The following is a 288,358-nucleotide window of genomic DNA, read 5'->3' on the forward strand; positions in this document are numbered from 1 at the left end:
GATAAAGTGGGCATGTAGATAATTCTACTGCAAGGTCCAAAGAATGTGCTGCTTTCAATGATACTCTTGTTAGCCTGGACAAGTCTCCTCCTTGCCTAGGGCTGTCCTTGCCAGGCTGGAGGGAGAATCTGCCTTAAGCTTAGGAAACAATATCCACATTTGCATTGTCAGACTTTCCTCCTATTCCAGCAGCTGGTTTGGGATGGCCCTTTCACCCTAGAACATGAGAGGCACCTGGTCCTCCAGCTCTGTTGAGAGATCTGAGTGTCAACACAGGACTGGGGGATTCACATGAAAATAATCCAGGCAAGGGTAGTGTGTAGTTCAAGTGTGTCCCCACAACCATGAGCCAGTCTTTGGCTGTCCTCGTTAGAATATTGCCATTCTAGGCGGTAACGTTTCTGCTTCTTTTCCTCTTGCTTGAAATGCACTTTGACATTTTTAAACAAATAACACAATTTTCCCTTTGTATTTCCCTTAATAAAACACAGAAATGAGAGCGAGAAAAAGAAAGTAAAAAAATGTGTTCCTGTCATCTCCACTCTATAGCAGGATGTCTGTCCTCCCTTTTTTCTTCCCTCTCACCAAGCATTGGTCTCTCCTCTACCCTCACTCCTCTCCCTAAATCTCAGCCACAAAGACTCATGTATCTGATATTTTTGCTTCTCTGTTTTCTGCCATAGAAGGGGTAGCTCCACAGCTATTTGGCATGTCCCACCCCCATCTTCTACAAATCGCTATTGGACTGAAGACAGATGACAGAATTGGAACAGGATCAGGGAAACCTCCTACTTGGAGAAGTATCCCCAAGTTACAAGGTCTCGCTACCCCTGGGACCCACAGATACACCCACTGATTGGTCCTGGCCTGTCTTCCTCCAATGATGGCACTTCCAGACCAGCTTGGCAAGGGCCACATATTTCTCTCTCAAAACAAAGCACTAGGCTTAAGACATAGTTCCTGGATCTCTTGGGATCTGCTTGAAGTTGCAAGATTTCTGATACAACAGCTACCTGTCTCTTAGCAGGGATAAATTTCACACTTGGATCCAAACATCAATTGTACAAACGCGATATGGCAGAGATGGGCCCTACCAGCAGACCATGTGGAAAAGGACTGAGGAGATTTTATTAATGACACATAGTGTGAGTCAACAGCAGCCATTGAAATGCACACAAGGCCGGGCGCGGTGGCTTACACCTGTAATCCCAGCACTTTGGGAGGCTGAGGCGGGTGGATCAAGAGGTCAGGAGATCTAGACCATCCTGGCTAACACGGTGAAAACCCATCTCTACTAAAAAGACAAAAAAATTAGCTGGGCGTGGTGGTGGATGCCTCGGGAGGCTGAGGCAGGAGAATGGCTTGAACCCGGGAGGTGGAGCTTGCAGTGAGCCGAGATCGCACCACTGCACTTCAGCCTGGGCGGCACAGAGAGACTTCATCTCAAAAAAAAAAAAAAAAAAAAAGAAAAGAAAATGCTCATATACAAAATCAGGAACATTAATGGGTGTTATATTGCTTGAGAAACACCCTGAATACACTATCACTGGAAACTCACAGCAGGCCTGGGTGCCATAATTTATAAAAGACAGGAAAACTGGATCAGATTCAAAGACTGGGCAGGAGAGTGAGGCCAGCTCTGCCTTCATCTGAAAGTTTTAGAGGCAGGATTTGACTTTCTGAATGGCTAGCCCCGAGGAATCAATGGAACAGAGGGTGGAAACTTTAGGGAAATGAATTTTGATCCATTACAAACTAAATGGTTGGACCACATGAGCTTTAAAATCATTTCCAACTCTAAACGTGTAATATTTTGAGTCCCCTCTGAAGCCTATTCACCTCATTCCCATGAATTCTCAGAGTACTTCTTTTTGATAAAAGGGAGAAGTTGGCTGATTCTTCATAAATGGCTTCTGGGCAGTGGCTCTGTGGCATCTTCTTTCATTTAAAAGGTAAAATAAAAGTGTTTGAGTTTAAACCACAAGGAAAAACACGAGGCATGGTTAGGAGGATCTTTCATAGAGGGGTCAGAATGATCCACCTGTGATCGTCTTACCCATCCATGTCACTGAGTTGGATAAGGCCAAACTGAAACAATCCTTGGGTAGGAATGGGATTCATGACTCCTACTTCATTGAAAGAGGGCAAATAAATCACAAAAGAGAAAACTCCGAATAAATAAGTTTTATCTTTATTGGTTTAGACACATCACTTAAACACATCAGCCAAGACTATACCTAGGCAACCACTGCTCAGCACCTCATATGGATCTGTTGGTTCTACTGCCTACCCCACTGGCCAAAGCTACCCCACTGCCTACCCCACTGGTCTGATTTCACAGACTTTAGACTGAGGGCCTGACCAACCACATAATGTAGACCCTTCATTCCAGAGAGGTATTGACATCTAAAGAGGTGAACTGATGGCCCAGACCAATTCAGTGGCAAAGCTGGGAATGGAACTGAGGTCCTTTGATTCCTGACCCTTCACTGCAGTGCCTTCTGACTGTAGTGAGAGTTCTACTCATTCCTCAACCAAGTAAAAGGCATTTGTTCATCAATTGTATGTGTCTAGGTCTGCACTAAAAGTGATATGACTTATGATGTGATTTTTGAGGCGCCGTCCCCATCCTGAAGTGCCCAATGGCTGGGGAGACATTCTCACCAAAAACCTGTGTGATCTACACTAATCGAGCGGCCTTGTGGGTGGATGTAAGAATTGTTTGAAAGATTTGAGTTTCAGTTCAAATGACAATCTATCTACTTTCAGGATATTCACTAAAAGGAACAGTCTTACCACTAGTTAAAATGTATTTCATATATTTCATATAAGACCTTTAGTGAAACCAAAACTCTGCTGGGTATTTACATAAAAATATTCCTTATGGTTGTATCTGCCCTATTCCATTTTTTTCTTGCTTAACTTCTATTTCACATATTATCCTAATAATACTTGTAGTTTGTATTTTTTTTTACACCCTGCTCTACCTGGGGTGACAGAAAGGACAGAGGTCAGGTGTTAGGAGACATGCCACTAGCCATCTGGGCAACATCAGGGAAATCTCCCAGCCGTGCTAAGCTCCAAAGATTCATCTGAAACAAAAGATAAAACTGTTCTGCCTACCTCACAGGTTTGCTGTAAAGATCAAGCAAAATCATGTATGTGAAAATGCCTGTAAAGCAGCATTCAAATATAATGTATTAGCCTCTTTGCCATTTCCCCTCGTTCTTCTGGAGTCGTATTCAGTGTTTGGCTTGTACCAGCTGGCAGAAAGCACTTAGAATGGCTTTCTTAGTGCTTAGTGGGGTCGCTGCTCCTAAGCACATTAGAGCAAGTTGCTGCCAGCACTTTTTCTTTAGGAATAAAGAAGTGGCTCTGTCTTTGGAGGAGGTAATAGAAAAACCCTGGCTATGTGGCCTCACCTCTGCTTGAGTTCACCATGTCAAACGGCCTGCCAATTTCATCTCAGTTCAGTTCAGTTTAGGAACTGAAGGTGCCCCAGAGAATCACACTGAATTGAACTGAACCTTCCCATGGTATTCAGAGGATGGGACTCGGATTCCATGAATTCCCTTCCATTTCCCTCAACTGTAAGATTGGGACAACAATTGTCTCCACTTCATGGGGGTTGTTGTAAAGATTAAATGAGGTGACTGTGTAACAAAGCTGGCACAAAATAAATGATAAACGCTAGCCAGCATTGTAATTTATTTATTGAGCATCCACTTGGGGTCACACAACATGCTTACCTCCTGGGCTATACAGACGGATAAGGCCTTATTCCTGCTCTGGAGGGGGCTAAAGGTCTGTTATTGTAAATTAAAGTTAGGAGGTGCAGATAATTCACATTTCTCCCCAGATACTTTGTTCCCCTAACAATGTCCCTTTACCTGACTTCCTGTTGAGTGTCATTGCAAGTTCATCATCTGGGGGGCAGATCCCACCTAGTGTCTCCCAAGAGCATGATTCTTAGGCCGTGAGTCCCATGGCCTCTGTACGCCCCATCAGTGAATATGGTTCGACCTTAAAGGAAGTTGGAAACTGGCGTGAGCCCTCGGGTGATGAGGGGTTTGAGGAGCTAGGAGCTGCTGGGCCCACATCTAATGGCGCTAAACAGCTTCTCAGCGCTTCCCGGGGCCCGGGTAAGGATTGCAGCGCTTTTATAGCAGCAGTTGGAGAGCGGCGGGGTATCCTCGTGGCGGCACCGCTGTCCAGGAGGCGCCGACATCTCCGCAAAGGCCCAGTCAGGGTGAGGGGCACTGGGGGGCGACCGGGCCAGAGCGCCCCGAGGTAACAGTTGCACGTGGAGGGGAGGAAACTTAGCGTGTCCGAGAGCTCCCAGAGGCGGAGGGGCTCAGAGGGCAGCGGCCGTGTGGTGGCCGCGCAGCCAGGCTGGGAAAGGGAGCACCACGGCCCCGCCACGGGACGCGCTGCCAGCCCCCCGCCCAGCGCACCCCACCCCCTCTCCGCCGCCGCGCACGCAGCGCCGCGGCCCCTGTCAGAAGCTGCAGGATCCGCCCCGGCGAAGCAGGGCCGACTCGCACCCAGGACCCTGGGCCTCTGCCTTCCCTCCTAGCCTTGGAGAAGCAACTGGCCCTCTCCTCCCGCTGAGGAGCGACGCGGGCTGGTAGGACGTCCCGGGAAGGCCGGCAGCTCCCGACCACGTCCCGGCCCAGCCTGGGCGCGCCGAGGAGCAGAGCCAGGGGCCGGCGTTCGCTCCGGCTCCCTCCCCGGCGCTCCGAAGCCGAGGGCGGCTCCTCCGGCTGCAGTCTCGGGGGCGACGCCTTCCCGGGCAGAAGCTTCCAGCAGCGCTCCGCAACTTCTCTCTGCTCCAGTCACTGGGAGAGAGCTCGCCTACCAGGTAAGTAAGGCTGCCCGTGCCTAGGCTGTGGCTCGGGCGGGCGTGTTTCTGAAAGTTGACTTGAAATGCATCCAAGAGTGAGCCGGGCCAGCCGGGGCTCCTCCCCGAGGCGACTCTTTTGCTTCTGCAGACATTCCCGGCTGGCCGACTGGCGGGAGGACCTCCCCGCGCGCCCCGCACACCGGCTCCTGCGCGCACCCCAGCAGAGCGCAGCGCCAGGAGTCCAGAAGCGGGCGGAACGCCCTCCGGGTCCCTTACAGTGCCCCTTCTCGACCTGGGGCAGGTGAGGGCCGCAACGGGGCGGCTGGGACGCGGGATTGCAAACCCCATCGTCCCGCGTGCCTGGACCCGGTCGCTCGAGGGAGGGTACCCACTCTTTATATACCCATCATACCCCAGTAGCTGCGTTCCTGCAGAGACGTCCCGGGGGCCCACCTTCGTATTGGTTGGGGCGGAGTCGGATTCGGGATGGAACACCTGGGGCAAGGGATGTAGGTGGGGGTGAGGGGGGCAGGAGAAGGAGAAACGCAGTTGGGGGGCGGAGGCCTAAGTACATAACGTGTTGACTTCAAGTGAAATCAGATCAGTCAGAGCAGTTCGCTGTGACTGATCTCTCCTCCCACCCTACATTCTCTTGGCTGGACTCTATCCTCCTGGCTGATTCTGGTCGCCCTGGACACTCCCTCAGTTCTTTCCCAGGAGTGCGGTGGCTGCTGGCGCCGAGTCCCAGCGGACACGGACGTCAGACGCATCGTTTCTTCTCCTCTACAGGTCCTCCCGGCCCGGCCCGAACATGCTGGACGGCCTAAAGATGGAGGAGAACTTCCAAAGCGCGATCGACACCTCGGCCTCCTTCTCCTCGCTGCTGGGTGAGTGTTCAGGCCGTGCGTCCTGGGCGCACTCTCTTTCCGCTTGGCGCTGAGCTCTGGAGCCCCCCTCTCTGGGACCTGGTCCGCGATAGGGAAGCTAGCGCCCCTCTTCACGCACTAAATTGAGCCCCATCACTATCTGTCCGTCAGTGCTTGTGGGTCGTCCCTACCCAAATAAATCCAACAAGCCGCCCCAGGCCTCACGCACTGGGCACCGAATTCCCCAAAGCCGCGAGGGGCGGGCGAGCTTGTTCGCAGGCGTCTGAGTGGCAAGTGATTAAAAATACCCAAGGCTGGATTTTTAATCTCGGAGCTGATCGACGTCTCATAAATGCCGCCCTCTTCTCGCGGCCTAGAGGCAATAGCATCCGAGACCCGAGGCCTGGAGCGCCCAAGTTCGAGGAGGCTTTTCTCCCCCACCAACTCCAGCCCCAATTTCAGCCATGGGCAAGGCCGAGAGAGACTTTTCTGGGCCAGTAGGCAACGCAGCGCGGGGATTAGACCGCGCGGCTGGGCCCTAGGCTCCGCGTTAATTAACTGGAGCTGGATGTCGGGTCCTGTGGGTCCCCCCTCACAACTCCTTTGCAGCGACAGAGGAGGAGCAGCGAGTCAAGGACCCCGGAAGAGTGTCCACTCACGGTCTTGCAGAGCTGAAGCCAGAGATTCTGGTTACGGCTCCCCCACCCACTCTGCCCTTGGAGCTTTTCAAGTTTGGGAAGTCCGTATTTTATTTTATTTTGTTTTGTTTTATTTTATTTTATTTATTTTTAGCAGGAGGGAGTTTTCCTTCTGTCCTTTAAACCTCTAGCTTCTTTCACTCGGAACCGCTAGAGCGGCATGAATGTGGAGGATGAGACAGTTCTGCTGGAGAAACCAAATCCAGTGAGGAATCTCCCCACCCCCAACACCCTAGATGAAACGAAATCACGTGCACTGAGCGCCCCTCTTTGAACCCCCCTTTCGGGAACTTTTGGACTTGCCCAGCCTCGGAAGAGAGCGGAGGCCAGAGCAGGCAGTACCCGGGCGGGCAGCGGGTGCGGATTTATGTATACAGCGGGCGTCGCTTTTTGCTCTGTGTCCTCCGCCCGGCCCACGTTCGCTCTCAACGTGGCCCAGGACGCCGAGACCCTACCGAAAGAAAATAGAATTGTAAAATTGGGATCTATGTCGCTGCTTCTCCTAACCTTCCTCGTCCGCTCCCAAAGCGACCGGCCCAGCTCCCGAGCCGGTGGCCGGGCCTCTCGGAAGGGGAGAATGAGAAGAGTGCAGCCGGGAAATGGGGAGTTCAAGAGTGTTGGTACTGGGGGGACAAGCGCAAGAGTGTTGTTGCTGGGGGACAAGGCCTTCTTTAAATAGCTGTGAAAAGTGTCAATATAGGTGGCCAAGCGCCGCCACCTGAACCACCTCTCCGCCCCCCGCAAACTAAAGGAACAAAACACAAAGTCCAAGGGGTAGCAAAGAGTGGATTTCCTGCCTCCGCTGAGTCACTTTGAGGCCCGTTTCGCCCTCAAGCACTGCTGCCGAACGCGCCTGGCATCGGGAATCCCGGCCGGGACACTCAGCGGCTTGCTTCTTCCGCTATTTTTTTCCCTCCCTCTGTTTTGACGTTTCTTAGTTATGAAAAACCCATGTGCAATATGCATGCCAGTCAAGACGCAGCAGTTTGGGGTTCATCGGTTTGAATAATATTAGGTTTGCTTCGGAGTGAGATGGTATTTTTCTGTACCCCCAGGACTTTTTAGGAAGAAAAGAGAAAATTTTGTTTCCCCTCAAAAAATAGAACAGAAACCTGCGTTTTAACAAAGAAAAATCCAAATTGTTCTTATGTATTCTCAGTTTTTAAAACAGTCAGTAGAGACAGGCATAGTGATTTAATAATTAATTACGACGTAATAAACCTGAGAGCACAAATTTGTATGTAATTTAATCTTACAGGATGTGCACACGTTTGCGAGCATACCTGGGTATGTTTGTTAATTAAAGGCCAATTATTGATTTCTGTACCCTCCCCCGCTTGGAATTAAACCTTCTCACATAGTCTCCGTTTATTAGAAACGCCACTTGGCTTGATTTTTTCCAGGTTTCAGCTTGGTTGATTAGCAGGGGTTCCCTGGGGTGGGGGGCGCTGGGGGAATCCGTGGATGTGAAGGGATCAGGAGCGGGTCCCGGCCAGGTTTGGCATGGTCTACCTGCCCGGGCTGCTCACCCACCAACGTCTGTTGTGGCTACAGGCAGAGCGGTGAGCCCCAAGTCTGTCTGCGAGGGCTGTCAGCGGGTCATCTTGGACAGGTTTCTGCTGCGGCTCAACGACAGCTTCTGGCATGAGCAGTGCGTGCAGTGCGCCTCCTGCAAAGAGCCCCTGGAGACCACCTGCTTCTACCGGGACAAGAAGCTGTACTGCAAGTATGACTACGAGAAGTAAGTGGCCGCACCCCCGCAGCGCTCCCCGCGCACTGGCATCAGTGTGCGTCTAGGACTTTGTCCTCCTTTACCCTGGTCCTTTTCTGGAAGGCCCAAGAGACACGCCCAGCGAGCAGAACTTCCCTTCAGCGCTGTCGTGTACATTTCCCCTCACGGGAAGGTGGTAGGGCAGAGATCCGCGCGGGTGCGCGCAACAGTGGCCCGAGTCCCGCAGAAGTGCGCGCAATGGCTGTCCTCCACGGTCTGCTCGCCTGCTTTCTGGTCCTCCCAGGCCCCTTTCTCTGACTCGGCCATTCCCAGAGGCCACTCTTTGTTAGCCTTGGAATCCCTCAAGCTTGTTCTCCCTCTTTTACCGGGGTGCCCTGCGGGTTGCCAGTGACCCCGTGTCTCCTTGCTGGTTCTCACCCCATGTTACCCAGGTGTCCGCTCCAGCTTCGCGCCTGTGCCGTGCAGTGAGACTGTATTGACCCCGCAGCTTCTGTCCCCTGTGCCCTGTGCGCGTTTCCCGCTCGGGTTTGTTCGCTGGAGTCCGGACAGTTTGGGCTCGGAAATGGCGCTGCTGCCATTCGGAGCTAAGCGCACAGCCCGTTCGCCCTTTCACTGTCGCCTTCCTGGTTTTCTGCAGAACCCTCGGATGCAGGGGCTTTTAGGACAGTAGTTGGGGCCTGAACTGAAGCCCTCTCCTTCAACCTGTGCCTCCACCCTAGTTCAGGTGTGGGTACTCTCTTCTGCCACGGAGCAGGTTCAGTTCCCTCCTGTCCACATGAACGTTCTGGTATGTTCAGAGGAGAACTGGGAGGCAGGAATTTAAGAAAGTGGATATTTCGAAACTGGATTTTTATAACACTAAAGCCTGGATGAAGCCAGAAAGTGGGAGGTAGAAGAACTTCCTTATTCTCTCCGGGCGTGCCGGGAGGAGCTTAGGAGGTGTAAGGAGAGGGAACGGTTTTTTCCTTGCGAAATGTTTAATTAATGAGGGTATTGGCTTTGCAGGGCTTTGGAGATGATTGAAGAAAAGTGGCTGATCCAGAGTTCTCTGTTTTTGTGCATTAGGACTGGTGTAGGTTGACTGTGTGGACGCGCGCGTGCACGCGCAGAATTCTGCATTTGTCACTGGTGAATGAAAGGGACAGCATTACATGAAGATAATCAAAGGAGGGTTAGCGTGCGTGAAAAGCAGTTCTATCATGTTATTAAAAACACAGTGAGAGGGGCTGAACGGGAGAAGTCTCTGTATAACAAAAAGCACTGAGAATAAATAGAAGTTTATTTATTATTGTTGTCTGGGGCTATGCAAGTTTAAAAACTTGACAAAGTGATTAGACCCTGTGACCACACAAAAAAATTGTTTCTGCCACTCCGCTTTTTTGCCTAAAATTCTCGAATTTTAACCCCATGTGGAGAGAGTACTAGACATTTTCTTTTGTTGTTTTGAAAAGATAATAGCTTGGCTTTTTTCAGAACTAAAAGAAACGTGTGCTGGATTTTGGATGAGCTGGACAATACAGAAATATATAAAGAAGTGAAAACTCCCTATGACAACCTATGAAGTGATCATTATGGATAACATTTTTGAAAGAAGACGTGACTGTGTATTCTTGGTTGTCTGTTTATTGACATGTGGTCTGAGTGAAAAGTGTAATTTTTAGGTAGTTAAATAGATTTAGCCCACGTAACTTCAAGTATCACCTTTGAATAAAGCTTCTGGCTGATTGCTCGCTTTTTTCTCTCTCGCTTCTCATCGAAAGGTTTTGGTTTTGTGTAGACCCAATCTTTAACTTTCTGCTTATAGATTACTGAAATGTCCACATCCTTCAGGCACAACACTAGCAAATTCACAAGTATTGGGGCTTAGGAAAGGATTTGGGTTGTGAATTTCTATTCTGTTTGTTAAAAAAAAAAAATCACGAATCAAAGAAGGCTTAAGGGTCAACACAGCTGTCTGGCCAGTCAAATCTTCTTTAAGGAAGTCAGGCTGTGTCAAGAGGAGAAGAAACAGTTGTTGTAAAGTACTTAACACAACAATGTCCCTTCCATTTCAGCCCTCCAGGTTTGGCGCGGTTTGGGCTTATTAGCCCAGGAGGGTCAGTTCTCTCCTCACAAAGCTATTTCTGCAAAGGGAAAATTGCAGGGATCAACTTGCCAGCTGTTAGCCAGAACCAAGAAGATTTTACAGAGGGATGTGAGCTAAATTGTTCAGAGAAGTGCTGACATTTCAGTGAAGGATTTTAATTTTATTTTAAAAATATTTTTAGAACCATAGATTTCCAGAATTGAGGTTTTTGTCCTCTTTAGCTCATGGCATCATAGCAGTACTGGCCTGTGCTTAGCCCATCAGTTGCTTGTTAGATTAATTTATTCCTTTTTAAAATTCCTTTTTTCGTTTCTCTATCCTCCATCCCAATTATATTCTTTTTCCAATAAAATAGGGTTTTAATATATTTGATAATCTTAATGGTTTTAGTCTGTGTGTTGGTATCTGTAGGAGAAAAAGGAGAGAGATTTTTGTTTGTTTGTTTTGTAAAAAAAAAATAGGCTCAGGACAAACTTCTTTATTCAGTAAGCTTTTATGGAGCTTCTATATGCAAGACGCTAGGCTAGATGAGGAGAGGACAATGAGAAAAAGTCTCAGAGCCTGCCTTCAGGAGGCTTATAGCTCAACACTTTTTCCATCTGTGTTGTCCTTGCCATCAAGTATTTCTCAAGGGCTTCTTCCATTTAGAGTGTAGGACTAGATATTGCACAGAAGCTATCTGGAATGGCCAGATATTTATCCTCCAGAGGGAATACAACTCAATTGTAGACAATAGTCCTGAAGCAATTACAAAGGACATTTTCCTCTTTAAAAAATACATTTGTAAAAATAGCTTTGCTTTTTTTTTTTGGTGGATCTTTGAAAAATTTGAGGCCCAAACAAAGTAAATGGGAAGAAAATGAGGTGAAAGTTAAGTGGAAGGACAATTTTGATGGTAAATTAGGGAGCACTTAATAAAAAATGAATATGCAGGCAGTGCCTTGGTTTCCAAAATTCATGAAATTCAAATGCTATTTCTACACATTTAAATGAAAGAATATATAGTGAATGCACAGTTTTCAGTGTCAATCATAGGCATAATATTAACAAAGCAAGTTTATCACATTTATCTTAGCCATCTGTATGTGCATTTCTTGCTGTTGGGCAGTTTTGCATTTGAATTATTAGCTATCTCTTTATGGTGTTAGGCAACCGGTTAAAAAGTTAAAATTTCATTCTCTCAACTAGCTATTACACCTTCACAATGTCAAACACCAAGTTTTTCTAATTAAAAAAATAGAATTGACAGTGATGTCTTGCACACACAACTGTGCATCGGAAGACTTCAGGACATTTTATTAAGTATTTTTCTCATATACTGCGATGTGGTTAGGAATAATTTATCTTCTGATTACCAAAAAAATAAGCATTTAAGGTGAGAGTGTAGAACACTGATTTACTAATGTATAGAAATTAAGAACTGAAGGCTATAATTGTTATGACATGTCAACATGGAAAAATTGCTAGCTTGGTGGGATGACAACATTTACACAATTGATGAATCTGTACCATGTCATATGAAACATGAGGATACCGTAGGTGTAGATGTTTTAAAAGTGGATTCAACTGTCTTCAACGTTCCTGAAAGTTAGCAGACAATCAAAATATTTTCCAGCCTAGGGGACTTCTATTTATATAACTGTTGTTCCCTGTTTAACTGAGTCCTCTATGATCTGGTTAGTTTGGAGTTTTCCCTGAATTTGTTCCAAACAAGTACTGCAGTTGGACTTCAGTCTGAGACAGAAGAGACTGCTGAATAACGGGAATGTGGTAATACAATAGATAATTAAGCCCTCTAGAAGGGATCCCACAGTTAAATCAAGTTTTTATTGTTTCTTTCATGTGCCTGGCTCTGTGGGTCAGGCGGAGCCCTCTGCCCTCACATATGAAGTTTATCATGATCGCTTGGATTGCTCTGGACATCCTAGGAGCAGTGTGGGATAGTATTGCTGTCATCAGGGCTGTTCTCATAACATCATAACTCCCCGCATGTCAGCAAATCACAGGCCTTGGGAAACCTTTCCTCAGAGAGCCAGTGGATGTTTTCTTCCCTTTCTTTTGGAGAAGACCAATTTTCCAAAGAAAGGGACTGAAAAAGGGGAAAGTGGCTGTCACACTTAGAGCTTTCTCTGCATCTTTCTTTGGATCCGCTGATTGGCAGCCCTGTGGTGAAAACGACTTAGGTAATGATATCCATTAGCATCAGTAATGAACTAATTCTGCATTTTATCAAGGTAGTGGAGGAAGTGTGTGCATGTGAGGAGGAGTCAGTTTGGTTTTATTACTGTGACATTACTTGGAGATCAAAATTGGGCATGCAGTTACTCATGAAAGGAGCCCACAGATGAAATGACAGAGGCAATTGTTACATTTTTGCTTTACTTTATCTTTTGTTGTCCCTACTCCTGGCACAATAAAATTTCAGGAATATAAAAATCAAACACAGCTAGGCAATAAACTGATGTCTGTGTTAAACTGCAGGGGGCTTAGCTCGGCATAAGCACCGTCCATGGGCCGTGGCTGTGTTTGTGCAGGCACTTAATCTCTCTCTCTTTTTCTCTCTTTTTAATTTTGGAGGGTGATTGGAAACATTCTTTGCTCAGAGGTGTTTTCTCTTTTTATATGTATTGGTCCCTGGGTAAGACTTTCTTGGAATCTAAGACTTAAAATTTTGAAATAAAATTAGATAGCAGGAGTAGATATTAATAGTATTCTGGGAATTAAAATACTAGATATGAACATTCCTTTTTACAGTAGGCTTATGGGATTCTTTTGATACTTACATAAATGGAACACATTTTTAAAAGTTATTTATTCAGTCTGGTTTTACATATTACACCTACCTGGCTAGGAAATAGCTTTTGATATTCAGATTTTAGTGTGAATAACTTTCCTGATCACTCATTGTTCTCTTGCTTTTTGTTTTCATTTTTCTTATTTATAACATTTGTATTAATCAAAAGACCATTACTAATTTCAGGGAAGCCTCTTGATTGTTGCGTTTTAATTCTGGGAAGGTTTTTGGAGAGAGTGAGCAGGAGCTGTTTCTCTAATGACAACAATTCCAACTATTTCATTATCAGCTAATTTTTCTTTTATGGTCAAAGAAATTATTTGGGTCATAGTGTTTAGAAGGGAGAAAGTCGACAAAGGTTTAAAATACTCATGATATGATCGGAAATTTACTAAAGCATCTTAGAATAAATGCATTTTACAAAATGTCATTGTTGAATTTTATGAAGTTCAAAATAACCAATACTGAATGTTATGATCTTGGTTATTAAGTACAGTTATACAACACTGGAAAATGAATTATGAAGAAAAAAGTGCAATCACATCCACAGAGAAAGATTTAAAAATAATTTCTGCCCTAACTCTGAAACCTTAGCTCTACTTCAGTGGTTTTCAATTTTCTTTCTTTCTTTTTTATAAAGATTTTTCTGACATGGATTTGTAAATGCTCTTTCACATCTTCAGAGAGAAGTTCCCATATAAGCCACCTGGAGGGTGAGATATAGGGATGGGGTGAGGTGTGTCTCTCCCACCCTCTGCATAGAAGCAGAAAGGCTCCTATGTGGGAGGGCTCAGCCCTATTTCCAGCATGCCTGAGGCTTCCTCTTAGGAATACTCTATATGTTTTTCTTCAGTAAGTCTCTTAGGAACATTAGGACAGTCACTGCCAGTGGCCTTTTCAGATTTGGTTTGGGGAAGTTGCTAATTTTGAGAGCAAAGTGTAGAAAAGGTTCTGGAGCAAATATCAGAGAGGACAGAGAAAAGATGCCTTTTTTCCCCTTTGTGCCCCCTTAGAAGGGCCTGTTTTCTGAAAGAGAGGGAGACTTTGTCTTCATACCCCATAGGATTAACATTTTCTCCTTAGTCTCCTTTGACTAGCATGATATGAGGTGTTTTAGTCATTTTATCACAACTAAAATTAGTTACGTTATCATTGACCAATGTCGACTGCAGCTTTGTGTCTCCTTGTCATATATTAAATAAAATCTGGCCAACCGTCTTGCTAAAATGAAGCAAACACCCCCCAAATGTCAAATTGTTATTTTAGTAAAGCACAATTATCTGTCTATATTTTTAACCAAGATGAAATTAATAAAATTGCTATGGCCCTGGTGTTAATTAACGGGAGGATTAGAGCTATATCGGCTAAAAAGGAGGTGTAAACACTGTAATCTTGCTACATGTTTGTTTTCACACTACTGAAAATAAATAAAATGAGACTTAGGATAGGGATTAAGTTTCTTTTGGCATTAGACAGCAGATGCAACTGGAATGCAGCAGAAACCCTGAAGTATTAGTGAAGACATGGTGTAAGGAAGAAAACTGCGGCCCTTCATCGGTTTCCTACCCTGTGGGTATACTTGGTCTTGTCACAAATAGCCCCATCTGGGTAGTTAAAAAAGGATTTTGAAAGCCTACCTCAGTGCTGTTCTTACAGTGGTGAACCAAGGCAACCAAATCATCTGTAGAGCTTGTCGCCTTGCTGCCATGCACAGATTAGCTAGAATTTAATGAAACGATTGCCAGATTCCCCATTATTGCACCATAATGTCATAACAACTAAAAATATAAAGTGGACTGTGCTTTTCCTAGTCCTCTAACTGAAGTCACATGAAAGAGTTTGATCTCTTCCAGCCTTTCAAGATTCCAGTTTGGGGATCCTATTTTTGGATAACAGCAAATATGTCTGGCTTTTCTGACTCTCTGGGCCTCCAACGTCTCCTTGCACCAACAGATCGATCTGTGTTTTATTACTGTTGTTGTATAATAGAGTGATAGATAGATCTGCCTATCTCTGAGAGCTGTCTGGCCACTATGGATTGGAGTGCCTTATCCTACAGGTCTGATTGAACTCCATCGTATTAAAAATATCTTAAGTGTCCAGCTTTGCTGGGAATGGACCATATGCTGTATCTGGACTTCACATCTGCCTCTGTCCCCTTCTCCCTCCCCTATACCCTGTAGAATTCTATTAACTTGACTCTTTCAACCATCCATCAGATGTTGCTTAAACTCTATTTCATCAACTGCCTCATTTTTTGCCCAGACCATTTTTGTGGACTGTTAGTGCTGTTTTGATTTTCTAATTAGCCATTTATTTATTTAGTAGAGACAGAGTCTTGCTATGTTGCTCCAGCTGGTCTCGAACTATTGGCCTCAAAGCGATCCTCCCACCTTAGCCTCCCAAAGTGCTGGGATTACAGGCATGAGCTACTGCACCTGGCCTAATTAGCCTTTAGAGGCACAAAATAACAGTCATGTGACCACTCAGTTGGGTGGGGCTCAGGCAAATAGACGGTGAGTAGCGTAACTCTCAGGTATGCATAACCTCACGTCCATTACTCTTTGGGTAACCATTTACGGGCCTCTAAAAACCTTTCTGACTGTGCCTGGCACCTTAGTAGATGCTGGATTATGTCCTGCTACTACAGGTGGGTGTGTTTTGGTGGGTGAGAGAAGTACCAAGTGCCTGAGTCTGATACTGTCACCAATAAACCAGGAGAGTCATTTGGCCAGAAGCCTGGCTAGCAATCGGTAGGATGTAAACACGTCACTCATTTTCAACTCTTGGCTGCTTCTCTGAACATCACACTTCTCCTGCCTGGAAAGAAGCATCCTTCATCTCTTAGCACCAGGTTCTACTGCTGCTATGAGAAGAGCTCTTTGGAGCAGCTTCCTCTCTAATTCCATCCCACCCCTTCAGTTGCACAGCAGCCATGCCTTGACTCACAATTCTGTTGCCTCCTCCCTATCAAGCCTCAGGAATCTTTAAAAGGACTTTTCGAAACAAAACAAAACACCCCCTCCTGAACTCCAGATTAGCCTCTTAAGCTCATTAAAGTTCCTTTAAATACCAAAATGTTGGGCTCCTGGGGACTATCCCCCCAAACCATATTTTCATTCTTAGCATTGTTGTCATTCATTGTGCAGCAGATTAAGGCCAGCTCCCCCTGGGCCCAGAAATAGGCCCCCTGTCTCTGCAGGAGGGTCCGAATATGTCTTTGTTTGAGCACCCGACAGCCTGAGCCTGAGTGGGAGCTGATGCCAGCTTGGCCTGGGGCCCCCAGCTCCAGGGTGGGGAGAGGTTGATGTCTCTCCTGAGCATGGGGCCCTGAAAAGGGAATGGGCAGTTGAGAGGAGAAGGTGTTAGTTTTTGCAGTTTTGCAGTTTCACAAGCTTGGCAGTCACTGGGTCCTATCCAGTCACTGGAGAGAATCAGGAATGGGCAAGTGCTCTGATGGCCTGGATTTAAAGAGCTGTCCTTGTCCTAGAGAATCAGGGTGGCTTCAGGAGCCTTTGAGAAACACTAGAGCCTAGTTTCTGCGCATCCCCCAGGCATTCCTGGTCCATCACAGTCCAGAGGTGGATTTTTATGGACACACCTGCCTTTTGCCTAATATTTCTTCCTTTATTTCAGCCTCCTTTCCAAAGAGCTTGCTTAATAACATCCTGCCTCCTCTCTGTCATTGCAGGCTTCCTTCTCTAAAGCTGGCTCTTGGGGAGAGCTTTCTGGTTTTGACAGTGGAACAAATCCTTTTAAACATAACCATCTAGAGTTTCCTCCCCTGCTATTGGCTACCGCCTCACTCTATCTCCTCTTGCTCCTCCTCACATTGTGGCAGGAATTCCTACTGTGCATGTGTTCTCTGGTAATGACAGCCACCGTCTTCACAGGGATGCAGGCATAGCTCTTCAGAGATGAAAACCGGTTGGCAGTACCATGAGGTAGACTCTGGAAACCCAGAAGGGAAGAACATACCAGGAGACTCCTCTCTCCTCTTTTTGGCTGGAGTTTTGATTGCACTCCTCTTTTCCCTGGAGCTCTGTGCACCTTGAATTTCTGGATTCAACCACAGCACTTGTTTTCCTAAGCCCCATTTTCAGAATCTCAGCTTGGCTGTGCCTTCTTGCTTGTCTCATGCTCCGAACCCATCTTGTGACCTTTTATGGTTCATATTACTTCGTGTGCAGGCTAGAGTTGGCTCTTAGCTAGCTGTCAAATTGGGAGAATGTTATGAAATAATTCACATTGGGATGGACAAGATAATGTTCTATTCTTCTGAAGATACTTTTTAACCGGAAGGGTGTTCAGTCAAAGGAGTGACTATCTTAGGGTAGAATTTTAGGCTCTAGACTGGAACCACTAGTGGAGGACATGATTTTGTGCAAATAACACTTTGTAGGAGGCTTCCCTGTTTATCTATATGAATGGCTGGCCAGTATTATGCACCCACTTTTTTTCTTATGGGTTTTATTTTCTTTATGCTTTGTCTTTGGTTGGGATCTTCCATTTCAAAAACCCATATTCATAGCTGGAAGGGGATAGACAGGTGGGTATGAGTGGTTTGGACACTGCATAGCTCTCTCCATTACTGAAAAAGTAATTTGAAATGCATGTCCTATTGTCAACAGGTGTCCAAGCCATGGTTTTCTCATCTATACAATAGAATGTAAGAATAATGACCTCATAAAGTTATTGAGAGAATTAAAGAAGATAATTAACCTGAAAGGCCTTTTGGTAAAGTGTAGAGTACTCTACAGGATTGGGTGTTATTATTATTATTATTATTATTTATATATGAGTAAAAGCTTATACATAGTTTTAGAAGCTGTGTATGATAAGCCAAGACAGTGTAGTTGTTAAGAGCATAGACTTAGGAACCAGAATATCTGGGATCAAATCCTTGTCCCGCTGTTCCTTAGCTGTGTTACCATGGGCAAGGGTCTTACTTGTTCTGTGCCCATTTCTTCTCTCTAAAACAGGGATAATGATAGTACCAAACTCAAAGGTTCACTTTTGTTTAATATTTGAAATGCATGCAGATCAATGCTTGGCTCATAGAAAATGCTGTAAAATGATTTGCTGAAAAAATGTATCCTTTTCAATTTTCAAAGAACCTTCACATATATTATTTCTATTGATCCTCACAACAGTTTTAAAAGTTAGGTAAGGAGAGGTTTTCAGTTTTCTCCTCTTACATTTTATAGCTGAGGAAATAAAGGCTCAGGGAAGTTAACAACTTGCCCAAGGTCACGCTGTTGGGGAAGAGGAAACTGGGATGCTGTCCCCAGCCTCTAACTCCTGGTCCAATGGCCTTTCCACTAAATCACACCATCTGCTGCTTGAATTCTGGTGTTCACACCCCAGTGAGATCACAATTCTCAGTTTGTCCTGTTGAACCAGCTCTTGGAAAACAAGTCCCCACCTGCTAGATACTTGAGCTTTCAGGCAGCCTCCCGATGGTCAGCTGTTTATAGTATTCTGTGGTTTTAAAGGAAGTTTTTAGGATTTGGGGATTGCCTCTTTGTGTGTATGAGAAATCAGCTCATATACAATCATTGCTCTTGTTTGTCAAACTCCTTCACACACACAAAGCTGTCCTAGCCCATCCTTTCCTATCCCACACCAACCCCATTGATCTCTATTGCCCCTCTAGCATATAGCATAGCTCTTCTTCCCCCCAGCCCCCAGAAGAAGGAGAAAAAGGCAAGCAGAATCCATTTTCTTTCTCTCCAGCTTCCAGGGTTTGCTATTGGTGACTTTTGTCCTGGGAGCTTGTCTGCACATTTGGCAGCAGAACTGTTGAATATCATATCCGGAGCTTCCAGCATAACTTCCATCGGGACCAGCCGGCAGCTGTCCATCCATTCCTTGCATAACCCCTTTCCAAGTTTTCTTCTGAACTGTGTTGTATTTTCAAACAAGTCTCAGCCTTAGCTAGAAAAGATCCCACTGTGCCCCCAATGGAGGCTGATTTCCAGAACTGTTGACATCCCTCTTGTTTGTTACTCGGCCTAGCTGGATCAAAAAGTGATAATGGAATCCCAGTTTTTAAGGAAACTGAGTATTCCTGTATTGTATTATTTCTCTCACCATTGCTGAAATTTTATTCTCTTAAAACTAGTTCTAGTCCATTTTGGAGAGATGAAATATGTGTCTGAATTTAATGTTTGTAAACTGGTGTTTAATGAAACTAGAGATTTCAGGTAACACATGAGCAACTGGAATGTACTTTACCTAGTTGCATGTGGAATTTTCTAATTTAGAGTTAAACAGACTCTTATAAACAGTTGGTTCATTAATTAAATCACTCATTCATTCATTTAATCATCAAACATTCGTATTAAATTCCTGTATGTGTCAGGTATATAAAAATGAATAAAACAAATCACTCATGTACTAAAGGTCTAGCAGAGACTGTTTAGACATGTAAATTAAGCAGATGCTTTGAAAAAAGAATAACATTATTTTAAGAAAGGCATGGCCACAGGGATAGAAAACCAGGTTATCTAAATTCCTTTGTTCTGTATTACTATGTGCTATTCATCATCTTCAAGGCACTTATTACAATTTGAAATATATATATATATATATATGTATATATATATATATATATTTGGTTTATTGTCTGTCTATGTCACTAGACCATAAGCTCTATGAAGGAAGACACTTCTTGTTTTGGTTTTGTTTTATAATCCCTACATCTCCATAATCTTGCATAGTATTTAGTGAATGCATGTTAGTTGAATAGATAAATTAATTACGTGACTTGCTTGGGGTTGTTTAAAAAGCTTCATGGAAAAGGTGACATGTTAACTGGCTCTTGGAGGATGAGTGGGAGTGTAGGAAAAGAGGAGATGATGGGAGAATTCCAAGTGGAAGAAGAAACATGTGCAAATGGATGGAGCCCGGAAAAGAAAGTGTGCTAGTTACTGTGGTCACTGGTCATGGACATGGTGGTGCCACAACATCAAGAGCATTTAGGGTATGGCTGGTTGTGGACTGCAAAATCATGCCAAGTCGCTATGAGTGTTGTGTAACATGCAAAGAACATTCAGTTTCATACTGTGGTTAGTAGGCAGCCAGCAGGGATTTCTAAGCATGAAATATTGTGGCCATATTTATTTTCTGGAAAGGTAATTCTGGTGGCAAACTGGGGCACTGGTAGGAATGTGGGTAGAGACTGGCAGAGACCACTTAGATAGTTGTTGCTATAGTCTAGACAAGAGATAATAAGGATATGAATTAAGGTGAGACGTTGGGAATGAAGAGGACAAACATGACCTAGAAAATATTCCTGACGTAGGATAAGTTGAACATCATGACTTTTGACTGAGGAAAGGGGTGATAAAGAGAGAAGATTTGAAGATGATCCAGAAGGGACAAGGTGGACTGTTACATCAGTACCTGATAGAGGGAATTTAAGAAGTGAGCAGGAGACAGGCAGAAGCAGATAATGAGATAACTGTGAACATGCTATGCTAAGTTACTGGTGGGACAGTCAGGTGGAGATGTCCAGGAGGCAGTTGTGAAAGAAGATCTGGAAACTAGCCAGGGCACAAAGCTTTGGGATACATTGTCATATAAATATGAGAAGAGGGGAATGCCCAAGGGTGTACTACATGAAAAGAGAGCCAAGGTTGACTCTGTGGGGGAACACCAGAATTCAAAGAGCTTTGGGAGATTCTGTAATGAGATGGCACAGAGGCAGGGGAGAACATCAGAGTGAGTGGAGTTCTGGAAGGCAGGACAGTAGTAGGGAATTTCGAGAAGTAGGGCTTCCTGTTTGCCCTTACCAAGAGTAGTTTTGGCCAGGTACAGTGGCTCATGCCTGTAATCCCAGCACTTTGGGAGGCTGAGGTGGGTGGATCATTTGAGTCCAGGAGTTTGAGGCCAGCAGTGAGACCCCATCTCTAAAAAAATAAAAACAAAAACATTAGCCAAGTGTAGTGGCACATGTCTGTTTTCCCACGTACTCGGGAGGCTGAGGCGGAAGGATGGCTTTTGCTCAGGAGTTTGAGGCTGCAATGAACCATCACCATTGCACTCCAACCTGGGCAACAGAGCAAGACCCTGTCTCAAAAAACCAAACAAACTAGGTTTGCTAGAGGCATAGAGGGTACAGGACAGCATTTTATACCATATAAAGGCTATATAGTAAAAAGAAGTTGAAGAAATAGGGGGAGTGATGTGGCCACTCTTTCAAGAAGATGGGTAGTGAGAAAAAGATGGGGGGCAAAGATACCACGTGGGGTAGAGATAGAATGAAGGGAAGATGCTTTGGGATGAGGTAGTTTTGAGCCTGCTTGATGCCTAAGGTGAGTTTAGCCAGGGAAGGAAGGAAGTTGAAGATCCAGGAGGGACAGTGGGGCATCCATGTGATAGAGGAGAAGCCTAGGGAAGGGTAAGGGGCACATCTGGGGCACAGGTTCTGCCCCTGCTTTGCTCCTTCCCAAACACTCCTTCCCTTTGTTCTTTTGTACATTTCCCTGTGGGTTTGTTGGAACTGATCACTGCAGTACAGGGGCTGGCAGAGGTGGGTCTGCTTTCCATCACTCCTCAAGGCCTCTCAGTAGGTGAGAGCTTCTCACAGAGCTGCTTTGCCAATGCGTTCCTGGGTCATGGGCCTGGGAATGGCAGTAGAGCGAGGCTCCCACCTATTTCCTTCTTCTTCAGATACCAGTCATCTCAGTGCGAAGCTCACCGGCCTGACCTCTTTTTGTTTTTGCTCCTGATCCATGCAGAACTCTATTGCATGTTGTCAGAAGTATACCACCACATGGCCAATTCCCCAAGACAGGTCTATAAGCCTCCTCAGGCCAGGAACCAGTCAGCTGTGCCTATGTGCCGGCCTGTCAGTTGAAGAGCTTTTGCTTTCTGTGATGCTTGGGAGGACTGTCAAAGCAAGGGAGTTCAGGGTGTGGGTACCATCTTCCTTTTTAACCAGACTGCAGTGACACAGTCTGTACCCAGCTACTGCTGTTTTGTAGCATTGTCCACTTGGTTGGTTAATATGTTTACTTCCCCAGACTGGAGAGTAGGGTGACTAGTGGATAACAGTGGGTTTTCAGAATCTTTGAGCTTTAATTCTGTCTTTGCCTCTGCTTTGGCTGGCTGGGCCTGGGCAAATCATTTAACCTCTTTGAGATGATCCCATTTATTGCAGTGCCTTTACCTGGAGCTCTCGGAGGTGTGGAACATGCTCACAAACTGCCTGATGTGTGCAATGGTGGAGAATTAATTGTTTTGACAGGGAGAGGGAGAACAGTGTATGGTCAGGTGGGAATACTTCCCTAGGTCTAGGGCTGTCGTATCCATATAACCATAGAAAAGAAACAGTGACAAGGTCATAAGGGGCCAGACCTCTGAGCTTAGAAGGGAATTAAACTGAACTTGGTACTACCAAGGAAGCCAAGTATTTTCCAATGGCTCTGCTTCTGTGGCCAGTAAATTCAGTGGAAAATATATTAGTGACGGGTTATTCGATATCATAGACATCCAACTAATTCATGGAATGGATTTTTCTACTTGTCAACTGGTTGTTAGACCTTAGTTTGGACTGCACTCAATAGAGCTAGAAGGGAGACTTGGGTAGAGAACTGTAATACAAATTGCAGTACTTAATGATGTATTATTTTTCAATTTCCCTGTTGACAGTTAAGAGCAAGGGCCAAATGAAATGCACTCTTTTAAATGGCAACATGGACACAGTGGGATTGTTGGAAAGCCATTAGTAGCCAAACCTAGTTAATATCAGCTCAGGTAAATGCTCTCCATCACTGGCCCCTTTCCCTCAACTCAATTATTAAAGGATTAAAGGACTTTCCCAATGAACTCCCTTAAAAATTTAATGGTGTGCAGTATTGCAGAGGTCAAACTGTTACGATGAAGTGATTTCAGCTTTGCCCTGACATTGTTGGCTATTCAGAGAGAAAGAAGGTTCTGAAGCTCACATTACCTGTAATGTGGTAAGGCCCATCATCAATAAAGTCACATGCTGTGGAATCCAGGGAGCTCATATTCCTGACTTTTACCAGATTGTGCTAATTTCTGGGGACAAAATGGAGGGAGAATATGTCCTTCTGGTAGCCTTCCAATTAGTGTGGCATCTGTCCAGATAGTACTTATTCGTTCTTAGGATTGAATAGTATTTTTAAGAGATGCTAATGGAAAAAGATGTGTCCCAGACCTTGGTTTGATGTTAAATTGTGCATAAGGGATGAATCAATCCTCAACAGCTGCTGGCAACCTTCTTAAACATGGAACATGTACTTTGAGTTGCCGTTTCTGGGGGTAGTAACACACACACACACACAGAAACACGCACACACAGATGCACAGACTCACTCTGTCCACTAGCATAATTGAGGATATGCCTATGTCGGGTCAGTGGGCAAGGTCAAAGCTGTAGCTTCTGGCCAACTAAAACTGAGTCAACTCCTCTTGGTGTCTTTGAGAACCCAACCCATATCCTTAGACTCAGGGGCACCAAGAGGTAAATAACGGAGATAACCAGCCACAAGCAAGCTATTTTAAAATCCAAGGACATCAGTACACAGTCAGTGCTCTGGAAATGCAGCTCTGCAACAGGGAATGCAGTAGGGGTGAAGATGGTATTTCTGGATTAGTGGCATCTGTCTTACCAAGTCTCCATGGCAAGAGACAATGCACCTCATGACGGCCTTATTAGTGAGTCACTTAGCATGGAGAGGCCCCAGATTTCAAGAATCCTTTCTAATTTTAAAGCTCATTTTGGTATAGGATCTACTATTTGTTTCTTTGTTTTGTAAAACCCATTCCTATTTGGTTGTTTTAGAGTTGGAGTGCAGATTATTATCATTTTTCATGCATAGTTGCTTTTCAATCTTCCCTTCAAAAGGTGAATCCATTGTGACTGAGTTTCTTTTCTCTATGCTCTAAAATTATCATTTAATTAAAGATATTGTTATGTTTAGAGTAAGATTTAGAATTGTGGCCTTAACTCTCAGTTTTAGCTTGAAAGATAAATTTTAATTCATTCATTTATTTTGTCTACTAATACTTATTGAGCAACTACTATGTATGAGGCATTGTTACAGTTACTTGGGATACAGCAGTGATTATATTCAAGATGGAAAGAAAGAAAATAAACAAAATATCTTTCTCCAGATATCCACAAGTTTGACTCCTCCCTCATGTGTGTACTAAATGCCCATATTCTCCCACTCTGACCACCTATTTAATATTGCAACCCACTTCTACTCTCCCCATCTTCCCATAACTTCTGCATAGTTTCTCTTTTCCCAGACCACTAATTATCTTCCAGAATATGCTGTAGTTTATTTCTTTAGTATTTAAATATATTGTTTGTTCTCCCCATCAGATTTTAATCTCCATGAATGCAAGGATTATTGTTTCGCTCACAAGTCTGATGCCTGGAATAGGATAGGCATTAGGTCGTTGAGGAAGGGCTGGAGTAATTGAATGTGAGAGTGAATGAAAGTGAAGACAGAATGATGATTCCAAGATATTCCCCCTGAGCTGGGTGTGCGGTGATGCCCTGTACTGAGATGGCAACGGTGTAGGTGGAGGGGTTGGAGTAGGGGTAAATAATTAGCAAATTTGTTAAAGAGGCTTACGGAGTAGGGGTAGAGCAAGGCTTTTCTTGGATATGGACAAGATAATATTCTACTTCTTAGCACCATTACTTTATTCTTTAAAAACTTCTTCAGAGGCCAAAAAGGAAGGGGAAGTGTAAAAGAGGCAAGCAAGTGAAAAATCCAGTGATGCTGATATTTGCGGGCTCTCTTTGTGTCTGTTTGTATCTGTTTCTGGGGAAGAGGGTCCCTAGATTTGAGTAGATCTTCAAAGTGTCCTGTGATCCCGAAATGATTAAAGGTTAGTCATCTAGAAGAAAGGAAAAGTATTAAGTACTTTTAATTAGGCACACTCTAACAAGGAAATAACACTGTGAGAAGGAAGGACAGGAAGATACATAGAGAACCCTTAACCCCAAACCCCACCGCACCCCTGACAACAGGGATATGGGTTCAAATCCCAGCTCCATTAACATCTGGGGAATCTCTTTCCTTATTTCTAAAAGGCAGGCACTATCTCTTTACATATGTTTTAGGGATTAAACATATGTATGTTATAAAGCATTTAGTAAAGATCCTCGATAAATGGATGCTAATTATACTACTAATTTACTTGGTAATGTTTAGCAATACCAACCAATTGCAGAGTAGGCTCACGTGGGCAATTTTATTCTCATACCAGTGGTTTGTTTCTTTCATTACCTTTAAACCTCAGCATTACTTTTTCTAAGAATTCTCAGTGGATATACCTAATATTTTAAAAGGATGTAAAAGCTGACAGATTGCCTCATAAAGTAAAAACATACATCAGATTCAAGAAAAAAAATCAAGAAGAAATACTTGGTTTGGAGCTTCAAATAGAAGATAAAATATACTTGCCCTTGTTGATTTATACAAACTGACTGATGAACTTAAACTATGATCATCCAGTATTTATTTGGTACATTAATCCCAAACTGAAAAATAATTAGCAAATTTGTTAAGGAGGCTTATGTTTACCTTTCTTTGCTAATTGTGATCATTTGTTGGTAACTGAATGTTGAACTGTATTCCACTGACTTGATTATAGCTGTCAGGAAGGAAATAATGCAAAGGAAGTGGGCCTCTTAAATCATACTGTATTTAAGAGGCCCACTTTCTCTCAGAAGGTATGCATAATAACAAGACTTACTGAGTTATTGATTATCTTTATGAACAAGACCACGAAATGCTCCCTAATTAATCCATTTGTTATTATTAATTTAGTGAATGGACATACACTCAAATTTTCAAATGTATCTATAACAATTATTAATTTATGCATACATTATGTATTTTTGCTTTTATAAAAGTTCAAAGTCTTCAAATTTTTATTTTTTAAGGAAATCATATACAGTTTCTCTCAACCCTTTTAAGATTCATTTTGAAGGTACCATGCAAAACTGTGGGCAGTGAATATTGAAAGCTTAAAAGAGAGGAAGGTCATATTTTAAGTAAATAATATAAATTATTCCTAATTTGTAATCCTATATTCTGTCTTTCCATTTCAGAACCCAAACTAATTTACATAGAAATATTTTCTTTCAAATTTGAACACACAGTAAACCTCTTAACAAAGGGGTGGTATTTCAGAAATACAATTCAAGGTAAAAAACATTCAGGACTTGCGGGAAGAATTACTGCATCAGGGAATACTCTAGGACAGAGTTTCCTCGCTGGCCACCCTTGAAGGGTGACTCTAGACCTCCTGAGACTGACTGAGTTGGGCTATAGCTCCCAGGCATGGTGGCCAGAGACTGGGCATTCCTGGAGGGCTTCTGCCCTTCTCTCAGGAGATCAAGAGACTGGTCTTGGGCCCCTGAAAGAGACCTCTTCCCTTAGCCTGTTGCACTAATGCCTCCTCAGTTATAGACTTGCTGGGTGTAAAGAGGAGTGAAGTTCTTCTCAATTCCTTTCATGGTCAGGACAACATCAGCATAAAAAGAATTTAATTTCAGCAAAACAGCACAGTATTTAGCTTCCTCATAATTAGTCATGTGATTATGTATGTTTAGTTTTGAAATAGTGGCAGGGTATGTGAGAGTCAGACCTGGTTTGAAACTTGTCATTTATTAGTTGTGTGACCTTGGATGGGTATTTGATATCTCTGTGCCTCAGTTCCTTCACATTTAAAGTTAGGATGATATATTACCAACCTCAAAGGAATGTTTTGAGTTTTAAATGAGATGATCAATGTAAATAATTTAAAACTTACTGTTATTAAGCTGATGATGAGTTAAAACTTAACTCATCATTATCATCAACATCATTATGGAATTGGAGACAGCAGTGATTGTATTGCTAGAATATTCTGTGTCTATTCATTTTTGCTTGTGCCTTTTCAACTGAATTGCAGGCTGGTTAGTTGATCTATCCCGCAATCTATTCATTGCTTTGTTCATATTATTTGTGGGTCAGTCGGCAGTCTCAAGTAAATGACTCATACTAACTCAATCTTGGGTTTAGTGGTGCAACTGTTTTGTGTGTCTTGACCCAGCTCTGTCTATGTGAGTCCATTTATCAATCATTAGGCTACCCTTCACCTATGTCTTTGCCAGTTACTGTGTTTAAGTTTCCTTAGCTTGAATTTATTCACTTCTGTAAGGGAGATACTAATCAATTTATGTCACAGGTGGTTGTCAAATGAGACATTCTGCAAAGGTGCTTCAAATCTGTAGAAAGCCATACAGCTGTGAGTTCTTATTAATATTTAAGATTCATAGGCAATCCCTACAAGGGATATTAGAAAACACCTAATGTAACTGCTTCTTTTTAGAATGAGGAACCCAAGATCCAGGATGGTCATCATTATTATTGAGCCTGGTGTTTTCATTGTGTGTGTGTGTGCGTGTTTGTGTGTATGCATGTGTGTGTGTATAAACAATGTCCTTGGGCTTCAAGAACTATAAAGTATTTTGGAGGGTGAAGATGTATAAAAATAAAACATGTAGAGAACAAATGATTTTTATCATTTAGAGAAAAACTGTGTAGAAGAGACAGTGAATGCAATGGGAAATTTTTAAAAATTTTAAATTCAAATTTAAAAGTGGGAGATTGATGCTGTTCAAAACTTGGAGTATCACCATGAGAAAAGTGGCCTTGAGTGAATCCTTGAAAGATAAAAAGCAAATGTTGAGAAGAAAAGGGGGCCTGGCACGGTGGCTCATGCCTGTAATCTCAGCACTTTGGGAGGCAGAGGTGGGCAGATCACCTGAGGTCGGGAGATGGAGACCATCCTGGCTAACCCGGTGAAACCCTGTCTCTACTAAAAGTATAAAAAATTAGCCGGGCGTGGTGGCACATGCCTGTAATCCCAGCTACTCGGGAGGCCGAGGCAGGAGAATCTCTTGAACCCAGGAGGCAGAGGTTGCGGTGAGCCGAGATCGCGCCATTGCTGGGCAACAAGAGTGAAACTCTGTCTCAAAGCTAATCAAAACAAAACAAAAAGAAGGAAGGCAGTCCAGGCAAAGAGGTAAGAATAAAGGCCTAGTGAATCTAGGAAAACAGACTCTGTATCATGTAATTATCACCACAATCTTATAGGAGATAAGGAAATCGAGGCTCCAAGAGGCTAAGTGATGGTCCCAATGCCACATGGTTTCTAAAAGAGGCATAGATGGGAGTGAGGCTCAGGTTTTCTAGTGGCAAGTCCGGTGCTCTTTGCACTGTGTCACAGCTGCTTTGTGTGTAAGACAAAGCCCTGGAGATGCTGTCTGCTTCAGTCACCAAGCTATGTGGAAAGGTTATGCCAACCCTTTCCATGAAAATTTAAATGCAAATAGCTCTGAGACGGTTCTGTTGCTGAGAAGATAGGTTTAAGTCACTGTCTAAGAATAAGTGAAGTGATTTTTCTAGATACAATTACCCACAAACTCCATCTTATTACTTGTTAGAATGAATGTTGTTGAGAAACAAAATAAGCAACGGTGGATGTGTTTGCTTGATAAATTTTCTTTTCCACAATTTCTTCTGGGTTTGGGCACACATTAACTTGACAATTAATTATTGTAATTGTATCCTGAACATAAAAATATTTACATTATATACTTATGTGTGTATATATATGCGTATATGCATATACTCATATACATGTGGAATCATTGGACTTTAGAAATGGAAAGTACTTCATATATTATATATAGTGTAATAGTTAAAAATAGGAAAGATTGCCTTATTCCTAATCTTTGTTTTTTTAAAGTTTATCTTCTGTAGACAGGAGATAGCTGAGTCTTGTTTTTTTTTATCCATTCTGACATTTTATCTCTTTCTTTTAATTCAAGTGTCTAGTTCATTCATTAACATTTAATTTAATTATTGATACAGTCAGAGCCAGGTCTACCATTTTGCTATTTACTTTTTATTTATGCACTCTGTTGTTTGTTCTCTGTTCCTCTTTTAATGCCTTCTTTTGGTTTATGGAATTTTTAAAGAATTTTATTTTAATTTACTTATTGTTTTTAACCTATACCTCTTCACATTATTGTTAATTTTTTAGTGGTTGTTCTCAGGATTACAATATACCTCCTTAAAAATTCACAGTATACTTAGAGTTAATATTGCACATAACATGTAAGAGCCTTGGAACTATATACATCTGTTTACTCTCTTCCTTTATTCCTTTTACTATAGTTGTCAGTCTTTTCCCCTCTGTGTTCTTTATTTACTTTTTAATTTTTATTTTATTTTTTCGAGACCGTGTCTCACTTTGTTGCCCAGGCTGGAGTGCAGTGGCACAATTTTGTCTCACTGCAACTTCCACCTCCTGGGTTCAAGCTATTCTTGTGCCTCAGCCTCCTGTGTATCTGGGATTACAGGCACCTGCCACCATGCCTGGCTAATTTTTGTATTTTTAGTAGACACGGGGTTTCGCCATGTTGCCCAGGGTGGTCTCGAACTCCTGGGCTCAAGGGATTCACCCACCTTGGCCTCCCAAAATGCTGGGATTACAGGTGTGAGCCACCGTGCCCGGCCCCACCTTGTGTTCTTTAGATTTGAAAACTTCTATTTATCTATCTTTAAGTTCATAAACTTTTTTGTCATTTCCAATCTGCTGTTAAGCTATTCTGGTGAAATTTTTACTTCAGATATTGTTCTTTTTAGTTCTAGAATTCTACAGCCTAGTAGCCACTAGCAACATTTGCTCATTTAAATTTAAATGAATTAAAAAGATTTCTTTAGTTACATGCCACATTGCCAGTGTTCAATAACTACATGTGACTAATGACACTGATTGAACAGCAAAGATACAGATCTTTTCCATCATTGCAGAAAGTGGTATTGGACAGTATTGCTATTGAATTTTCATTTGATTTTTTATAGTTTGTATTTCTCTGGTATTTCCTATCATTTCCTTTTTTGAACATATTTTTCTTTATATCCTTGAGCATAGTTATAATAGATGCTTTAAAATCCTTGTCAGCTAATTCCAGCATCTGGGTCACATGAGGGTTGGCCTCTGTTGATCATCCTTCCTCTTGAGTATGGGTCATGTTAATAATTTTAAATTGTGTCCTGGACATGACACATTATCAATAACCTGAATTGTTATGTTCATTCAAAGAATATTTATATCTTATTTTTTAAAATTGCCAGTAGGCAGTTAACTTGGCTGAACTCAAACTGCAAACTCTTTCTTCCCTGTGGTGAGCTATAGGGAAAGAATCTACAGGGAATCTCAGTTCAGTTCTTTGATCCTGAATTGGGCTACTTGGAGTATGTGTGTAGGTCAGGGCTCAGCTGGACATTTGGATAAAGCTTATATATAGAATTTGGAGCTCCTCTTCTCTGTGTCTTTCCAGGTTTATTCCCTCACTTTCTAGCTGCTGTGTTTGCCCCAGGTTCGGTGCCCTGGTTGTTCTAGTCAGTAAGACTATGGGTTTTCCATCTGAGTTTCTTAGTTACCCTGTATGACTAAAGCCTGTAAGAACAGGAAAATCAAGTTCCAGTTCCTTCTTCCATGTGGTGACTCCCTTTCAATATCTGCCTACTTTTGGTCCGTTGTCTGCTATCTTCACATAGTTGTTTTCTATATTTTGTCTACGGTTTGTAATTATCTGGGGGAGGTTGGTCTCATAGGAGCTACTCAGCCATTACTGGAAGAGGAAACTTGTTTCAGATTTTTATTTGTTTATTTTTGAGACAAGGTCTTTCTGTTCTGCCTAGGCTGGAGTGCAGTGGCATGATCTTGGCTCACTGCAACCTCAACCTCCTGGGTTCAACCAATCCTGCCACAGCCTCCCAAATAGTTGGGACTACAGGCATGTGCCATCATGCCCAGCTAACTTTGAAATTTTTTGTAGGGACAGGATCTCTCTATGTTGCCCAGGCTGGTGTTGAACTCCTGGGATCAAGTGAACCTCCAACCTTTGCCTTCCAAAGTGCTGGGATTACAGGCATGAGCCACCGTGCCTGACTTCACATCTTGGCTCAGCCACTTTTGTGACCTTGTTATTAACCTCTTATGCCTTAGTTTCTTTATCTGTAAAAAGAGAATAATAATACCTGCCTTACAATATTGCTGGGAAGATGAAATAAGTGCAATTATATAAAACACTTAGAGTTATTTCTGGTACAGACTAATTGCCCCATGTCAGTTGTTGTTAACAGTAGGATAAATTCAGTCTTCTCATTTTGCATATAAGGAAGTCACATTGCTAATGAGTGGCAGAGCCAGCACTGGAACCCTGATTCCCAGCTGGGCCACACAGATAGTCCATAGACATACTCAAACAATGTGTCAGTCTTGGAGATAGTTATTTGCCTAATAATAACATTTTTGATTGTTTGATGTGCTATAACTCTATAAATTATTTTATACTTCCACAGTTTTTGATTTTTTGAGAGTTGAGTGAGTGGACAGTCTGATAGGTTTTACTAATAACAGCCTCTTCTGTCAGAGTCCACCAAAATTTTCTGTATCCTCTGATTTTTTTAACCTCTTATTCACCCATATCACTGTAAGGTTTTTGTTTTGCAGTGGCGGGGGTGGGGGGGTTGCATGTGGGCACTTACTGCCTCTGCCTTCAACTACATTGTTCTGTTCTCTTTTCCCATTTAGTGGGGATGTTCAATTTTACTCCCTTTACTCCATGCATGAATTAGCCTTCTCAGACCGTGTCATGCTGGTTGCCCTTCACTGAATGGCCTTTGGTTTGCTGACATGTTTTGGGAACAGAGAGGCCCTGTCTTGCTTGGAGATCAAGCAGTGTATTTGCACATCTCCTCTGTGTGGGAGACTGATATGGTTTGGCTCCCTGTCCCCACCCAAGTCTCATCTTGAATTGTAATCCCCATAATCCCCACATGTCGAGGGCGAGACCTGGTGGGAGGTGACCGGATCATGGGAGTGGTTTCCCCATGCTGTTCTCATGATAGTGAGTGAGTTCTCCCAAGAGCTGATGATTTTATAAGTGTTTGACAGTTCCTGTTACATACGCTCTCTTTCTCTCGCCTGCCACCATGTAAGACATACCTGTTTCCCTTTCTGCCATGGTTGTAATTTTTCTGAGGCCTCCCCAGCCATGCAGAACTGTGAGTCAATTAAACCTCTTTTTTTAAATAAATTTCCCAGTCTTGGGGAAGTTCTTTATAGCAGTGTGAAAATGAACGAATACAAAGACCTCTCCAATTCTCAGCTCAGGGCTCTCTTTTGCCATGGGGGAGGTATGCCCTGATGCACATTGATACCACAATAAGCATCATTTTGTATTTTGAGATTTCTGCTCCAGAGAGATAAATTGCTTCATTTTTCCTGACAATTGCACTGTGAGCTGAGATTATTTCTGGAAGCCATGTTCTTTCCACGTGGGATAAGATCTTGAGATAAGACAAGAAACACAAAGGAGTAAGACATGAATGGGACATGCCTTTGCCTTTGCTATGCAGGAGGAAACCTAGGACTCACTGGAAAATTAAGGTCTGCTTCATGTTTTATTCTAGTTGTGCCTCTGTGAATATGACTGAGTTGGATGGGGCTGAATCTCTCTGTTGGTCCACCTCCCTGAGTCTCACTCATGCTGCTGTGCCTCCAGCAGGATGCCAGCCATCAAGGGCACAGGTGCATTGTAAATATGGCCCTGTTGGGTGGACCACATAGTTCAGTCTTTGTTGGGTTTCTGGCCAGATACTGGGACAGAGTTGCAGGTAGGTGGGAGTGCTGCAGAGGTAAAACAGAAAGCCTGCTTCCAGACTGCAGGGCTTGTATCAGGCTCACTTGTATCCTCTTGTGGACTTTCCGCACTGTGGACATAGCACTATGGGACAGCCTCCTGCCCAGCGACAGATGTACATCTTTATGTGATCTGTTTATGTCACATGCTAACAGGTTGTTACTGGAGCTAAAATCTAGATGAGTGAACACTGTGACCTCAACACAGGTCACAGAACGGATACTTTGCCTGTGGGCAACTGACCAGAATCCACAGGTTTCTGTTTGAAACAGTGAGAAAGAACTAAACAAGGGTGCAGGATGGTGTTTTTGTTAATGCAATTTTCTTTCTCCCGGCTTGTGCCATATGCTCTCCTCCTTATCTCTCCTTCCACTGACATTGTTCTTTCTTTCCCCACTAGTCTCAACCCTAGAGACAGAGTGAATTCATGCAACTTCCTTGTTTCCATATTAGATAGAAATATTTTTCCATTAAAGTTCCTTCCTGGACTCTCTAAGTCGAGGTGGTGGCTGTCACAGCTTTGCCCTCTCCCCATCTTTGAGAATTCCCTGGTAAAGGCCTCTTAGTGAGAAGGATTTACAATGGAGACAATGCTGCTTTCACAGCTTTTAATTACACTTGACTCCTTCTGAAGCTTCCTGCTGGCAGCAGCTACCTTGTTGAAGAGGGACTGGATTTGGGCTGTGAGCAGTGTGGGAGTCCCTCCCTTCATGCCTGGGTGGTGTGTCCAGACCCAAGTGGCTCCTACAGTCCAGCTTCAGCTTCATTCCCTGGTGGTGGAGTGCTGTGGGGCGAGAAACCTGAGGCTGTCAGTTGGGAGGGGATTCCTAAGCGCTGGTTGTTCAGAGCAGTGGAGGAATCGCTGCCTTTGTGTCTGTGTCCTTTCTGGATGGGTTCTGGGATAGGACCTGGAGTTCAAGACTCAGCTCCAGGATTTGGCAGCAGTCCTGCCCTTGCCTTCTGGTGGTTCTGCACGCTCAGAGGGCCATCTTCAGTAGCTCTTTCTCTAAGTCAGGCTTGGCTTTGTTGGGATCAGGGTGACCTGGGGCTTTTTCTGGGTGTCCATGTCTACTGCAGTAGTCCTTTGAAACATGACTTGAGCCTCTGCTTGGTTGTATTGCAAAGGTAGAGTTAGCCCATTGTTTGGGTTGCACTTGGATTTCTTCTCTCCTTGGAGTACTGCTGCTTCCTCCTTTCGGTCCCTCTGTTGTCCTTTCCCACAGTCCTCTCCTTATATCTCTTTTGCCTACCTTCTTCCAGCCAATGAACTTGTCCACTCTCCCAGTTTCAGCTGGCATCTCCAGAGGGTGACTTCTGGATCTCAAACCTACCAAATCCATCTCTACCCCAGTCTCTAGATGCATGTTTTCAGCTGCCCATCAAGGAAATTTCAAGGTAATTGAGTTGTTGAGCCATGGTGGGTGTAGTAGGGTTTCTCTGTCTCAGCACTATTGCCATTTTAAGCCATATGATTCTTTGTTCTGTGTGTGTATCTGGGGGTGAGGGGGCTGCCCTGCACATTGTAGGGTGTTTAGCAGCATCCCTGGCTCTACCCACTTGATGCCAATTGTGATTGCACTTGTAACAATCAAGTATATCTCTAGACATCTAGAATCTCTCCTAGTTGGGTATCACAGGGGCATAGTGATACAAATCACTGAAATAGCAACTACGTGGAACTGAGCAAGTTTGGGGGAAATGGTTGAGTTTGACAGGAAACAGGATGAAGAGGGCCTAGGAAGAGCTGGGGAAGAAAAGGATGCAGCCAGTTGCAAAAGGAAGGTGTGCTGGAGATCAACAGGCCAGGCGGCCAGTCTAGAATCTTCTCTTAACCAGCTGGCCCAGGCACACTTGACTTTGTTGGGCTTCAGTTTCTTCATGAATAAAATGAGAAGTTGGCCTAGATGAATTGTAAGGCCCTGCTGCCCTGTGATCCTTTCCCCACTTGTTTAATACCATTGACCAGTTCTAAAAGAATTCCGTCTCCATTGATTCCTCCAAAGGGAAAGAAAGCAGGAGAGAGAGGAACACATTTGTGGGGAGTTTGCAAAGCAGTTACGGTTAATATTACCCTGATTTGAGACATTCCTAGTGGATCCTGGGAGAATCATGCCTTGCCTAGAGGGTGCAGGGAAGTACTGATCCTCAGAAGCCATCATATGGAAATCGGACTCAGTGACAGCTCAAGCATGTCCAAAACCCAAATATCTTCTCTCCTATCTCATCTACCCCCTTCCCCTCCTCCCCGTCTCTAGCTCCTTTAATCATCATTTCCACCCAGCCTTCTCATGCCTATTGGAAAGATCTGGGAGGCCAGTGATGGATTTGACTGAACAGTGTGTAATATAAAAGGGCAGAGCTGGGCCTGAAGGGACCAGGGGCTGCACGAGCTCCAATATTGCTTCCTCCAACAGGGCAGTGCCGGGGAGCCCCCCTGGGATTACTCACACAATATTACTGCCACTGGTGAGGATGGGGGAAGGAAGAGGAGGCAGGCAGGCACGGGGGAGGGTCTTAGGGTAGCTGCAGATAAAGCTGAGAATAACAACAACAATCATAATGGCAATATTTTAATAATAGTAAAAGTAGTGATAATTGTGTTTTCCAGGTTTATTAACTTTGGGAAGTCTGGTTTATTAACTCTCCTGGCTTATTAACTTTGAGAAGTCTTTGCTCGTTGCAGCATATGCCTGAGGCTTGCTGGTGTTTGAGTTCATCAGTCTCACGCTCTCAAAGAGAAAGAGGGGCACAGGAGAGAGGGGAGGGGGGAGGCATGGTGATATTTGAAGTAATTAGAGAGACTTTATTGAAATCAAATGCACAGGCAAGAAATGGTAATTAACTGAGAAGAGGATGCTCTGTTCTCTCTCATCCAAGGACTGTGGGGCTGTCATAGATAATCCTCATCTTGGGGGCACTGGATAGCTTGTGAAAAGGCAGTGTTGGAAAGAATGTATACACACACACACACACATATGTATATACATATACATACACATATACATATACATATATATTTTTAAATAGTGATCTAAATTGAACAATGAAGGAAAGGAATTATACTATCCTCATCTAGTTATCATTGGTACAAAATACACAAAAGGAAAAAAATAAAAACAATAGAATGGTTTAATTAGAATTTATAGTTCTGTTTCTCCAGTTATTCACTAGTACAGATAATCCAAGAGTAAGTAAGGGGAACAAACTGATTATACAAGTCTGGGGAGGCCAGATAGAGATCTTCTAACGAGAATTATGGTGAGGAGCAGGGTCTTGTTTTGAGACCGACATGATGATGTTGTGATTAAGAATCTAGTAGGTAGAGTTTGCTTGAGTTTCTTTTAGGGTCTGTGCAGTAGCCTTTGGAGGGTTTTAGAGATGATGATGTGGTGGTCATCTGGGGGCTAAGGAGTGGCAGGGGCTCCCTGAAGAGACATTTAGCTCACATAAGGAAGACTTTGTAGCAGTGCTTTAAACTTGGAGTGAATCTTTGTTATAACATTGGTATAGAAGGCATTCTAGAATCTTCTTATATTAAACATTTACTTACTATGTTTCAGCACAAAGAAGAAAGCTGGCTTAATTAAATGATGCTGAGATCAAAAGAGCACTGTATTTGGAGTCAGAAAACCTGGGCTTAAGATGCCCTTTGAACCTCAGTTTCTTCATTTGTAAAAATGGGCAAATTATTTCTCTGATAAGGCTGGTATAAAGATCATATGGGATAATGAAATTTGAGTAACACTTTGTAGACTGTAAAGAGCTATGCTCCTTTAGGATTAAAAACAATTCATGTTGTTATTAATATTTATTATTTTATTAATCCAAAACTCCATGGTCCTGTAGTTGCAAACATTCCTTTTCTCCCTATATCTCTGGTGGTTTTGCTTTACGTTTGTCCTCCTGGAGCTGGATGATAAAGAGCTGGTCTGTCAACATTGACACAAGGATTGCTCTGGGTCTCGATGTATTCAATCAGCAATTTCACTCACAGCTTCTTTTGTCACTGCTTTGAGACTCATGGCCAAAATGCACTGTGGACACTCAAAGGCTCTCCTGTATTATAGAGATTTACTTCTAATTAGTAGAGTAGCAAGCTGAGGACTGAGCCCCTCATCAGGGTAGAGCTGCACTTGGGCTGGTGGAAGGTGGTTTTGACCAGAGCCCTGAGTTCAGCTGCTCACAGCTCAGATGTTCAGCCCTAGGTGGGCGTTAGTTTTCACACGCTGACTAGTCTGTGCCCCTCACCTTCTGCAGGTGGTGTGTCTGAGAAAGCAGGCATTGCTAAGTAATCATCTCACTTATTCAACATCCATTCCACAGAATCGACTGAATGCCTGCAATGTGCCAGGCATGAGTCTTATTTTCACCTTTCTCATGGATTGGTATCTGTATTAGGCTATTAGTGTAGCTACATATAGAGTAGGAAGTGATGTGGGTTAATTTTGCTCTATCTTTAGAAATGAGATGATAGGTTAACTACAAGCATTTAGTAGACAATTAACATCCAGTCAAACTTTTATCCGTTCAGTAAATGTTTTTGTGCTGTAGTTGGGCCTATGGGAGGAACTAAAAGAAACAAGTCAAAGTCTTTGCCTTTGGTAGTTTACAATCTAGTACAGAAGAAAAAGCACAGATGTGGAAGTATTGAGAACAGTGACGTTAAAACACACAAAAGTGATGGGGTATAAATTAAACACGCAAGGACTTATCATGAAGGAGAAAAGAAGTCCTAAAATGGGATGAAAAGTAGATCAAGGGAGGGGGAGGTTTTCTAGAGTAGGTAAATTTGGATTCAGATCTTTAAAAAGGCAGTTTGCAGAGATCAGTGTTTACCATGTGTGCTGCTAGAGATGGTACAGAAGGTGACTTTACGTGGGATCTGGGTATGCATTTTATATTGTTATGGTAGTGTCTTTATTTTTAACATGTATAGAAACATTATAACATGAAACCAATGATGTCATGGCAGTGATATAAGCTTTCTATTTTAAAATGAATCTGTTTAAGTAAAATGAGCGAGTTGATTACAAATGTTAAGTTATAATTTTATGGTGGTGAGATTTGGCATACACCACTTTTGTGATATGAAAATTCCTGAAGCTTGGGAAACAGTGGCATAGATTATATTATGACCTTACATAGATTTGGTGCTTTATAATTCATGAAGCATTTCCGTATATTTTGTATGGTTAACTGACCTTTATAGTGGGCTGGGCAGGTAATATTACTCCAGAGCAAAGCAGAATTTTGATACATATATTTATTAATTGAAATTTGACTACTCATTTTACACGTAAAGAAACGAGGCTTGGAAAAGTTGACTTGCTCAAGGTGAGACAGTAAGTAGTGATCTGTAATTACATTCTGGCCCTTTTGATTCTGAGATTTTTTACATGGTAGGGGAGTAGGGGAGGTATTCCAGGTGAAGAAAATAGCATTTGAGGAAATAGAGTTTGGAATCAGCAAATTGTGTTCTGATCTAAGGGGCACAGCACTGGTGTACTGAATTAGGACATGAATAAAAAGGAATGGAAAAGTCAGAAAAGAAAGGGATAGGAATAATTGAAGAAGTGCTTTCAAAGTCTAGGTGTTAAGGAACCATGGTGGGTAATTTTTTTTCTGTTTATTGAGATAAAAGTCATATAACATAAAATTGTAAAGTGTATAATTCAGTGGCTTTTAGTAAATTCACAATTTTGTGCAACCATTATCTAATTCCAGAATATTTCCATCATCCCTGAAAGAAACTCTGTGCCCATTAAGCAGACAGCCCCCTTTCTTCCTTTACCAGAGCCCCTACTTGGTTTTCTATCTTTATAAATTTGCCTATTCTGGATATTTCATATAAAATAAATCATACAGTATGTGGCCTTTTATGTCTGGCTTCTCTCACTTAGCATAAGCTTTTTGAGGTTCATCCATGCTGGAGCATGTATCAGTATTACGTTCCTTTTTATGGGTAAGTAATATTCCACTGTATATATACACACCACATTTGGCGTATCATTCAGCATTTGGTAGACATTTGGGTTGTTTCTACCTTTTGACTGTTGTGAATCAATGCTGCTATGAACATTTTGTACAAGCTTTGTTTGAACACCTATTTTCAGTTCGCTTGGGCCTGTGCCTAGGTGTGGAATTGCTTGGTCACATGACAATTCTATGTTTAACTTTTTGAGGAACTGTCAAACTGTTTTTCACAGCAGATGTACCATTTTTCTTCCCACCAGCAATATATGAGGGTTCCAATTTCTCCATATCCTCACCAACACTCATTATTTTTCATTTTTATATTATGGCCATCCTAGTAGGTATAAAGTGGTATCTCATTCTGGTTTTGATTTGCATTTCCCTAAAGACTAATGATGTTGAGCATATTTTCATATGTTTATTGGCCATTTGTTTGCTATTTCTGGAACAATGTCTATTTAAGTCCTTTGCCCATTTTAAAGTTGTGTTTGTCTTTTTGTTGTTGAATTGTTTAGCATTCTATATATTCTGGATATTAAGACTCTTATATATGATTTGCAAATATTTTCTCCCATTCTGCAGGTTGCACTCTTTATATATCCTAGATACTAGACCCGTATATGTTATATGATTTGCAAATATTTTCTCCTATTCTGTGGGTTGTCTTTTCATTTTCTTGATTGTGTCTTTCGATGCAGAAAAGTTTTCAATTTTGGTAAAGTCAAATGATTTATTTTTTCTTTTGTTGATTGTGCTTTTGTTGTTATATCCAAGAAGCCATTGCCAAGTTATAAAAATTTATCCCTATATTTTCTAGTAAGAGTTTTATAGTTTTTGCCCTTGCAATTAGGTCTTTGGTCCATTTTGTGTTGATGTTTTATATGGTGTGAGGTAAGGCATGGTGGGTTCTTGACCGTAGAAATTATTTGATGGCAGTATTAGGAAGATTATTCTGGCGCTATCTTTAGAGTGAAACAAAAACTGAGAGAAAAACAAGGAAGCTATTGCAGAGGAGAGAGGAATCAAAACATGTTTTTTTTTTTAGTAGTAGTTTTATTGAGATATAATTGACATACCATAAAATTCACTCTTTTGAAGTGAATTGTACAACTCAGTGGTTTTTTAATATGTTCACAGAGTTGTGCAACTGTCACCCCTATTTTCACTATCATTTTAGAATGCTGTCATCACCCTCCAAAGAAACTCTGTATCCATTAGCAGTAACTACCTATCCATAACTCCCCAGCCCTTGGCAACCATTAGTCTACTTTCTGTTTCTATGGATTTGCCTATTGTGGAAATTTCACATAAATGAAATCATACAGCGTGAGGTCTTTTGTATTTGACTTCTTTTACTCAGCATAATGTTTTTAGGGTTCGTCCATGTGTAGCACGTATCAGTACTGCATTCTTTTTTATGGATGAGTAGTATTTGATTGTATGGATGTACCACATTTTGTTTATCATTCAGCTGTTGGTAGATATTTGGGTTGTTTTAACTTTTTTTGGCTACTATGAGTAATGCTACTATAAACATTTATGTAGAAGTTTTAGTATGGACATAATGTTTAGCTTTTGTGTAATACTACATGGCATTTTGTCATTGTTTTCTACCTTTATCTTTTCTTACAATGTATCTGACTTATCACATGGAATTACTATTCAGGCAGCTAAAATTACCGGCTTCCCTCTTAGGTGGATGGCCTTATCTCTAGGCAATACTCCTAGCATCCCAGAAAAGCTGGGTTACTTGTGATGACAATCCTATTTAGAAAGATATGCAATGAGCAAGACCAGGCAAATATTAATATTTCACAGGGTACACATTTGATCTTAGGGATTCCTCTGAAGTTTCTGCTGAATGTATGAACGTCTCTTTTAGGTTTGAGATGACTCTGTGGAGCCCCCTACTAGAGTACTGGTGCTCTGCCCTTGAGAAGACCCATATGGCCAGTGACCAAAGCTTAATGCACACACAGTCTCTTCTTTTCTCTCATTCTTCCTTCTGCCTTGCAGAATATCCTTCAAGACTCGCATCCTGACTCTTAATTTTTAGGGGAAAAACACATTTCAGTCTCTACATTTAATTTGTGCTTAGTGTCTTAGCTAACAATCACATTGGGGTGGGCTCGAGACCTCAGTAAACCAAAGACGTTGACTTCTTTGTGGCACGCTCTCTATGGTGTGGGTGTTAGCCATCCTCACCGTATTCAGCACTTCTTGGGTTGAGTAGTCCAGGTTATGAGATATTTATCAGTAGTACTGCCTGTTAACTTAATGTTAGCCCCTAGAAAACCAAAGAACAAAGGACATGAACAGACACTTATCAAAAGATCCCAATTTTCTATTCCAATTTTCTTAAGTGTTTGTAAAAGGAGTTTCTAGTGTTTATAAAAGAAGCATTTTTACTTCTTCACTAGGGAGAAAACAAATGTTCCTTACTACCCTATAAAGAAAAAAACATCTAGGTGGAGGTAGAGGTCGTGCTATCTTAGTGGTTGTTATGCAGAACTATAACCCTGACAAAGCTGGTGGCCCATGTGATTGAGAGTTACCATGTTGTAATGGTCAGAGACACTGAATTACAAGCTAAGTAAATGCTTAGTAGAGAATATTTGGAAAATATTAAAAATATAAAGAAATGAAAATAATCTATGATCCCACTATTTACAGATTACCTTCTTAGTATTTTGGTGTATTTCTTTCTAGTATTTTCCCCTCCCCCATTATTCATGTGTGTGTTTGTGTGTCTGCCGGTCTGTCTGCCTTTTGCCTATTCATATGATGCGTACAGTCTTATAACCATCTATTTTCATTTAACATTATATTGTTAATGTTTTCCCATGTCATTAGTCTTTGAGAGTATGGTTTTAATATTATGGAACTTAAGTCATAGAATAATTTGTTTACCTGCTTATGATGTTGCTAACACTTAGGTGGCCTTCCTGATAATACGCATTTATTATATATTTATTTGTTATATCTTGGATTTTTCCTTAGATTACTGGAGGGAGGATTATAGCATAAAGCATATTAACATTTTTAAAGGTTTGATTTCTCTGCTTTAAATTTTGCTTGTTACTAGCAACATAGAAGTGTTTTTAGTTTTTATATATTGTCTTGTGTCTCTTATACTTTAATAAATCTATACTTGTAAGCCTTTCCTTTATTCTCTTGGGTTTATTCATTTGCAAATCATAACTATTTTATCTTATTCTTTCCAGCAGTTGTATCTCTATGTATTTATCTATTTTTTAAGACAGAACTTCTTAAGTATTTAAATAGTAGAGGTAATATGGAGCATTCTTGTCTTTCTCCTGGATTTTAAGGGAAAATGAATGTCTTTCAACTGATTAAAGTATAATGTTGGCTGTAGGTTTAAGATTGCCATTCTTTATCATGTTAAGGAATGTCTAGTTCCTACTAAGAAGTTGGTGTGTGTGTGTGTGTGTGTGTGTGTATGTGTGTGTGTGTGTATGTGTGTGTGTGTGTGTGTGTGTGTGTGTGTGTGAGAGAGAGAGAGAGAGGAGATCTCAGCTGCAATACTTTCAGCTTCAGATGACAGAAAACCTAATTAACCCGGGCTTAACCAGGAGGTAAGTTTGTTTCTTCCACGTTACAAGATTCTGAGGATAGGCAGTACAGAGATGGTATGGTGGCTCATCGATGCCATCAGCAATCCAGGCCCTTTCTATATTTTTCCTTTCCATCTCTTTAGCATATAGGTCTTTATTCTCAGGGCCACAGGAAGACTGCAGCTGCAGCTTTGTAATCACATTCCAGGCAAGAAGAGTGTAGGGCCAAAAGGTGAAGGGTAAAAGGCCAAAGAATCACACTAGCTGGGTCTTTTCTCCTTTAAAAAGCAGTCTTGGAAGCCACCCAGGGGCTTCCACTTACATCTCATTGAGTCAAATAGGCAGCTCTTAACAGTAAAATTGTCTGGGAGAAGGGGCCTGAGGATGTGAGCTGGGCTAACCAATCCACAGCATCTACCACAGCTTACGAGCAAATGGCTTGGAGTCCTCAGAGAAAAAAAATATATATATATAATGCCTTAACAAATGCTCTGAACCTGAAGCCAGCAGATTTTGTTTGAATTCTGACTTCTCTTTTGACCCTCTGCCAACATGAACAAGTCACCTCTCCGTTCTTTGGCTGATATCTGTCTCAGCTACCTGGGAGGATGCTTGTGGAGTGCAGATAAAGTCAAATCCTGGAAGGACTCCGATTTTCATTTCTTTTCTGCATTGGGATAATTTGTTTTTGGTTAATTAGTAAACTGCTCTTTCCTCATGATTTTTATGGTGTTATTATTAAATTACTTTTGCCTGAACAGAACCATAAGGTAAACAGGATACCAAAAAAGGTAGCATGGACAGCTGTCAGCAACAGGAATGATTTCTTTTTAAAAGGGGAAAAGAAAGTGCTAAGAGAAAAAGCCAGAATGTTACCTCAGCCTCTCTCCAACCAGGGGCAGAAGAAGGATAGAACATGAAGCAAAATGATTTAGTGCTTTTCCTCAGTCAGCTTTGCTTCCCTTCCCTGCCTTGGGGCATGAAAAGTGCCGTGCTCTGAAGTTTTGTTGAGAAAAGCACCCTGAATCATGTTGCTTTTGTGGCAACTATTAATTGCTTCCTGAATTTATACAGCATAAATAAAATAAGTTGCCAGGGAATGAATTACGCAGAGGATAAATGGTGGGTCATTAATGTAGCGTTGACCCTGAACCCAGAGGATGACGTGAGATCGGCGAGAGCTCTCAAGAAATTTACCAGAACCCATTTCAGCTGGAGGTGATGTGTTTTAAATCCTCCTGTAATGCAATGAGGGGAATCAAATTAGATAATAGTTTGCAGAAATCTTCTGGGCCTGGAGCCCCACTCAAAAGGATTTTGTCCTCTTCTATTATCAGGCTTCACATTTGGGGGCTGGACCTGTGTCCCAGTGGTTCCCAGAATGGCTTTATTTTTTCCCCATGTGGTAAGAGCCCTGGCTGACACATCTGAAATGCCTTGGTGTGCATGCATGCTCTGCCTCTACTTTTTAATACTGTAGTTATTTTGTATTAATATGTACATTTCAATTTCACCTTATTCTGAAGTCCAAAATCCTAACTAATACAAAGAGAAGGGTAAATCTAGAATGCAATTTATTCATCCTGCTGCCTCCTTTATAATTTTCCCTGTAAAAATATTCAGGTATTTCCCATGTATCCTGTAGTAGGAATCGTTGGAGCATATGTATTAATTCTATCTATGGATAGTTGCATTTCTATGGGCTTAAAAATAAACTAGACTTGGAACTATTGGGGTTTCACCTCTCTACTCTCCTTGTTCTGAGTGGGTTCCACAAATTCAGAGCACCCCTCAGATAAGCAGAGTAATGAACATGGGCTGAGGGCTCACTGTATATGATGGACATGCTGGGTATTGTGGTGATGATGGAGGGGGTTCAGAAATGTATGAAGGAGAGTTCACTTTCTTCTCAAGCCATTTACAAGTATCAATTCCGTAAATAATCCTATCTTTTGGATTTTTTTCTTTTTCCTTCTAGGTTTTCTAAACTCATTCTCACTGAACCGGATCCTGATCAGAAAATGTACATGTCTCAAAAGGAAGGGAAGCCTCAATCCTGTTTAGGGAGGCAGCTTTGCCCGGGCCCGAGTGCCCCGTGGGATCCGGGTGGGGAGGTGTTGCTGCAACAGGGCTGCTGGGCTTCTCTCCAACTCCTCCTCATCTGCCATTTTTGTCTTGTGCTCTAAAAGTACAAGTACATCTGCCTCCATGGCCAGCCTCCTGTGTGTAACTCGGATGCCCCTGGGAAACCGCCTGGATGTGGATGAAAATGAGGGCATGTTAACTTTAAAGATTTCTCCTGTGGCTCCAGCCACCTCCCCGACAAAGCACTTGTGCGTATGTCTCAGTACCAGCCTGGAAGCCCCAGCTTTTCCTGCCCAGCGCCTCCCTGCAGTATTCTCTGCTTGTGAAGCAGCTTAAGGGAGTCATAAGTCTTACTGCCAAGGGTGCCCATCATGAGGTTGCTAGTGTAGGGACCAAGGAGCAGGTGGTATCAGTGCTCCCAGGACCTCCAGTCCTCAAAGTGACCGTGGTGCTGGTTCCATAGGCAGCTGGGCGTTTTGCTCTGTCCCTGGGCCCTGAAGCAGCAACGCTGTGCTCCCAGGCCTCTCCGCTCTGCCCTCCCCATCTCCCCATGGTAAGCTCTCAGCATGTGTTCATGGGGCTGGGAAGGGGACAGATGCTGCCCAGTGTCCACCTGTCTGTCCTTCATGCCTGTGTGCACTGTGTCTCACACAACATACACATGCACATACATAAAGACAGAATGTCACCAAGGCAGCTACCCAACCAAGAAAGAAAAACCTTCCTCCTGTCAAAAAATAAAATGTCCCCTGCATACCATGTCCCATGGACAGACTGTGGGTGAGGGGGTGTCTATGCGCCCATCACCTGACCTTGACTTTGGCACTCTATTATAAGAGACGTCCAGTAGGTCCTTACTTGACCAGTGCACATCTGCCTCCCATGACAGGATCTGAAATACTACCAGAAAGAAGAAGTCCTTTGCGTCTTTAAGATTTCCAATTTTCAGAACCCCTGATTTAAAATCAGTACTGCTGAGAGAGGTGTTCCTTGAATGTTTTTGTAGGCAGAACCCTGGTGAGGATCAACTCTCAGCTGCTGAAGTCAAGGTTCTAGGAGAGAGGCAGAGGTATTTGATGCGTCACATGTGTCAGGAGTGGATGGGACTCTCTGAAACCGCATGGTGCCTCCTTGATGGTTTTGAGGTTTTTCCTGGGGGTAGAGGGGGCCAGATCTCAAGGCTGTCAGACACTGTGGGATTGTGAAACGCTGTGTTGTACTTCAGCCTAACAAGGAGTCAGGGTGACAAGGATTTAGTTTTACAGTGTTGGATTACGGACCAAATACAAGATGACTTGGATAATTTCCACTTTGCTGGCTCCTTAGCTACAAGTAATTTATTCTAACCTTCTTCCATAATGCCAATTACAGCTGTTAGCACATACTTCAAAGCCAGTATTCAAAGTACAAAGCTATAGTTAAGATTTCCGAAGTTCCTGTGCTGATGTGCTGGGCCTGGGGGGCTTTAAACCAAGGTTGGAATGGGTAGAGATGAAAGGAAGTAGGACTTTTCCTGAATATTCTTTGGTTAGTGTGGATGTTGGGAGAGGGGAGTTTAGGAAGGTGGCTGGAATCAGCCCAAAGGAGGGAGTGGCCAGAGGGGAGTTGTAGATGTGGTTCTTGGGGACATCCCCTTCATAAACATAAAAGTTGTGACTTACTAGAAAGACTTTCACTAAACAGGGAGGGGTAGAGAACAGAATGAAAGGGAAAGATGAAGATAGAGAACAGCCCTAATGAGAGAATTAATTGATAAGACGTGCCTTGCTGAACATGTCAAGAGAGACAAACAGTGCAACTCCAGACTGTCCTGTCTTGTATAGGTATCTGATCAGTCACCTAACCTAGGGTCTGGGAAGCAAGAGAAGGAACTAGGTCACCAGTCTAGTAGGAGCCTCTGGGGTGTTGGTGTTCAGGGCTTCTGCCTGGGATGAAGTGGGGCTGCCTGTGATTGCTGTGCTCCATCTGATGCCAAGTGGAAGCCATCCGCCACTATCTGCTAGTTATGCCCTCATTACTCAGATAATTCTAATAATTATTGGGTGCTTAGTATGAGTAAAGACAACATGCTGGCTACTGTAGAAAACAGAAACTGCCAGTTTTGCTTAAAGAGAGATGCTGGACCCTAGAAATCTTGTGGATGTGGAGACCATGAACATCTGTGTTCTCTCTTCGTTCAAGCCCTGAGAGACTAAAAAAAGAGAAAAGGGATGGGATCTACAGAATGAGAGGTAATAAAAAAAAAAGATATTGGAAGAAATTGCAGTTTTGAAAGGGTAGAGAAAAAACTAGAAGAAACAAAATGAAGAAAGAAAAAGCTAAGACCTGAAGAAGGAAAAAGGTCAATAAGATGGGGGACCAGCTAGAAAGGGGACTGATCTAACATTAGAGCTACTGCACCCTGTCTCCTGTCAGATCTTAAAGGCAGAAAAGGGTGACTTGTGAAAATGCTACCACTGACCTGGGAGCACCCTGCACTTAAGATGCAAGCGTAAAAGTGAAGTTGCTTTAGCCCTTTTTGAAGCATCTGGGATGCTGCATTCATAGAGGCTGGTTCCAGGAGGGTAGGGGGATGTTCTTAGGCCCCCTTTGCCATGCTCTCTGCTTTGTTCTGGAGCTCAGATATTGCACATGTGGCGACTGTCCTCAGACTGTCACTCCCCCAACCGCTGCCACCCTTAGGCATGTTCCATACAAATGGCTGAGACAGCAGTTATTTCTCAAGGAGGTGTGAGCTTGTGGAGTTATTTGCTGCCTGGCTTAGGGAGCTGGCTTGGTTGCCTCTCTCTGTTTGTTGTTAACACTCCTTCCCATAGCTGTGGGGTGAGGGCTGGCCCCTGCCATCTCTAGCATAACCACTTACTGCCTTCATTACCTCAGCTACCCAGCTCAGCCCTGATTTCTGAAAGCAGTTTGGGAAATGTCAGCCAAGGGGTTCCTCCTGCGATGCTGTTTTTGTTGTTGTTGTTACCTGCAGGGATAAGTGAGAAAATGTTGAGTTTTTCTGAAGAGGGCTTTTCTAGCTTTCTTAAAAATACCTTAGCTTTCATGTATGCTCCTATGAGACTGGCTTGTATGCCATGCCTCAGTGAACTCATCTGTCCTCTGGCCTCTCTTGGTTTGACCAGCAAGAGGCACTGGCAGAAGAGCTGAAGGCAGAAGGGAAATGAGCTGGGAATTTATTCCCCCAGCTCCTTCGTGGGCTCTGGTAACTGCTCCCTTCAGGCCTAGGGCTGGCAATAGCTCCCTGAAATTTCCAGCCTGGGATTCCATACCATTTTTTGTTGCTTTCCTTAAGCCCTGCCCACACCTTTAAAAAACTCTTCTCTATTATCCAACCCTGACCCCAATAACAACAACAACAACAAAAAAAAAAAAAAAAAAAAGGAAGAAGGTGTGTGTGACTAAGTATGAAGAAGTTGGTTGATCATTTTAAAGAGTGGTTCATGACACCAGGCAGATTTTGGCTTTTTCTAAATGAAATATCAGGTAAGGAGTGGAGGAGATGGGCGTCTAGGGTTTAGGATATGTGTTTCTATGATATGGATCAGATCAGCTAGGCCATTAAGCTGGGATGCAGGGCAGCTTCTTGGTTTAATCATCTGCTGCTCCCTCTTGACATTATTTATACTTTTATATATAATTATTAATTTTTCAACATGGAACTCTGCATTTTCACTTCACCACTGGTTCCCATAAATTATGCTGATCCTGCTGGGATGAACTTACCTGTAGACTCTATATTGTTTCCAATTGGCATAAGTTGAGCATGACTAACCCTCTGTCAATGATGAGGATATAAGGCCATTAGACAAGAATGCCACTTCTTCAGGGGACTTTTTTTCCCTCTGATATTCAGTCTCTTTGTGTGAGCTAGAGAGGTATAATTGAAAAAGATAATTCCTTCATATTTGGTTCTGTTCCATTTTCTTCCACTGAAGTCTAAATATAAATTCCTATCATTCACTGGCACATAACAAACCAAGCCAAAATTTAGCAACTGGAAACAACAACCACCATTTATTTTGCTAATGAATCTGCAGTAGGGTAGGGCTCAGCAAGGATGGTTTGTTGTTGTTTGGTACAGTGTCTGCTGCAGGCGGACCAGCTGGGGATGGAGGATCTGTTTCCAGGATGGCTCACACATGGGGCCGTTAAGTTGGTCCTGGCTCTTGCCTGGGGGGGATGTTGGCTAGGGGATCTTATTTCCTCTCCATCTGAGCCTCTACATAGAGTTGCTTGGGCTTCCTTACAGCATAGTGGCTGTATTCCAAGCATGAATGATCCAAGAGACAGGAAGTGGAACCTACCAATCTCTTAAAACCTGGGCTGGGAAACTGGCACAGTGTGACTTCCCCTGTCATAGAGCCCATCTAGACTCATGGAGGGGGAAATTGTCCCAGTTCTTGGTGGGAAGACAGTCAAATAATTTATAACCAGATGTCTTTAATCTGGATAAGCATACCTGTTTTACGTATGAAAAAAACTAAAAGTAACAGCACAATGAAATTTTCTCAGAGCAACAGCAAATAGGGGCAGAGCTGGACTTAGAGCTCATAAGCTCCTGATTTCCCAGACTGTACTGTGCCTATCATACCATACTGCTCTTTTGCTAATCTAATACACAGCAATAACTCTTCCTTGTTCTCATGGCCCTGGTTTTCAACCTCAAAGCCCATTAGAATAATAATAAGGGAGAAATTCCAGTACTTTTTTAGAACTGCTAAAATAGAGTCCAGGCATTTGAAAACAAAGGAAAACATCCAAACCATTAAAAGCAGAAGCAATTATCATTTGTCAGAGTTGAATAAAGAATATGAGGATATAACAGTACGTGGTTGCCTCTTGCTCCTCTAGAGGCAGAGTGGGTAGCTCAGGACCATCTGCTAGAATGGCCATGGTGGCACTAGGAGTTCTGTTTTGGGTCACTGCAAAGCTGCAAGTTAAGACTGATGGCTTTTGAGGAGCTCTCAGCCATCGTGAATGGCACATCACACATCAGTGCCATCTGAGATACTCTGAGGGAACTGGGCCTTATAGCAAAAATTTGCCCCATCATCCTTCAAAGATCTTGAATGCCTTTGTGCAGGAGAAGCCTGAAGAGCTTGCTTTTCCAGGAGCCTCTGGGGCAAACAAACCCTTCTCTTTCTCTTTCAAAGCTGGGGCTACAGTTTAGAGGTTGCCCAACTCAGGGTGACATCCCTTAACCTTTGATGACAATTCTGGGAAGGAGGCTGTTGGTCTTCAAAGTTTGGAGTGTGTGGCCCTTGGTGTGGTATGCCTATCTTCAGGCATGTCCATGCAGTAGCTTCAGGGGCATGAGGGTGTTAAGAGCCAACCAGTGAGCTGGGCCTCCACAGCCTACAGCTGCAGTACCTGGGGTTCTGAGGGGCAGGCCACTCCTGTCGTGTCATCCCTTCAGTGGAAGTAGAATGGGCTTGGGAACTTCTGATGATTTCACTATCCAGTTGAGAGGAGGCTTCTTGTCACACAAACCCACATAAAGCTGGGAATGTGGTCCAAGGATGACTGGGCCTGAGATTCTTTTTACAGATGGGAGATCATTTTTCATATAATTAGGAACCTCCAATGAAGTATTTATCACTTCAGCCCTTTGGGCCCATTATTTTGAAAATCTCTGATGAATAATGCAGTTTATTCTGATCACTCCAATTCCAGTCAGGCATTTCTAGGGAAGAGCAAGGGGCCCTGGCAGAAGAAAAAATGTAAATCCTGTTGATTGAAATACTTAGTTCTTGGAATTCCATTACATCTGTGGATGAGATTGCAGATAAGCCTTAAACTTCTTGAACATTAGAACTTAAAGAAGTGGGAAAGTCAAAATAGAAATAGACTCCCAGATCTGGGGGACATCATGGCGAATATTGTCATAATGGTAACTTTTGCATATAAAGTTCTTTCATTGTCCTGTGGATGATCACATTTATCCAAGATTATTCCGGGAATCATAATCAAATACAACATACTTTCTCAAGTCCCTGTCCGCATCGCATTCCCTCTGTATTGCAAATGCCTGAGCAATGCAGATGAAAGCAGAGTTGAGCTCTCCTCACTTGTGGTTCGACTTTCAGTGGTAATTACTTTCCAGCAGCCCTTAGTACCCACACCTCAAATAAACCAGGATCATTCACTAACATGAAGCGATGCCCAAAATAAAGGAGTGTGGAGAAGGAAACGGGGAGAATAACAGTGCCTAGGCAACATCTGCATCTCCACCCCATTGGATGCATGAGCCTTCTGTTGGTTGCTCATACTGCACAGAGAGCCAGATTGGCTTGGCTTCCAGTTTTGTCAGGGGGTATAATGATGGCTAGCTATGCATGATAACTCACTTTTACTTACTGTTCTATCTTCAGTGCCCTGTGGCTTTTGAGAGAGGCAACTTTGACTTTGTAATACTATACCTGATAAGTTTCTATTAAGAACACAAAGAAAACAGACAAAGAAGGTGCTTTTTATCACCTTACCCTGCTCATTTATTTCATCACTAGAAGCCTGTCAAATCTTCCTGCCTGGTAAGAGCTTGGAGGGAAGGTACAGAAAGTTAGGAGGGTGGAAAGAGACCAAATCTGGGTTAGAGAGGAAGTATCATTTTGTCACCCATCAGTAATGAAGAATTCAAATTCATACTGCATAGAGCTGGGAAGAATTTTGTTGGGGTGTCAAATGTCCCTGCCTTTACAAAACTATCAAGCCACTGTGGTGGACAAGAATTCAGAGAGACTGAAACTCTGTGAAATGAAGCAGAGAGCTATGCCCTTTAGTTATAATACTGGGATTCAAATTGTGACTGCCACTTATTGGCAGTAGGGCATCGGATAACAAAGCTGAGGCTTTTGTTCATCTGTAAAATGAGGAGAATATTTGTGCTATAAGATTGTTGGGAATATCTAATAAGACAGCTTTGAGGAAATGACTGTTCAGGACAAGTGGATGAGCATTTTTCTCATTTTTTTTTCTCATGAAGGCAGTGGGATGGAATACATCCTCTCTCTGGCACCTTACAATGTGGTGACTGTTGTAGAGGTTGCGATGCTATGATTTGGCTTGTCAAGACCAGCTTACCAACAAGCCTTCAGTTCCAGACACAAAGTTCATGGGGAAGGTGGGTGGTTCACTGGTCTTGAGCATCCAGCAATGTCTGGTCCCAGTGGTTTTTGCATTGCTTTTTGGAGAGGCTGCCGAAAGCCATGTGGGGAGTACAAATTACCCCAATAACCTACAGCACAAGCTGAACCTACAGGAAGGATTGGGCGGATCTTGGCTGGAGATGGTGGGAGGGACTTCCTCAAGGAAAAGAAGAAGCCACTATATAGACAGTTGCTGCTGTTGTTGGCTTTGAGGCAGAAGGCCTGGGGGAAGGTCACAGGGTGCCCTTGCATCTCTGGTGGAGGGTAACAAATGAGCTGACAGTCTGCCCTCCAGCCCCCCACCAGGACTTCCTCAGTTTTGCCACTGGGGGCTCTTGCTAGGCAGAGGTGCCTTCCCTGCCAGGTTTTTGTTATTAAAGTTGATCCCATGTATCAGAAAATGGAAAGCAAGACTTGGAAATCAGCATCCAAGTGGGATTCCAAGCTCTCTGTAGCAGCGTGTGCCAAGGGCTGGGGGTGGGGAGCGTGCAGCAAGCTCTTCGCTCAGCATCCAGGAGCGAGCCCTCAGCATCATTCACTCTGTCAGGGTATCTCGGTGGTAATCACTTCCAAATGGTGGCAGGGCGGGGAGGGGGCTCCCCTCCAATCACCCAAGGAATGTCTTGACTCAGGACGGAAAGGGAGGTTTTCCATAAGCATCTCTTCTTTCCAAAGGGGACTGGAGATAGAATACGAGACACCCATGAGCCTTTCTTAGCATCATCTATAATAATATTCAGGTCAACAAAACAGAGGGGGAAGGACCAATAATCCAGGATTGTGTCAGGTCCCATTGGCTAACCTGGGAGGTGCTTTCAAGATGAGCAGATCACCCCTCCAGATGACACATGACTTCTCAAGTGTCTTCTGAGGCAGAGACTGGGAGTGGATGCACTGGCACAGATTCTGTCTCTAAATTAACAGGCCCAGGAAAAGTCACTCAATACACTCACATAGACCCAAGCTGTGAAATGTAATGCAAGGGAATAAAAAGCCACAAGTCCAGGGGACCAATCAAGTCACTTAATCTTTCAGAGCCTCAATTTTCTTGCCTGTAAAGTGGGGATTATAATGTTTGTTTTATAGAATCGTTGTGAGGACTAAATGATACAACTTTGAGAAAGTGCGAATCACCAAGTACGTGCTCAGTACTGTTTTAAAAAATTATATTAAAGAGATTCAATGTCTTTCCTATCATGTTACCTTAGGGACTTTGCTTTCTTCAGTTCTTAGCAGACACTTTGCAGAATCACATACACATGGTATCTAAAATTTATATAGAGCCTTATTCAATTCAGAATGATTCTGTCTGTTTCTTGCTGCAATTCTTACCGTTTCCATTTGCACTGGAGGAACCTGAGTAAGGCTGGTGTGACTTGGCCACAAAGCTTGTATGGAAGGTGTTATCGGCTCTCCTCCCTGGCATCTGGTTCTCAGAGGGCTAACTGTGGTTCCTTGGCATCCAGTGAGTATTCCCCAGTGGTCCAGGGACCAGCCTCCTGTCCTGTGGATATGTTGAATACGATAGCATCAGGGTATCTCTTTCAGTCTTGGACTAATAATTTCCTTATGAAAATACTGACTGATTTTTCCTCAAAACTATTTATTTAATGTGTGATTCCTTCCCTTCTTTTTTTCTTCTTATGTTGTCAAGCAAGTTCCAGAAGCCCTTCTCTGGCTGCTTGACCTCCTGAAATTGTTCTGTGACTCAACATTTATGGAACCAAGGAGGAAGCGGGAGGAGCATTTGTAGCCGTGCTTGGTGGCCTTCACACAGTCTTTTTAAAAATAAAGTTAAAATTTAAAATGTGTTGTTGTTCAGGAACTGTTTTTCATTTAAATTCTGAGTCCAAATGCCAGTCTAAATACATATGGTCAAGTGACGGTCATGCTGATAACTCATTGTACTTCTCCTTGGTCCTTCTACCTGTGGTCCAGGCTCCTATGGATGAAAATTCCCTGGAGGTATGTGCAGAATGCCAGGACCAGCTGACGTGGGTAGGGGTTAGTTGCAAACTCAGATGGATCTGTTGTAAGGGTATTGAGGGTTGGAGGTTATGGGAGTGAATCTACTACAATCTCAGCACATATGTATAGCATGTATGCACTGCACACCTCCCAGAATCCCTTCTAGGCATAGCATAATCTTGGGGAGGGGATCCTGATGCTCTTCTTCATTCTGCCTGTGGCACAGGCCCCTTTGTAACTAAGAACTACCCCAAGTTGTACTGTGGCCTTGGGCTTACTCAAACCAGCTCATTTTTTTTCTACCTATCTGGCACCTTGGCTATCCAGAATGCTTGTGGAATGTCATCAACCATGTTTTCTGGATAGCAAATATTTATAAGTTTTAAGCCTTTCTGGAACTGGATTTGGTAATGTTTGATGGACAGAGCTGTGAAGGCCAATGATGTAATACAGAGTGATTCACACTAAAGTTGTAGTTGCGCTTCCACTTTCTTTTTCTTTTTCTCCCTTTATCTTTCCTCTCACTTTCTTCCCACTTCTAGAGCTGTGCCCTGGCAATCCTTCCTGTATTGGTCAGCACAAAGAGTTTCCTGCCATTTGTTTCACTGTCATTTCTGGAAAAAGAAGGGAAGTTTGGCCTGCTTTGCCTGCACTGCCTGATTCCCTTGCATGAAGCCACAGGGAATTCTCATTACCACTGCCCATATGCACAGACGCAGCATCTGGCTTCTGCCCGAGAGGACATGGGAAGAGTTGCTGCCAGCAGCTCAGGCTGAGCCCCTCTCCTGCTGACCGCTTCACTCTGTGTGCTGCCTGGGCAGGGGGAGGTGGAGGAGGGTGGTATGGCACACACAGCTTCCAACAAGGACTGGAGAGTGGAAATCCTGCTGATGGTGGGAAGTCAGGCAGAGGCAGCCAAACCACTAGCCATCTCATCTCTGGGAGGTACCAGGCACTGTGTATTTTGGATATATTGTGGTGTAAGTGCCACCAACAGGCTGTTGGGGATATTCAGAGCCCATCCTGTGCTGACTACATTTGGGAAGGAGCCATCACTGTGTTATACAGGAAAATACAGAAAGAGCAAACTAGCAATCAAATTGAGCTTTTCTGAGAGTGTATAGGTTAGCTATAGCTACAGGACTGTTGCATAACAAAGCATCCTAGAACTAAAGACTTAAAAAAGTCAAACACTTATTCTCACCCTTGGGTCTCTGGGTGGGCAGGGGCAACTTTGTTTCAGGCTATGGGTCACCTGGACTTACCCAGGCTTCAGGTGGGGTCCAGGTATTGTTCCACATTCTCTTTGGATCAAGAGCCACTTAGATGTGTTCTCATGGAGAATGACAGAAGCCAAACCACACACTCACATTTACTCACATTCTACTGCCCAAACAAGTCATACGGTGAACCCAACCTAAGTGGAAGAGGGAAATTTATATCTAAAGGGAGGGGCAACAGGAGAGTGACTATTTATTAAGTGATAATCTGAAATATCACACAAGGTTACACATCTACAATTTCCATTAACCTGAGCTCTGGAGACTAGATGAACAGGTTGGAGGAAGAAGGTTGGAGGAGTAAAGGATGTCTGATGGGTGGGTATGAATTTAATGTGGGGAGAGCTTAGGGATACAGGTCCAGACAGGAGCTGCGCAATGAGAAAGCTGACTTTTTCTGTATGCACGTCTGGGACATGGTTTTCACAAATGACGTTCATGCTAGTAACGCATTGTACTTCTCCTTGGTCCTTCCACCTGTGGTCCGGGCTCCTATGGATGGAAATTCTCTGGAGGTGTGTGCAGAATGTCAGGACCAGGGCTGTGCTCGTTTTGCATGTGCTATGGCTCTTGGTTGGTCACTCCTTGGCTCACTCACCATGTCATATCTCATTGGCCCTAACTCTGGAGTCTTGGTACTTAACCTGCTGTGGTTTTCAAAGAACTGTGAATGTGGGCTGTGTGCCCATGAGTGAGACCAATAATAAAGATAAAAAGAAGCCAGATTCAAGTTGGATACTGCCAGTACTTGGGTCAGATTTCTGTATCTCTGTGTTTCTTTGGAGCAACTGATGGATATCCAATTTGACGTTTTCACTGTGGAATGTGTAGTTAGCTAAGCTCTGCCCAGGAGCTGTGTCAGAAAGGACAGTGGTTGTAGGGACTCCTCTGCTTCATGATACTTAGCCCCTCTTCTTGCTTTGGCCCTGAGTGGAGAGGTTTCTTTTAAAATGTGATATTTGGCCTACTGGGTCCTTTCATACTTAAGCTTCAAGATTCTCTGCTTGATGTCTTTGTTCCCTCTCATGCTTGCTTTCTAGAACATTCCATCCCAGGTGGTGTTATATGTCATAAGTTTGTCTCCCTTCATCTCTCTTTCCTCTCCCCTTTGCTCAGTCATAAATTTCCAGTGGAGGGGCCCTTTCTCCAGGATCCTGCCACTGCTGGGTGGCAATATGTGTCGACGAGTCCATCAACCCCATTACCTGAGAAGTGTGCTATTTAGCTAAATTACCGCTACCTGTTGACTAGTCCAACTGCACATGTCTCTCACCTTCCTTTCTGTGTTTCCTTTCACTAGCATCTACTATGTGCTGGGCACTGAGAGACACAGACACACACACGCAAGAGAGACAGACACACTCCTTGATCTCAGGGAGGGGGCACTCTCTAGAGGGCCCAAGAGACAAGGAATAGAGATCCTTATAACGCAAAGTGGTAAGTGTAGAGTGATGAAACAATGTGCAGGTTATAACTGGAGCATGAGGTAGATGCATCCAGCCTGCTGTGGGGCAGGTGGTGGGGGAAGGTGCGTGACAGGTGTCTGGAAGGAGATGATGCCTGAGCAGATTTGGCAGATGAGGAGAGGGGAAGTTTTCCAGGCTGATGGGACAATCTGAGTAAAGGCACCAGACAAGGAAGAGGATGCCGGGCACCAGGGAGAAAAAAGAAGTTCAGCATTGCTAGATTGTGAAGGTACAGACAGGGACTAGCAGGTGATGAGGCAGGGAAGGGCAACGAGGGTCAGATCATGGAGATCCTTGGATATCATGGAAGGTACTTGGGTTTAGGGATCTTTGAAAAGCTTGAAGCAGGGGAATGACGTAAGATTTGCATTGTGTTTATATAAGAACATTAACCACGTGCAGTTAATTCTTAATTATCTGGGTCGAGGGAGTAGAAATAAGTAGAAATGAGCAGACCCAATCATAACTGATTTTCATCTTTGACTGTATATCCAAACCAGTCCTGCATGCTCCTGATGACCAAGTTTAGAAGTGGCATATCTCGGGTGACATAGTCCCCAAACAGGAAATGTGTTGTTTATATAAATAATTGAGAGAAGACTGAACTAACTCTCATGGTTATTGAGTTCCTTTTTCTTTCTGAGACTGGACTAAAATCTTGGAGGACAAGATATTTTTGGGGTGGGAGAGGCTAAAGTTTATATGACACTTGCCCTAAGCCAGGCACATACCATGGGCTTTCTGATCCCATGAGATGGGCTCTATTATTGTTCCCACTTTATAGATGAGGAAACCGAGGCCTGGAGAGGTTAAGTAACTTTCTCAGGGTTACCCTATTAGTAAAGAGTGGAGCCTGGCTTCACCACCTCCGTTCTGATCACCTCCAGAACTGAGGATCAGTAGAACCAGTAGAACTGAGGATTAAACCAATGTGTAATGTAGTGACCACTGTGACCCTTTCCTTTCTCAGGCCCAGGGTTTGTGCACCTTAGATGAAGGGTGTAATAAACTTTGCAATTTAAGAAAACAACAATCTCTGGCGTGGGGTAATCCCACCCATATACCAGATATAATATCTGCGTGGAAGATATGGAAAGCTTTATGCTCTGTTCCTACTGCTTTAAAGTCCACCCCAGCCTCCACAGCTTGGAATGAGGCTGTTTAGAAAAATAATTGTTAGAGCAGAGGGGTCTTAGGATCTAGCAGAAGGCTGACTCTGGGGGAAGTGGCTTCCTTCCTGGTCTTACCTTGGCCCTTTACATTCCTGTGCAGTACCCGCCTACTTCCCATCATGCTTTGCCTCCCTGGGACCCAGAGGGCTGGTGGTCTGAGTGAAGAATAACTGACTGCAGGCGTAGGCGATGTCTGGAGGAACAAGTCATTGGGCTGCCGAAGCCAAGTCCGTGACCAGCACAATCCCAGGAGGGCCAGCAGTTTGTGGTTACTTGGCCACTCTTCCAGCTGAGGAATGTGCTTCCCTCTTCTCATCTGTCTTGTGCTTTTGTAAATTTTGACGAGGATCAATGAACAACCCAAAGCACCAGAGTGGGTACAAGGTCAGCCAACCATGAAGCGTTCCCAGCCCCCAGCACATTGGGAAGAAGTAAGATGCCACTTCTGAGCCATAAAGGAGATGATCACTTTTGTGGATAAATGCAGCAGAAACACTGTGGGCTATGGAATGGTGGAAGCACAGGGAGCAGGTCCCAGATTTACCTTAAGGTTCAGGAGCATCTTGGAGTTCTCTGACTGTTTTGTGTGGTAATTTTGGCACACAAGGAGCGTTCTCACTAGCTCAACATTCCTGGTTTTGGACCAAGATGCATGAAAATTATACATTATCTTTCTCCTCAAAGCTTGAAAAGTCTTGAGTGTTTCATTATGATTATTTATACTCTATCCTTCCAAAGAAGATTTGAAGCAATTTATAATGAAGACAAAGATATAATAAGATGATTGTAAAAAGAATAGAAGAATAACAGCAAAGTAATGAAGGGAGTAGTGTGGAGCAAGAAGTGTTCCAAACAACACAGGCTAAGGGGATCATTTCAGTTAAGCACATGAAACCTAGTTCTGAGCTTCCTAGAAGCTGGTAGGAAAATCAACTATGCTGAGTTACAGGAGGCTACATTTCTAGCAACTGGTAGCCTCCTCACATACCTAGAGAGAAAAACCTAACCCTGGCACTTTTCTCTAAGGAGGAGGAAACATAAGGATGATTGTCCTAGGGTCATTGAGCAATTAGACAGCAATAAAAATGACCTTACCAAAAATTCAGTGGTAGTGCTGTGTCATTCATCTTCATTATGGCCAGGTGAAGTAAAAGTGATTGTTTAGGCACAGATGGTTTTGATGGATAGAAGTGGAAACTGAGGGCAAGGACATGGATCATCATTGCAAAGGGTAGTGAATGAGTGAGGAGGAAGATTTTGAACAGAAGCAATGTCAGCATCACCAGCCACATCTCAGAACATTCTCTGCTTTCTTTTCTTTTCTTTCTTTTTTTTCCTTTATTTTATTTTATTTTTTTTGATGGAGTCTCACTCTGTTGCCCAGGCTGGAGTGCAGTGGTGTGATCTTGGCTTACTGCAACCTCCATCTCCTGGGTTCAAGCAACTCTCCTGCCTCAGCCACCTGAGTAGCTGGGATTACACGCATGCACCACAACACCCGGCTAATTTTTGTATTTTTAGTAGAGATGGGGTTTCGCCATGTTGGCGAGGCTGGTCTTGAACTCCTGACCTCAGGTGATCCACCTCCCCCCCTCCCCCCGCCCCGGCCTCCCAATGTTCTGAGATTACAGATGTGAGCCACCGCGCCCAGCCTCATTCTCTTCTTTCACTAGTACAGAGGGAGGGAAAGCAGAAAAGGGGGTTTGGGAGACTTGGTTTCTTATTGTCTCTGCTGTTTTGAGTGTCTGTCTGTGTGAACTTGGGGAAGTCACTTAATTGTGGTTGAGCAAAATTCAGGCCTTACAGTTTCTTCCTCTGTAAAACAAGAAGACGAATGATGTTTTGGAGATCCCTTTGTACTCCAGCATTCTATGAGTTGATATTCCCCCCACCCCCAACCAATAGCTATAAACTTAAGTGGAACCAAGTGAAATAAGTCATCTCACAAGGAAATACTTCACCTTGAAAAAGTAAGTGGTTTTCCAGGGTTAAATAACTTGGCAACAGTTTAAAACAAAAGAAAAAGAAAAGAACCAGTTTAATCTGTTCTTTCATTCTTCTTATTCTTGTTCTTGTTTTGTTTTGTTTCTGTGTTCACTATCCTCATTGCTTGATTTTGTTTTCTTTTAAAAGTACATCTTGGAACCTGGCTGTCATTTTTGACACTGGAGGAGCATATTTAGCAGCGCATTCTCACCTTTTATGTTTGTTTGTTTTTTAACACCAAATTTCCTCAGATTGGAAGCTGCCTGTCTGGGTAAACAGGGAGAAGGGCACTTCTTGGAATGGGCATTGAGTAAGCAGGAATGTTAGCTTGGTATGATGCAGTGCATTTCCCAGCTCCTTGTCCTCTGTGTGTGTGATGTAAGTAAACTTTAGGTCTTACAGAAATCATAATGTGTTATAGAATTGTACTGGCAGAGAAGTGTGTGTGTGTGTGTGTGTGTTGTCGGGAGTGTGATCTTGGACTCAGGCTAGTTTTGGTGTAAGCCAAATGTTGTGCAGCGATGGGGGGGCTCTGCAATCAGGTATTCAACCATACAGTTGCCAGGTGGGACGAGAGGCAGGTGGGTGTAACACCCAATAGAACCAGAGCAGTGGAAAGTCCATGTGTTAAAGGGGAAGGGATATTAAAATGGACCATCAGGGGTTTCCACAGATGGCACAGTGTAGCTGCCCCACAGGTTCTCACCAGGTTTGGAATTGTGTTAAGCCGGTCCTGAGAGTTGGTGGTTTTGAGTCAGCATCATGCATATTTGCACAGTGGGCAGTGAGGAGAATTTTCCTATGATTTCATAAATAAGGAAAGCAGATATCTGGGCTCCATTTCATTACAGATTGAGCCTACTGCTGTCAAACTCCTGGCCCTCAGATCCTCTAGCCCTTAGATGCCACCTAGGGTTTCTCTACTTTAGCTCCCCAGTGGGCTAAGTCCCTTTGTAATATACCTAGGTTCGCAGACATCCTGGGAATCATGAATGAGGAGAAGCAGGCAGGGTGAGAAGGGGGAAGGGAGAGTTCTCGGCATTTCTACAATATTATATGCAAGTGCTCTGCAAATAAAATGCAAATTAAAACTGAGCGCTCTAGCACTGAGCAAAGGTGATGCAAATTTGCTTTTAATTTCTCTTCTGTGCAGTTGCAAGCACTACCAAAGCATCCAGGGAGCTGTCGTGGGGACCAGAGAAGCAGGGAGCCTCAGGGAGGAGCTGAGGCTGTTTTGTGGTCAGTTATGGACTTGACCGTTGGCCCTTCCTGCTTAATGTATGCATAAAGTGCTGCTCTTCTGAGAACAGCTGATGAGAACCACTTTCACTCTAGAGTTTTCTCTGTAGTAAAAGCAAGGGAGGCTTGGGAGAAAGAAAAGCCCTTAACTTGGGTAAGCTCAAGGTTTTAATGGGAAGAAGGATGGGTTAGGCATTTTCTTGTGAGTCTGAGCAACTCTGTTGAGGAAAGTCTTGGAAGCTGCCCCAATCCAAGTGAACATTAGAGATGAGAAAGCCCTTTCCAGAAGGTTCAGTGGGTAGTTAAGTAAACAGGTCACACATCGGGCCTAAAGTTGTGAGCATATTTTAATTGATAGCAGGTTCTGGTCAGCTCCAAGCTCAAAATGATTTGGTGAATGCTCAGGATGTCAGCTGAGAGTTGTAGGGGTTCTGAGAATTGGACAGGTGAAGGAGTTGACCTGGGACCACCCGTTGGGGGCATGCTCAGCAAGGTGTCCAGTGAGATCAGAAGCACCATGAGACTGACTCTTCCCAAAAGGGTCTGAGAAAGAGTCTCCTGATCCAATGGCTCTTATCTCACCCAAGATTCTTGAGCAGCCAGGCCTAGGTGTCAGAAACAGTGACCCCATAGTCATACTGGGTCAAGTCTAGGCTCCAAAGCCAGGCTTAAAATTTCCCTGTCTTGGGGGAGGTCAGGGAGAAAAGAAGGGATTTGGGAGATAAAGTAAGGGGTCAGGAAGAACTAACTGCCACCTCTTGCAGGTTGCTAATAGTACAGTATGGTTACTAAAATAATACTACTTCTTTTTTTTTTTTTGGGGGGGTGTTTCTTGGTTTCCCTGTTGTCAGACATACATGCAGGAACTCCAAGAGAGAAATATGTTTTAACATCCCGAAACTGAATTATTAAATGGGATTAACTTGGTGTTGACTTTTCTTCATGGTCGATTTGCAGTATAAACTGGGTTTAAGGCATCTTTTACTAAACCTTCTGGATTTCAGTAGATCGCATTGGATGAGCCATTCATTAAAGATTTCATGCTGATGTTATTTGTTTAGGCTTTGATGCCCTTTTTCTGTTTTCCCTCCCCTTTTGTTCAATAATGATATCTTTCAGGCAGAAAATACCTTCCGTCCTATGGTATTAAGGGCTTTCCAGGATAGAAAGCATGGCCCCATGGCCAGTGTCTAGGCAGGAAATAGAGAACTTAGGTTCCCTGCCTTCCTGATCCCCAAACAGCCATCCAGCTAGGACTGGCTACAAGAATGGAGGGGCGCTGGACTCCTTTAGCTGCTTATTGAAGCCTCAGATCCATTAAAAAGGGAGCTTTCCTTTTCATTTTACTCTTAAACATCCAGAGAGAAGTAATGGCTTAAATTTATACTGATGCGTAAATGTCCATTACAGCATTCTTGTCAGAGAGCAGATACTGAAGAGAAGAGGAAGAATCAGGCATCTGGGGCTGAGATATACCAGAAGGATGCTGGGTTTTGTTAAAGTCAGGGGTCTGAAACATACTACCCTTGGACAAGTTATTTAGCCTGAGTTTCATTTTTATCATCTACAAAATGGGAATAATAAAAATATCTCTTGGAGTTGTTGTAGGGTTAAATAAAATTATTATTGAAGACAGCTTAGTATATAACACATGCTCAGTATTTGATCTCTTCTCACATGCAGACACTTCATATAGCTGAAATCATACTGTTTGTATTGTTTTAATATGCTGCCTTATAAAATAAGCACCTTCTGTAATTCTGCAGTCTTTCACTCACTATTGTTAGTGGCTGTCCAATGTTCTGTAGGGTAATTTGCTAAATTTATAATTCTTGGTCATTTTGGTTGTTTCTAAAAGCTACAGTCCTTTCTGTAGGCCTTGGAGGCTCCTTTTACGGGGAAGTTACACCTTATGTGGGTTCATAACAGAAAATGCCACCTCGGTTTCTTTTGGAACACTGACAAGAGATGATCTCAGATGATGTGGCAGCATTTCACATGGGCCAGCTGCCTTGGCCCTGGACAGGGGTCAGCCGCCAAAATCCAGAATGGCAGGTAAAATATCATTCCCAGCCCTTTCAGCCCCTGGTTAATTGTGTGTTCTTGCACCTGGACCTCCTGACTGTGTGTGTCCATAGCAGCACGTCCTGCTCGCCATTTAGAACTATGTGGCCAATTGTGCTGAATTCCTCCCTTTGTCCCTGATGGCTGCCTCAGCCCCAGGCTGTACTTTCTCCCTGACGGGCCTGCAAGCCTTTCAGCTGAAAAGTTGCTCTTGAGCCCCGAGAGTCATTTCAGCCTTCAAGTGATGGAGGTCCTCACCGGCAGTAAATCAGCTCTCATCTCTGCAAATAGCTGCATAAAAACCAGTCTGGCCAGAGGAAAGCACACCTGCACTGAGGCGCTGGAGGGCTCTAATGAGCAGAAAGAGAATCAGCCCTGAGCTTGGGTACTTGCACCCAAGGAGATGCCCCTCTCGCACATTTTAGGTTTCAACTCTTATCTCAAGTTTATTTCTTTCAAGTCCTGTAAGGTTACTTCTTCAAAGAACATCTTGCATTGTCTTTATGCCACATGTCTGCTTTCCTGGCTTAGGAAACAAGAATTAACTTTTAATGTGACAGACATTTGACATACATTGTCACATTGAAGCCTCACGGCTTGATGCAGTGGACTGGGTTTTGTTATTTTTATTTTATAGATGAGGAATCTGAGAGGCTGAATGACTTGCCTGAGTTCCCACAGCTATGAAGCATTGATGCCAATGATGGGGCTCAGTTACGCTGACTCCAAAGCTTGGCAGTGGCTCAGTAGAGTGAGCCTTCTTCTCCCTGGTTCACAGGCTTCCCTGGAGGCTGGTTGTGGAGGGTCTCAGAAAGGGTCATTTGGGACACAGCCCTGGAAGTCACAATAAAAGCTCAATGTTGGGGCCTGGAGTCTCTTGGGAACCCCTTTCTATTTCTACTAGACTCTAGCCACTAGCCCATCCTGATCCCCACTGTCTCCATCCGGAGTGTGGAGGCCACATAAGACCTTTGCTTGCCATCTTGCTTTTCAGCGTTGAGTGTTCTGCTTCTTAAGTGCAAACTGAGGACAGCCAGAGACTTTGTTTTAGACTGTTTCAACTTCCACTAAGAATCCAGACTTCCAGGGCTGTTTTCAGCCCCATGTTTTCCAGCTGAGATAAAGGATACAATATTCCTTCTTTGGGAAGCTTTAGAAAATACTAATGCCGAGCCCCTGCCTAGACCAATTACACCAGAATTTCTAGGGATGTGGCCTGAGCATCTGACTTTTTAAAAACTCACCTGGTTATTCTAATGTACTGCTAGGGTAGACAGCCTTTATTTTAATTTCTGAAGGAAAGAGATTTCCAGCACCTGGGTGAACACAAGGGCAGAAGTGGGAAGGGTTTGAGTGAACAGAGGTAGAGACAGGGAGTTTCACGTGCTCATTCATTTAGGACCTAGTGTGTTCCAAGCACTGTGCTGGAAACTGAGCTCTACAGATGTCTAAGACATCCACTTCCTTCACGGTCTGCTGGGGGAGACAGACACACAGAAAATGAACTGTGATTGCACTCAGACCAGGACACCTGTTAGGAGTTTGCGGACCTTCCTGTACATCTAACTCACCCAAGGAACTTGTTACAAATGCAGAAGCCTTTTGGCTAACACTTTTGCTAAATGTGGGTCCACCTTCTTGCTAAATCAAGCAAAATTAAACCCCACGCCTTTCTTGTAATACACACAATAATGGAAAGGAAATGTGCATTCTTTAAAACAAAAATATAAAAATACATTGCTTGCAACATTAGCCAGTTCAGGAAGCCTTGTTCACCCTGAGATATCTGTTCATTCACACAAGAAACAGCAGATGTGAGAGGGAAAAGGGGCAGAGGCCCAGATCCCATTATATGAGGTCTGATATAGGAACCTTGGGTGGGGCCCAGACATCTGCCGTTTATACCACACTAGAGGTATGAAGAGAGTGTCTGAGGGAGCAAGGGGAAGGAGCAGTTAATTCTGAACAGGGACATTGAAGAAGGTGACACAGTCAACGTGATACCTGAACTGACTTTCTAAGAGCAGGCCCTTCTCCATTGAGCCACATGCAGTTGGGCACACAGAACACTTTGCAGGGTATGATGGTGCCTCTCCCTTGAGAAGGTTCACTGTAGTGTGCCCTGTGGGGCCTGCTCCCGTGCCATTCCCTGCCTCACTCTTCACACTGTAGTGTGTGTCTCTGTGCCTTGCATGTGTGCTCCCCCTGGTTGTAACACCCTTCTCACTTTTCCTCAATGGATTAATTTCTCTTCGTTGTTCAAACTCAAGCCAGGGCCCTTCTTTTGTAGGAAGATTTTGCTGTATCTGAGACTTGCACTTTGAGAAACATGCATGTTTGGTGCTCACCATTTCACCATGTCTTTTGAAAAGTATGTAAGGATGGACAGAGTGTGATAGACGAAGGAGGGGAGATATGTTGGGAAATATAACTAGTTTGATTGGTGCATCAGTTTCTATATATGTATATATTTTGAGTGGGATTGCTAAACCAGATCTTTAATCAGTTCTCTAAAGGTTACAACTGTTTCCAACAAACCTTTCTGGCCAAAGAAATATTTAGAGCAAGAGAAGAATAAATATGCAATATCCCCTCCTGTAGTCCAGGATGGCACCCCAGACCTGGTGTGCAGATTCCAGGCCCATCTGTTCGATTTGCTTCTAACAGCAACATGAACTTTATGTTTATCCCGGTTCTTTTCCTGTCTGCTGCTGGGAGGTAGTTTTCTCCTGGGCATGTGACTGAGACCTGGCAGTTGGGGGAATCCTCTCCTTAAACAGCAGGGACAATCTCACCTTTCTGCTTATGGGTTTAATACCTATTGTTTCACCCTATCTCCTAAAAGGGGAGAAAAGTATCTCCACTTTTACACACAAGTATGTGGAATGTACCAGCATCCACTGATCATGTACTTTGATTTCAGTTAGGTGGCTTTGACACAGATGCCCTTTCCTTGGGAAGGCTGGGATCTTATATCTGGGAGTTGGGAAAAAATGAATCTTCAAGTTTGCCAAGGTGATGTCATTAGGTTATGTCTCTAATATATTAATAATACATATTTTATATATATATTTTATATATTATAAAAATATAAATATTTTTAATTTATATCTGATTATAATAGGGCTACCTATTTATTACAGCAAATTTGGAACTTATGAAAAAATAATAAAGAACAAACAAAAATTACCCATCATCTTACTATCTATAAATAATCACTGTTAATGTTTTGGTAGTTAGCCTCCCAGATTTTTTTTTTCTTTTTTTCTGCCTATATATTTTAGTGGGGATTATCTTCTACATCTTATTTTATAATCTGCTTCTTCATTTAACAATTACCGTGAACACTTTCCCATATCATTAAAAGTTCTTTCACATTTCCAACATCAGTTTAAATCCTGCATTAAATTAAAGTCTTATACCATATAATACAGGTATTGAACATCAGTGATTTCTTTTTAGGTATTTGTAGCTGAAATTTATAGATGGGCTTCAGAGCAACATCAGTGCATCCTCTATAATTGCATGCAAATGTTATGTGCGTGTGACTTTTTTTTTTCTTTTGAGATGGAGTCTTGCACTGTCACCCAGGCTGGTGTGCACTGGCGTGATCTCGGCTCACTGCAACCTCTGCCTCCTGGGTTCAAGGGATTCTCCTGCCTCAGCCTCCCATGTAGCTGGGATTACAAGCATGTGCCACCACATCTGGCTAATTTTTGTATTTTTAGTAGAGACGGGGTTTCACCATGTTTGCCAGGCTGTTCTCGAATTCCTGACCTCAAGTGATCCGCCTGCCTCGGCCTCCCGAAGTGCTGGGATTACAGGCATGAGCCACTGTGCCCAGCCCGCATGTGATTTTTATAAGGAGAAGGACCATAGCTTTTATCAGATACTCAAAGGCTTAACTGCTAAAGGGTCAAAAATAAACAAACTTAGGCAATAATTGTTTAACTTAAATTATTAGAAGAGAAACTGCCGGGTTTAAATGATCTGTATGTTTTTGAGGTTTCTGATGATTTCGCCAGATTGCCATCCCAGAGGGGCTGTGGTGGTTTATACGACCATCAGCAGGAGCTAAGTGTTCTTGTTTCTCTGTGTCCTGGCCAAACTTTCCAACTATGGCTCACACTGGGCATGACCTCTTTTGAAATTTATCAACCTATTACTGGCTGTTCCGGCACTTTGCTTATAATTTACCATCAAGTATGGTTGAGTTAGCGCAACCACTGGAGTCACAGCCATTTGAAAATACTGTGTGTGAGTGGTTCAGCTGAAAGAGCCTGGGCTTGTAACTGCAGTATCTAGGCTTGTGTCCTAAGTCAGCATGGTCACTTCCCGTGCAGGGCTGACCAGACGGTGTGGTGGTTAGAAATGCAGTTGCTAGGGTCAGACTTGGTTTTGGTTCCACCTTAGTCCCTACTGATCAGCTGTGTTACCTTGCACAAGGTGTGTAAGCTCTCTGTGTTTCAGTTCCCTCATTTGTAGAACATGGACCTAATGATAGTGCCCATCTCTTTCATAGGGCTCTAATGAAGATCAGTGGGAAAACTCTTATATGGTACTTTCCTTAGTATCCAGCATATGGAATGCTATGGCCTGAATGTTAATGTCCTCCCAAATTCACATGTTGAAATCCTAACCTCCAACATGATGATATTAGGAGGTGGAGGCTTTGGGAGGCAATTAGATCAGGAGGCCTGAGCCCTCTTGAATGGGATTAGAGCCCTTATAAAAGGGGCCTGAGGGAGGCTGGTCATCCCTTCCACTCTATGAAGACACAGCAAGAAAGCACTGTCCAGAAAATGGGCCCTGACCAGACACTGAATCTGCCTTGACCTTGGACTTTCCAGCCTCCAGAATTGCGAGAAATAAACGTCTGTTGTTTCTAAGCTGCCTGGTCTACGACATTTTGCTATAGCAGCCTGAATGGACTATAACACACAACATGCTTAACAATTATGAACTATCCTTATTAGGTGTAATGTTCTCAGGTCTCTTTTGCTCTCTGAGTTTTAGTTCGAATGCTGAGAATCACAGCCTTACAGAGCTGGAAAAGGTCTTAATAATCTTGTAGCCCAATTCTCTTATTCTACAGATGAGAAAACTGAGGTAAGAGTAGTAATGTGACTTGCTCACAGGGATGTTACTACTGCCTGGTTCAGATGGTTATTTTGAGGACCAAATATTATTTGTGAAAGTGCTATTTTAAACATTTACACATTTATCCAATGTTAGTTGATTGTGCACTGTCTATATGGCCCGTGAAAAATAAAACTCAAATTGAAGGAACACTCAGTGAACTGGGTCTTCTTAAGCCCTTGCTTCTCTGAGGACATCTGGTCTAGTGTCTTGCATACAGCTGTAATCCAGTAAGGTTTTTTTTTTTTTTTTTTTTTTTTTTGAGATGGAGTCTCTCTCTGTCGCCAGGCTGGAGTACAATGGTGCGATCTCGGCTCACTGCAACCTCCACCTCCCGGGTTCAAGCGAATCTTCTGCCTCAGGCTCCTGAGTAGCTGGGATTACAGGCATGCACCATCACGCCTGGCTAATTTTTGTATTTTTAGTAGAGACATGGTTTCACTATGCTTGCCAGGATGGTCTCAATCTCCTGACCTCGTGATCTGCCCACCTCTGCCCACCTCAGCTTCCCAAAGTGCTGGGATTACAGGTGTGAGCCACTGCGCCTGGACCCCAGTAAGATTTTATGAAGACAATGAATGTGACAAGTGGGTAAAGCCCAAGACAACAGACTAGAGTGGAAAATCTATAGCCCTGGATTGTATTTGTTTATCTGTTCCAATTCCCTGGGTCCTGTTCATCTCTGAGTTCCAACATATAGCATAAAATTTCAGAGAATGAGCAAATGAATGCTGCCTACTTGGAGGAAATAAAGTGAAATAATTTTCATCCTCAGGCATTTTAATGTACAAACCAGTCAGGCCTGTTAGCTGATAGGTGCACAGATTGGTGCCACAGTCTCAATAATCCTGCCGCACAGGTGACCCTCCCGGTTGGAAGCCACCTGCTCTTCTCCATATGAGCCTTATAGCCACTTCGTATATCTCTCATATCTTTTCTTTCCCTCACTGCCTTTTGATACATAACAACTCCTTCTACTTCTGACTCACTTTCCGGAGCTTTGCTTCCAGCTTTTACCTGTGTGGGTCTCAGATCTTTAAAACTAAAAACAAATGTTTTCTGAATAGGTAACTATGAGTCTTGAGCTACTGCGAAAGACATGTTCCCAGTAGCCACACTTATTTTGATCCACTTGTTAAAAAAAGAAAAAATCTAGCATCCTATTGGAACATGATTCCAAATTCTGCTTTTTACTGTTGGTTCGCTTTGGCAGTCTTTTAAAGCCAGAAGTAAGTTATACTTCCTTCCTGATGCATCTCTGCCTGCCTTAATCCATGGTGAGCAGGCATATAGCATATCGTTAAGAGTACAGGTTCAAATCCCAGCTTTGCTACTTGTTAGCTGTATGATCTTAAGAAAGTAATTTAAAATTTTTCTGTGCCTCAGTTTCCCATCTATAAAATGGAAATGATGCCAGAACCTCTCAGGGTTGAAATGAAGAATAAATGAATCACAAAGTTTTAAACCAGTACTTGCCCCAACTCATTCCGTATTAGGCATTATCATTATTTTGAATTCTGGTAGCACTTCTGGCTGTACTCAGAGTCATAGATGATTAGACATGCTCCAGTTTATTTGCCTCACTTTCTGGATGAAGAAACTGAACCACACAAAGGTAAAATGATGGGCCCAAATTCAGTCAGCTGGAACATAACAGATGGAAACAGGCAAGCCCAGACTGAACTCTCCTCTTCATCTCTAAGCCAGGTACAGGTATCTGCTGCTACTTTCCATCAGCACTTCACATGCCTTTGATGGATTTCTCCATTTTCATCATCACATCCTTAAAGCCAGAATCTGTGTGTTATACCCTTTTGTATTCCTTTCTGTGCCCAGGACAGTGCTCTAGACCAGAAGTTGGCATTTAATCATTAGCTGCTTAATTACTCAAGTGTGGGGCTGTGCAAATTGAAACTGTTGCTAAGGTGGAGAATGTTGGTGATGTCTGGTGTTTGTAGGGTTAATGGTAATAATCTTAGATCTTATGTTAGTAATTCTGAGCCATTTTTAACCATTTTAACAGTAAGCAATGCAGTGGGCAGGTATATAAATTGTTAGTATTTAAGCCAAAGCTGGATATAATTTAGGAGAGATGCTGGGGAAAGAACACTAAAATAAAAAAGTTCATTCCCACTAGACTGGTGGTTCTCAAACATTATGTGCATCAGAATCACCTGGAAAGCTTGTTAAAACACAGACTGCTGGGTTCCACCACTGAGCTTCTGACTCAGAAGGTGGGTGGGGGGCAAGAATTTACCTTTCCAACAAATTCTCCGGTGATGTTGGTGGTCCGGAGACTACACTTTGAGAACTGCATTTCTAATGTCTTGTCCAAATCTGAGAGTCTGTGATCCTTAATAATCTTTCATTCCTTGGGAGTACAATAGGGTCTTTTTATCTGCTATGTTCTCAGCATTTAGCACAATGTCTGATCCGTAAAAGGCATAGTAGACTGAAAATGTTCCCCAAAGACATCAGGTCCAAAAGATCTTTGTAGATGTGATTAAATTAAGGATCTTGAGATGAGGGCGTAATCCTGGTTTGTCTGGGTGGGCCTGAAATGCTATCACAAGGGTTTTTATAAATAGAGACATTTTACAAACACACACACACACACACACACACACACACACGAAGGCAATGTGAAGACAGGCAGAGATGGGTGTGATGTGGCCATAAGCCAAGGAATGTTGGCATTGGCAGCCACCAGAAGCCAGAAGCAGCAAGGAATGGAATCTTCCCTTAAGCCTCTAGAGGGAGCATAGCTCTGCTGATATCTTTGTTTCAGCCTAGTGAAACGGATTTTGAACTTCTGGTCTCTAGAACCGCGAGAGAATAAATTTCTGTTGTTTTAAGCCACCGATTGTCAGGTAATTTGTTGCAGTGACCATAAGAAATGAGTGTAGTAGATAGTCAGTAAACATCAATGAAATGAATAGGGGAGCCAGACGTAGACTATATGATGTCCATTTAACTGACACATAAACTGAGGGCTTCATGTCTCAGGTCCAAATGTGCAGTGTATGTTTACTGAAAGGGAGGCCCAAATCTGTCACCTACCTCAGTTTCCTTTCTACTAGCCCAACTGCACAATGAAATCAGACTCCATAAGGATGGGCCTGTGCTTCACTATTGTTTCAGAAGTTCACCAGCCAGGATTGAAAACTGCCTAGACCGAGCTATGTCATAGAAGCTGGCTGATCCTCAGTATGACTGCTGAGAGCTTAAATGCACACCAGAGGCTTTAGAGTTTGCACAGTACTCCTATCAGATCTAACCCCACAACAGCTGTCTAAGGCAGGCAGGGTGGGTGCCATCGTTTCCCAAATGAATAATGAAGCCCTGGGGAAAATTAGCTATTTTGGAGCAGCCAATCCTCCAACCAGACTCAGCTCTCTGACTCCGTATCCAGAGCCTCTTGTGCTACACGGCAGTTCCTGCCCTCAGCAGTGATGTGTGATTGTGTGCACCTAATGACTATTCAGGTAAATTCATTGTCAGCCCTGAGATTTTGGACACTGGAAACATGAACATTTTACATGCTGAATTACTTTAAACTTATTATGGGAGAAGAGGTAGGTAAGATTTGAAGCCAGGGAGCCTTGGCAACCCTTCTTTAGAGGGAGTTTAAATTCATCCCAAACCAGTTCCTGGGGCATTTTGCGTCTGACTCTTGGGCTAGACATGGGTGACAAATGGTTCCAAACACATGCTAGAATGCTCATATCAGCAAACGAAGGATCTTCCTTTGGGATAACTAGATCTGTAGTGCCATTTTGCTTGTGTGAATATCCAGGCAACTGGCTCTCTCTCTCTCTCTTTTTTTTTTTTATCAATAATCAGAGAAAAGCACTTGAGCACACATTTCAGTGACTTTGGGTCAGTGGATTTTAAGGTGAATCAACAATACCCTTACCCCCTCCCAACTCCAGATGGACATATAATCATAGCTTCATAAATGTGACCACAAAAGATTAGATGAAGGCACGGGGCAAGGAGGCTGGAGTCTCTGGTGTGGGTGTTTTGTAAGACACCCCCAGCAGGGGCCAGAAGTCTGTTTGCTCTGCCTGCTTGGCCCAGCTGCCAGCTCTGATGATTCACTCTGCCAATTGGATATTACCTAGTGATTTTTATGGAGTTAAATCTAAAGGAAATTTGAGGAGGAGATCGCTTCCTCTATTTTAATTAGACGTCTGAGACTGTTTGCTTCAAATGCAACTGCACCACCACACATCTGTAGCAGACTGGCTGCTGGAACAGCAATAAGGCACCATGAATTTTAACTATCTGGAGAGGGTTATTTGAATAGCCAGGTCATGATAGCTGCCGCCTGAGCCTGTGTGTGAGCACAGGCGCGCAAACACGCATACACACGCACACACACACGGTGTACCTCATACAGATGTTTGAACAGTCCCTGGGGAACACACATTTTCTGTTGTAATAAAGGAAAACACAGTCCTCAGCTGTAACCTAGGAGACATGGGATCCCATCAGAATTGGAATCTTTAACCGCATCTTGGCTGCTTGCAGGACCGGCCCAGGAGGGGTTTTTCCAGCGCAGGCTTCACGTTGCCTTGTAGTTCCCGGTGGCAGCCGCTGCCGAGGAGACAGCTGCCTGCTGTTCGCTCACACATAAATCCCTGGGGAGAAATAAGAGCTAAGTGGTTGTTACAAAGGGGTGATGGGTTTGACTCCCATAGCTAGTCACAGAAACATTCCTGCCTCTTCCAGACCACACTTTCTCATCCCGAGACACCTTTCTGCCCCTAATCTCTGTGCATGTTTTGGAATCACAGGGCTGGAAGTAGACTCCGGGGGCCACCTACCTGTTTCCCCACTGCTTGTCACTTCCTCATCCAAGCAGGCCCAACCCAGGAGAGCTGTCCATCCCTGTTACCCCTTGGGAAGGGCATAAATATTGTTATCTCCGTTTAATAATGTGGTGCTAGAGCAAGGTAGAGAATATTTGTTCCAGGAGAAATGACAGCGGTTTTCAGCCTAGTGACTTGGAGGTGATTTAAACCCCCTCATCTGGATTTGTTTAACACACTTCAGTTTTATTATTCGGTTTTCATACAGGAAGTTAATGAATAACGCAATCTGGCTCTGCAACTATACAACCAAACAAGGCACCCTGGCTGGGAAGCTCACTCTCAGGACAAGTGGACCTTGATTTACACAATAGCAGCATTCCTGGGAAATTGTCTATAAATCAGAATTTTGAAATAAAAGAGCCTTTAGAGAAATATAAGGCATATAGTACGTCAGTTTTTAATTTTTTTTAATTTTTTTTTTTTTTTTAGCAAAGCCAAGAGCCATCTTGGAACATGAATAATTTTCCCCTAACAGATTTTTAAAATAAATTTGTTGAGTTAGAGTATTCCTCAATAAAACTCTGTATTAAGCATGGCTCACAGGGCTGGTGTGGCCCTTGTAGGAGGTGTTGCCTGGGAGTTGAGTGAATCCTGGAATGTTTGGGCTGGGAGACCTGGGCAGAGGGACCCACCTTCACCCTTCCCAGATGAATAACTGGAGCATACCAGTGCTCTGGGACACAAAGGAACAAAAGAATTCACAGTTGTAACTCACCCTGAGGGCCCAATTCCAGCCCAGTCTTGTCACCGCCTCCCTTTTGGCAAATTACTTCTTGAATCTGGGCTTCTTTCTTTTAGGAGAGGTGTAGTCCGAGAGGTGTAGTCCGAGCTCCAATTTACCTATCAGGAATAGAGGGAGAGAGAGTTCAGTTTTTTTAGTCCTTTAGAGAAATGGACTATCTCACATGTGAAGAGAATTTCTAAAGTCACTGGTCATATTCTGCCCCCGAACCATCTTCAGAATATGATGATTGGACCGGATCAGGTGGATTTTATGGAAGGAAGCCCACTCTGTGCTACTTGGGGCAACTGGCTAGCCAATGGGGTAGAAGGCAGTGCAGATAATTAGGTAGTTTGCTTTGAAGCTCCCATGTTTCCTATTATCAAGCATAATAGGGGACTGTTTTGATTTATTCTTTCTATTAACATATTATTAATATTAATTCCCATTGTATTCACCCCCTGCATTTTAATCTGACTAGGCGGTGGGAGGGGGCAGAGAGATGGATGAATTAATCTGGATTCACCTTGGACTCTGTGGTACTCAAGAATTGTTCTCTTTCAGCACCAAACATCACTTATAGGGTAATATTATCATTTACTTTTTTCTAATTATTTCCAGATACAGTCTTGTAAATGCTCAGAACACCTCTGTGAGGTCTTTAAGATTGGAAAGGGGCTTGTTTTCAGAGCCGAGTAGGCTGGGTTTGAATCCTGGTCAAACGTAATCTATGTGATCTCGGGTAATTTACTTTTTTGAACCTCAGTTTCTTCATCTGTAAAATCACTTAATAGCGATAACCCTGCAGGATTCTTGTGAGGATTAATTTACAAAAATGGAATATGCAGAGTCCTGTGTCTGGTACTTGGTGGGCTCTCTCCCTTCTACTCTGGATGCTCTCATTTTATTTTTACCAAATCAGGGGAAACTGAGGCACAGAGCACTAAAGTAACTTTCCCAAGGCAAAACCAAGTGCCAGAACCTCAGATTCTTGTTCTGAAACCTGTGGTCTTTTGTTGTCCAGGTATTGTCAGAATTGGAGTAATTTAGGCTGATATATGGTCCATCCAACAAACTGGCATGTCAGACACACCCTGGCTCTTCCCTGGCTGCTATCTTTCAGGTGGGATTTCTGCAGTCTATCAGGGCACTTCCTGCACAGATCCAGAGTCTACCAGGAAGTAAACAAGGAAGCTGACATTTATTGAGTGCCCACGTACTCTGTGCCTTTACATAAATTATCAGACACAAGAAGCCTGCAAGATTGGAATTATTGAGCCTATTTTACAGAGGAGGAAATTAAGATTCAGGGGTTTTAAGTAGCAGGTTGTTCATTCACACAGAGATTGTGAAAGCAGTGGAAATAAAAGTCAACCCAGGCCCCTGGACTCTAGACAGGGGCCCTCATGCCAATTCCACTTCCCCCTGTACAGCAACCACTCAGGGGTCTTGCCTCCCCTTGGATTTTAGCCTGTGAGTCTGGATAAGCCTTGGGCTGTCTTTTCTTTACTGGCCAAAATGAGGAGCTATAATTTTCTTAATTAACTAGTCTATATCTCTGATCAACACCAGGGAGCAGTGTCACATGGCTGGCAAAAGAAAGATGTCTCATAGCCCCTGTCCTTCCTCCCCAAATCCATACCCAGACAACTGAGCCACCACAGATAGACAAGGGTCCATTGGGCTAATAAAGGCATTTGGAAAAGAAGCTTACACGCTTTCCTTAGTAACCCGTTGCTGTGTTTAATAACCCATCCTGGCTAAGAATGCTTCCCTACTTCTAGCCTAAGCCCTAGTCCATCAGGCTGAGCCCATTCCTTTTGGTTTGTTCCTCAGTGGAGATGGTGAACAGCTGGTCCTCAGGCTCTGTCATAATCTTCCCGAGGAAGCCCATAAGCATGTGTTCACCTTGGAGATTGAAGGCTTCTCTTGTTTTCTGTACAAGAGGACTTTACTGCCAGACAACGCAGAGACACAGAACAGCTCTTAGAACAGAAAAGGTGTGCAGCATCTCTGAGCTGTCACTGATTTCTTTGCAGAATGGGCTCTGATTTTGTGGGTATCATGGGAAGGAACAATAAGACATATAGCATCATTGTGTTTAGAACTGGAAGGATTTTCAAACACAGTCTGAATGGGTCTCATTTTATAGCTGAAACTCATCCTACAGGGCCCACACTTAAGCTGCATGGATGGGGAAGTGGAGTCTAGAATTCCTCCAGAACTTTCTCCACCTAAGGATTTCCTTCTGGGTGTGCTATGGGCCAAAACTATGAAGCAGAGGTGAGGATTATTTGATTTTCTTCACTGGATCCTTGCCTCCAGGCTGGGAGATCCTTATGCCTTTTGCAGATTAATATTTAAAACCAGGGAAACTAAACATGTAATCTTTTTAAGAACAGCACTGTGGATATGTGGCTAAGGTATAAATTGACATTCTTCCAAACACCAATCACTTCCCATCTGGCATAGCCAGGCAAGGTCAACCCATTTCACAGATAGAGAGACTGAAGCACTCTTGCTCTCCTAAAGGCAACAACCATACGTGATTTTCCTCTGGCTGTGGCTCTTGGTTCTGGCAGCTATTGCAGGCTGGTCAGAAACCCGAAAATCTCCTGCCATCTCTCCATGTGCTCTTCCTGGTGGGAAAGAACACCCAGATGGAGGCTGCTTTTCTTCCCACGAGGGTGCTACGGCGGGTGCTGGGCGGCCAACGCTTTGTAAGCTGAAGGACTTCCGTGTTGGCAAACCTGCTTGCGCTCAGCAGACAAGCCTATAAATCTTGCTGAAAACAAATGCTTTAACTAGAGGAGGAAAGTTTAAAAGGCCCTGTGGGCATATTCTAATCACTGCTCACTAATATCAGCTGGCTCAGATTTAGACTGTGGTTGTTCCCAGCGGAGGGGGTCTGGGTAGGCACCGTGTAAAATGCCGCTAGCTGTAATTAACTCTGACCTCCACAGCCTGTCTGCTCATTCACTCTTAATATTAGCTTTGACTCCCAGAATGAGCGTTCAGTGTTTGTTGTTAGGATGTGTTCTTTGAAATTCTTCTTTAGCAGTCCTTCGTCAGCTCCTATTCTAACCTCAAACACGCATGGAGCCAAGGTAATCAGATAGTATCAAATGAAATCAATAATTAGGTAGATTTTGCAGTTTTGGAAAATTCCACCTATCTCAATACCGTTAATAATCCATACATTTTACAGCTCACACTTTACAATGTGCAAAGTGCTTTCATATACTTACTTGTTCCTCAAGACAGCCCTGTCAGGTGGGCAAGGCTGATATTACAGTCATCTCGCAGATGAGAAAGAGTACAGGTAAGAGAGGAGATGTGGCTTGTTTGGCATCGCCTGTGCAATTAGGGGCCGAGCCCTGGATTCACATTTATGTCTTTTGACCTCAACACTGTTTCTTAAATACCTGATTCAGAGTGGACCATAGAGATAGACTGTAATGATGAAGGTTGCGGTGAGGGGGAATGAGTTTGTATCTTTACCTCCTGTCAGTCCAGGCCATGAGTATTCAGCAATTTCTTTCTTCTGCCTCCTGGCAACAAAGGGGCATTAGAGATAAAGTAAGCATAGGCTTGTGATACATGGCATATTGTGGACAATGAGAGTAATGAGGACAACCCGCCTGATGTGTTAAAAACTGAATGTTTGTGTTTGTGTGTATTTTATTGGTTAGAAGACCATACATTTGAAAAATGTTTTGAGAACCTGCTACGTGCCAGGCTCTGTTTTAGCCATTCAGACATGGTTTCTCTACTCATGAAGTTACATTGGAGTTGGAGAAAACAAGCAGGAATAAACAAGCAAATGAAAAAAGCAATGCTATGCAGGGTATGTGGTAAAGTGACCAGATGGCTACATTAAGTTGTGTGGTCAAGGAAGACCCTTTTGAGCTAAGAGCTGAATGTCAGGAGCCATTCATGTGGGAGATGAAGACAAGTGTGAGGACAAAGAAGAGAAAGAGGAAGAGGAGGAAAAAGAAGAGGAAGAGGAGGTTCCAGGCAGGACATTTGACCAGTGAAAAGCTTTATGTTGAAAATGAGCTTGACATACAGTCATGTGTTACTTAATGACTGGGATTCATTCTGAGAGATCTGTTGTTAGGAGATTCTGTCATGTGAACATCACAGATTGTACTTACTCAAACCTAGATGGTGTAGCCTGCTACTACACATTTAGGCTGTGTGGTAGAACCTATTGCTTCTATGTTACAAACCTGTACAGTATGTGACTGTACTGAACACTGTAGGCAGTTGTAACACCATGGTATTTGTGTATCTAAGCATATCTAAACATAGAAAAGGTACAGTAAAAATATGGTATTATAATTTTATGGGTCCACCATTGTTTACACAGCCTGTCATTGACCAAAGTCTTTATTCAGCATATGACTATAGTTGAGGCACGGAAAGAAATCAGTGTGCTGGAGCTGAATGAAAGAGTATGTGTGACTTGGGGTTGGAGACAGTGGTGAGGATCAAACTGGAATATGTTTTATAAGTCAGAGTAGAGGTTTGGGTTTTTCTTCTGAATCCATTAGGAAACCACTGGAAGGCTTTACACTGAGGACTGATGATTTACATTTTAAAAAGATTGCTCTGACTGCCTTGTGCCAGTTTAGGAAGGCAAGGGATGGAGGTAGCAGTGGAGATAGTGAGAAGTACAGGAACTCCGTACATGATTTGGAGGCCTAGAAGGACTGGTTGAAGACTTAGAAGTGGGGTGAAGGACAGATAGGAACCAAAGGTGACTCCTAGGTAGATGGAGACCCTACTAACTGCCACGTGAATGAGTGGAAGCATGGATGGAGGCAAGGCAAAGGGTTCTGCCTGGCCACGTGAAGCTTATATATGTGTTACACAGTTGGCCTCCATATCTGAGGGTTCCAGAGCCACAGGTTCTGCATCCATAGATTCAACCAATCATGGGTTGAAAATATTTTTAGAAACTAACAATACAATAAAAATAATACAAATTTTAAAACAATATAGTATAACAATGATTGACACAGCATTTATGTTGTGTTAGGTATTATAAGTAACCTAGAGAAGAATTAAAGTATACAGAAGGGTGTGCGTAGGTTACATGCACATACTACATTTTATATCAGAGACTTGAGCACCTGAGAGTTTTGGTATCCAAGGGGCTTCTGGAGCCAATCCCTTGAGAATGTTGAGGGGTGACTGTATATTCAGGTGGTGATGTCAAACAGGCAATTGGATAGCATGAGTTTGGAATTTAGAAGAGTGGCTAGTGATAGAGATTTGGGATTTATCAGGCTATAGGTAGTATTGAAAACCATGAGGCTGAATGGATGACCTGGGCAGAGAGTGTGGAGAAGGAAGAAACACAAGTCTGGGGCCCAGGGGTCAGTGCCCAGCAGGAAGCAGAGTGGCAAGGCTGTGGTCTGAGGGCTGGCATGTGCCAATGTATTTCCTTCTCCCTGTTGTCTGAGGTATCTGTGCTCCTAACCACAGTTGGCCATTTCACACCTGGGGGTCATTGATCACAAGAGATCTAAGTGAGAAATTGATTTATCAGTGAAAACTCATTGCCATCTCTGGGGTAAAATCATATGGATAATCTAAAAGTCAGCAGAATTGCTGGTCAGTCGACAGGTAACTTTCTGAACATTTATCAATATGCTAAGCAATATAGCTTCATTTTGAAAGGACAGTGGCTTCACACACACACACACACACACACACATACACACACACAAAATATTGCCTGTGTGTACAGTTGGCTAAGTGGGCAGTCTTTAGCAAACAGTTGCTGTTTACACATAAATGCACACATTGATCTCCTGCATACAGTTGCAGCCATCATTCATAAAGTCTGCTTTCCTCTCTGCCTGTGGTCAGCCTGAAACCTTTCCTCCAATGCAAGTTCCCTTATCTTCACCTCTAGAAATCCTGGAGTCTCTTCAGTCTCCTGGGTTTGAGCTGGACTTGATTGCTAAACTCCATGCTCAGTGTGTTTCCTGGACTCCATGTTTGCAGCGATCACCACTTAAATCTACCAGGCCTCAACTGAAGAACATTTAGGTCACAGGTCCAAGTAGACTTTGCTCCTAATCCTGATGGAAGCCCTGGTCTGTGCTTTAGAGCTGGGTATGCCAGCTCAGCTGACACCTTTCAGTGGGAGACCAGGATTTAAGGTGACCACATGTAGGAAATTCAAGAACTAAGTAGTCCTGGAAATTTTTCAGAAAGCTTAGTGTCTTGCATTTCTGCTTTTTCTTTTTTTTTCTCAGAGGCACTTAAAGTGCCTTCTACTCCTTTTCCTATTGAGTCCTGAATGAGAGGAATTGTTATTCTCATTTTATGGGGGAGAAGGTTCCTAACACAGAATCTTGCTTGAGGTCACAGAGTTAGCAAGGAGTGTCAGTGGGACTCCAGCCACCAGACTACTTCTCCATGTTCTGGGGTGGGATGGTGCCACCTTCTGCAGAAAATGAATTGATCTCAATAAATTTGTAAGTAGCATATCCATCAGGATCATAATCTGGTCTCTAGACCTTAAGTTTCTGCCCCCCATTGACTGTTACAAAGGCCCTATCCAATGCACAGATCCTGGGGAATTTGAGTAAGGGATCACTGGGATACCATGCGGTGGGGGTGGGGTGGTAAAAAAGAGTGGAAGCTGCATTGAGTAATAATAAAGTTCAGTACTGTTTGTGTTTGGCCCCAGATATATAAGTCTGCTTCCATAACTTTTGCCAGTTCTACCTAGTCTTACACCCTATGCAATAGAAAAGCAGACTAAACCACAAATGCATGCCTACTAGTTTATCAAGCTGGCTTTCTGTATGGGTGCATGAATACTAATAGCACTAATGATAACTATTGTTTAAAAAATAACAGTGATGGTCGCAAAGCCAAAGAAAATTCCTCAAGTTGAATTTTTGGGACTGTAGAAATAAACAGTCTAATGCAGCATTGAATAAATATGAGAAGTATCACAATGGTGAGACATAGAAGTGAATCCCTGAACGCTCCCCTTCATCTTTAAGAAGTCAGCCCTCAGCCCACTGAAGAGGCTGGCTTCAGATGATGGCTCATCAGGGTGGGGTGCTTTGGGGTGGGAGACAGTTGTTTTTAAGGGTTAGGATCAAATTTAAAAGCACCACCATTTACCTTGGTTGCTAAGCCTCCCTGAGTCCGAGGTGAGGAATTCTGATTGGCAGAATCTGTAGGAATTTAGACAAGGGGAGCAGCACGGAAAAACGGGAAGCTTAGGATGGGGACCCTGGCTGCAAAGCAAGTCAGTGCTTCAATAAGCCCGAATCTGCTGAGAATACATTTTACGAACATGCAGCTAAGTTGGCTGCCTTTGTTTGGGGGTTTGTTAAGCATTATCTAAAGAATGCCATGGTTCAGCCTGCTCGGTGTGAAGCCTAATTCTTCCCCTTTCTGGAGCCACGGCCTGGTGTGTTCAATTTTTCTCTCTCCGTAGGGCTGCAGGCTCTCTGGTACTCCAGCCAAAAAAACACTCATATTTTAGCAAGCTTAGTCCCAGTCTGGTTGCCAGGCAGTAAAACGAGCACTTGCCCGCCCCAGGGAGAGGGGGACCACGAGATGGAAAAGGGTCATGTAAATGACTCTCTCAAGCCCTCCCCCAAAAATCCCCACTTGAGAATCTTTGGGGCAGTTGATATGTTTATTGATGTGGAGAGACACTGCCATATAAGCCCAAATGGTGGTCATTTGTTGGAACTAATAATACAAATTATTTTTATTATTATCGAGTCACTAATAGCAGGATAAGTTTGCCCTATGCCATTTCTGCAGCCCTAGATATACTCAAATGAATAATGTTGTTCTGGACAGGCAGCATCAGCCCCATTTAACTGAAGGGGAAACTGAGGCATAAGGAAGCTGAGCTTCCCAGACAGAGAGGACAGAGCGAAGCATCAGCACCAGCCTTCTCTCTCAAGGGCAGATGGCATTGTAGATGGAATTAATGCCAGTTTCTGTCTTGGATCTTCTCTCAAGTTCCCTTGTGGTAGGGAAAATTAATACAATGAATTTCAGTCCTGGAAATGCCTAACTCTGAGCGTTACTGTAAAGAGGGTGCTGAGCTGGGCACTCTGGTGCTGAGCTGGGCACTCTGGTGCTTCTTCCAAGGTCATCTGGAGCAGGAAACAAACTTGAGGCCTGTGCTGGCTGACCGCAGAGGCAGTTACTGGGAACGAGACATCTTCCCACTGGATGAAGTCTCCACCCGCTTATTTCTCACAACCACAGGAGCCCCTGCAAAGGATAACAGACTTCAGCCTTCATTGGACAGGTTTTGTAAGTTTGCAATCCAAAGTGAAAAGGCTCCTAATTCTATTCTGGAACTCATTGATGAGGGAAAATGTATTGAATGCTCACAGGCTATATACAGCTGGTGGTAGAAGTTTAACTTTAAATTTTGGACTCCTCCAAAATTCCAGAAAGTGTCCCCATGAACAGAGAGAAGCCTACCTTCTTTGATGCAGAGTAGCTCTTTCCTGGTGCCCTCCTGGGCTGAGGTTCCCTCAGGGTGTTGTATAATAAGTCTGAACCTCAGCCCATGGCCCTTGCGGGGTCCTGCCCTGTACCTTCTCTCAGCCTTCTGGGACCTCAGCAGCACTGGGTGCAGGGTTAATGCTCCAATTCCACTCTGTCAGCCTCTTTGAGTGGCTTCCTGGCAGGTGAGTTTTCTCTGGGTGAGAAGCAGGCTTTTGTTGTGCTGTGCCTGAGGCCTTGCAGTCCCCTGGAGCAGAGGGTGTGCTGAATTTCAGTCCTGACATCTCCTATACAACTGCCACTCAAACTAGGAGGTAGGCCAGAAGAAGGTGGTTGTGGGCTGTCCCCGGGGTTTATGGAGCAAGTGAGGTTCACAAAGACTGCAGGTGAAGAGGGAGGATGGGGAAGAGAGAAGAGAGAATGCAGCAGGCAGGAAGGAAAAAAAAAACCGGTGGCAGCAAAAATCCAGTGTTTGATTAGGAACTTGGCAGCAGGTACTCAGTGCCAAGTAGTGAGAGAATGTGAGAAAGAGATTACTCCAAAAGAAAGAGGAAAGCTGTCAAAGAGGGAGCTTAGATTCTGGAAACTCTTTATTTTTTCCTGGAGTAGCTGCTGAGCTACGGGAGCATGTCCCAGACACAGCTCTTGATTTTCAATGTACAAAGATGAGTAAGTCATAGCCATGCGCTATATGTTGATAGCAAGATGTCTTCATGACAGTTTGAGTTTGTGAGGTCATGGACCTCTGTGAGAATATGAAGTAAACTGGGACAGGACGTCAAGGTGGTTATGAGCAGGAGCTCTGGAGTCAAGTGGCCTGAGTTTGAATTCTGGCTCTGCCACTTATTAGCTTTGTGACCTTGGCCAAGTTAATAAATCTCTTGGTACCTCCATTTCCTCATTTTTAAATAGAGGTTAAAAACAATTTATATCTCCTATCCAAGGATTAAATTAGCTGATATGTGTTAAGCTCTTAGAATAGCAACTAGCACACAGTATTAGCTGTTACAACTATAGTTATTCTCAAAAGTTCACATAAAAACACATAAAGCCATATAATTTCTGAGTGTCCATAGACTTCCCTGATGCTCAACCATAGAGTCCCCTGGGTAAGAACTCCACTTTATTTCTTCATTTATGTGACCCAGCAAAATGAAAGAAGCTTGATTCTTTTTGCCCCAAATGACATCAGATCCCCACCTTCCTTTCTCTGCTATTTTAGCAGCAGGCATTTTAGGTGCTGTGTGGAGCTGTAGGAGTTGAGGCTGGAGTACACTCAGCAAAAGGATCAGACCTGCCTGTGGCCAGCACTGACAGAGCAGGGGATTCCAGGAATCTGAAGCCCAGAGAGGGCTGGTAGAGTAAAGGCGGACTTGGGTTTTCCTGGCAGTCAGGTGCTTTGCACAATTTATATGGCACAGTGACAACCCAGGATAAATTTGTCTCTGACACTAACATACATTTGCCCAAGGAGAGAGGGAGTGTCAAATGAGGGAAGACCCAGTGAGTGATATTGGAATACTCTGTGACCCCTGAACAGTCTCCCAGATTCCTGCACAGCCCTGGAATGCCCCTTCCCAAGGGGGGGATTTGGCAGAGATGTCTTCTGGAAGCTGGCGCTCCTGGTAGTGAGCCCTGGCGGAGAGTGGGGAGGTGGGCCGATGCCAAGACAACTTCATCTAGTGGACATGCCACCCACAGAGCCTTTCTGACCCCCACCTTCTATGACCAGTGTCTTCCTACTCTGGCTCTCCCTGCATTTGCAGTTCCACCAGCCCAGTAAACTTGCTGTACCCTCCTTACCTGCATCTTTCACCAACAAACCCATGCAAATCCATTTCTCGGGCACTCACCATTCCTGTGGCAAACAGTCAAGTGGAAGTCCCCAGAGCTGTTGTACTCTTGCACCCTGCATGTAGCTTCTACTGCTCAATTGTTCCCTGTCTTGAAGCTGCTAATAATTATTGACACAATTGTGGCATGCCTTGCATTTGGCTGATGATGGACTTCAGAGCCCGAATCTTGGGCTCAGGTAAGTTCCTCCCTTTACCTCTCTGTATCTCTTTACTGTTCAAAGCCCTGTTTCCCCTTCTGTAAGGTGGAGTTATCAGCAATAATGATAACAATGTCCAGTTACATGTACAGAATTCCTATGCACCTCATAAAGTATGTTCACATGTATTATCTTACTAATGCTATCCTCCTTCTTAACTTCCTAATTGTATGCTTTTTTTCCCCAACTCCTCTCTTCAGGTCTGAGTTTATTTCTTCCAAGAAAGAATAACATCGGCCACACTTAATTTTTTTTTTTTTTTTGGCTTTTCTTTACAAACACGGCATCATGTAGTATAGCACTGTCTAACGTGACTTTAGTGGCCCAGTCAGGACAGGGTGATTATAATCTCAAGCTTTGAGTATTGTGTTCACCCTGGTTTGGAGCATATGGTTGTAGGGCCACTGGCTGTTCATTCTCCTGAGGTTGGAAATGAGAATTGCTATCAATCATCAGAGTTGCATGTGCAGATTCTTTCTGGGACTTACAGCTACATGTTTCTGCCTGGGCTTTACCAAAGATAGGAAGGGTGACGGTGGAGAGGCGGCTGCCTCAGCTGGAATCATTTTATGTTTAAAGAACTCTTCATCCTCAGGGGTCTGTTTTTAAGATCCCAGCAGGCTGTCAGCATCAGACAAGGAGGAGCTTGTCTCAGCATTCAAGACCTCTCTATCAATCAATTGATTGGTCAATGAGCAGGAAAAGGTAGAGAAGCTTTGCCAAAATATGCGGTGATCCAGGAGTTGAAGTTTGGCAAGAAGAATCAGAAAATGTATTCTCAGGATTGTAGCCAGGGATGATGCACTCCGAAGGGGCACACTTGATTTTTCCTTTCTTCTTTACATCTTGGCCCCTCCCCCTCTTCCTCCTGCCAGCCTCTCGGGTGTGTGCGTCCCATCACTCACACTCCAGCTTCCCTTTGTGAAAACTCAGCGACATTCCCAAACACAGTTGTGGCCGTCTCCTTGCCTAGCCCCAGTCTGCTCTCATTCTCTGAGTTGGCTGGTGTTCAAACTCACAGGGAGGAAGACAAACACACACACACACACACACACACACACACACACACACACCCCAGCGCCATAAAAGCTCTAGAAACCAGAGGCATGAGAGCACAGTCCTCCCAGTTGTTGTTCCTTTGTGCTGCACATTTTCATCCCTATACTTTTTTCTCCCCTTGCATCTGCCTCGTCCCCTCCACCAGCCCCCTTCCAGTCCCAAGAGTGATTCAGCAGCTCTTCTTCCCTGGAGAAGGATTACTTCTTGTTTGATGAATTGATTTGCTATAGAAAGAAGGAAGGGGGCTTTGCCAAGGAACTGGATATGATGGGGGGCAACAGAGTGTAATTGAGGGGAACCCAGTAGGGATATATGGGAAGGAAGGGTCTATGAATATTGGGAGATGACTAGAAGTTACGTGGAAGTACGTAAACCTCTGTCACCCCAGTCGGATTTAGTGTGATAGCCTTTGGTATTTTTACTGGGATGTTTCCCACAAATGCTAATGAGCAGCTCAGACTGCTGCTTATTGGGGAGTGTTGTTCACAGTTGCTAATGAATAACTGCCATTAATGTATTAATCAGCAAAGTCAAACAAGTGACTTGAGGGACCCAGAAGCAAATTGCTTGCCTGATAGAGGCTCCAGCCTAGGACTCGGGGCTGTCGGGTGCTGTGAAGTTGGGAAGAGTTGAGTTCTGTGCACTTCAGGGGCAATTTCAGATGTCAGTCTGGCTGTGTTTGATCAATGGGAAGCCTCATTTATTGGAAACCATAGGGTTCCTTTCATCATTAACTCCAGAGCTCCTATGAACCTATGAATCCTATATTTAAATTAAAAATTAAAATAAGACCAAAAAAATTCACTCTGGCAAAATGAAATCATGCTAGAACTCATATTCCCTCAAACAGGTAAGAAAATGGGAATTACTACCAATTATTGAGCACCTACTATGTGTCAGTCACTGGGCCTTATTGTATTTAATCCTCTCAACTACCTTATGAGGTAAGTGTTATTATTTCCATTTTACAGATGGGGAAACTGAGTGAGGCTCAGAGAGGTTAAGTAGCTCAGGGTTGCCTGTGAATGGGTTCCCACCAGTGTTTCACCTCTAGGGGAATTTCATGTTTTACCTTCATGGCGCGTTACATCCGTGACCGCCATGGCAACGATGCCATAAAGTTTCAAGGGACATAGCAGCCCTGAGGCTGAGGCTGGAGACTGCATCCCACAGCTCTTTATGAGGGTGGTGGCCATCCATCAGTCCCACCGCCACTTCTGATTTCTCCAGTAAATACTCACTCCTGGAGGCCAGTGCTGGGAAGGTGGATTAGCTAAGGGCTGTTTGGCCATTCCTTAGCTCTCAGAATCAGCAATAAGTCCTTGCTTCTATGCCCCAAAACCGAAACCCCAAATTAGTTCCATTCAATCCAATCTAAATCAATCTGACCAACATTTATTAAGTACCTACTGTATGCTAAGTAGTATACTATGTTCTGGGGGTGCAAAAATGAATGGGTTCCTCTAGAGACACAAAGTAGTGAGGGTGGCAAATGTAAACCAATATTTATAAATATTATAACATAAACCAGGGTAGATGTGTAAAATATTCCTGGAACACAAAGATTAAAGTGCAAATACATACGTGTGTAGAGGTATTGGCAATGGATGGGGGTGGCCAAGGAAGGCCATAGTTGGACCTGAAAGGTAGAAAAGAGAGAAAAAGTCATTCCAGAAACCCAGGCAGGTGTGCACTGCCCAGGACCCAGGACAGATGCATTACAGTCAAGCTAGGATGAGATTATATGGTCACTTAACCTCTGCATACCCAATTTCCTAATCTGTAAAGTGGGGATGACAATTATGTTTGACTCAAAGGATGGCTGTGAGGAATGAATGATGTAGTCTAGCAGCTTGAGGAACGTCTTGGGTATGTAAGGGTTGGTGAGCATGATGATGGCCACATCTCTTGTCTCCACTGGGCACTACTTGTGGCAGCTCCCCATGGTCCTCTATGCCCTCCCAAGAGTGCCTGATTTGTAGTTGGCCTTCATTAAATGTCGTCTTGCACCGTCATCTTGAACTCTCACCTAAATTTTGTATTGTCACTTAGTTTTTTTCATGTAAATGCTTTGCACCTCCAACTAGATATTAGACTTATCCTGGTAAGGACAATATATGTTTTTGTGATACACATAGCATGGGGGAACTTGATACAGTGGATGCTTCATAAATATTTGTTTATTACAAATAAGATAGTCTATAATGAAGTGCTGAAATGTGTTTGGTGGAGGGTGGGGGGAAAGAGTCATGTCTAAGGAGACAAAATAATATTTAAGTGGTCAATATACAGGATCCCAGATAGGAAGGTGAGGTCTCAGTTGACAAGCTCCAGGAGGTTCCTAGTTGGTTCACCTGACTTTCTTGACAGATTGTTTTCTCCTTTGAGTTGCCTGTGTGAATTGGCTGTGTGAATGGGCTTTGTATGGATGCAGATTGTGTGTCTTGGGACTTGCTGTTAGGAGGTGCCTACTGAGAGATATCGGGTTGCTTGAGAAGATGGCCAAATGAGCCCCCTTCTGCAGACCATACATGCTAGTCACTTCTTGGAAGGGCTTGGGGTATGAGTTCCAAGTCATGACAGGTCATTCACTGACTATGCTGGCATCAGATATTCCTTCTCCAAGTGGTTGCTCAGAAAGAGTTCTCTGTCAGCCAGACACAACACATCTGCCCTTGCCCAAAGAGCAGTTCAAGGAATTGCTCTGGAGACATCCTCAGTAGTGCTCTTGCCTGAGCCAGGAGAGCACTTAGAGCTCCTCCTCGTTCATGTCTCCAGCTGGGTTGGTGCAAATTCAAACCATGAATGCTTCTCCTGGGACAGATGGGAATGTGGAGGCAATGCACAGCCTCCTACTTCCCTTTCATGCTGCCAGGGATGTGCTTATTAATGCCTCTGTGGTCCGTGGAAGAATGTTCATGGAGGTCTAAGTCCTTACTTCCTCCCAGCTATCTATGTTGTCTGGGGACTTCTCCAGGCTGCATTCTAGGCTGAGGGCCTTGTTAGTCACAGGTTTACCCTCACTAAACCACACCATCAATAACTATCACTCATAGACATTATGCAGACCCCTAGCAAACCACCCTGACTGCTCTGGGTACTCTGGAGCTACTGGGTTTCTCTGTGGCTCCTATTTCGGCACTCGCCAGGCAATGAAACACAGCCAGCTGACTTCAGTTCATCCTCTTCCTTCCACGCTTTCCTGACATCATCTCTCCCTGCCCCCACAGCTCTGGTCCTCCCAAATTGCCACTATGGTCATTGTTCTGTGTTGATAGAGGGGTGCACACTCTCCGGCCTGGAATGTGCACTTGTTTGGACCCAGTGGAGGTGGAAACAGACTGAAGGGGAAGAGGCAGGGAAGGAAGCAATGAGGGTCTCTTCCACCACTTGGTTGCCACCCTTACTTTGCCCTGCTTTCAATGAGTGAATGAGGGTGGTTGATGCTTCAGCCACCAGTGTAACCAGATCTCTGTGGGCTCTTAAGAAATGGAGCTCTCTTCAGCAGCAAATGTTTGCAATTAACTTTAACATATGGTGGAATTTGTTTTTGTATTCGTAAAGTATGATAGGCAGTGAGGATTTGGCAGGGAATGCATCCGGCTTGTCAAGCCCTGAGCCTGGCTGGTGGGAGGGATCTTTCTTCTCAGTTTGGAGGACCAAGCCCTGTGGTGGGCAGTGTGGTCCTAGATGAATTAGCTGGGGCTCTGAGCCCTTCCTCTGGTTGATAGGTGCAGCAAACCACCATGGCACACGTTTACTTATGTAACAAACCTGCACATCCTGCACATGTACCCCGAAACTTAAAAAAAATATATTAAAAAAAAGAAAGAAAATGTCCTCTATCTGTGCTGTCCAACATGGTAGCCATGAGCCATGTTTGTATGCTCCTGGAGAAAAAGTACTGAGATGCCTTAAAGTAAGGCAAAAGTGGGAAAGTGAAGACTTTGGTGCATTCTTATAGACAGTCTTATCCTGCCCCCAGCTACCTGGCAAGGCTCTGTCCTCTCCACCAACCTAAATCCTTCCCAGCCCTCAAGAGTCAGCTCTTCTGGCTTCCTCCGGCTTGGCACATCCTCCTCCTGCCAGGTATTTCTACCTGCCCAGCAGCAAGGGAAGAGTGTGGCTCTCTTCCTTTTATGATGGGGATCAGCATCCTCTAGCCTTGGTGACTGTTGCTTCTCAGTCTTGGCCACTGCCCAAGACCTGTGCTCTTGGTCCACTGCACCCTCAATTGGAGGGATGTCCTGCAGGATCCATGTACTTTGATTAGCTATAGGAATAGGAATCACAGATCAGCTCTGTGGCCAGATCCCAGGTGAACTATATGAGTTTAGTAGGTTTTGGGCTGCAACTAACACAAAACTAAATGAACAGAGGCTTAAACCAATAGGAGAACTATTTTTACTAAACCTGAAGTCTGGAGGTATGTGATACTGTGTTGGTTTGGCAGTTCAACAATGTCATCAGGGATCCAGCCTCTCTCTATCTTTGGGATGTTGGTATTGTCCAGCTTGATACCTAATACCTGCATGATGGCTTCTCATCCTCACAGGACAGGGTCCAAAGTATGAAGGAAAGAGCTGGGACCAGGGGGTTCTTCATTGTTTACTTCTTACTCACAGAGCAAAAAATTCTTTCTTAGCAGATTTGCCCTTATTTCTCTTTGGCCATAACAGGACCACGTCTTCCCCAAGGCTAGCCTTGGTAAAGGGGAAAGAGATGGGTTGGCCTGGCTGGGATAAATGAGGACTCATCCCTGGGGTGGGAAATATTGCTACCTAACAAAATCAGGGTTCTCTTTGCAGGCTAGAAAATGGTGATTGGGAGGGAAATGGCTGGCTTTTGGGAAGGTAGCCAGCAGTATCTGTTGTGGTGAGGCTCCACTGTTGGAAGAGGAAATTGTCACTGGGTTGTTTGAAACCATCAGAAAAGGAGAAGTCATTCCTGAGAAATGAAAGGCATTGGGATACGGGATCCCAGTGGTCCCTACTTTTCCAGGATTCTTTCCCATCTGTCCTGTGTGCTGGTCCTAACGGAATATTCTTCCCACAGTGTTCTTTGCTCAAGTTATCCCTATGCTCAAAAATGTGTTAAGACTCCCCATTTCCTATAAAATAGAGACTGAAGTCAGCACTCAAGGCCCTCTTCCATCCCACTCAAACCAACCTCAGATCTGGCAGGAAATAAGAATTTTCTAAAACATCCTGATACTCCCCTCTGCCAAAGAGGTATCAGTAAACCTGGTTCATTTTCTAACTGTTTGACACACCTTGAGTGGCTTTTGGCCTCTACACCCTTGCTCACTCTAGGGTCTCCACTTGGCTTGTCTGAACATATAGCTTGGCCTGCTCAGATTCTTAATGTTTAAGGCTCCCATTTAAGTTATCATTTCCCTGGAGAATACTTCCTTGCTTGCCCCCACAGGAGTTTCCTGAGTCTCCAAATTTCTCTAGCCCTTGTTTTCAGTGTATCCACATGAGACACAGAATTGGACAGGCATAGATGATCTTATGGGGGGTATGAGTCTTGAGCTGACTCTTGAGGGCTGGGAAGGATTTAGGTTGGTGGAGAGGACAGAGCCATGCCAGGTAGCTGGGGGCAGGATAAGACTGTCTATAAGAATGCACCAAAGTCTTCACTTTCCCACTTTTGCCTTACTTTAAGGCATCGTAGTACTTTTTCTCCAGGAGCATATAAACTTGGCTCATGGCTACCATGTTGGACAGCACAGATAGAGGACATTTTCTTTCTTTTTTTTTTAATATATATATTTTTAAGTTTCGGGGTGCATGTGCAGGATGTGCAGGTTTGTTACATAAGTAAATGTGTGCCATAGTGGTTTGCTGCACCTATCAACCTATCACCCAGGTATTAAGCCCAGCATTCATTAGCTCTTTTCCCTAATGCTCTCCCTCACCAACTCTCCCTGCACAGGCCCCAGTAAGTGTTGTTCCCCTCCCTGTGTCCATGTGTTCTCCTTGTTTGGCTCCCACTTATAAGTGAGAACATGCGGTGTTTGGTTTTCTGTTCCTGCATCAGTTTGCTGAGAATAATGGCTTCCAGCTTCATCCGTGTCCCTGCAAAGGACATGATCTCATTCCTTTTTATGGCTGCATTGTATTCCATGGTGTATATGTACCACAGTTTTTTAATCCAATCTACCATTGATGGGCATTGGGTTGATTCCATGTCTTTGCTATTGTGAATAGTTCTGCAATGAACATAGGCATGCGTGTATCTTTATAATAGAATGATTCATATTCCTTTGTGTATATACCCAGTAATGGGATTGCTGGGTCAAATGGTATTTCTGGTTCTAAGTCTTTGAGGAATTGCCACACTGTCTTCCACAATGGTTGAGCTAAGACATTTTCGTCATCACAGGAATTTCTACTGGAGAGGGTTGATCTAAAGGGTCACCAGGGGAGATGTCTAGTGTGGTTGAAATTCTGGTATCTTTTGGTGCAGGGGCAGTTCCTGCATTTATTCTATTAGTTTGCTGAACTCTTATCTGCAATGTCTATTATGAGGATGGAAATGCAGGCTCTGTGCAAACAAACCTTAGAGAAGCTGATTCTCAGCAGGATATTCTAAGCAGCCCTGCTCTCTGCACTGGGAGTGATAACACCCTCTGGAGGTAGTCTCCAAATTGAGAGTCTAAGCTCGTTATCTCACCCTCTTTTGTCCCAGAGCCTCCATGGAACTGAAATGTTCTTGGTGAGGTGATGGGAGTAAGTGGTGAAACAGGAAATCCATCTCTGGGTAGCTCTTGGCTAGCCTTTGGAGGCTTAGCCAGGGATGAGGTAATGAGTCTAGACTCTAGAAGAGGCCACATACTATTGGAGATTTCTCTCTGTCCTATTCCTTGGCTTTGGTTCCAGTGTATAGAAAGTATAGCTCTGCTTTTGAGGATTTTTATGTTGCCTGTCATATGGTCTTTGCAATGGCTTTCAACAATTTTCATAACAATGTGAAGCACATGTAGACAGCTAAAGCCTGACTATCTGGATAACTGTGTACTATTTTACAAACTGCTTTTAGAAATATCTCCTTATTTGCTGCTGATGACTGGTGGATGGGTGTCACTAAGCCCATTTTGCAGTTGAAGAAATTCAGGCTCAGAGAGGTTAATTACCTTGACTAAGTTCACACAGCTAATAAGTGGTAGAGTGGGGCCCCGAATCCAGACCTTTCAGTGCTCTTTCTGCTATATCATAGCTGCCCTTAAATACTAGAAAAAGATATTTTAAACATACCTCCACCTTACTTACTATGTGTACATATTGGCATTAGATGTGGGAATATTTACTAGTGATCTTGGTAACAACATCTCTCAATGCCATTCCTAAGGCCTCAACATTATGCGTGTGGTTTGAGGTGCAGGGCTTAGTTTATCCAGTCAGTGTGCTCACTCCTGAGCCATCTGCTTCACCATTCATGATCTTGGCCTTAACACTGGCCCCAAAACATCAAGAGAAGAGTAAATATGTGGCATAGCAAAATTATATTACACAGTCAAATATGAGTGCTTTGGTTTATGCAATATTTTGGCTTAAACTTGGCTTCCCTCATTATTAGATCAAATAATCCAGAGTGGTCCAGACTTTAGGCTCTTTCCAATATGAGTTTCTGAGAATTCTGCCTAGAGTATCTAGGAGTCTTTACTTGCTCTAAGTTAAGGCTGACACTCACTCCACAAGTGCCCTAGTTCCCCTCTGATCTCCCTCTCATTTACTTGTGGAATGTCACTCCAGTACTCCTCCCCAACTTCCCTCCTACATCCTGAAGATTTCTCTAGTACAAAATTATTCTTATCAGCAAACATTCTGTAATTACTCTCATTAAAAACAATCTTTTGACCCTAGATCCCCCTCTGTCTGTCACTCAATTTCTCTGTGTTCTTTAGTAAAACTCTTTGAAAGAGATGTTTACTCTGGGTCACCATGTCCTCTCATTCCACTGAGGCTTTCTCCCTAGACATGTCCTCCTCACTGACCTCCCCAGTACTGAATTCCACTGCCAGTGCTCAGTCATCAACTCACTTGATCTGTCAGTAACCTTCGGTGGGTTTCATTACTCCCGTTCCCTTGAAATATTCACTTGAGTTGGTTTCCACTTCACTTTCCTGTTTTCTTCCTGGTCTCTTCCTCTCAGTCTCTGTCATCTGTTACCTGGGGTATTTCAATAGCCTTCTCACTGGCTTTCTTCCTTCTATTCTTATCCTCCCCAGAAGTATCTCTCAACACAGCAGTGATAGTGATTCCATTAAAACTTCATCCTAGGTATAGGATGAAAGAATTGAAAACAGGCATTCAGATAACTACATATGCACACATGTTCATAGCAGCACTATTCACGACAAAAGGTGGAAACAGCACAAATGTGCATGAATGGATGATTGGATAAACAAAATGTGGTCTATCATACAATGGAATATTATTTAGCCATAAAAATGGAGTATTGACACATACTACTGAACACATGTACCTCAATATATGCTACTGAATGCAATGAACCTAGAAAACATTATGCTAAGTGAAAGTAGACACAAAGGGCCACATATTATATGATTGTATGTATATAAAATATCCAGATCAGGTATATCAGTAGAGACAGAACTCAGATTGGTGGTGGCCCACATTTGATGACAGGGAAAATGGTGGGAAACTGCCTAATGGGAAAAGGGTTTTATTTGGAAATGATGGAAATGTTTTGGAACTAGATAGAGGTGGTAGTTGCACTACATTGTGAATGTACTGAATATCATAGAATTGTTCCCTTTGAAATCTACGAATTTCTCCTCAATAAATAAAGGAAAGAAGGAAGGAAGGAAAAGAGAGAGAGAGAAAGAAAGAAAGAGAGAGAGAGAGAGAAAGCAAGCAAGCAAGCAAGCAAGCAAGCAAGCAAGCCGGGCGCAGTGGCTCACGCCTGTAATCCCAGCACTTTGGGAGGCTGAGGCAGGTGGATCATGAGGTCAGGAGATCGAGACCATCCTGGCTAACGCGGTGAAACCCCGTCTCTATTAAAAATACAAAAAATTAGCTGGGTGTGGTGGCGGGTGCCTGTAGTCCCAGCTACTCAGGAGGCTGAGGCAGGAGAATGGCGTGAACCCGGGAGGCGGAGCTGGCAGTGAGCTGAGATCACGCCACTGCACTCCAGTCTGGGCGAGAGAGCGAGACCCTGTCTCAAAAAAAAAAAAAAAAAAAAAAAAAAGAAAGAAAGAGAAAGAAAATTAGTTCATCCAGCATGTTGCTTCTTTGCAAAATGCCCTCCCCTGGTTTCCAGAGGAAAAGTTGAACTCCTCCCTGTGATTTACAAGGTCTCTCTGACCTATCCAGCCTTTCCCTTGCAAATTCTCTAATCTCAGCTCTTACCTCTCTTTCCTTTGCCCCATCTTTGCCCCAGCCACACTGGACTCTATTATTTGTCCAAAGTGCTGGTCCTACTTCTACCTCAGGGCTTCTGCTCCTGCTGTTTTCTCTGCCTAGAATGTTCTTCCCACAGATATTGGTAAGGCTCATTCCTTATCAGCTCCTTCAGATGTTTGCTCTAACGTCAGTTATCCAGGGAAAATTATAACTCCTCCAGACCTGGCACTTCTCATCCTCCTTTACTCCTTCATTTTCATCCATTGCACTCATCTGACATTTAGTTGGTACCAATTTGTTTTCTATCAAATGTAAACTCCAAGGTCAAGGATTTTCCCCTAGTGTGTTTACTGTTATATTCCTAGAACCTGCAGTAGTACCTCAATATTAGCAGCTAGACTCATAGGCACCCAATAAATATTTGTTGTATATATGAATAAAACCCCTCCCTTAAATAACCAATCATTTAGGTTCCCTGATTACCTTTTTCACTATTTACTAATTATAAGGATCCTTGTGTCTCTTTGCGGGAGGTGCTATGAAAGTCATATTTCTCCCAGTTGTGCCTATAAATTAGTTGGTCATGAACTTTAAGTTGTTTTCTGGTTGGTGAAGCTGTGTTGTGGGTTTTGTCTACCCCTTTTCCTCTGCCCATCTCATGCAGTTTGGGAAAGAAATATTATTCTTCATGGAGGTAAGGTACTGACCTGTTCTTGGAGGAATTCAGCCCATGACTGAAGTCTAGATAGCACTACATTTCAATGACAATAGCAATGACTAGGTTCTCTTCCAGGGTAGCTCTCATTGGTACAGTGCAATGGAGGTTGATGCCAGTGTGTATGGCTCCCTGTTCACAGTGGAAAGATGTGCAGGGCTCAGGGAGGCACTCGCTTTTGAGTGCCAGAGAAGTCTCTTCTTCCTGGATGACTGGGGCAGTATCTACAAGCCTTTTGAAAGGGAACTCCACAAGAGCTCCTCTGCCTCTTCCTTTGCCAAAAGGCAAAAGGCTCCCTGCCCTTGTGCCTGGCTCTAGGTAATCTGCCAGTCACTGAATGATAGAGGCAGGTGTTTCTCTTGGAACCAGCAAGAGAAGCCTCTGGCCTTATCTTTTGACTTGGAAGAACAGGTCTGCAACTTCTTATTTTTGCAATTGTAACTTGGAACCTGAAGGTCCAAGCAGGGAAGGGGTGGACCCCTGGGGCTCCTTTTCCCTTTTTTTTTTTTTTTTTGAGACAGAGTCGCTCACTGTCGCCCAGGCTGGAGTGCAATGGCACGATCTCGGCTCACTGCAAGCTCCACCTCCTGGTTTCCCACCATTCTCCTGCCTCAGCCTCCTGAGTAGCTGGAACTACAGGGGCCCACCACCATGCCCGGCTAATTTTTTTGCATTTTTAGTAGATACAGGGTTTCACCATATTAGCCAGGATGGTCTTGATCTCCTGACCTCATGATCTGCCCGCCTCGGCCTCCCAAAGTGCTGGGATTATAGGTGTGAGCCACTGCACCCGGCCTTCCTTTTTTATTTCGAGGCAGGGTATTGTTCTGTCTCCCAAGCTGGAGTAGAGTGGCTTAAACGTGGCTCACTGCAGCCTCGACCTCCTGAGCTCAAGTAATCCTCCCACCTCAGCCACTCAAGTAGCTGGGTACAGGCACACGTGACGACATCTGGCTAATTTTTAAATTTTTTTTATTGAGACGGGGTCTCCCCAAGTTGCCCAGGCTGGTCTCAAACTCTTGGGCTAAAGCGATCCTCCTGCTTCTGCCTCCTAAAGTGCTGGGATTATAGGCATGAGCCACCGCACTAGGCCTCCTTTTCCTATATCAGCATTCCCTTTAGTTTCACCTTATAAAATCTGAGAGTGCACTGCCGCAGCAAAATGCAGACATCCCTCAAAGGTCGTGCTCTCTTGAAGACTTCTTCTGGTTGAGGACACCCTAACTTGTCATTAGTTATTTCCATGGTTGGGAGGGGCTGCTATAAAAAATTCCTCCCCAAACTTCTGGCTGTAGCATGCTGTGTGGATTTCTAGTCTAAGGCAGCATGTATGTGTGTGTGTGTGCATGCATGTGTGTGAGCATATGCATGCTTTATGCATGTCTGTACACATAACTAGTCACTGTGATTTTAAACCAAGAATCCTGTTTCACAGGGATTTTTGTGGTTCTTTAGCTACTCATGTCTGTCCCTCTTATTTAATCCTCTGAGTGGAGCTGGGTATGGGGAGCAGAGCCATATGAAAGGCATCCAAGATGAAAATTATATTGCAGACTTGCACATGAGTTTTGTGGTTGGGGTGCTGGTGGGGGCTGTGTGCAGGCTTCCACCATTCCTCCTGGTTTTTTTTTTTTATTTTTACCCAGTCCCTCCTTGCTTGTTTCAGCATAAGTCACAAAGTTAGTTGATGCTCTCCTGGGTTAGACTCATCCTGGATTGTTGATCTCATTCTGGATTTTCTTTTAAGTATTGGAAGGGAAACTCTTGCCTTTCCTTTCTAGGTAAAATATTTCAATATAATTGATAACCTTCTTCATTCAGCACTACCATATCAGGAGCTTGTGTTGATAATGGTGGTAGTATTACCTTGTAGTCACACAGAGCTTTTATTTTGCAAAATACCATCCTACCATTTGATGAGGACAACCCCAAAGCTAAGTTAGGCAGTGATATAATGGCAGACTTGATTTAAATCCTGGCACCCCCAAATACTAGCTGTGTAAAGTTGAGCAAATTACTTAAACCTTCGTAAGTCTTTGTTTTCTTATCTGGAAAATGGGAATGAAATAGATTGCTAAATCACAGATGAGGGACATGGTCTGATTTAGGTAGTAGGATAACCCTGAGTGTTGTGCTGAAGATCAGCATAGCAGGTGACAAGAGGATGCAAGTGGTCCATTGAGGAAGTTGTGGAGGTAACCCAGGGAAGATATGGTGGAGGCAGGACTATAGTGGGAGCTGTGAGATAATGCAAAATGACTGTCCTGGCTATTCTTTGAAGGTGGAGCAGAAATTGCTTGTTGGCAGATTGGATATGAGATGTGGAGGATAAAGAAGTCAAAAGTGAGTCCATGATGTTTATCTTGAGCAACAGGTAAGATATAGGTGCCATCCATCAATGGAAATGGAGAGGTTGTGGTTGGAGCAGATTGGAGCCAGGGTGAGGTGGGTGGGAAAAGATCAGGAATTTTATTTTGGTTTTGTTAAGTTTGAGACTGTGATTAGAAATCCAAGTGAAGATGTTGAGTAGGTAGTTGGGTATACAAGTTAGATTCAAAAGAACAAGCTGGGGTGGAGACAGAAATGTCAAAATCATCTAGCAAATGTATGATATTTAAAGTAATGGGACTGGATAAGATCCCTAAGGGGAGTGAGCATAGATAAAGAAGAGAACTAAACATTTCATGGTCAGGGAGATGAGGAGAAACTGGTAAGGAAGAACAAAGCAGGAGTGACCAGGTGGGAGGAAAATCAGGAGTGAGCAGTCCTGGAAGCCAAATGATTGATGATGTCCAAGCCTGCTGATGGGCTTAGTATGATGAGGACTAAACACTGTGGAGCTCATTAGTGACCTTCACACGACAATTTTGTTAGAAAGGGTGGGATAAGTACCTGATTGGATTGGTCTAAAAAGAAAGGAACTGGAGATAGTAAATAGAAGTAATTAAAATTTTTTTTTCTACAAAGGCCATCAGATAAATGAAAAAGTAGCTGATAGAGGAAATGGAATCAAGAGAGGGGTATTTTTTTTCCAAAATGGGAGAAACAAGAAAAATATTGTAAAACATATTGCAAAGAGGGAGAATATATGATACAGTTTTTGAGTAAGCATGAAGTGACAAAGTTTAGCACCTAAGTGGAAGAGTTAGCCCTTGATAGGAGTGTAGGACATTCAAGACATCAAGTGGGAAGGGATATCCCTTTGGCAAGTCAATATGAAGAGACTTGAGCAGGATTGGATTTGGCATCATATAATTCTGTCTTGACTAATTTTAATCAAAGAGAGCTTTAATTTTTCTCACGAAGAGGGAGTCAAGAAGTAGGAAGTCCAAGGAAGGTGTAACTGCTCAAGAAAGTTTTCAAGAATTCAGGCTTCTTTCTTCTTTTTCTGCATTCTTAACAGGTAGCTTTCATTCTCTTAGTCCCAAGATAGCTGTTTTATCTCTAAGTATTGCATTTTAATTCCAGGCAGAAAAAAAGAGAAAAGGTAAAGAGCAAAATGTATGCACCAGCTGAGATTGTCTCATTTTATTAAGAAAACAGTAGCTTTTCTAGAGCTTTCCTCACCAATAGAATCCATGTACTACCTCACATGGCTACCCCTAGCTGCAAGGGAGGCTGGTGAGAGTTTCACTTGGGAACATAATCACCTATATTTTGGTTATAGAAGGTAGAGCATAAATGATGATTGTGTCTTCCAGTTTAAAAAAATTATTATTTTTTATTTTTAAAAAAGTATGGCAAAATACACCTAACATGAAATTTATCATCTCAACCATTATTAAGTGTACAGTTCAGTGGCATTAAGTACATTCATACTGTTGTGCTACTATCACCACTGTCTATCCACATAAGTCTTTTTATCTTGCAAACTAAAACTCTATGCTCATTAAATAGTACCTCTTCATTTTCTTTTCCTGGAAGCAACTGTTCTACTTTCATCTCACTGAATTTGACTACTCTAGGAACTTCCTAAGTACCATCATACTGTATTTGTCTTTTGCGACTGTCTTATTTCACTTATCATAGTGTCCTCATTATGTTGTAGTGTATGTTAGAATTTTCTTCCTTTTTAAGGCTGAATAATATTCCATTGTAGGCATATACCACATTTTGTTTATCTGTTCCTCTGTCAGTGACACCTGAGCTGCTTTCACCTCTTGGCTACTGTGCATAATGCTGCTATGAACTTGGGCATACAAACATCTCCTTGAGTCCTCGTTTTCAATCATTTTGGCTATATATGCAGAAGTAGATTGCTAGATCACATGGTAATTCTATTTTTAATGTTTTTGAGGAAACTCCATACTGCATTCCACAGCATTGCACCATTTTACATTCCCACTAACAATGCACAAGAGTTCCAATTTCTCTACATCCAACACCTGTTATTTTCTTATCTCTTTGAAAGTAGCCATTGTAAGGGGTATGGTGACTTCCAGTTTTTAGTGGATGGAAGGAGAGTTGAAATGGAAGGATGGGGAGAGAGTTGAAGAATAAAAAGTGTTAAAAATGGAAGGATATAAATATTTTTAAAAATCGAGAAACAAGAACTGTGTCACTTCCACCGGATCAGACTTTATTGAAACTTCTATGGGGTTCTCAAGACACCTGAAGTCTAACATGAAAGGAAGGCAACATAGTTCTGTGATAAAGAGGCTGCTTTGGGGATTCAGGACCCTGAGCTTCTGTGCACAGGCTCCATTACTGCTGGATTTTGGAGTGTGTATAATGTGCCACATTCTGCTGTTATGCCAGTTTTGCCCTCTGTATAATGAATGTAATTGAATAAGATCACAGAATCTGACCCCCTTCTCAATTATTTCAGAGCTAAGATGTTTATACAAGATTGCATGTGCTTTGAGATCCTTGAACTAAAGGCATTCTGGAATTAAATAATCCAGAGATATTTTCCACCCGTCAGTTAGAAAGGGAAAACCCCATAGCAGCTCCCTGTGGTTTTTATGCCACAGGGAGATTTTTACTCAGATTGCCAGTGGATGCTTTTCTTTTCTTGTTTGTCTCCCCTACAAGACTGGGTGACCCTTGAGAACAGGAGTTATGTTTAAGGAGGAGGATGATCATCATAGCTGTCAGTGTTTTGAGCATTGTTATATGCTAGGCAGTGCACCAGATGATTTAGGAATGTAATCATTGGTTTTCAGAATACATTTAGTTCCTAAAATAGTGCTGCTGGAAACAGTTGATTCTAGGAGCTCTTCAGCTGTGACACTATGGCTTTAAAAAAAGTTTCTTTTTGGACAAATAGCACAATGGTAATAATAAGTGAAAAGTGATGTTGACCAAAGCAAACAGGATTTATGGAGAGTTTGGTGTGGCCCCCTGCTGAGATCCCAGAATCTTCCCCATCAAAATACCATCAATAATACCCTTGTCCTTCCTGTTATCACACACACATGCACACACACACAGACACACACACACACCAGGAAATATACATTCTTTGCAAGAGTATACATTGTATTGGCCACGTGCCATCCAGCCAAGCCAAAAATTGTGGAACAATAGGAATCTGTGCCCAGAATATCAGCTAAAAATACCTCATTTCTTATGCTCTGTTGTTTGCTGGGTATGTTTAAGAGTGTCCCAGGAGGCTAATGAGGATGAAGCGAAAGGAAAACTGACATTTTCAAAGGAAACCAAACCTTAACTCCCTAAAAGGAAAACGTATATTTTCCATATGTCTGTTTTATGTTTCTTGCCATTTGTGCATGTCTGTGTGGCAATATGGAAAGTCTATAAGTTGTGCCACCTTGGCTTGAGTTATTGAAATCCACACTTTCACCACAGTCTTTTGCTCTAGGGCTTGACTCATAGATACTTTTCAGATTTCAACAAAGAAGAGGGGGAGGAAAAGAAAGCTTCCAAGTAGGAGAGACTCACTGTCCCACACACAGTGCACTCATTCAGCTTGTCTGACATTGTCTACACATTTAGTTGTTCAGAACACTGCTTAAGAGCCTGGAGGAGTACCTTTTCATCTCTCATTGGGCCATGTTATAATCTCTTTAGTTTCTTGATCATTGACTAAGTCTCAGGCTCTGTCTGATCCTCTCAGCAATCATAGCTTTCTTTGTGGTCTGGGGTAGATTATTGTCCCTTTATCGGCCTTGGTTTCTTTCCATTTGTAATATGAGGAAAGAGGTTGACTGCTCTCTTGGTGGACAGGAGGTCAGATAGCCAGGGAAGCAAGGCAAGGATAGGGATGTCTCAATACGTGTCCACACAATAGTCAGCAGCCTCTGTAAGAAGCAGTCATATGAGAACCAAAATGATGTGGGGAAATGGTCTGTTTCAAATATTTGCAAGATAATGTCAGCATTAACCAAATAGCAACTGTTGGCTCTGGTTGGCTAAACATGGAGCTGACAACTTCCTGAACATATGCTGGGTGTTAGGCAATGAATTTGTGTGTGGGTCAACACTCGTGGCCAGTGTCAATATTGACCTTGGGTTAGGGTAGACCATAGCCATAGCTGCCTGAATGAGATGTACCCTCAGTTTCCTCTCAAGTGTTTGGCCTTTCACAGTTGTTTGTTGGTGTCTTCTCCAGTAACATATGAAAGGCTGGTTGAAGTTTGATTTGATTTGTTATAATAATGAGGGACAGAACCTTGAGATACATATAAAGTTCTATTTTTGGCTCAGTTGGCTGTCTTGAAATAAATTATCTTATATAAATATTTACATGGGCAGATATGGTAAACTGATTTTAATAAAGGGAGTTAATGGCTACTACTTATTGAGAGCAGCTAGTATGTGTCAGATACTTAAAATACACTATCTTACTTAATCTCCAAAATATCTCATAAGGTTGTTATCATCTCATTTTTAGAGATAAAGAAGCCGAGGCTCCAAGGGAGTTTGTAACTTGCTCAAGTTCTTAAAGATAGAACCAAGGTTTGAATCCAGGTTTAATCAGATGTCAAAAGCTGTCCTCTTCCCACAATGTCTTGCTGATTCTGGAATGGACACCTTGCGAGAACAAGAAAAGCACTTAGTTAGGCTACCGTTTCGAGGTAGAAACCACCCATCGCCAGCAACATTTGTGATAGATGAAAAACCATGTGCATTACCCTGCCCTTCTTGGTGAGGCCAGTGCCTTGCGGAGCCTCTGGGACGTGCAGACATCATACTTAGCAGTTCTCACTCCCACTCGTTCATCCCATTGTATGGTCCTCCTTATAGCTCCCCAGGAGCTGCAGGCAGACAGAGACCCTGATTGGCTCTGCCAGCCACTTATTGTTTCCCATTTTCTCACCACTGCAGAGTCTTGAGACGTCTCCTATAGAAGATCCTGCCACTCTATTGTCCATGCAGACTTTCCCACCACCCCAGGACCATGTGCTTAGTTGCTTATTGTGGTGTTGTTGGCTCAGCCTCAAGGACAGAGACCTTGAGCCAGCTGACAAGGTTGCTTGTGTCACTACTTCTAAGGCCACAAGCCATGCTTTTGGTTCCCAATACTTTTGAATACTCTTCTCTCACCATCTCTCCTTCAGTTTAGCCACATGGTCTCCCAGACTCCCAGCAGCAGATTTTCCGGCAGACAGTTTTGGCTTATGGCCAATCCCTGTCTCTGCCTGGATGACCTCAGTTGCCAAGTCAACATGGCACTGAATGAATGCTGCTATGCTGCCCCCTGGTGGAGAGGTGGAAACTGAATGATACACAGATTCCTGCCTTGTTAAAGAGCTGCCCCAAACCCTCTCTTACTTTCTAAACCGGAGGGTTCATATATCTCATCAAAACTCATATCGGTGGTGCCTGGAGAAAGACAGCTGAACTGTAGTAGACTACTGTCCAAAGCTACAGATGGCTGTGATTTCTTATTTTGGTGGGGGCAAACACAGTACACTACAATTGGCTCAAACTGGCACCAGGGTTTTTCATGGGTTTGCTTTGTCCTCCATCCTTCTGCTTTTTTTGTCTATGTTGTGGAGGCTTTGAGAGGCTCTTTTTAAGGTCTGCAGGACTTTGGGATGAGGTTGATGAAGATCTTAGCCTCTCTCTGGGTGGACTTCCTCAGGTCTTCCTGGGTCCAACCCTGTCCCCATTGGCTACATTTCTGCCTATATCTTGAAAAGAATGACCTGACTTGCCAGGCTTCCAAGGGAATGGGGTTCCAGCAAGATTGGTCTTGTTTCCCAATCTCTTTGGAGTCACAGTAGACTCTTGGCTGGTGGTGTTGGGTCAGAGTGTCCCCACACACTATTTGTTCCTAACCCACATCCATAGAGGGTAGGCCTCTTTCAGAAATCCCTTTGGGTATTTTGGGGTCCATGAGCTGAGTAGCCTCAAGGGATCAACTTTTTTTTTAACTCCTGCCTTTTACCTACCTACATGTCTGCAGTGGAGTCTCAAGACCTTCTACAAAACCATGGGGCTGTTTCGTGACCCCCTCATGAGCTGAGGCTGCCATCTTAACTGCTTGATCTTTCTACGTGTTTCTCCTATGAAGACAGTGCTAGAGAGCATGTGAGAGAGAAATACAAAACAGGACCCATGAGTTCGCCATCCCAGAGTGGTTCTCTCCTACGGAGAGAACTGAAATACGGTCAGATTCTCTTTGAGTTCATAAAATAGTTCTATTTACCCCTATCCCACAAATTTAGTGAGATAATGGATAAAAAGAATATCACACTTTCTAGCACTGAGTGGGTACTCAATAAAGATTAATTCTCTTTTTCCTGTCCTCCACAAGCCCCCTTCCTTTGCAGAAATATGATTTTTGGAGCTGAAATATGTTCTAACAATGAAAACACTGATGTTCAGAACGGTAGGGTGATTTTCCTAAGGTTACACAACAGGCATTGAAATCCAGGAGTCCCTAGGGTGTCTTGGTGTGTTGTCATCTTGCTACCGTAATGCCTGCAGTACAGGGGTGTGCTGTTGCATCCCGAAATACGGTGCTTCTTTGTTGATTGCCATAGACTTGTCCGCTAGTAGTTTCTCAGGCATCAAGCCTTCATATGTGCTTTTGAAACATTCTTGTCTCCTTGGTTACAGAGGAGGCTTCTCAACTCCTGTAATAAAAGCTTGAAATATAAAAATGGGAGTAAGAAATTATCCAGCCTAGTGGGTTTCCAACCTGCCTTAGGAGCAAAATGTTGTCTTCCAATGATACTCTTCTATTAATAGAATAGATATCACGTCTTTTGGCTTTAGCTGTTTTATATTTATATATATTTGAATGATATGGTTCTGGAAAAGATTTTGTTTAAGAATTACCATAGCAAGGCAGTGTCATGTTAAAACACTATCTGGAGACCTGAATTTAGGGTTGAATGGAGTGGGTTTCTCTGGTTGAAAGTGTGTGGAGACCTAGGAAACAGAGTCATCCTTCCTCCTCAGCCTCTAAGTTCTTGACAACTCTGATCTAGGACAGAACTTTTCCATTGAGAAATGGATGATAAGATAACCAAGATTCAGGGAAAGGTGGTGGCTTTTCTGAGGTCCCTTGGAAAAGGCAGCACTTTTGAGTCCAGATTTCTCATTCTAAGTCCCGTGTTCTTTCCCCAACACCTCACCTAGGGCAGGATGGCTGAGTTTGGTTACAAGAAATACTGCTTCGGTCCGATTTGGTGGAGAGAGGGAGAGATGCCCATGGCTTGGTGTAAGGAGCATGTTCTGCCTGCACCACGAGCAGTGTGTCTCCTTGGTTCATCTTCTGGGTCAGCACTATGCTCTGGAGATGCAGTCATGCCCATGTCAAAGTCATGCCCATGCTCATGCTGCGGAGGAAGTGTTCTCTTAGAATGGAACTCACAACATTCTTTTTTTTTTTTTGAGACGGAGTTTTGCTCTTGTTGCCAGGCTGGAGTGCAATGGTGTGATCTCGGCTCACTGCAACCTCTGCCTCCCGGGTTCAAGCGATTCTCCTGCCTCAGCCTCCTGAGTAGCTGAGATTACAGACATGCACCACTATGCCTGGCTAATTTTGTATTTTTAGTAGAGACAGGGTTTCACCATGTTGGCCAGGCTGGTCTCGACCTCCCGACCTCAGGTGATCCGCCCACCTCGGCCTCCCAAAGTGCTGGAATTACAGGCGTGAGCCACTGCACCTGACCAGAACTCATAAAATTCTTAAGCAACAAGAACGATGTTTGAGGCAAGAAAGAAAAATCCGCACAGGTCAAATGATAAAGGCCCAAAAAATTGCACTACACCTTATAGGTCACAAAGTACTCCATGTACATTTAATCCTCATTAGTCCAGAGATGAAGGCATCATTATTACCTTTTACATCAAAGCAAACTGAGGCAGCAAGTGATGAAGTGGTGTTCTCCCAGTCATGCTGCCTGGATGTGGCAGAACCTGAGAACCCAGGCTCTCTCACCAAAACTGAAAGTTATGCATCTTATAGCTTGCAGCTGTGCAAGAAGAGATGTAAGCAAGGCATTGAATAGCATTTCAGCCAACTTCTATTTTCCTGCTTGGCAGAGTGAGTGGAAAAGGGAGAGTGAGAGGAGGTGCAGGGAGAAAGAAGAAAAGAAGATAAAGTGTGAGACAAAAGATTCTATGACCCTTAGCCTAAGCTAAGCGCATAGGTCTCTTCTTTGTGCTATTCCCAGCTATTTCTCTCTGCATATCCCAAACACATCCTACTGAGGTCATTTATTTAGAGTCTGCTGCCTTCCAGAGAATGTGAACTCCCTGAGGAGAGGGACAGCCTTATTTATCACGGCATCCCCAGAGCCTTCCCCACAGAGAGTGATCAATAGAGGAAGAACAGCACTGAGTGCTTAGTCTCTGCAACAAGTACTGCCATGGATGCTTTTCCAGGAGGTAGATACTATTATTCCTATTTTACAGGTGAGGGAATTAAACGCAAAGAGGAGATAAGGAATCATTTGCAGAGCTTTCAGGGGTAGGAGAATTTATGACATCAAGGAAAGTTGGGTGGTGTTATGTATGCCTTGATGAGCTGGACATCTCTGGAAGCCTTGTCCAGCTTGCCAGGGCACAGCCAGGCTGCCAGGCTCTGAACCCACAGCGAGGTCTCATTAGCATTCAGTGGGGGAAGTAACCATGGGGGATGCCATCCAGAGCATTAGGAAGAGACAGGCTGTGTTTTAATTATGACCTGGACTTTTGAACAAACCCTTTTCTCTGCTTGTCTGAGCCTTAGAGAAAACAACTTGTGGGAGGTGTACAGTCAGCAGCTGGGTCCACAGCGGTAGCCGTACAGCTGTGTACACATCTGGCACACAGGTGGTGGACCACATGCACCTTTTCTCCTTGAATTACTCTGGGGTTAGTGAAGGTAACAGGAGTCAAGGTAGTAAGACGAAGTTGATCTGGTTTGAACCCAGAAAGGGAGGAAAAAACAGAAGGAGAGAAGAAGAAAACAGGACTGCCCCGCGCTCTTCCTGGTCTGTAATCCCCAGTGACCATGACCATTTCAGGATTTGAGCCCAGACAACTCCCGCCACTTCCTCTAGTGACTCCTGAGTCAACATGGTGGGCTTTCTTTGTTGAACTCACTCCAACCCTCCCTTCTCCAACTTGGGGGAAATTTTTGGAGTGGGGGATGAAATTAAGAAAGCAAGAAAAAGAGGAGGAGATTAGCAGGGTGGAAGTTAGACAAGCACAGATGCTACCACCTGCTGTTGCAGCTTCTCAAGTGCTTGTTGACTCCCTGGGAGCATTTGCCTTGAGTCTGTTTAACAGTTAATTCCAGGGGAAGGGGAGGAGAAGGAGGGCTTGGGGACAAAGGGCCTTTGACCAGCTCCTGGAAAAGCATTGATTAGTTTGCTCAGGTTGGCAAACAGCAACCGGGGACTTGGGGCCCAGGGATGAACTGGGTGGATTTTCTGCTCAATGACAGCATCCAGCATAGGGGAGAGGGAGTCAAGGCAAATAGTCAAAGGACTGATGTGCCAGAGGTTTAGACATAGAGAGAAAAACCACACTGGGCGAGAGGACAGGGGAAGGGCAGCTGGAACCTGGAGTTCCAGGCTCTACCATACCTGTTAGTGATAAACGAGCCATTCCAACCCCTTGGACTATCCCCCAATTTCACTTCCTTTCTGAAGCTGAGAGGCAGAGAAGAAGCATATCGAGATAGGTTATTCTGAGGTGCTTCTGACGGCCAAGGGCAAGGAGGACTGGTGTGGTGCTTCCAGGCAGCTGTTGAAAGTAAGACAGCACATGCACTTCCAATCCTGCAGCCTGGCCTCTGTTCCAGGAGGCTGTTTCCTGAGAGGTGGCTTCATCATCTTTTCCAAGCCTTGCCTTCCTTCACTCAAAGAATTAGAATGGCCCTCTTTTTTTGTGTCAACCTGTGAGTAATGCCTCCCTGGGAACTTCTCCTTAGCTTCCCCTTCATTCCACCCTCAAAACTCTTGTCTTCTTCCAGGAAGCTTCCAAGATAAACACACAGTGCACATATATTGATTTAGAATCATAAACCAGCACAATTTAGAGTTGGGAGGTGATTAAATATTATAATTATATATACTATAGCTTTATGCCATTCTATTTTATATTCATGGGACATTGCTTTGTATTGTTCTTATATCCTGTTTCCTAAAGGTAAATCCCTAAATGTAGATATGATTTATCTATTCATTTATGTGTTTGTTTACTCTCTCCCACTAACATGCGAGCTACATGAGGTCAAGGATTTGTCTGTCTTGTATCCTCTTGTGCCTACAACAATTTCTACCACATAACAGACACTCAGTATATACTTGTTTATGTACATGAATGCTGTTGGGATGGTGGTTTCTTTTCCTGCCCTCCCTATAAAGACACAGAGTTTGGTATATTTCAGGGTGCATAGTGGATGCTTCTGAATAAATGAAAGAATGAATGAAAAGAATAAATGATTGAATGAGTGCATGAATGAGATTTTGAGTGAATGGATTGGCAACCCTTAGGCCATCATGGTAGTTGGCCTGTCTATAGGAAAATGCTCTTCAGTTGTTCATGTTTTCTTAGCTACTGCCAGGGTGGGGCTCATTAGCAGAGCAAGGTGGCCTCATCTCCCTGGATAGGCTCTGAGTCAGCTCATATCTAGCTTTATAAAGAGGAGAGTGGTGTGGAGTTTTATCTGCTGTCTCTGGCCATTCTGTGCCCCCTTGACTTTCTCTCCTGTACGCTATCTGACCTTTCCATATCTACTGACTTCTCTGTCATGTGGGGATAAAAAGAGTGTTTTTGAAAGTATTTTTGCCTCTATTTTGCTACTACTTTAAAAAGAAAAAAACCTCTTTATTTTGGAAATAGTAAAATGAATGCTATAGTGAATGAATCCCAGAGATATTCTTAGGGTATATTGTCTCTGTGCTTATGCCAAAGTTTTGACAAATGCAATTATGGTATCATCAAGCAATTTTAAAAAGAAAAAAGAAACAGAGGGATCTGCTTTAAATTTTAGTTTTTTCATAGGTTGCCCTGAACTATTATTTCTCTGGAGTGACAAGGAAGAGAAGAGAGACATCTTTATTGGATATCTATTATGTGTCAGCTCCTATGCTAGACTGTTTATATATATTATGTTATTTCAGAAAGAGGGTGAACAAATTAGATCCATGAGTCAAATAATATCAACTTTTAGTGAGTACCCACCATGTGTGAGAGTATATAAATATTCCATAGGCCTTGTTCTTGAAATAGGAGCTGTTGACAAGATAAGTTATAAACTTGGGAAAAGTAAAATAATAAGGCAAGAGTAAGATAATATTTTGAGCCAGCAATTGCAAGCACTGATGGTAGAATTTTGTAGCTGGAGGAGACTGGCCTAACATCTTAACAACAGACAGAAAAAAGGAAATATGAAGGGGCAGGCTAAACAACCTGCCCAAGATTTTGCATGGTTATCTGTAGAGCTGGCAGCAGAGCCCAGGTCTCCAGTGCCCACCACTTTTCATATTGTAGTTTTGAGACATCTCCAGATAACTGTGGAATGACCCACAGAGATAGTTCCCGGTATCATCATTCAAAGGAGGGGCAGTCACTTCAGGCTGGGGGGCACAGATCAGGGCAGGATTCAAGGAGAAGATGGAAGCTGCTGTGTCCTGAAGGGTGGTTTGGGTTCAGATATATTAAACAGGAAAGGAAGGCTTTCTAGAATGGGGAAATGGCATAAACAGGCCCAGAGGTAGGAAATGAGTAATTTTGTATACTGGAGTCTTGGCATTATCATTACCTGCCAGCTCTGACCACCAGGACCCTGGGAGCCATGCCCCATGCTTTCCTATCTCCCAGCTGTAGGCTCTGCCCCCTTCTTTCTGTCTTACCTCTGCTGTATGAGTCCTGACCCTGATAATTTCTCAGCTGCTCACTCATCTCGCTACCTCCATTTCCATTCCACTTTTCATACAGCCAAGAGTTCCTTTTCCAGAACTTGGATATTACCATGTTAAAAAACCATTCAAGCCTGGAGCAGTGGCTCATGCCTATAATCCTAGCACTTTGGGAGGCCGAGGTGGGAGGATCATTTGAGGTCAGGAGTTCAAGACCAGCCTGACCAACATGGTGAAACCTCATCTCTACTAAAAATACAAAAATTAGCTGGGCATGGTGACATGCACCTTTAATCCCAGCTACTCAGGAGGCTGAGGCAGGAGAATCGCTTGAACCCAAGAGGCAGACATTGCAGTGAGCCGAGATCATGCCACTGCACTCCAGCTTGGGCGACAAAGTGAGACTCTGTCTCAGAAAAAAAAAAAAAAGCCATTCAATACTCCCAATTGCTTGCCAGATGATGTCCAGCTCCTTAGTGTGTGATTGGGTCATGACTTAACCTCACCTGTCACCTTTCTGGAGGTACCTGCCTCGAACTTGGTGGACTGCACCTTACAACCTGAGCATCCATGCCTGTTCGTGGCTCCAGGCCTTCACACAGGCTGTTCCCTCCCCTGGGACTGTCCCTCCTCCCACCCCTTTGTGCCTGCCAGCCTGCCTTCCTTACTGTCTTTTGTTTGACTTAGATGTATTGAATACATACTAAATGCACCCCCCGCTCACTCCCTGCAGGTTAGTTGTTTTCCCCTCTGTACTCCCACAGCCCTCTACTTTAATTATTTGGATATGTCTGTTTCTTCCATTAGCCTGAACTCAATTCTGAGAGGGATTTTCCTTTATTCATCTTCATATCACTAGCACTTACTGCTTTTGGCTTGGCATATATAATAGATAGTCTAACTGTTGTGTTGAAAATAAATGAAAGAAGAGTTAAGTCTTGAGAGATAGGCTGAATCTATTGAATATCAGGCTGGGAAGTTGGGATGCAGTTTCTCAAAAACTAGATTACACATTTAAGCTCTTACACACCTCAAGAGCTTATTAAGAATTCACAATCTGGGGCACATCCTTTTATATGCTGATAGGAGTGGGCCTGGACATTTTTGTTATTGTTGATTTAAATAATTTAAATAATAAGCTCCCCCAGGGATTCTGAACAGCCTGCCTGGCGCCAGTCTGTAGACCAACCTTTGAAAGCACTGTGTCATGGACCACAGCAAATACATTCTGAGCATTAACTCAGATACTCCTCTTTTTTTTAATTTTTAATTTTATTTTAAGTTCTGGGGTACATGTGCAGGATGTGCAGGTTTGTTACATAGGTAAACGTGTGCCATGATGGTTTGCTGCACTTACCAGCCCATCACCTAGGTATTAAGCCCAGTATGCATTAGCTATTTTTCCTAATGCTCTCCCTTCCCCCACCCTACCCCCTGACAGGCCCCAGAGTGTGTTGTCCCCTCCCTGTGTCCATGTGTTCTCATTGTTCAGCTCCCACTTATAAGTGAGAATATGCAGTGATGGGTTTTCTGTTCCTGCATTAGTTTGCCGAGGATAATAGCTTCCAGTTCCAATCATGTGCCTGAAAAGGACATGCTCTTGTTCCTTTTTATGGCTGCATAGTATTCCATGGTGTATATGTACCACATTTCCTTTATCCAGTCAGACACCCTTCTTAAGCCTTTGAATGACTCAACTGAATGCTTCAATTCAATCTCCTTAGGGAATAAATAACCTGGATTTAAAGTACATTTCATTCTAACATTCATATCCTAGTTCTTGAAGTTCCTTTTGCTGTTGACTTCAGGGGAGACACATAGGGAATAAATAATCTGGATTTAAAGTACATTCCATTCTAACGTTCATATCCCAGTTCTTGAAGTTCCTTTTGCTGTTGACTTCAGGGGAGACCCAGGACCAAGCCAGATTTTACTCATGGTGCATGTACTTCCTTTCTCCCTGCTGCCAGGCTGTTTGCTGTTAAATGTGGGGGCTGCTTCGAGGCCATCGCTCCCAATGAGTTTGTTATGCGGGCCCAGAAGAGTGTATACCACCTGAGCTGCTTCTGCTGCTGTGTCTGCGAGCGACAGCTTCAGAAGGGTGATGAGTTTGTCCTGAAGGAGGGGCAGCTGCTCTGCAAAGGGGACTATGAGAAGGAGCGGGAGCTGCTCAGCCTGGTGAGCCCAGCAGCCTCAGACTCAGGTGAGTGCCAGGTGGTGGGCAGGGCTGCGGTGGGGTGGGTAGAGTGGAGTTGGGTGGCTGTCTGCATTGTTTCTTCCCTAGATGGCCAGCCTTCAGGGCAGCCTAGCTCCATGGCAAGGCAGTTCTGTGTATTTCAGGAACTTTCTTTGTAAGTTCAGAGTAATCGCTTATCAGTCAGCGATTACCATGACAATGGTGCATAACAAATTACCCTCAAATTCCATGGCATACAACCATAAACACTTCACACACACAGAGAAATGTCCGGGTTAACTGGAGTTAACTGGACTTTGCTTCAGGCTTCCAGTTAGCTGGAGTCTGCTGATCTCAGCTGAGCTTAGCTCCACGCTGTAGACAAGGTTCAGGTATACTCTGTGCCATTCATTCCAGGATCCAGGTTTGAGGAACAGCAGCTGCAGGGCATGATCTTCTGACAGTGGTAAAAGTGCAAGAAGGCATGCCCAACCACAGAGCACATTTCAAGCTTCTGCACACATCATGTCTGCTAATATTCCATGGGCCAAAGCAAATGGCAATATCAAATCCAAAGTCAAGAGGAGGAGAAATATACTCCATGCACCACAAACCCTTGCCCAGGTATAGATACATAATACTATTAAAGAGGATGATGGATTGGAACCAATAATTCAGTCTACCACAATCACTGAACTGCCCTAAGCTTTTGTTTCCTCATTTGTCAAGTGGGAAAGATGGAATCTATCTAAGGCTTGGCAGGTCACATAAAGAAAGGCACTAGAATGATTTTATTCTTTCTCCTCACCACCCGCTCGACCCTCCCTCTTACTGCCTTGAGGGTTGGCGAAAGAGAGGAGACAGGTGAGGTTCAGAGATTTTATAGGGCAGGTTTCACAAGGTCAGAGAAATTACATTAAATTAACACTGACTACATTAAACATGGAATGCTTTTTTGGAGTGTTGGTCCCCGCAGCTCAGCATTCATCTTATCCATAGGAATCTGTGAGATCCAATTAGGTAACATCTATGTGACCTTACTAGTTCTTGCCATTGCCAATTCCAGTCCATTTCCAAGCCCCCTGTAACCTCACTCTATCCATCCCTTTGGCCTCTTTGGGAGTTTCTGATCACTCCCACCCTTCACTCCAGACTTACTAGGCCCTAGCACCTGTCAGTGTGTCTCACCTACTCTCAAATCTTAAAAGTCTATTCCTTTTCAGCCTCTTTCCCTCTCTCTTTTGTCCTGCTAGCTTATCCAAAAGGCAACTTTATGGGGAAGGTCTCTTAATCCCTCATGCTGGGTGAGTTTACCCTTAACTTCTCCTACTGGGATATTTACTTCATTGTAGTTACATGTTTGATTGTTTCTTATTCTTTTCAGAGTGCTAAACTGTGTGAAGGACAGTGTATGTCTTATTTACCACTATATTCCCAGGCCTAGCACAGGCTGGGACACTGGGTGCTTGATAAACTCTTTGTTAAAGAGTGAATAAACACATGAAGAAAAACCATTATGGCATGGTGCTTAAGTGCAAAAGCTTTGGAGACAGACAAGTGGGGTGCCTTAGCCAGGTTATATCACTATATCTCTGTGACTTTGGGCAAATTTTGGAACCTCTCTAAGCCTCAATCTCCACAGCTATAAAATGGTGATGATCATACCTACTAATAGGTTTATTGTTGGAGAATGAGAGAGAATGCATATAAAATGCCTGGTGTTCAATAAATGTGGGTGCTTAACATCCACTAGTCAGTGTTAGCATCTTTGTAGCAGCCCTGTTCGGCTCCCTTTACCTCCAGGTTAGTTCTTGCCTGACCTTGCTTGCAGCCTTAAGAAAGCTGGCATCAGGAAAGCCCCAACTTCTACTGGTCTTATTGGCCTTAGGTTTTCCTGGATTTATTTTGATTTGAGGGAAATTTCTCCTTGTCAGGAACACTGGCACTAACATATGGAGTATCTTCTTCAGGGGTAGTCGGGCCCATTCTAATGGGTATACACTTGGTATAGAAAGGTCAATTTACCCTGTCATTTTCCTCCAGGTATCTTGCTGTGTCCGCCCTCTTAGGCTTCCTCCTCAAAATCCTGTAGAATTTCGAATTTCCCAAGGGCTTAGGTGTTATGGTGATCAGAATACAGCATCACCATAGAAAGATGTGTATACCCAGAGGGACATACTGTGCTTTCTCACATGGAAATAAATGCTGTGGTCTAGCCTTTCATGATAAACATTTGTCTGGAGGCTTAATCACTAAGTTATACAGTTGGACCTATGTTAACGGTTTACAGATTTTACTTCACTAGAAAATCAATAAGAGGCATTAGTGGATTGGCTCCACGCCCCTAACCCTGCAAAAAAAAAAAAAAAAAAAAAGTAGAAAAAGCTGATCTGATCTAAGTAACATTTACAGATTAATAGACTTATAATGCTCAGTGCCAGGGAACTGCAACAGGTTCACTTTCTGATCACATTTTCAGCAATATGTTCAGTTACGGAAATTTCTCTTTGAGGCTGATATTGACATATTGGAGCTTTCCAGTTTATTCATTCATGTATTAATTCAGTAGACATATCTTGAGTGCTTGTATCATGCCAGGCACAGAGTCAAAGTATGAATGACAAGAATGATGTGGGGATGGGGAGGTCTCAAAACCATATCAAATGAAGGAATTGTGTATATTTAGGATAAAGAAGTCAAGACTGAATGAGGACATAATTGTTGCCTTCAAATGATTAGATCAGACCTATTTTTTTCCAGTTTCAGAGAACAGATTTAGAATTCATTCATTTAATTATTCAACAAAATTACTGAGTGTTTACACTTTAGATAGAAAGGTACAGGGAAGTAATTTTTGATTTAACACAGGAAATGCTAGAATGTCATTCTAATTATGAGATCTAACAAAGAGTAAAACTACTCAAGAGATAGCACTCCCCATTCATTGAAAGTAATATTGATGAGGTGGGAGGGGAGGGTAGTTCTAGAAGACCTCTGTTATTGCTTTCAACTCTAAAAATCTATAATTATTGTTGTAGTTTTAAATGAAGTGACATTAAAGCCTCAACCAGAATCAAATATCTTATCTGAACTACTCATTTCGTCAATTATATCAATGTTGCCTGTCTTGTATCATAAAATTTTCTGTGTGCCAAAGCTTGCCTCTCTACTGAGAGGACAAACTTCTAGAGAACAGGGTTGTAGCTTTTGGTTCCTTTGTTTCCTTAACAAAGCTTAGCATGATGCCAAGAGAAGAGTAAGTGATCAATAAGTACCTAATGAATTGAATTAAATCTTCATGGAATGAAGTCCATCTCATTGTTAACAGAAAGCAAACAACTTTAGGATCTGCCTCAGTACAAATACAGTTTATCCTCTGGTTTCTGTCTTGAGCACCTTACATATATATTGTAGGTGTTTGATAAGTGTTTGTTGAGTGAATGACTGATCTAGTATCCTTAACCTTTTTATCAATGACTTGGATGAAGACACAGAAGGCAGGTTTATTTGGTTTACAGATGACACAAACCTGGTAGGGAAGGCTGGTGTGGCAGTGGATACTCTCAATGTTCGAAAAGATTTTGACAAGCTCGCAGAACCGCACAAAGACAGCAAGATGAAATCTAACCATTGTCTCCCAAAATTCAATTGTAATTGTATGAAATGGTGCCTGTTTTGAGGGAATTCCACATGGGGTTATAGTGGGCAATAAAGCCAATAGGAGCCAAAAAGACATGCTGCATTAATAGAACTACAGTGTCCCTAATGTGTAATTATAGTTTCAGTATTTTTTTTTTTTGCCCTGGTCAGAGCACATTTAGAATATGTGGGCTAATTTTAAATGATGCATTTGAGGAGGTCATTGATGAACCAGAGAGAATCTTGAGGAGAGTAATTAGCTTGTTAAATCATAAATAATTAAAGAGACTCAGTATATTAAGTAAAAATAAGGCCAAGGAACATATGAGAGTCACACCCAAGGTTGCCGACCCATGTACTGGGGAAGAAATGACAGATTTTGGTTCAACGTAGGGTAGAACTGTGTCTGATAAAGGGTCAAACTGGATTGCCTTTATGGGAAATAAACTGCTTGCCCCTTAACATTTTAATTGCAGTTGGTGGAAGACTGCATCAATGACCTCTAGGGTGGCTTACATCTAGGATTCTAGAGGGAGGAAGGAGAGTGGGGGGGCAAAGGTTGAAAAACTAACTCTTGGGTACTGTGCTCATTACTTGGGTGATCAGATCACTTGTACGCATACCTCAGCATCATGCAGTATACCCATGTAAAAAACCTGCACATGCATGCCCTGCATCTAAAATAGAAGTTGAAATTATTTTTTAAAAAAGAATCTACGGTTCTGTGATGCTGACTGATCTTACACAAAAGCATGTGACACGTTCACAGCTACATGGGATACCAAACTCAGGACATCTGCAACTGCTGTGTGCCCTTTTCTGGTGTGGCCCAGCCTTTTTGTCCTGGTCCCTGCTTTGCTGATGGCCTTGAAACAGCCTCCCAAGCAGATGAATGGAATTTGTAGCCAGAGTCAGATGATTTTTTTTTTTTTTTACACTGGGCAACTTGGATGCCCAAGGTCTCCAGGAGAGACCCCCCAACATTTACAAACTTCTAGAGAAGTGTCTAGAAGTGCTCTTTTCCTTCACCAGAGAATCCCGGGCTCTTGAGATTGGTAGACACTTTGGAGTTTATCCAGTCCAAGTTCCCATCAGATGCTTATCCAGTCTCTACTTGATCATTTCCTATCATGGAGAGCTAAAGAGATAGAGGGGAAAAATAAAAAATTGCTTTTTCTCCTCTCTACTCTCCACTCCACATAACACTTCTGACACCAGCTGTGTAGGGGTTTTCCCCACATACCAAGCAATTCTCCAGTGGACACCAGCTGGGTATCCCTTAATTCAATTTAATTCTGACACTGTCTACCTAGAGGTAACATCAGATCCCACAGGTTAAGAGCTTGATCCCACAAGACTGCCAGACCCCACCCCGCTTAAGAGGCCAATCAATCACAAGTAGTACGTTGTCAGCTATATTTCTAACTCACTGGCTATAAATTGCGGATCCTAGGACCTCATCTTCAGGTTGACTAAATTTCCTAGAGCAGCTCACACTTTACTTACATTTACTCATTTACCACAAAGGATATTTTAAAGGATACAGATGAACAGACAGGTGAAGAAATTCATAGGGCAAGGTATGGGGGAAGGGGTGCAGAGCTTCCATGCTCTCTCTGGATGCACCCCTCCAAGAACCTCCACATTTCAGCTATCCAGAAGTTCCCTAGCTTTGTCCTTCTGAGTTTTTGTGGGAGTTTTATTACATAGGCAATGATTGATTACATCATTACCCATTGGTGGTCAGCTTAACCTTCAGCCTCTCTCCCCTCCCCAGAGGTGAAGGATTAGGGGTTAGGGGCTGGGGCTGAAAGTCCCAACCTTCCAATCATGCCTTGGCCTTTCCAGTGACCAGCCCCCATCCTGAAATAACCTAGGGGCTCCCAGCTACCATTAGCCAACAAAAGATACTCTTATCACTGTGGAGTGTTCAAGGATTTTAGCAGCTTTTTGTCAAGAAACTAGATGAAGTCCAAATATATATTTCACAATATCACAGGAGCCCTTGACTTCAATTCTGGGGGTAACTTGTCAGAATTGTTACACTGAATTCCAACATCGGTCTCCGTATGTAAACTCAAACCATGGTCTTGGCCGTACTTTCGGGAACTCACAAAGTAAGTGTTTCCTCTACATGGGGCAACCCTTCAAGTTCAAGACAGAAATGCTCCCTAAGATGTAAGATATTTTCTAAGTTTTGTCTTTTCCTTTCTAGTTCTTCCTCATTATTCTAACTAGCCCTCATTACAGACTTTGCTTTCTATCTATGAAAATACTACGATGTTTTTCAAAGGTACAACCAAGAAGGGGATACAGTTTTCCTTATGTGGTTTGAACCAGCACAGTGTTATTGCTACCTGTCATAGATACTATGTTCTGTTGATGTAGCCCATGATTTCATTAGCTTTTTTGACCTTGGGGTGGAGGCAGGGGCTTGGGGCCTGGCTGTGGGTAACCATGGCTTCTGGCTGGTCCATGTTGCATTTCTTACTTATCTACCCCTCTTATCTTTACATTTTCTTTTAAAATCAGAAGTCGTCTGAGAGTGTCCTGTGAAGCAGTTTTTAAAAACTTTTAAAAATAAAAATGTTTTTTAAATGTACAAAACAGTTGCAAAATAGGACAGAAGTTTCCATATACCTTTCATTCAGCTTCCTGTAATGCTAACATTTTACATAACCATGGTACACTTATCAAAACTAAGAAATTAACATTGGTATAACCCTCAACTGAACGATAGACATTATCCCATTTCATGAAATTTTTTCATTAATGACTTTATCCATTCCAGAATTGAATCCAGTACATCATGCTGCAATTAGTTGTTTTATTTTTTTGTTGTTGTTTTTTTTTGAGGTGGAGTTTCGCTCTGTTGTCCAGTCTGGAGTGCAGTGGCGCAATCTCGGCTCACTGCAAACTCCACCTGCCGGGTTCACGCCATTCTCCTGCCTCAGCCTCCCAAGTAGCTGGGACTATAGGCAACCGCCTAAATGTTATCTTTACATTTTCTTTTAAAATCAGAAGTCACCTGAGAAAAAATTAGCCCGGCTAATTTTTTTATTTTTATTTTTAGTAGAGACGGGGTTTCACCATGTTAGGCAGGATGGTCTTGATCTCCTGACCTCATGATCTGCCCACCTCGGCCTCCCAAAGTGCTGGGATGCAATTAGTTTTATGTTAAATTGCCTTCCTTTTTTCTTCATTTTTGGAATCACTGAAAAATGTTGAGTCAGAATTTCATTTTTGCTATCTCAAACAATATCTTTATTTCCTTTTAGTGTCTTTTATCATGGGGTCCAAATGCTTTTTTTTTTTGCTTTTTTATGTATCATTTAAAATTTTTTCTTCCTGAAGACCAGTTTGCATTATAGATTATGCCTAGGATTTATTCCTTGGCTAAGGCAAGGCTCTTTTAGGTGCTCTGCTTTTGTAGAGGGATTTTCCCAGAGGAAGCCTGGTTGTGAAGTCCCTGTCATGAGGGCCCCTTTCTGCAAAGAATGTTTTATGTTTTGGATTAACGCAGCAGTTCCATAGCCTCCGTTTATTGGGCAGTCTGAACTGCTCTGTGAGGCTTATGCTGCTTCATTCCTTGTGTTCTGCATTCATCTGGCCCTAACATGGTGCCTGGCATGCAATAGGCACTCAGTAAATGTTTGCTTATTGTGTGAATAAATTCACTTTGTCCTGTTCATATTGGCCTCTGATGTCCTTGGCAAAGAAGCATCAACTTCCAGTGTAACTTTTCTTCTCACCGAAGCCAGAAAGAAGATTCCTCACATCTGCTGGAGTCTGTGAATCCTTCTTCCTCCTAATTTTCTGTGGGATATAGGATGTTTTGATTTGCAAGATCCAAATGCCTCGCTTGCCACTCTCATTGTGTAATACGTCTCTTTCTCCTCTTCTGGGTCATGCTCTCCACTGCTCGTATTTAGACATTTGTCTTAATTTCCTTCTACAACCTTGGAACTGTTTTTTTTTCAATTCATTACAAAAGTATTTCATCTACCCTGTCTTGGAAATCTTCTTGTTCTCCAATAAATTAGACTAGAGAAGCAGCAGTTAACTCACAAATTCTAGAAAATGCCCAGCTCTTCTCTGGGATTATCCTTGTCAGTTCATGGTCCTGAATTTTCCAATGAAAGATAGAAAAGGTCAGCAGAAGTTATGAGGAAGTCTCATCCTCCGTATTGTAGTGCATAGGATCTAAAGCTAGACAGGTCTTTGATGCTTTCCCTACACTCACAAGCAGTGTGACTTTGAGCTAGCCACTTCTCCTCTCCAGGACTCTATTTCCTAATCGGTAAATAGGGGGTTACAATACAGCCTTTGTGGGTTGCTGTAGAACTAAAAGAGGTAATGAAAATCAAGGGCTTGAAACTTGATCAATGTCCAATAAATGACAGTTACCATTATCATCTCCTAGTGTGAGAGCCAGTGTATTTATGGATGGCTCATGGGTCATAAGCTTATTTTACCAAAGATCCATCATTTTGCAAGTATCTCCTCTTCTGTCTTTGCTCTTTGGTTTTAGGCACTTATGGATAGCATACCTGGGGCACCTCATGGTGGTACAGATAGGGCCTGTCATTTTGGTTGGCTAGGGTGCATAAAGTAAAGATGGGCTGATTCATACCATGGGGCCTGTGTGTCTCAGAGGCACTCTCTGGTTTCTGAACATCCTAGCTAGCTAGTGTTGCATCCTGGAAAGTCAATGCAGAAGACTGGGGGAAAAACAGTCTTGAAGTTACTTCTGAGATTTAATAGAAATTTCAAGCAAGAATGGGAAGGATTTATCAAACGTAGCTAACTTTCTTTAATAGACCAGAAAACTGATGCATACAGTGGTCATTATTTGAGCTATTTTAAATACCTAAGTGCCTCCTTATTCCTAAGCGTTACACTTCCTGGCATATAGTTATCCTGGGGATGGAGCTCTCTGTGCCTCTTGGTTTGAGGGTGATGGTATGTCTCCCATCTTTGAATGAGTTGCTTTCGGAGTGGACGCGACTTTTCTCTTGCAACTGGAGTCTTTGAGTCCAGAAAGGACATTGAACCTGGCAGTTAATGAATGCAGTGTACAGCTGAGTCAGAGTTACTCTATTCCTAAGTAGGCCTGCTAGCATTACTCTGTTACATGCCATAATCTATTTATGTCCTTCCAGGCGGCCACCTGAGCAACCTTTAATTCAACAAATATTTCTTACAGACACCCACACTGTGTTGGACTCTGTGCTAAATGCTATGTTTTAGTTGCAGAAAAAGAAAGGCAGAGGAATAGTGAATGCTGAGCAGCACAATTGAGAAAAACATCTCAAAGCCAACATCTTAATGTCAGGGGAACAGGGGCCAGCTTTGTGATAGAAAGGAGCTGGCAGATGGGAAAAGGGACATAGCTTGGAGATCAATCTAGCCATTCTTCTTTTTAAGAAGCAGAAGGGTAAGCCACTTTAAAAAGAAAAAAAAACCTTGAGTAGGTATTTAAAAGTACTCTGCTAAACATATTTGTGAAGAAACATATTTAAATCATATTTTATATTTTCCTCTAGAGTCATGTTTTCAAAAGACTCTATGGTAGCACTTTTCAGAAAATCTTAAAATACATTTTTTATCATAAGCTAGTATACACATTTATAGGTGTGTATATAAGTTTCAACACTTAGACTGACTTGCTGATTGCCCTATGTGCTGATATTGTCTATTCCATTTATTTTTAAATTGTATTTTTAGCCCACTGTAGTAATTTCATAAGCTACTCATGGGTCATAACAGAAGTTTGAAAAACACTGCTTCAAAGCACAATTACTTGCAAACCTATTCCCACGTTTTGGAATTGGTATAAATTCCTTAAATGTCAAGCCAATAAATACGTCTTAATGATATTTACTGTGCCAGGTGCTGTGAATAAGACAAAAGGCACAAATGATATCATCTCTGGGCCCAAAGGCTTGGTGCAGTGGCCTGAATACAGTAAACATGTAATAACTGTTGTCTATTTTTATTGTTGTTATTAAGGAGACATCAAGAGTTCACATATTTATATCATGACTAGTACAAAGGTCTTCATGAACATTTTCTGATTTATTAATCTGGCATCTCTGGATGATAGGCAAGAAGCACTTAGAACTGCCTGAGCCTTTCAGATTGTTTTCAAAATCAACAGATTTGTCTCTTACACAGTATCACTACCATAAAATTCACTACCAGAATTGTTTGTTGCTCTTAGTTTGAGGCTCAGCATTTCTTTTCTGTGCTGAACTTTTGTCTTCTAGTGTATTTGTTTTGTCTTCATAAAGTAGATGGAGAAATAAAGACACAGGATACTTGAGCCAGGGATAAGCCAGAATAAGAACTTAATTCTACCAATTACCGAGTCAGGACACTTGATACTGAAACAGAGGGGTTCAGTCCTTGCTATAATTATGAGTTGGGTAAAGTTTATCTTTAGTGCTTAAAAAGTTAGAGGCAATATACAGGTTCAGAAAATGCATTGTCCTTTTTACATTGACCATACTTTATTTTTGAAAATGTGTTCACACAATAATTTTGATTAAAATGAATAATAAAAACCATAAGTTAATATTTGTGCAGTTGCTTCATAGCATATTTAATCAGCAATAGTGTGTTATCTGTGTGCATTCATTTCTCCTGCTCCACCTCTGTAAAAAATAAAATTGGCCAAATGGGCAATTGATCATTGTGATTTTTTCATGATGATGATGATAATGATGTCAACAATTATTGAGCTTTTACTCTGCACAAAGCATTACTTTAAATTATACATTTTACATGAATTATTCTGCACACCAAGTTGATGAGGAAAGCAATGTTATTATTTCCGTTCTACAGAGGAGGAAGATGAACATGGAAAAGTTAGTAATTTGCTTACAGTCCTACAGCTAACAATGGAAAGAACCAGAATTCACATCCAGTCTAGCTCCAGCACCTGCATCATTAAACACTATGCTGTGTTGCCTGGTCATTTAAAACGTACATATATATGAAAATGAACCTTATGTTTTGTTCTCATGTTTCACTGACAGCTCTTTCTGGCTGGCTATGGCAGTGCTCCAGGTACTCAGTAGGACTTACTACCTGAGAGACCCCAACTGAAGGACCTTTTCATATATAATTAAAGCGATGAAAACAAGGTGATTTGAACCGAGTTTACACACGCTTTCAAAATCAGTCACAAGTTCACCTTGTTTTTTAACCTCCAGTTCCTCCCTAATCATTAATCACTATCACTATACTTCTCATGGGTACCTCTTCTAAGGCAATAGGAGGCTTTGAAGGATCTAAAGACAATGTGCTATGTGAATGAGGAAGTACTTTAAAAGTGCACGTAAGGTACTATTACTGATTTTTTGTTTTATGTTTATAATTATTCAACAAACTCCTGGTTCTTCTGCTCCTGTGGCTTATTTGATAGTAGTAGGAAAAATCAGTTGACTTTTTGTCCAGATGAGAGGTATCAGCTGTGCAAACCACAGCCCCCATCAATCAAATGAATAAAAGCACGACAGTGAAGTAAATTGGTACATATCAAAACTTCTTCTAACGTGCTTCTTCTACAAGCTGACCTGTAATGTCCTACCATCTTTTACAATTGTACTCTTCAGAGAAATGAACTCAATTTTGTTTTTCCAGTGGCAATGATGACAATGTGCTTCTGTCTATCCACCTTTACATTGGGTCCTCTTTGGGTACAATGATGGGGCAGTATGACTAGTAAATTTTAGGATTGCATTCTCTGGACATGCAGAGCCAACCCATGACTTCAGTCTTTCATATCTGAGCTAAATGACCAGGGACTCACTTTCTATTGTGTAATAAGGATCGGGGAGGAGGTGGAGGGAAGACACTGGTTTTCTTGCACTGACATTCCAGCCAAGCCTACCAACTTTAGATTTCCATCAAGAGGTTTCAAGATGGATCTGAAGATGCTTTAGACAGTTTACTGAGCAAATGGAAGAATCACCTTCAATATTTCCCTGTGCCCTGGTTTCTGTGACCAAGGAAAACCCTCAAAGTCCAGTTTACTAAGGATTGGTGGCAAACTAGGTACTCTGCTATTTGGTGCTGTAAAATTATATTCAAAACTGGGTAATTTTAGAACCATCTGGATTCTTAGTGTTCCAATTCCAGGTTTGCACGCTGGAACCTGGAGGCATGCTTGGGTTTTTTTGTTTTGTTTTGTTTTTGTTTTTCTGATTCTGATCAGGGATTTGCATATTGTGTGTGCATGGGTATGCTAGGTGGGATCAGTGGATCCAGATGGTGTTCAAGATAGAGTGTCCTTGGGAGGCCGAGGTGGGCGGATCACGAGATCAGGAGATCGAGACCATCCTGGGTGAAGCCCCGTCTCTACTAAAAAATACAAAAAAATTAGCCGGGTGTGGTGGTGGGCACCTGTAGTCCCAGCTACTTGGGGGACTGAAGCAGGAGAATCGCTTGAACCCAGGAGGCGGAGGTTGCAGTGAGCTGAGTTCGTGCCACTGCACTCCAACCTGGGCGACAGAGCGAGACTCCATCTCAAATAAATAAATAAAGATAGAGAGTGTACAAGCATTCCTTCTTAGGAATCAGTGAGGGTGGGAAAGCAGTGACTGAACTAACTCAGCATCTGTTCCATCCATAGGAATTTGCTGAGCATTTACATGGGGCAAGGATTAGGTTTGGGGTGTGGAACACATAGAAGTGTATGAAGTTTGACTAGCAAGCAAATACTTTTGAGTACAGAGTATGTAGCAGTCCTATTGTAGGTGCTGGGATGATACCTCTGCTCTCACACAGCCTACATTCTTGTAGAAGGAAACCATCAATAACTAAATAAATGGATAAACAATATTATATTCTTCAGTTACCCCTCAAAGTATTTACCCTATAAGACTTGTTCTACTTATGTACTAAAAAAAAAAAAAAAAACTTTGAACTCCTGTGGAATAGACCTTCAGGGATTTAATGGTCTGGGGTGCAGCCTGGGATTTTTTTTTTTTTTAAAGCTTCCTAAGTGAGTTAATGTGCAGCAGGCTTGAGAGCCATTGCCCCAGGAGAAGGTGAAGCTCAGAGGGATGGAGTTGAAACACCTTAATCAGCCATTCTTTCAGTTGCAGAGCCTTGGTGCTGAACCACAGAGACTCTGGAGTTAGCAGAGAACGCAGTATTTTGCTTAGAGTGAGCAGGTATAGTTAGGGTTGTGAGAGGCAGCAAACACAAATCCATGTGTAAGAATAAACAATGAATAATATTTTTGTATAAGTGTGTCCCATGCAATACAGAAATTATTGTTTATTGGAAATGCAAATTTAATGATGTGCCCTGTATTTGACCCGGCATCTCTAGATATGGCAAGAATCTGGCAGGGGTGGGGGAGAGAGAACCCACAGTGTGGTGATTGGTGGTGGAGCCTGCAAGCCTGTACGATAGATATTTGTTTGATTGATTTATGATACGGAAAAAGAAATGTAATTCTGTCCCAAGACACCCGTGTTCCCAGTACCCTATGTGCGCGGGCTTGGCCCTAACCCAGCACGCGGAGGCTTCCCTCTCCCCAGCCTTAGCGAAAGGGCGGCGGGTGGGAATCACCCGTTACCTTGGCAACTCCCTCCTGCCGTCTGCTCACAACAGTTTGAATTACACCCCTGCCAGGCAGTCACCAGTCCGATTTCTTTCCTTTCTAGCTCTCGTTTTCCCTCTCAGCGCTCAGGCTGGGGGCGGCGTCGGTGCCAGTCTAGTCCAGGGCGAAGCTTCCAGGGCCGGCTCGGGCCGGGCTGCGGGACCCGCCGTGGAGCGCAAAGTGCCTGAAGCCCCCGCGCTCATTCGGCCCTCTCTTCAAAGGCCCCTTAGAAATGCAAGAGGCCAGGCGCAGAAACACACACGGACGGCAGTTTTATGAGAAAATGCAGATAAAGAGCCCGGCGGTAGGGCCATATGTTCCCCATAATCTCCAAAGCCGTCACTTCAATTAGAGCCTCCCCTGAGTTCTAATGCCCAATCCTGAGTAAACAAGCCGCTCTGAAAGAAGAACTCGGTTTCCAATTAAAAGTGTACTAACATTTCTCCTTCCTTTAATTCCCGCGGAGCAAAGCCCCGCGCGGGCGGAGGCGAGGCCAGGTCGCGGCGAGGTCGTCCCGGGTCCGCGCCGCCCCGCGCCGCCGCGCGTTCCCAGGTGACGTCAGGCGGGCCCGGGATTAGGGCCCACCCTGCGCTCCCCGCGCCGCGCCGCAGAGTTAATTAAAAGTAATGCCACGGTAAATCCAACGGCTCTCCGCTGGCGGAGCCGCGCCTTCGGGCCAGCCTGCGAGAGAGGGCTTTCCGAGGCAGGTGCTGGGGATTTATTTGTGTGTGAGTGTGAGTGTGTGTGAGTTTGTGTGTGTCCGCGCGAGCGCACGTGTGAGCGCTTGTGCTGAAAGGGAGAGTCCCCTGGATTTTTTGGAGACCGAGATTGCCTTCCCTCTTTCGCTCATGCCTCCAGCCCTCCTCGCACATGCACTAGTGAAGAAACGCACAGACACCGTCGCTACCTGAACCCTGATTTCCTTTGGACTGAGCTGACTCCTGGTTTGGTCCTAGCTCCCGGGTCTTCTGGGTACTGTGCTACAGATACCATCGACTGCATCGCCCCCTACGCTCTAACTGTCTCTCCTTCATGCCCCAACCTTGAGAAATCTAAGGGCATAAATAAATGGTGGCCAGATGCGAGGTGATTTAAATATCAGGAAAGCAGCTGAACACCTCCTGGCATTCTTTAGGAGCTCTTTAGAGTGCTGAATCTGAACATTGCAGGCCCTTCGACCTCCACATTATGGCATTCAAAAAACTTGCTTTCTATGAATGTTTGCTGTTCAACAGGACTGGTTGAAAGTCGCCTGGTTTCAGATGGGAGAATGATTGTTAGATTAACTTTCTGGCCTACTCTCTATACCATGAAAGAATCAAAGAATTGAAGCCATTATCTGAAAAATTCCAGAAACATCAATAAGCAGAAAATCCTCACTAGATCATTCAAATGCAAATGGTTTTCCTTCTTTCATGAATTATCTACCCAAGTAATTACTTTAGTTTTTAGTTTGGCCTTGGCGGTGAAGACCTCAGAGAATTAGTCTCACTAAGTCCATGGCTGTTTGTTTATTCCTTACTCTCTGATTGATGTTAACTAAATTAAATTGAGGCCAGTTCAGCAAACATTTTGAAAGCCCGTCTATATCTGTCAGACTCTGGGTTAGATACTAGTGATTACAAGAGCAATGGAAACCACCTCTCTTTTCCAGACCCCCAGGTTCCTCAGGGGATAAGAAACTCCTATAACAAAATAATTATAATAAAATAAAATATACATTAATATTATAGTAGAGATATAAAGTGCTATGAGATCATGGAGTCTGGCGCAATCATTCCTCTTGGGGTGTGTATATGTGTATTAGGGCAAAGGACTTGGAACTATTTGGAAAAGTTTTCACAATGGGTATGAAACTGTAACTAGGACTTGGCAGAGTAGGTAACTTGCCGGCGATGAAATGAAAATGAGTATGTTGTTAGAAAATGCAGCTTAGTCTGTACTGAGTTGCAGGGTAGGGTTGTATCCAGGCATGAGAGGAAGGGCTGGATTGTAGTGTTGCTCTGGAGCACTGAGATCCTGGTGTGAGTGAGAGTAAGATTAATGCCAAAATGTGAAGGATTTTGTATATCTTATTTGAATATACTCTGATGGTTGTGGAAAGTCAGATCAGAAGTTTGTAAACAGGATTGTGATGTTATTCAGTCTGTTTTTTCAAAAGAGAAGTAGGGAGGATGGATTGGAGTTGGGGTAACATTGCAGGCAGGGAAAGTGGGCAGGAGACTATTGCAGTGTTCCAAGTGAGAGATGAAGGTTTGAACAAAGGCAGACCTTAGAGAGGGGTTTCAGAGAATTTATTCATTCATTTATGCCTTCAATACTTCGTGAATCCCTACTAATGTGTCAGGCATCATTCTAAGTGCTGTGGACACAATGATGAACAAAACAGGCAAAGCACCTGCCCATCAGGCAGCTTAAATTCTAGAACTTAAATGACTATGAAATACAGGAAGAGTGGTTGAAGTTGAGGATGACTGAGAGTTCTAAATGTTATGAACAGTGTTGTTAAAAGAAGAGATAGAATGTTCAGAAAAGAACCAGGGATCTAGATAAAATTCGGGTGGGGCATGCTGAGTTTGAAGGTTTTTTTGGACCATGTGACTGTAGACGTTTGGTGGGCAGTTGAACACATAGATCTGGGATTTAAGGGGGAGGTCAGATGTGAATTTGGGAATCACAGAAAAGCTGAGGGTTTAAAACTGGGTAGTTTTTCTTTTTCTTTTCTTTGAGACGGTCTCGCTCTGTCACCCAGGCTAGAGTGCAGTGGCACAATCACTTCTCTCTGCAGTCTCAACCTCTTGGGCTCATGCAATCCTCCTGCCTCATACTCCTGAATAGCTGGGACCACAGGTGTGTACCACCATGTCTGGCTAATTTTTAAATTTTTTGTAGATACTGGGTCTCCCTGTGTTGCCCAGGCTGGTCTTGAATGCCTAGGCTCAAGGAATCCACTCATCTTAGCCTTTCATAGTGATTGGATTATAGGCATGAGCCACCATGCCCAGCCAAAACTGGGTAGTTTTAAACCAGTGTCTCCATGGATGCAATTGTCTGAGTCTTCATGGCTATGGGAAAACAAACTTGTGAAGCTTGGATGGGACAATATATATAAAGTGGTTATGGTGGGGGTTGTAGGGCACAAAGTAAGGGTGCAATAAAGGGAATTCATTATATACATAAGTATTGGGACTTCTGCTGGTCCGTTCAACGTCCTATTCCTACACCACCTCAGGAGAGTTAGGAAATCCAAGAAGTGGAGACACTCCAAGGACGTCTTCCTGACTCACCAAAGTGCCCTTTTCATATGGTTGGGAAGCCACATGTTAGGCTGCTTGACAGTGATGCAAGGAGTCACAGCTAGCTTTTCCTAATCTAACAGCTGGGGTGTGACCAGAGGGAGTTTTGGTTCTTGAAGGAGGGACAAAGGACTCCAGACACAATCGCTGCCAAGTGGAATGTGCCAAAGGGGGTGTGACATTAGTTCTGGCACATTCCCCAAGAATTGGTTTGGATCTGTGTGTATGAAGCAGGCAGTTTATATCCAATTGTGTTCATTTTCTTCTTATATGACCAGCTACAACATAAAAAGCTCCTCATCTTTGTAGAAGTGTGTGCTTTCCTGAAAGAAGACCAGGTAATGATGCCAGAAGCCTCTTCCTCCGAAAAAAAATATGGAAATGTTCACCTTCCTCTAGTTCCCCCTTTGCCTAGTGTCTCATGGCTCTCCAGAATGCTGTATGCCTATTCCATGTTACATGTAAGGGAGATCCATTGAGCCCTGGTTTTCCCTTCAAGAGGCTGATAAAACCATGCAATGGCATTTTCTGGTGCTTTTGCAAAGTTTGAGAAAAGGAATGGAAAATGCTTCCCTCTCTTTGATGAACTCTGGGTCTCCAAGCCCAGACACAGTAACTTCCAAAGGAAAGGGCTCAGGACAGGGATGCAGATCTGCTTCAAAGTGGCAAGGTTCCCCTAAGCTTCTCCATACCCTGGTCTGGGGCCCTTTGCTGCTCCAGCACAGGGATGCATCCGTAGCCTTCCCTACTCTGTAGACCTTGAGGCTGGTTTCACAGAGCTAATCTCCAACCCGGTACTTCACTTTTTTTGACCTCGGGTATACCCAAGCACCATGGCACATCCTTGTGGGACAGCAGAAAGAGGGTTTTCCCTTTTCTTGGCTGATAGAATGCTCTCAAGAGTACCTTGCCAGGTGCATACGGCACACTAGTTTCAGTCCCTGTGTGCTCTCAATGCATTTGGATAGTCTGTATAGGCAAATTCCCAGGAATCGCAGATTTGTAATCATTAAGTTCCAAAAAGTTGAGATAAACTTGCCTGTGAGTGTTTTAAGTGTTAGAATACCCAAATTATAAGCTTTAGAATTTAGATTTTTTTTTAGAACAGGTAAAAATAAAGGTCTGTTAAATGAGTTTACATCAGGGAGAAAGGATTAGTCAGATAAAATAACAACAACTATAATTTTGCACCAAACACAGGTTCATGGGAACCAAGTTAACTAGAGTTCTCAATTAAGCAGACTATATAATTTAAAACTCTCTTCTAGTATAAAGAAAAGAATTAATCAGAACGTAAAGTTGTGAACATAACATTGGCTCACATCTGCAATTCCAGCTCTTTGGGTGGCCAAGGCTGGAAGGTCACTTGAAGCCAGGAGTTCCAGACCAGCCTGGGCAACAAAATACAAAATTAGCCTGGCATGGTGGTGCATGCAGGCTAATTAGTCTCAGCTACTCAGGAGGCTGAGGCTGTAGGATGGTTGAGCCTAGGAGTTCAAAGCTGCCATGAGCTATGATGACACCACTGCACTCCAGCCTGGGTAATAGAGTTGCGACCCTGTCTCCAAAAATAAAAATAATAATAATAAAAAAAACTAAGCCAGTTTCTAAGATTTGTTTTAAACAACACCCTCAAAAAAGTATTTTCCAGAGTTAGTCCTAATCAGCCCAATCTCTTATACTTTCTACATGTGCAGTTGTATAAAGCAATTGCTTTGTTAAGACAGTGCTTCTCATGACCCATCAAAAGATTGAGAACCGTCACTTAAAAAATAAATAAAAATTTAAAAAAACCTAATTATTTCTACAAGCTCTAGTTAGTGAACCAGGGAGGTGAAATAATTTACTTTAGGAAATGTTTTATTAACAAATATTCAGAGTGTTAGTGCTCTACCCTCTGAGTTGAGTGCATGGAGTTAATGATCATACCCCATTCCCTGGGCAGTGGGCAAGAGTTCTCCAGTCTGCTCAGCAGGACCCTGAATTGGAACTGCTGGGGCCTTTCTCCTCTTGCCACCTGTGACAGACACTTGGAATGGGGAAGGAGCACTGGACCTGAGCCAAGAGACTTGAATCCTAGATTTGGGGGCTGCTAAGTAGGCATGTGATCTTGGATAAGCTCCTTTCCTTATCTGTGACTCAGTTTCCTATCCGAGGAAATGTGAATGTGAAATTGTTAGTCTAGATCCTCTCCAAGTTTCTTTATTCTCAGACGCTGTGCTGTTTTCCAGCATGTTGCAGCAAGGGGCAGCTGGAGGGTAAGTCAGACATCCACGTTCATGTAGAGATTTGTGAGCAATGTGGCAGAGCAGTGGAAACCTGTTGGTTCAACTTACCTCAGCCCAGAGTTAAAGTTATTGTCTAATATGTAGGGATATTCCTGCCACCAGGAAAAATAAAACTTGAGAAGTTCATTGGAGAATATTAAGACACAGATTACTATCTAGATAGCAAACTGGGGGGTTTCCTTGGGCATTGCCTAAGTCACAGCTCCTAGAGCTATCCATGTTAAACCACTATAATAAAATTAAATTAGACAGAAATCATTATGCAAAAAGCACATGAACTGAGAGATTTCTGTTCATCATCATAAACACCTTCTCAGAAGATTCCTGTTTTTGTCTGCTCAGGCTGCAATAACAAAATACCATAAACTGGGTGGCTTATAAACAACTGAAATTTATTTCTCAGAATTCTTGTTGCTGGAAGTTGGAGGTCAGGGTCCAAACACTGTTGGGTTCTGGAGAGAACCCTCTTCTGGGTTGCAGATTGATGATTTTTCCTTGTATTCTCAAGTGGCAAAAAGAGAATGAGAATGCTCTCTGGAGTTCCTTTAAAAGGCCACTAAAAGCATTCACGAGTGTTCCCCCATTATGACCTAATGACCTCCAAAGGCCTAACCTTTTAAAACAATCACATTAGAGCTTAGGATTTCAACCTGTGAATTTCAGGGGGACACAAACCTTCAGTCCATAACAGTCTTGGTCTGCATTTCCCAGTGTAAGCATTATTGACATTTTTGGTGAGGCAAGTTGCTATATTGCATCTACGGCCCCCCTCCACTAACAACCAGAAAAAAGAGCCCTCATGTATTTACAGATATCCCTGAGAGACAAACAACAACAACAACAACAAAAAACAAAAAACAAAAAAACCCTCCTGATTGAGAACCAGTGTTCAATTCAGTGATCATAACCAGGCAGCAGATTTGTTAATATTTTCTCCTTTCATTTGTAAACATAGACGATTGTGTTGAAAGGAATCTAAGACATCATTTATCCAACTCCTTCATTTCATAGCTGAGAAAATTGAGGTTAAGTGCCTTGTTCAAGACCATGTTGTAGTAACTGGTAGAAGTAGGTTTAGTATCAGGCTTCCTCCCACCCACTGCGGGGCTCTTGTGCTGCCTCATTTGGTGTCATAAACATGGCCAAAGAGATAGTTGGGAACACGTGAAGGAGTTGGGACTAATAATAGAAGTGACGGGGGGCCATCTATAGCTTCCATTAATAAATGCTCTCCCCAAGGTCCTGAATCTTGGGGTTTTCTAGATGAGCAGTCTCTTAAGCAGTTTCTCTGGTTAAGAGGACTTGGGTACCTTAAGCAGAGCTGATGCTCTATTTCATGTTCTAAGACACTTTTTTGGGGTTGTGTTTTAATGTATCCAAAATTGAGATCTGATTCACAGTTGATGTGGTGGGAAGGCATTGTATCAAAGTTTAAATGGCCACATTTTTTTCATTTCTTGGTGGTCCATAAAATAATGACATATTTTATAAATTAAAGGCAGCTGATATTTGATGAAATCTGATAGATCACTTTCAGAACAGGCTGCAGAGATCATTTCTATTTTAACTATTCCTAGAGGTGATGCAACACGTGGAAAAACCTGTCTCTTTAATTGTTTGGTCTATATATGACACAGCAGTACAGATAGTGGAGACAAATTGAAGAGCAGCTCTACAAGCAAGATGATAAGGTATCCAGTTCCTCTCTTTGGTCCCTGGAGTAAGTTTCCTTTAAAGTCCTTTCTGGCCTCTGGTTTTTGCATGTGGTCTCCTGGATCTGGCCATGGTGCTGACTGCTCGTAGATCTTTAGTACTAATTTCCAATGAATTCTGGACCTAAAGCCTAAATCCTGGGGTGAATGTTTGCCATGTCTTATTACCTAACTGCTTCTCTAGGATAAGCCTTACAAAGCTAGGTTCAAGGAAGATAACAAAGAAAGTGAGAAGATGATTTGAGCTAACTTAGTTTTCAATATGGCTGGTGAAATCAAGTGCATGGAGGTGCTTACCTGGCAAGTGAAGGGACTGTTGCCCAACCTGTGAAATCCTTTGTCACCCTGAAGAACTAAATCATCCAGGGGCCAGCCTGGGGAGAAGACACAACTGTTGATTTTTAGAACAGAGAGAGTTTAATACAGAGAAGTGATTAGATGGCTGATGAGGTTGTTGAGATGCAAACGGACCAGGTGAGAAAATCTACAAATTAGCAACAAAAGAAAGCTGCTACTACCTGCTAGCTGAGGGACAGAGTGAGGAAATGATGTAACTGCTGCACGCATCTGGTGGAAGCTGGAGCTGCAGTGGGCCTGTCAGGTATGAGCTGGTGCCATGGAGGAGCTTCAGCAGGTGCTATCTAAACTATAGCACCGTTCTCTCCAAAATAACATCCATCACTACTGACTTCTCCATCAGTCACTGTTTTCAATCTATGCTTATCACTTTTCACTGTTTAAATTTTATTTAGATTCTAAAATGACTTAGATCATGCTTTACTTCTTTGATATATCTTCTCCAAATAAAGGCAAGTTCCACAAGAGTAAGAGGTCCTGTCTGTTTTATTCACTACTGTATTCCCAGAACCTAGAATGACAGTTGCTACAACATTATGTGGAGTAAGTAAATGTTTGTCAAATGCATGAATGAAGGAATCTCTTTAAATGATATTGTAATTATCTGCTTGTATGACTATCTCCCTAGCTTGTGACTAAAGTTTTCTTTTTCCATTTCCTTCCTTTTGTTTTAAAAAAACAAAAACCAAGACTTTTTGGTATTTGCTCATATTAATAAGACCCTTTTGCATAGGGTATATAATATTACTTAGTTGTGATGAAAAATATTAATAATTTGAATTTCTTGAATGGATACTATGGTGCTCAGTACAGGAAGCTGAAATTTGGGGAAAATAAGTACTTTTTTCCCAAAACAGCCAGCATTGAATTCTGGGTTTCTCTGACTCAAAGCTCTAGACTGCTCTTAACCATTTCCCTCTGTTGGCTCTGCATTGTATGTATGTATGTATGTATGTATGTATGTATGTATGTATGTATTATTGAGACAGGGTCTCACTCTGTTGCCCAGGCTGGAGTGCAGTGGCTCAATCTTGGCTCACTGCAGCCTCCACTTCCTGGGTTCAGGTGATTCTCCTGCCTCAGCCACCCAAGTAACTGGGATTACAGGTGTGCGCCAACATACCCAGCTAATTTTTGTATTGTTTTTAGTAGAGATGGGGTTTCGCCATGTTGCCTAGGCTGGTCTTAAACTCCTGAGCTCCAGTGATCCACCCGCCTTGGCCTCCAAAAGTGCTGGGATTATAGGCGTGAGCCACTGTGCCTGGTTGGCTCTGTGTTTTAAAACCTGAAACACAAGGCTCTACTCTGTCAGCTCTGCTAACCCCTCCTTCACTGTCCATGCTCCTGTCAGCTCTCTTGTGCTAGAATATTTTTGCTTTGTCCTTTATTTTAAATTTATTTAAATTTAAATCCATTCTCTTTCTGCAAGCCTTCTTGAGGAAGCCTGCCCTAATCCCCTGAGACCACATTAGATGCCCCTCCATTGTATTCCCTCAGCATCTTGTACTTTACCAAAACATTTCTTAGCCTGTCTTGTAAAGGCCCGTCAATCTTTCTTCTCCTCCACCAGACTGTGGTGAAGGCAGGGACTCTGCCTTGTTCACAGATGTATATTAGGCACTTTGCACAACATATATGTTTAGATGAATATGTGATGATGGAAGTATGAGGATCCTCTGCATACTAAAAAATATTTATCCCTGAAGATAAAGTGTCTATGTAACTAAGAACTCCTTCATTGGGAAAATAAAATTCAACCTTACAGAAGTTTGGTCTATGTACAACTTCTCAGATGCACATCCATTATATAGAGCAAGGCATTTGATACAAAAAGAAGTAATGTCAACTTAGAACCTGACAGCAAGGTTAAGCTCAGCACCTCTTTACCAGCTGCTGTCATAGCTCATCAGCCACCTATGATTCCCGAAGCTCAGCTGCACCCACAATGGCAAGTTTTTTTCTTGTTTGCCGTGCTTCCCTATAATCTCTTGCTCTAGCTCTCACTGGCACTGATGGAGGTGAAACAGCTGACTGTGAGGGAGGACTCATTGAAAGACTTGATCTAGACACTGAGCTAAGCCCACACATTGGATGACATTTGTGCTTTGTGAGAGATGCATGACTTTGAATTCACCAGTCTTGCAAACAGAAGGGCTGTTCAGCATTTTGCCTCAGTCCAGGAATAGATGATGGGGAATAGAGGTGGAAGAGAGCACCTTAAGCATGAAGGTAAAGGAGAGATGAATCATGATGCAGATTCCTTTCAGGGGCTCGCTGCCTGCTTACCCCCTTAGCTGTCCATGGCTCTGGTGCTTAACAGCCATCACACTGATAGAGAGGAGAGAGGCTTGGCCTTGTGCTTGGTGGTGTACTTCCCAATGATGCACAACAAGGGCCAGCCCTGCACCTGCCCGTCTTAGGTTACGTTATACTTGTCCTCACCTTTTCCTCCGGTCATACCATTATTTTTAAAGAGGAAAAGATGGTTGTAAAAAAAAAAAAGTTTCCATTCTCCCACAATTATCAAAACTAGCAGGAATCACTCTGAAGAGCTGGTTGAAATAGTTGAAAAGGCATGAAGATTCTGTTGACTGAAAGTAAGAATGTGCTGTGATTGCTCACATCTCTTCAGAAGCTCTTACTCAATCTCCTTGTGTGTGCCTGCAGGGGTGGGAGTGTAGGGGTGGGGAAAGAGAGAGGTAGAAACATTCTGGATCAGTGATTCTAAAGGTGTGGTTCCTGGACCAGCAGCAGCAGCAGCATCACCTGGGAAATGGGTAGAAAGAGAAAGTCACGTACCCCATCCCAGACCCACTGAATCAGCAACTTGTGTTTTCACCAGCCCACCAGGTGATTTGGGGACATGCTCATTTTGAAAACCACTGCCCTAGAGTCCAGACTATAATTACAGTGGTCTGAGGTTCGGAGTAACAATGTTTTTCCTCTAACCCCTATTTCGACAATAAACTCTGTCTTTTACAAGGAATGACAGTATTGAAGAGTTTTTAATGTTAGAAATTCAAGGCTAACTAATTACACAAAGTGTTTGTGATGGTACTGTCAGCAATGATTTCATCAACATTAAGATCATCTCGAGACACTCAATTTCACCTAAGGGAAATAACCATAAATAATTTCCGAATGGTTGTAGTGGAGTTCACTGCATACAATTATAATCAGTTTATAGCAATCTAGGGCAATCTTTCCTTGCAAACAATATTTATACTTTCCTCACTTAATCTTGTGTTCTCACCAATGATGAAGCATGGCTATGGGAAGGTCTGTCCAAGATTTCTCAGCTGGCAAGCCGCCCAGTCTGCCAGGGCTGAGGGCCTCCTGACCAAGTGCTCCCCTCTTTCCCCCAAGCTGTCCTTGGAGACTGTGTGTTGCAGTCACATGAGGACTGGCTGGATAACAAATTGCTGATTGTATGGTCTCCACAGTGCTGTCCACCTTCTCTGCCCTGTTTCCATTTTATTTTCTTCAGTCGCCCTCCTTCTCTCCATCCCTAATTAGCATAATTTGGGGTTTCTCTTTTTCATGACCTGCTCTCCTGTCTTCCTATTGAAACATAACTGGATGGGTACTAATGAGAATGTGGACTGTTGGTAGCATCAATATCAATGTGAAAGAGATTCAGATTGTAGTTCAAGGGAAATAAATTTCATCCCAGGTGAACCCTAACTATGGAGGTAGCTAATAATTTCTATAGTGACTGGAAGTTACTGGTTGGCATTGGTGAATTGATTTGTGAAAAGATGGAAAGGCAGAACTCTACAGCACATTTGTTTGTGCAACGCATTGCCAGTGTGACCTTTGGCTTATTTCTCTTCCTTCTGTATTAACTGAAACATAAGCTATTCAACAGCTAATTATTAATCTCCTGAGCACTCAGTATGTTGTTGTGTTGTGGAGGATACAAAGATGATTTAGACTTGATCTCTGTTTTCTGGAAGCTTATTCTAATTATATAGAAGATACACAAAATTATAATGCTGATGAAAGCCGGCATTTAGTTAATTTCTTACCATTAACTAGATACCATAAACACTGTACCCCATAGTTCCTGTAACTATCTTGTTGGGTAGGTGCTTTCAATGACCCCATTTTATAGATGGGGCTGCCTAGACTTAATGCAGAGGGAATTTTTGCTGTATTAGTCTGTTCTTGCACTGCTATAAAGACATACAGGAGACTGTGAAATCTATAAAGAAAAGAGTTTTGATTGGCTCATGGTTCCAGAGGCTGTACAGGAAGCATGGAGGCATCTGCTTGGCTTCTGGGGAGGCCTCAGGAAACTTGCAATCATAGAGGAAGGTGAATGGGGATCCAGACATCTTACATGGTGGAGAAGAAGCAAGAGAAAGAGGAGAGAGGTGCCACACACATTTAAGCAATCTGATCTCATGAGGACTCACTATCATCATGACAACACCAAGGGGGATGGTGTTAAACCATGAGAAACTGCCCCCATGATCCAATCACTTCCCACTAGGCCCTGCCTTCAACATTGGGGATTACAATTCAACATGAGATTTGGGTGGGGACACAGATCCAAACCATATCACTGGCCAAGGCCACTAGCTAGTAAATGACAGAGCAAAATATTTGAGTCCAAAGCATCTATCTTAATCACTCTGTTTTACTGCCTCCAGAAGTAGGTCAAAACAGAATCTTTATATGGGTGTAGTACACTAGTTTTTTTTTTTTTTAAAGTTTGTACTTAGAGCTTAGGATACTGTTTTCCACTAAAATGGTTGGAGAATAGTGTAAGACAACATACAAAATTGTCTTCTTGTTTGAATATGCTTGAGTAACTAAAGTATTTGAGATAGACAAACACGTGCTCTGGGTATTTGGAAAGGGAAGAAACTACCATGGACAGGAGCTGAGGGAGGCTGCAAAGAACAGATAGATTTGGACCTCCCTGTTAGCACAGAACTGTGAATTTAAGAAGCCTTTCTCACTCCTGCAATCATTCTTTATCCCATTGCTCTGTTTTCTTTTCTGTTTTTCTTTATTCACCATCTTCTCCTACTAGAGGTAGGAAGGTAAAGGCTCTCTTGATCTTGTCCATTCCTCCTTATTCTTGGTCTAAAAGAGTGGTTACACATAGTAGGCACACTGAAGCTGGAGTTGTTAAATGATGGAATTTTCCATATGAGGAGTTTGAATTTCTTAGCCAGTGGGGATATGTGGTAAGTTCACGAACAGCCAAGAGTCATAATAAAAATATTTGAAATATCTTACACTTTTATTACAACTTTTTTCAAAGTGCATTTATCTACTGTGTCTGTACTGTGTTCATAACAATCCTATCAGGGTGGCTTGACAGATCTTTATTATTCTGATTTTACAGAGAGAAAAGTAGGGCTTAGAGGGGTTAGGCCATTTTTTTTTCTTGAAGTGTAAAATTTAATAGTGTTGAGTGTATTCGGAGTTGTACAACCATCACAGTCAATTTTAGAGCATTTTTTATCACCCCCCACCCCACCACCAAAAGAAACTCTGTATTCATTAGCAGTGAATCTCCATTTCCTCCCAAACCTCCTCCCAGTCCTAGGCAAGGTTAGGTAATTTGCCTTAGGTCACACAGCTGGTGAGTAGTGGAGGTAAGAACAAAGGCTAGGTATCTGATCCTGTTTTATCTTGCTCTTTCAGATAGCTTGTTAGTGGTTTATGGAATGGACTGGAGTCTGAAGGCATAGACCCAGCTGGGTATGGGCCTCGGCTTTCCTCTCCAAACCAGCAGAAGGCCTGGTTGGGAACCACGGTGTCTCAGCCAAGGGCTCAAGCAGTCTGATCAGCTGTGGTCATTCAGGCAACTTCTCTCTATGTTTAAGACCACAGTGAATTTGACCAATGAGGACTCACATTTGCAATGAGAACATTTTGAGTGTTAGTCAACTTACCCCACCTTCCTAGCCACCTACAGGATTGTTGTCTTGGTCTTTTTCAATTTGGAGAGATAATTAACCCTTTGTCTTCCAACACTTGCCTAGAAACAATTTTATTTTCTCAGATAATTTATCCTTCAAAAGACTAGTAATTAATATAGCAAAATTGGACTACTCCAAAGAGAGATGGTATTCGATCCACTTAAGTTACTTCCCAAATTAGGACAAACACACTCAAACCTTATTCATTTGAACCTAATACAATGTCATGCATATGCATATAATACTCCAAGCCTAGTGAGCCATAGGGAAGCTGGATTAATGAGCTTTTATCTAGACTGAGCTCTGAGCCCCAAACATCTGAATCGACTTGTTATGAGCTCTACAGTCTCCTTCTTGGAGGCTGGCCAAATCAAAACAAAACGAGTTATGGTTTCAGTTAGTATGTTTACCCAGGCTTGATTTGAATACAGTGATGTTGGTGGGGAGGGATCTTCTGATATTTCAGTTGCCAGTATTTGCAGTTCTGACAAATCTATGTGTAGGTACATGCAGTATACACCCGTGCTTATCAGTTTGGACTACATTTGGCCATGTTTTTATTAGATAGGAGAGAGAAAGAGATGGAAAAATTCAGAAAGGGAATGATGGAGAGAGAAAGCGTGTGTGTGTGCATGTGCGTGTGTGTGTGTGTGTGTGTGTGTGTAGAGTGGAGACAGAGCTAAGGTAGGTGTTAGCTTAAGATCTATCCAAATGTGAAAAGGCCTGAAACTGATGCAAATCCACAGTAATTCTACCAATCAGTCCCAATACTGTCCTGTTTCCCTGAATACCTCCCAAGCACAAGGTCTCCCTTCATGAGCACCAGCCAGCTGAGGAAAGCAAAGGGAGAGGCATCCAGGCCATGGCGGGCTGCCAGCACTCAGAGTGGAGACACACAGCTCCCCTTTGGGGCCTGCCTGGACGTCTGAGCTGGAGTGCCCTGCCTCTGACCTGCCCGGTCCCTCCCCCTGCCTGGCCCAGAAACCCCCATCTGCAGTGGACATCTTTGAACAAAGGTGTCTTTCTTGGGACACTTTACCTACGGCCTGACTCCGGCATGCAGCTTGGTTTCTGTCTGCTCTGCTCCTGGAGTGCTTAGTGCACGGTGCTTGGAGATTTTCATTGCATTCGCCGTGGTGGGGATTGCAGTGGCAGGGCAGGATAGTTGGGGGGAGTTGGGGGGAGACGGGAGGGTCTGAGGAGATATGGGGATTTAAAATAAGCTCTGCCCCTTTTGTACTGAAAAGAATGGCTTTTCCAGCAGGAGCTCAGGGTCAACTTTTCACCCCCTCCAGAAAGCCTTCCCTTTCTTTCTTCACTCTTTAATAACAATAATGCTGCCTGCAGTTAGACAGCACCTGATATTTTGCAAGCACCACATATCCTTGGATCTTTACAACAACCCGTGAGGCAAATCAAGCAGGTAGGGAGAGATAGGGGTTGAAGAAAGAGCATCCCAGCTGTGTGTCCTTGGGCAAAAGATCACCTTACTTTCTTCTTGGGCCTCAGTTTGCTCATCTGTAAAAAACCGATAACAAGGCATTTCCTGCCTCATAGGGTTGTGGTAGAAACAGTGAAACAATGCAAGTATAAAGTGATGCCATGTCAAGTATTAGGTCAACATAAGGAATTTTTAATTCATCTCATAGATGAAGAAATTACATCTCAGAGACATGAGGAATTTTATCCAAGGGCACACAGCTTAGTAGCAAAATTAGGACTAGGATCCAGGTCTCCTATTTTACGGTCAAAGTTACTTTCCACCACTCCACACACCTTCCCGTAGAAAGAGTAATCTTTCATGATTATTAGTAATTAATGGGAGACAAAGCATTTGATTTTCCACATACTTGGCCCAAGGCATGTACAGGTGACTGTCAATTGCTTACTATGTCTGATATGCTGGCTAAACAGCCTGTTCCTTTCCTCCCTGCAGGGGTGCCTCTGGGCCTGGTCCTGGAAGTAGACAAGCCTTGCATGAAACCTGACCCTGCCACCTATGCCCTGTGTCTTTTGGGACAGGTTTCTGCACCTCTTTGAGGCTATGTTTATTCCTCGGTTAGGTGGAAGGCTCCAATAAGACCTTCCATGCCATGAAAGGCTGCCTGAGGCCCGAAAAGGCCCACACTTATCTCTGCACACACCTTCTTCCTTTCCTTCCTGTCCTTTGTAACACCTCCTTCTTCCCACTGGGCTTTCTAAATCCTCTCCTTCCTTACCTGGAAGCCTGATTCATTCATTAACTTCTCTGGCTAATTGATACTCCTCTTTTGTAAATGCTCACACTTTTTTTTTTCAGTTTTTGCTGTGCCTGAAGAACTTAACTACTTACGCTTTAATATACTTTATTATCTTTTACATGCCAACTCACTCTAATTCAGTTTTATGTTCCTTAAGAGCAAGGGGTTCTTCCTTTTTATCCCCTCACAGTACTCGGAACAGTGCTGAATGTGTAGTGGAATGCCAGGAACGTTCATATTTGCGAAGCCTCCATTCCAGGTCAATGTCTTGTTTCCATGTTATTAGGTATTTTATGCCCTTGGCATAAAGTGCCCTCTCTCCCCTTTTCTCCCTGGCAACTCCTGGTCACCATTTGTGTCATTCATTTTCAGCTCAGGTGACACCTGCACTGTGAACCCTTCCCTAGTCCCCTCTCTTAACTCCTCTGCACAGTTATTATTTTGGTGCTCGGTCTTTATCCTCTACTAATCACATATCTCTGTGAGAGCAGAGGCTGAATCTTCATCATCCCTGGATCCTAGGATTGTCCCTGTGCAGTGCTCCACACATTAGCCCGTAATAAATGCTGAGTGTAAGAGTAAATGAAAGAACTCCAAGTCAAATCTTTTACCAGAAACTGTTTTTGGTCTGAGTAGAAACTCCCTTGAAGAACTATGTGTCAGACAGTTTCAAAACAGTAGCTACATGGACTTTGCTTTTCTAGAGAACTGCACTTTTTGCCTCTTGGATTTTAAATGCTGCTTTGAGTTCATTGCATTGAGAGTTGATTGCTGCTATTCTCAGGGAGAATGGAATTTTAGTCCTATAGTGCAGGGCAGTGACTGAAATAGCTTCCTATATATCCTGTCTTCATAAATTCCTCCCTTCTTTCTTTCCCTCCTCTCTCCAGTCACAACAAATCCCAGACCCTTCCTCTACTCCCCCTGTCTAAAAGACATTTATGAGGCTCATCACTGGGGAAGCATCTGAGGCCCATTCCTGCCTCTCCCTGCCCTAGCATGAAGGTCTCTCATCCCCTCCCTCACCCTCGCCTCCTAGGCCAAGCTCAGATATCTCTTGCCCTGTTTATGGGCCGTTGGGATTTTTCCAACAACCTGAAATGAATCTCCGAGGCCCCACAGGTAGTGCTCTGTCTCTGAGCCATAAACCATGGCTGGGTCTTTCATCTGCCATTGCTTATGTCATAAACGAGTGGAAGGAACAGCAAGGGGGAAGAACAGCCCTGAACCATTCCAGATTTTTTTTTTTTTACAAGAAAGGGGAAAGAAAGGCCCTGAGAAACATGTTCAAACTTTGTGCCAAGCAAATTCATTTCACTCTGGTAGGCTGTACGTGGAGACTTAATCTCTGGACTTCCCCACTAGGAGTCAGATTTATGCTGCGTTTGTGTCTAAATGGCCTCCAGGGATGCTGACATTTGTTGTTGGAGAGCAGCGAGTGGTGTTCCTTTCATCTCCGCTGAGGGGTGTCAGCTTAAATTATGAGGGATCGCTCCGGCCTGCATCTGGGAGTGGGAGTCTCTGGCAAAGGAGAGGGGCCGCCTCTCCCTCCACTTCACTGCTCTGCTGTTTAAAGGTTTTTCTTCATCTTCTGCTCTCCAGTACTCCTCTTGGTTCTGGGGGCAGTCTCCTGGCTCTTTTAGAAATGTCCTTTCTCGTGAACAAATTGATCAGTGTAAATTTTAGGCACTGCATATTTTCAGGGAGAAGCTGATATCCAAGTCAGGCAGGTCTGCCCCTGCTGAAAGAGAAAACAAAAGCCTCAGTGAGCACCCCAAGAGCAGCTTGGAAACTCCCCAGGAGAGTCAGAGGGTGCCACTATACCCATAATATTTACAACACAGTAGATGGAAGCTGGGTGATGGTTAGCTAGGGTCTGGATTCCTGTTGGCAGCTGGCTTGTGGCATCTATCTGTACTTTGAGAGGTGCCAAGAGGTTCCTCTGTTCCTCCATCTTCAGAATCTTTCTGGCTCAGATGTGCCAGGATGCCCAAAATTCCACATTGGTGACTGTTGGGTAGTGGCATTTCTTATTAAATGCATATATGTTATTGACTGTGAGAGAGAACATATCAAACCATGCTAACCATCAGCAGTGTTTCCTGCCTCCAGAGTCAGAGCTGGAAGAACGGGACACAGGATGTGTAAGTTTTGATGGAGAACAAGAGGTCAGGAGAGGTCTAGGGCAGGGGTCAGCAAACTATGGTATGCAGGCCAAATCTGGCCTGATGCCTGTTTTTGAAATACATTTTATTGGAACACAGCCATGCCCATTCATATTGTCTGTGGTTGTTTCTGTGCTACAATTGCAGAGTTGAGTAGTTGCAACAGAGACTGTGAGGCATGCAAAGGCTAAAATGTTAACTCTCTGGCATTTTAGATGAAACGTCTGTAGACTCCTGGTCTACAGCATGAAGTGCTTCTTAGAAAGCAAAATGGAAGATGTAAAGGGATGGAAGAGAATGAGATATTGAATAGCAGGAAGGAGGACTCAAAGAAAGAAAATGCACCACAAAAGCAACAGAAACACTCCAGAGACAAACCACCACTACTACTGATACCGTTACCCCTGAGCAACATGGATTTGAACTGTGCAGGTCCACTTATATGTGGATTTTTTTCAACCAAATGCGGACAGTATTCAAGGGCTGTGAAACCCACATATATGCACTGTGGGAGACCCACTTTTCCTGTAGCCAGGTTAGGCAGGACCAGCTGAGGGACTTGTGTATGCACAGGTTTGAGTATGCACTTGAGCATATGCAGGCGTCCTGGAACCAATCCCTCATCCCTTTCCCCTTCTCTTCTCCTCGTTTTGAAAACAAATACGTTTTTCTCTTTTCTTTCAGGGATGTGGAGAGAAGGAAGGAGCAGCCACCTGTGGTGCTCACCACCTCCCCCCAAAATAGGCCCCAACGGCTAACCTAGGAGGTGTTCTGCTCCCCTCTCTTCTCTGTTGGTTCACGATGGCACAGCAGTTCTTTGGGGATGTACACATGTCCCAGGCAAGGCTGAGTACTGCAACAGCAGTAGGAGGACCCCAGAAGGCCCTTAGCCATCCTGCCTCTGGGGCTCTGAACAAACTTCAGAAATTGCACTTTCCTTCTGCAACTAGCTCCAACTCTGCCTCCCTCTGTTGCTCTGCTTTCTCACAAGCACACAGGCACAGTCTACAAAACCAGCTCTACATGTTGGCTAGGGTCATATCTGCAAAGAGAGAGAAATGAACACCTGTAGTGTAAAACCTTAACTGAGACCCCCCCACTGACTGTAATTAACTGACAACACATGTCAGAACTAAGAATATGTCTTTTATGTTGAAATAATAATAATTATTATTGTGATTTATTAAATACCAATTATTTCTGGGTGGTGCTAAACCCTTTACATATATCATCCCATTTAATTCCAACAACACTTACTTTCCCTGATGAGAAAATTAAGTCTTGATAATGTGTTCAGAATCAAACACAGTAACTGGCAGAGCTAGAATTTAAGCCTGAGTTTATATAACGCTAAAGGCCATGCATGTAGATACCATGTCACATTGCTTTCCTGGATTGTATCAATATAAATGAACCATTATCATTATTTTAGACTTTACATTTTCATTAGTTATGTTATCAATATACATTTGCATCAAACTATGTGAGGAATGACTGTAAAAGGGTCAATGCAAGTACTGCTTTATTGAACAGACTGGTATGAGGCATGAGGTTTCTGGAGATAATACAACTGCATTTTAAAATATATTCTATACTGGGGATTTCCCAGCTCTCTTTCTGAGCCTGGCCTGCAGACTCAGCCTCTTTTCTTGCCTACCTTGAAGGAGATCTGCATGATCCTTGGGGTGGAGCATTAGCTCCATTTCCTCAGAAATGTCACTGAAGTCATCACTAGTGCTAAAGAAGCATTGTTTTTACCCCAGGGAGTCCACCACCAGAGAGAATTGCTGGCCTCACTAAACACCAAAGTTTGGGGTGCCTCTGAGCAGTAGGATCAATAGGGTCTAGCCAGAGCAAATCTGTGCAGTCAATGGCTTTCTTTTTTCTACCTTTTATCCTCCTGTGGGATCTTCTTATTTTCCTGAGGCTCTTAGTTCTTAAGTGCTTGTTTTTTCCTTGCCACTCTGAAAACCTTCTAGAAAGATTTTATAATCCCTTCACACCAAGGTTATGTCTGAGATCAGCTTACCACATCACCCCCTGGAAAACAGCAACCTCAGACTTGAAGATGCCAGAGTAGCCACCCCTTGTCATGAGGATTCTTGCTTTAACTCTCTTCTTTAATCTTGTGGGGGATTTTATTTGTACTATTGAGAGGGGTGAGGCAGAGGGAAAAGACACCCTTTTCATGCCATCTATTAAGAGCCGCCTGAGTGCCAGGACTGTGTTAGTTGCTTTACACACAACAACTCTACTTCTGTGACACCCACTGTGTGGTATTATTGTTTTTGGTATGTAGGTATGGAAACCAAGGCTCCGCAACATGACATAACTTGCACAGGGCCATACTTACAGCATGGGGTCAGAACTGGGATGGAAACCTAGGTCTGCCTGTATCAGTCCCTTTTCATTTATATTGAAAGGGTCATGTCCTCAGGAACTCACAATTTAGTGTTCCCTTCATGTTCAACCTTGTATGTTCAAATGTTCATGGAAGGAAGAAGCCATTATCCTTTCAGATTAAATAAGTTTTTTTGGCTCTGGCAGAGCCAAAAATGAGAACTCAGCTAATGTCTACACTAAAACAGCATAGGCCCATGGGCATCCTTCACAGAGGAGGACAGGAGGAAAGAAAAAGGATGTGTAGCTCACACACAGTAGGTCCTTTCATCTTTGCTTTCTTGAAGTGGCCAGAAGGGACTGGCACAGCTGTGGGAAAGCCATTGAGGCAAAGATGTTCACCAGAGAAAAGAGGGCAGTTGAGCTCTGTGAGAACCCAGAGAAAAATGAGGTTCTTGTTAGATCATTTGGGCATAGAATTGCCTATGGCTTTTATTATTATTATTTTGTTTTGGAGACAAGAGTCTTGCTCTGTCACCCAAGCTGGAGTACAGTGGCGTGATCTCGGCTCACTGCTGCAACTTCCACCTCCTGGATTCAAGCGATTCTCCTGGATCAGCTTCCCGAGTAGCTGGGATTACAGGCACCCGCCACCACATCCAGCTAATTTTTTGTATTTTTAGTAGAGACGGAGCTTTGCCCAGGGTAATCTCAAACTCCTGAGCTCAGGAAATCCACCTGCCCTGGCCTCCCAAAGTGCTAGGATTATAGGCGTGAGCCACCACACCCGGCCTGCCTATGGCTTTTAATGCCAAAAGTAAAAAGAAGTCTCTCTTACACAGGTATGCCCCAGACCCTAGAAGCACCTTTTCAGGAGTGTGATGTCTGTGGAATGTAAGAGGTAGCCTGGAAGAAAAAGTGACGTATACTAGAGATTTTATTTCCTTTCAGAGTTAACTCTCATGTTGTTCACTGCTTATAGAGCTGAAGTATTTCAAATAGGTAGACAATTACTTTAACAGTAGAGAGTTATTTACTTTACAGAAAAGCAATGTTGACTAGTTATCAGTGTTACCTGTCCATTCTGAGTTATCTGTACTGGCAGGTAATCTAATGCTTTTCTCTATGGCCTTTTTAACAATAATATTTTCTACCACTCGGCAGTAACTAGAGTTTCAGACATAGTGTCTAGGTCTAGTCTTGAAAAATGACATCTAAGAAATAATATTAATCATCAACAGTCAAGGCTCATTGGCATTTAGGGCACTCAGTGCCGTACTGGTATAAACTCATTTAATCCTCACAGCAACCCCAATGAAGTAGATCCTCTCATATATCACTATTTTGCAGAAGAGTACATTTTGTTGTAGAGAGTTAAGTAACTTGCCTGTATTAGTACATTTTCACACTGCCATAAAGACATACCAGAGACTGGGTAATTTATAAGGAGAAAAAGCTTAATTGACTTGCAGTTCTGCATGGCTGGGGAAGCCTCAGGGAGCTTTCAATCATGGCAGAAAGTGAACGGAAAGAAAGCAGGTCTTACATGGCAAAGCACGAGAGAAAGAGTGTGAAAGAAGCCACACACTTTTAAACCATCAGATCGTGTGAGAACTCACTCACTATCACAAGATCAGCATGGGGGAAACCGCCCCCATGATCCAATCACCTCCCACCATGTCCCTCCATCAACACGTGGAGATTACAATTCTGGGGACTCAGAACCAAACCATATCATTGCCCAAGGCCACGCAACTAGTAAATGTGGAGCCAGGATATGATGCTGTGATAAAGCCTGAAGTGTAATGGTGGACTTTCTGCTGCCTGTCTCTGGGTTTTAGAAGTATTTTTCTTAGCCTTTTCCTGGAAGCTTTCAAATCAATACCACATAGATTATTGCTCTCATACATAAAGCCATCCTGGAAATGTGGACCTGGAGGCCTTGCTATGGAATAACATACAGCTCCAGGAACTGGCTTTCAGGGACTCACAACATTGTCTTTTGCTTCTTTCAGGTAAAAGTGATGATGAAGAAAGTCTCTGCAAGTCAGCCCATGGGGCAGGGAAAGGAACTGCTGAGGAAGGCAAGGACCATAAGCGCCCCAAACGTCCGAGAACCATCTTGACAACTCAACAGAGGCGAGCATTCAAGGCCTCATTTGAAGTATCCTCCAAGCCCTGCAGGAAGGTATAGGAGGGAGCAGGGAGGAAAAGGAGCTGGGCCCCACTTCTCTGTGTGCACTCAGACCCCTCTGGGATCTCAGTGGGCATTGGGGGTCACAGTGGTGAGGAAGGCTGTTCAGACAGAGGCTGCACAGGTGGCTCAAGCCCGTTGGAGACTCCAGAGATCACTAAGCTGTGGCCAGGGTGTGATAGACTCTCCTGAAGCTTTCATGCATGCACACCAACTCCAAATGGCCCCTGTCACACCTTTCATTTCATAGAGCACAATGGGAACAGTAATAATGATAGGTGCCCATTGTGGTGTAGACCCAGGTGCTGTAAAGCAAAGAGTATAAAAACACAGTGGCTTGCAGTACTCTTTTTTGAGTCTGGCTTTTTCCACTTGGTTTGGTGGTTTGGGGATTCATTCATTCCTATTTCAGCATTCCACTGTATAGGTGTGCCGTGATTGGTTTGTCCATGCACCTGTTGATGGGTGTTTGGGGTTGTTTCTAGTTTGGGACTGTTTCAAATAGGACTGCTATGGACATTCATGTTAAAAAAAAATACAGTGGTTTAATGAGACAGGAGTTTATTCTCTTCCGTCACAGTCCAGAGGTGAGCAAGGCAAGACTGGTGGGTGGCTCTGTTATCCATCTCCTGTGTCCAAGCGACTGCTCCAGTTGTCACCATGTTTCCAGTTACCAGGTAGAGAAAGAGGAAATGGAGGGCAAGCTCCCTGCTTTTTAAGGATGTATCCAGGGGTTGCTCAAATCATTTCTCCTCATATGTGTTGGCCAAAATGTAGTCCTGTGGCCACACTTCCTGCAGGGAAAGTTGGGAAATGAGTCTGTCTGGGTGACCAAGAACTTGCTAAACTTAGTGATTCAATTACTCATAGGAGGAAGAAAGAATAGATATTGGGGACAATTAGCAGTCTGCCATAAATAGCAGCACCGATTTATTGAGTACTTATTGTTTATCGACTGCCTGTCATATACTGAGTACTATCTTTTACATGATAAAAAGAAAGAAAATAGGGTATTCTTTACTGAAATTCATAAAGGAAATACATTTTGAAAAAATGTTAGCATTATTTTTCCTGCGTCCTTTTTTGCATTAGTCAGCTTTGTCTGTGATAAAAAACAAACAAACAAAAAGTCACCATGGTTCCCAACAAACATGTATTTTCTTTTCTTGGGCTGTGCATTGGCTGTGGCCCAGCTGGGTGCAGGTTCCAGCCTGCTCCACCTGTCTATCATTCGAGGGTCCAGGCTGAAGGAGCAGCCCCCTCCTGGGCATGTTGTTCTCATGAGGTTGGCAGGAAGCAAGAGGCCAAGTCAAAGTGGGAAGCCCATCGAAAATCTCTTGCTGGATATCAGACACATCACATCCCACAGGCCAAAGCAAGGCATGGGCTTAGCCCAGCATAGGTGCAGTGGTGAAGCACACACCCACCATGGAGCAGGGGAGGGAAGGATAGATATTTGTTGAGCAATAGTCCAGCCTATCACAACTTCTGATATTTGGAAAGATTCAGCTGCAGACTCACTTTTTCTGCCCTTGCAGCTCCTTATGCTCCAAGAGAGGTATCAGTAGAAAGTGAAATGCCCCCAAATTGGGCTTGCACTAGGACAAATTACAATCTTCCTCACTTATTTACTTCTTCCATGTATACTAAACTCCCAGCCCATGTATGGCTTTGTGCTGGGTGCTTGTCCCCGGGCAGCTTCCAGGTAACCAGCAAGAAGGAGATGCGTGTACACATTACTGTAACACCAGAGAGGGGGCTCTGAGGACCATTACAGAGGGGAAGCCAAGAAGCAAGGGAAGGGAAAGGTCACTTTGGTCTGGGCAATCAGGCAAGGCTTTGTGGAACAGGTGGCTTTTGAGCTGGGCCTCTGAGGAATGGATAGGGTTTCAGCAGGTGGAGGTGGGCCCCTGAGTACACTCCTATTTTAGTTGGCTTAGCAGAAGGATGTGCTATAAAAACCTGTTCTAATCATTCCACTTCTAAGCCTTTCCCCAAGTGGCATGATAAAGGGGAAGTATTTCTCAAGGCTTCCATTTGCTCTACTCACACGTTTATTCAAGGAGCTCTTTCAATCCCATCTCCTCCCCAGGATCTAATCAAGAGAGGTCAGTGTCTCTCAGGCCCCCCTCTGAAAATCTGTGCTTCTTGCCCCTTCTCTTCTCAACACCTTGCCAGACCCTCACTGTGTGCCTGTATGGTAGGCAGATGTTTAAATGCATCTCTTTATTATCTGGATCCCAGTTGCCCTGTCTCCACCACAGCCCTGGCACACGTGCTGGCCTTGGAGTTGCCTACCTGGCTCTGCCGGGTTCCAGATGGCTCTCATCTTATTCTCTTTGGGCAGGGCTCACTCGGGGTAGCAGTCACTATGGATATTCATGAAACACCCAAAGTTACCTAGAGATATGAGGGACAAAACCAAAAATTAAGGTCAATGAATTTAGGCAAGAGAAGAGACCAAGAGAGAGCCATTTGTTTTTCCAAAGTGATTTTCACTCTCAGATCTCCTTAAGTAGGTCAATGCATATGCATGGCTTATAGCTAAAGCACAACAATAGACTAAAGTCTAAACCACTTGAAGGCCTAATTTCCAGAGCAAGAGAAATCCAGAAACACCTCTTGGGAATGCACATGTAAATTAATAATTATTATTTTGTTTCTTTACCTGGTGAAGGACTTTCTTTCTACCTGAAGGGAAGCAATGTTCTCGTGTTTGTGTGTATGCTCAACATTAAAAACTATTCAGCTCCTAAAGCAGATACAGTCTTTTGGCCTCCTCATGTATTATATAGGAGATGTTCTACCTCCTACCCTGAGATGCCAGTGTGTCTACATTTCTCGTTCAATTTTTCCAAGGTGAGAGAGACTCTGGCTGCAGAGACAGGGCTGAGTGTCCGTGTCGTCCAGGTGTGGTTCCAAAACCAGAGAGCGAAGGTAACCTGCTTCTTACTTTTATCTGTCCCCGTGTTGCTGGTTTCCTGAAATAATCACAGTAGGACATTGTACTTGCTGCCAGGTTTTCTCGCCTTAGCTCATTGGATAGAGTAGTTCTCTTGATTCAAAAATTCTGTTATCAATAATTATTTTGGCCACAGCAGCCCTGCAGAAGGGGAGAGAGAAGGCATTCATTTTAGTGAAATTGCTTGTATTTTCCTAGCGGCCATGACTGTGGATTTGGCCAGCCATCTGTATGAATAAATGTCTTTCTGTGTCTTTTGGTAAAAGCATGTTCTTTAATTCATATTTATTTAATGCAAATACCAAAGTTATTTTAAAAGTAGCGTGCATATAACTGGTCCAAGACAATTTTATGACAGGGTAGAATGAGTGCCTTTTCTTACTTCTCCCAGGGCCCAGCCCTCACTAATATAGGCCCAAGCCATCATACTGTCCTCTGGATCCAATGAAGCTCTATATTCCCTCATCATGGTTTTAGTTTTAGACCTTTTGCTCATTCATCTACCTACATCTAAAAATACATGTGCCCTGTGGACTGTTTCTCAAGAGCCCTGATCTTTAGTGGATGATATGAGGAAAAAACAAACTCTATGTTTCCTCTGCTCTTACACTACAACAATCAGTGCAGAATGCTTCTGTGACAAAATATGTGGAGATATTCTCCATACACCAAGCAAGCAATCAATTGTGCAGTGGATACCAACTGGGTGTCCTCTAATTCTGACACTCTCTACCTGGAAATAGTGTCAGATTTCACAGGTTGAGGGTTCAGCCCCACAAGACTGCCCTCCTCTTCAAATGCCAATTGCAAGCTCCAGGTGGTTTTACCTGTGCTTCGGATCAACTGGCTATAAATTGGGATTCCAGTGACCCCACCCCTTGGGTTTGATTAATTTGCAGAGCATCTCACAGAACTCAGGGAAATACTTACTTATATTTACTGCTTTATTACAAAGGATATTACAATGGATGCGAATAATGTGATGCATATGGCGAGAAATGGGGGAAGGGTGTGAAGCTTCCATGCCCTCCCTGTGCACCCCAGCCTCCAGGAACTTCCATGTATTCAGCTGTCTGGAAGCTCTCGATCCCCATCCTTTTGGGGTTTTATGGAGGTTTCATAATGTAGGCATGATTAATTAAATCACTGGGCATTGATGGTCAACTTAACTTCAGCCCATCCCTTTTCCACAGAGGTTTGGGGGTGGGGCTGAATGTTCCAACCATCTAATCATACCTGGGTCTTTCTGATTATCATTCTCCACCCTGAAGCTACCTAGGGGCTGACAGCTGTCAGCCAGTCATTAACATTCACATAGGCATCACTCTGGAGAGTCCAAAAATTTTAGGAACCGTATGCCAAAAAACAGGGTCGACGACCAAATATATGCTTTACAGTATCACAGGTTATCTCACTATTTGATCATGATTGGTTAAGGTAGCATTTCCCTAACTGGCATCCTCAGAACAGGGCTGTTGATGTGTACCAAAGAAAGACTCCATAGTGCAATAAGTTGCAGAGGCCCTATAGCCTATGGATTCATAAAGCACAGGGACACATTTAAAGCTCTGAAAAATCTTGCAATAAAGAAAATTTTTACAAAAGTCTAGTGTTTCCTACACACAGACACATACACACACTCAAAGTATATGTCATCATCTCGTGGAACCCTAATGCTCTATGGAACACAGTTTGAGAAATATTGAGTTAAAATATTCCTTTAGGGGGCCGGGCGCGGTGGCTCACGCCTGTAAGCCCAGCCCTCTGGGAGGCCGAGGCGGGTGGATCACGAGGTCAGGAGATCGAGACCATCCTGGCTAACATGGTGAAACCCCGTCTCTAGTAAAAATACAAAAAAATTAGCCAGGCGTAGTGGCGGGCGCCTGTAGTCCCACCTACTCGGGAGGCTGAGGCAGGAGAATGGCGTGAACCCGAGAGGCGGAGCTTGCAGTGAGCCGAGATCGCGCCACTGCACTCCAGCACTCCAGCCTGGGTGACAGAGCGAGACTCCGTCTCAAAAATAAAAAATAAAAAACTATTCCTTCAGGGAAGCTTGCGTGTTAGCAGGGTGCTTTGGAAGAGGCATGAATCTCTGGGTAGGCTCGTCTCAATCTTAAGGGCCAGCAGACAGGGAGGGGGAAAGGAACAGCCTCTTGGCTTACCCCAAATCACAACCTCTTGTTCCATACGTCTAGGCTGGGCTGCAGATTTCACAGTCACACACTTATTACCTAATGTAAAATGGTCACACCACAAGCAGCAAGTTTTATTTGCTGAGGAAAAAATCCCTATTCCTGCTAAGACAAGCTGCACCCCTGCTTCCCAGCCAGCTGTCTTTATACTGCTGCAGAGTAGAAGAGCTCTCAGCTTCAATGCTTCTCGCATATGGGGCTGGCCACTGTTGCTCCTTTACTAAGTAAGAGCCAAAGCTTGCCAACAAGCCCTCTCCCGGGGAAGGTGTCACTTCCAGGCCCCCCCTTACTTTGTGAACATGCTGCAGGCCACCTGACTTCTAATCCTATCGTCCTCTCCTTATCAGATGAAGAAGCTGGCCAGGCGACAGCAGCAGCAGCAGCAAGATCAGCAGAACACCCAGAGGCTGAGCTCTGGTAAGCTGGTGCCTCCTCCCAGGCAGTTCTGGCTGGAATCCAGGCTGTTCCTACCAGAGGCCTCCCACTACCCAGCTCTTTGGATGACATATCTGGACTCAGTGAAGCCTAGACCACACCCACTGGAGAAATAAGGCCTTCAAGGGAAGACTGAGCCACGAGGAACTTGTGAGAGGGTTGAGGGCTCCTGAGCTGCAGGCTTAGAACTGCTGATTGGAGATGGCACTGACCTTATCCACAGCGTCGGGGCCTGGATCCCACCACAGTGTCAGGGAGAGTGTGTCAGGACTACTTGCAGAGTCACAGATACGTTCAGTTTCTCATCTTGCTTAGTTCTCCTTCCAGGCTAATTGATTTAATAGAAGACACCTCGGTGACTTGGCTCTTTCCAAAATAACATAAAGTAGTAAAAATAATGATAGTAAAATAACAATGCCCTCCTTTGTTGAACACTTTTATAGATTGGTGTTCTCATACATGCTGACTTGACTTTTACAACACCCATTCCTGGAGGCGAGTGGAGAAGTTGTTATTATCCCTGTGTCACAGATGAGCAAACAAAGGCTCTGCAAGATTGAATGTGGCCCTAGATCAGTAAGGGCAGGGGGCTGGGACTAGAACTCTAACTGTGTTCCACAGGCCATGGACCTTCTCATCTCTACCCGGATGTGCTTTTGAAAAAGTCAGGGTGATATGAGGATTAGGGAGGAGGGTGAAGAGGGACAGACTGTGGGAGACTTCATGGAAGTTAAAAGAAAAAAAAAAAAGAGTTACTATATTAGAGCAATGTCATTCTTAAACGCTATGCCCCTCGCCACCCAACTCAGCTATCCAGAATGCCTTGAATGGTCTGTACCTTAAAACAGGGCTTCTTACATTTTAATATGCACGTAAGTCACCTGCGATTTTGGTAAGGTGCAGATTCCAATTCATAAGGAAGGTCTGGGTGGGCCCCAAGATTCTGCCTTTTTAACAAGCTTTTTGGTGGTGCCGTTGCTGCTAGTCTGTGGACCACACTTTGAAGTCTGTGGACCACACTTTGAAGTCTGTGGAATGTGATCCTAGTTCTCTGGCCCCTCAACAGAGCCTCTTATCCTCACATGGACCCTGCCTTGTGCTTGACACTGGGTCTAGGCTTAATCCAGAATTTGACTCTTGCAGCCAAGAGTTCCCTTAGTTTCTTACCTTCTAGACTAAACAGTATGTTAACAACAAGGCAGATGTTAGGGAGAGAAGAAATAAAACAGGGCATAGGTGTGGGGAAGGGTGGAGCAGGAAGCTGGTTAGATCTGAATTCTGCCCTCAGCTCCACCCCTAAGGCTCTTTATGTGGGACCAACTTTTCCTTGTTCCTCAGGCTGTGTGCATCCCTAGGGAAGGGCCCTAATGCCTGCTAGTCCTACCTCACAGGACCCCTGTGCAATTCAAAGGGAGAAGAATGCATCAAAGCATATGAGAACACAAACTCATATGGCTTGGGACTTAGTTTAAATAATTCTAAAGGCGCTCCAAAAGTAGACTTAAGAAAGCCGAGGCTGGTGGGAAATAGTCTCTGTTCTTCCCAGGTTCAGAGAACCTCAGCAAGATGTGGAGGCAGGAAGTGAATCCTGCTTTTCTTATAAAATTCTATCTACAAGCATAGCAAGATATAATTCCAAAGCATACACAGTCCTATGGAATCTTCCCATCAGCCCAATGAGGTCAACTGGTCACAACTCCCACTTGACTGATGGGCTCATACTGGGTTATCGTAGAAAGATCTTTAGATACATCTATTCTAGTGACTGCCAAACATGTGGCTAGCATCAAAACCTTTTGTTGAAATAATATATTTCAAGGATGTTCTCAAAGTTCAACATCCCAGCCCCTACCCTGTTCCTATCTTCCAAGGTGATTCCTGATGGCCTCTGGTAGGACAAAGGCTGGGACCACTGATGTCACCTCATCCCATTTTATTTTATAAATGAGGGAATCAGGACCCAGGGAAATCACATGCCAGGCTGCACATTGAGAATGACCTGGCTTCTTCTTTGTTGCACAGCTCAGACAAACGGTGGTGGGAGTGCTGGGATGGAAGGAATCATGAACCCCTACACGGCTCTGCCCACCCCACAGCAGCTCCTGGCCATCGAGCAGAGTGTCTACAGCTCAGATCCCTTCCGACAGGGTCTCACCCCACCCCAGATGCCTGGAGACCACATGCACCCTTATGGTAAGAGGGACTTAAGCCCCCCGGGCCCTCTCATAACTTGTGTGGGTTTCTCATTCCCTCCTAAACACATCTAGGCAGTTCCCAGATGCTCACCGAAGTTCCAAAGCAGAATAATGTGCCCTACAAAATACTGCCAGAATCGCCTAACCAATGATTACAGGAGAAAGACCTTCATGCATATTCATTAGTGACACTTCCATTTATCTTGTTTTCAAAGCTTCTTGTTTGTTGGTTTTAAATGGGAAGTCGTGCTCTCCTTGTAGACCTGTTTGTTGTCATTGAATTGCAAGTCTTGCGCTTCATGCCAGATATCAGCAGTATCAGTGCTACAGAAGGCCTTAATTAAGCAAACGTTTACCTAAAGTAAGAAAAGATATAAAAAGCACAGAAGACAAATTTTCTAACTGGACTATCCTACTATGGATACTAATAGGTGCTCTAATTTAACTAGTGAAACATAAACTGACTTGTAAAGTGAAAGTATCTCCCTTATACCCACCCCACCCAAAGAAGCATTGATTTAAATGCTGCATATATGGGTAGCTGAGCCTCTCCCACTTACCCAACTTCGTGCTTAAGCTAATGGACAACAACTGGGGGCCTGAGGACCCAGAGTAGGGGGCTGGGTGAGCTTTGGAGTGAAGGCTCAAGTTCAACCTCAGCCAAGTACAGGGCATTACATTTTATACAGAGAAGGTTAGTGGTGTATGTAATGCATTGGTCTGTACTGTGTAATCTGATAGATTACACTGATAGTTAAAAAATAATCTTATGCAGCAAGCCTTCAAAACATTAGTATCAGAGATTCACGCCACAGATCACAGATTTTGCCAAACAACTTTTTTTTTGCCTTCATTAAAAAAAATTCTGTTGTTAAAATCACGCCTACTTTCCCATATCACACATTCAGCAAACATTTATTAAGATTTGGCCCTTGACAAGCCCTTCACTGGCTGACCCCATTCATTGGATGTTCAGTGATAGCCACCGTCTTGGCTTCCTTAGAAGGCACAGGTCACATCTGTACCATTCTTTACTCCACAGCTATGGGAAAACAGGGCAAATACATTTTTTTGCAAATTCTTTTCAGAGTCTCAGGGGTTGTGTTACATGAAGTATCCCTGTGATGAGTCCTTTCATAAAATGAATATTTAAAGCCCCATGACAAATTGTATAAACTCCAGTTTTCACCTCTCCTATTTACTTGAAGCGGAGGCAGAACATTCTTTGCCTCCAGATCCTGGTTGCAGTGATTTCTCAGCTGTTCCAATGTGTGCCCTACTGGCTTCCCTATCAAAGGTGTAAATTAGTTGAAGGTAGGCACCTAACCTTCCTTTTCTTTGCATTACAAATTTGGGGTAACAGCTGATAGTAGACCCTTGATGTTTGAAAGAACAAATGTTATCACAGGAGTTTTCATTAGCTTCGCTCAAAGAGCTTTCTTTTTGTTTTGTTTTTTTGTTTGTTGGTTTTACCATCCCTCCTTCAAGCATCATTTTTCAGGCCCAAGTCCTGCAGGAGCTCTGCCCTGTCTCTCCAGCCTCTGGTGACATGTCCTGCCTACTCCCCACACTCCCTGTCTAGACACTGTGACATTTGCTTATGCTGCACTCAATTTAGCACTTTGTCATATCCTGGTTTAGATTGTTTTCACTTGTTGCACTTTGGACATGAGCCACCTAAAGAGAATATAGACTTTTTGTAGAAAGTTTCACCTGGAGCCTGTGCTCAGGCAACACTTGTTGAATTCAGCTGAATATCCTAGCACTGAAATGAGTCACTTCTTCAAGACCCTCATGCCAGTGTTTCTTCTCCATTTCAGGTGCCGAGCCCCTTTTCCATGACCTGGATAGCGATGACACCTCCCTCAGTAACCTGGGTGACTGTTTCCTAGCAACCTCAGAAGCTGGGCCTCTGCAGTCCAGAGTGGGAAACCCCATTGACCATCTGTACTCCATGCAGAATTCTTACTTCACGTCTTGAGTCTTCCCCTAGAGTTCTGTGACTAGGCTCCCATATGGAACAACCATATTCTTTGAGGGGTCACTGGCTTTAGGACAGGGAGGCCAGGGAAGAGGTGGGTTGGGGAGGGAGTTTCGTTGGGGATGCTGTTGTATAATGATATGGTGTAGCTCAGCATTTCCAAAGACTGAATACATTATGGATTGCATAGTTTAATGTTTCTAATAAGAGTCTTAGCATTAGATATGAAGACGTGTTTATCATTAAGGACAGAGACTTTTAATATAGACATTCTCATGCAAACTAGATACTTAGGGACTCCTAACAACTTCCCACCATGTCGGGGAAGCTCTTGTCAAGAGGTGCATATGTCTATCCATCTACACACCAATAGACAGAAGGACAGATAGATAGATGTGTGTGTGTGAGTGTGTAACTTTTCGTATTTTACCCTCAAAGTTTATTCCTAATTATAACAGACACCAACTGTACAGCAAAAGTAACTTTATTTTCAGTGTGAACTATATTTAAGGAAATGCTTGATGCACTTAAGTTATAAAATGAGATAATTTACTTTTATAAACTTTATTTTTAGTTTGACAAGACTTGTCAGCAGGGCAGAGAGGGCTGCTCCACCTAGCCCCATAGCTTTGAGTGCTTGGGTTCATTCTGTTTTCAGAGTGTCTTTCAGATCTGGAAAGAAATTCTGTGTGGCTGATGGTGTTCTCTCTTGCATTCTTGCTCTCTTTGGGGTTGAATCACTGGGCAGGGGTGGGACAGAATAATCCCTGATCATGTTCTGAGAAAATGTAAAGCCCAGACTCCTGGGCTTTCTTTTAAATTCTGACAAGTGGTTGTTGGGCAGTGCTAGGATGATTGGTTCAGCTCTTGAGCTTCAGCATCTGCAAATGTGGATGAGGCTAATAGTATGTACCTACCTCACTGGGAAACACCAAGGCTTAATTCATTCCCAGGACACATGAGCAGGGCTGAGACTAATATCTGATATTTGTTTAAGATACAACCAGGCCACTCACTTGGCAAAGGAGGGTACATAGGGTTGCAGAGCAGGAGGGCTCCTGAACTCCAGGGGGCAGTTCTGCCTGCTGAAGTCCCTCTGCAAAGCCTGTGCTGGAGGAGACACCAGCTCAGAGCAGTTCAGAGGGATCCCAGAGTCCCAGAGTGCAGAGGAGGTGAAGGCTGAGGGGATAGAGGAGGGCCTGGTGGTGTTCTAGAGCAGGGTTGGGCAAACTCCTGCTTGCGGGCCTGCTTTCTATGGCTTGCCAGTGAAGAATGGTTTTTACTTTTTTTTTGAGGTCATTAAAAAAAAGGAGAAGAAGAATATATAACAGGCTCTCTGTGGCCTGGAAAGCCTGAAATATTTGCTATCTGTATTGTCTGGCCCTTACAGAAAAAGGTTGGGGCCGCTTGTTTTAGAGGGTCTGTTTCTAAAGAACCTCATGGCACTCATAGAGGCAGAAGGTTCCAGTGGAAACCCTTGGCTCTTCCTTCCAACTCACTCCTCTGATCCTCGGCACAGAAGACCCAGCAGCCATTGTACATGGGGACAGTTCCACACCCTGGTCTCCAGTTGCGGTGCTAGGATGGGATTGTTCTGTGCTAGGAAGTCTCCTGGGAACCCAGAATGAGTTGGTGGGGAAGACAGAGGGTCACTGTGGACCCATCCAGGAGGGGCCAGGATAGGCTTGGCCTCATTTCTGGGGACATCATTGGAGACTTGAACACAGAGACACGTCCCTATCACTCTGGCAAGGCCAGAGGGAACATGTCCCCTTATGGTAGAGTCTATGTTGTGTGATTTTTGTGCTCTTGTTTATAATTTATGCAAACCACCAAGAAACCCAAACCAGTCTGATGAGTGAAAATTATGCAGATGCTGTATGGCCCCACAGGTTTCTGTGGTAAAGACCAGTTGGAGAATGTAGGAGATACTATGTGAGTGAAAATGAATAGAGATCCTTATTCCACTCCTTAATGGCATACCAAGATGAAATTAAAATCTCTTACAAATGAGCTGTTGTTTATTCAGGGGTGGGATGGTTGGTGGGGAACCAGGGGGACATGGGAGTTTTGTCTACAAAGCCATGGGGATGAGCTTATGGCGAAGCTTTGAATGAATGGAAAGGATGACTACAGCAAAACATAAGGAGAAAAGGGTCTTCAACTTCTTGCCAAGATGGACAAAGACTCCAGTCTTTACAAAAAAAAAAACCCACAGAAGGAGGCAGTGGGAGCTTTCCATCACCACCGTCAAGTTCCCTCAGGGCAGAGCAGTTTGTGATATGTGATGAGGGAACATTTGCTTGGAAATCAGAACAGAGTGATGGGGCAGGAGAAGGATTTCTCATGCAGGACTGAAGGCAGATGCCTAGCCAGGATGGGAGAGCCAGGCAGCAGACAGTGGCTCCCTGACAGAGTCTCCCAAAGTTCTCAACAATTTTAAATGTGATGTATGGTGGGCAGTTAGGACTATGGAGAAAAGAAGTCAGGAAACAGTATGGAGATAAGACCAGGAGACATACTCGCAGGGTGGTATTGTTTTTTGTCTCTTTTCTCCCCCACTTGCAATTGTTCAAGGCCTGCAACCCCTGCCTCTGGCTCACTCACCATATGTTAGAAGCTGGCTCTTCCTCTTGCTGAGGGCCTGGAAGGACAGAGATATGTATTATAAGGCCAGGCTGACAGGAGGAGCCCACTGAGGAGGCCTTATCTCAGACTGGCCTCCACTGGGCTGGCCTTAGTTCCTAACTCCAGCTTCCTGGGACAGCCTAGGCACAACCCCTTTACCCCTCTTATTTGCCTAGTTGGCAACTACCTAGTCTTCAGAATCAGCATACTTGGCCTTCTCAAGCCTACAAGGCTGGGTTAGGTGCCTATATGGACTACTTGGACTAATGCTACCTGCTGCAACAAATAAACCCCCAAATGTTATAACAGCTCAAACACAACAGAAATTTATATTTTTACTCACATGAAAGACCTGGGAAAGAGTTTGGGTTAGAAGCACACCTCTCTTCCATGCACAATGAAGGCTCTGCTCCTGGCTTCCAGGCTTTCACTGAGGATTGGTTGTCTTCATTCTTCTTTTCCCCTTCTCACTGGAAGTGGATGAGTCTAGATTGCAATCCCAGCTCCTGAACTTACTAGCTGTGTGGTCTTGGGCAGTTTCCTTCACTCTGCTGAGTTGATTCCTCAGGGATGGTATTTGTGGCTACCTCAGGGGGGTTGTGAGCACAGGTGAGATAATATGTGTGAAGCACTTAGTCCTGCACTGGGAGTATGGTAAGGGCCAGATGAGTGTTAGCTGCTGCACCGCAGGCCAGACCTGCTCTTGGAGTTTGGTCATTGATGGAAGGCTGCTGGGAGTCTCAGACCCTATCTGAGGAAAAAGAAGAACACATCCTGGTTCACCTGAGCTCAGAAGGCATCACTTCTCACCATCACCTCCTCAAATCTCAGCGTGTGTCTTACAGAGCCTGAGCCAGAATTGTGGGGGAGTGGTTGCTGTTTTGCTTTAAAGCATGCAGATAAAATTCCAATTATGATGACACATTCAGATCTCTGACCCCCAAGGAGGAGTCAGGTCATAGGAAATTCCTCCAGCCACCTATTGTCACCTGCTTTTCATGACCGGCATGAGGGGGAAGGCCTTAGGGCTAGGCTCAGAGTGGAGAGCCTGGATCCACAGGTTGAGCCTTCACGCCTCAAAGGGCCTGTGCCTAGGCTGTCTCTGAAGAAAACGAGTTGACCTAAAATGAATAAAAAATGGGAAGAAAATGGAGTTAATTTGTCAGTTCCAAACTCAAAGACAAAATAAATTTTAACTGAATTGCAAATGAAATCAAAGTTTGTCTATCTATCTCTTTCACTCTCTCTTTCTCTTTCTCCCTCTAAATCAAACTAGGATGAAACCTATTAATAATATGATTTAACTAGAATAAAACTGTACCCTCAAGAATTAAAACTGAATCATAACCTGACACTCTGTTTCCCTGAATCCCTTTATTTGGTTTCAACATTATGTTCAGTGACAAGGTAAGAGGTATCTTTAGGGCTCAAAAGAAGGCCTTGAGATTTTTTAAGCTAAAAGTATATTCCTTCTACACATGGATGATGAGGAGATTACCTGGCTTTGAAGTTCCCTAGATGTATAACCTTAACAAGATGCTGAGCCTTCATTTTTTCATCTGTAAAATGAAGCCAATGACACTTGCCTGTCTTACAAGTTGGTTGTTGTGTACAAAAAAAAAATTACGACAGAGCTCTGTAGACTTTGAAGTGCCATACAAATGGAAGGGCTTATTATTTTGTCCCAGGAGACACATGCAGATTAGCCACGTGGGGAGCATAGCATCCGCATAAGCAATGCTCCTGCTTGGGTAGATGCCCACAGCAAGTAAGGGATGCCCCAGATCAGAGTGCGAATAACTTATTTCCTCTCCCAGCAGCTGTGGATGACTGCTGCCGCCACCTTACAGGCCTTCTACCCTCCAGGGGAGGGTTCTGGGAAACAGTCTACCATGGCCCAGCCCCTAGTGGATGGTGCATTGGCTAATCTGCACTACTTTTAACTTCTTTCCTGCCACTCCGTGTGCCTGGGAAGGGAAAGATGGTGCCTGCCCCTGATTTGTGGTTGGAAGGACCTACTCCAGATACTTGTGCAGCTGACCAGTTTTTCTGGCCTTTTTGGAACCTATTCATTCATTTATTCACTCATGTCATCCATCCAATAAGTATTTACTAAGTATTTAGAATACGCCAGGCTCTGGAATATGTAACAGAAACTCAGAAGTGAGCAGAAAGACATTGGCCCTGCCCTCAGAGTTTACAACTTATAGGAGAAATGGCCATTAATTGAAAACTCAAATTTAGCTTGCACTGTATTAGCCACAAAGGAGAAGACACAGAGCTATAAGAAAGTAGAATGGAGGGAGGCTTGACCTAGTCAGGAAGGTCAGAAAAGATTTCTCTGAGCACATGATGACAGAGCTGAGATTTTATTTCTCTCTCCTAGTGCTCTCCCTCCATCAGGGAGTCATTCTGTTTCCCTTTTCTGTAAGATCTTGTTCTAATTGCCATTGGTAGAAAGAATCTGATAAACTGATGCTCTCCAAGGTGTTCACTGATAAGGTCTAAAGAAATCACTTGTACTCTCTTATGGTGCAAAATGTCTTCAGAATTAAAGGAATGGGCCACTGTCACTCAATCAACACATGATTATTAAGCCCTATAGTGGATATTTACTGCTTTCTGACCACCCAGCATCCATTCACCCTACTTCTGATAACATCACTCTGATTTCCTTTGGGGACTTCACCTTCCTCTATTGTGCATAGGTAGTCCTTGTGGGACCATGAATCAAGGTGATCTGGTCTGCTGTAACCAAGGAGTGGGAGCATATACCCAAAGCTTGGCCAACCAGTCTCTCCCAGAATGTGAATCTCATGGAATGGCATAACATTGGAAACTTGGAGCTAGTTCATTTCTGGCAATGCACCTGACAAGCTGGTCAAACAGTTCTTGCTGCCTGGACCCCAGAGCTGCCCTGCACCCCATCTCTTTCCAAGACTGGTCTGGACCCCAGACACACTTTGATTCTGTGAGCTATCTGCTCTGCTATTACAATAAAGACTATTTTTGCTCAAGTTAGCAAGAGCTGTTGGCTTCTATTGCTTACAGTAAAAAAACAAAACAAAACAGAAACTCGGACAGAAACTACAGACATATAGTTTGTGTGGTGTTTGCCTTATGCCAAGGGTGTGTGTGTGTGTATGTGTGTGTGTGTGTGTGTGTGTGTGTGTGTGTATTCCTTAACATAGCCCTTTGGACTAGGTTAGGCAGGTCTTTTTGTATTTTATACATGAGAAATCTGAAGCTCAGAGAAGTTAAGTTCCTTGCCCAGGGTTACAGACCTAGTTAGGGTCAGAGCTGAGTTTCTGATTCATTTCTCTTGGCTCATGGTCTTATGCTAATTCCCCCAACCCTGACTTACAAGTGGCCAGGTACATAGAAGTTTTAGAAGCATATGTATGCCTAGGTACTCGGAAAGGTGCAAAGAAGTCATGATAGTTTTCCTGCCTCCAAGGAGTTTACAATCTAGTTGAAGGTGAAAGACATGCATGTGAGCTAAACATATATGTCTATATATGCCAAGAGTCAGATGACTAGTGTAGATAATGTGAGCTATGGGAGTTCAGAAAGAGAGCTGTTATTGGGACAAAGGAAGGGAAGAGGAGGCTTTTCCAAGAAGGTAAGGCTTGAGCTGAGCCTTCAAAGATGGGTAGAATTTAGATAGGTAGAGATGGGGAGGGAGGGCATTCCAAACAATAGGACCAGTGTAGGTAAAAGTATGGAGGAAAGGTTGCAAGGCATCTTTATAAGTGAGTATACAGAGACCATTCTGGTTGGAGTGGTGGGTTGACTAATGGTGGAATTTGAGTCAGTGAGTGAAGCAGGTGATGAAGGTGTTGGTGACAGGAGCATGTTGCCAGTAATTTCCTAATACAGATAAAAGGTACTGTGTTTCAAGGTGCAGCTGAGGCTGCTAGTCATTCCTCATAATCTATTCTCCCCTAAAATAAGACCCTCTATTTTTAGCTGGCAGAAGCAAAAGTGTCATATGGCATCTTTTAGGTACCTTCCTTTAAAAACAGCTGGCAAGTGTTCTTCTTTTCCTCTTCTGTGTCACTTCTGTCTTCCTGGATGGGATGCAGATGTGGTGGCTGGAGCTGGAGCAACTATATTAGGCCATGAGTTGGTCTCGAGAATGGAGGCCACACATGGCGAAACAGTGTAGAACGAAACCTGGATTCCTGATAACTTCTGGGAGCCAAGCTGCCATTCCAGTCCTGTACTATCTACATTTTGATTTATATATACAGTCTGCCTTTCATATTCATGGGTTCCACATTCATGGATTAAAACAATCACAGATTGAAAATATTTAGAAAAAAATTGCATCTGTACTGAGCATGTACAGACTTTTTTTCTTGTCCTTAAACAATACACTGTAACAATGATCTGTATAGCATTTACATTGTGTCAGGTATTATAAGTAATTTAGAGATGATTTAAAGTATACAAGAGGATATACATAGGTTATATGCAAATACTATAATATTTTATATAAGGGAATCGAACATACATGGATTTTGGTAACCTCAGAGAGTCCTGGAACCAGTCTCCTACAGATATTAAGAAACAGCTGTATATGAGAGATAAACATTTCTTTTTTTAAGTTACAGTTATTTGTGTTTCTCTGACTCATAGCCAAACCTAATCTTAACTAGTACCCAAAGACAAACCCAATTTGGAAGAACTCTAAGCCCATTTTGTTTCCTTATGCTACTAAGTTAAATATTGAAAAGTCCAGACAATATATTCTTGGGTAATGGGAATTAACTAAGGCAAGGCAGATAGAGGATGGAATGATTGTCTCATGACTTTAGAATACATAGATGATCTAAAAAGCACAGACCTTACAGCTGGTTCCTCTCATCCCTTAAAGAAAGGAAGATCAAGGTGGTTTGTTTTCTTGCCCACTCCATCTCAACAAACTTCTCTGTCTCCCTTTTTGGGCATCTACGTCCCATGAGGAATTTCATTAAATTACTCAGCCTCCTAAAGGAGAATGAACAGGCAATTCTATGCATTGTTTCCTACAGACCCCAGTTCTAGCCACCAGTGCAACTTTAAAAATCACAATATTCTTATACACACATGTATATATGTGTTTGTATGCACACATATGCTTGCATACACATATGTATGTACACAAACACATATTTACAAGGTGGTTTGGCTAGAAGTCACAGTCCCTTGGCTGGCCAGTTATTTTCCCTTAACTTTGGCTCTATGTTATAATTTGAACAAAGTCTGAGAATGGTTGTATTTGTGTGCTGGGATCCAGGAGAGATGGGAGTTAAGGAGACTCAAAATGTTCTTTTCATCTCCTATAATAAGAAGAATGCTTCTTCCAACCATCTGATATAATTTGGGGGAGAAAACAGAAATGAGGAGACTGAAGTATTACTCTAAGTAAGTTTGCTCCTATTCTGAAGTAGGAACAAGTACTTAGAGACGCCGTAGCACCCGACCTACACCATTCCACCTTGAACGGACAGACATGCCTGAGGAGAGGACCAATTTGATCGTATCAGGAGAGGATTAAGGCATTTGGGAAGCCAAGTGGATTGAATTTGTTCATACATCATGCCAATAACCAGCTGTGTATTGACTTTAGAGAGGTGGCTTCACTCTTCTGAGCTAGTGACTCTGTGTGAGTTCAGCTAGAGAAACACTCCTGACTTTCTCCTCACCCTTAACTGGCTTCTCCTTATGGGAAGACTATGAAGTATCTGATGGGTGATTGGGGAGAAGAAGCTAAGCATGCCTGGCTCAGTCCTGTGAGGCCTGTGGGTAATTGGTGTCTTTCTGTGACCTGGACTCAGCATATGGGTGTTCTTGGTTCATCCATGTGGAAGGTTACTGAGGCAGAAACACAGTTTAAGGGAGAGTTCCATTCAAAGAGATTGCATTAGGGATCCTGACTGTGGCTACAGATTTAAGTTTCATCCCTTAGATATACCAATAAAGCTGATTTTTTAAAAATTTGAATTTGGCCAATTTCTTTGAGTATTTACCAGTTAGTTGCAATCTGGGAAGCAAAGGCATTTATGTTATGTATTGTTTTCTAAAATTCCAACAACTGAATACTCATTAGGCACACCATAAAAAGTTCTGTACTTGTATGGCCAATCTGTATTCATTCATTCATCCACTCAATATTCAAGACAAACTTTTAAAGAACTATCTCTGTGCCAGTCACTATGAGTATAAATTTTAGTTTGGAAACAGCTTAGTAAAAAATAATTATTTTCTATATGGCAACCTAGTGTCTAGTTTCATCAAGGTTGAGTTTCCCTCTCCAACCTCATGGCCACTTATAGTTTTGGTCTTGGGTAAAGCCAAAGTGGTGGAGGAGTTAGAGAAAGGAACTCATCAGTTACTGGCTCTCTGCCGTCACCTTGAGGTACCTTTCACCACAGTCAATGCCATCGATGTCTTTCTACATAACTGCTATGGTCCTGCTGCAAACCTGGGCATGCTGTGAAGTCATTTCTCTTGAGTCTTCTGACAGCCTTAGCAGGAAGCCTGAGGAGGTTCTCGTCCTTTCTCCTTTTTCCTTTAATCAAGTCAGGAATCCCTTTTTTAACTGGAAAAGCTTTTCTTCATTATATTTCTGATCAAAACATTTTTTTCTATATCCTGATCCTCACTCTTTTTGTCTCTGTTTAATTCTCCTATGATAAAATAATATTTTAGAGGCTATATATGTGCCTGTCACCCTAGGTTCTGAAAATTATCTTACATAGTATCATTCTAGCTGGGGAGAAAATATTTGTAAATGGATTGTTAGAACTGGGCTTTTAATGAAAGTGTATACAGAATTCCAAAGAGGCACAGAGGGGAAGGGGGTTAGGAATAACATCATGGTGGAGGTGATATTTCACCTGGGCCTGGAAAGATGAGAATGCCAGGAATGCAAGGTGGAGAATGACAATCCAAAAAGAGGAAATAATTAGAGCATGAGCAAAACACACTGTTTATGGGGAAGACAGCCATTATGGCTGGAACACTGGAGGCGTGGGGAAGAGGAGTTGAGAAATGACAGGCATGAGGCTATGAAATTAGGGCTGTCTTGATTGGGAAGGATGTCAGATGCCTCCTTAACAGATTGGACTTCACCCACTGGGCATGAGAAATTATTCAATTCGACATATCTTTATTGAGCATCTGCCAGAAGTAGGCACTGCTATGAGATGTGATAAAGCAAAGACACAGCTTCTATCCTTAGAAAATTTAAAGCTTAGTAAGGAGATAAGGCATATTATTAATTATAGCATATTTATTTAACAAAATATATAAGACTAACAATCTATATAAGACAAATAAATATAAAACAAAATACAGTCAGTAGTATAACAGAGACTTAAATATAAATCCCAACAAGTCTAGACTCCAACATGTCAGCCAACTGGATACTACAACCTCCAGCAGTCAGATATTTGCAACAACTAGGGTTCAAACCCACGAAGTCACTCCTAAGCCCCCTTTACCACTATGCCTGTTTGGATTACATTTTTTGGGTTAAACTTTCACCTTTCATCAGACCTTGGCCAATGGATAAACCAACACAACTTAGAAATGGCTTCGGTTATTTCTTTTCTCATGACATTGAGATGGGAAACCAGCATGGGAAGAGTGCATACTTAAGGTATAATCCTGCCACTCAATGCCACACATTCTTTCCCTCTCCAGTTGTTGTTTCCTTATCGGTGAATGTGGATAAAGATGCCTGCTAGCCAGACTGGTATGATGAATAGAAGTGCAAAATCAGTAGCTGCCTGGAATGTGGTGGCAAATATTATAGTCACTCTGGATGCAAAGCAATGCCATGGTAGAGAGCAATGGGAATGGGAATGGGGATAAAAGGGTACTCCTTTCAGGAATCATTCAGTGGCAAAAGTCACAGGACTTGATCACTGATCAGACAAGGGAAGAAGAGAGGGGGAGAGCTAATGACATTTGGAGCCTGAGTAACTGGGAACATGGCAGTGCCAAACACTTCTAGCTATTCTGAAATACACAGTACATTGTTGTTAACTGTAGTCACCTTACTCTGTCATTGTACATTGGAACTTACTCCTTCTAACTAACTGGGTATGTTTGTACCTATTAACCAACCTCTCTTCATTCCCCTACACACACACATTCTATGCATGTTACAAAATACCACACAAACCCCATAAAAATGTGCAAATATTATATATCAATTAAAAAAATTAAAAAAAGACCGTGGCAAAAAAGCAAACACAACTCAAAAAGTCCCTTTTCTTCTACCCGGTAGATGCTACTCTAGCTATTAGCTACATAAAGTGTGGAGCCAGCACTTTGTGTTCCAATCCTGGTTCTGTTCCTTAAACATAATGTAAATTTGGACAAGTTACTCAATTTTTCTAAGCCTCATTTTCTTCATAGTAAATAATAAATGCTAACTATCTGTGTCTTTCCCTTGTATAACAGGAAAATAATGAGGGAATACTGAGTACATCCTGCCACATCCTGTCCTCCTTTGACAAATACAAACACAACATGGAAGTGGGTGTGAACCAGCCCCTGTGGGATGTCAGGCATGTGCCTGGGATTCAGCCTGGTGAGGGGAGCTCCCCAGAGCGAGTTATCTAAGGAGGCCGCTCCATGCCTGCCGTTATTCCAGAGCTAATGAGACTCTGGAAAAGCAGGATGCTGGGGAGACTCAGAGATGAGGGGTCTTCTTTGTGAAGAGGTTTGCAGGGAGAATGAAAGTCTGTTCAGGTGCGGGAGGGTGAGGAGAGAACAGATGGATTGGGATTGACCTTCCTGGAAGAATTGGAACAGTCCATCAACAACCCCTCCTTTGTCCTCAGATGTTGCCTGATAACTAGCCTGAGATTTGCTTGGAGATTGCCTTTTAGGTGAGGAGTTCCACGTGATGTTATCAGGAGAGGGAAAGAGCTTGCTCTGAGTGATCTTACATTAATTACCTTGCTTTGCAAAAGCAGGCAGAGGACCTGTGGCTTGGAGTTAAATGGCGGAGTTTTTGACCAAGCGAACAGGAGAAAAGGGAAGAGGGATGACTGGAAGCAGAACTCTGTTAATCTGAATGTAAGATGGTGAGTTGAGGCTGGATCCACAGTATCCAACAGGAATATGATGTCAGCCACCTATGTAATTTAGAATTTTCCCATAGCCATGTGAGAAAGATAAAAAAGAAATAGATATTAATTTTAATAATATATATTATTAAACCCAATATATCCCTTAAACTGTGTTTCAACATATCCTACTAGCCAGATTTAGGTAGTGGCTACTATATTAGACGGTACACATTTAGACAATATGGGACACAGAATTTCTTTTTTCTTTCTTTCTTTTCTTTTTTTTTTTTAGATGTGGAGTATCACTCTTGTTGGCCAAGCTGGAGTGCAATGGCACAATTTCAGCTCACTGTAACCTCTGCCTCCTGCGTTCAAGCAATTCTCCTGCTTCAGCCTCCCAAGTAGCTGGGATTACAGGCATGTGCTACCACGCCCAGCTAATTTTTGTATTTTTAGTAGAGACAGGGTTTCACCATGTTGGTCAGGCTTGTCTTGAACTCCTGACCTCAAGTGATGCGCCCGCCTCGGTCTCCCAAAGTGCCGGGATTACAGGCATGAGCCACTTCACCCAGCCTGGGACACAGAATTTCAAACACTGGGTCAGTGGCCAAAAGGAAGTTGTTGTAGTTTTAGCTTGAAATATCTGAACAAATAGCTCAATTGCAACTAAAATTTATTAGCATTTAACTCCCTTTAACTGGCCAAGTGTGCCATAAATTGAATTCTCTTTCTTGCATCATCTCTCTATTTTCTTCTTTCTCTCCTTTTACTCTCATACCTGCCAGCAAGAAAACGCTAAAAGAATGAGAGAACAAGGACTTGGTCAAGTTTGTGCATCATTATTCAAGAAGAATCATGGCAAAGAGTTGTTGAATACGGGTAAATCTGACCACTAGCCTGCATAAAATATTTCCTACATTCCATTACCTACAGTAGCTGTCTACACTCTCTGAATTCACTGGATAATTGCATTTGCATTGTCCTATTTATGTCCCAGGATTAGGGCTAAATTTAGATGCAACTGACTGCTCTATATGAACTGACTCTGGATGTTCTTAACCGCAAAAGGCAGGTTAGGGGCAAACATAAAGGTGACTAGTTATTTCCTGCTGGACCATAACATCCACATGATCATCTTTCCCCCAGTGCCTAGCACAGTGCCTGACATGTAGCAGACATTTGAAAAATATTTACTGAATGAAATGAAATGTCAAAAGAGGCAAATGCCTGACTTTTGTTCCTGTAAAGAAGGAGAAACAGAAACATTCACTCAGACGTAAGGCCAGCCTAGTGGCCTGGTCAGTCTCTGGAAAAGATGAGTGTCCTTGGATCAGCTGTCTATTTACTCCTTCAACACATGTACTCTGAGCAACAAATATATGCCTGGCATTTCACCCTGCACCAGGGTAAAATGATGAATCAGACAAGTCCTTACTCTTGTTTAAGAGAGAAAGAGATACAGATACACGAACAGATAATATTACAAGCACTACAAGACATGTATTCAGAATAGAAATTGTAGAAAGAGGTATGGGATTACAGGGGAGGGTAAACTTAAATTTGGGGAGTCAGGGCATGCTTCACAGAAGACGTTTGAGCTGTGTCTTGGGAGGTAAGAGGAAGTTGGCCTGGGGACAAGGAAAGGAAGAGCGTTCTAGACTTAAGCATCGGCATGGTATAGATAGACAAGGGTTCCAGAAAGGTGAGAGGATGTAGAGAGACAACAATGAGTCTGATGTGGCTAGGCCAGTGGCTCTCAAACATTTTTGTCTCAGATCCACCTACTTTTTAAAAAATTATTGATGACCACAAAGAAATTTTTACGTACACTGCATCTATTGGGATTTACCATTTTAGAAATTTAAACAAACAACATTTAAAAACACTTATTTATTAATTTAAAGTAACAATAAAAAACTCATTATAGGTTGGCATAAATCCCACATTTTAAAAGAAATAACTATATTGTCTAAAACAAAAAATAATTTGTTCTTCCATTTGTTTTCGATGCTTGCACATCTTCTTAATGTCTCTCTCAATAGAGGACAGCCAGATTCTCAGTCTGCAGCGGTCAGTCTGCTGTGGTATGTTAAATCTGGTTTCATACACATGCAACAATATGTATATGTAGGGAGTAGTATTTTAGTAGCCTTTTTTTAAGGTCATGCGGATATTCTTCGTTCATATTACACCCCAAACTGAAAAGGTGTAGTTTCTTAAATTTATTTGAATCTGAAACGATGTTCTCTGTTACATTAAAGTACATCAGTACCCCTTTCCTAGATCTTGGTTTCTAATATCATTCTGTAATGTAAAAGAAACTGGGGCTCCTGGGAGAAATGGCTGATTCTTGTGGGAATGGAGCCTGAAATATACAAGACAAGCCTGGAGCATCTTGTTGTGCCTGAAAGTAAGGAGGTGCTCAAACGCCACCCCAACAACTCACAACGATGTGGGTATGTCAAAGGCAGGGACACAAGAATCAACTGAAAGAGCTGCCAATGGCCAAAGCTCAAACAACTTAAGCAATACGATTAAAAAGGTAGTATTGAGTTAGAGCCTAAAATATAAAATATCCATAAATCCACACTGATATAAATGAATGATTATATTAATAAATAGGAGAAATGAGGTAAATCTTCTGTGTGAATTCCAAATAATTTATATGCATACTGCGCCTTCAAGTAGGTGGAGCTTAACTTCCCACTCTTTAAATGTGAGCTGTAGAAGTGACTTCCTTCCAAAGAGTACACTGCAAAAAGGGAGGAAAAAGTAACTTCACAGTGGAGAAATCTAACAAACACTACTTCAGCCAGGTGATTGAGACCAACATCAGCAGTCGTAGACAGTATGTAGCTTTGATATGATGTGATGAAAATGACACTTTACCTATATGGTTTTCATCCCCAATATCATAACCCCAGTCTAATTATAAGAAAAAAATCAGAAAAATCTAAATTAAGGGACATTCTGCAAAATACCTCACCGGTACCCCTCAAAACTGTCAAGCTCATCAAAACAAGGAAAGTCTGAGAAATTGTGAGACTGACAGGAACCTAAAGAGATGTGATGACTAGAAGTAACATTGTATCCTAGAAGAGATCCTGGAACAGAAAGAGGAAATTAGGTGAAAACTAAGGAAACCTGAATAAAATATAAGCTTCAGGTAATAAAAATATATCAATATTGGTTCATTAATAGTAACAAATGTATCATACTAATAAAATATGTTAATAGTAAAGGAAACTAGGTGTTGGTTATGTGGGAACTCTTGGTATTATCTTTACACATTTTTCTCTAAATCTAAAACTGTCCTAAAAAACTAAATTCTGTTTTTTTAAATCCACTGGTCACTTTTGCACTTTGGTCTCTTAATCCATGCTTGATTTTTGTAACGTTATTCATTGATCTTTTGGAAATATTGTTCACACTTAGGCAGATCTTCCCAAGTGATGACACATTGGTTACATCATATTTTTTAAAAATCTGTTAATGTCACCATTGAGCTCACCAGAAAAGTCTTTTAATATTGGGGAGCGGTCATGTTCATAGGCAAATACAAGCTTTCCAAAATTCTAATTTTCTTTTGAATGCTCAAATTTTATCACTGACAACAAAAATGGTCATTTTTTTTCTTGAAACAACAGGCTCACTTTGCTCATTTTTGAGAAAATGTCTACTAAATATGTAAGTCTGCATGACCTCAGTTTGTCAGTTATTTTTTTTCACATAAAAATGATGTTCCATGAAAAGTACAGCGAGTTCAGCTCTCTCCACTCAAGCAATATACAAGTGCATGAACACAATTGACACACTTCTGTGCTTTGTGCATGCTGCCCATGTCAACACGCTAAATATTAAAAAGATGTGTTCTTAAGGGTTGCGATTTAATAAAATGAATCTTTTTTTAGTGGTTCATCTATTGCATTGTTAAGTAAAAATGATTTTTTTTTTAAGCGAGAATGTGTGAAAGTGAAGAATGCAAGGACATGAGGCACAGTTTGGTGTTACTGTCTTAAATCATGCTTAAACCTCCAGAAGTTTGCCAATTGCTGCTTTGAAGACTATTAAGCAGATCTTTGCCAGATATCTCCAGCAGCAATGGGGAGGATTGACTGGAGGAGGACAGACCAGAGGCAGAAGGACGGGTTGCAGTATTCCCCAGAAGAGATGGTGAGCTCTGCTGCTACTTGCCCTGGGTTTGCTTCCTGACTAGGTCAGACCTGCCAGCCCAAGGATGGTGCCTGCCTGTGTGCCACATGGATTCTTCTGTTAGGGGGCACATGGGTCACTATAAGGCAAGACATGGTTTCTTGCCCCATAAGCCTCTAGCCACAATGCCTGGTCCTTTTTCTTGGAGGGCATGCTTACAGGGCCTTCATGAGTCAGCACAGGAGGAGGCTCTGCGAGCCTTCTCTAGGCCCTCCTTTGAAGCCCTGCCCTGCATCCATAATAACAGTGTTTTTTTGCCTGTCCTCTGCTGCAAGGGGATCAGTGGGTAAAGCTGTTCTTTTTTCATGTGCACCCTGAAGCCACAATGAACATTCTGAAGGCAAATTTTATAATGCTGCTGCCAGCTTTAAACAGCTAAGGCTTCTCTTTTCCCATTTCCTCCACTTCCCTTTGCACTCCAAGTTCCAGTCCCTAGACCACCACTTCCTTCAGCCTGCCAACCTCTCTCCTGCCTCTAGGCATTTGCATAAATTCCTTGCCCTTCACCCCTCCCCTACCTTCCCATGTACACACACACACACACACACACCTGACTAATTTACTCATCCTTCACATTTCAGATTAGATATTACTTCCTCCAAGAAGTCTGCTGAGCCTCCTTCCATGTCTGGGGTCTCTTCCCTTCTTAGAGGCTGTCAGAGCTCCCACCAGGCTATATCGTAGGCTATACAGGCAGGCAAGGAGTGGGCTGGGTCTATCAAGTTCACTTTTATATGCCTGGCTCCCAGCCAGCAGCAAGCACTTACAAGCACTAATATCTGCTAATCCTAGAGGGCTTGGTCCGACTATTCTGGTGCTGCTGTGGTCTTGGCTTTATAACATGCCCTGTGGACTCAAGTCAGAAACCCAACCACAGAAACAGATTTCTATTCTCAATGGGCAGAAGAGAAGAATGGTTAGGACAATGGGTTCTGGAGTCAGGTACCACGAGTTCATAAGATTAGCTCTGTACCCCATTATCTGTGTGAAACTCCTTGTGCCTCTGTAGAACGGGTATAATATCAGTCCCTACACCTAAGGCAGTTGAAATAATTAAGGACGCCATGCACGTAAAGCACTTGGCACATATAATCATACAGTAATATGGGGCTCTTATTATTTTATCATTGCTACTGTTATCTCTCACCACTGTCTCTCTTTGACCCTTCAGTTTGGCCAATACTGACTCTACCCTCCAAATGGCTCTAAATCCCACACTCCTGGGGACTTTTGGCTACAGCTATTGTTGCTGCTGCCACTCACTCTGCAACCTGAGTCTCATTGACCTAGAAGCCTCTCAGCAGTGTCCCAACTCCTGGCCCTTTGGGTGTGAAGCACGTGTGCTGTCCTGGGACAGGTGCTAGGCAGTAGAGGGAAGGATGTTGGTGCTAGAACCCCCAGCAGAGGCTCTGCTCAGGAGATGACGGCAGGCAGGCCCGTTGGCAGCAAGCGGGCTTCTCCTGGAGGTATGGCCGTGGAAAGGCTGCCCCAGTTCTTCTGACCTGGGCTCTGATACATGGCCGGAAAGACTTGAGACATGGGCATGGCTCTTCTGTCCCTGTGTCCTAGTGGTCCACTTGCCTGCTGGGTGCAGCTAGGCTCAGATTGGACAGGACTCCTAAACCTCCAACCTTTTAGACTGGGAGTGGGGCGGGGGGAACTGATGAGAAGGTGGGGAGTAAGGGAAAGGGGGATATGAGTGAGTGAGTGGCACAGGGGAAGGCCTTTCTCCTAAGGTGAAGAATGGGTTTGGATTCCAGCCCACCCTCTAGCCCCTGGGGCCCTCTCAATTTCTTGACCTCTTAATTTCATTCCTGACCTGGCTGTGCCCCTTGAGGTAAGCAGGTCATCTTCACCCCATCACAGTCTTCATTCACACCCATTCAGCAACACAGTACCTGTGCTGCTCTGTGAGGCAGGTGAAGCTTATTGTCAACACCCTTTCTGTATCCTTATCTCTGATTGCAGGAGAAAGACTGTCTGCCATTTGAGGGGTTTCAGTCAATGGCCAGCAGGAGGGGGAGGGGTTTACAGCCCCAGGGCCTCTGAAGGCCAATGATCCAGAAACTTGTTTACAAGGAGGTCTAAGACCTTGGAGCCAAAACATTTGGGAAACAACATTTGCATAAAAATTTAACAGGTGACCAACCATTTTCCAAGCATGGTTGCACTTGAACCTCACTGCCACACTGCTATAGGGCATGTTCCCCTTTAGACCCCAAGAAAACAGATTCCCAGCACTTAGTTGACTTGCTCAAGGTTATAATGCTTGGAGCCTTGACTCATTCGCAGGACTTGCAACTCTACAGACTATGCAATAGGGATTTAAAGGCTTCAAATATGTAAACACCATGGACACGACCTTCCTTCCGTCGTTCCTTCCTTTCTTCCTCCCTCCCTCCCTCTCTCCCTTCCTTCCTTCCTTCCTTCCTTCCTTCCTTCCTTCCTTCCTTCCTTCCTTCCTTCCTGTATATGTTAAGTGCCAGGCATTGTAGATTCTGAAGATATAATAGGGAGAAAGGCAACATCCCTGTAGTGGAATTTACCTTGCAGAAGTTCTTCATATTGGACGGAACCACTAGAAAATTTCTTTTGTCAATTTTAGTTCCTTATGCATCAGCAGCTGTGTACGCAGAACTATCTCCACTTAGTAACCTCCTTGTGACCTGAATTAGTTGAGGGCAGTAGGCTTTAAATTAAGCACAGGCCATGTTATCACATTTAGAACTTACTTTAAAAATTAAAAATAATTCAGCATACATAGCATGATACTATACTGTATGTATATATTTTATATATGTATTCTTCTAAGACTTTTTTTACTCAGCATTTGTCTTCCTGAGATTCATCCCTATAGTCACATGTAGCTGTAGTTTATTCATTTCCACTGCTGAAGAGTTTTGCACTATAAAAATAGACCATAATATTTTTATTCATTCTTTTGACAGACATTTAGCTTTTTTCTGATTCAGGGCTATTATGAAGCAAGGCTGCCATGAACATTTTTGTATGTTTCCTGGTGCACATATATGAGAGCATTTTGCAAACTGTGGATGATGTGTCACTTCCTGATTAGCATTTTAAAAAATGGATTTAAATAAAGTTGAATGTATTGGAATGTGCCTCACATAGAAAGAATACATATTTTAAAAGGGCAAGAACTGTTTTCTGAAACCTTTGTTAGAGTTATTTATAGATCTCTTTATGAACATACCCGTACTCACATGTATGCATACACACACACACACACACACACACACACACACCCCTCACTCCTCACATCACATACATTTCAGGGCTGTGGCTGCAATGTGAACAGTCCCTCCTACAGTTGCACAGTGTGCCTGTAGTGCATATCTCAGTGAGTGCATGTGTGAATGTACACATGTGCTTGGTCCCAATGTACAATGTATTTTTTTATGTTTTTACTGCGGGCGAAGCCCAAAGACTTTGAAACCCTTAAGTGTATGCAAATGGAATCGCAAAGTCATAGAAAATATGTATTTTCAGCTTTACTAATGTGAAAATATTTTCCAATGTGGCTATACATGCTCTATTAGTCTGTTTTCATGCTGCTGATAATGACATACCCAAGACTGGGCAATTTACAAAATAAGGACGTTTAATTGGACTCACAGTTCCACATGGCTGGGAAAACTTCACAATCATGATGGAAGGCAAGGTGGAGCAAGTCACATCTGATGTGGATGGTGGCAGGCAAAGAGAGCTTGTGCAGGGAAACTCCCCCTTATGATACCGTCAGATCTCATGAGACTTACTTACTACTACAAGAACACACAGGAAAGACCTGCCCCCATAATTCAATCATCTCCCATCAGGTCCCCCCAACAATGTGGGAATTATGGGAGCTATAAGATGAGATATGGTTTGGACACAGAGCCAAACCATGTTATTCTGCCCTGGCCCCTCCCAAATCTTATATCTTCACATTTCAAAACCAATCATGCCTTCCCAAGAGTCCCTCAAAATCTCAACTAATTTCAGCATTAACCCAAAAGTCCAAGTCCAAAGTCTCATCTGAGACAAGGGAAGTCCATTCTGCCTATGAGCCTATAAAATCAAAAGCAGGTTAATTACTTCCTAGATACAATGGGGGTACAGCCATTCCAAATGGGAGAAATTGGCCAAAACAAAGGGGTTACAGGCCCCATGCAAGTATGAAATCCAGCAGGGCAGTCAAACCTTAAAGTTCCAAAATGATATCCTTTGACTCCATGTCTCATGTCTGGGTCATGCTGATGCAAGAGGTGGGTTCCCATGGTCTTGGGCAGCTCTGCTCCTGTGGCTTTGCAGGGTACAGCCTCCCTCCCGGCTGCTTTCATGGGCTGGCGTTGAGTGTCTGGGCTTTTCCAAGTGCATGGTGCAAGCTGTTGATGGATTCTGGGGTCTGGAGAATGGTGGCCCTCTTCTCACAGCTCCACTAGGCAGTGCCCCAGTAGGGACTCTGTGTGGAGGCACTGACCCCACATTTCCTTTCCACACTGCCCTAGCAGACATTCTCCATGAGGGCACTGCTTCTGCAGAAAACTTTTTCCTGGACATCCAGGCATTTCCATGCATCCTCTGAAATCTAGGCAGAGGTTCCCAAACCTCAATTCTTGATTTCTCTGCACCTGCAGGCTCAACACCATGTGGAAGCTGCTAAGGCATGGGGCATCCACCCACTGAAGCAACAGCCCAAGCTGTACCTTGGCCCCTTTGAGTCACGGCTGGAGCGGCTGGGATGCAGGGTACCAAGTCCTTAGGCTGCACACAGCACAGGAACCCTGGGCCTAGCCCATGAAACCATTTTTTCCTCTTAGGCCTCCTGGCCTGTGATGGAACAGACTGCCATGAAGACCTCTGACAGGCCCTGGAAACATTTTCCCCATTGTCTTGGGGATGAATATTTGGCTCCTTTTTACTTATGCAGATTTCTGCAGCTGGCTTGAATTTCTCCTCAGAAAATGGGATATTATTTTCTATCACATAGTCAGGCTGAAAATTTTCCAAAGTTTTATGCTCTGTTTCCCTTTTAAAACTGAAAGCTTTTAACAGCACACAGGTCACCTCTTGAATGCTTTGAAGCTTAGAAGTTTCTTCCACCAGATACCTTAAATCATCTCTCTCAAGTTCAAAGCTCCACAAATATCTACGGCAGGGGCACAATGCTGCCAGTCTCTTTGCTAAAACATACAAGAGTCACCAGTTCCCAACAAATTCCTCATCTCCATCTAAGACCACCTCAGCCTGGACCTTATTGTTCGTATCACTATCAGCAATTTTGTCAAAGCCATTCAACGAGACTCTAGGAAGTTCCAAACTTTCCCACATTTTCCTGTCTTCTTCTGAGCCCTCCAAACTTTTCCAACCTCTGCCTGTTACCCAGTTCCATAGTTACCTCCACATTTTTGGGTATTTTTTCAGCAACACCTCACTCTACTGGTACAAATTTTCTGCACTTGTCCGTTTTCACACTGCTGATAAAGACATACCTGAGATTGGGCAATTTACAAAAGAAAGAAGTTTAATTGGACTCACAGTTCCACATAGCTGGGGAGGCCTCACAATTATGATGGATGTCAAGGAGGAGCAAGTCATATCTCATGTGGATGGCGGCAGGCAAAAAGAGCTTGTGCAGGGAAACTCCCCCATATAATAATACCGTCAGATGTCATGAGACTTATTCACTATTACAATAACACATGGGAAAGACCTGACCACCATAATTCAGTATGCTATTTTTATTTACAATTGGCTAATAGTGAAAGCATTTATTGTTGTGATTTTAATTTTCATCTCTCTGATTGCAATGTGTGTAAGCATAATTTTCATATGCGTGTCAGCCATTCATATTTATTCTGTGAATTGCCTGGGCAAGTTTTTCATTCATTTTTTTCTATTATTTTCTATTGATATGTAGAGTAGAGTCACTATTCTGGATATAATCCTTTGTCTATTTATATATCCTGCAAGTATCTTTTCTCATTTTGTGCGTTTCTTTTCACTTTCTTAATTCTATTAAGGAACAGAAGATTTCTAAATTTTAATATAAATGTATCTTTTTATGGTTGACACTTTTTGTAACTGTTTAAGTAATTTTTTTGCTACCCTGGGTTTATAAAAATAGGTTTTCCTTCATATTTAAATCTGTAATCCATTTGGGATTATTTTTGACTTCTAGGAGTTCTACTTAGTTTATTTTTCAATTTTTGTTCTTGAGTTTTCAGTTTTCTATTACTGAAATGTTATTGCTCATTTCTTATTCTTATATGATAATTCTAATTTGTAATGTATTTGAAAGCTTTGTTTTTCTGCCTGCTATTTTTGCAGGATTTCACTCATGGTGCAAGCTTCCATGCTAATTTAATAATTTTTAACTGAAAGCTCTTTCTTCTTTGGCATCTTATCTTTGAAAATTCAGTGCCTAGGATGTAGGTGGGTTTCTGTGGAGTGGATTTGCATTTGCTTGTGCCAGCTTGGGACCATTTTGAGTTCTGGGCTGGAGGTTTTTTGAACGATCCAAATAGTATGAACATGTGCTTGAGCTCTGATGTTTAGTGGAGATAATTCCCCCCACCTCCATGCAAATACAGAGTTTGATACAATTGATTTTGTTTCATGTTAAATATGTGGTTCTCTGGGGTCCTCACTCTATGCAGAGGTCTTCTGTTAGAATACCTAACTTGTAACTGTTTCTCAATTCCTAAAAGCTGAGAAAATTTATGCTCATGTTCACAAAACTGGCTTGGTCTCCATTACCATTCTAGGCTCACTCCTTCACTTAGATATTGAGCTTACTTTTCTTTACATTTTTAGCAACACATGGATGCATTTAGGAGGACTGAAAAGTTTATCTAGCATTTTGAATTATAGTTGATGGGAGGGTTAGTTCAGGTATGTAATCCACCATACTGCTGAAAATGAAAGCCATCAAAAAATTTCAATTATATTTGATTTCTAGAAATTCTATTTCACTCTTTTTCAAGTTTGCTTGGTAATTTTGATAGTCTCTTGCTCCTTACTCACATTTTTAATTCTCACTTTTATTTCTTAAAACAGATTTAGCATACTTATTTTATAACCTGTGACTGATAATTCTAGCACTGAAGCCTTGACAAATCTGATTGATCTGTTGTTGTTTCTACTGACTCTCACTCATGGTACCTTGCTTTCTTCTACTATTTTGCGATTTGTTTTTTTAAAAAAACTTACTCCAAGTTGACACTCCTTAGAATATATCTGTGGGAATTATTTTATGCCTGTGTTGAAAATGGGTACCTTGAGAGAGGATATGAAAGTGATAGGGTATGCTACAAACGTGGGATCTTTTATAACTACATTTTATAACTACATTTTTGACTTAGGACTTTTTAGAGAAGTCTGATAATAATAAATTTGGACTTCAGACACTTTTGAGGGCTGGCTAATGGTTATGAATTTTTAGGGGAGAATTTTTCCTTTACTCACCTCCCAGGTTTGAAATCATTACTTTTTTTCCTCTTCCTAGGTGGGGGGATTTCTAATTCATTCTTCACTGAGGCTATAACCCTTTGGGGTTCCAGTTTTATTTAGGGTCTTCTATTAGTCTCCCCAGTGTGCACACTTTCTAGTCTTTCTCCTGCTTTGCCTGTCCTGGGAAGTATGAAATCTAAAACTCACGATTACTTGGCTTAGGCAAATGCTCTCAGAGAGAACACCAGCTTCAGGGCTTTGCTTGTCTGTCTTCCCATTTACCCCTCAGGTTTTGACTTCTGGGACATCCTTACTTTCCTGTATGTTCTTGAAAGAATCCCAAGATTTTTTTTAAAAAAACTACCTACCATTTTTTGATTATTTTCAGAGTGGTTGTCTGAGTTACCTAGCATCCCACACTTTAAGAAATGGATGTGCTCTGCCCACTATTAATAAGAGTTGTCAGTATATCCAGTGGTCCCAACAAAAGAAGGAGCCCCATGATCCCCACAGGGAAAATCTGGGTGATGAGACATGCACTTAATCCTTATTGTTATGTCACCTGGAGTCCCCTGTGGGATTTCTTATTTGACTGGAAGATACATACCAGTTTCTTGGGATCTTCTGGCTGTTGGAAGGACACATGCCTCCCTCTCACTTCTCTCCACTGTCTACGTGTGTGGTACTATGGCTAGAGTAGTGAGAAGCTAGAAAGCCTGCTTTTATTTCACTCATGTCTAGGGAGACCACATTCTCTCTGTAAAAACCACTCATTTAGAGAAAAAAGAACAAATGTTTAGTTTCACAATTGGAATGTTACAGAAATAAGTCTTTAATTAGATATTCTCTTACATTCTCATAAGTATATATAGTCCCATTTGCCATATCGTGTCCTTGACTCTCCCCTGACCCATTCATCTCATATGCATGTGGACATGCATGCACACACACACACACACACACACACACACCCCTACCTCTCCAAAGGAAATCAATAGCATGTGGGCCTTAGTGTCAAAGGAGGGATTGGCAAAGTCCATGAATACACTGAACAGCATAACACCACGTGAGCAGTCATGCCACTTGGTGGTCTAGAAATCACGCACTCTGACTCCTAGTTCCAAAGCTGTACATTTAATTCACTGGAAAATGAGCATACACTGTGTGGGAGCTGCTGTACTTGGTGCTGGGAGGAAACAAGGAGAATCGTCTGCTCATCTCATAGACTGGTTGGGAAGTTAAACACAGGCATAATATTTCTCTACAAAATAGACTTAAACAAGTACTATAAAAGTACTATTCAAGCAAGTTTCTATGAGAAGGCACAGAGGAGAAATTAATTTCAATCGAGAGGATGGTATTTAAACTGGATCTTTAATGATGAACTTCAACAAGCATAAGTTGGGGAAGTGCATTCTAGGCAGAGGGAGCAAACATCTTGGAAAAATGCAGGGAGAGCTACAGAGGTGAGTGGACCTTGGAGACTGGGTGGCATAATGTGCTGTGATGTGGTGGGAGAAGCATGAAGTCAGTAGCCAGACTAGTACTGACTTTGGCGGATGAAGCAAATTCAGGCTTGGCTCCTCACCTATGTAACGGAAATAACAATATTATTTATAGTGTTACTGTGGGTATTCAGGGAGGTTCACATAGTAAGAAAGACACTTTAAAAGTATAAACATCATCTACAGTGTAACTTCTACTTTTGAGAGAAGAAGGAACCAAGACCCAGCGAGGCTGCAACTTGCCCAAAGGCACATGATCGGTTAGAGGCAAGACATTTTTTCACTGTTTTTTTACTAAGTCATGCATACCCACATGGTTCCTTTTTCGGAAAAGTTGTGTACCCTTTTATTGACTTGCACAGTGACTGCTACACATATACCAACTGCTCAAACATGTTGACCAACAGGTGAGTAATTGGTTGGTTTTGGGCCCGGCTAACTGTATTACAGGCAGCATTGGGGGGTTCTTCTTCACTGTCTTTTCTCTTTACTCCTGTTGTGAATTTCTTTAAGAGAAACTTGACTGGGTTCTTGTATTCACTGTTAGTGCTAAGTGAAATTATGACTTTCTCCAGAAAAAGGAGAAGTGATATGGTTAGGCTTTGTATGTCCACCCAAATCTCATCTTGAATTATAATCCCCATAATCCCCATGTGTCAAAGGGGAGACCAGGTGGAGCTAATTGAATCATGGGGGTGATTCTCCATGCTGTTCTTATGATAGTGAGTCAGTTCTCATGAGATCTGTTGGTCTTATAAGGGGCTTTTCCCCCTTTGCCTGGCACTTCTCCTTCCTGCCGCCTTGCAAAGAAGGTGCCTTGCTTCTCCTTCGCCTCCTGCCATGATTGTAAGTTTCCTGAGGCTTCCCCATGCTAAACTGTGAGTCAATTAAACCTCTTTCCTTTATAAGTTACCCAGTCTTGGGCAGTTCTTTATAGCAGTGTGAAAACGGACTAATACAAGAATGTTTGCTTTGAAGTATGGCATGAGATGCTTATTTAGAAGGATATGAGAGCAGAGTATCCCATTTTAGCAGGCAGATAGGAAAATGGCAACAGGAACAGGAAATGAGATCTCAAACTTAGTCGCTTTTGTCATTGCTGTCAAAGACAGCCACAAATTTAGTGGCTTAAAATGTTTGTTCTCTTACAGTTCTGGAAGTCAGAAGTCTGATGTGAGTCTCTTAGGGCTAAAATCAAGGTGTCAACAAGGATGGTTCCTTCCAGAGGCTCCAGGGGAAAGCCTGCTCCTTACCTCATTCCACCTTCTGGAGGCTGCTGGCATTCCTTGGGCTTCCTTGGCTCATCAGATCACCACAGTCCCTCACTTCCGTTGCCACATCTCCTACTTCTGTAGTTAAATCTCCTTTTGCTCCTTCCTATGAGAACACTCATGATTGCCTTTAGGACCCACCTGGATGATACAGGATAATCTTCCCATCTCAAGATCCTTAACTTAATCAAAGTCCCTTTTGCCATATGATGTAACATTCACAGGTTCCAGGTGTTAGGGCATGGGTATCTTTGGGACCATTATTAAGACTGTGTACCACAGTGTGTTTTCCTCTGCTGGGCGCAGGTGTGTACCTTGAAATCTTTCTTTTGCACAGTATCCACAAATATCATCTCATTCTATCCCCTTATTGACTCAAGCGATGCTTAGAGAGGTTAAGTGGGTTTGCATGTTGTCATACAATTAAGTCAAGAATCTTGTAGCTGAGTCCAGGGCCCATCCTTTTACACTATAGAAAGCAATCAAGTTCACACCCAGAGGCCTCTTCCCCCATCAGAGCCAGGATATGATATCCTCAGTGCTCAAATATTGCTGGTGCCCAGAACTAAGGAAAATGACAGGTTTTGGGGTCTTAGCTCTTTGGGCAGATTTTTATTAAGAAAAGATTAGGCAATCCTTAGTTCTCCTACTCGTACAACAGGAAAGATATTGATTTTTCATGAAGACTCAATGTCTGACCTTTGACCTTGTTACATGCCCATGGTCCTAGGTAGTTCAGTACAGTTGCAGAATTAGAATGTGATTTGCTTAGGAAACCAAGTTTCTAAAGGTTGTATTTCTCAAAGAAGAAAAAATACTAATTTCTAAAAGTAGGCTAGCGGATATTTATGTAATTTAGGCACAAGATGATGGACCCCTCTCCTCAGTTCTATGTTGCTCTTGCATTTAACTAATCATTTTAGAGTAGCTTAGACAGAAAACTGAGACAAATTATACATAGTGATTGGTCTATGCCTGCAACTTATTTAAGACAAATAGTTGGTTAAAATGCCAAAATGTTGGTTACGAGCATTCATAAATGAACTTTCTAGATCAGTCAGTGCATTTTTAGGCTACATTGACTGGTATCAATACAGCCCAGATGGTTCAATCAATAAGAAACAAAAAAAAGTCAAACTGATTCATGTGAATTCAATGAAAAGTTCATCAAACATCTGGGTATGAAACACTGAAGTACTGTGATTTTCTTTCTCACTTTCAATTATTAATTGGGCATCGTGTCCATCCAATTCTGATAAGGCTGCATTCATTGGTGTTTCATTGCATTCCCAATTCACCACATATTTGCACAGCCTTTTAGTTTTCTATCTAAACATAACAGCATCAAACCACGAGTTAGTGTGTTAATTGGATTAAGAGTAAGGGCTACAGAATCAGCCCTAGCTGGCTCTAACTTTCAGCTTTATCTATAGTGTTACTGGGCTGTGTGGCCCCCAGGAAGTTACTTTATGTCTCTGGGCCTCAGATTTCTTATATGTGAAAGGGGTAATAATAAAAATACTATACCTACCTCAGAGTTGTGAATCATGCATATAGAGCACTTAGAATAGGATAGGGAACATAAAAAGCACCCTCCAAGCAAGTAGTTATTGAACTTTAAATGTGTACACATTTGAAGCAGCGAAGAAAATTGATTACTCATAGAATGGAATCCAAAATAAACAGGTAACTCTTAGATTTAGATTCATAATGTCAGCGATTTCCAATAGTTATTGATAATGTAACAATTTCCTTCTTTCTAATGGTATTGGTGCCACAGCTCTCAGCACATGGTTACCAGTATACCCCCAAAAAGACATTTCTTATATTCACCAAAACAATATGCATATCCAGCTTAATCTAATCCACAAAACCTTGGAAGTTTATCCCTTGCACACTATTGTGAGTGCACTGCATGTTTTTCAAACTTTATCGAACAGGCCTGGGTTGGGGGAATTGAAAAACCTGAGGATCAGAAATGACCTGCTGCATTTAGCTTTTCATCCAGAAAGTCTTCTAAGACTTTCCCATCTTGGCAACCTCTGTTCCTAGCAGGTAACTGGTCATTAAGGTCTGACCTTTGACCAGTTAGTACGTGTCTCACTGTGGGTTCCCTAGAAAGCAGAATTGAGATGAGGTTTTCAGGGAGCAAGAGTGAGGCAGAACAAAGCATGGGAGGAGTGAACTGGCTCCCGGCACAAGTGACTGCTGGAGCCCACCAGACTTGCTAAGAAGCCACATGAAATGCATCTCAAGACCATCTGCAGGGTTGTAAAGGGGAGGCATTTACCCACCACTGCTGCCTACCAGTGCTCAAAGTCTTGCCCCATAGGGGTATTAATTCCCTTGCACTTCAGGGTTGTGCAGCTGAGGGCTTCAGGTATGTTTCTGAGGTGGTCCAAGCCGCAGTGTCAACAGGAAAGGCCAGAGGTAAGGGACGAATAATGAAGGTCTGAGATGTGGGATTGTCAATCATACCTATGTGAAGCTGTCAACTACCTCTTGCAGTCATTAGGCCAAAAGGATCTGAAGAGGTGCAAAAGCGGGTGTCCAGTAGAGCACACCAAAAAACACCAGTAAATGCTTTTATTGTACCCAGTACACAACACACCTGGGCAAAAGGTTTAAATGTTTTCACTTCAACCAGTTGTTTTGACACTGTATAATGGGGCTTTGAGAAATGGTATGCAACTAAATGTTGATAAATTTGTATTTTTTTCATTAGTGGGCTCAGAACAGAAACTAACCGAAACTCTTTCAGGCAGTTCTTGCCTCCATTGTCCAATTAAAGCATCTGTTCTTTGAGTAGCTACACCCAGTTCAGTACCAGCTGATATGAACTTGGTTTCAAGCTGGGTTCATATTAGCACTCTTCTTTTCTGATGGGGCCCTGATCCCCACCTTCCCATTCCAGTATACTCTGCCCTGGGCCTCTGGGTCACACTTGATGGACAGTTGTAAGTGCCCCATCCCCCACCCCATCTGGTATGTTGCTGGGATCCATCCAAACCCCTCCTATGCAGAGCATGCTCTGTTCTCATGACACGGTACTGTGCCAGCATCTCATGATGGAAAATGATGTGCCCAGTATGGCCCTCTGCTCCAGGTGCTCACACACGTGACATTCCTCCCCACCTCTGGGCCACTCTACAAATGTGCATTTGAAAGGCTCTTCCCACACTCTGCTATATTTCATGATGCTCTTCTGCACTGACCCAGTCACACAATGATCTTTCTTTTCTCAGAATTATAATAACATTTGATCTATGTTAAGTCTTCATACACTTTCCCTGAAGAATCATTAGTGCCAGTGGTGTGCTGGCAAATCTTCTTTCTCATTTTTTTTAAAAAAACAAAACCTGATTTGTAGCATTTGCCACTTTCCACAAGGTAAATATTCCTACCTATCTCAAGCTGCCAACAGTTTAACAACCAGTTTGTAAAATTCTTGAATATTTAACAATGGGCTCCCCACAGAGGACAGTATCTATTTATTCCCCTGATAGAGTTGATCACTCCATTTTTTGTTTTGTTTTTGTTTTTGTTTCTGTTTTTAGAGATGGAGTTTCATCATGTTAGCCAGCCTGGTGTTGAACTCCTGACCTCAAGTGATCTGCCCGCCTCAGCCTCCCAAAATGCTGGGATTACAGGTGTGAGCCACTGCACCCGGATGACTTTTTTTAAACCACCAATGTTAGTTATTGCACTTGGTAAACTGTACTGTGGACATTTGATTACTGGCACAGTTCCCTGCTGAAGGGCAGAGCTTAAGAAAGCGCACAGGCTCTGGAACCAATCCTGATAGGTTCGTAAACCTGATTCTGGCATTTGCTGGCTATATCATCTTGCTCAAGTTCTTTGCCTCCCTATTTCTGTTTTCCAATCCATAAAATGAAGATACTAGTTTTCTATTGCTGTGCAACAAATCACCACAAGTTTAGCAGCTTCAAACAATACCCATTTATTAGCTCCTAGTTCTGCAAGTCAGAAGCCTGGGCATGGTATGACTGGGTTCTCTGCTCAGGATCTCACAAAGCTGCAATCACGGTGTCAGCCAGGGTGTGTTCTCACCTGGAGGCACTATTAAGGAACAACCTGTGTCCAAGATCATTCAGGTTGTTGGCAGAGTTCGAGTCCTTGAGGCTCTAGGGCTGAGGTCCTTGCCTGCCTGCTGGCTGCTGGCCAGGAGTTGCTCTCAGCTCCTTGATGCTGCTCACCATCCCTCACTGTGTGGTCCCCTCCATCTTCAAAGCCAGACATGGAGAATCTCCTTCCATCACATCTCTCTCATGCTGTGAGTCTTTTTAGGAAAAGCCCAGTCCCTTTTAGGGTCTCATCTGAACAGGTCAGGCTCACCCAAGAGAATCTCCCTTTCTTAAGGCCAACTATTTAGGGACCTTGATTACATCTGCAAAATCCCTTTTGCCAGTGAACAGAATGTAACCACTGGGTGACATCTCATAATTCACAGCTTCCATCCACGTTCAACAGACAGATGTTATACAAAGGTGAAAGTTACTGAGGCTCATCTTGTAGGAGTCATTCTGCCTCCTACAATACAGCTCATAAAAGGGTTGTGATTATATATAAAAAGCATTCAGACTAGTTCTTTGCAAATAGTAAATGCTCAGTAAACATTAGCCAAATGGGAGCCAAATGAAAAAAAATTTTTTTTTCAGAAAAGGATTTTTGGATTATTTATCTTGGCTCCAGGGTCAAATACCACTGGGAGTTCAATAGATGTTTGTTAAGCGAATGAATAAATCTCTCTCTTACAAAGAATAACATAACATTTCACCAATACAAGCAAATTTGGAGGTCATAGGCTACCGTGTACATTTGAAGTCTAGCAAAACTGAGGCCCAGTTTGGTGGTGACAATGCAAAGTCATCTACTAGGGATGAAGGGCACTGGATGACGAACCTCATGATTCTCTAATAGATTTCACTGCATCCACTGCACTGAAGACATTGACCAAGAATTATCTTCTCAGTCATTTTATCCAGCAAGACCCTCAGCTGCTTGGGACAAGGGAAATGGTTTCTACTATAGTGTCTCCTAATAGCATCTACCTTAGCACTAGGCAAACAAAGGATGAGTGGACTGAATTATACTAGCTTGTAACATTATGGGAGTGATTGGACTACATGGCCAGTTTTGATGCCAAAGACAAACTACCTCCCAACTTACCAGCAAGATCCCTGATGTGATCATTCACAGGCAAGCAGATGTTTTTAGGAGTAGACAGCCTTTTAGACACATTCTAGTACATGATTTCCCAGTTTGTATTTCTGCACAAAGTCAGGTCCAGAGATATTCATAAGAATTATTCTTAAAGAATATTAGTCACTCATCTCTTTCTTTTAGTCCAATATTCTTGCCTAATTAATTGTATTTCACAACCTTTTTCATCATTTAATATACTATCTATTTTAATTTTTTATTTTGCTTGTGTTATGTCTCCCCCAGTTAGATGTAAATTCCTTCCAGGAAGAGATTTCTGTGTTTTGTTCCCTGCTGAATCCTGACTCCTGAAACTGCCTGGTACAAAGTAGGTGCTCAATAAATACTTTTTGAATGGGAAAATGAAAGGGGCTTGGGGAAAGCTGTATTGAGAGAAATTAAACTTGATTCTTGACTTTAGAACCACTCAGAGCCTTTATTATAAGAGTATGTGTCAAGACGCTCTGGGAGGATGTGGCATAACTGCAGCGTTTGCCCTCAGTGAGCGCATCAAGGAATATGGCTCTGCAGCCTGAGAAACACTCACATTTTCTTATTATTATTGTTTCAATGAGGAAACTGAAGCCTGGGGAGGGTAAGTCATTCACCCAGGGTTCCACAGCTCATTCTTTGGGCTGGAACCTCAAATCTGCTGATGTTCAGACCACTGCTTTTTCAGCTACACTCTTCCTGAAGCATCATTAAAGTCATTTCTCTGTCAGATAATAGCTAATGTTTTAAATGACTACCTTGGTCCAAACATCTTTTATCAAGAGGAAGCATGAAACTTGATAGAACAGTTCCTAACTATAAGGAAGCACGAAAGATACCTAAATGGACATATAGATCAAATCTCAGGATTTAAAAAAAAATGCCATTAGTCATCTAAATTCCTTCCCTGTAATGGAATTTAATTATGATTATACTCACGTGAAGCTGTATTGTCAGGAATTAAAAAAAAACATATCAGGCATCTAAGCTCAATGATGAATTTGAAAATAAGGGAAAATGTAACGAACACAGGAAGGAAGAGAGGGCTATCTCTCTGTCTCTGTCTTTGTCTCTGTCACACACACACACACATTTATTTTACTCTTCTGCCTGCAGATTATAGGATTCTGGTGAGTTCTTTGTTAGGTGATAAGAACTCTTTGGAGGGAAGGTTCGAGGGCAGTTGAGAGAGAGCTGGACCTGGAAGCTTCCAACCTGGGTTTCTTTCTGCCTCTACTACTAACCAGCTATGAGGATTCAGGCAAGTCATTTCCTTGGGTCTCGATGGCCAGTGAAGAGAGGTCATCCTACTGCTATGAATGGTCAATAAAGGCTGAACATTCTTGTCCTTTCTTTCAATAGTCAGTTTAGGTCTTAAGCTTAACCTGCAGAGCAATAGATCTCAAACCTTGAAGTATATGAGGATCACCTGGAGTGCTTGGCAAACATGTGGATTCCAAGCCATGTTCCCAGAGATCCCATTTAGGAGCTCTGAGACAGGGCCCAGGAATCTGCAGTTTTAACACTTCTAGAGATTCTGATGCAGCTAAACTGAATATCACACTTTCAGAAGCATTGCTCTAAAGTTTCAGGATTTCCATTCAACTTTGGCAAATTGATCAGAAACACCATCTGTATTTTCAAGATCAGGCTACCATGTTGCAGCCTCACTGCAACTTAATTGAGAACACAATTATGAGGAGAAAATTAAAGCCAGGGAAAATTAAAAAGAACAAAGAATAAGATAGGCCTGCGAGGGAGATTAATTATCTCCAGGCCACAGAGGTAAGCAATGCTCATGGGGCTCACTGGATGCTCCTGTCAGACCCAGAAGGAGATGGAAATGGAAGGAGAAAGGGTTAGCGGAACCCAAACACATTGGTGAAACATTTAATCTTCACAGCTGCCTGCAACCTTCTCACAGGAAGTCCGGCTGGCTTGGTATAGTTTATTCCCCATTTCCAAAGGAGAAAAATAAGACTAGTGACTTATCCAAAGTCACACAGCTCCTAAACAATAGAAGCAATATTTAAAGCCAGACCTTTCTGGCTTTGAAGGCTTTTTGCTGTCTCTCATATACCACACTGCATCTGTGTTACAGAATGCCCGTGAACATACATATGGATACTCCCTCAGGCTTGGGGTTGGTGGGATAAAAAGAGAAACAGAAGAAATTGAATGAAAGAAGAGAAATAATGGAGGGAGAAAGGTAGAAAATGCAGAGAAAGAAAAAAATAAAGAAGGATCCGTGGTGAAGAATATCAGGATTGCTGATATTTAAAATGGATACCAGTTGAGACAGGGCCAAAAGTACTTAGAAAAATTGAGAAGGAGGTGACATTGATTTTGGGACTTGAAATTCTCTTCAGAGTACTCTTAACTCCACAACTCAGATAAGAAATACTGAGGCTAGGAGAGAATTATATAAACTGATATACAGTGAAAATGGCTGATATGGTCCAATGCACAGGCTGCCAGGTATGTTTGCATTCTAATAGGAAAAAAAAAATGCTAAGCCGAAGGAATGCATGTGTAATTGTGGAATTTCAGACTACAATGGACAATTAGGCATGGGTAAAGTGGCCTCCCTATTGCAGCTTAAGAAAAAAAAATCCCACCAGATGCGGTGGCTCATGCCTGTAATCCCAGCACTCTGAGAAGCCAAGGTGGGTGGATTGCTTAAGGTCAGGAGTTCGAGACTAGCCTGACCAACAAGCTGAAACCCCTTCTCTACTAAAAATACAAAAATTAGCCAGGTGTGATGGTGGGCCCCTGTAATCCCAGATACTTGGGAGGCTGAGGCAGGAGAATCACTTGAACCCGAGAGGCGGAGGTTGCAGTGAGCTGAGATCACGCCACTGCACTCCAGCCTGGGTGACAGAGTTAAGACTCTGTCTAAAAAAAGAAAAAGAAAAAGAAAAAAAAAATCCTAAGATCTAAGAAGCTTCCAGCTTTGGTTGTACTTACTGCAGAGGAGAATAGGACATTGTCTAGTCACAGGTTAGACACTTTTCCATGGGACAGGTTGATTTGTGGCCTGTATTCTGAACCTTAGAGATGTTTTCCGAGGTTGAAAGAAGGCTGATCTCAGGCTATTGTCTTCTGATTAATGACCCATTTTTCCCCTTCACTTCTATTCCTGCGCCCCTGTGCAGAAGGACTTCCTGTGCAGAGTCATTCTTCCTCATCAGAGTAGCCCCAGGGCTAGCCATTGAGTGAATACCACACCTCTTACAGCTACCTGTGACTCCTTTATGTGGCTGGTTACCTGGCAGCCAGGGAGACCTGTGTTATCAAGGAAGCCTCCCTGACCTGTACAAGTTTCCTTCATTCAGTCCAGCAACCTCCGCAAGCCCTTTGAGGTCTGGGGTCAATGACTTCAGCAAACGGTCTTCATGCCTCTTGAAGAGGTGCCCTCAGGCAGGGAGTCTTTCACCCTCTGTCATTTGATAGGAGAAAGTTTGCCTCTCTCTTGAGCCAGCCAACTGCCCAAAGATCAATCCCACAGGCTTCCCACCTTTATGCTGCCTCTTCCAGATCCACCAAGGGATTGGAGAGTTGACCTTTTTTCTCTTTTCAATGAATGTATTAATTGTCAAATAGTTATTGAACACCAGTGTTTGCCAGTCAGTGTACTAAGTACTGTGGGTCCAGAAGGAGCCCACAGACTAGTTGAGGGGAGACAGATGAGTGAACAGGCAATTACAATCCAGTGTGTTAAGTGCAGTGATAAAAGGAAGAGCAGGAGGCAGTGCAGACACATGGCTGTGGGGGCAGGACACCTTGTACAGACTAGGGCGTCAGACACAACTTCCTCGAGGAAGTGTCAGCTGAGCTGCATCCTGCAGGACTATCAGCAAAGGGAGGAGTACTGGGATACGAGTCTTCCAGACAGAACGACCAGCATGTGAAAAGACTCAGAGGCCAGAGAAAGGTTGCATGGTGGAGAAATTCCACATGTCTTGGCAGTTACAATGGAAAGGGTTGTATTGGAGAATGGGGTAGGGGTGTTAAGAGATGAGGCAAGACTAAAAGAAGTAGGCAGGGCCAGACCTCAAAGCACCTCATAAGCATTGCTAAAAATTTGCTTATGAGTCTAAGAGAAATCCAAGGTCTGTTCAATTCCTTGTCCCCATGTCATAACCAATGAGCATGTGAAGGATAACCTCCATTGCTGTGTCAGCACCAAATCCACCATGGTCATGGGGACTATCTGTTGACTTCTGAGAACCTTCCATTACCTCACACCATTCTCCCAAAAGCCCCAGGAACAAATACGGCATTCTCATTTTACCCCCATATTACAGATTTTTCGAACAGAAACTCAGCAAGGTTAACAGACTTGACTCAAATCATATAGATAGTAAGCGGTAAAGACAGGACATCATGCAGGATAATGGCAAATAACAATCTAATAGGGCAACCAAAAAGATAAAGAAGCAGAGTTATGATGAAGGTTAAATCTCAGGACACTTATTTCCATTTTAACAACCTTTGGATAGATCCTCGCAAAGTGTTCATGTGGTCATGGATTTTTTGTAAAATTTTCATGAGTAAGATATTTAAATAGCAACCAGTGAAGACACTTTCTTTCCACTATGACCGTCTCTGCATCCCATTTCCCCTGGTGCTAAGTAGTGCTGGAAGAGCTGAGAACAATTTTGAGGTTTGGTGAAGGGGCAGTTGAGTTGGGATTACACCTACTTTGGGATTTGTGTTTTTTACAGTAATTTATTTGTATAGTTAAGCTACTGCTAGCCAAGCTGGTACAGAAATGGCTTCCAGGAATACATCTACCACTAGAATTCCAATTCACTGGTGGAACAAAGATGCAGCAGGGCCAGAGGTCATGTTATGCCTGGTACCAGAAGTATATAGGTCATGAGAACAAACACGATTTGAAATAAATGGAACCAGAAGCTAGTCTTTGGACAATTCATTCAAACATCAAATTGTACGTGGAGGATTTTGTTTAATCTAAATGGAACTTTTTTCCAGGGCAGGGAAATACTTAATACGTAATTATGCAATATAAACATGCACACCCACTAAACATTCTTATGTAGAATGTGTGTTTGTATGTGGATATGTGTAATGGGAATTACATGAGAGAGAATTCATTAGAATTCTTGATATCTGTGTTTGTAGAGACAAACCTGCAGCTGTTATACAAAATGAAATAAATCTGTGTGTGTTTACATATTTTATGCATCCCAAGTTTCAATAGTAACAAACAAATTTTAACTTACCAAGCTAAAAGAAAGACTAAATTATATTTTTATTATCTTTGGTAGAAGATGTTATAAAACTATGTATGCACACAAAATCGTATGTTGCTAAAAATGTTTTTTGTGTACATGGTTTTGTAGAGAAAAATACAAAAAGTGTATTAGGCAGTTAATTCATAAACATGCATTTTTTCTGAATTGTCTGATGTTGATTGTACTTGCCAGCTTTTAAAATTTCATAATACCTTTTTCTTTCGTTCTAAGTAAATATTTACTTTTCTGTCACATCTGTACTATAATTTTGTCTTTCTTTTAAAAAGCCCCTTCACTCTACCTCCTCTAAAGTGAATAAACTTAATCTCAGACAACCAGGGTCTGCTCTGGCCATGTGTACTGTGTAGACGCTGGGTTATTATTGTCTGCTGGGGTTGAAGAAGGCTTGGCTGAAGAGATGTGATTTGAGCTGAGCTTTAATGAAGGATGAAATTCTCTAAGTGTCCTAACCAGCTATGTCCCGGGGAATTTTAGCCATGAGACAGTTTTATAGAAGCATACATGGATCCTTCACAGCAAGAAGGGGATCCAAACAGCCACAAGGGCTCAACCCAGCCATAGGAGACGGTGGGTGAGTCTCTGTTCAGGTGTGATGTGAAGGGGACGTGGAGGCTTTTCTCACAGAGGACTTGGAACTGCTGGCCTACAATCTTTGCCAGTAGGAAGATCACTTCTAACATGAGTGGGAAAGGTAGCCTAAAGGCTCATCTGAAATGAAACCAAACCCAAACCATCACTCAGTCCACTTTCCCTTATCACAGGCTCTCCCAGGACCTGGCTGCAAAGCTCCCTCCTTTGGGAAGTTGTCCCTGCCCCACTTACCACCAACACTCTGGGTGGAATGGTTAGTGCTGACCTTCTTGTCCAGCTCTCCTTGTTTCACCAAACATCTTTTAGCGGACTCATTGTGTTTTAATATAAGTACTTTTAGAATTTTCTTGTTTTCTCCATTTTCCTTTAGACAATACATTTTTTTTTAATTGAGATGGAGCCTTGCTCAGTCGCCCAGGCTGGAGCGCAGTGGCACAATCTCGACTCACTGCAACTTCTGCCTCCCAGGTTCAAGCGATTCTTCTTCCTCAGCCTCCTGAGTAGCTGGGACTACAGGCCTGCACCACCATGCCTGGCTGCTTTTTGTATCTTTTTTAGCAGAATCGGGGTTTCACTGTTGGGCAGGCTGGCCTCAAACTCCTGACCTCCAGTGATCTACCCGCCTCAGCCTCCCAAAGTGCTGGGATTACAGGTGTGAGCCATCACACTCGGCCCAGACAATAAACTTCTTTAAGGCTAGGGCTGGGTCCTTTTCAGATTTTTACCCAATGTCTAGTGTAGAACCTGTTGATAGTGGATGTTAAGCAGCTGTTGTCGATGGTTGCTAGAAAGGGAGGAAGAAAGGAAGGAAGCAAGGAGGGAAGGAGGGAATTGAAATTGCCTGGGTAGCTATTTACATCAATATTATCCATAATACTAAAAAATTAGGAACAGCCGACATGCCCAACAGTAGAGAAAAAGTTAACTACATTATGGCCTTTCCACTGAGAGAGATATTTTACAAGTACAAATATATAATTATAAAGCTTATGAAAAGACATGGAAAAATTAAAATACAGGAAACTATTCATACCTTGTGATAAAAATGGAATAAAGGAATATCTGCCCTAGGATTTTGACTAAATAACAATATTGTTATTTAATCAAATAACAAATAAGCAGAGTTGTAGAAGAACATAAAAAAATAGTCATGGAGGATTCCTACCAACCCCCATCTGCTTCTTGCTATGTTATTTCTTCAAGGAAAGTAACAGTTAAGACCAAAGGAGCAGTGAGCTGCTTAGGATGCCCAGCTGACCTCTCCCAGAGTTAGGCCAGTTCCCATGCTTACCAGGTGGCCTCTAGGCTTGACAAAGCAAGTCTGCCCTGGCCACAGGTGTGGGAACCATTTTCCTCAGAATGTGCCCGGCAAGAGCAGAGCATAAGAAAACCAGAGAGTGTACGAAAACTCCTTATAGTTTGTGAAGTGATTCTCCATACTTGTCAAGTGCAAAATGCCCTATGAAACATTTACAAAACACACTAACTTGAGCCCAGACCCCTGAGGCTCTGATGTGGTAAGTGCTAGAGGAGGTCTGATGGATCTGATCATCTGAGATTCCAAAACACTCAACCAGTAATTCTGATGCACATCAAATATTGAGAACCAGTGGTTTCATGGGTGGTGCACGGTAAGAGATTCGCAGCACCTGGCATTTGCTGCCAGACGGCCTCTGATTTTGGATCTTGGCTCTTCCTTTATCAACTGAAAAATCCAGGGCAGGTTATTAAACCTTTTGTGCTTTATGTTAGATTTTTATGGAAATATCTTACTTATTGGGCCATTAGGCTCTTTAAAAGAAAATGATTATGAAATCATCAATAGAGCACACGAAATATGTTCAATAATTGTTAGTATTACTTAATATCTCTGCAACTCAGTTTTCCCAAATTTCCATATGGGTTTAAGAGGGTTAATAGGGTTGTGGTAAGGCTTAAACACTATAGCATAGGTAAAGCCCCTAGCACTGGCCTGAATATACCAGGCAATACACAAATGTCACCTCCTTTCCATTGCCTTTTCTCCAGTGTAATGTGCCTTCACTGCTTATTCAAACTTTGACGTGGCCTCATCTTCCTCTCCAAAGTGCACAGAAGGTCTCTGGGGGAGCACTCTGCCTCCTGCCTACCCAGCATGATCAGAGGGTGCCACAAAGCCTCTCTTGCCTCCAATTACGTCCTTCATTGGCCTGTTTCTTCTTCCCAGCCTAAACTTCTCAACAGCAAGTCACTAGTTCAGAAAACATTTCCTGAGATCTATGTACCAGGCCATTTGCATTCTTATATCTACTCATGAGAGAGGTGCTTTGCTATTGTCACTTTATTGATAAGGCCTCTGAGGTCTAGAGGGGCAACATGACATGCCCCAAATCACACAGCTGTTGAGTGTGACAAGCAAGGATTGGCAGGGGCTGTCTGTTCTCCCCGGCTGAACTCTTTGCCAGTTTGTTATCCTGCTTTATTTCACTCCAGGCCAAACTAAGCTCCCTGATGGCTGCATCTTCAGGGCCCCCCTACCAGACCTTGCCTAAGGAGGGGCACAATCAATGTGGACCATCAATGGAGTTGCAGGTGGGAGATTGGAAACCTCAAAGAGCAAATTCTCATGCTTTTGTGCAGCAGTATTCTTTCTAGATGTGGCACTGCTCATGAAACATGGGTGTGGTTTAGTATCATTAAAAGGGCTATGGTATTACATGTCTGGCTTTGATTTATTGTCGGTTTATTTGCTGATTTTCTTCTGATTTGGGCCAAATTCTACACTGTACATTAAGACCTTAAGATGTATATTCATCTATGTGATAGGGCTACTGAGATGTATTCTAATAGCTTGGCGGTGGGAGAGGGCACAGAAAATCCATTTAATACTAAAGCTACTATTTTTTGACCATCTACCATGTGCTAATTTGTCTGCATTTACTGTCTGTAATCATCACATCAACACTAGCAAGTAGGTACTATTGTCTGCATTTTACAGATGAGAACACTGAAGCTCAGAGATGTCAAGAGACTTGCCCAAAGGCACACGGCAGGTTTGTGGTAGGGTGCAAATATATATCCAGGGTTGTATGGTTCCCAAATCTGCTCTCACTCCTGCAAAAGATATGATTTCTCTCTGTGATGACCAGATCTTTTCTCGTCTATATCAAGCTTCCAGTCAAGTTTTGTGGTTTGGCCACAAGGCTTGCTGCTCATCATGTATAATTGTGCACTCAGTGTTCTGATGGACTCCAAAAATTGAAGCTGAGAAGAGTCACATCGTCCTTTCCACCCAATGTCAACTCCAGGGCTGAGCCACATCCTACACAATCCTATGCAGGGTTTTGGAGCTGGAAGTCAGGAAAGAAAATGCTCTGATGACTGCAATGTTAATAAGGAATGGGCCTAAATATGATTTGTCCCGCACAAAGGCCACTCTGTCCTCGCTCAGCAGCATGGGAGTCCTGTTTCAGCTTGGGCCTGGCCACCCTGGCTCAGCCGCTGTGTTGCCGTGTGGAGCAGGCCAGCCTGCCTGATAACATCACTCTGGCATAGTGGCGCTTTGTGCACACTCAGGGCTCCGGTTACCTGGGGCAGGCAGGATGCAGGCTCTGGTGCCGGAGGCCAGGAGGGAGGCAATGACTAAGTGAAAACAAGCATGAAAGGGGAGTGTTTTGGAAACCCCAAAGGAAGCTTTCTTTCCCCCTGTATCCTCAAGGTGCTTCCCAAGGAGGCTGCTTGATCACTGCCATCAAATTCGGCAAAGAAAAGGAATTCAGGCAAGACATTTTAACCGTCAGCTGCCTGGGATTTGTGTGTGTTCCTACTCTTAGTTGGACGTGCGCCAGCCTGCTAGTTCAGACACTTCTTCCCGGTCCCTGGAGCATTCCCTTTGTGACAAATCAGAGGCAAACTGTGTTTCCAACCAGGTTTGGGTTGCCTGTGACTTCTTCATCTGAAGCCAACAGCCGTGAATTTGCCTTGGAGCACAAGTCAGATGGTTCTTCAAGCTTGCACTTTAGAGAAATGCAACCTGAGAAAGCTTTTAATCCACCTTTTTGTTCAGCCCAGAGCCTTCTCTGCAGAGGTTATGTTGGACTGGCTGCTCCTTTGGGGAGACCTGGAGCCCTTTCCGGGAAGCAGTCGGCTTCTCTGAGCCGTGGGCTGGAACCTGCAGTGACATAAAACCACAAGAACATCAAGGCCAGGGTGCAGTCTCTGGGGTTGGCCATCATCACCCCTCAAATGCCCTGTCGCTGGCCCTTCCTACTCCTCTTGCCCTACTCACCCCAGTGCCAACATTCCCCTGTCCCCCAGAGTGTTCTGATGTGGCCCCTCTGCCACATCAGTGTGCCCCCTGGGTCTGCTCTTCACTCTCCCTGTGTCCAACATTCCCTCCTGCTCCTGTTCCCTTCCCTATAAAATATGAGGGGGACCAGGCCCCAGAGCTTTGAGGTCCAGGAAAGCAGCAGAAGCTAATATAATAAACAAATTCTAAGGTGTTGTATTAGTTTCTTGGGGCTGCTGTAATGCATTGCCACACTCTCAGTGTCTTACGACGGAAATGTAACTCTCACACGTGTGGACGGCAGCATTCTGACATCGCGATGTGGGCAGGGGCTGAGACTGAAGGTTCGAGGGAAGGATCTTTTCTTGCCTCGTCCAGCTTCTGGTGGCTCCAGGCGCTCCTTGGTTTGTGGTTGCATTACTCCAGTCTCTGCCTCCATCTTCACGTGACCTTTGCTCTGTGCATGTATTTTCCTCTTTTCTCACTTACAAGGGCACTTGTCACACATTTGTAGGTTCTGGGGATAGGATGTGGACATCTTTTGGGAGAAGCTGTGATTCAACCCACTACAAGCATTAAAGGCAGATAACATTCGAATGTGTTATCACCAACGTACCATGATTGTATTTTTAAAAATGGAATGGGACTTCAGTTTTACTTTAAAAGAGTGATACATCGTGGACATTGTAGACATTCCTCTAAGCAGGCCTGTGAAGGCATTTTGGAGCACGATTTTTCTGCTTGTTATTTGCTTATTTCCTTCCAATAACACCAAGTGCTCTGCCTGCTAAGGCCACTTAGGGAGACAAGCTTCAGGTTTGCCCTACAGTAAATGAATGTGGTCCCAGGACCAAGATGGGAGTAACCAGTGGGACGTTTTCTGAGTTGCTGTAAAAGGGTTGTTGTCCTCCAAGGAGCTGAAAGGGAATAGTGAAGCTGTTTCCAGGGCTCTCTTCATGAGACACTTGCTAGAACAAAGAGGGCTCATTTGAAGCTGGGCTCTGGGAAAATCCCTGCCCACAGACTGGTGGCTACGTTCCAGCTGATCCTGGAAGAGGTGAGCAAAAAAACAAGTTATCCCTTTCCCCCAGTCCTCAGTGCTTGGCTTTTCCACAATAGAGCTGGCCAGGCCCTCACGCTGCTAGTGCTTCTAAAGGAAGCAGGATTTTGGGAGACCTCTTGTCTCTTTAAAAATGTGCAGAGTGGAGTTCATAAACTCAGAGAATGTACTTGTTCTTCCCACTTCCTGGAATGCTTTTCTCCAAAGTATCCACATAGTTCAAGTGAACTTATATCAGGGAGGCCTTTCCTGACTACTTTATTAAGAATAGCACTCCCATAGGCTATGGACATAGGCATGGGCAAGGACTTCATGACTAAAACACCAAAACCAATGGCAACAAAAGCCAAAATAGACAAATGGGATCTAATCAAACTAAAGAGCTTCTGCATGGCAAAAGAAACTACCATCAGAGTGAACAGACAACCTACAGAGTGGGAGAAAATTTTTGCAACCTACCCATCTGACAAAGAGCTAATATCCAGCATCTACAAAGAACTCAAACAAATTTACAAGAAAAAAACAAACAACCCCATCAAAAAGTGGGCAAAGGATAGGAACAGACACTTCTCAAAAGAAGACATCTATGCAGCCAACAGACACATGAAAAAATGCTCATGATCACTGGATAGAGAAATGCAAATCAAAATCACAATGAGATATCATCTCACGCCAGTTAGAATGGTGATCATTAAAAAGTCAGGAAACAACAGATGCTGGAGAGGATGTGGAGAAATAGGAATGCTTTTACACTGTTGGTGGGAGTGTAAATTAGTTCGACCATTGCCGAACACAGTGTGGCGATTCCTCAAGGATCTAGAACTAGAATTACCATTTGACCCAGCAATCCCATTACTGGTTATATACCCAAAGGATTATAAATCATGCTACTATAAAGACACATGCACATCTATGCTTATTGTGGCACTATTCACAATAGCAAAGACTTGGAACCAAACCAAATGTCCATCAATGATAGACTGGATTAAGAAAATGTGGCAGATATACACCATGGAATACTATGCAGCCATAAAAAAGATGAGTTCATGTCCTTTGCAGGGACATGGATGAAGCTGGAAACTGTCATTCTCAGCAAACTATCACAAGGACAGAAAATCAAACACCACATGTTCTCACTCATAGGTGGGAATTGAACAATGAGATCACTTGGACATGGGGCAGGAAACATCACACACCCACACTGGGGCCTGTTTGGGGGTGGAAGGCTGGGGGAGGGATAGCATTAGGAGAAATACCTAATGTAAATGATGAGTTGATGGGTGCAGCAAACCAACATGGCACATGTATACCTATGTATCAAACCTGCATGTTGTGCACATGTACCCTAGAACTTAAAGTATACATATATATGTATCTAAATATATATATATATATATATATACACATAAAGAATAGCACTCCCTCCCCTTTATTGCTGTTTATCCCCTTCCCGACTTCACTTTTCCTCTAGTGCTCTGCCTCCTACCTTGCAGATGGGGCTTCATCAGGATTGTTCACTGATGCATTTCCCAACACCCCTGGCACCTATATGGAGTTTGGTAAATATTTTTGACTAAGTAAATGAACTGTGGACCAAGAAGAGATTCCTAAAACCATCTTATTTGATCTAGCCACCTGCCCTCAGGTAGGCAAAGTTTTATTATCATCCTTATTTTACATTAGAAGCAGGTGAGACTTGAGGTGGTGGAATGATTGCTTGAGGTCACAAAATTTTAGGAGGTGAGCAAAGGAAGCTTGCATCTCATGATCTTTAGTTCAGGGACCCTTCTACTAACTATTGGATGGTTGCATCCATTTCTCTTTGGTGTAGGTGTAGAGTTGAACTGAACTCCACATCTTCATTGTCAAGTGGTTTTCTATCAGGGGTGAGATGAGGAAGGCTGGAGGGATAGTGGGCAAATGTGTATGAACGTGTCTGTCAGTCAATAATGGATGTCCAGCTAAACGCAGTGCATTGAGAGCAATTTTCAAAAACCTTGAGTTGAAACATGTTATGACGATAATAATAGCAGCTGATTGTGTATTTCTGTGTATTGTGTACATTCAAAGGTGGGGAACCTTGTGAATATGTGTCAGGAGGAAACTGGGTAGAAAACAGAGTAGGCAAATGTTTTATAGCAAGCTAGTAGTTTTATTGAATCATCTCTATCCTTCTTATCTTTGCAAGGATCACATTTTTTTTCCAGGCAGCTTTATTCCCCCAGGCTCTTTGGAAATTAAGATTTCAGTTTTCCTCCCACTCCTCCTGGCTGGCCCAGCCCTTATGCCCACTGACCCTTACCAGGCAAGATGACCTGGGGGAGGCAGTGATCATGCCGTCTTACCTCATCACAGCTGCCCACGAGCAGATGCGTATTTATTTCTTTCCTAATTCAAGAATCACTCTTTATATGAAACTGCTTCATAGTTGGGCTTCAGAGACTAAAGATTTAAAAAATTTTAAGAAGAGCCTGTGCAAATGATTAAAGGCTTGGATAAGTGCCCTAGAAGAAAATTGAAAAGATTGGTGCTCTTTGCCCTGAGGGAAAGGGGAGCTGAGAGGAGGTAGTCTAGCATGGCTGCACAGGCACACCAAGGATGTGAAGAAGCACTGGCTTTGGTGGGTGAGGTGGAAATAGCTCTGAACCAGCTCTTAGGTCTAGTTCCAACCATGCAACTTAGGGAAGTCCATTAACGTCCTTGGTACTTGATTTCCTTGTTTTTAAGGTCTCCAAACACTCCTACAGGTCTGTTTTCCTGCAATTCTAGACATCCTCTTCTACTCTTTTAGAAATAAAAGCAGGTAAGAAATGTTCTAATTTTTGTTGATTCTTCTGTGTCCATAGACAAATCATGACATTTGCAGTGTTTGCACAGATTGAAGTTAAAGTAAGTATGGTGTCATGAGTGTGGGCTCTCATATCAAGCTGATTCAGGTGGAAATCTTGGATTTCCTGGGCTCCTGAGAGCCTCCCACCTCAACTCCCTGAGTAGCTGGGATTACAGGCATGCACCACTGTGCCTGGCTGAATTGCATTTTTAACCAAAGTAGTCCAGACACACTTTATTAAGAAGATGGCTTTTGAGCAAAAATTTAAAGAAGTGAGGGATTTAGACCTGTGGTTGTCTGAGCATTCCAGGCAGAAGAAATAACCAGTGGTAGCAAGGAAGAATATGATACAATAGCTGGCTTCTGGATATATTTGAAGGCAAAACCAGCAGAATCTCCTGCAAGACTGGATGGGGAAAGAAGGAGAGGAGTCATGGAAGACTCCAGGGTTTTGGCTTCAGTAACTGGAAGGATGACATTAGTTAAAAGGGGGAAGGATGAGGGTGAAGTGGGTTTTGGGGGAAGATCTGGTAGTCATTTTTGAACATATTAGATTTGAAATGTCCATTGAGTGTGCAACTGCAGATGTTATGTAGCCAGTTGGATATACAAATCTGCTGTACAGGAGTGCAGCTTGGGTGATAGATACAGATTGGAGAGTTAGCAACATATCAGTGGTATTTAAAGCAACGAGGATGTATGAGATCACCAGTGGAGAGAATGCAGGTAGAGGACCAAGGACTAAATCCTGGGGGGACTCCAGTGTTGAGTATGAGGAGAGGAGGAAGAAACAGAAAAGGGGATTGAGAAAAAGGAGCCAATGAGGTGGAAGGAAAGCCAGGAGAGTGTTGTGTTCTGGAAGGTCAGAATAAAAACACTTAAAAGAGGAGGGTGGGATCTACTCTGTTGAATGCTGCTGATAAATCAAGTAATATGAGGACTGAGAACTTACTCCATGAATACATCTCTAGTGAGTGCTGAAGTTGAAAGAGCCTCCAATAGTTTCTCTGATTCTTATTGTATTCAGTGAGTTATAACCCATTACTATCGTTATTAATTGTGATGTTTAAATTATTCCAGATTTGGCTATGAGGAGCTTCTTCCAGCTACCCCCTGTGTCCTTTTCACAAGCGCATGTTGTTCTGGGAGCATCACTTTATTTTATGATGGACATGTCAGATTTTTCTCTATGTACTCCACAGAATATTCCTCGACAGACAGCTTTGTATCTTAGGTCACTCTGTAAACTTGCTCTTATTTCAGAACATATACTAATTATTTTCATTTCCTGCCATGCATGTTTTCATTAGTATTGCCTACTTTATTCCCTTGCAATGAGAATTTGTATATTCTTTTCTCAAAACAGAAGTTACTTTACTGTTTGTTTCTGATTATCATGCTTACTGACAGTATGTCAAACAACATAAGAAAAATAAAATTTTAAAAGTTACTTAAAAGCCCATCATATTGAAATAATCCATTAATAACATTTGGTGGAACACGGTTTCAGACACTTAATTCTTGTTATGTAACATGTAACTATACCTTGTGTGTATGTGTACACCCATAACTTTTTCTAAATTAGTTCATAATCATACCAATAGCTGTTCTGTAATGTATGGCTCTTCCACTCAATAACATAGAACATACATTTTAATATATGTTAAAACAGAACATAACCAGCTTTGCAAGCAGAAAGATAGTGATAGTTGTTTCCCCTCACAAGGGCCACATTTTCTCATTTTTTTTTTGGTCTGGTAAATATTTTTATCAGAGCATCTACTTTGTGCCAGGTTCTCTAACACCTTTCTCTGGTTTCATATTGGACGTGAGTGGGTAATCATTACTGGTATTGGTTAGCATTCGTGCTATCCTCTCCTTGGGTGTGGTCACAGGACTTGCTTTGCATAATGAAGTGTGAGCATATGTCACTTCCAGGACAAAGCCTTGGGGCCAGTGCAGGACTTGCCACATCCTTTCCTCCCCTCTGTGGGACACTGGAAGCACACTTTGATGTGGAACTTCTACCTTCCTGGCTCCCTGAGTGACTACACATAAACCAAGTCCTCTGCCAAGTTCATTTGGTAAGAAGTACACTTCTGTTACATTAAGCCACTGGGATTTTGTGATTGACTGTTACTGCAGCATAGCCTCTCCTATCCTGACTGATGGTATCTAAACAGCTGTTAATTTACTTAATTGTGTCTACCCCATAAGAGACTTTCTCTCATGCCTTGCTGAATGGTAGATCTACTGCATTTACAATGTGTGACCAATCTACCAGGCTAATAATCTTATGCGTATGAAATGGCAAATTACCCTAAACCCAGAATATGGTGAGGAAGAAGGCTGCAGGTTAATCACTGTTTATCAAAATGTGCGATGAAGAACACCCACATCAGAATCATCTGGGGTACTTATTTACAAATGCAAGTGTCGAGGTCCCATCAACACAATAGAGTCAACAGATCTGTGGTGTGTATTTCTAAAAAGCTCTCCAGATGATTTTTTTACAAATTCCAAAGCCACTGACATGAGGTATAAGATCAAAAACATTGACTCACCATTTTTTTGGACTGTTAAAAGGAGTTTATCAGTGCTGACTGAGTGTGTCCTACATGTCAGAGATTATACTGGATCCTGCAAATACAAAACCAAAGCCAAAGCCAAAGTAAAGTTCCTGCCCTCAAGAAGCTCATAGACTATTTTGTGGGAGACAGTTGTATAAGTAAGTAATTTCAATCAATTGTTGGGATGCAAGCCTCTATAAGATACAGGGTGGGCCCAAAGCACAAGTGGTCACTTTGCATGTAGAAAGGCATTAAGGTTAAGCTGACATGGACAGGGATGTGTTGAAAGCCAGTATGGCTAACAAGAGCCTGATAGGATATCTGATGAGAAGGAAATGCTGTGGTGGGCTTTGAAAAGAATGTTAGACAGTTACTGGGCAGTTCACTTTCAGCTGTGAAGACAGTGACTGAAATCAAATATGTCATCATCAGAAATTCATCTTTAGAGGTGGCAAGAAAGAAATGCACTTGGCTGGATGGGTGTGTTTTTTGCAAGAGTGAAGAGAGGGGTTGGCTCCAGGTGAAGTTTGACTTGAACATCTGTGCCTTTGCTTTCAGTGTCAGTTTGCCCTCTCATTCCACCTCTCCCTGGTATTCCTGGTGTTCTCCAGAGGGAAGAGACCTGGTGAGCTAAAATACATGGATATATGCATATCCCGGCAGCAGTATTTGCAGAGAAATCTCCTACTTGAAAATAACTAAAACTCTAATAGATAATAGGTCCAGGCAAGACTAGAAGTTAAGTGTTGTTGATTGATCTACAAAGGAAAACCTGGGACTAAGGATGAGCCACTACTGATAATAATCTCCTGAGGGTGCGATATGGCCCTTTGCTCTCAGGTTTAATGTTTCATAAGCTAGGATGCTGAACAGAAGCTTCCCTTGAAGTTGGCTTGAAGGGAGATCAGGAAACACTGGCCTGATGAGGTGCTGTGGCTGGCACTTAGGGAAAGTGCTCACCTTTTCCCAAAGCCTTTGTATCTGCCCTGTCTGAAACTGAGGAGCTGTCACAGGCTATTCCAGCAGACATTGCATTATCAGGACAGCAAGTGGAACTAAATACATGATTCTGGGTTTCCTTAGCTTCTTCATGATAAACCCATCCAGACCAGGGTGAATGGAAAGCCAGGGTCCTAAAGCCACATCAGCTGAGAAACTGTGGGCCTGACCGTGGAGGGTTAGACTGCACAGGAGAGGTCTGTGGGAATCATGAGGACAGCAACTATTGGAAGAACAGTTAATGGAACCATAAGTGGACTTTCTATAAACTTGTCAAGCAGAGTGTCTAGCACATAATGGATATTTGATGTGTCCTTTTGTCCCTTTGTCTAACAGCAGAATAAAGACCATTGTGTGGAAAGAAAACATAGGCTCAATGTAAGGATGAATTTTCTAATAATTATAGTTGTTTAAATATGGTGTAAGTGGTCTTAAGAGAATACACTCATCTATATAGTCAACGATCATTATTGGAACACCATCTAAGTGTCAGGTATTGTAGTAAGAGTTGAGGATACAAAGATAAATAATATGTGGCTCTCTTCCTTTAAATGCTCAGAGACAAATGGGAGAGACAGATATGGATGAAAAAGATAAATTCCAATATAATGTGTTCTGATGAAGTGAGGGTAAAGTGCTGAGGGATCACAAATTATGGAGTAACCGATATGCCTGGCTGAGTTGGGAGAAGCCTCACAGAGCAGATGACATTTGATCAGGGTCTTGAAGGATGAGTAGTAGTCTGCTATTCAACAGTGTGGAGTTCTTTATCACTGAAAGTGTTCAGACAGAGACTGAATGGCCACCTGTCAAAGGTATTGCAGAGGGATTGCTAAAGAGATGGAAGACTGGTCAGTTAGGTGACCTCTAAGGCCCTTCCAAATCCAAGAACCTATAAAAGCGCCACAGTAGTGGGACATTATTGTTCCCGCCTATATGTTACCATCTATCAACACATTATTCCCAATTGTCTGCCTCATGGGGCACAAGGGGGCTGCTGTGAACCTAGAGAGGGTTTCAGCTGGAATGAGGAGGGGGAGAATTTATCTTTTCTTAGCCCTAAGGGTGAGTATCTCTTTGCACTTCTCAGCTGAGTGTACTAAAGTGGGAATGTATGAAGGACTTAGGAAAACACTGAGAGTTGGGGATGGAAGAGATAGCTCTGTTCCTCTCCATACTTGGCAGAGTCTCGGGTGGGGTTTTCTTTATATCCAGGTGGGCTCATATTTCTCCTGTCTGTACAGAACAGCTGAAGCTGCCTCCTTTGCTGTAGCCCTGCTTGCCTGAGCCAAGACAGCCATTTGAGGCTTTCTGTCTGCCATCCAGCACTGACTTCGCCCTTCTGCCAAGAAAGCAATGAAGACAAAGGAGGAACACCTAAAGAAAAAAGTACATCCAGCTACTCTCAGTCATTGCAGCTGAGTTTCTAGGCTGGAGAATGCTTGAATTGTTCACATTCTTGACTCTGCTCGGGTGAGCACAGGTGCACTCAGGTGAAGCCACCATCCTTTTTCTTCACCTGCAGGGCTGAGAGGCCCCACTGACAGGCGGGCAGACAGACCTGCTATTGTCACCCTGCATGGGGTGGTATATCAAATGCATTTTAAGAAGGGTTTGAGGCTTGAGGCTCTTGGGTCTCCTAAGTACAGACTTACGGGGAAGAAATGAAGAAATCTTAAAAGGTTAAGCTTTTCCTCTGAGGAAAAAGAACATTTAGGCAACTGAGTCCAGCCACTTTCTTGGGGACTTCTCGTGGTCAGTCAAATGCAGACATAAATCACTTTACTTCCAGTCTCCAAAATAAAAACCTTGGCTTTCACACTCGTTAAACTCTGGAACTAGTTAGCACATCAAGTTTCTTCTGGGATGTCTGTCAAGAAGGATTAGCAGCCAGTTGATGGATGTGGGTTCAGGCTGCAGTGAACTTGTAATATCCACTCAGCCCTGGAGAGCCGGCTCTGTGTCCCCTGCTGACCCCTACAGGCTCCTCGGAGTCAGGAAGAAATGGAACCTGATCCCATTGACTTCTGTGGTGTGTACAGATTGTGCCTTTTCTGTAAGCCAGTAATAATTACAATATTAACTATTATAAGGAAATATACAGGCATCTGCTTATTTTTGCCAAAAGAACCACAGGAAGGATAAACCAAAAAGTAGTGAAACCAGTTATTTACAGGGCATGGTGGGAATGGGGTGCAAGGAATTGGGATGGAGGAGAGGGATACATCTTTAAAAATACCTTTTTGTACAATCTTAACTTTTGGAAGCAAGTTAATGTTTTACTACTCAAAAAATTCAAATCAATAAAAGTCCTGAAAAAAACCATAAAATTAAATACAAACAATTGGATCTATTTGCATTTCATATGCAAAACAGTCATATTGAAGGAGGAAATAAAACTAATCAAAGTAACTTTTGAACACAGTATTTTCACTGTATGCCTCCAATCCAAACAGAAAAAGAGCTATAAACAAATACTGAATGCTAAGTAGTGTTTGTTTTTCATGATGGCATAGGTGAGTAATTCTGAAACTACTCTGTGCATGTATTCAAGCATTGGGCTAATGAGTAAATATGTTGTAGGTGGGAGTCAGGATTTTCACTGTCAGAGAAGGGAGGTCCAAATACGGAAAGGGAAAGGGCTAGAATAAACTCGTAACATTGGTTTGAATGGAAGTACCAGTATGAATTCATGTTTTCTTTATAGGCGTGTTAGGTTTAATATGTATGTTTAGCATTATATGTATGTATTATGTTTAAATATGTATGAGCTGTCATGGGACAATGAGTTTATCTATATATTCATCAGTCACTACCAGAAAATGTTTTAAAGTGATATCAGTTCACTGAGAGGGCCTAAAACCAGTGATACCCCAGTAGCAATGCACATGCCTGGAGGTCCAGATCTTGACTTTTAAAGATCATTCTGCACAAAGAGAACCTGACTAGATCCCTTCAGAGAAATGGAGAATTACAGGGCAGAGGAGATACAAGATAAACCTGGACCAGCTTTTTGTGTCAGAAAGCAAGGAAGTGCTTAACAAAGAAATGATGGAAGCGTGTCAAAACGATGGGGATCCAGATTGAAGTGGTGCCCACTAGCCAAATCTGAGATGTTTGAGAATCCACGCAAATGCAATAATATTAATGGATTAAAACTTATTGAGCAAAAGAAGAATCCATGAGTCTATAAATAAATGAATAAATACATAAATAAATGGGGCAGAAGGAACAGTTCCACCTTATGATTCTAACTTTACAAAGTAGAAGAAAGGACGGCGTTAACAAATTACCACTTGTGACCATTAGACTTCACTCAGCCAAGAATCACCAATGAATACTAAAACTAGTGGGTGTGAGCTTTATGAAGAACAGAATATTTACATCATGTTAAAGTTTCTCCCCACAAATATTTAACTACAAAGGGAGAAAATAGTAATTATGTTGCAGTGGAGAAACATGGTGGACATCATGTTATCCAAGTGATCAGAGCTGCCTGTACCAGTATCGAGACAACCTGACGAGCCATGCCTCTGCTGTGATACACTGAGAAGGGCATAGCATTCTTCTGTGGCATTTCTGTCCAAATTCTGCAACCTGAATTGAGTCATGAGGAAACACCAGACAATCCCCAAATAAGAAACATTCTACAAAACAACCGGCCTTTACTCCTCAGAAATACCCAAATCATGAAGGACAAAGAAAGGCTGAGGAAATGTTTCAGGTGAAAGGAGGCTGAAAAAATCATGATAATAAGTGCATCATCGTAGATTGGATCCTGGAATGGAAAAAATAGCTGTAAAGGACAGTTTGAGAGAAGGGGCAAAATTTGAATATGGACCGTGGGTTAAATAATAGCATCATATCAATGTTAAATTTGCTGATTCTGATAATTGTACTGAGAGGATATAGGAGAATGTTCTTGTTCTTGAGAAATATATACCAAGGTATTTAGGGATAAAGGGACATGATAAATGCAATCAAAGCAAGACAGTGAGAGGGGGCAAGGGAGAAAATGATTAAGCAAATGGGGCAAATCATTACTAATTGATGCATGTGATGCATCCCAATGAAAGACCGATGGGCTTTTCGTTGCTGTTGCTGTTGTTGTTATTGTTGTTGTTGTTTTGAGACAGAGTCTCCCTGTGTCGCCCAGGCTGGAGTGCATCAGTGTGATCTTGGCTCACTGCTACCTCCTCCTCTCGGGTTCAAGTGATTCTCCTGACTCAGCCCCCTGCCCCCCGAGTATCTGGGATTACAGGCACCCATCACCATGCCCAGCTAATTTTTGTATTTTTAGTAGAGATGGGGTTTCGCCATGTTGGCCAGGCTGGTCTCCTCCTGACCTCAAGCGATCCACCCTCCTCGGCCTCCCAAACCTATAGGTTTTTTCCCCTCTTTCTTATAACTTTTCTGTTATAAATGATATAGAAAAAAATCAAGATACTATAAAAGAGAAAAATGTAACTATTACGGGCATTTTTTATACTTTCTTATAACTTTCCTGTAGTTTGAAATGATGTACAAAAAATCAAGATATTATAAAAGAGAAAAATGTAAGTGTTATGGGCATTTTTTTATACTTTCTTATAACTGTTCTGTAGTTTGAAATGATGTTTCAGTGACAAAAAACATCATGATAAAAGAGAAAAATTTAACTGTTATGATGGTGATTATTCTTATCCCATCTTGCACTGCTTTGGAGAGAATTAAATATCAATTATATTACAAGAACTTTCATTTGTATACTATTTCAGAGTACGCAATATGCTTTGACATTCATTATCTCATTTAATTTTCACAATAGCCTTTTGAAGTAAACAAGGCAGGAATTTTATTGTCCCAATTTTACAGGAAACCCAAGGTTAGACAGACACCTTATGTCCCTTTCTCAAAGTTACGGAACTAAAAAGGAGTAAGGTCGAGACTTGGACCCAGGCTACCTAACTTTTAATACAAAGCTTCCGCCATTACACTAAGATATGTCTGACCTCTGCAGCATGTGTGCTCCCTACCGGTCAGGTGTGGAAGACGTGATTGTGATTAGAGTGTGATAATGTTTGGGTGCTCTGTAACTGCAGCTCTGTCACGGCACTCATCTTGGATTATACCCTTCTGTAGTATAGCCTTCTAGCAAAGTATTACAGACATTGTCCTATTTAACATTTGTCTTGTGGTAGGTGGTCATACCAGTGTCAGTGCCCAGACATTAGTATACACATAGATTCAGGTCCCTTTTCCCTCACACATGCTGCTGTGATCTGAATACTTATATTTGCCCAAAATTTATACTTTGAAATTCTACCTCCCGAGGTGATGGTATTAGAAGGTAGGGCCTTTGGGACGTGATTAGGTCATCAGGGCTCCACTCTCATGAATGGAATTAGTGCCCTTGTAAAAGAAGACCCAGAGAGATGCCTTGCCTCTTCCACTGTGTAAGGACTCAATGAGAAGGTACCATCTATGAAGCAGGAAAATAGCCCTTAGCAGGTAATAAAAGTCCACCACTGAGGAGGGGTCATGGGCAAGTGAAAGATAATATGGGATGAACAGCAAATGAGGCAAAAGATCAGATGATAGGAAAGTCAACAGCAGACCATGATGATTGGTCTAAGGTGCAGGTCTTGGAAGAGTTTCCAGGATTTTTCACTTAGAAGAGTCAAGATTAGAATTTCAGAGCACCTTCTCTTCAGAGTAAACAGGCAGGGAATTCCCTGGGATGAGACTCTTAAAATCTATAACCAAGCTCCTCAGATTTACCTTCAGGCCCATTGCAAGCCTTAATGTTTCTTGATACATTGTTATGACCCTGCCATTTCTATAGCATCTTTCCTGTTCTGAATCCTTAACCCTCTGATTATTTGTGTCCTTCATTTGACTCTGATCACATATCACCCTATTTTGAGTTTCTTGGGGGCTTGCACCCAACCACCACACACTCCTCAACCTGGAAGTTAGGTTTCTACTTTGTTGAAACAGTTCTCCAACTGGTCACCAACTCCAAAGACCTGCTCTGAGTCTTTACTGTCCTCCATTTACCTAGGGCAGGCATTTTTAGCCTTTTAGGATATGACCAGAATGCAGATATGCACATATATACCATATTACCTACGATTTGATCATCCGTTTTTCTTAATCCTTTCTCTTAAAAGTATAAGGAACAGGTTTTTATTTTTTTAATTATTTTTATTTTTATTTTTATTTTTGAGATGGAGTCTCGCTGTGTCGCCCAGGCTGCAGTGCAATGGCGCGATCTCGGCTCACTACAAGCTCCGCCTCCCGGGTTCACGCCATTCTCCTGCCTCAGCCTCCCGAGTAGCTGGGATTACAGGCACCTGCCACCACGCCCAGCTAATTTTTTGTATTTTTAGTAGAAATGGGGTTTTTTTGTTTTTAACCTTCTTACTTTATGAAGCATGGAGTCCAGATACTTGGCTTCAGGCAGCATCAAGAGGCACTGTGTGCACTGTGCTTACCTTAACCGCCAGCAGGCCTCTCTCTGCTGCTTCTCCCTGACCAAGCTTAGTTTTTAAGAGACCCTGGCTTAGCTATAATCCTGTCACATCAAACTTCTATGAAGTGTGCTCAATTGAGAAAGACAGGCAGAGAAAATGTGGGGACAGAAAGCGTGTCTCCTGACTCCACTTCCACCTTCGGATTGTTTTTCCCCAGTCAGTCCAGCCTCAAAACACCTGGGTAGTTTTCCTATGTGACATCAAACATAAGCGTTGACTGCCAAGTTATATGAACTGATCAAACAGACTTCAAAAATCACACTGTGAGCTTCTAAAATGCTTTCTGCTTCACAGGGATGTTTGGAGATGGATTATACCACATCTGGGATGAAGTTTGAGCTTCTTGGGAGAAATTATTACGCAACACTCTTTTGTAAATCTTTTCCAAAATTGCCAGGTGGCCAAAACTGTATTCTTCCACAAAATTGACTTTAGCCTTCCCCACGTTTACCAGCATCACATCTTAATCACCAGGTTGTCTCTCCTCCAGCTTCCCCTCACTTCTTGAAGATGAATGAGAACTCAGGAGTTCTGAGTCCATGTCCAGGGCATGTTCCATTACAACTGCTTGAGATGCGATTCAAGGCGCAAGTCAGGGTTGAGCAATGATAACGTGGATAAAAAGAAAGGCACCTCCACAGTTTTCCCTTGAGGAATGTACAACATGGTTTGAGAGTGTGACTTACGTGTGCCAAATCTAATTCTGTATGTTAGCATTTCCGAAAGTGAATTCCTTGGCATTTTAGTTTCCCCAAAATCTGAAAGGTGTTACATGGGAGGGAAAACTCACCCATTCACGCTCGGTGGGATGAATCGGCCAATGATTAGCCATCCACGGTCCAGTACTTTTAGGACACACGGACACACAATAGGAACTCAGTAAAAGTTTGTTTAATGAATGCACGACTAAAACCCTGAGTTAAACAAAATTGAATGGGGTTCCTTGTAGCATGGTGGGTCAGGTTCTCCAGAAGCAGACCTTGAAGTGAGGACGTATGGGCAAGGAACTTATGAAAAAAGTGCTCCCAAAAGCAGCCAATGAAGTAGGAAATAGGATAGGGAAGGGAGAAATGAAGACCAGGTGCCATTTCAGGTGAACACTCAGGCCCAGGCAGCTCTGGGGCTTGAAGTATTTCACAGAGTTTGTTCTACTTCAAGGCAAAGGGCTAGGCTTCCCAACATCTGCCCATCGTTGTCGTCATTGACCATGAGCCTCCTGAGGGACTGTGAATTTTCAGGTACTTTAGGCTTTCTGTGCATCCGCCAATACTCTGAAGAAAGTTGTGAAGAATGCCAAAGCTTGGGATAAGCACAAAGAACTGTAAAAGATCTCCAAGGATCTGGGTAGAGCATTAATAACTTCTGCTACATGCAGTTTCTCAAGACCATTAACATATAAATATAAATTGTGAATGGCCAAGAGAAAAAGTGAACACTTAGTGTTTTCCAAATTTATTTGACCACCGAGTACACTTTTCCCCTCAATCCTTCTCAGACTGTTTTTTTTCTTGTGCATGTGTGTGAAACATTCTTCGGTAAATGCTGCATATATTTTTCTCTCTTTTGAAAATTTTGTTTTGAAATATAGATTAAAATTGTGCCAATGGGCATGAGTTGGCTAGTGATTCTCTGCTTTCCAGCCCATTTCAGCTTATTGGCCTGCATGCTGCTCAAAAGTATGCAATACTTTTGAGAGCTGAAGATATTTAATGTCACCTAGGGAAAGTGAGGAGGTGATGGTCCTTTGAGATTTAAATGGCATTTTGGTCTTAGGTTTCAGGAACTAAAAAGCATGTATATCAACAAAATAGGTGAATATAAAATTTGCATACCTACAAACAATGATAAGACACTAGATAAAAGGACAATATTAAAATATCTTCTTTCTAAATACTCCGTTGAGTAACAGCTAGTAATTTTCCCTCTTTGTAACACCTCTGGCAGATATTAACCCAAGGCCAAAGCCTGGTTTTGTCCACTTTTTCCAGAGAGCTGAGAATTAGTAAAGAATGCTCCAGGCTAGGCGCAGCAGCTCATACCTGTAATCCCAGCACTGTGGGAGGCCAAGGCAAGTGGATCACCTGAGGTCAGGCGCTCGAGACCGGCCTGGCCAACATGGTGAACCCCTCCTCTACTAAAAATACAAAAGTTAGCGGGGCATGGTAGCACATGCCTGTAATCCCAGCTACTCAAGAGGCTGAGGCAGGAGAATCGCTTGAACCCGGGAGGCGGAAGTTGCAGTGAGCCAAGAGTGTGCCATTGCACTCCAGCCTGGGCGACAAGGCAAGACTCTGTCTCAAAAAAAAAAAAAAAGTTCCAAATTTAATAAATCCATCTCAGATACAGGGAGAAAGAGTAGGAAGGGAGAGAGGAGAGAAGAAAGGGAAGAAGGAACACCCACCATTTCTGTCCATGAGACCAACCACCCAATCACTGGAATGGCAGGCTACATTTACACCCTGTCCCGAAGAGTTTGCAGAAATAGCTCTTCCAGATCTAGAGAAGTGTGAGTTTATTTTTTTTAACCCAAAACATTTCCAAATTCTGAGAAGGAAAAATGTCTTAGTGTCGTAAGAGCCAAATGGTAGAGGCAATAGTTGAGTCCTATACAATGTTATTCTCCAAGTGTAAAACTGCCAGATCGGTTTTTCACATTTAGATTTGCAAGACGCCAGCAATGCCAGAGCCAGACTATCATCCTGGTTAACTTTCTGATTACAAGAGCTTTGGAGAAGATTCATGCAAAAACTCAAACAGTGAAGTATAAATGCTCATACTGGCTCACCAGAATGCTCACCAGAAGAGATAGTAATTTTCAAATGTTTTTTAAAATCATGCTTTAGGTATAGTTCCTACCCTGGAAGCAGACATTTTTCTTTTATTTTATTTTAAGCAAAGGCTTGCTGCCTTAGTTAGAGAGTTACCACACTGAATGCTTGTAGAGTTTTAATTTCCCATGGTTATTTAATGGTAGCACAGCCCACCAGCCATTAAGCTGTCGGCAAGAGCTTTGGAAAACGGGAGCAAACAAAGCAGCAGGGCAAGGATGGACAACTTCATCCCTGGGCCACAGGACTCTAGCCTTTAGCTCGCACATTTGCATTTAGTACACATGCAACCTTTCTACATACTCATCAAATTCACGTTGGGCTGAGACCCAATATAGCCAAGAAGGAAAGCTTCCCCCCAAAATGAACAATTTCTCAAGTCAGAGTGGGAGAGTTTACGTGGAACTTCTCATATAGTGTTTGCTTTCCATGAACTTCTATTACCACTAGTTTAGTTCTGGATGCTAAAAATGTTAAGTCCCTGCACTCTGACGTCCTTTTAGTTTTCTGTTTTCTGGGGTGTGAGAGTGCCCTCTGGTGGGCATTTGTTGGAAAGTAGCACTGAGGAGGCTCTCCACTCTGCGAGGGAGAACAGTACATTCCATGGTGCACATGGAGCCTCCACGAAGCGCACGAACCAATGTGAACTCTCTTCATTCCTCCTCTACTCCCGCCTTCATTCCTCCAATGACTTCATTCCTCCTCTACTCCCGCAACCTCCCCACGGTCGTGTCAGAGACCATGTATTGTCTAAATCAGTGCTGTCCAAGAGAACTTTCTACAATGATGTAAATATTCCACATCTGTGCTGCCCAATATGTTGGCCGCTAGCCATTGAGCATTTGAAATGAGCCTAGTGGGACTGAGGAAGTGAATCAACACTTTTACCTTTACATCAACATTTTTAATGAGGTGAAATCCATATAACAAAATTAGCCGTTTTAAGTAGTACATTTTAGTGGCGTTTAATACTTTCATATTGCTGTGCAACCAGCATCTCTATCAAGTTCCAAAATATGTTCATTACCCCATAGAAACCCTGTACTTATTAAGCAGTCACTTCCCATTTCCACCCTTTACTCAGTCCCTGGCAACCATCAATCTGCTTTCTGTCTCTATGGGTTATCTATTCTGGATAATTCATATAAATAAAATCATACAATATGTCAGCTTGTGAGTCTGGCTTCTTTAATTTGCCATAATGTTTTGAGGTCCATCCATACTGTAGCATTTATCAACACTTCATTCCTTTTTATGGCAGAGTAATATTTCATTTTATGGGTATACCACATTTTGTTTATCCATTCATCTGTTGGTGAACATTTGGATTGTTCTAACTTTTGGCTACACTGAATAAGCACTGCTGTGAACATTCATGTACCAAGGTCTGTTTGAGTACCTATTTTCAATTATTTTGAATATATACCTAGGAATGGAATTGCTAGGTCACACAGGAATTCTTTATTTAATTTTTTGGAGAGCAACCAAACTCTCTTTCAAGGTACTCAATTTTAGATTTTATATAATGTTAATTAGTTTAATCCCAACTTTGCAACAAGACCTAATGATTCCAGAGCACCTTGATTCTTTCTGAGCACTAGAGCAGGGTGCTCAAGAACTGCCAAGGCAACATTTAAAAAATATATTCCTACAGGGAAAACATAGGTAGCCATAATCTTAACATTTTCCCTGCCTACATCATAGGGAAGAGATCACGACCGTGGAAAGCAAGAATTGAAAATGGCTTTAGGGGCATTTATCCCAGCCCTAACATTCACAGATGAAGAAACTGAGGCCCAGAGAAGTGACATTTTCTTCCTATTTGATGGGCACCCCACTCAGGGCAAGGGCTGGGAGGAGTTGAAGGCAGCACATGGGCACTAGGTGGCAGCAGAGAGCACGGGGGTAATAGAAATAGGAGGATTGAGGGGGTGGCTGCAGTGAGACTAAAACCTACTTACTGTCTAGTGTGTTGGCCAGAGGGTGGGTATGTGGGGCTGTTGCCAACTTGCCTGGGTTAAAGTCTAGACTTCGCTGTGTCCTGAGACAAATCCTATGGTCCTAGCTTCAGAGATAACATGAATCCAGCCAATTATCACTACCTTTCTCATTACCACCCTGGCCCAAGCATGGACTACTGCGTGGCTTTCTATTCAAAACACCAACTTGCCCTCCCACCCCCACCAACTGCTTCCACTATTGTCCATTTACAGCCTTCCCCAGCAACTGGTACGTTCTCATTACACATTTGAAATCCAAATCCTTACAGTGGCTTCCAAGACGCTATACATAGGTGCTCTAGCTACTTTTCCTATCATTCTCTCTCCTGTCCTCTTCTCCAGTAACAGTGGCCTTCTTGGTCTCCCTCACACTTGCCAAGCACGTTTTTCATTTGCCCCTCCTGTCTTTCATTCAAGTCTCTCCTCAAATGTCATCATGTTAGAGAGGACTTCTCTGAGCATCTGTATTAAATAAAAGCCCTTTTACCACCATCCCCACTCTCTAACCTTGTCCCATTTATTATTATTTTACAAAGCTCTTCATTACCTGGCATTTTCGTAGCATATTACGTAGAGAAAATTGTTTTACCCCCCACTGGAATGTGAGGTCCATAAGGGCCAGGACTTTCTGTCTTGTTTGTTCTCTGTTGTGCTTATAGAGACTTGCATATAGTGTATAAAGAAAAGGAGGAAGGGAAGGAAGGAACAAAGAAAGGAAGGGAGGGAGGGAGGAAGGAAGGGAGGAAGGAAGGAAGGAAGGAAGGAAGGAATGAAGGAGAAAAAGGAAGAAGGTATGAAGGAAGATAAGAAATGAAGATTATCTTGGCAAGTTAGCCAATCTCTCTTAAATCTTGGTTTTCTTACCTGAAAGGTGGGATTAAGAATCATATCTACCTCACAGAGCTGTTGGACCTTGAAATGGCTCTCCTCCATGTGCTTTCTATTAATGCAATTATATGAGAGGGATCTATTGCCAACAATTTATCTGATCAGTGTGGCTTATATGAAATAGGGACTAATCATCCTTAAACCAATACCCATTCCCACCTCCTGAGAGGACCATCATATTAATCAGTCTGGAGCTGATGCAGGTGTTTGAGAAGAAACTTTATTTTCCAAGAATCAATATTCAGGAAAAAAAAAACATGTTGCATTAAAACACATCTGTATTGTTTTTAAGTGAGGCCTGGATATACTTAGCTCTTAAGTTCTAATGATGGATATTTTACATTTCTCAGTATCCTATCAATGTCTTTTGGTATTTGGAGCCACCTTGACCCAATTGATTACCCAGGGGTTCACAACTCCTCAATTGGTAAGATGGTCATGCATTAAAAAAACATAGCTTAACTTGGGGGTACCTACAGTACCTCTGTAGGGGCTCTGTAGCTTATGCCTGGGGCTGGTAATTATACTTAATAATAAGGTTGGTTCAGGGATTGTATAGTCAAAAATGTGGTCTGGAGAGTTCAAAAATTCATCTTGTGGCTGCCTCCCTGTTCTTCATTCCTGGACCCAGCTTTCTCAAGTTACTTTCCTTTTGACCAAAGCAAGTCATAATCACAGGGAAGGGACTTCAACCAAACATCTGCTCGAGAAACAAGTAGAGCTATTCACTTGTATAATCAAAGAGGTTCCTAAATTACACAGGGCACAGCAGTGACCTGGAATCCAACCACAGGAGGAGCCATACTGGAGGTCCTTCTTGTAGTAAGAAGAAACTGACTGACAGGGAAACTTGTTTATAGTGGGTGCTAAAGCCACATAACCCCCAAGCCCACTTAATTCAGAGTCCCAGGCCAGCACAGATCTTCTTAGGTGGAATTCCTCCTGGGGCAGGAGGAGGAGTTGGTGGTAAGAGATGGAAGAATGATGCTTAATGGAATAGGAGGAAGGAGGGAGGAAAAGGAGGAAGGAAGGAAGGAAAGAATAAAGATATGAAAAAGAAAGGAAGATGATCTTGGCAAGTTGGCCAATCTCTCTCTCTCTCTCTCTCTTTTTTAGACAGAGTCACGCTCTGCCACCAGGCTGTAGTGCAGTGGAGCGATCTTGGCTCACTGCAACCTCCACCTCCCAGGTTCAATCGATTCTCCTGCCTCAGGTTCCTGAGTAGCTGGGACTACAGGTGCCCGCCACCATGCCTGGCCAATTTTTGTGTTTTTAGTAAAGACGGGGTTTCACCATGTTGGCCAGGATGGTCTCGATCTCTTGACCTCATGATCCACCCTCCTCAGCCTCCCAAAGTGCTGGGATTACAGACATGAGCCACCGCACCGGCTTGGCCAATCTCTCTTAAATCTCAGGGCAAAAGACAGATATATGGCAAAAGAAAGCTGAAATCTACTTCTGAACTGTAATTGCTCCTTACATAGAATTAATTGATCTTCTAGAAGTTGAACGCTTTCTTTTCGCAAATGAATTATCCAAATAAATTATTTACTGAACATTGAGACTTCAGTTGCTTTGAAAAAATTAGTCTTCCTCTTTTTCATTTCTGGAGTGATCTCAGGCTAGCTTTCCTAGTAAGATACATTTTCTTGTGGGACTCATCTTCTAAGGCGACCACCTCTTTTGCCTTGAAAAAGCTGACTCTCGTGCTCTGGAGAAAGAACAATAAAGCTTCTGAGCTGACATACGCACCTGTTACCTGTGGTCCCCTGAAGCCAGTGAGGCCTGCTTGTTTCCTGACCCAGGAGTGATGGCAGTTATGAGATGGTGAAGTCAGCCCAACTGCAGCATCCCAGCCTAGGAGGGTGGGACAGCACAGAGGCAGGAAATTTTAGAGCCCCTCAAGCCAGAGTAAGGACCAATCACCTCCTCTTTCTTTGCCTAGGGGACAAAACTTGTTCCTGAGCAAAGAACTAGGCATACATTCAGCAACACACAGTCTACTCAAAAAAGATTAGAAAAATTTGCCCTTTTCTGGAAGAATATCTTTCTGCTGTTCCCTGAGAGCTGCAGTGTGGGACACCCCATATATGCCCGTTCTAGGGTTGCCATCCATGTGCACACAACAATGCTCTGCAGGGCTCTCTGTCACCTCTTCTGAATGTCATTCCACCCTCCTCCCCTCCTATAGCCTATACTTTATCTCCCTCTTCTTTCTTCTTTCCTTCTCCCCTTTTCTCCTTACCTTCCTTTTTCTTTCCCTCCTCCCATTCTCCTTCCTTTCCTGCCTTCCTTCTTTCCATATTCCTTCATTCGCTCATGACACATGATGGTTGAGAAAGGAAAGAAGTGGGAGGCAGCCCTGTATGACCACAGAGTGCAGCACAGAGCCTTCGTTCAGTCTGCCCACCCCTTTTGAAGTCCCAGCTCAAGGAGTTCAGCTTTGCGGAGTTTTTCCTTGGTGCCTCTAAGGAGAGCCAACTGCTGCTTCCTCTGGCCTCCACTTTTCTTGTTCAAAATTTCATCACAGAATTTCCTGATTTGTGTTATTATCTGATTCTATGGGGCTCTCCCTACTGGACAGTGAAAACTTGAAGAGCAAGGACTAATCTCATGGATTTCTGAGCTCACAGCTGATACTTGTTCTTGGTCCACAGTATGTGCTCCGTAAGTGTGAACTGGATAAATGAATGAATAAAATGCATGGTTGATTTCCTGCAATCTGGAGAATAATCAGAGTTCTTTAGGACTGTCTCAATGCGTTGCTCAGTCTGTTCTCAACTTGGTCTATGTGGTTTGAACACTCTGGATCACCCAGAATAAACTATGCATTGCTTCCTTGATATCTGCATACATTCCCACCTCCTTTTCTTTTTTCTTTTTCTATTGTTTGCAATGCCCCCTTCTCCTCTCTAATGATATAATCCCTACTCATTTTTCACTGTGAGTTTTCATCTCAGTCCTCTGTAGAGACTGTCCTGTCCTCTGCAGCCCTACTTTCCTACTCTGATATACTCACACTGCACTTAATCATTTATGTCTTGTAGCATCTTTTACGGTGGTTTTGAAATTGCTAGTCAATGATCTATAACTTCTTAAGAATGTCTTTCCTGTTTCTTTTTTCTTTTTCTTTTTTAAACAGGGTCTGGCTGCTCAGGCTGGGTTGCAGTGGTGCAATCTTGGCTCACTGCAACCTCCGCCTTCCAGGCTCAAGCAATTCTCCCACCTCAGCCTCCCAAGTAGCTGGGAATACAGGCGCATACCACCATGCCCAGCTATTTCATGCCCAGCTATTTTTTTTTTGTAGAGCCAGGGGTTTCACCATGTTGTCCAGGCTTGTCTCAAACTCCAGGGTTCAAGCGATCCTCCCACCTCTGCCTCCCAAAATGATGGGATTACAGGCATGAGCCACTGTGCGTGGCTCTTTCTTTTCTCTTGCAAGCTTTCCGAAGGCAGAGGTGATGTCACCTACTTGCGCAATTGGCAATGACTCCACTTCTTTGCCCTGTCCTTTCATCTTCACCCTATTTCCTTGTTCTCAGTTTCACAGATTACCATGCAGCAGCATGTCTTCTAGAAATGCAGAGCCATTTTGCTTTTGTCCTAAAACTGCTGTTATAAACAGAGGAAACCGTTTCTCTGCCAAATTTTCTTTCTAAACTATGTATTCACCAACTCTTGATGATACCGAAAAGGTAACTTTACCTCTTTAAAAAAATACATATGCACCCTGCTTATTCCCCAAACATTCCTTAGGAAAGATGACTCAATATAGGGGTTTATTTGATACCACTGGGCTTTATTTGGTCCCACTTTCTCTGAGATTAGATTATATTGAATTGTTTAGCTGCAGTCTGTCACTATTCATCTTTATACCTGGCTCTTATCATAGGCCCTGACTCCATTGTACTCCACTAAACTCAAGTGAATCTTCTTTATAATGGCAGGATTGAATGTAAGTCTGATATTACCTTAAAGACCACCTCAAAATGTGGGCCATGGATCAGCAGCATCAGCATCACCTGGAGATTGTTTGAAATGCACATTCGCTAAATCTATCTTGGGGGTGGGGGAGGCAGCCATCTGTGTTTTGGCAAGTCCTCCAGGTGTTTCTGATGCAGACCCGGGTTTAAGAACGACTGATAGACTATCCTCAGCAGTTAAACTTGTCCAGTAATGAGTTGTTGTGTATTAAGGGATCCAGGTTTGTCCAAGGTTCTGGTACATTGTGTGGAAATATTCAGGGGGCAGAGTGGCAGCTGGAGCTTGTCTTCAGTCTCTGATAGTCTCCCAACAGGAGAGAGAGCTGCCTGTCTGTCACCATACACGCCCTGGGCTTTTTTGCTGCCCCTGATTTGCACTTAGCTGCCCTGTCCCCAGCATCCAAGGGATAAGAGAAGTAATAAAGACGGCACTTCATGCAAGCAAGCCCTCCTCTGGGCCCCTGTGCTATGCATGGCATTCCCATAACCTGGCCAAGCCACCCAAGCCCCTGTTCTGCTGAGATTCACCTGCACCAGGTAGACAGTGAGGGATTGTTCAGAGCAAAACACTGTGCAATCAATTGGAGATAACAGAGGCCCAGGGGTCAGGCGGGCTGCCCAGAGCATCTTTCATCTTTGACTTATATTGGTAGGGTGTAAAGTGTGGCATCAGCCTGGCCTGCCTCACGGTCAATGGCTGCCTTGTTCTGCCCTCCATTTATCTGCCATCTCTCTGATGTCACAGGTTTCATTTGGGTAGCTGACTTCAAAGGTGCTTTTCAAATTTTTTTAATTTTTCTATTTCAGGGATAATAGCCCAGCTTTTCAAAAGCATTTTGCTCTGCAATCAAATCAAATATTCTTAAACGGACAGGGCCAAGCCAACCCAGCCCAGGCAAAGAGGCTCCCAAAAGATTGCCAAAAACCTGGTGCCAGTTCTGACAGATGGACAAAGGTAAGCTGTGTTTTCTGTCCTCCTCCACTGTATTCTTCTTCTCTCAAACCCATCCTTGTGCTGAGATGTAAAAAACAAAACCACCCCTCACCATTCCCTGGTTTCTGTGTAAACTGATTAAATGAAAGTATTTTCTACAGGGGTCTGCAATAAACTACCCAGGGACAACTGGGCAATGGAGCCAAATACCTGGCTCACTGAGTTTTTCTGATAGATTGACTGTAGATCCATGGAAAGGCCACGTTGGCTCTGGCCTTCATGTTTCGTAGACTCGGATTTGAAGCCATCTCTATAAATAGACCATAGAACCTGCCACTTTGTGCTCTGTACCTTTCTTTTTTTGCTTCTATTAATGACAGCCCTAGGACCAAGAAGACTCGGGCAGCCCGAATGCTCTTGGTGGCCCTGTTTGGCCAGCACACAATTTCCTCCCACCACCTGCCCACAGAGGGGATCCCCATTGTTTTGCTTCCCCTGTCCCCCTCCCTCATTCTGGGCACTCAGGTTGAACAGTTTTCCCTGCAAATGCACATAGGCAAGGATCTTTAAAGGCCAGGCACTTTAGATAGCCATTGGCATCATGTTTGAATACCAGCGTTTTATATTTATATAGAGAGAGAATTTTCTAATATAGCCAATTATATGTGTACATATACATGTGTACATACATATATATACACACACATACACACCTGTATAGACAACCCCAGCCATTCTCCCACTCCCAGAGAGCTCTTTTATGTGGGGAATGGAATGAATCCCCATCTGCGCCTTGACCATCAAAGCTGGAGCTCTAGGGGTAGAGGAGGGCAGCCACATGTCCTGACCACCCAGAGCCTGGGCTTTCCAGGGAAAGGCTTTGCGCAATTGCCCGGGTTTTCTTTTTTTTTCTTTTTTTCCATGTGCCTCCCCCACCTCCAAATCTCTGCACCAAAGCTTATTGCAGGCAATGTTGAAAGAGAACTGCATTTGAAAGAAAAAACAAAAAAAATCTAAAAAACTAATGAGAAGAAAAAAACCCACGATAGAGCATTCATTCTTGAATACTCACTTGCCTGGACCATATGGTGGCCTGAGTTGACTTGTAGGCAGACTCAATGGCTAGATACAAGCTTGGGTCTTTACACTGAAGGGACATATTTCCAGTGAGTAATAATAACTGATGTTAATTGGCATTTGTTAGTTCCTAGACACTGAGCTGAGTGGTTTACAAACATTATCTCACTTAGTTCTTATTCAGTTCTCACAATATTACTCCGTGGCAAGTTATATCATTATCACATATTATAAATGAGAAAAATTAAAGCTCAGAGAGTCTGGGATTTAAACTCAGGTCTGTCTGCCTCCAGAGCCAAGGATCTTAGCCACAGTGTTTTTGCTGCACCTCAGTGTCCTGCTGCAGATAGCATCTGAATAGGGCAGTACAGAGAAAAGAGTAAGAGGGGGACAATGGTTTTTGACCAGAGAATAGATTTCTCTGGACTTCAGGGAAAATAATTCTGCAAGAGATAAAAGGAGCCATCACTTTTTGGATTTTAGGCCCACTCCTCTCCCCTCAAGGCCTGTCTTCCCTCTGAGGCTAAGGAGAGCCCTCCACTTCCTCTATAGGAAGGGGGAAGATTCCATTGGTATTCTAAGTGATGAGGAGTGGGCAATGATGGTTCAATATCATGTCTGAAGAGCTAGGACCAAGCTCAACTCTTCAAGCCCTATATTTTCAGCACTTGACTGTTCATAGTCCCCAAGAGTGTAGGGCAGAGTTAGATATGTCCCTTATATTTTAGAGATATAATTTCAAAACACTCAGAATAAAAGTTCAGAGAAAAGGTAGGAAAAACTCCACAGACTAAGACCAAGGGGGACTCATTTACACAGAAGTTCTCAAAAAAAATTCCAATATAGTAGGAAAGAGGAAAAGAATATTCACAAAAGACCAAGGTTGTCTCCAGAAAATGTATCTGCAAGTTCAGATGTCAAAGACATGGAGAGAGATGAATATAAAAAAAGATGTACAGGCGCCATGCCACTGACCACTTTGGGGGCGGAGGGGGCAAACTGCAAGTAAACCAAAAGGTGTCAGATGACAACACACAGGTTTTGAGCAAGAAAACAACAACAACAACAGTGAAAGGACAGTTCTGCTGTAGGTTAATATTGAAATGGTAACAGGTCACAGAGAAAACAGAACTCTCCAATACTTGTTTTGCTTCTATTCTTATTTAAGGAGAAGGACTGTTCAGCTGTAAAGGTGAGCATCGATATTGATGGGAGAGAAGTTAAACTCTGGAGAAAGGGAGAGGTGACAAAAGAGAAACTAGGGGATCTATATGCGCGCAAGTCTCCTGGGTGGATCCATCTACTTTCAGGGTAGGAGAGAACTTGCATATGAGCTGGCTGGAAAGATCTTGAGTAATTTCTGAGGAATCTTGAGATCTATGATCATTGAGAAGCTGGCTTGTGAACACTTGGACTCAGATCCAGCATGAATGTATTAAGGGCAAGTGATCCCAAAATAGGCATCACAGGCATTTAATGAAGCATTTGACAAATTAATGGTTTGAAGCCGGCCCTGCTAACTAATACGCCGAATGAAAAAATTAGAGTTGCAAAGGTATGGGAGGACTCAGCCAGTAAACTAAACCTAACAAGATAAAAATACCATAAAATCACTAAGTGTTCAGTACAGAATAGGGTAAGGTGGTTTAATGAGCATACCCTTAAAAAAACAAACAAACAAACAAGAACCTAAGGCTTTTAGGCAATTGTAAACTTGATATGAGCCTGAGATGCAATATCTTGCCCAAAGAGTTAGTTCAAATGTGATTTGCATGAATGAATACATAATGTTGAGAACTATAGAAAAAAGAAACCAAAATATTTAATGAATGCCTTCCTTCTGCAAAATATTTTCAAATATTTTGGTTTTTTTCCTACAACCTATAAGGATTTTTTTTTTCAGATGAGTTAGAGTTCAAGACACAGAAAGCTAATTAATTTTCTTGAGATCATGTAGCCAAGAAGTGGAAATGTCAGAGTTCATAGTCAGGTCAGTCTGATTCCAAAGCACTGCTCTTTCCACTGCCCCACAATAAGGCTTCTGCAGAGCCATGTGGCATTCCATTAACATGCAGCACAGTGGTGGGCTTGGTGGCAAGAGCTGTGCTCTAGCAGAGGTCTTGGTAATCTAGAGTATTTTTAGAGGCCAATTCCCTTGTATTACACTCTGCAGTGAATTAAGGGTACTAATGTCTTCTGGATAAGGATGAGAATGAAAATATAGTTATAATGATGAGAGGTCTGAAAACCGTCACGTAAGAAAACACTAACAACATTTAGCTAGCAACTTAAAGATTTACAGAGGATCTGAAATGTGTTTTCAAATAGTTGAATGTCTGCCATGGGGCAGAAGGAAGGAGATGTGTTTTGGTTACTCCAGAGGCAGATCTAGAGCCAATGGGGGAAAGTTACATGGACATTGGTTTCCACCCTGTATTAGTTTCCATCCTACTATTTAAAAATTTACTCCAAATTTAGTGGCTTAAACAGCACAAATTTATTATTTGACAGTGCTGTAGGTCAGAAGTCTGATACGGGTCCCATTGAACTAAAAGGAAGGTGTAGAGAAGCTATGATCCTTTTCGTGGCTCTAGAAGGCCATTTTCCTGCCTTTTCCAGCATCTAGAGGCTGCCCACATTTCTTGGCTCATGGTTCCCTTCCTCCATCTACAAAGCCAGCAATGTTGCATCTGTCTACTCTTCTGTAGCCACGTCTTCCTCTGTCTGACCCAGGTGGAAACGGCTCTCTACCTTTAAGGACTTATATTCTACTAGGAAACAGAAAATAATGAACAGCAAACACAATAAATATGTAAATTATGCAATATGTTAGAAGGATATAAGAGTTAAGGAAAAAGAAAAGAGCACAGCCAGGGGCATCAGAAATATCTGTGGGGTGCTGCAGGTTGAAATTTTAAATAGACTAGTGAGGGTAGGCCTCATTATGAAAGTGAGATTTGAACAAAAACTTTGAGATGAGGGAGTTAGGCATGCAGATATCTGGAGAAGAGCATTTAAAACATAGGGAACAGGCAGTGCTAAGTCCTAGAGGCAGGAACATTTCTAGTATGTTTCAAGAATAGTAAGACAGTGTAGCTGGAACAGAGATATATGGTTATCGTGGTAAAGGAAGAAGGTGGGAAAATGAGGATACAGGAAGGGAGAAAGGAGATTATGTAAGAAATTTGTAATATCCAAAGACCTACAAAACTCTAAGGTATTGATTTCGTGGAGTAAGTTACAGCGGGCGGGGATCATGTAAAATTCATATCTGAATTTCCAGACTGCCTAGCAGAGATCTTCACAAGGTAATTGTCCAATAAATGTTGACTGAATGAATGCTTATATTTTACTAAATTTGTTGAGTCTGTACCATAAATACAGAACCAATTAGCCTAAAACTTGGTCTAGATGATTCCGTCTCTGCTAACCATTACTTAATGACAACTGAAAAGAGCAGATTACTTGGTTTGTTTGCAAAGTAAGTCACTTCTCCTCACCATCCCTTAGTGTCTTCCTTTGCAACATTTGAATAAACCTGTTCCCTAAGTGGGTGCAGTGGAAAAACTTTAGGATTTGGAACAATTTAAGTGTCAGATAAATTCTTAATTTTTTCCCTGTAACAAACTACAAAAAAAAAATTCTGCTCCTTAATCTCTTTAAAATTTCCCTGTGCCCTTTATTTCTCATTCATTCGTTCACTTATTTCACCTTAAATTGTAATCCTATCCTTTTTTCTTCCATCCCAGCATCTGCTCTCGGCTCTGAAGAGAGTTTTCTCATCCAAGACCCTCAGTGAAAGACTGAACTCATGATTCTTCAGTAGCTTAAACGTGCTTTGTAATCTCAAGTATTTAAAACCAGAAGAAGTAGCCAACTGCTCAACATCTTCATTTCATCTTGAGTTCTCATCAGGCAGACTTTTCTGATTTGAATCTAGACAAAGCAAGACTTATCTTCAAATCAGACCCAGCCTGAACTTGCCCTGAAGGTGACTAAGGTCCCCAGTCTAATAATTTCTAGAATCACCTATGGGACTTTAAAAAAACTACTGATACCAGGACCACACCCCAAGATCTACTGAATCAGAAATCTCTAGGTCTTGGGCCCAGGAATCTATATTTTCTAAAATCCCATTGTTGATTCTAACACAGAGGGTCCATGGATTTAGTTCATGCTATTTCCTTCTAATAAGATGGCACTTACATCATCTGAGGTATCTCCCTTATTTTTAAAACTGCCCCCAAAATAAATTGCTCAAACTGCCTCTGCAATTCATCCAATTTTCTCATAAAAACAAATAACTGTGTTTTTAATGCTTTAGAAAATTCTCTTTCAGGAGAGGTGAGAGTGGCCATGTTCATCCTTCATTCATTTTACTAATAGTTATTAACCTAAGTATTTTGTTAGCTGTTGGAAATATAGTGATTAATTAGACGTTGTCCTGGCCCTCCTACTACTCTCCCTATAGTAGGAGAGACAGAAAAACAAGCAATGTGTGGTGGGAGGTACTATTTGGAATAGATACATGATTTGGAATATTAGTAGGCAAATACCCAAATAAAGGCATCACAGAAGATACATGCACATGTATATTGTATGTGTGAGGATAAGTGTGTGCACAGATCCATGTAATTTGCTCACAGATCCTTTGTTCTTACATTATTTTCAACTTTCAGGTTGGAATGATCTAGTCTGATTTACTTTTTGCTCTTTAAAAAGCACGCTTCGGATATCTGTTAAACACCTCCCTGTGTAAGCATCACAGTTGCCCATAAGCACATGGGAATGCATGAATGCAGAAGCCCATGAGAAAGCAGAGACTCCACAGCCTTCACCACCCAGGCCAGCAAAACTGGCATCACAAGCAAGAACATGACATTTTTCGTTGTAGTTTATAGCAAGTGTGATTCCAGGTCTCTACTGAACTCTGGGAATTCATAGCATCTATTCTATGTATCAGGAAAAACCTTCTGTATAACTTTGTAGTATATGTACCCTCTCCCTCAACTCACACATTGCAAAGTGGTTACCTTACACATCCTCTTTTTCAGATGTATCAAAGTCCTGCAAATGGCTCTACATTTTCTGCAACTTGCGTCATTTCATAAAATTGTGGTGAATATCCCCAGGGCAGAAGAGCAGGCAGAGGTTCTCATAAGCACTGCTGAAGAATTCTTATAATGAAATAAATAAAAATGCTTTACCTCTTTCTCTCTCCGTGTTTGTGTGTGTGTGTGTGTGTGTGTGTGTGTGTGTGCCCACGTGTGCCTCTATACAGGGATCAGTGTAGCCTTTACTAATTGTGGTTAGGGGTTTTTTTTATTTTTTATTTTGTATTTTTGGAGACAGAATCTCGCTCTGTTGCCCAGGCTGGAGTGCAGTGGCATGATCTCGGCTCACTGCAACCTCTGCCTCCTGGGTTCAAGCAATTCTCCTGCCTCTGCCTCCCGAGTAGCTGGGACTACAGGTGCACGCTGCCAAACCTGGCTAATTTTTTTGTATTCTAGTAGAGAAGAGATTTCACTGTGTTGCCCAGGCTGGTTTCGAACTCCTGAGATCAGGCAATCCGCCTGCCTCAGCCTCCCAAAGTGCTAGGATTACAGGCATGAGCCACTGCACCTGGCCTAGGGTGATTTTATTTACAGTATGTCATTTCATCCTTCCAGTTCCATGAAGAAGGCAGAGGCAGTTGGTATTATATACATTTTGCAAACAACAACAACAACAAAAATAATAGGCTCAGCTTGTATCTTATTCAATTTTAATAGCTAGTGAGAGGAGGAGCCTGAATGTGAACCAAAGGTTCTGGCTTCATATAATTTTTATTTTTTTATTATTTATTTAGTTTAGAGACATGGTCTCATCATGTTACTGAGGCTAGTCTCAGACTCCTTGGCTCAAGCAATCCTCCTGCCTTGGTCTTCCAATGTGTTGGGATTACAGGTGTGCACCACCGTGCCTAGCTAAAGTTTCTGGCTTCAAATAGAAATGTCTTTACTATATATCATCCAGATATACAAGTACATTCTTCGGCAATTCATACTCTACAACACTCCTAAGGAGTGCTGAGTCTATGAACTGGCTACTTTCAGAGTCTCTTTGTATGGAGTCCAAACTAAGGATGATGCCCTGTTGTTTTCTCCGTGAATATTTAATACTGGTTTCTTGGGTAGAGTCATCCACGCTGGCAATTCATTAGGGCTTGAATGTACCTTTAATGAGCACCATTAGTAACGCTGATCGCTCATGGCTATCACTCCTTCCTCACTACTGTTGGCAATGGCTCTTTCTGGTTTGTAGTGTGACTTTTGTAAGTTGTTTCCATTGTCTGTATAAAACGAGACTGCCATTAACAAGAGGGATTAAGTGTGTAATAGAAATGTATTTTGTTTGGGACAAACTGGACAGGGGTAAGATGAGAACTCTACGTCTCCCTACAGCTCTGTCCATCATAGCTGTTGTCATTTACTGTAATGAGTTACATGGATTAATTCTGATAGCTTCGAAGGTATTGGGTTAGGATAATTTTGCCTTTATGAGATGTCACCCTGAGGTCAGGAAATAAATGTCACAGGCCCCTAGAAAAGCAAGTTGAAAAGGTGAGGGGCATGAAGTCGTGCCTCCAGGGTGACTGAGGGTGTTCCCAGCACACCCTGATGACAGCCTGCACCGTTTGTTCTCATCTTTAGGGGGACAAATTCCCTGAAGCCTGGGATTATTAATGGGGCACCAGCTGCTTTGTCTTTATTGCTGTCAGTCACAGTGTCTGCCTCTGCCAGTCTGCAGGGATGTGGCTTCTGTGGTCAGAGTGCAGAGCCACCAATCAGTGTTTACTTTCTCCCTGCCCTTTCTTACCTTCCACACCAGCTCCGGCTTACTTGCATGAACAGTTCTGTTAATTCCATGAGCTGCCTCAGAGTCAACTGATGTCAGAGAGCGCCACCTGCCGAGCTAAGAGGTGACATTTAAAATCAGTATGCTGTGAGCCTCTACATGGAGCTAGCCAGCCATCCCACCTGCCTACTCCATGTCTGCTTGCTGGGTGGTCTAGATGTAAAAAACAACCCCAAAAGACAACTTGAGGTAGAGAAAGAGAGCAGAGTGGTGGTTGTCAGGGGATATGGGAGGGAAGAATGGAGAGTTACTGTTCAATGGGTATACAGTTTCAGTTTTGCAAGATAAAGAGTTCTGGAGGTGGCTAGTGATGATGGTTGCACGATACGAATGTACTTAATACCACTGAACTGCATACTTAAAATGCTTAAGATGGTAAATTATGTGTTTTGCCACAATAAAATAGAATCCATAGAACTATATGAAGGAATAAATTTTTTAGTCAATGAAGCATCTTATTGGATCATCAAAATAAATAGATAATGAATAAACAAACAAATAAATACAATTTGAGAGTTTCCTGGCACCCAATACCATTCCTCTGCAAAACTCTTTCTTCCCATCGTACTAATCTCAAAATTGATTATGAGAGGACACAGGCACTCATTTAGAGAGGTGGCAGAGTAATAACTGAAAATGTCCCCATATCATGAGGCCTGAGTTCTAATCTCCAACTCGGTGACCAGCTATGCCAAGAAATTTAACCTTCTTGAGCTGACCTATTAAATCATCTATTGCAAGAAAAAAAATCTGAGATTTCTTTCAGCTTTAAGAATGAAAATTCAGGCCAGTCACAGTGGCTCTCGCCTGTAATTTAGCACTTTGGGAGGCCGAGAAGGGCAGATCACCTGAGATCAGGAGTTCAAGACCAGCTTGACCAACACGGTGAAACCCCATCTCTACTAAAAATACAAAATTAGCCGGGCATGGTGGCACATGCCTCTAATCCCCGCTACTCAGGAGGCTGAGGCAAGCGAATCCCTTCAACCCAGGAGGCGGAGGTTGCAATGAGTCAAGTGCAATCACATTATTGCACTCCAGCCTGGGCAACAAGAACAAAACTCCGTCAAAAAAAAAAAAGAAAGAAAGAAAGAAATAAAATAAAAAAGAAAAGAAAGAATAAAAATTCAGCTGTTCCTTTTGAAAGTAACAATTTTACTCCAGTTCTCCGTATGACAGAGTTAACTGAGACCATGTCCCTTCTTAAGTGCAGGCTTTATTTAAGGAGAGAGGACCGGTGGAAAGGGAACTTTAACAGGAAAGGATAACACACGCTTAGATGAGACAGTTTTCTAACTGAGAATTCTAATTTATTAGGGGGTTGTGAAAAAAGTTTATCAGCTTTCATTTACTATTGTATAAAAGCAATAAGAAAATATTTGACTGCATTGCACGTAGTAATGGTGTTTTGTGAAGTTTTTATTTCGGTTATCGATCCGTGCTGTTCTCATCTTATGCTCTAGTTTCTCTTCAGATCGTATAAATATTTTGCCTTTTACTATCCATGCTGCTCTCATCTTCTAGCTTGTGAGTCTAGGTCAGATAAAGCAGGTCAGAAGTTTTGTAGAGAGGCAGACAGGTCACGAGTCGGCACTCTGAAGACCCAAACTCCAAGCCTCATTCTTTGAGTGTTGGGTGTCCATGGCTTCAGGTTCTGCATGCCGTCACACCTCACCTGACACTGTATCCTCTTCATAAATCATACATATCTGCAGGCTTGGGGGGTATGGGTAGGAGGAAATAGACAGTTAAATGATCAGTGCTAAATTTTCCAGACCTTGCAAATAGTCCTACTAAAAGTGTCCATCCACCCGATCGTCTCATTTGCAATCTTTTCCAACATTCCATTCTGTAAACTAGGCAATTGTCTATAGAGATTTTAACTTGCAAATATATGTGTGAAATGTTTGCCAAAATGCAATTAGTTTGGGTTTGTTCTCATTCTTTCGTGAGATTTTGTTGTATAAAGAAGGCTTTTAAGATACTCAGAGGGAGGTTTTCATAAACTCCCAATATTTTCTAACAAAGTTGCCTCACAGTGTAATAAGATCATAATAATGGGATCAGTTGCCTGCAATAAATGAGAAATTTATAATCCCCAGTCCTATCTATCTAGTATTACCAAGGTAGGTTAAATGCAGTAGAAAAACAACCCCAAAACTCAGTGGCTTAACAGAATAAATGTATTTTTTCTTGTTCATAATAAAATCCAATATGGTATTCCTGGTTTGTTGATTCTTTGGGGAGGTTTTCCAGCAAGTGGTGACTGAGGGACCCATGTTCCTTCCATCTTGTGATGCCAGCATCTTCAACAGAGTCTTCAAGGTCACTGTAGAAGGAAAGAGAATATGGAGAAGGCATGATGGATATTAACAATCTTGGCTTAGAAGTAACACACATCACTTACAGTCACATAACATGAGCCAGAACTGGTCGCTGAGATGCACAAGGGCTTCAGCGTGTAGTTCTGGTAGGGGAACAGCTCGATTCCATGGAAAGGGAACATACATCTCTGTTGGTCAGCTAGCTGCTGCTGCGACACCCTGCCCTTAGGACAGTAAATCAGAAGCTTTCAATAAACATCTGCTAAATGTATACTGCTAAATGTATAAAGGGATAAATGAATGAACAGTAGAGCTCATCTTTTTATAATTATTTCATTATTTTCATGACTATAGCTTCATATCTTATTTTAAATCATTTTAAAGAATAATACAGAACAAGTACTCATTTTAGCTATTTAATCATTTTGCTGCCTTCCACGGCAGGTCTTCCAAGATGATTCTATATCATGTCTCGGGATATCTTAGGTGGAATTTTCCTTAGGAAGCAATGCAGGGGTCTGTAAATGAACTTCAAATCCCTTCTGATTTGACCTTTGCAAGCTACATAAACTCCTCCTTGGTATTATCCTTAACCAAGCATAGTTGGTGGCATGTTGCCTTTCAGTAATTTTAGTTCAGCTAATTTTGGAACCTGGCTAATGAAGCCAAGGAAATGATTATAGCCAGCACATAAAAGAACCATTTGTAGCTAAGAAGACCAATTACACTGCAAACCATTCAATTTAATAGTAACTTGTCTTACATTATACTTTGGGCTCATGGTGACTTTAAAAACAATCAGAAATTTTAAAAACTTATCAGCAGTTTTCAGTACTAACAGAGAGAATATGAAATGATATAGTCAGTGGTTACAAAAATTCTGGTCACAAGAGAGACATACTTTACCGTAGGATACAGACATTCATTAAGCCTTTCTGTAACTTGAATGAAATATCACACAGAGAGATATAATTTGTTTTGATCTAAACCTGTGCTTGTTCCAGAATCTAATTTCTCTGTAAACACTGTTAACTGATTACTCCTCGATCAATGTGCTGAACTGACCAATACTCTCCATTCCTTCCATAAAGCATACAAACTGATGCCCACAGTATCTGCCATGGAACAGAAGTCTGGAAGCTGGCAGTCCAGACTCACATGACAGTTCCATAAGGTTGCAGAGGGTTCAGGCTCCCTCCTAGTTTCTGCTCCACTATCCCTGGAAAGTGACTGTCATCCCTGTGGTCCAATATAGCTTCCAGAGCTCCAATCATTCAGCAGCAGGATAAAGAGCCCAAACCCTCTCTCTCTTTTCAAGAGACTTTCAGGAAGTTTCCCACATATTTTCAAATAAAAATGTTTAATATGTGTTTGTATCGTTTTAAAATGATTCTTCACTTTAACTAATTTGTCTAAATTAACAACCAACCATCAGTTCTAATAGTATTGGATAAAAGAGCTTCTAATTCAGTTTCCCATGGTCTTGGATACTGAACAGGAAAAGAATGCTCTATGGAAGGAATTAAACATTTTTGTTTTGGGAAATGTGTAGCAGTGGGAATTACAAAGAAATTAGCATTTGGTTTATACATCAGTCTTGTGCAAGCATGGCAGTCTGATTATATTAGTTACACTACAGTCTAACTTGCTGTAACAAACAGACCCCAAAACATACTGACTTAAATTAGATAAAAATTTATTTTTCTCTCATAGAGTAGTCCAGTGGTAATTATGTTGCTCAGGGCTGGTAGGAGCATTCTACATTTTTTTTTTTTTTTTTGAGACAGAGTCTCACTCTGTCTGCCCTGGATGGAGTACAATGGCTCAATCTCAGCTCACTGCAACCTCCACCTCCCAGGTTCAAGTGATTCTCACGTCTCAGCCTCCTGAGTAGCTGGGACTATAGGCACGCACCACCACGCCTGGCTAATTTTTGTATTTTTTTTAGTAGAGACCAGGTTTCACTATGTTAGCCAGACTGGTCTCAAACTCCTGACCTCAAGTGATCCACCTGCCTTGGCCTCCCAGAGTGTTGGGATTACAGTCATGAGCCACCGCACCTGGTGCAGTCCATCCGTTTAAAAGGTGTTATTCCTTTCTGGACAAAGGTATTTTCTCCAGTGCTTCACCCTGTAGTGCAGTGGGAAGATTTTTTTAAGAGGGACCGGGGAAGTATATGCCCAATCCTCTTAGGAGTATCCGGAGTGCCACACATAACTCCTACTCACATTCCATTGGCCAGAACCTAATCAGATGGCCATACTGAGTGGCTAGGTAGCCAGCTAAAACTTGACTTCTGGGGAAGAAAGGGAGAACAACTGCCGGTTGGAACGAGCAGCAGTCTCTTACAGTAATTTGTTGCTATTGAGTCTCATCAACTCTGGACCATCAGATGGAATCCAGTGTCTGAACACGTAAGTTTTATGAACAAACCTTGGACTGTGGGAAACTCACATTTTTACGGATGGTGAGTCAGTAGTGAGAACACAGAGGGTAAATAAAGCCATTGATCTTGATTATTAAGTGGTACCAGAGTCAGCCTTCCCACCCTGAAGTACGTGCACCAAGCAAGGCCAAATCTGTCACTGTGGGATTGCCCAGTCCCCTTTCGTACTGGACCATGTGGATGGAGACTTGTGGTGTCATGTGAACCTAAAATTTCAGCAATTTCACTTAACTTTTCATTTTCTACAATTGTGTAGTTAATGTGCAAAGGTTTCCTAAAAGAAAGGTTTGAATTTAAAGGAAGAAAATATCTTCATGGTCATCATCATTATAAAATCAATTTGCATCAACATTTTTTGGAGGGCAAGAAATTGATTCAAGTTCTGAACAAATGGGCAGATAAAGAAAACCAGGGTTTTTTCCCTTTCAGTAGGCTGACAAAATATTTGACTGAATCAACAGGTTATTTGGCAAGGAAAAAATGTCCATAGACCTCATTGCTCTTCATTCAGCTTATTGACTACATCATCTGTTGTACTTGGTTAGGATAACAGAATTATGGTTGACTTGGAACCAGGTGATCCCCTCAGTTTATAGATGAGAAAATCAAGGTACTCAGCTAAGGTTTTATACTCCCTGATGGAGCTGAGGACCATAAACTATCCCCTGAATTCCAGACCAAGTTTCTTTCTGCTGTACCACTTTACTCCTGCCCCTTCCTGGTTGCCTGTTGAATTTCTCAGCTGACCTTCCTGAAAAGCAAGACTGGAAAGTGAGAGTTTTGACATAGCATTTAGGGTCTTCGTTGAAGACAACTGGGTTGACTGTTGGGGCACAAGGTTGGAGTATCTGGGCACGTAGATGTGATCCATTTTTTCTCTTATTTAGTGGCAGAACGGTCCCGAGTTGCAAAGGGCTTCTTCTGTGCACAGAATCTGTCAGTGAGGCATTTTGGCTGAGGGTCACTCTAGCGCAGGAACAGATGACAGGACGGCAGGCAGTCTGTCCCCTTCTAGGGAATAAGGCAAGGATTCCTTTAACACAATGTGACAACTAATCTCTCTATAGCATCTGACTGAGAGGTTTTAATTACTACTGTGATATATGCACGTGATTTCTTTATACACATGCACAGCCAGGCTTCTATGTGTTTCTTTATTATTTTGCAGAGCATATATCAGCACAGAGTGGGTTTATCCTGAATCATTCTCCTTCTTTTCTCCTTGTCTCTGCCTTTCTTTCTTTCCTTCTTTGTTTTCCCCCTCCTTTCATTTCTTCTTAATTTGTTAGAAAGGGCTTATTGATTCTATGCTTTGAACATAAGGCTGGGTCCTTCAGCTCTCCTTCCCCTCTCAGAAACAGCAGTAAACCCTGTGGTCACAGGGATTGGAGGTGTTTTCACAGCCTTGCTGGCATTCAGATGAAGACCTCTTTGGGAGAGAGTGTGTGTGTTGGTATGAAATAGCATTGTGCAGGAATGGCAAGAATCACAAAAGTGAATTTGCAAAGAACACTCAAATCAGAGTTTCTTCTTGCTAAATAATTAAACTGTGACCCAGTTCTGAGCCTGTGTCATCATAATATTGACTATCTGTATCATTAGCTATGTAAAAATATATGAGTCTCTTATATTGTAGAGTATCTTGACTCTACAATGACAAGTGTCTGAATATTTGGAAGCATCAAAACATTTTACTTAGATTATTTGCTTATATTCAAATATGAGGTGACTCATGTGATCAGTCTGAAAGAGTATTTGAAAAATCCACTTATAAATCTTTCCAATGCTAGGCAAAACAATATTGCAAAAGATGCCAAGAAAAAGTTCTAGCAAATGGAAATACTGATCAAGCATGGTTTGAGCACCAAGGTCTTCCTTGATGAAGAATTTCCCAGCAATTAAGTATGTATACATGGGCATCTGTTTAATTTAAAAAGAAAGAATATGAATGAAAGAGAAGGAATCTGAAATCATTACTATGATGACACCCTGTCAGAGTGAGGTCAATACTCAGTTTTATTTTTAATTGCATACTCTGATAATGCCAAGCTTCAGGAGGGTAATTCTCTTCCCAAGTTTTATATTACCCCAAGTGCTAAAAGCATGTTGAGGGTTCATAACCCTCCCTCCTCAATTTCAGTCCTTACCAGGCACAAAACTAGAGCACTTTGAGAGATGAATTGATGACACTGAACCTTCTATTAAAAGTTTTAGTGGAGGGGAGACTTCATCACCCCTGTCCCCAACTCCAGAAAAGTCCTCTGAGTTAATGTCATTCACCATCTAGACGTACTTCCTTATGAGCACTCCAAAAATTTTCATCTTCTGCACCTCCTAAGTCTCTAGCATCTCACCCTCTGTTCCCTGCTATGCTGCCCTTATCCTTCTGCAGCATGTCTTGCTTTGGCCTGATAATGCAACAGTTTCCACAGCTCCTGCACATGGCTCAAACCATGGTATGCTGACCTCATCTAGCCCTTGGTTTGACTGGGCTTCACAGGGTTTAACTCTACCAATCTTTCAGGGTCAATTCCATTACAAGATGTTTCCCTTCTACCAAGTATCTGACCAAGAATTGGATGGTTTTTCTGTAATCCAAATCTGCCCTGCACTTCTTCATTTCTAAACTTTTGTTTGCTGTTCCATCCTCTTGGAATGCCCTTTCATCTTTAGTACAGTCTCCAACCTGTCAAAATTTTACTTATTTCTAAAGATTCAGCCTAAATGTCTTATTTTCTGGAGGGCCTCTCCTCTAAGCCTCCATAGCACTTTGGTTGCAACTCTTAGGGGCTCTATCACACTCTTCATGGAGTAGGAGGAGGAGCCTTGGTGGGAGTCAGGAGGACAATGCAAGCTTCAGCTCTGTGACTGAAATGGCATGTGGCCTTAAATGCATTCTGCAGTCTCCTTAAGCCTCTGTTTCCTCATGTGTCAACATGATGGCTTAAATTGTATGGCCTCTAAGAAGCCTCTGATTAAAGCCCAGTGATTCTATGATTATAGTTTCAGAGTCTACATGTTAATTCTCCTACAAAGCTGCTAAGTTCTTGAGGGCATGACTGATACCTTATTCACCTAAATATTCTCTTTCTTCTTAGTGTAGTGGGCACCCTATAAATGCTTGTTAAAGAATGGATGAAACAATATCTCTTGCTGCAATTTTACCTCACTTTTTGTTTGTTTTCAGAAGATATGGAAAAGAGATGATGTGCACTGTTTATTTAATAACTACTTATTACCTCCTTGTGTTCATATACAGTGCTTGTTTTGGCTAACCTGTTACATGCTGGACAGCAAATTTGGATTAAAATAAAGGTGGCTTTCCCATCCTTCTTTGTTTGATTGTCATTGTGTGTGTGTGTGTGTGTGTGTGCATATGGATTTTTGTTTTCCTAAATAAATTGTATGAGAAAATCATCAATTTACTTGAGTGGATATATTTCAACTTTCTGTCTCTGTCACAAAATAAGGCAGGCTTCCTATTTTTGAAGAGAAGCCCAGTGCCTCTATTTAACTTCCCTCTCTTTGTTGGTTAACTGTATGGAGTAGGTGACCAGCCATGTGATATGATTTCAAAAATAGGAGTGGGGCTGCCACCTGCCTAGCCATTGGTTGTCAAGAAAGAATTACTCTTTTGGCTCCAGAAGGCTTTGCATTTCCAAGGTAGCCTGGTAAATTAGTATATCTCAAACTACTATTGATGATCCTTTAGGCCAGCAACATCTACCCAAAGTGTACTCTACAAACCCCAAGTTCTATGAGATGCTAATAGTTGTTCCATAAAAATGGGGCCTCAGTGATGAAATCCATTTAGCATCTACAATAAATTAAACCAGATTTTCTGAGCTGCAAGACTTATCAGAGCCTTAAATAGGCTAATGTGCACAGTGGTTTCCCAAGAGGCGGGTGCAGGAGGTCACAATTCCAAAACACATATGATGATAGAACCAGAAATCTCCCAACTATTTATTTTATTTTATTATTTTTTTTTTAAATTAAGTGATTGATGGGTCTAGATTTCCACTAAACATATTCTGGGAAAAGCTGCCATAGAGGGCTAGAAGAGCCAGGCAAACACCAAACTCAGAGAGGCAAGCAAGACTGAAGTGAAGAAAAAGATGTCCCAAGACAGACTAGACAGACTGCTGTCTCCAGCAGCTCAGCAAAGCTCTGCATGGCAGGTGGAGATGCTGAACAGGTGGTAGAGATCTCAATTCTGTCTGAGCCTCAGCTATCACCTTTCCCCTCACAAAGGTGCACCTGATTCAGCTTTAATTGGCTGTCCTCACACCTCCACTGGATGACCTTGAGGGATCAGAGAAAGTGGTGCCATTTTACCAGCACATTTGCTGAATGCTGGGCTCTGCACTTGGCAGGCAGAGGAAAGCTATGAGAATCCTAACTGAAGCAATTAAGAAGGCATGCCCGTCTGATGCCAGAACTACTGCTTAGCCCATTACATCAAGAATTTAGTCTGCTCTGGGAGGTGGTATCAATGGTAGGGGTGAGTTGATTGGAAATCAGTAAAGCCTATTTCTTGATAATGCATAGTTAAAACTAGACAGTGATTGGTTGTTTTACCTTAACTTTCCCAAAAACTTCCTGGATCTTTCTGTATGAAAAATCCCAAAAACAAACAGGTGGACCACAAACATTAAGAGAAAGAGATTCCATTATGCAGAGAAATTTCAACTTCTTACAAGACTGATGTAGAAAATGAAGGAAACCCACTGTGCCGGCCACATGGGAGGCAGAGAGGAGATGAGGAGTAGCAGTGAGCCCCTCAGGCTCTGAGCAGCCCGGGCCTGTGCTACAAAGCCCTAGGTTGGAGCCTGCTGTTAGTAGTACATAGGAAGAGAACAGTACAATGAAAGGAGTGGCTGCAGATTATGCAAAACCCTTTTAGAGCAGGTGCTGTGCCCATGCTGGTCTGCAGCACTGGGCAGGCCCTCTCTGTCACAGCCCCATCCCACCCTGTTCCACTCTGCCAGCTCTCTCTGCATGCTCGGTCTGTCCCTCACCCAATGTCCCTGCTCCCACTGTGCACTTTGCCTTAAATGTCACAGGACTCAGTCTTCATCTCCCTGCTGTGACCTCCTTGAGGTCAGGGAAATACACCTGGACTCATCCTTGTAGCTCTCGTCAGTAGCATATAGTAGGCCAGGTAAGTATTCGTCAAGCCCTAGCTCCTCATTTCCTTTAAATTCATTCTACTTGTTCCTCGAGCTACTCACTCAGCATCAAGACATCTCTTGCATTGCTGTGCTGTTATTTTCCTTCGTACATTGTGATATCACCCCGCCCCAGTTAAACTGCAAGTGTCTGAAGGAGCACCCTTGTTCTTTATCAAGGTGCCTTGCCCATCCTGCATGGTCCAAACATGAGCTAATTGAGTGATGTGAGCAACAGCCCACACTTAACCAAGAGTAAAGAAGTGCCTGCTGCTCTAGCTGGACAGCACAGTGGAGAATGTTTCCTTTACGTTTAATGAGGACATCAGAATGTTTAGACACAAGAGAGCCAAGGATGAAGCTAATTTCTCTGTTTCCTCTCTAGCTCCCTGATTCAAGGGCTGGAGGAGAATGAGAAGACAAGGCGACTGTTCGATTGGGTAGGGGAGGGGTGGGAGCGGCAGGACGGTGGTCCAGGAGGTGGAGCTGGGCTGAGGACACAACAGCACTTCCTCATCTGCCAGGGTGGCAGCCCGGCAGGGGGCTAATGAGAAGTGAGGTGTGAGGCAGGAGCTTCTGCAATAAAGGCAATTATGGGCTGCTCAAACTGCTGACAGCATGCAGTCAGCTGCAGGGCCGTTGGTGGTAACTGATGCTACCTGTGCCACAAAGCCCCCTCCCTCCTAATGAGGTTATTACTGTCCTACTGGTTGAGGGACCTCCAGGCCCTCTCTAATCCCCTCTTCTCACTTGTGGGCCCAAGCAGTCCTCCAGCTCTCTAAAAGGAAGATGGTCTTAAGGTTTTGTCCATATAGTTAAGGGGGAGAAATGCCCATACCTGCCCAGCTCTTGGCCTTCTTTGAGTTCCAAACTGAGCAGAGGGAAGCAGATGATTGCTATGGTGCCCCCCAGCACTAACGATCTGGCCTGCCCCAGGTCTAAGCTTGCCTCTCTCCATGCCCAAATTCTGCCACTGATTCCTGATGAATGCCTGCTCAGCTTCAGGACTCAGCTCAGGATGTCCTTCCCAGGAAGCCTCCCTGGACCCTAACCCTGATGCTCCCATCCCACCTCCCACCCTGGGTTGTCATGTTGCCTTGTTTTGCTCCCTAGCCTTACCTGTAGACTCCTCCAGCTCCTCATCTTGGTGCCCATCACAGTGTCTGCCCCAGAGTTAGGTTCCATAAAAGTTGTGGACTGAATTAAACAAATGAACCAATCATTCAAACTGGCCACCTAGGTCAATCCTGAGTGGTGGGATCTGGAGAGACCAAGGAGCCTATCTCAGCCTCTCCAAAGATTAGAGCAGTGCTTAGGACCCTTCCTGGCATGCTGTGGGGGCTCAATAAATGTTAGGACCCTTCCCCTTTGCTTTCTCCTCAACCCGGGGAGATGCATGGCTCATTCTGTCAGAATATTATCATCAGGGTGGTTTTCAGGACACTTCTGTTATGAGTAGGGAGATATTCTAAAACAGCTTTGCAAGACTATTTTTAAAAAAGCGTATTCCCTTTCTAATCATATTGGGAAAAAACCCTTAGCGATTTTGCCAATACCAGGCCTGTATCTGCTCCTAGCACTGTTCTGTCTCCCTCCTATGCTCAAGCCAATTCTTGGAGGTGCAGATCCCCTCTCAGCCCTGGCATCTTACTCTCCCAGTGCCCAAGCTTCCAAAATGACCCCATTCACTCTCTTCTCTTTCCAACCCCAGCCCATATTTTCCTAAGCAGAAAGAAATGAGATCTAATTTATTCCACGGTATTGACAGTGGCACAATGATTTCATTTGGGGAGACGGAGAGATTTCTGGTTGTTCAGGGGACAGGAGCGCTGCCTGATGCCCCTTTATGGACCCCTGAAACTTCTTTTCCCTCCGTACCCAACCTCCTGGCTGTGACCAGGAGGAAAGCCAGGAGAAAGAAACAGAATGCTAGTGCCCAGAGCCTCCAGCCTGCCCTAGCATTGGAACAAAGACGTGGTCGCCTGCAGGAAGCAGCACACATTCTCCACAGGCCCGTCAACCTGCCCTCAGCCTCCGTCCTGGAAAACGCCCGCCGCGCTCCACCTCTCACAACAGCTGGCCCGCGTGTCACAGCCAATTAGGCTTTGGAGGGAGTGAGAGGGAAAGCAGTGACACCGCATATTGACCCCTGCTGGCACGGGGCAGATGTGGAGGCCAGCACGCGTCCCCCGCACGGCCACGCCGCTAATTAATCACCTCGGCCACCGAGTCGTGACAGCGCTTTGAGCTCCGCGAGGCGCACGCGGAGGCAGGGGCCCGGCACCTGCGGAGAGAATGGCCGGCGGGGAAGCACTGGGCCACCAGCCGTTCCCTCTCTCAGCTGGCCTGGCAGGTTGTTTCTGGCAAGTTTTCACTAAAGCTGTTGGGGTTAAAAGGAAGGATGGAAAAGGAGGAAACTTTAAAAAGTCCTAAGTCATTACATGTAGGACAGGTTGGTGGAGCCAGCGAGGTGGGCACAGAGGAGGGGACTGGAGGGGAGCCAAGCAAAGGAGCTCTCTCTGGGGTGGGCGTTTGGGAAGAGCTAATGGGATGCTCAAGGGAAATGAGCCTGGAACTAGGTGGCTCTCAGTCTTGGCTTACATATTTCCTCCTGCCTTCTCTGCAAATCGCCTTCATCCTGTTGTTTCTTCACCAGACGTGTAGGGAAGGGGTGAAGTCACTGACCAAATGCCAAGGAGAATGCCTTCTTACACATCTCTCAAGATTGACTGAGACTTGACCTAGACCTCACTGCCTCCAAGAAACCGTCTGGAGTACAATGTGGGTGGCCTCCCTGTGACGCCCACTGCACCGTGAATGTTCCCAATCATAGCACTCAAGACACTGAACTGGAATTGTCTACGGAGTGAGCACAAGGGCCCTATCAGTGTTACTCATCTCAGTCATTCCAGGTCCTAGCACAGTGTGTGGAGCCAGCTATGAATCATATGTGAATCATATGAATCATATGTGGAATGATTCATGAACAAGGCATGATCCTTACCTTCAAGGATCTCATGGCCTGCTGGAGAGAGTGGCTCATACCAGTTAATTGCACTGCAGACCGTACAGGGTAAGGGGTGAAGGTGGAGAAGAGGCATGCCAGCCCCAGCTTAGCCACAAAGCACACAAGTGTTCCTATTTGTGAGCAACTGCTTTTGTTGCTTTTGTGGAAATCTTGGGTCAAGTCTACTCTGATTCTATTTAAGCTCAAAATAATAGCTGAAGAAAGTCAACCACTGTATAGTTTATTCTTAGGCAAAAACTCTTTCTTTCTTCCAGATAAAGCTAGCCCTGGTCACTCAAAAGCTAAATATAAGTGAGGCTGCCTGAGGGCATGTGAAACACAGTTTGGGAACAGGGTATATGCTTCCACTTGGTTTTAGGTTGTTACAAGTTTGTTCCAGCACTAAGACTCATGGCTGATTTATGCCTATGAGATTAAGCCTGAACTCTTAGTGTGTGTGAGAGGAATGCTTTTTGGCATCTGGCCCTGACAGATAATCATACTGACATTATAGCAAGAAGAAGAAGGAGGAGGAGGAGGAGGAGGAGGAGGAGGAGGAGAATAAGAATAAGAAGAAGAAGGAGAAGGAGGAGAAGGAGAAGGAGAAGAAAAAGAAGAAGAAGAAGAAGAAGAAGAAGAAGAAGAAGAAGAAGAAGAAGAAGAAGAAGAAGGAGAAGAAGAAGGAGAAGGAGAAGGAGAAGAAGGAGAAGATGAAGAGCAGCAGGAAGAGGAAGAGGAAAACAGGGGGTCAGGCAGGCATTCATTTTGCTGATATTATGGATACCAAGTGGGATGGGTTAGACATTCTCCCTGCTAAGAAGGTTTTAGTTTAGTGACAAAAGCCATTTAATTTCTCCAGGTGTTGGTGTCTTCCCTTGTCAAATGGGAATGATTATGCTAATCTTGAAGTATTGGTCACACCATGCCTTGTTTGGACATTTTTCTTAGAGAAGTAACCATTCCTGTGTGCATTATATTTTGACTTTTGATATTTCTTTTTTACATATGCTATGCCACAAATTCCAGTTTGTGACATTTACAACAAAATTTTGGTGAGCGATAAAAGGGCCAATGTTTGCTTTTTCAAAATAAATTTACCCAGAAAAGAGCTGGTCACTTAAATGTTTTCTTCCTGCTATTTCAAATGCTTTGTTTTTGTTTCTTTGCTTTTGCTTGATGTTCAGCACTGTGCTAGGTACTACTGGGGAAGCAGAAAAATGTTTTATTTTTCTATTTTTTTATTTGGGATCTATATGTAAATACATGCTGTAAGTCTGTAGGTGAATTTGAGAGTGTGTCCGCGTGTGAAAGAGTATGTGTAAGTATGTGTGTGTGTGCATATGATGAGTGTGTGTATGCATACTGTGGAGGACAAGACGTGTGGGTGAATGTGTGAATGTGTGTTTGTGTGAAAGTGTTTGTATAAGTGTATTTGTGTGATATCGACTGTGGGTTAGTAAGCACAGATATGAGTATTTTATGCATGTGAGTTTATATGTGTGAGTAGGTGCGTGAGTGTGGGTATATGCATAAGTGTGTGTGTGTAACAATGAGCATGTGTGAGAATGCATGGTTGCATGTGTGTTGGCATGAACATGAATGCATTGTGTGCACGTGTGTGAATGATCATGTGTGCCTGCAGGTGTGTGTGTCTGCAAGTGTGTGTGTGTAACGCAACATGTTTGTGTATGTCAGTGAAAGCACCACTCTTTCACTGAGTAGTCCTGAAGAACATTTACACTCATGAGAGCAGAAAGACGGGAAGTCTTAGTAAAAACTTAAAAGGGCAGTCAGTCAACTTGTTTCTCAGTAAATCTCCAAATGACTTTTTTGACAGATCTTTTTTCCCCTAATTAGCCTTTAAAATTCAGAATCAAGTTAAATAAGAAAAAAAATAGAGGAATTCATCTGAAAAAAAGAGTGGAAAAATATCCCAGGAAACAAAACCCAGCACAAATGAATAGCTGGTAGGCTAGTGGTTGGTGGTATTGAAACAACGCAAAAACAACTAATTTCAGCTCCTTCATGGAGGGCAGCGTGGAGCTCTGGCTCTGCTCAGATATCAGCAAAGATCATGGACTTCTTTCCCTAACCTTTTGGCTTTCCGTGAAAGATGGGCAAACGTTTCCCATTTAAGAGGCAAAGGCTCCATCGTGTGGTCAAAAACAAAACTGCAGCTCCTCTGGTTTATTAATTTCAAAATAAATTTATAAAACAGTCTAGAGCACAGGGTAGGACCTGCAGGCAAACGTGTGAGGCTAGGCAAGTTGCCTACATCGCAAAGTCCTCCTCTTTTTGCAGCCGCGGCCTTTTCCTCTTTGCAAACTCCTCCTCTTCCCTTCAAAGATTCCTTGCACTCTGCCACCAAAGCTGGCGAAATATCTGTCATTTACATCTTTTCCCTCATACATTTTCTCCTTATAAGGCAATGTTGCCACTTTACAAAAGAGAAAAGGTCAAGTTCAGATATCTGATTTCTGCACTTTAATTACCGAAAGGATGGGAGTTGAGTTTTGCCTAAAAGGATAGCAGAGAGTGTGAGCAGTCACCTTTAAGAGAGAAAATTCACAAAATCTGCCTATTTGCCAGTATGGATACCACTTGTGATTTGATCCTTGGCTGAAGGTGGGCACAGGCAGGACCGTCAGCCTAACTAAGGAAACCTGGTTTGTCAGGCAGGTCATGTCTTGCAAGGGCCTTTAATCTGCTGATCCACTGACATTTTTGCAGTTGCCTCTTTGAGTTTAAGGGAAATTACTGGCAGCTTTCCTGGCAGCCTTAAGGACCTAGGATCTAGTATACCCCAACAACTTAAGGAAGGTCCTTGGCTTTTATCATGGACATAAGTTACAGGATTGTAAACTAGAGCACAGAATACTCTCCATAGAATAGAAGACTGTTGCCATTTAAAATGCCTTTACGGAAAAATCATAATGGCTAGCATGTTGAAGTGCTTTTGATGATACCTGGAAGCTATTTAATAAACATTAACCATTATGATTATCCATAAGGTCACTTTCAACATCAGTGCAATCTTCCTAATGACTTTATGATTATAAATTAATATTATATCTCTATTTTACAGATGAGAAAACTAAAGCTTTGAAAAGTTAGCCACCTTGCTGAGACTCTAGTTAAGCTAGAACTCCAATCCCAATTTGTTTGACTCCGAAAATCAGGCTCTCAAGCACTAGGCCAAGCTATATTTAAGAAAATATAAAGGTTAGGTGCAGTGGCTCACATCTGCAATCTCAGCACTTTGGGAGGCCAAGGTCAGAGGATGGCTTGAGGCCAGGAGTTCGAGGCCAGCCTGTACAACATAGCGATACACCGTCTCTAAAAATCAAAAGAAAAGAAAATATAAAGACATGGAAAGATATTCATAATATATTGTCATGTTTAAAGGAAAGGCTTACAAAATAATACAATATAACCCGATTGTGCATGTGTACGTGCATATGTAATAGAGAGATAAATGTAGATACATAAAAATGGAGTGAAGGAGTTAAGAGCAAGAACTTTGGAGTCCTTTTTCTGGCTTCAACGTATGGCCTAGCCATTTTTTAGCATTGTTGGGGAAGTACAGACTAGGGTTACTTTTTCTGTACTTCAATAACCGTCCTGCCAGGATTATTGTAAGGATTAAATCAGGTGGTGCCGGTAAAACACTTGAGATCGTACGTGGTGCTTAGCAGCCACTGAACACATGATAGCTCTTATTAAAGATATAGGCTGAAACTTTACAACGATGATCTAAACATCGTGTGAATATGGGTGATGTTTATTTTTTTCTTTGGTTTTATCTATATTTTCAAAGCGAACTTGTGTTAATTGTATAAAAAAGGAGAGAAAGCATTTTTAAAAGGATGCAGGTAGAGCCAGATGGTTAGAGAAGGAGCTGTGAATCAATAGTCAGCCAAAGGCCAAGTGGAGCCCATGGTGGCAAGGGGAGGGGGCTCCATGCATTTATACTCCCAACTTCAATACGGCCAGGTGGAACTGAGGGATTACATAGATAATCAGATATGGTTCCTGCTTATCTTAGTGCAGTAGAGACAACTAGCAGTCCCCAGCATGTGGTTTTCCTTTCCTCCATGATAACCTCTGGCTGGGTTCATGTCTACCTAGAATACAGAATACATTTTTCAGCTTTCCTTGTAGTCAGGTGTGACCACGTGACTAATTCAGGCGCATGGGATATCCATGCTATGTCACTTCTGGGAAGTGTCTTTAAAGGTAGGGGACATTGGCTCTTCACCGTTTCTCCTTACTGTGTCTGGAAGCTGTGCTTTATAGTTGTAGCTAGAGTATTTGGGGCCATAATGAGGAAATCATGTGTTACTGATAGAGCAACAACAAGAAGGAACCCAGTCACTGGTGGTCATGGAGCCACCATACTAGCTGGGCTACTTATTTTGGGACTTCATTTACATGAGGGAAAAATAAATTTCTGCCTTCTTTCAGCCACAGTTATTTTGGATTTTCTGTAATTCACAGGTTACTGGCTTATAATGTGCCAGAAGACACATGGCAATGCCTGGAGACACTTTTGGTTGTAGCACCTGAAGAGGTGCTACTGGCATCTGGTAAATAGAGGCCAAGAAAACTGTTAATGCCCAGGACAGCCTCCACAACAAAGAATAACACAGCCCAAAATGTTAGTAGTGCTGAGGTCGAGAGCCCCTGCTTACAGCTGAATTCCATCTTACCTGATACAAGGAGCTTCCTAAGAACATATCCATGATGGCTTTTTAAGAAGATTCGACCTGCTGAAGTATGGGCCTGAGGTTAGTCTGAGCAATGGAAAATCCCTCCAGGTTGATTATAGCATGTGCCAGGGGTCAGTGGGAATAAAAAACATATCCTCCTGTTCTAGGCTGAGCCTCCCTTTCAGAGTAAGTATCGGATGATCAAATTAGGTTAGTTGTAAGGATCAATTCATTAAGCGTTTCTAGATTGGGGCAGGTTGATTTCAGCTCAGGTTCTGGGTAAGAAGGCTGAACATGGTAGCCCATGGATGGACACATTATTCTCCTGATGTGTGTGGTAGATGGTGAGGTTGGCAGTTTTCTGTTCCACAGGGCTTATCATCTGTCTACTGGAGCTTGAGGGAACTCTTTAAAACCTCTGGATAGGCTTGTTGAGAGGTTCTTGTGATCAAAGAGGCAAAATGATGTAGGTAACCAGTGTTAAAGAGTGGGAGTTCTAAGGTGACAGAGACTAGATGGAGAAGAGAAGCCAAAGATCAATAGTAATTAAAGAAGAGTGAGGACTTTGAAAGTAGTTGCTAGGGCAACTCAAGTGACTTAATTTAAAACTGGTCTCTGTAGCCAAGAAAAAATTTAAATTATACTATGTAGAAATAAAGAGAATAGTATTATAAGTCCCATGTGGCCATCAATGCATGGCCAACATTATTTCATTTTGTACCCCAGCTATTTCCTGCACTACCCATACCCTGAGATTATTTTGAAACAAATTATATTATTTTTATACAAATACTTTAATAACTATCTCTAAATACAAGACTATTTTAAAAACAACTGTAATATCATTATCAAACCTAAAACGTTAACAATAATTCTTTAATATCATCAGATATTTAGTGTTCACATTTCTCTAATTATCTTATAATTTTTTATAATTTGTTTTGAATCAGGATACAAATAAATCTTGTTCATTGTGATTGATTGACATTTCTTAAATCTCTTTTAATAGGCTCCCCCTCTATGTCTTATTTTTCCCCTTGCAATTGGTTTGTGAAGAAACCACATTGTTTGTCCTATACATACTCTCATGGTCCAGGTTTTTCTGTCTTCATTCTCATGGTGATAGGTAATATATTACTCTATCTCCTATATTTCCTTAGAAATATAGGGGTGCTTATATCTAGAAGATTGGTCAAATTTAGATGTGATTTTGTTATTGTAGTTTTTGTTAAGGCTAATTCAGAGGTGGTCTTGTGTATTTCCACTAGAAAGTACATAAGGTCTTGTTATCTCTCTTTCAATAATTATTGCCTGTATCCATTAGTTCCTGGGGGTTGCAAAATAGTGATCTTGAGCTATCTCTAATGGTCCAGGCTATACAGTTGGGTATCTATAAAGGCACGTCACACACTTTCCAACTTTTTATTTATTTCCACCTAAGGAAAAGTATTTCCAAAATTTCTGAAATCAGTATAGCATCATGGATAAAGTCAAATTGCTATTGGTTGAAATCCTAGCCCCAGCACTTAATTGCTATATGACATGGTATGTAAGTTCCTTAATTTCTCTGTGCTTTAATTTCCTAATGTGTAAAATAAAAATAACAGAATACACCACATGTAAAATGTGGTGCATGTTAAAAAGGCTATATATCAGATACTTGATACAAAATAAACTCTCAGTAAAAAGTAACATTTATAGTCCCTTATTTCATTGATTTTAAGATGCATTTTTTTCATGTTAGCATCTTTAAAATTGGGATGTATTTCATAATCTAAGGTATCTTGGGTTCAATGACATACGACTGCAGTAGAAATACCTTTCTCTTGCCCATGTGCCTTGAGTCTAAGTCACTGGTATTGCTATGGAGACTCAGATAATCATTCAAAAATGGGCTTTCTAAAGTGAGCATATTCTGTTAATAATTTCAATTGGCCTTAGAATTTTCCAGTGTTTCACAGAAGTTCTCCATTCTAGAATACTAAGTATGCATTATGTATGCCTTGTTTATGACCCAACAAAGTTGAATTCTCAGAAATACTTTCCAAATTCTAAAATTACTATGTGTTATTCAATATTTAAGAAAAAATAAAATAGAAATCTAAAAAGTCAATTGCCTCCTTGGTATGGGTCACTTCAGGTTCTTCCCTCATAGCTCTCCCTTTCCTTTCCCCTTCTTCTCCCACCATAAAAATTTAATCTTGGGTGGAGTCACTTCGAAGATGGCCAAATAGGAACAGCAGGAACAGCTCTGGTCTACAGGTCCCAGGGAGATTGATGCAGAAATGGGTGATTTCTGCATTATCAACTGAGGTGCCTGGTTCATCTCACTGGGATTGGTTGGACAGTGTGTGTAGCCCACGGAGGGTGAGCCAAAGCAGGGCGGGGCATTGTCTCACCTGGGAAGTGCAAGGCACTGGGGGATTTCCCTTTCCTAGCCAAGGGAAACCATGAGTGACTGTACCTGGAGGAGCAGTACACTGCTGCCCAAATACTGTGCTTTTTCCTAAGATCTTCACAACTGTCAGACCAGGATATCCCCTCCCATGCCTGGCTTGGTGGGTCCCATGCCCACAGAGCCTTGCTTGCTGCTAGTGCAGCAGTCTGAGATGGACCTGGGATGCAGAAGCTTGGCGGGGGGAGGGGCGTCCACCATTGCTGAGGCTTGAGCAGGCAGTTTTAGGCTCACAGTGCAAACAAAGCAGCAGGGAAGCTCAAACTGGGTGGAGCCCACCACACCTCAGCAAGGTGCCTCTATAGATTCCACCTCTGGGGGCAGGGCATATCTGAACAAAAGGCAGCAGACAGCTTCTGCAGACTTAAACATCCCTCCCTGACAGCTCTGAAGAGAGCAGTGGTTCTCCCAGCATGGCATTCCAGCTCCCATAACAGGCAGACTGCCTCCTCAAGTGGGTCCCTGACCCCTGTGTAGCCTGACTGGGAGACACCTCCCAGTAGGGGCCGACAGACCCCTCATACAGGTGGGTGCCCCTCTGGGATGAAGCTTCCAGATGCAGGATCAGGCAGCAACATTTGCTGTTCTGCAGCCTCTGCTGGTGATACCCAGGCAAACAGGGTCTGGAGTGAACCTCCAGCAAACTCCAACAGACATGCAGCTGAGGGGCATGTTAGAAGGAAAACTAACAAACAGAAAGGAATAGCATCAACATCAACAAAATAAAACATCCATACCAGCCTGACATGGTGGCTCACGCCTGTAATCCCAGCACTTTGGGAGGCCGAGGCGGGCAGATCACGAGGTCAGGAGATCGAGACCATCTGGCTAACATGGTGAAACCCCGTCTCTACTAAAAATACAAAAAAAGTTAGCCGGGCATTTTGGTGGGTGCCTGTAGTCCCAGCTACTCGGGAGGCTGAGGCAGGAGAATGGCGTGAACCTGGGAGGCGGAGCTGGCAGTGAGCCAAGATAGCACCACTGCACTCCAGCCAGGGTGACAGAGCAAGACTCTGTCTCAAAAAGAAAAAAAAATTCCATACCAAAACCCCATCCATAGGTCACCAACATCAAAGACCAAAGGCAGATAAAATCACAAAGATGGGGAGAAACCAGAGAAGAAAGGCTGAAAATTCCAAAATCCAGAATGCTTCTTTCCACCAATGGAACACAACTCTTTGCCAGCAAGGGAACAAAACTGGATGGAGAATGAGTTTGACTAGTTGACAGAAGTAGGCATCAGAAGGTTGGTAATAACAAACTTCTCTGAGCTAAAGGAGCGTGTTCTAACCCATCGCAAGGAAGCTAAAAACCTTGAAAAAAGGTTAGACAAATGGCTAACTGGATTAACCAGTGTGGAGAAGAGCTTAAATGACCTGATGGAGCTGAAACCCACAGTATGAGAACTTTGTGAAGCATACACAGGGTTCAAAAGCCAATTCAATCAAGCAGAAGAAAGGATATCAGTGATTGAAGATCAAATTAATGAAATAAAGCAAGAAGACAAGATTAGAGAAAAAAGAGTGAAAAGAAATAAACAAAGCCTCCAAGAAATATGGGACTATGTGAAAAGGCCAAATCTACATTTGATTAGCGTTCCTGAAAGTGATGGGGAGAACGGAACCAAGATGGAAAACACTCTGCAGGATATTATCCAGGAGAACTTCTCCAACCTAGCAAGGCAGGCCAACATTCAAATTCAAGAAATAGAGAAAACACCACAAAGATACTCCTCGAGAAAAGCAACTCCAAGACACATAACTGTCAGATTCACTAAGGCTGAAATGAAGGAAAAAATATTAAGGGCAACCAGAGGGAAAGGTTGCGTCACCCACAAAGGGAAGCCCATCAGGCTAACAATATATCTCTTGGCAGAAACCCTACAAGCCAGAAGAGATTGGGGGCCAATATTCAACATTCCCAAAGAAAAGAATTTTCAACCCAGAATTTCATATCCAGCCAAACTAAGCTTCATAAATGAAGGAGAAATAAAATCCTTTACAGACAAGCAAATGCTGAGAGATTTTGTCACCACCAGGCCTGCCTTACAAGAGCTCCTGAAGGAAGCACTAAACATGGAAAGGAACAACGGGTACCAGCCACTGCAAAAACATGCCAAATTGTAAAGATCATCAACGCTATGATGAAACTGCATCAATTAACAGGTGAAATAACCAGCTAGCATCATGACAGGATCAAATTCACACATAACAATATTAACCTTAAATGTAAATGGGCTAACTGCCCCAATTAAAAGACACAGACTGGCAAATTGGATAAAGAGTCAAGACAGGGTGCCATATTCAGGAGACCCATCTCACGTGCAAAGACACACATAGGCCAAAATAAAGGGATGGAGGAAGATCTACCAAGCAAATGGAAAGCAAAAGAAAAAAAAAAAAGAAAAAGCAGGGGTTGCAATCCTGGTCTCTAATAAAACAGACTTTAAACCAACAAAGATCAAAAGAGATAAAGAAGGCCATTACATAATGGTAAAGGGATTAATTTAACAAGAAGAGCTAACTATCCTAAATATATATGCACCCAATACAGGAGCACCCAGATTCATAAAGCAAGTTCTTAGAGACCTACAAAGAGACTTAGACTCCCACACAATAATAATGGGAGACTTTAACACCCCACTGTCAATATTAGACAGATCAATGAGACAGAAAATTAACAAGCGTATCCAGTACTTGAACTCAGCTCTGGACCAAGCAGACCTAATAGACATCTACAGAACTCTCCACCCCAAATCAAGAGAATATACATTCTTCTCAGCACCACATCACACTTATTCTAAAATTGACCACATAATTGGAAGTAAAGCACTCCTCAGCAAATGCAAAAGAATGGAAATCATAACAAACAGTCTCTCAGAACACAATGCAATAAAATTAGAACTAAAGGATTATGAAACTCACTCAAAACCGCACAACTGCATGGAAACTGAACAACCTGCTCCTGAATGACTACTGAGTAAATAATGAAATGAAGGCAGAAATAAAGATGTTCTTTGAAACCAATGAGAAAGAAGACACAATGTACCAGAATCTCTGGGACACATTCAAAGCAGTGTGTAGAGGGAAATTTATAGCACTAAATGCCCACAAGAGAAATCAGGAAAGATCTAAGATAGACACCCTAACATCACAATTAAAAGAACTAGAGAAGCAAGAGCAAACACATTCAAAAGCTAGCAGAAGACAGGAAATAACTAAGATCAGAGCAGAATTGAAGGAGATGGCGACACAAAAAAACCCTTCAAAAAATCAATGAATATAGGAGCTGGTTTTTTGAAAAGATCAACAAAATTGATAGACTGCTAGCAAGACTAATAAAGAAGAAAAGAGAGAAGAATCAAATAGATGCAATAAAACATCATAAAGGGGATATCACCACCGATCCCACAGAAATACAAACTACCATCAGAGAATACTATAAACACCTCTATGCAAATAAACTAGAAAATCTAGAAGAAATGGGTAAATTCCTAGACACATACACCCTCCCAAGACTAAACCAGGAAGAATTTGAATCTCTGAATAGACCAATAATAGGTTGTGAAATTGAGGCAATAATTAATAGCCTACCAACCAAAAAAAGTCCAGGAAAAGACGGAATCGCAGCCATATTCTTCCAGAGGTACAAAAAGGAGCTGATACAATTCCTTCTGAAACTATTCCAATCAATAGAAAAAGAGAGAATCCTCCCTAACTCATTTTATGAGGCCAGCATCATTCTGATACCAAAGCCTGGCAGAGACACAACAAAAAAAGAGAATTTTAGGCCAATATCCCTGATGAACATCAATGTCAAAATCCTCAGTAAAATACTGGCAAACCAAATCCAGCAGCACATCAGAAAGTTTATCCACCACAATCAAGTTGGCTTCATTCCTGGGATGCAAGGCTGGTTCAACATACACAAATCAATAAATGTAATACATCACATAAACAGAACCAAAGACAAAAACCACGTGATTATCTCAATAGATGCAGAAAAGGCCTTTGACAAAATTCAACAGCCTTTCATGCTAAAAACTCTCAATAAGCTAGGTATTAATGGAACGTATCTCAAAATAATAAGAGCTATTTATGACAAACCCATTGCCAATATCACACTGAATGAGCAAAAACTGGAAGCATTCCTTCTGTAAACTGGCACAAGACAAGGATGCCCTCTCTCACCACTCTTATTCAACATAGTATTGGAAGTTCTTGCCAGGGCAATCAGGCAAGGGAAAGAAAGAAAGTGTATTCAATTAGGAAAAGAGGAAGTCAAATTGTCCCTGTTTGCAGATGACATGATTGTATATTTAGAAAACCCCATCGTCTCAGCCCAAAATCTCTTTAAGCTGATAAGCAACTTCAGCAAAGTCTCAGGATACAAAACCAATGTGCAAAAATCACAAGCATTCCTATACACCAAGAACAGACAAACAGAGACCCAAATCGTGAGTGAACTCCCATTCACAATTACTACAAAGAGAATAAAATATCTAGGAATACAACTTACAAGAGATGTGAAGGACCTCTTCAAGTAGAAGTACAAACCACTGCTCAACAAAATAAAAGAGGACACAACAAATGGAAGAACATTCCATGCTCAATAGGAAGAATCAATATTGTGAAAATGGTCATACTGCCCAAGGTAATTTAAAGATTAAATGCCATCCCCATCAAGCTACCAATGACTTTCTTCACAGAATTGGAAAAAACTACTTTACATTTTATATGGAACCAAAAAAGAGCCCACATAGCCAAGACAATCCTAAGCAAAAAGAACAAAGCTGGAGACATCACACTACCTGACTTCAAACTATACTACAGGGCTGCAGTAACCAAAACAGCATGATACTGGTACCAAAACAGATATATAGACGAATGGAACAGAACAGAGGGCTCAGAAATAACACAACACACCTACAAACATCTGATCTTTGTCAAACCTGACAAATACAAGCAATGGGGAAAGGATTCCCTATTTAATAAATGGTGCTGGGAACACTGGCTAGCCATATGTAGAAAGCTGAGACTGGATCCCTTCCTTACACTTTACACAAAAATTAACTCAAGATGTATTAAAGACTTAAATGTAAACCTAAAACCATAAAAACCCTAGAAGAAAACCTAGGCAATACTATTCAGGACATAGGCATAGGCAAAGACTTCATGACTAAAACATCAAAAGCAATGGCAACAAAAGCCAAAATAGACAAATGGGATCTAATTAAATGAAAGAGCTTCTGCACAACAAAGAAACTATCATCAGAGTGAACAGGCAACCTACAGAATGGGAGAAAATCTTTGCAATTTATCCATCTGACAAAGGGCTAATATCCAGAATCTACAAAGAACTTAAACAAATTTACAAGAAAAAAAAAACCATCAAAAAGTGGGCAAAGGATATGAACAGACACTTCTCAAAAGAAGACATTTATGCACCCAACAGACATATGAAAAAATGCTCATCATCACTGGTCATCAGAGAAATGCAAATCAAAACCACATTGAGATACCATCTCATGCCAGTTAGAATGGTGATCTTAAAAAGTCACAAAACAACAGATCCTGGGGAGGATGTGGAGAAATAGGAACGCTTTTACACAGTTGGTGGGAGTATAAATTAGTTCAACCATTGTGGAAGACAGTGTGGCGATTCCTCAAGGATCTAGAACTAGAATTACCATTTGACCCAGCAATCCCATTACTGGGTATATATCCAAAGGATTATAAATCATGCTACTATAAAGACACATGCACATGTATGTTTATTGCAGCACTATTCACAATAGCAAATACTTGGAACCAACCCAAGTGTCCATTAATAATAGACTGGATAAAGAAAATGTGGCACATATACATCATAGAATACTATGCAGCCAAAAAAAAAAAGGATGAGTTCATGTCCTTTGCAGGGACATGGATGAAGCTGGAAACCATCATTCTCAGCAAAATATCACAAGGACAGAAAGCCAAACACCGCATGTTCTCACTCATAATTGGGAGTTGAACAACGAGAACACATGGACATAGTGAGGGGAACATCACACACCGTGGCCTGTTGGGGGGGTGGCGGGGGGTAGGGGAGGGATAGTTTTAGAAGAAATACCTAATGTAAATGATGAGTTGATGGGTGCGGCAAACCAATATGGCACATATATACCTATGTAACAAACCTGCACATTGTGCACATGTACCCTGGAACTTAAAGTATAATAATAAAAAAAGTATATACGTTAATTTAAAAATGCTGCTTAAAAATGCTAACAATCATCTGAGCCTTCAGTTGTAATCTTTTTGCTGGTAGGGGCTCTTGCCTCGATGTTGATGGCTGCTGACTGATCAGGGCGATGTTGCTAAAGTTTGAAGTGTCTATGAGAATTTTCTAAAATAAGACAACAATGAAACTTGCTGCATTAATTATCTTTTCCTTTTCACAAAAGATTTATCTGTAGCATATCATTGTTTGATAGCATTTTACCCATGGTAGAATTTTTTTTCAAAATTGAAGTGAATCCTCTCAAGCTCTGCTGCTGCTTTATCCAATAAGTTTATGGAACATTCTAAATACTTTATTGTCATTTCAACAATGTTAAAATATCTTTACCAATAATAAATTCCATTACAAGAAACCACTTTCTTTGTTCATCCACAAGAAGCAACTCCTCATCTATTAAAGTCTTATCAAAAGATTGCAGTAATTCACTCAGATCTTCAGACTCCACTTCTAGTTCTTTTGCTATTTCTACACATCTGCAGTTACTTCCTCTACTGAAGTCTTGAACTCCTCAAAGTCATCTATAAGGAGTAAAATCAAGTTTTTCCAAACTCCTCTTAATGTTCATATTTTAACCTTCCTCCGTGAATCATGCATATTGTTAATGGAATCTACAATAGTGAACCCCTTCTAGGTTTTCAATGTACTTTGTCCAAATCCATCAGGAATTACTATGTATGTTAGCTATCATCTTATAAAATGTATTTCTTAACTAATGAGATTTGAAAGTCAAAATTACTCTGTGACTGCAAAATGGATGTTGTGTTGGCAGGCATGGAAATGACATTCATCTCTTTGTACATCTCCATCAGAGCTCTTGGGTGACCAGGTGCATTGTCAATGAGCAATAATATTTTGAAAGGAATCTTCTTTCTTCCTGAGCAGTAGGTCTCAATTATGGAATTAAAATATTCAGTAAACCATGCTGTAAACAGATGTTCTGTCATCCGGGCTTTGTTCCATTGATAGAGGTTAGACAAAGTAGATGTAGCATAATTATTAGGGGCCATAGGATTTTCTGAATGGTAAATAAACATTGGATTGAACTTCAAGGTACCAGGTGCATAAATTAACCCATAACAAGCGAGTCAGCCTGTCCTTGGAAGATTTGAAGCCAGGCATTGACTTCTCTCTAGCGAGGAAAGCCCTAAATGGCATCTTCTTCCAATATAAGGTGATTTTGTCTACACTGAAGATTTGTTGTTGAGTGTAGCCACCTTGCCTTGATTAATTATCTTAGCTAGATTTTCTGGATAACTTGTTGCAGCTTCTACATCTGCACCTGTCACTTCACTTTGGACTTCTATGTTATGGAGATAGCTTCTTTCCTTAAACCTCAGGAATCAATTTCTGTGAGTTTCAAATCTTTCTTCTGCAGCTTCCTTACTTCTCTCAGCCTTCATAGAATTAAAGAGAGTTAGGGTCTTAATAGGGAATAGGCTTTGGCTTAAGGGAAAGTTGTGGCTGGTTTAATTATCTATCCAGACCATTAAAACTTTCTCCATATCAGCAATAAGGCTGTTTCACTTTATTATTGTTCATGTGTTTACTGGAGTAGAACTTTCAATTTCCTTCAATAACTTTTTCTTTGCATTAGCAACTTGGCTGTTTGTCATTAGACACTTGGCTTTTGCCCTATCTCAGCTTTTGACGGACTTTCCTCACTAAGCTTAAGCTTAAGGAAGAGACAGGGGAGGGACAGGTTAGTAATGCAGTCAGAACACACGCAACATTTATCAATTAAGTTCACTGTCTTCTATGGGAGTGGTTCTTAGCATACCAAAACAATTACAGTAGTAAAATCAAAGATCACCAATCACAGATCACAATGACAGATTATAATAATAATGAAAATGTTTGACATGCTGTAAGAATCACCAAAATGTGAAACAAAGTGAGCACATTCTGTTGGAAAAATGGTGCTGAAAGACTTGGTCAAGGCAGGATTTCCACAGACTTTCAATTTATAAAAAAGTGCAAAAGTGCGGAAGTGCAAAGTGCTATATAGCAAAGTGCAATATAATGAGGCAGACTTATATTTCTTTTTTGTTTTATTTTATTTTTAATTGACACATAATAATTGTACATATTTATGGGACACAGAATGATGTCTTGATACATGTATACATTGTGCAATGATTATATCGGATAACTAGCATATCCATCACATCAAACATTTATTATTTCTTTGTGGTTAGAACATTCAAAATTCTCTCTTCTATCTATTTTGAAATATACAATGCATTATTGTTAACTGTATGCACACTACTATGCAATAGAACACTAGAACTTGTTCTATTTATCCAAATGTAGCTTTGTACCCACTGAAAAACCTCTGCCCTTCCCTTCTTCACCCTCTACTGCCCAACTTCTGGTAACCACTATTCTACTCTCTACTTCTCAGAAATCAACTTTTTTTGGATTCCACATATGAGTGTGGTATTTATCTTGTGCCTGGCTTATTTTACTTAATATATTATGTCTTCCAGGTTTATCCATGTCATCAATGATGAGATTTTATTCATTTTTGTATCTGAATAGTATTCCATTGTTCACATATAACACATTTTAAAATCCATTCATCCACTGATGGACACTCTGACTGATTTCATATCTTGGCTATTATGAATAGTGATATAATAAACATGGGAGTGCAGATATCTCTTCAACATACTGATTTCATTTTGGGGATATATACCCAGTAGTAGCATTTCTGGATCATATGGTAGTTCTATTTTTATTTTTTAAGAAACCTTCATACTATTGTTCATAATGGCAGTACTAACTTACATTCCCACCAACAGTGTATACTTACTACATTCTTGCCAACATTTGTTATTTTTTGCCTTTTTGACTATAGCCATTCTTACTAATGCAAAGTGCTCTCTCACTGTGGTTTTGATTTGCATTTCCCTGATGATTAGGGATGCTGAGAATTTTTTCATATACCTGTTGGCCATTTGTGTGTTTTCTTTTGAGAAATGTCTATTCAAGTCTTTCGCTCATTTTAAAAATTCAATTATTTGTATTATTATTATATTTTGTTATTGAATTGTTTGAGGTGCTTAAGTATTTTAGATATTAACCTTTTGTTAGATGCATACTTGGCAAGTGTTTTATCCCATTCTGTAGGTTGTCTTTTTGTTCTACTGATTGTTTATTTTGATAAACAGAAGCTTTGCAGTTTGATGACTATTTTGTCTATTTTTGCTTTAATTATCTATGTTTTTAAGGTCCTATTAAAAAAATTCTTACCCAGACCAATATCATTAAACATTTTCCCTATGTTTTCTTCTAATAGTTTCATAGCTTTGGGTCTTAAATTTAAGTATTTAATCCTTATTGAGCTGATTTTTGCTTATGGTTAGAGATAGGGGTCTAGTTTCACTCTTCTGCATGTGGATATCCAGTTTTCCCAGCATCATTTATTAAAGAAATTGCCCTTTCCCCAATGTGTGTGCTTAGTGCCTTTGTCAAAAATCAGGTGGATGTAAATATTTGGATTTATTTTTTATTCTGTTTTGCTCCATTGGTCTATGTTTCTTTTTTATGTCAGTATCATGCAGTTTAAGTTACTATAGCTTTGTGATATATTTTAAGTCAGATAATGTGATGTCTCCAGCTTCATTTTTAATTTTGCTCAGCTATTTAGGGTCTTTTGTGGTTCTAGGAATTTTAGGATTTTTTTTCTATTTCTGTGAAGAATATTATCTATATTTTGATAGAGATTGCATTGAAGCTGTAGATTGCTTTGGGTAGTATGGATATTTTAACAGTATTAATTCTTCTAATGCATGAACATTGGATAGTTTTCCATATTTTTGTGTCCTCTTCAATTTCTTTCATCAACGTTTTATAGTTTTTCTGGTATAGATCTTTCACCTTTTTGGTAAAATTTTTCCTAGGCATTTTTGGTAGCTACTGTAAATGAGATTATTTTCTTTTTCAGATAGTTTGCTATTAACATATACAAATGCTACTGATTTTTTAAATATTGATTTTGTATCCTGCAACTTTACTGAATTTATTCATTAGTTTTGATAGTTTTTTTGGTGGAGTCTTTAGGGTTTTCTGTATATGACAAAATATCATCTTCAAATAGGGACAATTTGACTTTTTCTTTCCAATTTGAAAGCCCGTTCTTTCTTTCTTTCACCTAATTGCTTTGGCTAGGACACGCTTGTCCAATCCACAGCTCATGGGCTGGATGTGGCCCAGGACAGCTTTGAACAGGGCCCAATACAAATTCATGAACTTTCTTAAAACATTATAAGTCTTTTTTTGTGATATTTTTAAAAGCTCATCAGCTATTGTTAGTGTTTTTTTGTGTAGCCCAAGACAATTTTTCTTCCCCCAACATGGCTCAGGGAAGCCAAAAGACTGGACAGCCATGGGCTAGGAACTCCAGTACTATGCTGAATAGAAGTAGTGAAAGTGAGTATCTTTGTCTTTTTCCAGATCTTAGAAGAAGAGCTTTAAATGTTTTCTCATTCAGTATGGTCTTAAGTGTGGGTTTGTCATATATGACCTTTATTGTGTTGAGATACATTCATTCTATATGTGATTTGTTGGGAGTTTTTACCATAAGGTGATATTGAATTTTATCAAATGTTTCTCTACATCTGTTAAATTGATCATATGCTTTCGTTTTTGATTCTGTTAATGTGACAAATCCTATCTATTTGCTTGTATATGTTGAATTACCCTTACATCCCTGGATTAAATTTCATTTAATCCTGGCCAATGATGTTTTTAATGTACTGTTGAATTCTGTTTGCTAATGTATTGTTGTGAATTTTTGCATGGATGTTTATCAGGGATATTAACCTATAGTTTTGTTTTGGTTGTGTCCTTGTCTGGTGTTGGAATCAGGGTAGTGCTGGCTTTGAAGAATGATTTCAGGAAACTTCTCTCCCCTTCAATTTCTTGGAATAGTTTGATTTGAGGAGAATTCATATTTGTTCTTCTTTAAATGTTTAGTAGAATTCAGCAGTGAAGGCAACATGTCCTGGGCTTTTCTTTGATGGGAGACTTTTTATTACTCATTCAATTTCTTCACTTATTATTGGTCTTTTCAGATTTTCTATTTCTTTATAATTCAGTCTTGTTAAACTGTATATCCAAGAATTTATCCATTTCTTCTGTTTTCCAACTTGTTGGTGTACAGTTGTTCATAAGAGTCTCCTGTGATCCATTATATTTCTGTAGCATAAGTAGTAATGTCTCCTTTTTTATCTCTGTTATTATTTATTTGGGTTATCTCTATTTTTTTCCTTAATCTAACTGAAGGTTTGTTTTATTTATCTTTTTAAAAAATCAACTCTTTATTTTGCTGATCTTTTATATTTTTGTCTCTATTTTGTTTGTGTTCTGATTTATTATTTCTTTCTAATGTTGGATTTAGTTTGTATTTGTTTTTTCCAGTTCCTTGAGATGCAACATTAGATTGTTTACCTGAGAACTTTCTCCTTTTTTGAAGCAGACATTTATTGCTGTAAACTTCTCTCTTATAACTGCTTTTCCTGTATCTCGTAGGTTTGGTATGTTGTGGTTCCATATTCATTTGTCTCAATAAATGTTTTAATTTTTAAAAAAAATTCTTTATTGACCCATTGGTTGTTCAGAAGCATGCTGTTTAATTTCGATGTATTTGTACACTTTCCAGAGTTTCTCCTGCTATAGACTTCTAATTCTGTTTGGTTGTGGTTGGAAAATATACATGATATAATTTCAATTTTTAAAATTTTTTTGAGACTTGTTTTGTGGACTAATATATGATCTATAATGGAGAATGTTCCATGTGCTCTTGAGAAGAATGTGCATCCTCCAGCTGTTGGATGGAATGTTCTGTAAATGTCTGTTAGGTCTGCTTGGTATAGAGTACAGTTTAACTCATGTTTCATTGTTAATTTTCTGCCTAGATGATCTGTCCATTGCTGAAAGTAGGGGGTTGAAGTCCCCTACTGTTATTGCCCTATAGTCTATCTCTCCCTTTAAGTATATTCATATTTACTTTATATATTTAGGTTCTTTGATGTTGGAGATATATATATATATTTGCTGTGTTGGCCCCTTTATCATGATATAATGGCCTTCTTTGTCTCTTTTTACAGTTTTTGGCTTAAAGTTTATTTTATATATTACAAGTAGAGCTACTTCTACTCTTTTTGGTTTCCATCTTCATGGAATATCTTTTGTCATGCCTCATTTTTGGTCTATGCATACCTTTACAGATGAAGTGAGTCTCTCATAGGCAGCATATAATTGGTGTGTGTGTGTGTGTGTGTGTGTGTGTGTGTGTGTGTGTGCCTATGTCTGTGTGTCCACGTGTGTTTAATCCAGTTAGTGATTCCGTGTCTCTTAATTGGAGAATATAGTCCATTTACATTGATTAATAGTCTCTCTACAGCCATTTTGTTACTCATTTTTAGGTTGTTTTGTAACTCCTCTCTTTCTTAGTGTCTTTCTTTGTGGTTAAGTGATTTCTCTTTGGTAGCGTGTTTCAACTTGTTGCTTTTTGTTTTTAGTGTGTCATATGTAGGCTTTTGCATTGTGGTTACCTTGAGGCTTACAAAAAAATTGTATAGATATAACAAGCTATTTTTAAGAGATAACCACTTATCTTAGATCACAAAAAAAATTCTTTTCTTTTTGCATGTTAGTGTTTTTCTGTTTTTATTTTCGTTTTTTGAGACAGAGTCTTGCTCTATCACCCAGGCTGGAGTGCAATGGCCTGATCTCAACTCGCTGCAACCTCTGCCTCCTGGGTTCAGGTGATTCTCATGCCTCAGCTTCCCCAGTAGCTGGGATTACAGGCATGCACCACCACACCTGGCTAATTTTTGTATTTTAGTAGAGACAGTGTTTCACCAAGTTGGGCAGGCTGGTATTGAACTCCTGACCTCAGGTGATCTGCCCACATCAGGCTCCCAAAGTGCTGGGATTACAAGCATGAGCCACCTTGCCCAGCCAGCACATTAGTGTCTTTTCTTTTGGATTGAAGAATTCGTTTCAGCATTTCCTGTAAGATGGGTCTAGTGGTGGCAAATTTTCTCATTTTGCTTGTCTTGGAAAGATTATCTTGCTTTTATATTTGAAGGATAGCTTTGCTAGATTCAGTATTCTTGGATGGCAATTTTTTTTAGCAGTTTGAAAACATCATTGCACTCTCTCCTGGCCTGTTTAATATTCATTGAGCAGTCTATTGCCGGATGAGTTGGAGTTCCTTGACATGTTGCTTCTTTTTTCCTGTTGCTTCAAAAAGCATTTTTTGTCCTTGATTTGAGAGTCTGATTATGATATGCCTCAAAATAATGTTGCTTGGGTCAAACCTGTTTGGTATTCTCTGACCTTTTGGTGCCTGTATATTTATGTCTATCTCCAGTTTTGGAAGGTTTTGTGTTATTATTTATTTGAATAAGATTTCTGTCTCCTTGCTCTTGCTCAATTCCTTTTTAAACACTGACAATTCTTAGACTTAGTCTTTTGAGGTAATTTTCTATATCTTGCAGGTTATCTTCATGCCTTTCATTCCTTTTATCTCTTCTGACTGTGTAATTTCCAATAGTCTGTCTTCAGGTTTACAGATTTTTTTTACTGTTCTTTCCATTCTGCTGTTGAAAGCCTCTAATAAATTTTTCAGTTAAGCATTTATTTCTCAGTTTCAAGATTTCTATTTGATTTTTTGAATTATTTCAATCTTTTTGTTAAATTTCTATGATAAATTTCTGAATTCATTTTTTTTGTTTTCTTGGAGATCACTGAGTTTCCTTAAAACTGCTATTTTGAATTCTTGGTCAGAGAGCTCACATATTGCTACAAGTCAGACACTGACTCCTTGCTTTGTTCGTTTGGGAAGGTCATGATTTCCTGTTTCCTGTTATTTCCTGTGGATGTATGTTTGTCTTTGCATTAAATTATTCATTATTTATTACAGTCTTCTCCATCTAGCTTGTTTTGGTTTTTTGTTGGGTATATTTTCACAGAGATTTTCCATAGCTTACCTGTTCAATTTCTTATTTTTTTCTTGATCTTGCCTCCTTTTTGACACTAGATAATGCCTCAAGCCTAGGTTTGCCTCAGCTGCAGCAACTAATCAGAGAACTGACAATCCTGAATGGGGGAGCCCCAAAGATGATATCCTGGTAGTGTGGAAAGGCTGGCTAGGGGTTTATGCCCAGAGGACCTGTGAAATGTACCTACTACACTGTGGTGCTGCTGAACAGCCACTCTGATGTTGTATCTCCTTTGGCCAAGTTACACAGCAGTTTCCAGGGCTGGGTATGAAAGTCCCACCTACCCTTTTTTTCTCTGGCTGTCTTCAGAGATATTTCTTCCTTCAGGCAGTTATGTTGCTTCCCATGAATTCAGGCAGAGATGGATCTGCTGCTAGGGAACTCAAGATGGTAGGGAAGCTGGTTGTTCATCTTGACCTCATTTTTACCAGTGTAGAAACTGTGAGTTGAGGGAAATTTTCTACATATTTGGTGCCACACGGTTTGGGGGAAAGGTGTCATGAATATGGAAATCTGATTCTGCCACCATTTTCAGAGTTTTTTTTTTTTCTTTTACTTCTCTGTGGCTATAAGAACAGACTCATCTTCATATTTGGGTTCTGGGATATTGCTGGTGATAATCTCAATGCTCTGTATTTGTTTTTGGTTTTCTGTGGGGGCAGTGGAGCCAGCTGGCATCTACAGCACCATTTTGGAACTGGAAGTCTAATTTCTGTTCTTTTTATTCCCTCTGAATCTGTATTTTTAAATAATACGTCTTTGAGCTCACTAATTCTTTCTTCTGCTTGATTAATTCTACTGTTGATGCTCTCTATTGCATATTTCATTTTGTTCATTGTATTTCTCAGCTCCTGAATTTTTTGTTTGCTTTTTAAATTTTAATCTCTTAGTTAAATTTTCTCTGGTAAACTTCTATATTGTTTCTTTGCATTTTATTGAAGTTCACTGAGCTTCCTTATCACAGCTAATTTGAATTCCTTGTCTTATAGATCACACATCTTCTCTTTAGGATCTGTCACTGATGCCTTATTTTGTACATTTGGTGAGGTTATAAATCCCTGATTGTTCTTGATGGATGTGGATGCATGTTGATGTCTGCACATTAAATAATTATGTATTTAATCTAGTATTCATAGTCTGGGTGGATCTCTGCCCATTCCTCTTTAGTGGGTCTGTCCAGATATCTAAGCAGACTGACTATTGTGAAATCCCATGGCTATTGCAGACATTCTAGCACTACAGGGCCCCCTGAAGCCATATTTATTGTAAACCTCATGAGAGTTCTTATGTGGGCATAGTGTCTTGGCATGGATGGACCTGGGGAAGAAAGACCTATGGATGGTACCCAGTCTATGTAAGAAAGCTGGCTAGGGACTTGAGTCAGGAAGCATGACCTGTTGGCCTAGACAGGCATGCCTTCCAGCAGTTCCCTGCACAGGCAGAAAAATTCCCTGACTGCAGTGAGAGGGGCTAGAGCTGAGACTAGGCCCCTTCAAAATCCATGAAGGAATGGATGCCAGTAAGCCTACCCTGGTGGCCCAGGCAGGTATGTGTCTCCTAGCTGTTTCTTGCAGAGGCAGGATGAAGGGGGCCAGCCCCTCCACACTTGTGGGTGTTTCTCGTCAGGTGGGACAAGAGACTGAGAAAAAAATGAGACACAGAGACAAAGTATAGAGAAAGAACAGTGGGCCCAGGGGACCGGCTCTCAGCAAACGGAGGCCCTGGTCTCTGAGTTCCCTCAGTATTTACTGATCACTATCTCTACCATCTTGGTGAGGGGGATGTGGCAGGACTATAGGGTAATGGTGGGGAGAAGGTCAGTAGGAAAACATGTAAGCAAAGATCTCTGTGTCATAAATAAGTTTAAGGAAAGGTGCTGTGCCTTGATGTGCACGTAGGCCAGATTTATGTTTGACTTTACACAAACATCTCGGTGCATTAAAGAGCAGTATTGCTGCCAGCATGTCTCACCTCCAGCCATAAGGCGGTTTTCTTCTATCTCATTAAATAGAACATACGATCAGGTTTTACACCGAGACATTCCATTCCCAGGGAGGAGCAGGAGACAGATACCTTCCTCTTATGTCAACTGCAAAGAGGCCTTCCTCTTTCACTAATCCTCCTTAGTAGAAACCCTTTATGGGTGTTGGGCTGGGTGATGGTCAGGTCTTTCCCTTCCCACGGAACCATATCTCTGGCTATCACATGGGGAGAAACCTTGGACATACCTGGTTTTCCTGGGCAGAGGTCCCTGCAGCCTTCCACAGTGCATTGTGTCCCTGGGTACTCGAGATTAGAGAATGGCGATGACTTTTACCAAGCATACTGCCTTCAAATACATTTTTAACAAAGCACATCCTGCACAGCCCTAAATCCGTTAAACCTTGAGTCAACACAGCACATGTCTCTGCAAGCACAGGGTTGGGGCTAGGGTTACAGATTAACAGCATCTCAAGGCAAAAGAATTTCTCTTAGTACAGAACAAAATGGAGTTTATTATGTCTACTTCTTTTTACATAGACACAGTAACAGTCTGATCTCTCCTTCTTTTCCCCACAGCAGGACAGCTTTCTGACTGCAGTGAGAGGGGCCAAAGCTGAAACTGACCCCCTCAGCATCTGCTGTGGGACAGAGCCTGGCAAGCCTCCTATGGAGGCTCAAACATATAGGTAATTCCCAAGCTGTGGAACAAGGACAAGTCTCCCTCTGGACCCTTGTGCAAGAAGTATTCGCTGGAACCACAGATGAGGGGGTTTCAGCCAGTTACAGGATAATTTTCAAGTCCATTTCTAAGACCAGTTGTAGCAGGCAGATGAGACTAGTGTGCATGATTTCTCCTGCACCTCTTGGAAGATGGCTTTGGTTGCACACTCAAGGCCAAGTGAGGCAGTAGCCAAAACCCTTTGGGGAATGGGATTGTCTTCTGGCTTGAGCCCAGGTGCATGACTGGTGGGTCTGTCACCTAGGTGCTAGTCTGCACTCTCAAAATGGCTTTTTAGGTCTTGGGCTTTACCAAGGATTCACAACTTTCTACCTGAATCCTAAGGCTCCTGAAGACTTTCGTCTGTGGATGGGTGCAGAATTCTCATTGTTGTCAAGAGATATAAGTAGGTGACCTCCTATTCCTCCATTTTACTTATGTCACTCCACAGTAAACAGCTTTAAATGAAGTATTTTTAAAAATCGTTATTTTAGATGATTTATTTAGAATAGATGCACCCAAATGAACTCAAATGCAACTGTGGTTAAGCAAAGTGATTATTATAAAAAATTATTTTCAAAATTTTGTTTTTAATGGGGCCTTCCAAAGGCTGAGAGAAGTTTCCAGTAAGATAGGAAGTGCCAAGAGGAACAGGAGCCTGATCGGGACTGGGTGGGTCAGAGCCCTAATCAACTAGTGTGGGCCCAGTAGGAGCTGATGAGCTGATTAGCTGATGATACACATTTCCATAAGCATTGCTTCTGTATTAGTCTGTTCTCATGCTGTTAATAAAGACATACCCAAGGCTGGGTAATTTATAAAGGAAATAACTTTAATTGAATCACAGTTCTACATGACTGGGGAGGCCTCACAATCAGGACAGAAGGCAAAGGAAGAGCAAAGTGACATCTTATATGGTGGCAGGCAACTGCATGTGCAGGGGAACTGCCCTTTATAAAACCATTGAATCTTGTGAGACTTTCTCACTAACATGAGAATAGCACGGGAAAGACTTGCACCCATGATTCAATTACCTCCCACCAGGTACCTCTCACAACATGTGGGAATTATGGGAGCTACAACTTAAGATGAGATTTGGATGGTGACACAGCCAAACCATATCATTCTTCCCTGGCCCCTCCCAAATCTCATGTCCTCACATTTCAAAACCAATCATGCCTTCCCAACAGTCTCCCAAAGTTTTAACTAATTTCAGCATTAACTCAAAAGTCCACAGTCCAAAGTCTCATCTGAGACAAGGCAAGTCCCTTCCATCTATGAGCCTGTAAAATCAAAAGCAATTTAGTTATTTTCCTTTTATTATTTATTATTTTAGTTTTTATTATTATTATACTTTAAGTTTTAGGGTGCATGTGCACAATGTGCTGGTTAGTTACATATGTATACATGTGCCATGCTGGTGTGCTGCACCTATTAACTCGTCATTTAGCATTAGGTGTATCTCCTAATGCTATCCCTCCCCCCTCCCCCCCACCCCACAACAGTCCCCAGAGTGTGATGTTCCCCTTCCTGTGTCCATGTGTTCTCAATGTTCAATTCCCACCTATGAGTGAGAACATGTGGTGTTTGGTTTTTTGTCCTTGCGATAGTTTACTGAAAATGATGATTTCCAATTTCATCCATGTCCCTACAAAGGACATGAACTCATCATTTTTATGGCTACATAGTATTCCATGGTGTATATGTGCCACATTTTCTTAATCCCGTCTATCATTGTTGGACATTTGGGTTGGTTCCAAGTCTTTGCTATTGTGAATAGTGCCGCAATAAACATATGTGTTCATGTGTCTTTATAGCAGCATGATTTATAGTCCTTTGGGTGTATACCCAGTAATGGGATGGCTGGGTCAAATGGTATTTCTAGTTCTAGATCCCTGAGGAATCGCCACACTGACTTCCACAATAGTTGAACTAGTTTACAGTCCCACCAACAGTGTAAAAGTGTTCCTATTTCTCCACATCCTCTCCAGCACCTGTTGTTTCCTGACTTTTTAATGATTGCCATTCTAACTGGTGTGAGATGGTATCTCATTGTGGTTTTGATTTGCATTTCTCTGATGGCCAGTCATGGTGAGCATTTTTTCATGTGTTTTTTGGCTGCATAAATGTCTTCTTTTGAGAAGTGTCTGTTCATGTCCTTCGCCCACTTTTTGATGGGGTTGTTTGTTTTTTTCTTGTAAATTTGTTTGTAAATTTGTTTTTCTCAGGTTTGTCAAAGATCAGATAGTTGTAGATATGCGACATTATTTCAGAGGGCTCTGTTCTGTTCCATTGATCTATATCTCTGTTTTGGTACCAGTACCATGCTGTTTTGGTTGCTGTAGCCTTGTAGTATAGTTTGAAGTCAGGTAGGGTGATGCCTCCAGCTTTGTTCTTTTGGCTTAGGATTGACTTGGTGATGCGGGCTCTTTTCTGGTTCCATATGAACTTTAAAGTAGTTTTTCCAATTCTGTGAAGAAAGTCATTTGTAGCTTGATGGGGATGGCATTGAATCTATAAATTACCTTGGGCAGTATGGCCATTTTCACGATATTCATTCTTCCTACCCATGAGCATGGAATATTCTTCCATTTCTTTGTATCCTCTTTTATTTCATTGAGCAGTGGTTTGTAGTTCTCCTTGAAGAGGTCCTTCACATCCCTTGTGAGTTGGATTCCTAGGTATTTGATTCTTTTGAAGCAATTGTGAATGGGAGTTCACTCATGATTTGGCTCTCTGTTTGTCTGTTATTGGTGTATAAGAATGCTTGTGATTTTTGCACATTGATTTTGTATCCTGAGAGTTTGCTGAAGTTGCTTATCAGCTTAAGGAGATTTTGGGCTGAGACAATGCGGTTTTCTAGATATACCATCATGTCATCTGCAAACAGAGACAATTTGACTTCCTCTTTTCCTAATTGAATACCCTGTATTTCCTTCTCCTGCCTAATTGCCCTGGCCAGAACTTCCAACACTATGTTGAATAGGAGTGGTGAGAGAGGGTATCCCTGTCTTGTGCCAGTTTTCAAGGGGAATGCTTCCAGTTTTTGCCCATTCAGGATGATATTGGCTGTGGGTTTGTCATAGATAGCTCTTATGATTTTGAGATACGTCCCATCAATACCTAATTTATTGAGAGTTTTTAGCATGAAGGGTTGTTGAATTTTGTCAAAGGCCTTTTCTGCATCTATTGAGATAATCATGTGGCTTTTGTCTTTGGTTCTGTTTATATGCTGGACTACATTTATTGATTTGTGTATATTGAACCAGCCTTGCATCCCAGGGATGAAGCCCACTTGATCATGGTGGATAAGCTTTTTGATGTGCTGCTGGATTCGGTTTGCCAGTATTTTATTGAGGATTTTTGAATCAATGTTCATCAAAGATATTGGTCTAAAATTCTCTTTTTTGGTTGTGTCTCTGCCCAGCTTTGGTATCAGGATGATGCTGGCCTCATAAAATGAGTTAGGGAGGATTCCCTCTTTTTCTATTGATTGGAATAGTTTCAGAAGGAATGGTACCAGTTCCTCCTTTTACCTCTGGTAGAATTCGGCTGTGAATCCATCTGGTCCTGGACTCTTTTTGGTTGGTAAGCTATTGATTATTGCCACAATTTCAGAGCCTGTTATTGATCTATTCAGAGATTCAACTTCTTCGTGGTTTAGTCTTGGGAGGGTGTATGTGTCCAGGAATTTATCCATTTCTTCTAGATTTTCTAGTTTATTTGTGTAGAGGTGTTTGTAGTATTCTCTGATGGTAGTTTGTATTTCTGTGGGATCGGTGGTGATATCCCCTTTACCATTTTTTATTGTGTCTATTTGATTCTTCTCTCTTTTCTTCTTTATTAGTCTTGCTAGTGGTCTATCAATTTTGTTGATCCTTTCAAAAAACCAGCTCCTGGATTCATTAATTTTTGAAGGGCTTTTTGTGTCTCTATTTCCTGCAGTTCTGCTCTGATTTTAGTTATTTCTTGCCTTCTGCTAGCTTTTGAATGTGTTTGCTCTTGCTTTTCTAGTTCTTTTAATTGTGATGTTAGGGTGTCAATTTTAGATCTTTCCTGCTTTCTCTTGTGGGCATTTAGTGCTATAAATTTCCCTTTACACACTGCTTTGAATGTGTCCCAGAGATTCTGGTATGTCGTGTCTTTTTTCTCATTGGTTTCAAAGAACATCTTTATTTCTGCCTTCATTTTGTTATGTACCCAGTAGTCACTCAGGAGCAGGTTGTTCAGTTTCCATGTAGTTGAGCAGTTTTGAGTGAGTTTCTTAATCCTGAGCGTTAGTTTTATTGCACTGTGGTCTGAGAGACAGTTTGTTATAATTTCTGTTCTTTCACATTTCCTGAGGTGAGCTTCACTTCCAACTATGTGGTCAATTTTGGAATAGTTGTGGTGTGGTGCTGAAAAAAATGTATATTCTGTTGATTTGGGGTGAAGAGTTCTGTAGATGTCTATTAGGTCTGCTTGGTGCAGAGCTGAGTTCAATTCCTGGGTATCCTTGTTAACTTTCTGTCTCATTGATCTGTCTAATGTTGACAGCGGGGTGTTAAAGTCTCCCATTATTATTGTGTGGGAGTCTAAGTCTCTTTGTAGGTCACTCAGAACTTGCTTTATGAATTCACTGGGTGCTCCTGTATTGGGTGCATCTATATTTAGGATAGTTAGCTCTTCTTGTTGAATTGATCCCTTTAGTATTTTGTGATGGCCTTCTTTGTCTCTTCTGATCTTTGTTGGTTTAAAGTCTGTTTTATCAGAGACTAGGATTGCAACCCCTGCCTTTTTTTGTTTTCCATTTGCTTGGTAGATCTTCCTCTATCCTGTCATTTTGAGCCTATGTGTGTCTCTGCATGTGAGATGGGTTTCCTGAATACAGCACACTGATGGTTCTTGACTCTTTATCCAATTTGCCAGTCTGCATCTTTTAATTGGAGCATTTAGTCCATTTACATTTGAAGTTAATATTGTTGTGTGTGAATCTGATCCTGTCATTATGATGTTAGCTGGTTATTTTGCTCATTAGTTGATGCAGTTTCTTCCTAGCCTCGATGGTCTTTACAATTTGGCATGATTTTGCAGTGGCTGGTACTGATTGTTCCTTTCCATGTTTAGTGCTTCCTTCAGGAGCTCTTTTAGGGCAGGCCTGGTGGTGACAAAATCTCTCAGCATTTGCTTGTCTGTAAAGGATTTTATTTCTCCTTCACTTATGAAGCTTAGTTTGGCTGGATATGAAATTCTGGGTTGAAAATTCTTTTCTTTAAGAATGTTGAATATTGGCCCCCACTCTCTTCTGGCTTGAAGAGTTTCTGCCAAGAGATCTGCTGTTAGTCTGATGGGCTTCCCTTTGTGGGCAACCCGACCTTTCTCTCTGGCTGCCCTTAATATTTTTTCCTTCATTTCAACTTTGGTGAATCTGATAATTATATTTCTTGGAGTTGCTTTTCTCAAGGAGTATCTTTGTGGCATTCTCTGTATTTCCTGAATCTGAATGTTTGCCTGCCTTGCTAGATTGGGGACGTTCTCCTGGATAATATCCTGCAGAGTACTTTCCAACTTGGTTCCATTCTCCCCGTCACTTTCAGGTACTCCAGTGAGACATAGATTTGGTCTTTTCACATAGTCCCATATTTCTTGGAGGCTTTGTTCATTTCTTTTTATTCTTTTTTCTCTAAACTTCCCTTCTCGCTTCATTTCATTCATTTCATCTTCCATCACTGATACCCTTTCTTCCAGTTGATCGCATCAGCTCCTGAGGCTTCTGCATTCTTCATGTAGTTCTCGAGCCTTGGCTTTCAGCTCCATCAGCTCCTTTAAGCACTTCTCTGTATTGGTTATTCTAGTTATACTTTCGTCTAAATTTTTTTCAAAGTTTTTAACTTCTTTGCCTTTGGTTTGAATTTCTTCCTGTAGCTCGGAGTAGTTTGATCATCTGAAGCCTTCTTCTCTCAACTCGTCAAAGTCATTCTCCATCCAGCTTTGTTCCGTTGCTGGTGAGGAACTGCGTTCCTTTGGAGGAGGAGAGGTGCTCTGCTTTTTTGAGTTTCCAGTTTTTCTGCTCTGTTTTTCCCCCATCTTTGTGGTTTTATCTACTTTTGGTCTTTGATGATGGTGATGTACAGATGGGTTTTTGGTGTGGATGTACTTACTGCTTGTTAATTTTCCTTCTAACAGACAGGACCCTCAGCCGCAGGTCTGTTGGAGTTTGCTAGAGGTCCACTCCAGACCCTGTTTGCCTGGGTACCAGCAGCAGTGGCTGCAGAACAGTGGATTTTTGTGAACCGTGAATGCTGCTGTCTGATCGTTCCTCTGGAAGTTTTGTCTCAGAGGAGTACCCGGCTGTGTGAGGTGTCAGTCTGCCCCTACTTGGGGGTGACTCCCACTTAGGCTGCTCAGGGGTCAGGGGTCAGGGACCCACTTGAGGAGGCAGTCTGCCCATTCTCAGATCTCCAGCTGCATGCTGGGAGAACCACTGCTGTCTTCAATGCTGTCAGACAGGGACCTTTAAGTCTGCAGAGGTTACTGCTGTCTTTTTGTTTGTCTGTGCCCTGCCCCCAGAGGTGGAGCCTACAGAGGCAGGCAGGCCTCCTTGAGCTGTGGTGGGCTCCACCCAGTTCGAGCTTCCCGGCTGCTTTGTTTACCTGAGCAAGCCAGTCAATGGCGGGCGCCCCTCCCCCAGCCTCGCTGCCGCCTTGCAGTTTGATCTCAGACTGCTGTGCTAGCAATCAGTGAGACTCCATGGGCATAGGACCCTCTGAGCCAGGTGTGGGATACAATCTCCTGGTGCGCTGTTTTTTAGCCCTGTCGGAAAAGCACAGTATTAGGGTGGGAGTGACCCGATTTTCCAGGTGCTGTCACCCCTTTCTTTGACTAGGAAAGGGAACTCCCTGACCCCTTGTGCTTCCCAAGTGAGGCAATGCCTCGCTCTGCTTTGGCTCGTGCATGGTGCGCTGCACCCACTGTCCTGCTCCCATTGTCTTGCACTCCCTAGTGAGATGAACCCGGTACCTCAGATGGAAATGCAGAAATCACTCATCTTCTGCATCGCTCACACTGGGAGCTGTAGACCGGAGCTCTTCCTATTCAGCCATCTTGTCTCAACTGGGTGCAATTTAGTTATTTTCTAGATACAATGGGAGTATAGGCATTGGGTGAATACACCCTTTCAAAATAGGAGAAATTGGCCAAAATGAAGGAGCTACAGGCCCTGTGCAAATCTGAAATCCAGCAAGGCAGTCAAATCTTAAAGCTCCAAAATGATCTCCTTTGACTCCATGTCTCACATCCAGGTCACACTGATGCAAGAGGTGGGTTCCCATGGTCTTGGGCAGCTCTGCCCCTTTGGCTTTACAGGGTACAGCCACCCTGTTGGCTGATTTCATGAGCTGGCATTGAGTGTCTGTGGCTTTTCCAGGCACATGGTGCAAGCTGTCAGTGGGTCTACCATTCTGGGGCCTGGAAGACAGAAGCACTCTTCTCAGAGCTCCATTAAGCAGTGCCCCAGTGGGGATTCTGTGTAGGAACTCTGACCCCACATTTCCCTTCCACACTGCCCTAGCAGAGGTTCTCCATGAGGGCTCTGCCCCTGTAGACAACTCTGCCTGGACATCCAGGCATTTGCATACATACTCTGAAATCTAGGCAGAGGTTCCCAAACCTCAATTCTTGACTTCTGTGCACTAGCAGGCTCAACACCACACGGAAGCTGTCAAGGCTTGAGGCTTGCACCCTCTGAAGCCATGGCCCAAGCTCTATATTGGCCCCTTTCAGTCATGGCTGGAGCAGCTGGAACACAGAGCACCAAGCCCCTAGGCTGCACACAGCATAGGGACACTGGGCCTGGCTCACAAAACCACTTTTTCCTCCTAGGTATCTGGGCCTGTGATGGGAGGGGCTACCGTGGAGACCTCTGACATGCTCTACAGACCTTTTTTCCCATTGTTTTGGTGATTAACATTTGGCTCTTCATTACTTATGCAAATTTATGCAGCTGGCTTGAATTTCTTCTCAGAAAATGGGTTTTTATTTTCTATCACATTGTCAGACTACAAATTTTCTGAACTTTTATGCTCTGCCATGTCTTGAACACTTTGCCATTTAGAAATTTCTTTTGCCAGATACCCTAAATCATATCTCTCAAGTTCAAAGTTCCACAGACCTCTAGAGCAGGGACAAAATGTCACCAGTCTCTTTGCATAGCAATAATGACCTTTACTCCAATTCCCAACAAGTTCCTCATCTCCATCTGAGAGCACCTCAGCCTGGACTTTATTGTCCATATCACTATCAGCATTTTGGTCAAAGCCATTCAACAAGTTTCTAGGAAGTTCCAAACTTTTCCACATTCTCCTGTCTTCTTCTGGGCCCTCCAAACTGCTCCAACCTCTGCCTGTTTACACAGTTCCAAAATTGCTTCCGTGTTTTCAGGTATCTTTACAGCAGTGGCCCACTTCTGGTACCAATTTACTGTATCGTCTGTTATCACGCTGCTAATAAAGATATACCCAAGGCTGGGTAATTTATAAAGGAAAGAGGTTTAATTCACTCACAGTTCCACATGGCTAGGGAGGCCTCACAATCATGGCCGAAGGCAAAGGAGGAGGAAAGTGATGTCTTACATGGCAGCAGGCAAGAAAGCATGTGCAGGGGAACTCTGCTTTAAAAAGCCATCAGATCTTGTAAAACGTATTCACTATCACAAGAACAGAATGGGAAAGACCCGACCCCATGATTAAATTACCACCCACTGCATCCCTCTCATGACATGTGGGAATTATGGGAGCTAAAATTCAAGATGCAATTTGGGTGAGGACACAGCCAAACCATATTAGCTTTTTACCAAGAATGCTTCACTTTTGGTACTGGTGTTATCCTGAGCACAGAATGCCATGTGTTCTTGAGGGTTTCCTTGATTGTTTATCACAAAGGAACAATGCTTTGGAACTGCACAATAATAAAAAGCTCCTCACTGCTATGCCTAATCAATAAGATCTATGCTTTATTTTTAACAAAACCTTCTCAATCCTCTCCTTTGGAATTTTTTTTTTTTTTTGAGATGGAGTTTCACTCTTATTGCCCAGGCAGGAGTGCAATGGTGTGATCTCAGCTCACTGCAACCTCTGTCTCCCAGGTTCAAGTGATTCTCCTGCCTCAGCCTCCCGAGTAGCTGGGATTACAGGTATGCACCATCACGCCCAACTAATTTTGTGTTTTTAGTAGAGATGGGGTTTCTCCATGTTGGTCAGGGTGGTCTCCAACTCTCAATCTCAGGTGATCCACCCACTTTGGCCTCCCAAAGTGCAGGGATTACAGGCATGATACACCATGCCTGACCAGAGATTTTTAAAATGATTTTATGTCATGGTGATACAGAACAGGTTACTTCTTCCTGCAGGTGACATGCCTTTTCATGTCCTTACCTTGGTGCATACTTTTCCCTCTGTCTGTAGGACCCTTACTCCCTTAGTTAGCAGATTGTCTTCTTGTAGCAGACTAGCTTGCTTGCCTATCAAACTGCCATTTTCCCCTTCTTCCTTCCTAAAAGAACCCCAACTTCCTTCTGGTTGAGAGCAGCCATGAACTCAGTGTTAGTGGACTCTTCCTGCATCCCCAGGGAAAGAACCATAATTGGTCTAAGCCAATCATGGCAATCCCATGTTCTTTTGCCAAGGTTTGATTTAGGGCACTGTGTGATGAATCCAATTATAGCCTGAGAGAAAGCCTTTGGAGACTTCTGGAAAATATTTTTCACCCTGAAAGTAAGAGTTATCTCCTTCTTTACCAATTTGGAACATTGTTTTTTTGAGAATATTGACAAAAATATTTCTTTGCCATCCTTATCAAAGTGAAAAATATTTTCCAGAGGTTGGCTTTCCTTTTGATTTTTGCTTCAAGCCTGCTGATATGGTTTGGATCTGTGTCCCTACCTAAATCTTGCCTTCAATTGTAATCCCCTGTGTTGCAGGTGTGGCCTGGTAGGAGGTGATTGGATCAGGATGGTTTGGGTCTGTGTCCCTACCCAAATCTTGCCTTCAATTGTAATCCACTGTGTTGGAGGTAGGGCCTGCTAGGAGGTGATTGGATTGGGGAGCAGGTTGGGGGGGCAGGTTTGTGTGTTGTATAAAGCTTTAGTAGCTATTTTGAATCATGAGGGGGCAACATGTGAGTGACTAAAATGTGGGCTAGAATGACAGAAAGAGCCTGAATTCCTCAGAGAATGAAACTGCTCACTGTGAGTGGGCATGAGCAGTTTGATTTGATTACAGTGGCTTAATTAAACTTAGGCTTCTTTTTCACTTTTGACATAAAGTTACAAGATAAATAATCTAGGGCTGATATGGTGGCTCTAAAATGGTATCAGTGTCCCAGGTTCTGTCAGTCATTCTGCTTTGTCATTCTTAGCTCGGGTGAAAAACATTTTCCAGAGCTTGGCTTTCCTTTTGATTTTTGCTTCAAGCCTGCTGATATGGTTTGAATCTGTGTACCTGCCCAAATCTCGCCTTCAATTGTAATCCCCAGTGTTGGAGGTGGGGCCTGGTAGGAAGTGACTGGAGGCAGGGGCAGATTTCTCATGAATGGTTTAGCACCATCCTCTTGGTACTGTCCTTACCATAGTGAGTGATTTCTCACAAGACCTGGTTGTTTAAAAGTGTGTGGTACCTCCCTCCTTGCTCTTTTGCTCCTGCTTTCACCATGTGATGTGCCTGCTCCCTGTTCACCCTCCGCCATGATTGTAAGTTTCCCGAGGCCTCCCCAGAATCTGAGCTGATGCCAGCATCATGCTTCCCATGTGGCCTGCAGAACTGTGAACCAGTTAAAACTCTTTTATTTATGAATTACCCAGCCTCAAATATTTCTTTATGGCAATGTGAGAATGTATAAATACAGCTGCTTTACCTCCACTCTTGTGTATGCATTCTAGAGAGTATGAAGGAGGAAGAGACAAGCACAAAGGGTCAGGGCTTATAAAAACAAACATGAAAATTTCCTAACAACGCTCATATGTTCCTTACTGGCCAGAGTGGTTACAGGACCACCTTTAGGGGAGTCTGGAAAGCAGGGTGGTTCTTTTTTTTGCTACCCCACGTAGACCTGGGGATTTGTGAACAAAGAGCCAGGGGAATGGGTTAGGTAGTGTACTAGTCCATTTTCATGCTGCTGATAAAGACATACCCAAAACTGAGCAATTTATGAAAGAAAGAGATAATGGACTTAACAGTTCTACATGGGTAGGGAGGCCTCACAATCGTGGTGGAAGGCAAGGAGGAGCAAGTCACATCTGGCATGGATGGCAGTAGGCAAAGAGAGAGAGCTTGTGCAGGGAAACTCCCCCTTATAGAACTATCAGATTTTATGAGACTTATTCACTTTCCCAAGAACTGCATGGAAAGACATGATTCAACATGATTCAATTACCTCCCACTGGGTCCCTCCCATAACATCTGGGAATTCAAGATGAGATTTTGGTGGGGACACAGTCAAACCATATCATTGCCCCCAGCCCCTCCCAAATCTCATATCCTCACATTTCAAAACAAATCATGCCTTCCCAACAGTTCCTGAAAGTCTTAACTCATTTTGGCCTTAACTCAAAAGTATACAGTCCAAAGTCTCCTCGGAGACAAGGCAAGTCCCTTCAGTCTATGAGCCTGTAAAATCAAAAGCAAGTCAGCTACTTCCTAGATACAATACGGGTACAGGCATTGGGTAAATACAGGCATTCCAAATAGGAGAAATTGGCCAAAACAAAGGGGCTACAGGCCCCTACAAGTCCAATATTCAGCAAGGCAGTCAAATCTTGAAGCTCCAAAATGATCTCCTTTGACTCTATGTCTCCCATCTAGGTCACACTGATGCAAGAGTTGGGTGCTCATGGTCTTGGGAAGTTCCACCCCCTGTGCCTTTGTAGGATACAGCCTCCCTCCTGGCTGCTTTCATGGGCTGGCATTGAGTGTCTCCAGCCTTTCCAAGTGCATGGTGCAAACTGTCAGTGGATCTACCATTCTGGGGTCTGGAGGATGATGGCCTTCTTCTCACAGCTCCACTAGGCAGTGCCCCAGTAGGGACTCTGTGTGGGGGCTCCAACCACACATTTCCCTTCCACATTGCCCTAGCAGAAGTTCTCCATGAGATCCCCGCCCCTGAAGCAAACTTCTGCCTGGACATCCAGGCATTTCCATACTCCAAAATCTAGGTGGAGGTTCCCAAGCCCCAATTCTTGACTTCTGTGCACTGGAAGGCTCAACATCACATGGAAGCTGCCAAGGCTTAAGGCTTGCACCCTCTGAAGCCATGGCTTGAGCTCTGCATTGGCCTCTTTCAGCCCTGGCTGGAGCAGCTGGGACACAGGGCACAAAGTCCCTAGGCTGCACACAGCACAGGAATCCTGGGCCCAGCCCACAAAACCACTTTTTCCTCCTAGGCCTCTGGGCCTGTGATGAGAGGGGCTATTGTGGAGACCTCTGACATGCCCTGGAGACATTTTCCCCATTGTGTTGGGGATTAACATTTGGCTCCTTATTGCTTATGCAAATTTCTGCAGCCAGCTTGACTTTCTCCTCAGAAAATGGGATTTTCTTTTCTATTATATTGTCAGGCTGCTAATTTTCCAAAATTTTATGCTCTGTTTCCCTTTAAAACTTAATACCTTTAACAGCACACAAGTCACCTCTTGAATGCTTTGCTGCTTAGAAATTTCTTCTGCCACATACTCTAAATCATCTCTCTCAAGTTCAAACTTTCACAAATCTCCAGGGCAGGGGCAAAATGCCACCAGCCTCTTTGCTAAAACATTACAAGAGTCACCTTTGCTCCAGTTCCCAACAAGTTTCTCATCTCCATCTAAGGCCACTTCAGCTTATCAGCATTTTGGTCAAAGACATTTAACAAGTCTCCAGGGAATTCCAAACTTTTCCGTATTTTCCTGCCTTTTTCTGAACCCTCCAAACTGTTCCAACCTCTGCCTGTTACCCAGTTCCATAGTCGCTTTCACATTTTTGGGTATCTTTACAGCAGCATCCCACTTCTGGTACCAATTTACTGGATTAGTCTGTTTTCACCTCTGATAAAAGCATTCCCGAGACTGGGTAATTTACAAAAAAAAAAAGAAAAAAAAGAGGGTTAATTGACTTACAGTTCCACATAGCTGGGTAGGCCTCACAATCATGGCAGAAGGCAAGGAAGAGCAAGTCACATCTTACGTGGATGGCAACAGGCAAAGAGAGAGGGCTTGTGCAGAGAAACTCCCCCTTAGAGAACCAACAGATCTCATGAGACTTATTCACTATCACAAGAACAGCATGGGAAAGACCTGCCCCCATGATTCAATTACCTCCCACTGGGTCCCTCCCACAACATGTGGGAATTCAGGATGAGATTTAGGTGAGTCCACAGCCATACCATATTAGATAGGCAGAAACAGTGTCTGGAAAATGCTCTAATCACCCTACTGAAATGGACATGTCCCTGGTGTTCTTCACTCTCTAGGTGAGTGGAAAGGATTCACAACAGATGGACATCAAACTTGCCACCAACCTGGGCTTGAGCCAGAATTATATAAAGCAACATCACATTTCTTGTTCCCCAGTGCCATGAAGCAAATTATACCTATGAGGGCCAGAAAGAATAAATGGATTTCATTTAAAACTAGCACAGTCCTTCCTCCTGAAGACCCATTGGTCTCAATCTTGACTGCATGCTATTACCACCTGGAGTGCTTTATCAATTTTTTAATGCTCAGATCTCCCACTAGACCGATTAAATCAGAATCACTGGAGATGGGGCTCAGGTCTCAGGATTTTTTTAAGTTTCCCAGGAGATCCCAATATGTAGCCAAGGTTGAGAACCTTTGTCCTAGAGCAGTGGTTTGAAATCCTGGGCACATATTAGAATCATCCAGCAGGCTTTTAAAAAATCCTGATGCCAAGTCTCACCTGTAGAGATTCTGGCTTAATTGGATTGGGGTGGGGCCAGGACAGTGATCGTTTTTAAAGCTCCCCAGGTGACTCTAATGTACAGCCAGGTTTGAGAAGCACTGCACTAGAGCCACAAAACCGAAGAAGGAAGGAAAAAATCTCTTTTTTTCTTTCTTTCTGGGCAATAAAATTGCTGAAGCACTGTCACCTGGCATGCACAGCCAGAAATGTGGTTCTCAGCCAAAGGTGGCACATTAGACTCTCCTGGGAAAGTTTTAAAAGTTTCTAATTCCTGGGCTCTGCTCCCTGGGATTTCAATTCAATTGTTCTGGGCCCTGACATCATTCGGGTTGTTTTTAAAGCTCCTCTGATTATTATTTATAGGCAAGGTGAGGACCATTGCATAATAATAGTAATAATGATAATAATGGTTCATAAAAAGTTATAACTATTTCAGTAAAAGATCATGTTAGTTCAGAAGGGGGCATGTTTTATTTATGCCTGGCGGGGTGGGGGGTGGGGGTGTTAAATATCAGTGTTTGTATCTTTTCCCATTGTTGTTAATTCAGTGTACTTTCTGCATCCGTAAAGAATGATCTCGTTTAAGAATAGGGCCCACTCATTCCTTGCCTGCTTTTTACTGTCACCCAGCATAATAGAAAGTTCCTGGAAGTATTATAGGTCAACTCATAGTGTAGCTTAAGATATCAAAGTCTGAAGTCACCTGTTTACAGCTGTATCCAATTCTCTATTTAAATGATGTCAGCCTTTTCTGACGCCTCCCTGCCCTACCCCATCACTCTTTTGTAAAGATCTTAGTCCAACTGGTTGCTTTGGGTTGTATAAACAAAATAACCAGACTAAATGTGTTATGGCTGTGATAGATGTTCCTGCTGATACAAGTGTGCCCTGCATGTTAGGAGCCATGGCTGCCACACGGCTTGGTTCTCCCCCTCCCTCCACAGAGGCAGCAGGTGCTGGCAGGAGGGTACCCAAGGACAGGAGCCTCTCTCTTCCTCTGCACACCACAGCCGATACCAGCATGGCAGATGCACAGGGCTGCTGAGAGGAGGACAAAAAAGCAAACTTAGCTACAGGTGGAGATCTTGTCCTGGACTGGGCAGCGGCTAGATGTTGGATAGGGCAGACTCTCTAGTAGATGCAATGTTCTCCTCCTTTGTTCCTAGAGCATCTCCCATCTCCACCATCTGCATTGTTATCACCTTAGGGCCCCCTGGAGTTCCTTACAACTCACCTCCAGTGGTTGAGAGGGAAGTGACACACATGTCCATCTTCTCTGTGCTGTGCGCTCAAGGGACAGAAGCCTGAGCACTCAGCAGTGTGTCCCGTTGAGACACTGACCCCACATCCCTTTCTCATAGGGTGTGTCTCCATCTTCTTTTATACTTTCAGAACTATTTCTTTAGACTGAATTTGATCTAAAAGACAAAAGTTGGAAATTATAACTCTGGTTGAAGAGTGAGGCCCCCAGACCCTTCTGTCAACCCCCAAGTTCTGCACATCACAGGTTGAACGCATCTGTGGACCCACTGGGCATGTTGAGGGGAACATGTAGCTTATTGATGCCCCTCTAGGGTACCATGAAGGATGTGGCTCTGAATTCAGAGGGGCCCAGGATGAGCCTGCGAGGCCTTGGAACACAGCTGCTCTCCAGTTCCTTCTCAGCAAAAAACCTGGTTGCTTTGAAGGCAGCCAGTGATTCCCCATAGGTGGGGATGCTGCAAATTTCAGAGAGCTTTGCAAAGATAAGAAAGGCTACTCCTTCCTGCCTCCACTATCCTCCGTTACAGAAGGGATGTGCAGAGACAGCAGAGGGGAGGGCATTTATCAGTACCCAGGTACACATTATCTAGAAGATTAGAAAAACCCAGTCTCTTCACCCAAACTGCTTATGTCTGCAGTTTTCCAAGGTCCAGTGGAAATTGTTAATACGGTTGTTGAATAACAGCAGTCAGCAAGGAGTATGGTCATTGACTAGAACATAAAATTAGGCTAGAAATTTAAGAAAATGAATTGATTCCTTTTCTCTCTGATATAAAAACAAAATAATAAGAACAACTCAGAGTTTCTCAGCCTCAGCACTATCAATACTCTGGGCAGAATTCTTTGATACTGGGGACTGGTCTGCACATTGTAGGATGTTTACTAGCACTCCTGGCCTTCACCCACTAGGGGCCAGTAGCACCCTCCAACAAGCTGTGACAATAAAAAATGTCTCCAAACATTGTCACATGTTCCCTGGAAGGCAAAATCGTCTGAACCATTGTTCTAATTAGTTGGTTTGGAAGGTCAAAGACTATTTGCCAAGCCAATTTTAGGCCACAGGCTGAGGAAATAAAAATCCCTTCAGGGATAGAGGAGGCTGATGTTTTTTCTGAACCTGCCGGAAGAATATTAGATTCAGCAACTAACGGAGTTTTTCTGAGAAGGCGCCCTCTGGCCCATCAACACACAGGCCAACACCCCTGGTGGGGAATGGGCCACATGATGCAATGATAGAAATCCAGATAACTTTGGGGGTTCTAAAGCAGAGGACCCAGGACCACGATTCCATAATGTAGCTTGGGGAAACTTCCAGCCTAGAAATGTTCTGGAGCTTCTCACACCTGCTTGTGGTGTAGGGAAAGAAGCTAAAGTGTCTGTGCACTGGAGAAGGCCTTGGAAGAGTATTTGAATGAGGGCTGGCAGACCCAAAGGGCCCCAAGAGATGGGATGATTATGGCCAAGGCATCAGGGTGGAAGGCTAAGGCCAAAAACAGACAAGACCTATCCCCTTGGCAGTGGATGTCCGGAGCGCAGAGCCTGAAGACCTGGCACCCTCTCCCTGCCAAAGCCTGGAGAAGTAGGCCCCACCCTAACTTTATGTCACCCACAGGAAGTAGAAGAGTGAAGGGGACAGCCCTAGACTGACAGAGGTCACTTGCTGTAGTGGAGTCTCCCTTGCATTGTCGGTATTAGTATTTTTTCCTAAGACACCAAATAGGACTAAATTGAAAAGTTAGTTTTTGTTCCATTTTAGAAAGTAGTTACATTTTTGCACAGCGGAGTTGGTGAAATTTATGCCTGCTATAATTCATTTAAGCCAGCATTTCTGATCTTGTTTAATAAAGAACACTACTTTTTTAGAGAAATATCTATGACTGGCCCCAGTAAAATGAGCGTCCCTTCAAATACAGTTTGGAGAATGTTGGCTTAGAGTGTAGAACATTTGCGCTATTCCCAAAAAATAAACAAACAAATAAACACCAAAATCTATTCTCGGATCATCGTGCTGTTATTAATAATCTCTGTTGAGTATATTTTGTTTTTATTAGGCATGAAGCATTTGCAACTAAGAATTAGAGAGTTGTGCTCTCGAAAGCCTGAAGGAAAAATTATCAGAATCCTAGCAGTGTGAGGCCAACTATGCCCCGCTTTGAACTTAAGATAAACAACACACCCAGGAGAGCCACTGGTGCAGAGCTACAACCCTGGAGTCTCATGGTAATGAGATCTGGCTTCAGAACCTGGCATTCCACCTCCCGTGCTGCTGTGGTCAGGTTGAAGAGCTGTGCTCACCTCACCTACTCCACCATTCACCAGTTTGAAGCCTCTTTTTTGCTCTCCCCGCCCAGCTCCCCCAGGAACACCCTGTCTGCAGTGTCAATTCCCCAAATTAGGAGGAAAAGGTCAAGACCCCATAGTTCCAAGTCCTGGAGTCAGCCCCAGGGGAATACCCCCATAGGGTAGGAGGGCCCTCTGTGTTGTCAGAGGAAGGCCCGGGCAGCAATGCTTCACAGGGTGGTTCTTTCCCCAGAGGCTCTTTGATCACTCCATCGATGAGAAGTCCTATCACTATCTGTGGGGCAGGACTAGGATTGGTAAATATTCTACAATACAGAGGACAGTCCAGCAAGTCCAGCGTGACAGAGAATTGCTGCAGCATCCCCAGCAGTTTTGGAAAGCTTCGCTAGAACAGGAGAAAAGTCTCTTTATAATTGCCTGGGGGGCATTTTGCAAAATTTTAATATGCCTTAAGTTTCCTAGGGAAGACAGTCTTTGTCTAGTTTGGAATTTTACCTTTTTTTTAACTTATTTTAAAAAATTACCTGACCTATAGCAATGCTGCTGGTGGCCCTTGATGCCAATATAGTATATTTCCACCTAATGGATTTGTGGGTTTTTGGTGAGTCTAGGACTAGATGCAAGTTTCCAAGTAATTATATCTTCTAGAACACCCAGATGTGAACATTTATATCTTCAAATATAAAGTTTCTTTTATTTTATGTATATATTTATTCATTATTTTTATTTGATTTATTTTATTTAAAAATTACTTTGAATTTTTGCATTACAATTAGAATTTTTATAGATTATTTGAAAATTATATGCATTGAGAAGCTATTTTCAATTCAAATAGTAAAGGGAGCACAAAATATGTGTAAGGGGAGACAGGTTTGTTAAGCACAGAAATTAACATCTTAGTGTCCCGGGGCAATGAGGGTAATTCTAGAGAATCTCCACTGGAGGTCACTAGAATCTCACCCAAATATGTCAGGGACAGCTACAGGAGAGTTCAGTTTCTCCCACATTAAATCAATAGCGATGCAAATTGCTATTAATGACATTCATCTCTCCTCCCTCCCCACAAGGGATTGTTTTCTCCCAAGTGTCTCCTTCTCTTTTACATCTTCCCTCTCACTTGTATGTCAGCACCAGCCTCCTTTATTCATACCCAGTGCTCAGGCCTGTGTTCCCCTCTTCCCTGAGGTTTAATTTCAAGCATACAGAGATGTCGAGCTGCATGGGAGCATGACTGCCTCATCTTCCTGGTCTGGTAAAAGTCAAATAAATCGGCATTTTGAAGAATTTAAAATTAGACCATGCATCACACGCTGTGTTGAAGTTTACCATACCAGCATTGCTGCCCCAGGGGCAAATAGACTGAACTCTCTTCAACAGAGCTGTGTAAATGATACAACTCTTTTAATGTTGAAGTAGAGAAACGACCAAGGAAGGGAAAAGGCCTCAATATTTATAATAAATCTATTTGGCTAGCAGAGGAAAAACGTTTTTTGATATAGCACATCTTCATGGCCTTAGCACCTTGTAGACTCCTTGGCTGCAAGATACCTCACAATGAGCTATCTTCAACATGAACTGAAATCTCTGTTTTTGTGTGTGTATCTCTCACAACATTGACTTGCCTAGGTTTTTTTCTCCTCTTTAGAGATGTAAAATATTTGCGTGGCACAATTTCTGAGGACTGCCAGAGAAAATGAAGCCAGCATTAAAACCATAAAGGTGGAGCTTTAAAAGATGAGATGACAGTCCCTTTGCCCTTTCCCGCCTTAAAGATGAGAAAACCAACATCTTGCAAAGTAAAGTGGGAAGATGAAGATAAGCATCAGGACATGGTTGCCTCAGGTGAGGGGAAACAGAGGGACAGGATAGAGATAGAACATCTAGGGACGGGTCAGTTAGTGACTATGTTCTATTTTTTGTGTTTGGGGAGTGGCAGGGCAGGCACAGATATTTATAACATAAACATATAAACAAGCCAAAAATGGGCCATGCCCAGACCAGTGATGAGAGGGTATCATGATCTAAAGACCATGATAAATCCAAGTCTGTGTACCTGAGTTCCAAAAAGAAAAAAAAAAAAATTAAGGTGGGAAGGAATAGAATGGTTCCTAGGATCATACTTCCAGCTCTCTCAGACTTAGATCAAGAGCTGGATCTAACCTAGTGCTAACCTACATTAGCCCTGCCATTAGTCACTCTACCTTCAGCTCTCAGTTGCCTTGCAATGCACACTATGCTAGAAGCTAGTTAAAAAAAAAACAAAAACAAAAACAAAAAACTAATCAAAGTAATCAAAGTAAGCAAAGGGATTACAGGGGTCCAAATGGGTGGAATAACTCACATATAAACAGAGCCAGCATCCTTTACTTGACCAAGCAAATTCTATACAGTCTAAACCAGTTGCCCCCTGCTTGTCTGTGAGGGCTGCAATGATTATACTCCAAGAGGTTACCCACCTCTGAGAAAGAAAGTCTTCAAAGGGTCTATACCCCATGA

The 288,358-nt window shown here is 42.6% G+C and overlaps 1 protein-coding gene and 1 long non-coding RNA gene across 7 annotated transcripts; one reads left to right on the forward strand and one right to left on the reverse strand.

Annotated features, from left to right (window-relative positions):
• Window positions 1–4,500: 4,500 nt before the first annotated feature.
• LMX1A (LIM homeobox transcription factor 1 alpha) lies at window positions 4,501–159,199 on the forward strand. The gene is made up of 9 exons (XM_004027821.5): window positions 4,501–4,861; window positions 5,633–5,730; window positions 7,962–8,148; window positions 111,430–111,662; window positions 147,243–147,415; window positions 150,281–150,358; window positions 152,923–152,992; window positions 155,033–155,203; window positions 157,026–159,199. The coding sequence occupies exons 2-9, from the start codon at window positions 5,655–5,657 to the stop codon at window positions 157,184–157,186; spliced, it is 1,149 nt and encodes a 382-aa protein (XP_004027870.1). The 5' UTR covers window positions 4,501–4,861; window positions 5,633–5,654; the 3' UTR covers window positions 157,187–159,199.
• Window positions 142,000–157,063, reverse strand: LOC109028910 (uncharacterized). Of its 6 annotated transcripts, none has more exons than XR_008676714.2 (7): window positions 156,919–157,063; window positions 155,297–155,561; window positions 153,223–153,338; window positions 150,090–150,524; window positions 149,720–149,821; window positions 143,647–143,929; window positions 142,000–142,463 (listed from the first exon to the last, which is right to left on the reverse strand). It is a non-coding gene; the product is annotated as an uncharacterized lncRNA (long non-coding RNA). The 6 variants fall into 6 exon arrangements; XR_010129139.1 differs by having other exon boundaries at window positions 150,229–150,524; window positions 153,223–153,376; window positions 156,919–157,032; XR_010129136.1 differs by having other exon boundaries at window positions 153,223–153,376; window positions 156,919–157,032.
• Window positions 159,200–288,358: the final 129,159 nt, after the last annotated feature.

The sequence above is a fragment of the Gorilla gorilla genome, chromosome 1 (assembly GCF_029281585.2).
Source record: "Gorilla gorilla gorilla isolate KB3781 chromosome 1, NHGRI_mGorGor1-v2.1_pri, whole genome shotgun sequence".
Classification (NCBI taxonomy): Eukaryota; Metazoa; Chordata; class Mammalia; order Primates; family Hominidae; genus Gorilla; species Gorilla gorilla.

Excerpts from the sequence above, each read along its gene's own strand:
- LMX1A (XM_004027821.5), top strand. The coding sequence starts at position 5,655 with ATGCTGGACGGCCTAAAGATGGAGGAGAACTTCCAAAGCGCGATCGAC. Across the intron at positions 5,731-7,961 it reads CTCCTTCTCCTCGCTGCTGG|GCAGAGCGGTGAGCCCCAAG; the intron begins GTGAGTGTTCAG and ends TTGTGGCTACAG. Across the intron at positions 155,204-157,025 it reads AGACCACATGCACCCTTATG|GTGCCGAGCCCCTTTTCCAT; the intron begins GTAAGAGGGACT and ends TCTCCATTTCAG.